At 36.5% G+C, this 288358-nt stretch overlaps 3 protein-coding genes, 1 pseudogene and 12 gene segments (V, D, J or C); 11 read left to right on the forward strand and 5 right to left on the reverse strand.

Annotated features, from left to right (window-relative positions):
- The first annotated feature begins 15343 nt into the window (after positions 1–15343).
- On the forward strand, positions 15344–226322 carry LOC119794809 (semaphorin-6D-like). 2 transcript variants are annotated; one of them, XM_038302512.1, is made up of 23 exons: positions 15344–15589; positions 53262–53382; positions 113447–113530; positions 138312–138519; positions 140750–140864; positions 144867–144924; positions 148826–148882; positions 149002–149103; positions 153404–153494; positions 154537–154659; positions 155792–155880; positions 156117–156206; positions 157168–157295; positions 159734–159865; positions 159990–160145; positions 162884–163057; positions 163153–163293; positions 166556–166633; positions 183765–183823; positions 185424–185477; positions 220594–220844; positions 221591–221722; positions 223523–226322. In XM_038302512.1, exons 4-23 carry the CDS (start codon positions 138381–138383, stop codon positions 224834–224836), a joined length of 3483 nt encoding a protein of 1160 aa, XP_038158440.1. In that variant the 5' UTR covers positions 15344–15589; positions 53262–53382; positions 113447–113530; positions 138312–138380; the 3' UTR covers positions 224837–226322. The 2 variants fall into 2 exon arrangements, with proteins under 2 accessions (XP_038158440.1, XP_038158441.1); XM_038302513.1 differs by having other exon boundaries at positions 223535–226322.
- A 13805-nt stretch (positions 226323–240127) lies between these two features.
- Positions 240128–244198, reverse strand: LOC119794810 (zinc finger protein with KRAB and SCAN domains 1-like). Its single transcript, XM_038302514.1, has 2 exons — positions 243871–244198; positions 240128–242105 (listed from the first exon to the last, which is right to left on the reverse strand). The coding sequence occupies exons 1-2, from the start codon at positions 244067–244069 to the stop codon at positions 241432–241434; spliced, it is 873 nt and encodes a 290-aa protein (XP_038158442.1). The 5' UTR covers positions 244070–244198; the 3' UTR covers positions 240128–241431.
- Positions 244199–246986: 2788 nt separating this feature from the next.
- Positions 246987–250252, reverse strand: LOC119794794 (zinc finger protein 418-like). Of its 2 annotated transcripts, XM_038302507.1 has the most exons (3): positions 249772–250252; positions 247779–247942; positions 246987–247745 (listed from the first exon to the last, which is right to left on the reverse strand). In XM_038302507.1, the coding sequence occupies exons 1-3, from the start codon at positions 250019–250021 to the stop codon at positions 247074–247076; spliced, it is 1086 nt and encodes a 361-aa protein (XP_038158435.1). In that variant the 5' UTR covers positions 250022–250252; the 3' UTR covers positions 246987–247073. The 2 variants fall into 2 exon arrangements, with proteins under 2 accessions (XP_038158435.1, XP_038158434.1); XM_038302506.1 differs by having other exon boundaries at positions 246987–247942.
- Positions 250253–253475: 3223 nt separating this feature from the next.
- Positions 253476–253988, forward strand: LOC119794795. The segment is given in 2 exon segments: positions 253476–253548; positions 253645–253988. Coding segments are annotated over 2 exon segments (417 nt in total).
- Positions 253989–255750: 1762 nt separating this feature from the next.
- On the forward strand, positions 255751–256272 carry LOC119794796. The segment is given in 2 exon segments: positions 255751–255799; positions 255912–256272. Coding segments are annotated over 2 exon segments (384 nt in total).
- A 1226-nt stretch (positions 256273–257498) lies between these two features.
- Positions 257499–258192, forward strand: LOC119794798 (annotated as a pseudogene).
- A 2145-nt stretch (positions 258193–260337) lies between these two features.
- On the reverse strand, positions 260338–275670 carry LOC119794800. The segment is given in 2 exon segments: positions 260338–260804; positions 275554–275670. A coding segment is annotated over 1 exon segment (255 nt).
- Positions 265024–265493, forward strand: LOC119794803. The segment is given in 2 exon segments: positions 265024–265072; positions 265159–265493. Coding segments are annotated over 2 exon segments (384 nt in total).
- LOC119794797 lies at positions 266664–267576 on the forward strand. The segment is given in 2 exon segments: positions 266664–266823; positions 266991–267576. Coding segments are annotated over 2 exon segments (357 nt in total).
- LOC119794804 lies at positions 270430–270898 on the forward strand. The segment is given in 2 exon segments: positions 270430–270478; positions 270573–270898. Coding segments are annotated over 2 exon segments (375 nt in total).
- On the forward strand, positions 272495–273413 carry LOC119794799. The segment is given in 2 exon segments: positions 272495–272654; positions 272836–273413. Coding segments are annotated over 2 exon segments (360 nt in total).
- Positions 273823–276420, reverse strand: LOC119794805. The segment is given in 5 exon segments: positions 273823–274255; positions 275181–275232; positions 275554–275661; positions 276126–276182; positions 276343–276420. Coding segments are annotated over 5 exon segments (624 nt in total).
- Positions 276421–278076: 1656 nt separating this feature from the next.
- On the forward strand, positions 278077–278608 carry LOC119794790. The segment is given in 2 exon segments: positions 278077–278149; positions 278256–278608. Coding segments are annotated over 2 exon segments (426 nt in total).
- Positions 278609–283426: 4818 nt separating this feature from the next.
- On the forward strand, positions 283427–283915 carry LOC119794791. The segment is given in 2 exon segments: positions 283427–283475; positions 283572–283915. Coding segments are annotated over 2 exon segments (393 nt in total).
- Positions 283916–284874: 959 nt separating this feature from the next.
- On the forward strand, positions 284875–285507 carry LOC119794789. The segment is given in 2 exon segments: positions 284875–285014; positions 285197–285507. Coding segments are annotated over 2 exon segments (363 nt in total).
- Positions 285508–287017: 1510 nt separating this feature from the next.
- Positions 287018–288358, reverse strand: part of LOC119794807 — a 2391-nt gene continuing 1050 nt past the window's right edge. The window contains 1 exon segment of the C gene segment in view: positions 287018–287343. Within this exon segment, the coding sequence occupies positions 287018–287343 (326 nt within the window).

Genomic DNA, 288358 nt, shown 5'->3' on the forward strand with positions numbered 1-288358 from the left:
ATAGGACTTCAGATAAGGAATACATTTTATTTTGACACAAAGATTAAATTATGTGTGGAATTAGGATAGAAAACACTCGCTGTTGTTGTTTTTTGTGCATTCTGCTGTGTCAGCATCAGCGTTGTGATATTATAATGATACTCAGACTGTGGGGGAAGCAAAGAAGATAAAGGAGAGGAAGAAAAGACGAGGATGTTTGTGGGGTGATGGTAGAATAAAGATGGAAAAGTTAAAGTTGGAAAGAATGAGGATTAAGGGAATGAAGGTGCAGCGACAGGAGGTCTGATGAGATCCGTTTCCTGAATATTCAATGAGCTAGACGGCTGCCTTCCAGGAGGATGTGGAGTAATCAACGCTCTGTTAGCGACAATGAACAAAGACAATCTAAATGATAAATGGGATCGCTGTAGCTGAAATTTGAAACTTTGTCCAGCTCATTATTCAAATGTTATTGTGTTAGCTTGATGGTGTTTAAGGGATCCGATGTGCAATGTTATAACTTGTTATTTGTCAGTTACAAAAAGTAATGAAGAATCATATGAAACGTGACTGAACACTGCAGTAAATCTTCAATGGATGAATATATAGATCTTGGTTACAGGTATTTTATAATTTTCAAAACTACCAGGTTTTTCTGTCATAAACAGCAGGTAATATTGTTGCTTACTGCCTGTGTTAGGCACCAAGCAGGACAGAAAAATACATGTAGGTAAATCATTATGATTATTATTAGATCTAAAGCCTTGAAATAAAATCTACTCATTCAGAGGTAACTTTTCATATACACTCACCGGCCACTTTATTAGGTACCTCATGCTATTAACGGGTTGGTCCCCCTTTTGCCTTCAGAACTGCCTCAATTCTTCGTGGCATAGATTCAACAAGGTGCTGGAAGCATTCCTCAGGGAGTTTGGTCCATATTGACATGATGGCATCACACAGTTGCCGCAGATTTGTCGGCTGCACACCCATGACGCGAATCTCCCGTTCCACCACATCCCAAAGATGCTCTATTGGATTGAGATCTGGTGACTGTGGAGGCCATTTGAGTACAGTGAACTCATTGTCATGTTCAAGAAACCAGTCTGAGATGATTCCAGCTTTATGACATGGCACATTATCCTGCTGAAAGTAGCCATCAGAAGTTGGGTACATTATGGTCATAAAGGGATGGACATGGTCAGCAACAATACTCAGGTGGGCTGTGGCATTGCAACGATGCTCAATTGGTACCAAGGGGCCGAAAGAGTGCCAAGAAAATATTCCCCACACCATGACACCACCACCACCAGCCTGAACCATTGATACAAGGCAGGATGGATCCAGGCTTTCATGTTGTAGACGCCAAATTCTGACCCTACCATCCGAATGTCGCAGCAGAAATCGAGACTCATCAGACCAGGCAACGTTTTTCCAATCTTCTATTGTCCAATTTCGATGAGCTTGTGCAAATTGTAGCCTTAGTTTCCTATTCTTAGCTGAAAGGAGTGGCACCCGGTGTGGTCTTCTGCTGCTGTAGCCCATCTGCCTCAAAGTACGACGTATTGTGCGTTCAGAGATGCTCTTCTGCCCACCTTGGTTGTAACGGGTGGTTATTTGAGTCACTGTTGCCCTTCTATCAGCTCGAACCAGTCTGGCCATTCTCCTCTGACCTCTGGCATCAACAAAGCATTTCCGCCCACAGAACTGCCGCTCACTGGATGTTTTTTCTTTTTCGGACCATTCTCTGTAAACCCTAGAGATGGTTGTGCGTGAAAATCCCAGTAGATCGGCAGTTTCTGAAATACTCAGACCAGCCCTTCTGGCAACAACAATCATGCCAAGTTCAAAGTCACTCAAATCACCTTTCTTCCCCATACTGATGCTCGGTTTGAACTGCAGGAGATTGTCTTGACCATGTCTACATGCCTAAATGCACTGAGTTGCCGCCATGTGATTGGCTGCTTAGAAATTAAGTGTTAACGAGCAGTTGGACAGGTGTACCTAATAAAGTGGCTGGTGAGTGTAGTTAATGGTTTGAGTAGCTTTCTTAAAAATGTCATCTTGATGTTTGTGTGGTCATTTTCTCCCCCCTCCACTGCCTCAGCTGTTCTATTTTTTTTAAACATCTCTAGCACAATGGATCTACATATACCTGTCAGTCCATCTGCCTTTGTTTTGATGCATTTTATTAACATGTTTTTGCAATAAACACACCAAGAAGTGGATAGCTTTGAAGATTCCACTTCATGAAACAGGATTTTATTATCTTTCACTGAAAAAAATAACTGTCAGTCCCTGCATCAATTGGAGGAGTTTATTTACTGGCTTCGTGTTCAAGAGTCATGGAAGGAAAATGCTTGGTGTTGCTCTGGTCTGTCGTGAAAAAAGGCTTGAGTTTAAAAGCTTTACATTCAGTGGTCCTTCAAAAATTTACCAAGGATGTCTCACTGCAAAGAGACCTCAGGGCAGAACAGGCTGAGGGAGGACAATATTTACCTTCAGTTGGAGAGGGTTTCTGAGTAGAGAAGTCTGGGACTCTCTTATTCACACAATTTAGGAGGATGCTACTTATTGGTGCTGAAATAACTAATGGAAGCATAAAAGTTATTCATTTGTATTCAAGTCCTCCAGGTTAAAGCTCTGCAGAACTCCATTTGGTAGGTGTTTTTGTTTTTATTAGCTTTTCAAATCTAAAAGCGTTTCTTCTTTGTAAAACAGCTGAGGGTTAGATGCAGAATCTTTGTTAGCATCAATTTTCTTTTATTTTGCCACCGATTTTCTGTTGGCTTTAGATCCTGATTTTGCCTCACCCCTATCTCTGCACATTAAGGGTTTTATGGCTGTTGTCCTGCGGGACGAGCTACCTCCATCTAGGTTTCAAGTATTCTGTAGCCTTCTTTTAAGAACTGCCCTGCAAGCACCTTTATTCATCATCCCATTTTGTCCATCCAGAAAATATTACAACAGATTGGTGGTGTAATTAGCATCTGGGGGATGTTCATTCTTGGTTATCTGCCACACAAAGGTTAGAGATCAATTTAAAAAAATATATATATATAAATACAATAAAAAATTAAAACTAATAAAAAAAATAAGTTTAGTACTTGTTAAAAATTGAGTTTTCTTCTGGCTGCATTTGACCAAAGCATACGTTTGCTGTGTGTTCTACAAGGCTTTGGACAAACTGCAAACAGAAGCAGCTTTGGCTTTGGTTTTCTTTTTTCTTATTCTTTTTTTTTTTTTTGCTAGTACTCCATTAAAACCAGATTAGATGTCTCATCTAGATGTCTCAACAGGACTATGGTTGCTTCTTGATTATTATTATTTATTTTATTATTTTTTGCATAAATTTGGTTAATCTGTTGTGGTTCCATACTGAGCAGTCTTCTGTGATGCAGAAAGCTTGCAATATATTTTTCATACCCCAAACCCGCTTACTTTTCCATCCTTGACCCATTAACTGTGTTCCATGATCTCCATGAGGCTTTTTGTTTTCCATTGTTCTCTGTCAAACATTCCAGGACATTACAGAACAGTTTTATTTGTACTGAGATTAAGTTACTCCTGGTTGAACTTCATTTAAAAGTTACAGGACTTCTGAATGCTGCTCAGTTTACTACATTCTATTCAAAAGTACTGTTTTTAGAGATGTTAAAATTAATATTCCTACCAAAAGACAAATATGCACTACTCTGTGTTGCTTACAAACTGCTTTTTTCATGTAACTACCATAAATATGTTTAGTGTAGTTACATGATAAAACTGGAAGAATTTGAGGTATTGCTGTTCCACTTACCTCCAAATGTTTACCTGGAAACCTACCATCATCTGTAGAATGGTCTGCTGGTCCTCTTTGCACCATAGCCATCCCTGGAACTGCATCTGATACCCTCTGGTCAGACAGTTAACCGGTTCTCACCTGCCAGTCCGCCCTCCTCTGATCCCAAATCTCCATCAGCCCTGCCTGCACATATGCGCCCTCCTTTAATTAGTCCATTACTCATCTTGAATTCTCCTCATGTTCCTCTGTCTCACCCTGGGATCCACAATACTCCTCCAACGCACACCTCCCTGCTTCTGTACGCAATCATACAATTCACCCACCCACTCTGACCATTAAAGACAGTTCTAATTTTGAAGAACTAACCTTGAGTCCTACTTTTTGTAGCTAAATTATTTCATTCTTGAATTCTCCATGCATTTAGATAAAAATAAGTCGTATATTTCCATATAAAGTTAACTTTACAAACATTTTTTTTTAAACCTAACAGAATAATGTGATTGTTTAATGTTTTAATGAGGAAGCGAAATGAAAGATTGTCAGATTTTTACAAACAGGTCAAAAACGTATCAAAAAGCCAGGATTAAAAAATGTATAACACTTCAACGTTTCATTATTTATTTACCTAGCTAAGACCCAATCCACTCTTCTTAAGGAACAGTATTAAAGTTTCTGGGCTGATGTTATTGTAGAGGCAAATACTGCTTTTTTCTTATTATCCCCATTTAATGCCTATTATAGGCAACAATATGTGTTCTTGGAGTGCAGCGAATTATCCAAACTGCTGAAAACTGAACCCTAAAAGACTCTTTTGTGTGATTATGTCCACCCTGTGAGCTGAAATGGCTCATAGATGAATGGACTAGATTCAATTTATGTAAAAGGAATAAAAAAGCATGTCTAATAATGATAAATGTGTTAAAGAATTGGGTATTACAGGAGAACATTTATATATCACTATGCACAGACCAACATGGTATTCAACATGAATATCCGTCGTGATAATAATAATGTTGTAAGATGCATTTGAAAATAATATATGAAATGGAAAAGGTCTGGAAAAAAGTTTGCGAAGTTTGGTTAAACAACTTAGTCAACAAGGAAGAATTTTCGTTATTAGAAAACTAGGCAAAGGAGTGATGGATAACCAGGGACAAAGCAGATAAGAATGAATAGAGTGATAATTATGGGAGATAACAAAAGCATAAACTAAATTCTAAATTAAAAGATGAAACAGAAAAAGAAAGCATTAAAATCCAACACAGTTTACAAAAATGTAAACTAGCCAAAGAGGAAAAGCAAAGGTGTACTGAGAATAATCAGCATGCTGATTAAACAGCAAACTTCCTGTTTGCCCTTTTGGAGGTCCTGCAGTAATCAGACATTCCTGCTGTTTTATTAATGCAGCGTTGGCTGTGACTACTGGCAAAATAATATCTTAGAAAATATTTGATTCATAGACCAACCAAACAAGTTATAGGTTTAAAAAATTGAAGTTCAGGTCCATGGGGGAAACCCAGAGTCTGCCTTGGGTTTATTACCAATTGGTTTGTGCCATTAAACCTTCAGGTGGAGGCGCCAGGATGCATCCTGAGCACATAGCTGATCACAGCAACAGGACATAATTGTTCAGCTAAAGTAACAGAAGGTCTAGCCTTCATTTTTTCACCAGTATGTGTCTGTCCTTTTTTTTGTTATCCTATTTTATTAGCAGTGGCATTCATCTATCTGCTACGAGACATTTGTTTCTAACTATGCATTGATTTATGCCTGTCGAGGGAATTTCATGGCTACTTTGACATTTTATTACTTATACTTCTACTTATCATAATTGGGGTTATCATATAAATATGTGCCAACAGGAGGTTGCTTGGAGCTATTTCTTTTAATTAAAGGCATACTATGCAACATTTTTCAGTTAATTAATGGGTTCCATAACGTTTTGGATGATTAAATGAGTCATTTCAGGTCGAACAAAGGTTTTCTCGGCCGCCCCGGTGGTCTGTAGGGGAAATACCGTACTTGCAATTGCAGGAGCCCTTGGCCCGCACCCACAGGCTCAGAAGTCTCGTGCATCGCAAGAGTAGGTCTTGCTTTACAGCGAGAACTGCTACACACCCCCAGTAAAAGGCATGCTCGTTGCTAGCGCAGTGGCGATAATTGTGCAGTTATCATAAGCGAACCAGCGAGAAAACAGCGAAAGCCCATGTCGGAGCAGGCAAGAAAGAGGAAAAGGGCTCTCTACCGCAGTAGACATGGTGATTCGTTGCGTTCGCCTGCCTGCTAAGCTCAAAGCAACCACGCCTGGCTTGACGGAGAAACCGGGAAACCGCTGAGCATACTTACAACAGTGCACTTTTACTTTCGCCCTCTGGGGGGGAGCCTCGCTGGAAAATCAACACCGGTTGCATAGTATACCTTTAAGGGTTATAATACATACATTAAAAGAGTCAGCTGTTCCAAACTTGAATTCAGCCTTACAGTTAAAAGAAAACCAAATTCAGAGGTTTTCAAAACCAGTGATTACAGTATAACATTATAATTAGGTTTTTACTAGTTATTAGTAATGCATGGAAAAAATAATCTAACTACAATTAAAAACCTTGCTCATTGTCATTAGGTACAGCTGTAGATCATCAGCGTATAATACCTATGATTGTTTTAATAACCCATCTTTATGCAAAAGATGATTTTGTTATTCAATTTCTTCCTCCTCCTCCATGCATTATAAGCTGCCTGTCTTCTGTGTTTCAATGATTTTATCCAAGACACAATAAGCATATATATAATATAGAAGATTACTTTATTAAGCCCTTGTGGGAATTACATATATATATATATATATATATATATATATATATATATATATAAAAACTGTTTTCTCACCCCTCGTGGGGTTGTATGTGTCATCCTCAAGCTCGGGTCCCCTACCAGAGGCCTGGGAGTTTGAGGGTTCTGCGCAGTATCTTAGCTGTTCCTAGGACTGCGCTCTTCTGGACAGAGACCTCTGATGTTTTACCTGGAATCTGCTGTAGCCACTCTCCCAGTTTGGGGGTCACAGCCACCAGTGCTCCAATTACCACTGGCACCACTGCTGCTCTTACTTTCCACATCTTTTCTAGCTCCTCTTTCAGCCCTTGGTATTTCTCAAACTTCTCGTGTTCTTTCTTCTTGATGTTGCTGTCACTTGGGATTGCCACATCTATTACTACTGCCTTCTTCTGCTGTTTGTCGATCAACATGATGTCTGCTTGGTTAGCCATCACCTGTTTGTCAGTCTGGATCTTGAAATCCCATAGGATCTTAGCTCGGTCATTCTCAACTACCTTAGGGGGTGTCTTCCATTTTGACCTTGGGACTTCCAGCCCATACTCATGGCAGATGTTCCTGTACACTATGACAGCTACCTGGTTGTGGCGTTCCATGTATGCACTTCCTGCCTGCATTTTACACCCTGCTGTTATGTGCTGTATTGTTTCAGAGGCATCTTTGCACAGTCTGCACCGGGGGTCCTGCCTGGTGTGGTAGACCCCGGCCTCTATTGATCTTGTACTGAGTGCCTGTTCTTGTGCTGCCATGATTAGTGCCTCTGTGCTGTCCTTCAGTCCAGCCTTTTCCAGCCACTGGTAGGATTTTTTGATATCTGCCACTTCTTCTATTTGTCTGTGGTACACACCGTGCTGCGGCTTGTCCCTCCATGATGGTTCTCCCTCTTCCTTGTCCTCACTTTTAGTTTTCTCCTGCCTGAGGTATTCGCCAAGCCATTTGTCTTTGGGGGCCATCTTCCTGATGTACTCCTGGATCTTAGTTGTATCATCCTGGACAGTGGTCTTGACACTCACTAACCCTCGGCTTCCCTCGCTACGCTTGGTGTACAGTCTCAGGGTGCTGGATTTGGGGTGGAACCCTCCATGCATTGTGAGGAGCTTTCTTGTCTTGATGTCAGTGGCCTCTATCTCCTCTTTTGGCCAGTTTATTATTCCAGTGGGGTATCTGATGACTGGTAGGGCATATGTGTTGATGGCTTGGATCTTGTTTTTCCCATTCAGCTGACTTTTCAGGACCTGTCTTACTCTTTGTAGGTATTTAGCTGTGGCAGTCTTTCTTGCTATCTCCTTGTGGTTTCCGTTAGCCTGTGGCACCCCAAGGTATTTGTCCTTAACATCTGTAATGTGGCCTTCTGGTAGTTCAACCCCCTCTGTTCTGATCATCTTCCCTCTCTTTGAGACCATGTGACTGCACTTGTCCATTCCGAATGACATCCCAATGTCGTTGCTGTAGATCCTAGTAGTGTGGATCAGTGAGTCGATGTCTTGCTCACTCCTGGCATACAGCTTGATGTCATCCATGTAGAGGAGGGGACTGATGATTGTTCCGCTTCGGAATTGGTATCCGTAGCCAGTCTTTGTGATGATCTGGCTGAGGGGGTTCAGGCCTATGCAGAATAGCAGCGGGGATAGTGCATCGCCCTGGTATATGCCGCACTTGATGGTGACTTGTGCTATTGGCTTTGCATTGGCTTCCAGACTTGTTTTCCACAGCTTCATTGAGTTCTTGATGAAGGCTATTAGAGTCCTGTTGATCTTGTACATTTCCAAGCATTCCAGTATCCATGTATGTGGCATAGAGTCATAGGCTTTCTTATAATCAATCCAGGCAGTGCACAGATTTGTCTGCCTAGTGAAAAGTTGAGATACAGTGGGGTGCTTTTGTTTTTTTTGATGATTGGGTTTTTTAGGGAATGTGTTCAGGTGCTTGCAAACGCCAAGACACAAAAGTTTTGCTTGGCATGTTACAAGCAATATAGGATATTTATTTTCTATTCTATTCTATTCTATTCTATTCCATTACCCTGCAAAAGCAGTACATATCAAATAAGGTAGATACAATTACAACTATTGTTTATTCTGGGATAAGATTAGGATACATCGATATTTTCAAATATTACAAAGATCACTGTAAACACATTACTAGACACCACTATCAGTTTATATGTCGCTTGCTCTGAAATGAAAACCTGTCTTTTTACAAAGTTCTCCAGATGTTTCATTTTTATTTCAGGTTCACCAACCATCAAGTTATATACTCAGCAGCTGTTCTCTTACCCTGTGTGGTTTTAAGGTCTACATTAATATTGATGAAGTGCCATATGAGCCAGATTTCCTGCTTTTTTACAGATGGAGCCACGTTTCTGCCTCTTAGCCATATCCAGCCCGCTCTGATCTCCCCTTACATTCAACACAAGAAACACGACGAATAAACAGAAACTCTGTTTCGGCTCAGAGGTTGATGCATTTCTTCCATCTTTAACTCTGTGTGACTCCGGTGGGAACGCTCTTGCGATCTGATGAAGGCTTCCCTTTATGAAACTCATTCAAAGTGTGTGTTTTATGACATTTGCTGATGTGATTTAGTGTCTGAGTTTGAGCCCAGAGGGGTTGAACGTGTCTGATTTATTGATTCTATTCCGACGAGAGCGACAACTAAAAGCTGCAGAAGTGGCTGGGAGAAATGGAAACGCTCATGCATTTATTTATGTCATGCATTTAATTCTTTTGGGTCTGGGTGAGAAATCTCGGCTCCAGCTGGAGTTTAATATTCGGACTATATATGGGTGCTCCAATCTTAGGTTCTGATCCGACTTCAGACAACAATGATACTGCTGCTCCTCTCGAAAAACAATAACATGAACTTCAGACTGTAACTTTAAATACTTCAATACCCACTAGATTTAAGAGGAGTGACAGAAAGCATTTAAAAATATTTTTTTCATTAATAGGCTAAATTTAGGTTAAAGTAATCTATTTTATGTTGTTTATCAATATGAAGCCTAGGCTGAAGTTCAACTGAAGAAACTGAATTACCTGCCCTAATCATCAGAGACTCGTTTGTCTCTGACGCAAACCAATCAGCTTTGAACATCCAGAATTCATTTTGAAAGGTTTTAAAATTCCCTACTCAGTCTGCTGCCCATCCAAGTGCAAGCAGTGGTTGCGCTATGTCTGATTACTCAGATGACCCTGATTCTACTCACCTCCATCCCCTTCTCAACCCTCCTAGCTATGCTACATCTGCCTACCTCAATCTCATCCCAGTGTAGTTCCTCCTGGACTCTTACTGTATTATCCGTCACTTCTCAGTCGGTCTGGCAGAAGTCCACAATGTTGAGCCTGGTTCTGCCAGAGGTTTCTTCCCATGGGAGAGGTTTTCCTCTCCACTGTTACATCATGCTTGCTCATCATTGACAGGTTCATGCAAACCTGTGTATATCCAAGTTGGACATCTACCTTCCGGAAGCACCAGTGTCAGCTCACACAGTCTACTGGATCTCACCAAATCAGCTCGACCAAATCATCTCACCAACCAGCAGTCTATGGACTGAACCAACTCTATCTATCGCCACTCCACCACCCGTTTCAGGTCTGGGGGGAAAGATCCCTGTTTTTATACACCTGTTTATGCATATTAAAGGGAAACACAGTTTTTTTTTTTTTTTTGCATTGGCCATTTGATTTTACGTAATTACATCATGTTCTACTCATCCATATTAGTTTTGTGTCATTTGCAGCTGTTCTGAAGATATTCGGTTTTGTAATCCAAGTAACGTCCTTCTTTTGGCAATGAGTTGAAGGCACAAACTAAACTGTTCATAATTTATTCTTTATGGTACGCCAGCATTCATAAAATGTAGGCGAATCACTGTCCCCCAGACATCCACGGTTATATTTTATTGATTTATAGTTATAGTTAAAGCAATATTGTCTTTTCTTTCCTTCTGAGTTTTTCAGATTAAACTGATAAACAATGCAGGATATTTTCACTATTTACACAAAACATATCTCAATTTTTTCCTTATTTTTAGATTTCGCATCTTGTTAAAAAACATATAAGGGAGGTTTGGAATTCAATTTAAAAATGTTTGAAGCCATCAGAAGACTCATAGTTATTGGGTGCATCTGTAATGTGACTGTAGAGATGAATGATCTTGTGTTTAGCTCTGCAACTTTATGACGAAGGAGAGCTTCTGACTTACCTGGACCTCTTGTTTTTTCTCTAGATTTTAGGGAACATGTGGGTGTTGTGTTTTGGAGGTTGAATGGGGTGAACATTGGGGGATTAAAGTTTAATCAGGCACATAGGAACATTAACACAAAACACAACTGGAAACTTATTTCCCCAGATATTTGCATCTTTCATATCCTTTAATTTGTTGTTTTCATAAACAGAAAGATGAGAGGGTGGAGGAGGAGGATCTGAAGAAGAACTGCCAGATAAGTGGACAGCGATGCAGCAGAGGGGATTTGCTTTCTAATCTAGGTGCTGTATTTGCAGTACATCCTTCAGTTTTCCTTTCTTTACTTGACTCTAATTATCCTGCTGAGAAATAAATTCAGTTTGTGAGCCGGAAATTTAATTGAAGTTTCCTCCAGGAAATCATTTTACAACAGTGGGGAGCACTCTGAAGTCGACAGGCCTCTTCTTATTACTGATATCAGTTTCAGTAGTTACAATACCAGAAAGTGCTGTATAAATGAGATGTCAAGCTTTAACACAGCTCAGGTCTTTCATGTAAAGGGTGAATAAGAAGTATTGCATACATCAACATACTTTTTTAGTAAATATATCTCTGACTGAGCTATGGAAATGAAATCACACAAGATTTTCAGCAACAACCCAATAAATCAACATGTGCAAAGAACCTAAAACAAGATACATTTTCCATCAATTTTACTTTGATTAGGGCCCTTGTTTTTTTTTTGTTTTTTTTTTTAAGGCATCCACACACGATCATATCCTCGCCTTCCAACTGCATAGTTGGGGTGGTGTTGTTGACATTTTTCAATGCTCATCCAAACATGATCTCTGGAATGACATTTAACTTTGAACTTATTTAAACACAGTAGATTCTCCTAGTGTCTAAATTGAAATATTGAATAGGCTACAACAGTAGCAATATAAAATATTTAGAGAGATATTTGTTTTTGCCAGTTATTGAATCTGTAACTGGTAATACTTTAATAAGGAGAAAACTTTCTCTATACAGGTGGACTATATGGGATCAGTTAATGGTTAGATGATATGGGGAAGCTGCGGCTTACTGCACTCTTGCACTTTGGTCATGTGTCCAATACACTCTTGTACAATAAATTAGAAAATGCTTTGACATGAGGCTTATTTGAGCAAAAGGAAAGTACCTTTTGAAAATGATCACTTTTGAAGAGGATATTAAATATACTTCCCACAACAATCAAATGTCGATATTAAAACTGTTTCCCTATTAGTCTGATGTAGTATTACAATCTTAAATGTGTTTTATAATCTGCATGCCTAGAATAATCATAATAGACTGAAATATTGGCCTTAAAACATGGTTCAGTGAAATTTATAGATTTTTTAATCTATTGAACAATAAATAAAAGGGTAGTGATATAAAGGAACCAAACCACATGTGCAAAGAAAAAGGGACCTATAAACAGGCTTTGGATAGCTCTGAAAAGAGCTCTTGGTTTCAAAGTAGCTCTAAAGAGGTGCTGCATTGGGTCTTCTGGACTCACCAAAGGCCATATCCTACACCAAATAAGCTAAAGTCAGTCGGTTTTGGGCCGGGACTAATGTCAGGACGGGTTTTAAGGTAATAAAAATACAGGAAGAAGCAAATAAACAATCAAGATTCAGCATAGATATTGCTTACCTCGTTAAATAAAATATAATCATTAAATTAAATGATCAATATAGGAAATTATGAAATTACTTAACAAGTCCTTAGACAATTTTATACAATGCATAAACATCTAATCCTGACATAAGCAATTAAAGCACACACGCATAATACTTCTACTATATATATACTGTATATGTATATATATATATATATATATATATATATATATATATATATATATATATATATATATATATATATATATATATCAGTACAAGAACAGGCACTCAGTACAAAATCAATAGAGGCCAGGGTCTACCACACCAGGCAGGACCCCCGATGCAGACTGTGCAAAGATGCCTCTGAAACAATACAGCACATAACAGCAGGGTGCAAAATGCAGGCAGGAAGTGCATACATGGAACGCCACAACCAGGTAGCTGTCATAGTGTACAGGAACATCTGCCATGAGTATGGGCTGGAAGTCCCAAGGTCAAAATGGAAGACACCTCCTAAGGTAGTTGAGAATGACCGAGCTAAGATCCTATGGGACTTCAAGATCCAGACTGACAAACAGGTGATGGCTAACCAAGCAGACATCGTGTTGATCGACAACCAGCAGAAGAAGGCAGTAGTGATAGATGTGGCAATCCCAAGTGACAGCAACATCAAGAAGAAAGAACACAAGAAGCTTGAGAAATACCAAGGACTGAAGGAGGAGCTAGAAAAGATTTGGAAAGTAAGAGCAGCAGGGGTGCCAGTGGTAATTGGAGCACTGGGGGCTGTGACCCCCAAACTGGGAGAGTGGCTACAGCAGATTCCAGGTAAAACATCAGAGGACTCTGTCCAGAAGAGCGCAGTCCTAGGAACAGCTAAGATACTGCGCAGAACCCTCAAACTCCCAGGCCTCTGGTAGGGGACCCGAGCTTGAGGATGACACATACCACCCCACGAGGGGTGAGAAAACTGTTTTATATATATATATATATATATATATATATATATATATATATATATATATATATATATATATATATATATATATATATATATATATATATATATATATATATATATATATACATTTTTTTTTATTACTAGTATTATTATTATTTTGGGAATATAAATCCATTGAAGTGTTGGTCAATTGACCACCACATAAAGAACGGAATGTCTTCTTCACGACATACGGGGAAAAGCTGCGAGAACTTCATTGACATGGCTGCAAAACTTTACGGACTGTTTCTTAACAGACCAAGCCTGCAGAATGTTGTGCCATTAGAAAGGTTTTACTAGCAAAACTAGCAAACACTAAGGCCACTGTTATGTAGCTTGAAAAAAAAAAACAACCTAAAAAAATAACAACAACTTTTAAACACACTGGAGGACAGTGTTTCTTTTTCTGGTTTAATCACATCTTATTTTGACATTTTATCCACTTTTATTAAGAGAACACAAGATATTATGGTATATGAGGCAGATGTAATTAGAAGAAATCCATGCGTTTTAAATGCATCTTCTCTGTTACTGTTATTGACCTGCTCTAGAGGAGATCTGCATGGAGGAATGGGCCAAAATACCAGCAACAGTGTGTGAAAACCTTGTGAAGACTTACAGAAAACGTTTGATCTCTGTCATTGCCAACAAAGGGTATATAACAAAGTATTGAGATGAACTTTTGTTATTGACCAAATACTTATTTTCCACCATATTTTGCAAATAAATTCTTAAAAAATCAGACAATGTGATTTTCTGCACTTTTTTTTTTCTCATTTTGTCTCTCATAGTTGAGGTATATCTATGATGAAAATTACCGGCCTCTCTCATCTTTTTAAGTGGGAGAACTTGCACTATTGGTGGCTGACTAAATACTTTTTTGCCCCACTGTATGTCAAATACAAATACATGGATAACAGTGCCATTGGCTGCCTGATTGAAATTTGTATTTTTCTATAAATATCACAATGCTAAGAGCTTTGAGTTTAGTTTGTCATCTTGTTTCTTACAGTAGTTTGTGATATCCTTGTATTTCTATCTATCCCCGGGTTTCTTTATCATAAATCCCATATTGCTTTCTCACATCTACTGTGTTTGATTTGATTCTATGCCAGGTCATGCTCTATACTAGAAGTTTTAGTTAATGACACTCACCTGCTCTTCCATTCAGTAATCCCTTCATGAGGCTTGAGAATTCTGCTTGATGTCTACTTATAACTGGATTCTGAGACTGCTCTGTTTCCCATGTAATCAGATGTTTTAAAAATATTTGGCTTAGTGGCAAGCCTGTTCAGATTGTCTATGATAGGCAAATAAACAACAAAACTATATATATAAGGTTGTAAGGCCATGTTTATGCCATGGATTAGTTGGATTATATGTCACTGGAATTTAATTTAAAGTCAATTAAATGAATTGTTCTGTTTTGATTTGATAATATTTAGAAAAAAAAGCTGTTCAAAATGTTTAAAACATAAAAAAAAAGAAAACATGATTTACAGTTATGTTTTATAATACATTATCAATATATTTTGGGTATATTATTCAGATTATCAATATGTGAACCTTACCTCATACTGACATAAAAATACTAATTAGTATTAGTAAAAGATACTAATACTTTTACTTTATCTCTTTCTTATACATTACATTGTTTTTCAGATGCACATCTATACACATAAATAAAAAACCAGCAACCTCTAGATTTAGACATGAAATTTAATAGATAAACAGGTGATAATAAAATAAAATCATAATAGTGTTTAAAAAAGGTTTCATTCATTTCTATTTAATTAATCCAGTTTGTACAGCCCATTGAGGGAGAGGCACGCTGAATTCCGTGTCCCGCTCTCTGATTGGCTCCAGTCAATCTATTATGTTAATGAGGAGGGCGCGGCTGGGGGGCCCCAGAGACGCTCGGCTGCTGAGAAACGGTTTATTGTGTCGTTTGACCCGAAGCTGGCGCACCTCATCCCTCGCCCTCTCTCTGTGTGAGCTGGCTCTCTTGGTGGATTTATTTGCATTAATCTCTTGCTACTTGCTGCGGAAGGATTCTCTTACCGGCTCGGTTGATCTTGGGAATAAGTGGGAAGAATGTGGATTAATATGAACCGAGATGCGGGTTCGGGCTGAGCGGACTTAGTCTTTGGAGATGTGCAGACAGAAAGGTGTGTTTCCTCTTGTTTCTACTGCGCTTCCTTGCAGGAAAGACGGTCTGTCTTCCAGTATGTGTGTGTGTGCGTGCGCGTGCCGGGAGAATGTAGCTTTATACAGTGTGTGCTCGTGCGTTTTATATAGATTAAATAGTTGCTTTTTGGCACAATAGCGCATAAGCGCGTGCACGTTTTGCATCTCTGATTGACGGCTGTCAGTCAGTCGGACATCAGCGTCCAAAGCTGCACTAATGGAACTGGCTCAAAGACACGTGCATGTGTTTAATGTTTTTGTTCTATCCGCGCACATTCAGTCATGGTTTAACTTTAGTGTCTGATGCTGACATGTTGAAGGTTTTAAGGCTGGTCCTGGGTGCGCGTTCCTGGAGGGGTACGCCTTCACCCCTTTCTTCTTCTCAATAAAAATGTTCCATCTGAACACTTTTTTTTGTGACTTTGTCTTAACCTTTGTTTTAAGGTGATTTTTTTAAGTGCTCGGTCACAAAGATATGAATATGATTGTGTGTGTATTTTGGTTTGGTTCTCTGATAGACTCCCCCTCTCTGCTCAGCAGAGGTGGCATTTGGGTCTAAAATTCTGTTCTGGTTCCAGGAACCTGGCTGCGCACACCTGCGCGCGGCGTTTATGCTCATAAATGATTTATTCACCTGGGACCTTAGTCACCTGGAAGGACCAATCACTGAAGCGATCAATATTTCTCACAGCCCGCATAGGGGAACAGTCTAAAATCGGTTAGAAATTCGGGCGTACTGTCGGAATATGATGGGTAATACCTTATTTGACTTTTCAGAGAAAACGCTCAGGGTGAATGAGACTTTTAAAAGTTGTATGGTTTAATACATTTTATCTTATAGAGACAATTATAAATCATTTTTGCATTTGATCTGCTATCTTTAAGCGGATTGCTTCTCTGTGACTATCCCTGAGGGTTTCACTGCTGCCACTCTGTCTTCACTCTCTCCCTCACACACTCAGAGGTGGCAGGTTGATAGCCAAAGGGTGGATCATTTTGGTAATGAGGTGGATGACTTCTGCACATCCTGGTTCAGTAGTTGGTGGAATAAAAAGGGGGAAAATCTGTTCAGCAAAGACCTCTGAGCTTTCCATTAAGGAGCTTATTTAGTGTTAGTCATAAAAAATAAATCAATACATTTAAAACGAGCTGAATTAAAGTTAGAACAAAAACCCTTATATTTGTGAGAAAGTTATAATCATGTCCTCAATAATAAGATATCATTACAACATTTCTGAAGCTTTTTGATACACCAGATGATGCCAGGTGATACCGGGCATCTGTCCTATAAGGGCTCCATCGTTTGAATAAGATTTTTCTAGTTAGTTTGTGTTGTAAGTGTTTGTTTATCATATAATTTATAAATAAAAATCAAAAAAATGTAAAACGAAAACAGAATATACATATATATGGAGATTGAGGACAACAGGTCTATCTCTAATAGATACTAAATATGTCAGGGTTAAGCTAGAAGGCACAGCTTGGCAATTTAGGGGTAAAATTTTAGAGTAAACATCTTTAATTGTCACTAATTGGCATCCTTCAGCCTCTCATTAGCCATGCTGCGTGCAGATTGATGAGTATTAACAGGTAATTTCTGTTAGCATTGGAGGTAAAGGAGAAGCAGCTTTGAAGGTCATCCTCTTCCTCCCTGTTTTTTTGTTTAATCCACTTTCGTTCAGAAATAAAAAGTAAAGCCCATCAGTCACTCCAGGAAGGACTCTGTTCCACCAATTAGCTGTCCCTTATGAGCAGGATATTGAATTGATCATGTCAGGCATTGATGCTTTTTGGCAAAAAGACTCACTGTAGAGCTACGGAGGACTAAGTCAGCATGCAGAGTTACTGCTGCGTGTCGGGCACAGACTGTAATCTGTCACTGAATGCAAACAAGTTAATATATGTGGGAGGAGATGGGGTCTAATAGAGGTTAAATACACATTTACTGCTATTTTACAAGGAAAATGACTGCTGGCGGTATCTGATTTAAAAGCCGGACATAAATGTTTATGAGCTGATCATATCTGAGTGTGCAGAGTAATGTGAGGTTGAAAGAAGACAGTAAAATGATAGTTGGAAAGCAGTCTGCTAAATTAGTTCCTGCTGTAGGTTGTTTATTTTTGTTAAATTTTACAAACTTCGATTCATCATATTTGGAACTTTATTTTTAACATATGATCTATGTCAATGTTTACTTCACTTATATGTTGCCTTTACACAAATGGTCAAAGTATGTCTAAGTTATTATCCTGTCACGTAGATGCACATCACTACTCTGATATTAGGTCTACTGAAATATGTCTTTAAATAGTATGTTTTTAAGCACCTGGACTCTTTTTAAGTAAAAATAAGTGATTATTTTAAACGATTACTTTGTGATTCTTCTGGGAGAATCCAGGGGCTATAACAAAACTGTAGTTATGGCCCATAACTACTAATACATCCCAGGAGATGAGCCTTTAAGCTAGATAACACAAATGGATGGCATTAAATTATGTCCTGCAGCCAGCCTGTTGTGGACCCCAGTATCTGATAGGCTCAATTTCAGAGATAATTCGGCTTATTTATTATCTGACCACTGACTTATGCACCTCACAGCAGGAAGAGGTTTTAGCTGCTAGCCAGAGAAATTTCATTCATCTTGTTTGTTTCTGTCCATGAGTTGTGATGTTATTTAGGAACCCTCTATATTAAATGATGTGGCTGTTTGATACATCCAGAGAAACAAAACTATCCAAAAAAACAACAGAGGTTTTGGAGAATAATGCATGCAACTGATTTTGACTGACTTTTCCTCTGAAAATGTATTATTAAAAAGATGCAAGGGCGTTCAAATAATTTTGGTTGCATTCCTAATATGAGCAATGTTGACTACTGTTAGCAGAGTAGAAGCTGTTTTATGTTGAAGATTGTATCCTCTGTAAAACAGAGTGACTGAACAAATACAAAGTGAACATTTTAATCTGACTTTGACATTGTAATTTTATGATTCTCTGGCTAGCTGAGGCAGCATTGATGGAAAAACACTTTGGGTGTGTTCGATTTCAGAGGCTGCATCCTACAAGGACCCGGATTATCTGGACTGGGTCCTTAGATAGTAGGGGTGGACGGTTCACAGAATCCACAGTTCGGTTCGGTTCACGGTTTCGTGGTCACGGTTTTCGGTTTGGTTCGGTATATGTTGATTGTTAGCCTGACATATTGCTGTTAACATAAACAAAACGTGTTGCACAAAGCTTGCACACTGTTGCACTTTTAGCCACAACTTTCTTTCCGCCGTCATCGTAGGTCACTCTAAATGCAAAGTGGTCCCATACAGCAGACCTATAAAGTGCTGCTGGCGCGTCTTCCAACTCCTGTTCTTTCCCACTCGCCATACCCACACAATTCTCCACAACAACTGATTTTTTTCTGCTACACCCGGCTACGCTGCTTTGCTTCTTCTTCTTCTTGTTTACTACTGGTGGTTGGCTTTGGTCGCAGTACCGCCACCTTCTGCTCTGGAGTGTACACGCTTCGCCTATGAGAAAAAGGAGCAGCGCATGAACCGAACGAAACACACGCAAATCGAACTGAGACAGTTGAACCAAACGGTTAGGACGGTTTTCATAAACCGTTCCATCCCTATTAGAGAGCCGTGAAAATAAGGAGGCCAGAAGAGTTTAGGCTATTGATTCGAGCATTATAGTTGACACACAAAGCAGGTAAAGAATTGATACCGGACTTTTCCCAACTCTTCTGGTGCTAATGACATATTCTAGGAGCTTAAGCAGCAGTACCGTCATCACGAATATCACATTTATAGTTTACACAGGGGCACAGGGACAGATAATTTCTTTCAATGAACCAAACATTATCTGGCACATGTCTTACTCAATAACCACTTACAAATTCCATTTTCATAAATTTCAGATGGAGCTATTCACAAACTTGTATTGTATTAAATGGCACTAACAATATTATATTAAACTGCACCTACAATATTCACCATAGTTCGGCGCGGAGTACCTTTATCCTCTGAGCACGGAGCAGCCAGCTTTCTTCGACCTGCAATGAATTATGGGATACTGAAAGCAACGTAGGATACACCGGACCCATCCTTCAAAATGGGCAAAAACGTAGGCTGTATTTGTCGGCCGCATATCGAGGAGTCTTCATTCCCTTCATTCGCTGTGCTATGACGTAATCAGCCGATTAATCTGGCCTTCGGAGGAAGCACCCACTTAATTCGAACTCAACGTTTCTGTCTGAATTGCTTTGAGATCATCCATCGTTTCCTTAATTCTGAGCTTTTCAAAGAAGCTGTTACTGTCCTCGTATCCAGCAGGTATCAAGAGACTAAAAGATTATAAGTATTAAGCAGTGATTTTGTGTGCTTTAATATATTCAGCTTTCTTTTTATCTTCACTAGAGCTTATATTTGGAAAAATGACAGGCCTATTACTACTACTATTAGTTGTTGTTAGCCAACTAAACAGGTATGATATGATCGGATCATATCTGGTTCTCGGATTTAGGATTTCATCCTAATCTGCTGCCCCAAAGTGATCTGCAGATTCTGTTCAATTTTGCCACACTATGGTGCTGCTAGTGACCGTCGGGAGGTGGGCTTAACCTGGATGTTACTGGTGTAGCACCCCCTAGTTGCTAAAACGTACCCAGTGGTGCATTAATATTTGTTTTTGTTCTTTCAGCAGCAATTTCTGAACTGGGAAGTGGTGATGTCTATCCTCCTGGAAGGCGTTATGTATGGTTTATTTCCACTATTGGAAAAAACACTCTGATATTTTGAGTAAAAAAAAAGTGTTTGTTATAGTTCCATTATATTATTTGGGATGGTTTAATATTGTTTGATATCCCATTTTGAAGAGCAGTTTCCATCAATTTGGCAGACAGAGTTTATACTAATAATTGAGATGCAAACGTTTACTGTTTGTTCTCTCTGTATTGTTTCAAATATCCTTATTTTTTTCTGAGCTGTCCTCACTTTGAGGTCAAAGAACAGACGTTTCTTTGTTAAACACACAATCTAAACCTGGATTGACACCAAAAAACACTTTTCCAATCCCCTTCTGTTATCCCCCTCCCCCGTTTCTATCTCCTTCCAGTCTAGCCGGTGTGCTTTATTGTTCAGTGTGAAGGTTCTAGCGTCTAAAATGTCTCTTTGTTGTGTTTGAACCCCATTCTGAACAATCACCTGCCTCATCACAATCTATCAGCAGGGCAGCCCGATCAGCCGGCTGCGTGGCTCACCGCTGCCCATTCATTGTGTGGGTTAACCTTGGGGTGCGTTTGGACACAATAACCTGTGAGTCCCCGGTGGGCGGGCGACGAGGAGGAGGAAGCGCAGAAAATAATGTTATTCCAGTGCAGGAAGATTAGCCACGTCGCTTTGAAAGCCTCCAAACTGCCGCATGTCATCAGCTATTATGTTTTCTGAGCAAATCTGTGCCGCGGGACTCGTCTTTTGTTCTAATCCTGTGTGTGTGTGTGTGTGTGTGTGTGTGTGTGTGTGTGTGTACCTGTCTAGTCCTCAGAGTGAGGACCATTTTTCCAATTTCACCATCAAATTGAGGACCACTGGTTGCAAAGTTAGGACATTTTGCTGGTCCTTACATGCTATTTTGGTAATGGTTATGTTTAGGGCTAAGGTGTCAATTGGTTAGGGTTAGGGTGAGGTATGCATTGGTAATGGTTAGGTTAAGGTTAGTTTTAGGGTTAGGGGATAGAAAGGGTTGAAAATAACTGAAAATCAGTGGAAGTCAAAGGGAGTCAACACAAGGTCCTCACTACGATGGCAGAACGCGTATTTGTGTGGGTGTGAGGACCATTTTTTTCAAATTAACCTTCACATTTGTGACCAGTTGTTGTAAAGTGAGAACATTTTGCTGGTCTTCACAAGGTATTTTGCCAGTGGTTCAGTTTAGGGCAAAAGTGTCAGTTGGGTTAGGGTGATGCATCCATTGGCAATGGTTAGATTTAGGGTTAGTTTTAGGGTTGGGACATAGAAATGTCCTCTTATAGCAGAACAACCGTGTATGTATTTGTGTGTGTTTTGATTTAGCAATGGCTGACTCCAGGCCTCATAATCAGACACAAATAATAACCTATTGTCAAGGGTGCATCTCTTTCCAAATGTTAATTTCGTTTTATTGTCTGTGGAGGAAACATTGCCTGTTGTGAAAGAAACTGTATTTTGAACAGAAATCTGATGTGGACAGATTTGTAGACATATCAGTCTTGCATCAGATTTAAATAGTTTTGGAATTCGGTTAATGCCGGCTTGGATTGTGTACAATTCAGACGTTTCAGATGAAAACAGCTGGGGTAGTGAAGTTCTTCCTGAGAATTGAAAATGACTGGTGCCTATTGTACCGTTACATTATTGATCATTTAAAGGTAAACAGTAATGATCGTAGGCACTGTCATTTATTATGCATACTTTGATTACTATGCAACATTTTATATGTTGTCAAGGTTGTTAAAGGGTGTTTCAGAAAACTGAGTTGGTAACTAAGCTAGCAAACTTAGTGTGTTTGGGATCAGTAGAGTCAAATAGAGATGGAAAGTGTGTTATTTTACTATTATGAATTTCCTGCAATAAAATGGTATGTACATTTTATTTATTTTTTCAACTTGAGCAAAAACAGAAATTGGGCTGCTCAGTGGAGCAGTGGGTCGCTCTGCCATCTTGCAGAAAGAATGTTCTGGGTTTGATTTCTGGCCCGCTGTCTTTCTGCATGGAGTTTGCATGTTCTCCCTGAGCATCCGTGGGTTCTCTCCGGGTACTCCAGCTTCCTCCCACAGTGCAAAAACTGTTAGGTTGTTTGTTTGTCCTGTTTGTCTCTGTGTTGCCCTGCAATGGACTGGCGACCTGTCCAGGGAGTACCCTGCCTCTCGCCCGTAAACAGCTGGAGATAGGCACCAGCACCTCTCGGGACCCCACTTGGGATAAGTGTGATAGAAAGTGGATGGATTGATGGAAAAACACAAGTTTAGAATATATAAATATTTAATCAATATATAAGTATTTTGTCTTTTTTGCTTGGAGAGAATACCTTTGCCCTATTACATAAAAGGGATCCTCACGTAATTTAGCTTGTCTAATACGTGGAAGAAGTTGTCCTAAGGAAAGCACAAAACCTTATTTCTTGCCGTATCAAAATTACCCTTTCTTCCCTGACACGTATGTGGATGAACCTCACTGGTTTTCTAGAAGGTTAATTTACTTGACTGCCTTAATTACGCCTCATCTCTTCCTCAGAGTTCCTTGAATAATGCCCCAACCTTTCCCCAGACACTCATATAGGCCTGTGTTCTGTTGACAGTAGGTTCTGAGATTATTTTTATACTATATATATTTATATATATATATATATATATATACATATATATATATATATATATATATATATATATATATATATATATATATATATATATATATATATATAAAATCTCTGAACCTGCATTAGTAACGTGTCATGCATTAGTGAAGTTGAGCAAGCGAGTTGCGACTTTGGTTAGACCTGGTAGGTTTTATGCAACCCACCCCTGCTTTTTTGTTTCCTGCTGTGTTCAGTCTTCAAGGACAAAATACTTGGGGTGGATTGGATTTTTGATTCACAAAGTATGTTTGTGCAAACATGAAATCAGTGGTGCCTGTTTGAGGAAAGTGCTTTTTGTTTTTTACATTTTCATGCAACTAGTTAGAGATGCTCCAGATTTTTGCCTATGTCATCGGTTTATTAGCTGCTGTATATCAGATATTTACGTTATGTTTCCATGGAAAGTGCGCAGAACTAGTTTGAAAGGAATAGGAGCCTTATTATTAATACTCTCCACTGGCATGATATGATTGTTGCAGGAAGCTTTGAAGTGTTTCATTTTACTATGTGATCAAAGACCATTGAAGAGGCATTTGCCACACAAGCTTAGTGAGCTATGTACCTGGCCTAAACTGAGTGTGCCTTTTATTTTGCAAAATGCTGTTGCAATAATGCACCTTTTACCATGTACAAATGTACTGGAAAACCACTTTTAAAATTTGTGGCTTGATTGACTAGGAATTGTCTTTTTTGTTACCCGCTAAGTGAAAGTGTCTTTGATTTAAACTTTCTGCATACTAGAAGTTCATTTTCTTCAGAGAGTCTAAGAAGCTTGTGAATATATTTATTAGGGCTGAAACAATTAATTGGATTAAACTATACTGAAATAATCGGTAACTAATTTAGTAATCGATAATCATTAACTGGAGTGTAGAGCGTCTGAAATGTGTCTTTAGATGACAGAGCAACCCACCTTAACCAGCAAATACTGTATATCAAAATTGTAAAAAAATATGTAAACATTTGCATTTTAGAGAAAGAAAATATATTTGTCTGTTAGTACGCTCTATGCAGAACTCCTTAAATGGAAAAGTTTTAGTTCTACCTGGTTTATTCCATAAAAGTTGTCTTTAAGGAACCTTTTGCTAGCTGATTATTAATCAAAAAAATAATCAACAGATTTAAAGCTTGACAAAATAATTGTTAGTCGCAGCCCTAATATTTGAATATGATCAGAAATTGCGTTTAAAATAACTGGTCTGATTTGTAGACAGATTTCCAACCTTTTCTTTCCCCGCCTTTATGTTGTTTGTAGTTTACACCATTACAAAGATAACAACAAGGTGGCAGTCTGCCTGCAGGACATGGATAGAAACTGACACAGTGGATTGCTCCATAAAACTACACAGCCTGGCTGGTGACGGGATCCGGATGAGTAACAGGTGCATTAAAGACGGCCTCAAAGGTGGATTGTTGATCCATAAAGCTGCAGGAGGCAGACAGGCATCTTGGCCTCGGATTGTTCAGAGAATGAGGCGTGAAGGCCAAATCGCTGCTGTAATCGGCCTGAAAATACAACTCCAGTCCTAAGGCACGTGCTTTACTGTCAGGCCTCTCGTTTGTAATATAGGACTGTAATCATATGTGACGCTACCTCTGACAGATAAAGTGCTTCTATTACAATGGCCTCTGCTGCTGCCACTGTCTTTGTCTTTTAGATGGCAAACTGCTTTGGTCTCTCTGAATTTGTGTTTGGATATTTTTTTACTTCAAGGAAATAACTTCCTTTATTTTGTACCCAAGGAACAATGCACCATAAAGGTGAGAAAAGAGAGAAGACAGCACTCGGAATTCACTTCATTCTATGTGTTAATAGAATACATACAAAGTTTAGCCATACATAAGCAGTCTCTATGTAAGAGGACACAACCCTTTTTTGTCTTGTGGTTAAAAGCTAATTTCATCAAATACTAAGGATGAAAAAAAAAAAAAAACCCACAAGAAATTCTGTTTATTTATTTTTTTTATAATCATCTACTTACTCTATTACATTAAAAATGGCATGCATTACTTTCAAATGCTTTTTTATCATCTATTAGAGGTGACCTTAATTTAAATAGGCAATAACATTCAATCTGTGAAACATGATTTTTTTTGACAGCATGCTTCACAAAAAACAATGAAGTTCTTTGCACGCCTCTTCAGATGCTGTCCGTGAAGACATCATTTCTGAAGACATAATTTTCGTGTAGTTACAAATTTTTTGCAACTACACGAATGGATCCGTGCGGAAAAATATGGCAAGCGTACAATAGCTCCTACTGACGAGGATTCGCAAACGTTAATGTCTAGAGCTCCTGTGATTTATTTCTTAAATACCATCACTATCAGCACATGGAAAAACTCCTTGAAAGAAACAGCAGTTACTCTTGAGCGCCATGAAGAGGCTTTGAGAAGGTTGCCCCATACACTGTACTACTCCACAAGACACGTCCCTTTTTATTGGAAAAACAACTGCACAAATGCTGTTGAGAGCTCATTAAATGTGTTGACTCCCAGACTCAAGGTGTGCAAACAATAATTCAGGTTATAACATTAACTTAGATGTGGCCTATACCAAATATAATCACAGCAACAAATATAATTGTAACTTTATATCGTGCAATGATTGACATTAACTGGCAGCTTCTAATATCCAACATAACAGCAAATGCATGCTGGGAAAACTAACTCCAGTGTTGCAATTGATAATTTGCTGTCAAATCCAAGATGGCAGAGCCACAAGAAAGAGCTTCCTGCCTGTTAGTTCAAAGGCCATCACCAACACTGACATTTGAAAAAGTACCTCATGCTTGCTTTCAAAGTCATTGTGTTGAAATTTCAACCAGCACTTATCAAAATTTTTTCACTTGATCAATTGCAGAAACAGCTCATTGGAACATTTGCTAGTAAATGTAAAGCTACACTGCTGGAATTCATCAAATGCAGTAGGAGCTTCTGATTGAAGTAAGTCTTCTATGTTAATTCAACAGTTGGCAAATGTGAAAGACTGTCTGAGACTAGGAACCCAAGTAAGCAGAGTCTGACATCTTTCCTATTTCCCAGGTGGATAGAACAGAGCTTTGGTAAGCAAACCCTGATAATCTACTAGTTTGGAATCACTCTGATCACATAGATTTTTTTCTTGACCAAGAATAATTTCACAAAGTGGCATTTGTGAACATCAAACAGGAGACTGAATGTATTATTGTGTTATTTCCCAGCCTAATGCGCAAAAGTCTTCAAAATGTTTCAAGCTTCATCAATGAACCAAAGGTTATTTTTATCCTAAGGTCTGTTTATAAAGGGATTGTTTTTAAGGTTGAACTTTTTATGTAGAAACATGTAATGGCAACTTCATGGGTGACAATGCTTGACTTTTTGTTCATTTAATTTACTTTATTTTAAGAATAAATTTTCTTTGGATTTCTGTGATGAATAAAAAGAAAGCTGTGGTAAAACGTAATTATTTCAGTCCATCATTAATTAGTAACTGGATTTTTATATCTCCTCTTATTTCTTAAAATGTTCAACACATCGGGTAAGATATAATGTCTTTCAGTGAAGCAGTAGGTCTTTAGGGGCCAGTCTGTGACTAGCAGCAGATGGAAAATGGAAAGCTTTGACTGTGTATCACATAAGTCTGTAATTAGTACTTTAATTTGTTCTCTCAAAATATTTAACACTTTTATTATTAATGTAACAGTGGCTTGATTCTTTCCATAAATTCTTGCTTAAACAGTTAGTTGTTTGGGTTTCTTCATGTTTTCTTTGTCATTCTACTGCTTACACCCAGAAAAATCAGAGCTTATAAGTCCTGAAGCGGTTAAGAAGGGTTTCATTAAGAAAACCTCATGAATTTGTGTATATCACAGAAAGATGGTTTTAGTATTTTTTATTATTATTTAGGGCCTCCTCAGACCTCATGTGACCTTTTTTCTCACACACAGTTTGTTAATCAGCTGACAGCTCATTAGTGTGTGGTGAAACTCTGGAGATTTGTGACCTTCTCTCCAATTAAATTTTCCAATTTAATTTTGTCGGGTCTCTACCTTGATCTCAGTCTCCCCCAAACTGTTTTTCTTTCAGGCTAAAAGTATATATGGTTTAGTTTTCTTATTTTGTTTGTATGAAAAATGATAGCTTAACATTTGACCCTTTTTCTGATCTTTGCTCCTCTCTGATTAGACTTACTGCTGCCAGAGCACTTAAAGTGGTCACATACTAGTCAGCTGGATTTATTTCTATCCCCTTTGGCACAGAATCACAGAGTAAGTTTCTGTTATGTGTTTTTTACCTCCATGGTGATAAAGGTTATGTTTTCAGGGGAGCTTGTGTGCTTGTTTGTCTGTCTCTGCACAGGATAACTTAAAAAGTTGTGTATTGTGTTATGTATATGGATTTTAATGACATTTTTACCAAAGGTGATCCTCAGTCTAAGGACATTTTGGTGAAGATCCACATCATAATCCAGATTTTTTTAAAGGATTCTTTAACTTTATTTTGCAGAACAAGCACTTACCCACTAAACTAGAGAGTGGCAGCAGTGACTACTGACATCTTCAGCATCAGAAACAAAAAAAATTCCAGAAGTATTGAAGACAAAAACACATGAAATGTGAACCATGCCTCAAAGTCTTGATCTGCTGATCAAAAAAAACCCTTATCCTATTGGCCGAAAAGTCCGTTTAAACCTGGGTACATTCAGCTTTCAGTGGCAGCTGGAAGAGCTCACTGACACGTGTCGACCTCGGTTAAAAAAAACCTTCAAGCGGCTCTGCTCCTATTGGCATACATTGGGAACATCAGACCCAGGTCTACCGGCTAATCTAATTGATACCAACATACGGATGTATCGCTTTTGGATAAACATGGAGCAGGACTGATCAGAGAGATTTGGAATGGCAAATGAACTAAACAACAAAGCACACTTACTCTCCATTGTTTACTTTCCTGATTTCTGTCACACTGGTGACATCATCAACGATGATGGTGTCACCATGCAAAGAAGCCATATTGCTTGCCAGCAGGGGGGGGCAGACCCAGTTTTTTTGGTCATCATTGGGAAGGGAGCCAAATGCCGATTGTTAGCAAGTTTACCCATGTTTGAAAAACTTCAGTTAACCCGCTAATTTCAGTAGGTGAGAGAAAAGCAAGCAGAATGCAAAGTGAATGAAAAAGATGAGAGCAGAACCTTTGGTAATGATCCTGATAATATGTGGTCCTTAGCTATAGATGTAAGTCACAATATAGGGCAAAATTTTCTGCTTGCCGTAGCTCTCTGCTCTTTGAGTGATTTTCTAGTTTAAATGTTAAATTTCTAGTGTGAGCATACTGATGGCTTTTGCACCTTTTGTCTTTAGCACATTTCCAGTGAATATGTTCGCAGCTCAGAGTATATATATATATATATATATATATTAAGGCTGGGCGATAATTCAATAACGATATATATCGATCGATAGACGTGTGGCGCAATAGAAAAAAAGAGAGTCGATAAAAGTTTGATAAAGAAAAGCAGTTTTCCTTCCTTCTCATTGTAGTCTATCATGTAGGTTTATGCTAGTCACTACTTCCTCCCAACCAATCACAATCGCAGACCCAGGCACGCTGTCACCAAGCACCGCCCTCTCAAACCACAACACAGAGCACATGAAGATGTCGCAGCAAGAAGAGGCGGAAGAAATTGTTCCAAAGAAGGGTTTTTGTAGTTCGCCAGTTTGGCAGTATTTCGGTCATGGCAAGTCAGACAAAAAACAAACCACAGTCATCTGTAAAATGTGTAGGGAACCAGTGAAAACGAAGTAACACAAGTAACACAACCAACTTTTTTTTATCATCTCAGCCACTCACACCCGCAGGAGTATGAGCAGTGTAGGCCCCGGCGCGGCTCTCCTCCGAGGAATCTTCGGGAATTTCGGGAAAATATATATATATTTTCTGTTCTGGGCAGTTTCCCACGTAGTTCTAACAATTGAGAGAAAAATGCTGAGGGGCCAGAAACTTCAAAGTAATAACTCAGGTTAAAGCAGGAAACTAAGCTGAACGAGGTTCCATTTATTTATTTGTTATATTTATTTTGGTCACTTTTCTGGTCACTTTAGTTTATTCTTTGTCAGTATTTAATAACATAACTCAGGTCTTTTAAGTTATTTTACTTTAAAACAATTCTGTTATGGTTAACAAAGTTGGTTAAATAAAGATTTAATTCGAAGTCTGCTTTTGTGTTCTTTATTAAAATTAAATCATTTAGCAATATCATAAAATGTCCAGGCAGAGCTGCACATAAAATATGTTTTCAAATCTTTTCAATAATTATCGATATCGATCAATATGCATTTTTTTTATCGATAAGCTTTTTTTCTATATTGCCCAGCCCTAATATATATATATATATTTTTCAAACCTAGTAGAAATAGATAAGTGGTTACCAGCCATGGTCCTTGGGATCAAATGTCCTTGTTTTAGTTGTATAGCTCCTCTAGAATACCTGATCCATGTAGTTCAGTTGTTAGCTGTTAATGACTGATTGCTTTGAGCCAGTTGGATGGGGTCAGTGAAACATCTAAAATATGTAGAACTTGATTAACGGTGAGAGTTGGGGACCACTGGGTTAAAATATTTCTTACTGGTATGGGTGGATAGATTGAGAGTGATGGACCTCTTGATAGAGAGAGAGATTGGTCTGCTTGTTAAACAGTGTTTATAGTTAGGGTTCTCAATGACACTTTGGTTAAAATAACAAAAGATACAACAAACTGATGCACACAGAAAAATTTGAGCCTTTTCTTCTACATAGCCTGCAAGTATCAGTATCAGACAGGTTTTTTTATGTACTCTGTATTGTGGTCTGCGTTGCAGTGACAGATGCTAAGACTATTGGAGTATTTCTATAGTGGATTAAAGATAATTAGCTCTAATCCCTTTTATTACAGTTATACCCCTCTCTCCTAATCAGGGCAATTTGATTGCATTTGCAGATTTTCTGTGATGCAGTGACAAATGACTGTTGCTCAATATGTTTCGGATGAACAATAGTTTTAAGTAACATTTACTTGTCATGACAATTAAATCTTCCCCTTATTAAGAATTTACAATTTGAAATTGGTAAAAATCTGCAGTGCTCTGCAAAAATCCGAAATTCGAAATGGAGCTTAAAACCTGATTGGCACATAGTGAACTAAAAAATGTATTTTTTTTAGAAGCACAGGAAACCAGTTTCCTGAATGGAAAATAACCGATTAGCCACAGTAATGGGTCCAATGAGGCTGGACTAAAATGCCAGCCTTTTTAGTAACTTTCAGACTTGACATTTTAATGTCACAACAGAATTGTGTATTATTGTGTCATACAAGATTCTCTGTTATACTTACATTTTTTTTTTTTATAATAGCTTCGCATATTAAATGTTTCCTTAATGTCTGGGAAGTAGACATGAAAATACTTTCTCTCTTTCACTCTCTCTCGCTCTCATTCTCTCTCTCATTAGCAGAGTGAAGTTGCTCTGATGGTGTCAGAAGCCACTCTAAGTTGCATCACACTCGACACACACGTCAGAGCATCCCGACATATATACACTTTTTTCCCCCGCAAGGAATGGCTGCTGTACCTAGTAATTCAAAATAAGGGGATCAGTGGCTGTGTGTGCTTGGAGGTATCGACTTCCTTCTTATTTCTTCGAAAGCACTGCAGTGTCATACATCACATGTATGGTTGGGTGGATCAGTGTTTGCCTGATTCTCTCTTCCTCCTTTCTGTGATCATCTTCTGGCTTTGGCCTCTTTTGTTTTAACACTTTCTTGATAAAATGCTTCATATTGGTGATGCAACATAATGAAAACTGGTTGCAAACAAAGCCCACAGGAGGTTTTACTCATGTTGGTTAGAATTTTGAACATGAGGTTTAAGGCTTATTCTCAGAAAAAAAGAGAAGAGGACTAATACAAAATACTAAAGGGAGCTGCTAGAAAATCTTCTTGAGGCCAAACTCCACAGGATGATTCTTACATGGGTAGATCTGACTTCATTAGCTGCTCTGTAATTTAAATGCTTCAATTAATTTATAGTACAGATTCTTTAAATTGATATTGCGGCTTGTGCAGCTGTGTATTATTCAGATACAGTATGCTTTTTAAGGTGCAAGGCTATGAATAATGACATCAGAATTAAACCTATCAATTTAAGAGGAAGCCTTGGAAAATTTTAGATCTTTGAAATAAAGATGAAATAGTCTGAACTTTTTTTTACCGATTTTCCTGTTTTAAAATTTTAATGAGCTTCTCCATTAATTTCACACTGGGTTATTTTCTGGTATTACATGTATGAACCAGATGTGAAAGTAGTCACTATTTACTTCAAGTTAAAGATGGATGTTGTTCAGTTGGTTCATTGTAGAAACCAAATGAACCAACAGAAAAACGGATTCCAAATGTCATAATATGAGCACAACTTGATACAGTTTCTTACTCTCCCCTCTAGCAGGAGGCTGTGGTCCATCAGCAGCAGATCAGCCATTAGAAAATGACTTTTTCCTATCTGCCACTAGCCTTATAAACAAGGCACTGATCCACAATGGACACTTTTCACATTGGTACAAAAAAAAACCCACCACATGTCCATGTAATGTGTTTATTCTACTGTTGTTCAATAACTACTATTTTGCATTTTATATGCAGCTTTTATTTTTTGGGATGCAAGTTGTTGATTTTTGAATGAATCTGAATTTGATTGATCTTATCGATGGACTAAAGTGGGATAATTTTCTTTAAAAAAAAAAGAAGAATTTTCTCTTAAATAAGATGATCTTTCCATAACATGAAGGGCTAATTTTTTTTTTTCAATATGCAGAGCTAAAAAGAAAACAGTACATTATACGTATTTAAAAAATTATTGTACCAGCTGTATTAAATGACAGAATAAACAAAAAAATGTTCTTGCACATAATTAAGCTTATTTATAAAATATAAGAAAACAGGAACCTATTAAGTTAATGAATGAAAAAGTAGGAATAAAACAACTGTTTAATGTAATGATACTTTACATGTATGATGGATAAAAGTTCAAATAGGCGGTATCTGGTTTTCTTTATTTTTGAGGAGGAAAAAATGTTACACTTAATTATCAGTAAAACTATTCAATTATTTTCCTCCTAATGAATGGTATACTTCAAATTCCTGCAGTAACATGAGTGAAGTGGCTGTTAACCCTGCTTAAACTTAGATGTTCTGTATTTTTTTTTTATTATTATTATTTTTTACTTCCCTTAGTCTTAGTTTTGAATTATGCTTTAACCTTCATGAAAACTTTTTAAGATCCTGTAACTGGAGAAAATAGAGATTTAGGCAGACATGCATCTACTGGACATGCTGATATAGCCTTCACTCAACAGAGGGCTTTTTTTCCCTGAAAAAAGATTTTAAGTTTCCTTGCAAAGTGGAGACAAAGCACATTGTGTCTTTAGATTTGTTTTTATGCTCCAAAATATGCTAAATGTATTATACATGCAGACTTTAGCCCTGTCCCAAACTAACTGTTGCATCACATGTATCTATGTAATGTTTTTCTATGATAGACACTGTGACCAACACATTTTAATGCTGGTACTGCTTTTGTTTTTAAATTTTTTCATGTAGCTAGATAACAATAGTGTTACTTAATGACATACGTTTTCATCTCATGGTGGCTCTGTTGCATCTTTGTAGGTAGATCAGAGGCATAGCAGATATTTTCACCTCCTCTTATTTCAACCATTTCAAGCAAAGGTTCCCAAACTTTTTAGGTTCTGACCCATAAAGGATATCTGACCTAATGCCCTGGATAAGTATTCAAAAGTTTCTATAAAATTGCTAATCATGGGTATATGATATAGTTTGAACAATCAGCAAATGTGATAAGTCTAAATGTTGATGTTTTTTATATCTTTAAGCACTATAAAATACTTCTACTGCTTCACTGTTTATAATTTTTATTGTTTAGTTTCATATATGTAGTCTGTGAATCAAGAGACTATAGGATAAACAGGCAATTGAAAATAAACTTACTTTTTACTGATGTGATCAGCTGTATTGATAAAAAAAATTTAACTGTCAAATATGTAAAACTGTTCCTCCCTGACTGATTTCTAGTTGTGCACATGTTTGGGATTAAATACTTGTGAAGCTTGAAGAAAAAAATAACTTTTTATCCTGTATAATAAAAAAATAACTGCTTTATAAATGCTGCATTAGGTAATGTTTACAGGAGCTTCACACTTGAATGGAAGCACAGTTTCACATAGTGCTCAGCAACCACATAACTATGTTTATACTTGTCACACAAACTGGTGGCCAATCATCTATTTCAAAAGTATACAGCATTTAAGAAAAGTGACATTGTTGCTGTTATAATCTTCATACAGTTTGATCTTTCTAATTAGATTAGTTATTTCCAAGGTACTTCACCAAATATTCCTGTGCACTGCTGGTCAGCTGGCTGAGCTAACTTCTATTATCACTCTAAGAGACATCAAATTGGCAATTGGAATACATTTCGGATTAATGAGAAAAAAATGGAAATTAAAATCAATTATTTTAATGATGTAATAATGTTAGTATTATAAAACTCTTCTTGGCTAAATTAAGATTCACATGTCTTTTTTAGGTGGTCCACTGCAGGCTTTACTCGCATTACTATAGGAAAAGCAGCAAGACAATCTTTTATAACAATTAATAAAATTTTATAGGTGTTTTTTGTAATTTAGCTCGAGTCAAAGTGTACAAATCAAAATAAAATTTAGTATAGTGTTTTGATAATATAACGGTTAGTAGATTTTTTTAATTGAAAGGTATTTTTTTTAAAGATCTGTGAAAGTACAGTGAAACCATAAATTTGACTGACGATGACATCGCAAACTATCAACTGCTTATTTGCCATATAATGTGTTTTTATTATAAATCTTCTTACTTTGTAATACATGAAAGACCTTATTGAATTTCGTTTTGCATTTCTAAACCTTTAGCTTTGAGCAGGACTATACTGTCAGTTTGAAATAAAACCTGTCTTTTCAAAAAACCTGTCTTTTCAAAAAACAATGAGATACATGGCACACTTTATTGCACAGCCTTCTGCTCTCTCCAAACTACTCAAAATTGATGATTTCAAGATTTGTTTCCCTATGCTTTTTCCTTTTTCTTTAGAGTCTGATAAAATGTTTAAAATGAAAAACAGTATTTTCTTTCCTTGCAAAAAGGCAGTGATAATTTAAAATTTGAATAGGGGGAAAAAAGCTGCCACTGTCTGGAAAAATGACATTAAATAGATAAAAAATATTTTTTATTTTATAAAACCGTCTCTTTATACATCTATGGCCTTTGGGCTTCATTCTGGTGCAGTATGGGTATAAGGAATAGAGCAAATATGTGGATAGGACATTTGCAAATTTTTTCTAATACAGACAGTGGTAAATTTACACAGACCCTCAATGCAACAGCTAATTTGATTTATTGAATTATTTTTCTTTTTTCTTTCCAAAAATATTAACAATACCAATGACATCTGCATGTTAAGAATCTTAATTTGATTTTATAAAATAATCTGGGAACTATTTCCTTCCCCTCATGCCAATGAAACTTCAATACATCCTAATGGGAATCACTCAGGTTTGAAACTTAGTTAATTTATCTAATCAGAAAATAGAACAGAGTAATATAGTAGTATTTGGAGAGATATTGGTCTTTTTTCCCCCCTTGATTAACCTGTTTGTGCGTAAACTGTCAAGTGTCAACACACCCCCTATCTCTCAGAATTGGTATTGACTACTTTCAACACGCAGGGGTTTTAACACACATACTCTAAAAGTTGCACACGTACAGGTGACCTCTGAAGCCTGTGTTCTATCTTTATTGATCAGCAAAACAACACATTGCTCTCCTGGCAGGTGTTTTGTGTGTGTGTGTGTGTGTGTGGGGGGGTGTCTGTTGCAGTGTACTGACAGCTGGCTCGCAGCGGATGGAAACTTCCTGCTGCCTGTAGAGAGACAATCGATATAAAAGAAGATGTTTCCTGACACTTGGTGTGTTTGCTGCTGAGCAAAATGCACTATGAGTCTACTTCAATTATTTAAGTATGTACAGATTGGTGGAGAAGCTATTAGAGGCAAACATGAAGTCAGATTCTGGACAAAATAATGGAAACGCTATTCCAAGGATTCACATCCCCACCCCCTTTGGTTTTTGTGAAATTTAATGTTATACTTTTTTACTGAAAACAATGACACTAGAAACATTTTGGTCCAATCAAAGTCTAACATATCCATAAGAGAATTTGGTGAATTTGTTATAGATCACAAAAAATTGACACTAATTACCACAAATATATGGTTTCCATTGGAAAGCATGTAGTTATCAGAAATTACAAGACTGGTCTAATTTCTACAAAGTTTTTATTAATCTACAATGGTAGTAATTCTTTGATATACCATCCTCTTTTATTATTAAATGAAAAATAAACGCAAACCTATTTTTAGATTTAAATCGGTACTGAAACTTTCAAAGATGCCCTTTGCATTAAAAAAATTAAAATACAACTGAGTCAACTGGAAATTAATTTTAAATCAGTCACATTTAGAAGTGGACTAGTGATGGAAATGGCAATTTATTTGGGTAAAAAAGGACAACTACTGGGTTATTAAAATGATTCATTCAGTTAATGCTAATACATTTTTTTGGGATTACAGTTAAATTAGCAAATGCATTGCATCAGTCACATTTAGTGTGCCATTTACAGAACTTTAACTGTGCTTGTGTTTCCTTTACATTTAAAATGGACCATAAGCATGGCTTCATTGATATCAAGTGTGCTACATCATGGGAACAGCATTATATGTTATTTTACGGTTAAAAAACGTAATAAGAATTAGATGCACTTTTTCAGGCTCTTACCTTTTTTTTAGGTTCCGGTGACCAGAAGTTGGTATTCCTACCGCTAATTATTTAAAGCAATTTTATATAGCAAATGAATACTTTAATGTGAGATTGTGTGGCTATATGACTGAAAATTGTGCGGCAATTTTTTTGGAGTTATCTTGGTTTGAAAAGTCATATTTTCTCATTTCATTAATCAACTGTCACAAAAGGAATAAGAAAATAAGGATATCTAAAGCTTGAACTTATTTACCAATAAAGATCCAGCAGTACTAAGACAAGCAGTATGTTAAACATGGTTAACAAGTATTTGGTATACCTTCTTTTTCTTATACAACCATAAAACTGATAGATATTTGGAAAAACACTTAGGATAAATGGCTACATGTAAAATGGAAGAACAAAGAACAACAAAAGCAAAAAATAGACGAAAAACCGCTGCAAGTGATTAGGGAGTCTTTTTAATAGTTTTTGATGTATTGTTTAAGCTGATTCGTAATCTACTAAATTGGCATGGATCTGTGGGTGTTTTTTAAAATGAGTTACTCGTCTTTCACTTCATCTGGGACCAGGTTGTGGGGGCAGCTATCTCAGCAGAGACTCCCAGACTTCCTTGTCTGCAGACACCACCTCCAGCTCTGCTGAGGGGAAGCCTGAGATGCTTCCAGTACGGTGGCTGAGAAGTGCAAAACACATTTACAATTCAAAAACACATTAACAAATAAAAAACAAAATAAAATTTGAAGAAACAAAATTATATTTTATGAAACAAATGTATTTTTTTTTTAAAAAGTTTAAATTTTTAAAAACAAATTAACATTTTAGCAAAAAAATTTACATCTAAAAAAAAATTGACCGTTCGGAAACACTTGTACAAGTGCAAAGACAAAACTGCAAGCGGCAAAACACAGTTACATAGCCAAAAACAAATTAACAAAAGACGGCTACACGGAAAGGGAATGTCCCTGTGGCCGGATGTGACGTCACGATTACCCTGACTTGTAGTACAAACAGCTCAATCTGTAGTCCTCCTGCTTCACGTGAAAAGTCAGCGGCGATTTTATTATTGTGGAGTAAATTTCAGCTAATTGAGCTCGGCCCTGGTGCTTGGTCCTGCCACCTGGTCCGTGTCCCGTAAAAGTTCCAGAGAGCAGGGCAAAACATTGTTCGGTTAGCGTAAACTTAAGAAAAACAGCTTCAGTGCAATTCTTTCCATCTAAAATCGACGCTGACTTTTCACGTGAAGCAGTTTTGTCTTTGCACTTGTACAAGTGTTTCCGAACGGTCAATTTTTTTTTAGATGTAAATTTGTTTCCCTATAATGTATTTTTTTTTTCTCTCTAAAATGAAACTTTCTCTCACGGTGAGAGAAAGTTCACATTTTAAATAAGTTAGATTTTAGGTGAGAGTTTCACCTAAAATCTAACTTATTTAAAATGTGAATTTGTTTCCTAAAATGTAAATTTGTTTGCTAAAATGTAAATTTGTTTTTAAAAATGTAAACTTTAAAAAAAAAAAAATACATTTGTTTCATAAAATATAATTTTGTTTCTTCAAATGTTATTTTGTTTTTTATTTGTTAATGTGTTTTTGAATTGTAAATGTGTTTTGCACTTCTCAGCCACCGTATTCCAGGCCAGCCGAGAGACATTGTCCAACACAGGATTTAATTTAGCAAAAAGTCTTCTTTAAGGTACCTGTTGCTATCCGATTATTGATTGAAAAATAATCAACAGCTTAATCAATTTGCAAAATATCCGTTAGCTGCAACCCCAGTTTAAATATATTAAGAGGATAAGTGAATGTGATGCAGTTATTGAATAATGCAATGACAATAAAAAATGTAAAAACTTTTTAAAAATGTTGACCAAAAAACAAACAAAAAACAAAACAAATAATACAAGGTGATTGGGTAGATGATGTGTTTTTAGAAACAAAAAATTATATTTAGACAGTTGGAATAATACAGTACCTGCAGGTTATGACAAAAAAAAGGTTTATTTCTAGTTAGTTTTAACAGCAAAAAGGGAACAGACTTGCCATTGGAAAGAAGCTTTGTTTCATACTGTAGAACTTTGGTGTTATCAATAAAACCTTTGTGATTAAAAGTCCTTAACTTTTGCAAATGTGTTTTTGATGCCCAGCTTTCTTTGAAAAGGGATTTTTCTAAAAACAATCAAGGGAAACCTGAAACTAAAAGAAGCAAGAATAAGAACACAATAATGGTGTGATGGTGTCAAAGCCTTCCTTATACTACCGACTTGCTAAAACATTTTTATATAGTTTTTCCAAATTTCTCAGTTGAGGTCACATCAAGGTCAAATTCTACATGATTTTACTCAGTTATGAATTTATGGTGACTCATTTCCTAGAACAATTTTCCTATAAAGGTTTCCATCTAGAAAATAAAATGTAATATACCCTCCAACATCAGTGCTTAGGAAGAATTAAGTGTTGATCTCTCTGTGATCTCATTTTAACTCTGACCTTAACATGTTGCATTTTGCCAGTTAACATGTGTCATTTGGTACTTTTAACAAACATTAAATGTTTAGATGTGCAAGATAAGCAGAAGGGAGACATCACACGTGTCAACAGTTGCACCTTTTGGCGTCCACTCCATTCAGTGGGGGCTTATTGATGGAGAAATATTTTTTCCGATGTGCTTCTGTCTCTGCCTAAATGTGATGCCCTTTAGACCCTGTTCACACCTGGTGATGGTGTTTGTATTGGGTGATTTTATTGTGTTAAGACAGAAGTGTGAACAGCATCAAGACTTATTTATGGCTTTCTTAAGGCCACTTTCTGAAGTGGCAGCACTTGTGTCAGCTTGACAGTCTGAATGCACTGTGTCCTGCAACGCGCCTCAAGCAGAAGAATTATAACCTGGATTACTCACAGTTAAAAAAATAGAAAAGTCCGTGAAGGTTGCTGAAATTAGTACTACAGTCAGGCATTCTGCAACCATTTATAGCTTTCTGAATAATATAAATTGTTCTGTACTGGAGAGCAATTTTTGGTCACTTTTGTCTCAACTTTGTGATTTATTTTATCATTTTAAACTTCCGGATAGTGATGTTTATGAAATAATTCAAGCCAATCGTAAAATTTCCATGCATACAGAAGGTCACGTCAGTTTACTTCTAGAGATGTGTGTAAACTGATAAAGGTGACCAAGTGAGCCATCATGTCTTCTACTGCAGATCTGTGCAATGGCTTTTATCTGATTGTACGGTTGTTACGCTGGTATAAAGTTAATACGTAGCATTTTTTTTTGTAATAATAATACAAAAATAGCAAGCTAAATGAATTTTGCTTGCTATAATGAAGAAAATGAAGAATAATGGTATAGTTCAGCTCATTAAATGGATCTGTGTTGCTACAGGAACGGCAGCAGTCTTCATGATGATCTGTTAATTGTGTAGCTTATAGCTAAATCTGCAGAGGTTCCTTGTTTATCTTTGCATTTATAGTGGTGAACTGGGATCTAATTACTTAAGGCAGGTTTTAATGCCAAGTGAAGGACTGTTGTTGAGTTTGCCTACTTGCATCTCAATTTCTCATGGTACATAATAACACTAGGCATTAACACCTTAGTTCTGTCTTGTCCTAAAATGACTGAACACATTTTGCTGCTTTTGATGCTTTCCTGCTTCATTATGTCTGTTTTTTATTGTTTGGTAATTTAACTTTTCTGAACTTAATAACATTGTCAGGAAATAATTGGATCATTCATCAGGGATGATGGAGCTGGAAAACATTTAGGACTGTAAGTCTCAACCAGGTTATGAAATCAGTCCATCAGACCATCTGCTTATACATTAATGGATGGATGGATGTAGATCAATCAACCTCACAAAGGCTCCTAATGACTGCATGTTTTATATAAAAAATACTCTCCTAACCTTTTGTTTACTGCACAATTGATGCCAATTTGCAACTTTTTAAATTAATGTAATCAACATCTTTTGATATTTGTTGAGATTTTTAGAAGAAGGAACAGATCCTGATTTCTTTTTTTTTCATAGTGATCTTTTTTTACATCGAATAAAGACAAATCACTTTCCTAGTTGTTTGTTATTGTTGATCCACAGTGAATCAATGAGGAAAAGCTGCTTTTAAAAATTATTTGCACCTTGTTTCTGCAGCACCAGGAGTTGACTTTTCTAAAAAACAAAAAAATCGATTAACATCTTAACGCATAAAGGATTTTAGAGTTCTAACAAATAACATTTGGAAGCATATTTTTTGATTCCAGTGATTATCAGGCAGCCTATTATGTGAAGGAGCAGAGTTTAACTCCCAGTCTGACAGCGATATAATGGATGAAGCTTTTGGCTTATGAAGGTCTCATCAGCGCTACCTTGGTTTCCTTGGAGCACTGGGGGAGGCAGAGCGATGGATGCAGCTGAAGCCTTGACGATTTAGGAGAGCTGTTCACTCCGCAGGGTGTCGTTTAATTTTCCAACTCATTCATCTTCCCTCCTGCTTTGCCCCGGAATACATTTTCTCATTTTTCTTGTACAACGGTATGTTAAACACTACAAAACACTGGTGCTATCTATTTTCTCTGAACTTAAGAACAGTCCCTGATTCTGAACGATTAAAAAAAAAACTGCAGTTTGTGAGAAGACGGTACAAATTTAAGAAAACAACACCACTGTTAGCCTGACTTTGTTATTGAAATACGGCTGAATGCAAACTAAATAGGCTCTGATACAAAAGAGTGCATGAGCAGACCGCATCATCTCCTATTGACAGTCAGTTGGCTCATTTTACGGGTTTTCCGTCGTGTCCCGCTTTGTAATTCACAGATTTCTTCACCTGTTTGCAACATGAACTTCTTCTCAGCCTATTGACAGTAAATGGCATCAAATGAGCGTGGAGTGACCTGGGATGATGCAGAGACAGAGGCTCTTATTGAAATGTTGGTGGACGTTATCCAAGCACATAAGTTCGTGAATTTTATGGAAGCTGCCATTCTTGTTTGCATAATTCCCACTTTGAGAGCTGTAGTATCGTAGACCGCCGATAGGGAGTGTGAAACCGTAGAAGCGTGAGTTGTAAATGGTTGAAGAATCATTTATGAGGCGTAGCGTAAATGGGGCAGTAGACGCTCTCTCTAAATCTTCCTCTTATTTAAGTCTTTCTTTATTTGCTCTTCAGCTCTGAGAATGACCTAAATCTGCATTTACAAGTTAAGAATTCACTGGGTTGCTGGGCATTGGCTCCTTTGCATTTTTATTCTTCCTGAGGTAACTTTAGTTCAAACCTACATATGGCAATCAGTCTACAGTATGAGAAGATGTTTCACTGTAATGATCATTTTGTTATCTTCCTAGCATCAGTTGAAATAATAGTTTATTACAACGTTTTTAAACTTTTGCATTTCATTTTCTGTAGAAATATTGCAAATTTTGTGTATTTTTTTCAAGATTTTTTTAAATAAAACTAGGGTTGGGAATTGAAAAATTTTAACGATTCCGATTCCCTTTTCGATTCTATGAAACGATTCGATTCTTTATCGATTCTTTTTTCGATTCCAATTTGGGGGAAAAAGGAGAACAAACAGTTTGATTATCAGAATCAACTTTGTTTACTTAACTATTGCACAATCTTACAAACTCAACAAGATCAAGATGTCCACAGGAAATGTGAAACTGGAGTAACATCTGTGTTTAAATGAAAAATTAATACAAGAACAAACTTAATAACCAACAATGTCTATTAAAAAATGATGGGATAATAACCTATTTTAAATAACAAAAAATACTAATTATAAAACAGTAGTAGGGAAAATTAACAGTTATTTTGCAGAAAGATGAGCATATCTGCTTTTTCTGGAAGGATACGGGATCTTTCAGCGCTTAAGGTGTTTCCAGCCGTGGAGAACACCCTCTCAGATGGGGTGGAGGAAGCCTGCACACAGAGGTAGTTTTCAGCCAGTCCAGATAGCAAGGGCAGCGTATCTTGCTTGTTCCACCACCACAGTGTGGCGCTATCCCTGCAGGGGATGGAGGGCAAGCTTTTATAGAGCTGGATTTCCTGATCTACCCTCTGGGCTAAGGAAAGACGGGGCTTTGATTCACAAAGTGACCGCAGCTCGTTGTCTTCCTCCTCGAATAGTTCTTCCAACTTGCGTAAGTTGCGTAACTTACGTAAAAAACGTGACGTAAGTCGTGCTCCCCAGAGCCTGCGCTCTAGGCTCTGGTGCTGCGGGAATCGGAAAAAGAATCGTTCAGCGAGCTGCCAAACGATGCCATGGAATCGGAAAATACGGAACCGGTTCTTAACAGGAACCGGTTTTCGATTCCCATCTCTAAATAAAACGAGATCATTGTGAAACACAGAGTAGATTAACAGTAACATAATCACCTAGAATTAATGACTGCATACTATATTACTGATTTTTAGATTACCCTATGAGATTCATTGAATAAACATTTGCAGAGATTTATTGAAACATTCATATAAACACTCTTGATCTGAAATGAACAAGTGAAATGTTTCCCTTTTATGTGTGTAAATGACAGACTGGAGCTACAGGAAAATTTTTTTGTTTGTTTTTTGGGGTTTTGTCTCTCTGGTCATGCCGTCTGTCTTTCTTTGTTTTCATGTTCTGCCTGTCTGCGCTCACACACAGACATCTATCCTCACTTTCTTCTTTTCCTTTCTTGCTGTCCCGTTTGTGGTCTTGTTCCGCTTCCCTGCTCAGAGATCCCCCTCTCTCCCCCGTCCTTCATCCCCGACCAGCCCCTGCCGTGAGTCACCCAGGTCTTCAGTGAAATTGTTCCTCTCAGATGAAGGTGGATGGAATATCTTTGGTGGGAGCCGCTTCGACACATGTCCTGCAGCTTTATGTTATTTTATTTATCTGACCTTTAGGTGAGGAGCTTGGGATCCATCAGGTCGCATGCTGTGGCGGCAAAGAATGAAACAATCATGGCGTTCAGCCTCCAGAGCAAATGAGAAAATACTTCTGACAGTTGGTGCTGAATCCTAAATGGAAATATATATATTTTTTTTTCTGGGGCATGGAAACATTTAATTAACTGGCGTTTGATTTATACAGCTGCAGTTTTCTCATTTCCACATTATTTTATTTTTTTACAAGGTCGCAGTGAAGTTGGGAATCCATAAACTTCTTTTCTCAAATTTCCTTGAGGAGTCAGCTTTTTGCTGAAAAGCAAGAAGCTTTTCCTTTTGTTGAGCTTTTTATTATTATTTTTTTGCTCTGTCAGCAGCTGCTTCTTCCTCCAGATTAAAAGACCCAATCAAAGCAACCATGTTAATTTGTCAGTTTCTCCCTTCTGTACATGCCAAAACAGTGTGTGAACACACCCTGTCCAGAAGAAGAAGAAGAAAAAACTTTGCATTTATGTCTGAGCAGCTGCAAAGATGTTCTTAGGTTACTCAAAGCTGGGGGAAAAGAATAAGAGATAGAGATGTGGTGCTGTTAAAGGAAACGTTTTAGTGTAAAAAAGAAAAAAAGGATAGAGAAATATGAGTTATTTACTGTGTATGTGAGATGATGTGTTCTCTAGAGGGGCTGCAGCCTGTGTTCATATCTGTTTCCTTGGCTCAATTTTAAGTGTTTAGGGATGCCAGAGGCTGAAAAACCTCATTCAAAGCTTAAAACCATTTGGCTGACCTTTTTTCATGTGTGTTTGGCTGACCTCCAAGGTTCTAGGATCTAAACAAAGCCAAACATGCGGAGGATTGCTTTAGCACATTTCACACTCACGGTGTGCGTTTCATCGAGCGCCCTTGCTTCTTGCCCTTTTACTTGTCCGCTCATGCTGTTCTTTTTATCCTGCAGCTCTGTTTTCTCTTTTTAATCATACAAACTCGAGATTTGAATGTCTGCTTTTGTCAAAAATGACAGGATCCGTGTTTTCCTGCACTGACGCAGGTGGAGTTGAAAAAAGAAAATCATTCTGATCATCTTCCTGTCTCTTGTCTCTTTTGAATTGAGGACACTTTTCATGTCAGCAACTCTAAGCTTGTGAGAGCTTATCTGAAGATGTGCCTTTATCCGTGTTTTTTCTTTTATTCCATTTATTTATTTCACTTTTTTTAAGCAAGTATTGGCCTGTTCCTCTCCCTTTAGGGGGCTGTTGCAAGAGATTTTTCCCACATCAATTTTTGAACACCGAGCCCGACCTCAGCTTAATCCAAATCGACCCTGACACAATCACATGTGAGCATGTCCAAACGTAAGTTTCTGTGAAAAAATAAGAAAAAAAAATCTTCTTAGGTCTCGAGCTAAAGTATGTTTGTGTGCTAATGTTAACACACACACATTATGGGAACAATGGTGGGATTAACCTATTTATTACAATCTTTTGTGCGTGCAAATAAGATGATTTACCGGGTTCTACTGCAGGAAACAACCAGCATTTGTTTAAAATCAATTGAGTATTAATCTCCAGAAACCCTAGACTCAGTGTGATGGGAACGCAGAGTTTTAGTTGCTCACAGGTGTTGAATTTTTTTTTTTTTCTGAAAATGTCTGTAAAATCCCTTCAGGGTATAAAATAGTGTATGAATACATAACTTTTTAAAATCATATTCAATCTTATATGCCTGGTAAAAAAATATAGAAAAAAAGGACTGTGCGCATCTGAAAGCTGTCATTAGTATAGAGAGAAAAAAGTATAAATCATCTAGAACAATGGAAAATATTGGACTTGTTTTTTATATATTTTTCCATTTCGAATTTGTCTCACTCAAACATTTTAAGAGACATTATCTCCACCAAAGCAATAATAACTATCTTTTATTTCTGCCTGTGGAAACTGTATCATTGATTATATGCCAAAGGTTAGTGGTCATATTTAAAGCTCAACCTTGAAGACCACACCAGGAGCTTGTGTGCAGAATATTAACCCAGTGAGGGTGTAAGGCCAGTGTAGTAAATCTGCATGAGGTGACAGAATTGACAGTTTTCCTGTAGACACAGGCAGCAGATTTATCCTTATTAACCCGCGCAGGCTGCAGAGTGTGTGAGCGTGAAGCGGGACCGGGTGTAACCGCGCTTGGATCCCTACAGCTTTTCATGCTTGGGATTAGATTCAGTCCGCTTGTGGAGTTTGGAATGAATTTTGCTTTACTGGCAGCAGAAAGCCACCATGCTGTTCGAGCTACAACAGTGTTTCATGGTATGTATTGACGGCATACTGAGGGATTAGGGGTATCTTTAAACCAACAGGCAACTATCCAGATTCTATTCAACATACTAGAATATTCAGTATATGTGCTTATGACCTATATATGTGATTTAATAGTTGAAGAGTAGATGTCGGTAAACACATCGAAATGTTTAACACTAAAACTTGTCCAAAATTTGCTTTCTTCACGTTTTAGATTCTGAGAAACAAAATTGACATGTTAAAAAATCTCTTGGTGTGCATCTACAACAATAATCCTCATACTAAAAGATCATGTTAGAATACATGTCAGATTAAACAATGCTACTTATATTTCAGCGACAGTATCGAGGTGTTACTTTATTGTATGTCTCGTACCATGTCCGTTGGTTGTGCTGTTCTTTTTACATCTCTTTGCAGGTGATGAAGCAGACTGAAAATGTTTTATCGTTATCTTCATTTTATCTCCTCTTTCTTTCATCCTTTCTCCTTTTTTTCTGTTTTTTCCTTTCCTGTTCTACTTGCATTGCAGTGTCCATATAATATGTAAAACTCCCTGCATAATTATAATAAAGCAATTTATATGCATAAATCAAGCCGTACTGCTCCACTTGTGAAATTAAATCTTTTGAGCTCTTTTTGGCATCAAGACAATAATTCTTACTGTCACATCGCCAGACAGGACACTGTCTAATAATACGAGTAAAAAAGGAAAAAAAAAAAAAAGATCATGTTTTCTTCAGTGCATTCTGTTGCGTAATTAAGAGAAATATATGACTGATTTTATTTACCCCATTCTCTTTTTCCACAGGCATTTACGTTTACTTCCCTCATAGGCTATTTTTGTCACTTACGTCCTGTTGAATAAGGGCCATGTTTATATACACTGATAGCATGTTTGATTAGAACTGATGGTGCTAAAATTAATAGATTCTCATTCATTTCTTATGAAAAAAGCTGGCTTTCAAATTCCTCATCCTGCTAGGACATTGAACAGCAAGGATAATGTAACAAGGCCGAATTTTATAACAGGCTAAATATTTTTGATCTTTGTTGAGTCTATGCAGGCAGACTGGAATACCACATCGTCCTGAAAAGCTTCAAAGTTTATCAGTACTTAAATAGCAGGAAGGTCGGCTGTGTGCTGATACACAGACACAGCAATTTGGTGTATGTGAAGGCCAGTGTCTGAGCGATTCCTGTCATAACACTGCGGTGGTGGTTATGGAGGATGGAGAATTGGACTGCACCTTCACAGCTGGATCCAGCCGGTCATGCAGCTCCCATCCTATAGCCACATAGTCCCCCCTGTCACTCTCATGTCCTTTTGAAATCAAAGATTTGAAATAAAAAAAACGGTTAAAGACAGTGAGAAGGGGGCAAATATATCAAAAGTGCCAAGGTCCAATCAAACAACAACAGCCATTAAGACTGATTGAGCTCATCATGGATCAGCTTTAGAGTAGATGCATGGATCAAATTCATATTTCCTTATTCAGCAGTGAACACTCCACTATGGCACCTGCATGAAGTTAGCTTCACTATTTTCAATAAGTTCTACGTTGAGACAACGTGACACTTTCACAACTTGCAAACTCCAATTCTCCCTCCTGCACACCACCTCATGCTCTCTGCAAGATGCTCTCAGGAGTTTAAGCAGAAACCAACCAAAATGGCAACCTTCATAATTCTGGCTGAGACATGTCTATAAGAGATTATTTCTTCTTCATGAACCACATTTCTACTACTGTGCAAACCAGATGTGCTGAAGACTCTATAGGTTTTAACAAGGAGGAGTAAAGTATAGTGAAAGTGGGGAAAAGGAACCCATCAAATCAAATGACCAGTGCACTAGCTAAAATGTATTTGTTTATTATAAGACTTCAAAATAAGCATTAGAGCATATCACTATATATATGCTTTGCTTTTGCGTTTGCTAAGTATTTGCATTGGTTGGCAGTCACCACTCCCTGCTCACTTTGTTTTTTTCATTAAATGTGCTGATCACATGATCATATCCTCTTCTCTGTTAGGATGCTACACTTTCATTCTTGTTTCTGCTGTCCTTCCAGTAAAAAAAAAAAAAAACTTGATATTTTAAGGTAAAGTAAATCTCTTATGAATTTCCAAATTTCTGACATTATTTTTTGTTTTTCTAGTTCTGCCTGATTATTATTCAGATTTATTATTTTCTGTCTATGAATAGATTTTTTGGATTGTTTACTAAACAAAAGGCTAAACAATTCTTCGCTGAATAGGTAACATTTGTTTTAATGAACATTTGTAAATCTTTTATTTTAGTAATTCATTAGATCTTTAATTAAATCATAAAGCACAGGTGATAGAGCTTGCTGCCCATTAGTCTCACTAATTTTTTTAATACTGTCAAATATTTTTCCTATTTATTTAATTTGTCGGAGCTTGTTTTCACTGAAATCATTTAACACCTGAAATGATCATGTTATAATTGCAGTTATTGCATTCTGATTTCCCTCACCAACCACTCAAATTTAGTTTTAGATAATGTTTGTTTGGAGCTTAATTTAAACCTGCAGTGTTTATTTCCCATTAAGTTAGATTATCTCTTTTTTTTTTTCCAAAAGTATCATTCAGAATGAGCTCAATGTTAATGCAGCATTCTGCACTTTGAGCCAGCATTCAAATCACAATCAAATCTAATTCAACCACCATGTTTGCATAGTTGGAAAATTTGAATGCGAGCCTCCAGGGGGTTTGTCTCACCCCGTCTGTTTTCTCTCTGCTAGTCCTTTCTCTCACTGTCTCACAAAGAAGTTCCTCCCCTGCTGCTCTGCTTCCGTGCTTGCAGTCTGAAGTTGTGTCTTGTCTCAGATGCTGTTAACACCTTCTTTTTTTTCCTCCGACCTTCTGGCCATTGTCAACCACTTGTGAACTCTTTTCCTTCCACAGTGCTTCTTTGCTCTTTGTCGTCTGACAAGTATAAACTCAAAAGTCCAGATCTAAAGTGACGGGTTCCAGGCTTTACAGCCAGCCGGCTAAGTTGAAAAGTACGGTGGACAGAGACCAAGCCACTTATCTGTAGTTCACTCTGTGAATATCCTTGATTTACTAATTTAAAGATTATAAACTCTTCCCTTCTGCTTTGTTTGTTAATTTCTTCATGAGCCAATTGCTGTCAGCATTTTTAAGATAGGGTTTAGTTGGCTGTGGATTTGGTCAGTTTTCTGTATTTAGTGTAAAGCACATATGTCAAAGTCAAGGCCCGCGGGCCGGATCTGGATGCGGAATTGCTTTTCCGTGGCCCCCTGGATAATATTTAATTGCCATTAGAACCGACCCACAGGCCACGGCCGCTTCTGCGTGCTGCTGTAACTTGTGGGCTACCGTTGCGTTGTTGGGAATGTAGTGTTGGTGCGGATGTGTTGCACGCTCTACCTCTACATTCCCCGTCTGTTCACCACCCAGATTTTGTGCCTGGTATCCCGATCCCACCTGCTCCACTCTCGGCAGCACGTCCATCTCTATCACCTGCAGGATCAGCTCCCCTCTCTTTCCATCCAGGCTCCTTTTATTCTGGCTTCAATCAGCCTGCTTAGACAACCGGCTTCAGCCCAGTGCGCTTGAATTGTTAAAGGGGGGAAATCAAAAACCAAAACAATCCAAATATACTTTATAATACCAGAACTTTAATTCATTTTTTTTCTTAATAAGTTTATTATTATAAAAAAAAATATTTATTTATTTTTTTAAACAATGTGTTAGGTCTGAGTTCAATAGGCTATGTTCATTTCAATATTTTTTAATAAATATTTAACGGCTTGAGGCAAATTTGTTTTTTGGCCATCTGTGTTTTTGACTTTTGTGACTTTGACATCCCTGCTGTAAAGGGATAATGGTTGTCATTGTTGTTGTTTTGGTAGTAAGATTAAAGACTCACTTTAATCCATCTACTCCATAAATGCATCAATCGCATTTATTATTTTAACCTCAGGTCTTGAAAATGATGGTAGTGTTAATGTGCTTAAAGTAGATAAATATTATTGTGCTAGCATTATCTCCAGACAAACCAAAGAAAGGTCTTTGGGTATTTTATAATAAAAATGTTCACTGTTAATGGTACTTTGAGCAAATCCTGTATAACAGGTGTAACTAAAGCAGCTCTTTTGCAATTACTGTAGTAGTTTTTGGCTCAGGAGAAAGACAATGGAGCAAAAAGGGAATCCACCTTTTTGCCATGCACAGATTTTTATTTTCTAATACTTGATATTCCCACAAGATGACCAGATGATCTGATTTGTGCAGCATTTTAAATTTTTTTAGGCATCCAGCTGGAGACCCAGCAGGAAACAGTGTTATTTCGTTCGGTTTTTCTGGGTATGTGTGAGGGTTTTTTGGAGGGGGAGGCGTAATGGAGACAAATTGATTTGGTCTCATCTCGGCTATTTTGTGAATTTCATTATGAAGAAACAAACTGTTGCCGTGGGCCGTTAATGAACCGACCTGCTCACTCTGTGAGCTCACGTGTCAGAGATGCACAGCAGGGGCTGCTGGGTAATGGCGTGTGGAGGTTCAACGTGTCAGCTGTGATTCAAATGAAAAGTTTGCAACAGTTCTGCAGCACACAAGTAGTTTAGGGAGTAATGGTGCATGAAAGAAAATCCTGTTGTATCCTACTGCTGTGTAGGTCTTGTTTTATTTACTCGCACTTAATATGAACATAAAAAATAAGCAACAAAGCAACTTAATTATTAAGTTTATGTGAGAACAGCAAATATTCTGAAAGTCATGCTCTTTAGATCTGACCTTATAAAGATCGGAGAGAAGCTGACCGGATTATTCCACCATTACCCTGCTTATGCGATTTATTTTTTTGTCAATCTTGCATGTTTTAGCAGAAGCTAAATTGATGCTTAAAAAAATTGTAGTGTTTGTGAGGCCACACAATGGCAGCCCACTGTTCCCCAAGGGGTTGCAGAGGTAAATTTATCTAATTTGAGATCAATAAAGTTCAGTTATTGTTATTATTTGATAGCCTCTTTGTATATGAAATAAAACCAAACATTTTTATTTATTCAGGGTTGCTTTTGTCTCATATTAGAATACTTTCTTAACTATGATAAAACAAGAAGGTAAAAGGGAATGGCAAACATGCTTTTTCCTCTTTTTTTCTCTTGAATTTGGTGAAGGTGGGGCTTCGGTTTCTCCATTTTTCTGTTGCCTCTAACTCTGCAATCTGATTTGATGCTCAGAGCAGAAATGAGCTAATAAATTCTTTGTTGCCGTACAAGGCAGCTAATTAAGACTGAGAATCAAAGTGAGCCTTTCACTTTATGGCAACAAACATAGTGAAATATTATGCAATTTCTGTGAAATTTTTGAGATAAGTACTAAATGTAAAATGGTTAGAAAAAGAGGCAACTTTTTAATTCGCTATCATTGTTTAAACTCTGTAACCTGACTATCAGTTCTTACTAATGGAGACTTCCTGATTGTTTACAGAATCAGTGGATATTCATCAGTCAAATGAGGTAGAAAAGATTCTCCTTTTATAACATTTTAATGGTGTTGTCCTACTTTATTTGCTTTATTGCTCTGAAAGATCAATTAACAGAAGTAGACTGAAAACTCTCAACTTTAGTCACTCAGCTTGAGGCCTGATTCCTGAGCAACAGCGGTATTTGACTTCTCACTGAGGTGGTTTAATTTTTTTCCTTCAGTTCAAAGCGCTCCTTTGGTGCATAAAGTATGTATCTGGAATACATAAAGACCATGAACTAGTCATCTGTCTATTTCACAGTCCGCACTGAGGAAAAGTGATTTCTAGCACTGAGCAAAGAAAGAGTGCTACTATCAAAGTACAGCTGGAGTCCCTTTTGACTTAAGGTTTGAAAGCCTGCAATTTATGTGTTGCTACTGCATAAATTCACTTCATTTCATTCTGTTTTTTTTGTTTACTTTTTTTTTTTTTTTATTCTATCAATAAGAATGAAGGCATAAGAATAGAAACCCAACTTTTGGATTAAATATGTATTTTGTACTTTTAATATGCATCTTTAATTGCTGGTGTTGCCCTTAACTGGAAAAATATCTTATTTGAATGAGTCAATAAAAAAGGTATGGTGCATGTGAAAAAGAAAACACAGTTGCATTCACTACAGAATGAAAAGCCTGTGATTCAAATTTCAATCTTGGTTAGAAACCCCCATGGGTGCGTATCTACATTGCTTTTCAATGGCAATGTACAGTAGAGAAGTCAATTAAAGATTGCTAAAATTTATAGCTGTCCATTATATATATATATATATATATATATATATTTTTTTTTTTTATCAATTATGATAAAAGTAAATTGTTTTAAAAGTATTTTCAGTTGTTTTTTCCATAACTATTTCTTGCGCTGTTTTTTTTTTATCCCAAAAAAAAGCCTTGAAGCATTCATCATTTAAAGTATCACCCCCAGCCTCGTAAAAATTAATAACATGTCAATTTATGTATTTAAAAAATCTTGATTGTGAATGTTTATTGAGACAAAAATTGAATAAAAACATATAGAGCACAATTTAAAATGTGTTTTATCACACATTTAAACTTAAATTAGAGGATTTTGTACTACCAGATGGATCATCACAATAAGAGGTCCTCCTAATTGTCAATCATTCTGGTGCTATGTTTACGTAAAGCCATCCTATGCGTTCATCCCCATTTTCACTTACCGGTGGTGAGTCTGGCATAGTGGAAATATCGCAAATCTTCGTTTTGAAAATAAGCTTGTATGAGCGACGCAAACAGCAACTTTTAAACAGAGCGTGCACGATGTGATCATGCATGCTCTTGCACACGTTTAATAGGCGTTCCCTCCTGGGAGCGGGTACAGGGTTGTACATGTGCATTTTATTTAAAAGTGAAGAGGGCGGGTCTTTTAAAAAATTCACAAAATCCTATTATAAGTTCAACTGTAACAATAATCAGCAATTGCTTTTTTTTAACACCATGGATCAGTTGAGGATTATTCACCTTTTCTATGGAATTAAATTAAGAGAATTAAATAAATCTGCAAGTTAACAAGCAGTAACAGATGGTGAGCTAACAATTAAAATGTGCAAATACAGTTTCAGTAACCTGATGTTACTTAATCTGATGAGTGTTTATACAGACTCCATCTACACCAAATGCCAGTTGGGTATAGCAGTGGAGTATGACCCATTTTATTTTAATTTATTCAGATAATTAAAGTTTTATTTTACATGATCAGCTGACTATTATCAGCTGACCATCAAAGTGTAAGGATAAAAACACAACTATGTGGTGATGTAACAACAAAATGAAACGCATCCTGATGCAGTACCACAGTGTTTATTTAACCTTTCCTTATTATACAACAACACATGGAAGCTGCAAAAGTGAAGCACGTATTTCAGTTAGATGAATGTCTCAGAAACATCAAAAGAAACTGAGTTTAATGGATTCCAAGATTAATTGAAAATCCAAAAAGTTGGTGTTTGAATATTTAAACTCCTTTTGCAAAAAGTCCATAAATCATTTTGTAGATGTGCTTGTATTTTGTTCAAACACGCTGCCTCAATGGACCTGCTAATGTGTTTTCAGACAGTTCTTAGATCTATATTAAACAAGCATCTCTAAAATTCAGATCTACAAACTTGCACACAAAATAATTTAATCTGCAAACTGAAGTCCTTGCAGCTATAGCTGGCTGGGCCTCTTCAGGAGGCTGACAAACAATCCTGAAAATAAGCAAACTATTTAGTGAGACAGTCTGTTTTAAGTGCATCTCCATTAGTGAACCATCAGGTGACATGAATAAATTTCAACATTTTTTTTTCTTATTTTAACAGTCAAGGTACATCAGCGTTTAAATGTGGGCTGGTTATTGTTTCCCCACAATTTGGTTTAAGTATATTTAGCCTTTAACAGGCATCGGATAGGTTTTCTTGGCTTATCCACCCAGTGTTTAGTACTTCCATGATAATGCAATCTGGCATTGACACATTTTTAGGTAGGTGTGAAATGATAGTGATGCTTGATATTTGGCCCAATGATAAGTACGGATCAGTCCAGCACCCTCATCGTCACTGTCTGTTCAGATCTAAACCTGATATTCCACTGAGCTGTACTCTGATATGTGCGTGTCCCAGTTCTCAGGAAAAGCTGCACCAGTCATACTGTGCATCAGGGTAAAAGTGAAGAAAAAAAACAAACACCGATTTCACTCTCTGAACCCTGTCTTCTTTTCCTCTGCAGATTTATAAACAAACGGGGAGAATCGGGAGTGAAACAGCCTTCCCTCCTTATCTTTTGAAATGGTCTCATTCTCTCTGGTTCTGTTCCAAAGCTGCATGTGCTTCACAGTCACATATCCAAGGTAAGAAGTTTTTCCTGCTGAAGATGAGTTTCTGTTTATGAGCATTTGTTGCTTGAAATCTCTGAATGTTCTTCCTGATTTTAAGTCTCTACTTCTTTACCACACTTTATAAAGCACTTTGATTTTAAGATATTCTTAAGTCTTAGCAGCAAATAAAGCATTTCCTACCAACACTAAACATTTAACCCTTGAATAAAGTTTCTTTACACACGCTATAAAAAATATGTTTTAATTGAGTCCTTTTTAAAAACCTTTATTTGTACATTTGCCAAATAGGTTTTAAATATGAATCATAAACGACTTTACACTGAGGGCTGCTGTGGAAAACTAAAGAAATAATTAGGTAGAAAAAACTACAGAAAAAGGTTTTTATATTTCTTTAGTGTATTTGCTTTAATAGTCTGGCAAATGTTTGCTTTCCTTTCATTGTTTTCTTGCATACTTGCTGAGCCTTTTAACACCTTTTATTTTAGACTCAACAGCACACAAGGTTAAGAATATCAGTTTGTATGATGCTTTTTGAGTGTACATGTTTGAATTTAGTTCAAATCAAGGTCATCTTTCTGATTTCAGTCCAAGAAGTGTTGTTTGCTTTTAGAGAGACACGTGTTGCATCTTTATGAAATGTCCACATGACTGTTTGCAATGAATACTGCTTTGTGTGACTGTGAATATAATCTGCAGGATCTGTGTGTGAAAGTGTGTGAGTGTTGGTGGAGTTGGAGTAAGTCCCAGTTTACCTTGAAGTTCTGCAAAGATCTCATGGGAAAAGTAAAGGTTAAAGACCTGCTTGAACTTGTAAAAGCTCACACACAGACAGACACACACTCTCTCTCTGGATAAGCAATAGACTTAATGCAGAGGTGCTTAAAAATAGTTTCCTCAAACCTAGATTAGAGTTGGTACATTTTCTGCATTTTCTAACCACAGTGAAAGGAGCATCTTTTCGGGGCTAGGTGACTTTAATTAATATCAAGGGAGCCTGAGGAAGTCAGATTTAGTTTTGATGCAAGTTAAAAGGCTGGGGAAAAAAAGTTAGACTGTGTGTATGTGGGGCATACTTGTGCAAAGTAAGGATATATTATTTAACTGTTAGAGGTAGTGGGAAAAAAGAGTCATTAACACTGTTTTGTGCACATAATATTTAAGGAACAGTAAAGTGTCGCCTGAGACTGTAAAATCACAATGGTTTCGTTTACTGCTGTAAATGACTTCCTTACTTCTGTATCGATAATTAATCCAGAAACTGATTATTATCCATTGTTATCCAGATGATGTGTTGAACAAGTATGGCTGTTTTTTTTTATTATTATTAAATAAATTAACAAGTTTGGAAAGATAATTAGTATAACAGGTTTTCATGCGATAAATAATCAGGTGCCTCAGCAACGGGTATTTCTTCTTAAGGAATATTTATTGGGATGAAAGCTGTAGGAGCTTTTATACGATCTATGAAAGTCGAACATCAACTCCTGTCTAGTTTCTTTCTTCTTTATTTTTTATTTTTCACTTTTTGACCAGTGGTACCAAGGATAGAGGGAATATTTTAAAAGTTAAAAACACATTTGGAAAAATATGTTTTTTTTATTTTTACTCATATGATATATAAACACTAGGGCTTCAACTAAGAATTATTTTGCAAATTGATTAATCTGTCGATTATTTTTTCAGTTAAACGATTAATAATTGAATTGCCAAAGATTCTTTAAGAAAAAGACTTTTTACGAAATTAAACCAGGTGAAACTAAAACCTTTCCACTTCAGGAGTTCTGGAAAGAGCATATTGATGGACGAAATTTATTTATTTTTTATCTCAATTGCAAAAGGTTTATATATTTTTATACAATCTTGGTAAAATTTCTGCTCTAAGTGGGTTGCTCTGTCAGCTTTAGGCGTGTTTTAGAGTCTCTATACACCAACTAACAATTCATTTATTAAATTAGTTGATGATTATTTCAATAATCGATTAATTACGATTCATTCGATTAATTCTTTTAGCTCTAATAAACACAATAAACAAATTATCCGTCCTAAACCTTGTTATCTTTACGGTCTGGTCAGTGGGAAAATCTTTGTGACATGAATTTCATTATCTGTACCTGCTTAATATAAATCTTTCAATATTCTCTCTCAGTATGACCGGTATAGAAAATCGGCACATGCACGGACATCTGGGCAGTACTTTAAGGGTTTCACCTGACAAACGGCTGCATTAAGTTAAACTCAGAGAAGTATAAGAAAAAAAACAGCCAGAAAGCTCAAAATAAATAAATACAGTTTTATATCATCTGTTGTTTTCCCCATTTACATAAATATATTTCTCAAGAACCATAAAATGCAGTTATTGCTTTGATATCCCGTTTATGAATAACTTTTCTTTCCAGTTATTTTCTTGTTGTACTGATTAGGCGGCAACAGACGTTCAATGTTGTCGACCCCTATGAGGCTGCAATTTAAACTGTGCGTCTGGAGTAGAGTGCTGCAATTCAGCAGACTTATAAATGGAACCGGTTTTAATGGCCCCTCTAGGGGGTCCAATGAGATGATGGGGCGGGGGGTTGTAATATCATTCCAAATATGTTTACTCATTGTTTTTTTATTTTGCAAACATAACTAATGACTGCTTTTCCAATGCTGCTTCCCATGCTTGATTCCGTATTATTTATTCATATGTTATTCTTAAAATGCTGTCTGAATTTTACTTCAGAAGCAAAAACGCAAAAAATGTTCTGTCTCTTTAAATGTCATGACACCAATTGTATTTAAATATAAGTGTTGCTTATGTTTCCACATTGCCAGATTTTTTACCCTCTTCATGCATCTTGCAAGTTAAGTTTCCTGTTGATTTAGCCTCATTAATGAACACCTACCTTATGAGTCGCCCTTAATTCTCAAGACCAGCAACATTCACTTTTATTGGTTTCCAAATGAATATGACAAACGTATTCTATATTATACATTTTTACAGTTTTTAATAGTTAAACTACAGGTGGTATGCTCTGCATAGCACTCCACTTATTATCCTGTAAGCAATGCAATAAAAGACAAATGTTAATGTCTTAATGATCTCAAAAACATTTCATTTAAGGGGGAAATGTCTTATTTATGTGCAGTGAGCAGAAATGATGAAACTGTGTTCGCTCTCCTAACATCTAGCTTGACAAGAGCAGTCAAAACAGTGACTTTCCTTCTATTTTTGCTTCAGTTTGTCAAACTCCAGCTGGGAATATCTTTGATATATGCCTCCAAATCAGACGCTGTCGACTTAATACGTTTGTTGTTTTCCCTTTTATTTTTCATTTTTTTCTCGAATGACAGCAGAAAAGGCTTAGCTTAGAACTGCTTTGACACCATGCAACTTTTTCTTTCATCACTTGATCTTGTTTGCAGATAACGCATTTTACTTATAGTCAGAACAAAGATCTTCATTTCTTTGTGCACTTTGTTGTTGAACACATTGATCAACTATAGACTGAATTCCTAAGAATTTAAGTCAGTATTCTGAAATAGTTAATACACTAAGTCGGTTTAAATAACACAATTTTGGTCTATCTGAGTTGATCATATTATATTACAGGGGAAAAAAGCAGTAACAAAACACAAAATTGGCATTAAATAAAAGCTTAAACAAAATAGCAAATGTGCATTTTATTAATTAATTTTTTAATTACCCTATTTTAATATTAAATACCAAGAAAAGGAAAAAAAATGACAATGGAATACTGAATAAATCAACTGTTATTCAGATTTGAAGCCATAAGTTGGAAAGCTACATTGCTTCTGTTTTGGAGCTAAATTATGACTAAATTTTAGGAATTTAAGCAGAAATCTTAAATAGTATATAGGTTTGAGGTTCTCTTATCTTGCTAGAGATCTTTGTGAGGGTTGCAAAGATTTAGTTGAACTCATAAAACTAAAGGTCTTTTTAAATATTGTACTTTGCCTTTGTTTTTGATTTCGCAATGTATTAAATACTTAAAAAGTTACTCTGCGATAATTTCTCTTTAACTTTTTAATGTTTGATTGGAATATGTGCTAAAGCAGTTGGACAAAAAAATAATCTAATGCTATTCTTTACCAAAATAGATTGATTACTAGAACGATGACACATCCAGGAATTCAGCAATGTGTCCATCCATCCATCCATCCATCCATCCATCCATCCATCCATCCATCCATCCATCCATCCATCCATCCATCCATCCATCCATCCATCCATCCATCCATCCATCCATCCATCCATCCATCCATTTTCCGTCACATTTTATCCCTGCTGGGGTCACGAGAGGTGATGGTGCCTGCCTCCAGCTCTCTATGGCTGAGAATTAATGTGTCCTTAAACACATTTTTTCACTAATCTCTTATTGCTACCTTAATATTTGAGACAGCAGCTGTTATGCATGTGGATTAAGCATCATTGGGTTACTAAGACATTTTATTGTTTAAATTGTAGAAACAAAATAAAGATGTCAAACTGTTGATATTCAGATTATTACCAAAAGAGAATTTAATTTTAACTTCTCTGGCACGTGAAAGGTATATTGGTTTTGGAAATGAAAGCTTTTCAAATGTTCTGGCTGACCTTATAATATTACAGACACAACTTCTTCCTGCCAAATTTTGGTTTCATTGACAGTCAAGTTTCACTTGCTCTGTGCTGCCAAATAAAAACACCCAACCTACCAAATACCAAATGCTGCTTCAGTTTCCTCCTCCTCCTGTCCTGCTTTGACAAGATAGAGAATCAGATGCCAACAAGCACCTTTTTCTAGGAGCCCAAGTGTCAACAAACACCCATAAAATTACTAATAAAATCAGTTTCACACTAACTCCTACGGGCCTATTTGAGAGGCTTTTCATTTGATCAAAGTTGGCATACAAAGTTTGGATGGTTTTAGAATATAAAATTAAAGTGTTTAAAAGAAAGCTTGCATAGTTCCAGTTAAAAATCATCAGAAATTATTTTGATATATTGGCTTTTTATTGTCAAAAGACAGGCACCCAGAAACCAAACCCTTCTTTGCTGATTAGTGTGTACATATATGGGTTTGCTCTGGATCTCAATCAACAGTTTTGCCACATCATTCAAGAGTTGATATATGTCAGTATAATATAGTAAAGAGTGTAAAGAGATATTGTATGAGATTTCCTTATTGAAACTTCTGATTTTTGTTCATAACTCTGTTTCAAAAAGCTTTCTAGTTGCTGTCTGCATGTGACTGGCAGAGATGGGAAGTAACGAAGTACAAATACTTCGTTACTGTACTCAAGTAGATTTTTCTGATATTTTTACTTTACTACTTATTTTTATTGCGACTTTTTACTTCTATTCCTTACATTTTTACACAAATATCTGTACTTTCTACTCCTTACATTTTAAAAAATTGGCTCGTTACTTTAGTTTGGAATCATTTCAATGGAGTTACCGTTTTTATTTTTCACGTCATCAATACCAAATTCAATCTAATTGGATGGGAATCTACGTTGCATTTGACGCACCACTACAAGATGAATCGACAGATTCGGCGGTATTCATTCGCGGCAAATCATTGCAGCTTGGTGGCGGTGGCGTTAGCATAGTAGTATGGACGACGAGATGATTGAAAATGAACACAACATCCATTTAAAATGTAGGCAACGGCATGAAAAAAGTGGTTTCTACTTTTACTTTTATACTTTAAGTATATTTACAAGCCTGTACTTTGTTACTTTTACCTGAGTAAAGAAGTTTAATCAGTACTTCCACTTTTACCAGAGTATTTTTTAACACAAGTATCTGTACTTTTACTCAAGTACGGAAAGTGAGTACTTTTGCCATCTCTGGTGACTGGTGTTAACTAAGCGTAAGCTACGAGATCTGGTTCTGAAGGTAATGGCTTTACTATTGATGACCTACTGTATGTCTTTAAAAATAGGGCTGCATCTATCAATCCTTAGTGATCAATTAATCTAAATGCACTGAAAATAGGGCTTTGTGATATGACTTCAAAATGTATCCCGCTAGAAGCCTTTTATATTAATTTATATAGATGAATAATTCATTCTTTACCCTGGGTGGTAAAGGCCTAAGTCAAGATGTAACCCTGACAATTTTAAACATACTATTTAAAAAGAAGTATGGTCTACCTAACCTGACAACAGCCAGATGCATGTCTCACTCCGCCTAGCGAGACATGCATCTGGCTGTTGTCAGGTTATGGTCTACCCCCCTCCAGCTTAACTTAGGTATCAGAGTTTGAGAGGCTAAATCCTTTCTTACTACTTAGAAAGCCTAGAATGTGGTGCATTCTGGACTGGCGTTCAGTAAAATTATATAGTAGAACATTTATCTGGATGCATTTTCTATTGATATTAATATATATAAGATATTGTTTTATTGGTAAGCCATTAATGTGAAAGACTAAAACTTTAAAAAAAAAAAAAAAAAAAAAAAGCTTAATTGCTCAGAAATGGCATATTAGAAGTTCTTAAGATGTTCTGGATGAAACATTTACAAACAATTGTTTTTCATTGGGGTGTTATTATAGGTGATAACGTTTTTTAAGAGTCTGTATATTAATTAGTTATTATTTTATTTACTTAATTGGTTAAGTTAGTTTTTGATTATCACGATTAATGCAACCTAATGTTTCAGCCATATTTGAGACTTACTATGAAACTTGAAAGGAAACTATTCTTAAGCTGCATTCAGTGTTTACTTGTAAATGGATTACTTAACACTGCCTGACAAATAAAAAATGTTGAAGCAGCTCAACCATTATAAAAATAATTTGTGATGAAGGAATTCTACAAGGAAATATATAACATATTCAGAGATGGATACACAAGATAACATCAATAGTAAACATTAAAACATATGTTGAGTAACCATTGTTTCCATGTCTGAAAAAAGCAACCCTCAATTTTTAATAATCCTAATTATCTCAGTCAAGGAGGTTATGTTGTTTTTGTCTCCCTGTCTGTCTTTGTACAGGATAAATTGAAAAGTATGAATGTATTTTAATGAAATGTTTACCAAATGTGCACCTCGGTCCAAGGAACAAAACATTAAATGATGGTGATGATTAGGATCATAATTTGGATGAAGAAAGGTTTTAAAGGATTCTTTAATATTATTTGGCAGAACAAGCAGTTCCCCCCTAAACCAGAGAGCGGCAGCAGCGTTAATTGACAGCTTTAGCATCCGACTCAAAAAAGTCCAGAAGTATTATATTGAAGATAAAAACACAGGAACGGTGAGCCATGCCTCGCTCAAAGACTCGATCTGCAGATCAAACAAGAAAGCAGAGTGGATGAAGGTAAGAGCAGAACAGACACCAGAGCCTGCAGACAGAGCTGTGCCTTATTTATAAACTTATTTTAAGGAAAATGTTACCAAAGGTGCACCTCATATAAAAGAAAAATAATAAAATTTGGTAATGATCCATATGCGTGTTTTAGCTATAGCTGTAAGGCACAATACGGGGTAAAATTTGCTGCTTTGCAGAGCTGCATGGTTTTGTTTTACGTTAAACAACGAATTAATAACTAGCACATACCTCAAGAAAGGTCATTGCCAAGGGGTCGCCATTGTGCCCATATAAAATTTATATGATAAACAAAATAACTAACACTTAAAAAAAAAAAAAAGAAATCCACGTGTTGGTACCTTAGAATAAATCCTTAAAATAAACAGAATATACAGATGAAATTCTCTCCAAATATTTAAAACATAGAGGACCCCCCTCTGACTTGTCCCAACTGTTCATCCTCCTGATCAAGGATTAAGTGCAGGAGGTAATTATCTGACCTCAGTCCTGTTAAAGACCGGACTTTACCCTTTGCACATTGAATCCAACCCCCACCCACGCAGACACCAAGGAAACATGTTAAGCAGCGACAATCTTTAAGTCAGAATGGTCAAGCATTCTCTGCTTTTAAAATGGGATAGGCCCAAACCTCATGGTGAGATTGAGCGTGCAACACTGTGGAAATTGTGCCTGTAAATGGAAATGCTGGTGAAACAAAAACATGTCTCAGCACTTCCACATTAAACCAAGAGCTGATACAGATGACTGGACTCAGTATCCCCAACCTCATGTTGTTTCTTTGCTGTCAAGCAACTGAAAAGCCATCCTATTAGTCCGACTCAAGGGAGCACCCATGTGTAATCACACTATTACAAACACTGCAGCAACATCCAGAATAAGGAAATTGCTCTTCCTATGGTCGCATTACATGTAAGAAAAAATGTTACATCTGAACTGAACAAGTTGTTAACATGTAAGACTAGAGCTGTGTTCATAACATTGGATTTGAATGCTGATATTAATGTATAGGGCCAGCAGAAAAGGTGGAGAACCGTGATTGAATCAATATCCAAGACTTCAAAGTCATAGGACAAACTGTTACTTCACACATGGCTCCTTCTTTGCAACTTAAAATGGCTGAGTTAATCTTATTGCCCGAGTGTGTGTATGTGTGTGTGTGTATCTTAGTGTTTATTGGAGTGAGACCTTGACTGGGTAGTGGTTTCCATGTGAGACCTTATGTCTGTCTTTAGATTAAGCACAATAAGATCCAACTGCCTCCTCCCTTCTGTCTTCAATCTCTTATGTTGAAAAACGCTCCAAACCAGAACCCTTCAAACGCCCACCTATATGGGACTCAGAAATTTCCCTTACATTGCTCTAATGGTGGCATTGCTTTGACAAGATGACAGTTAAAATCATTATAATTTTGAATGAATGCCCAGCTTAAATAAATAGGAGCTTCTTAAAAGTAAAACTTTTTATTGTCTCTTTCATGAAAACATTTGAATGACAAAGAACTTTGTGTTGGGTGAAAATGGTAGGCAAATGGCTTGTAAATTGAAGAAATTTCTTAGAGGTGTTCAAAATCACTGGAGATGACAGAATCAAACAACTAAAGTAGTGTGTTAAAAAGAAGAATGCTATTGAAACATGACATTTGAGAGCTTATTACTTGTTACACTTTGCTACTTTAAAATAATACATGCTTAGGAAGCAATGTCCGTTTGGTTTAAAGAATAGTTCATTCTTAGAAACTGAGATTTACATTAAGTCAACCAAAGTTCAGTACCTGTCAAGCATACACCAGGCCTACTGGGATTAAACTATTTACATTCTTTTTTTTTTTTTTTTTTAACTCTCATTACACTAAACATACATCAATAAAAAATAGCGACTGCAAAGAAAAATAAGAGGGAATTTGTGAATTCTGCACAGATATGCTATTTATGGCTTGAATTGGTAAAACATGCACAAAGCAAATGAAAAAGATTTGATCTCATGTACTGTTAGTTGGCAAGAACAGAAGATAAATTAGAATTAACTGGTGTTCCAGCTTGAAACTGGAGTAGCTTTAACTCTGGTTGAAGTCATTTTTAGCTTCCCATTCTACCTACCATAACAAATCCGTATATTTTGCACTGATACAATTAAGCAACTGCAGAACATCACCAAATTAAACAAGCAACATATTCTCTCCTACAAAACTCTAAAGTCTGCCTTTTTCACCCATGTGAATGATCTCCCTTTATATACTGTACTTTATGGAAATGTGTGAATAGAATTGAAAAGTATTGTATTGCAATGTTTTTACGCACTGATAATGATAGGATAGAGCTTTCCTGTCAATCCAAACCCTATATTTATTATCTATCTTATTCACAATCTTTAAGTCAAACACACTGAAATAGTGTTCCAATTTTATAGGCCCAAAGAAAATGTTTTATTGTTCTGGGTTTATTTTTTTATTTTTATTTTTTTGTCTCCAAGTCGCTTTCATCCTGCCAATATTTTTTTCTCAAGCTACCCTTTCCTTACTTTCAAAATTATATCTGTCTTAGTCTTTGACCTTATTTCCTTAGCAGCTCAAAACAAGACAATATATCACGTCTGCTGTCTTTATCTGTGAGAAAATGGGGGGAAAAAGGGAAAACATGTTGAATGTTTAGGATATTTCTTGTTGACCCAGATTGGACACATTTTTTTCCTTTTATTTGGACAGTGTCCCAAATTTGAAAGAGCAAATGTTTTTCTGTTTGACCCAGAAAACTAGCACTAAGGAGAAACTGACTGTGGGAATGAGACATGCGACACATGGGAGGAAGAAGAAAAATCTCACTATTTGAAGGTGAAAATCTACAAGGAGGGTCCAGTGAGTTTCTGTGTTCTCATTATGTCAAACAAGGACAAAAAGGGCTCAGCTGAGACACTTATAACTCTCTCTGTGACAGGATTTTAACATGATTAATACTTTTTAAAACCTGCTTCTGGTTGGTTTACTGTAATCATCTTAATTGTGCATCATTCAACATCATTTAATAACCACATTTTATACCCATATTTCACCCATATAATGACATATAGAGATAGAAACAGAAAACCTTTTACAAAACCAAGGCATGTGTAAATACAGTATCGACAAGGATAACCAAACTAGAATCCATGACGCTTAACAAGATCAAAAAGCTTAAAATTAAAGGAGATGCTTTGAGAAGCTTTTTTTGAAAGGTTGTAACCCTTGTCAGATTTAACTTGAAAGGGGATATTGTATCAGTGCTTGGGTGCTAAGCATGAAAATGCCCTGCCCCATAAAAATCTTATACTGTACAGCAAAAGCAGCTGCTTTTACAATCCCAACTTTCTGGTACACTTAGCCAGGTTATTAGATTCTTAGGATATTCTGGTGTCAGGCTGTCCTGCCATGAGCCAGACTGATACATATAATTCATTCTGAATTCTACTAGTATCCATCTGAAAATCCTGTAGAAAGTGTTCACAAATACATTCTTCAAGCTGATTGGCTAACTGCCTCCCATGTCGAGTTTTTAGCCAATCACAGCAGCAGTAGCAGCTAAGACGTATCATATTCTTTGTTAACTTCTTTCAGAGTTAACTAAATCTAGCTCTTACCAAATTCGATTGATAGGATCATCTTTTCGATTGATAGGATCATCTTTTCTATCCACAAAGGCAAAAATCGCTTCCTTTTGCTCATTTTGCAAAACATAATGGAGTGTATTCTATCTACAACCGGTACAGCCATGTTTGCTTTGCATCATTCTTCCGCCTATGGATGACGCTTTGACGTCAAACACGTCACTGCATTTCATGGGTCCAAAACATTTCTGTATCAATGCTAATGCATCTGTTGACTTCTGGCAAGATTTATTTTCGGAATTTGGGAATTCACAAATCTCGCAACAGTTCCTCTTGATTGGAAGGTCAGTGCAAATTCAGGGAGGTTGTAAAAGAATTTGAAGCCACTGCAAGGATGCCAAAACCAGAATGACTTGGGCTACTTAGGTCAAGTAAGAAGGCTGAAGTGAAAGAATTTGGTGAACTTGCAAGAAATGTAAAGATTGATCCACTGCCAGAGTAAAGTGAATCATTGATCCCTTTATCAAAGTCCTGCCTTGGTGCTTAACCTTTAAACTGATAGTATAACCTTTAAACTGGTAGTATGTCTTGACAACAGAGCTAATTCAAGGATGTCAAGTTTAAAAACTATTTAATGTTTTTTTTATTATTATTTAGTGGTAGCAAATTGACTGAAAAGAGGGTCTAAAAAAGAGTGATTGGCAACTCTAAACCAGAGTGGAACTGTGATTGCAAAATCAGGTTCCTAAAAAAGCAGTTGTCTTGTATCATAATCTGTTGTTAAAAGCAAGTTAGTAAAAAAAAAAAAAAAATGTAAAAGGGGCATTTTGGTTTTGTCCTGCTTGGTCCTGCTTGGATGGAAGGTTCTCATCTACTTCCACCAGTTATCAGATTTTCCCTCACTGACCATGCAGTATCAACATTTTCACATCCAAATAAGCTGAAAATGCATTTGGTTTAAAGCAAAAAAATAAGCTAAGCAACATGAAACAGGATTACATTTTAAGCCTTTCTGAAGAATAAAGAAAAGCACATCTTGTGTTTATCTCACCTTAGGCTGGGGTTTGAGATTTCAAAGGGGTCTTGGCTGTCATGAAACTGGCAAAGTTCTCGGCCTGCCAAATAATTTTAAGTGGCTGATTGTGGGTATGTTTAAAATCTTCCTTTCTCCCGGCAACAATGTGTTCTGAGATTCAGAGGAGCCATTTCAGATCAGATTCAGATATCAGTCAGGCACTGATTCCTCAAAGAAGGGAGTGAATATTTAAATTATATGGAAATTAACCCAGAGATCTGCTGTGAGCTCAGTCTGCTGCAGTTTAATCTCACAGTTGGCCTGTCGCCTCAGTCTAAATGCAAAAAAAGAGCCGACGTATAAAGAAATGTTAGGATTTTTTGAGTCATTGATGAGTCGGTCGACAGTCAGGGTAGGGTGGGGGTGTGTTGCGGTATTCATGGAGCCACGAGGAGCTCTAATCTACCAGAAGGAATCTGATTATCATTTCCAAAAACATATCATCGAGAGGCTTACAGACCGCCTGCAGAGTGGAGATCAGCAGCGAGGCTTGCTCTTCAACTTGGAATGATATATGAAGTAATTAAGATCCAAAGAATCAGAAATAACTCAGCATAGCAGACGAAGAACACATGTTGGGAATGAAACCAATCATATATGGAACTTTGAATGCAACATTTTATTGTAGCTTGATGAATATCTATCGTAAAATATAGTATGGTTGATACAAAGTTAGTAAAAACAAAAGTATGCTAGCCAGTTTGCAAATTTGTTATTTTCAGTTGAAGGTTTAAACTGATGCATAAATATCAGAGCAACTAGGTTTGACACTGGGGACTGACTTGGGCTCACTTTCACATGGAAACTAAATCACTGAGTGAATCCCCTGCTCAGCTGTTTGTGCATTTTCTTTTCCCTGAAAAAAAAAAAAACTAAAAAGGTTGTAACCCCCCACCCTGTCACTTCTTTCCCCTCGGCTGTGGTTCAAGCCATGCTCTAATTCAATCAGTGTGTTTTGTAGCCTCAGAGTGAGAGATTGCATGTTCATTAAAAAATCCTGATTAGTCCAGAAGACTGATTACTTTATGTAGCCATTAGTGTGTGCGTGTTACTGCCCATTAGACTTCTACTTGAAGCCTCCCTCCTGCCCTCTCATTTGTCTAATGGATGAAGTCTTAAGCCCCCTTAAAACACAACGTGCACGCTCGCTGAACGTGCACAATGATCCATTAATTAGCTTAAGTGGCCCCTCAGGCGTCCTCTTCTCCCCCCATCATCCCCTCTGTTTCCCTTCTATCCTCCTTCTCTGTCTTTGTTTTCCAGTCATCTTCCTGGAAAACAACAGCTCCGTCCATCAACCCCCCTTTCTGTCAGTGTGTTTTCTCCCTTGGCCATAAAGTCTCATTAAAAGTCAAGTGATTTATTTCTTTATGCAGAGCTCATACCCACTCTGTCAAAAAGTTTATGCTTCAGCGCCAGTTCGTTTCTCAGTCTGGGTTCCCTGAAAGGTGTCTAGGCAGTATTTCCTGTCTAATTCCTAATATTTATCCCTTAAAGGCTCAATAGCAAGTGAGCAGGGCTTTAGCTTGGTATTAGGAATCTCTACCTTTTCTTCTACGTGTATTTGGGAGCTGGTTGATGATTGGCAGCAGCTTCATTTGAAGCAAAATTCAATAGCAGAAGCCGTAAGGGATTTTTCCTCAGGGGCGACATTTTCTTTTATCCGCTCTTCTAAAGAATGATTATTAGTCAGCTGGAATGTGGTACACAGAGGGGTGCTCAATATGAGGGAGAATAACAGTTGGGAGGTGGCAACGAGGGAGGTGGATCTGCATCAAAATCATTATATATATATATATTTTTTTTTAAGGAGGGAAGGTTTTTTTAAGGTTAATGTTTTAGATATAGTCAGTTTGTGTTTTTTGGGGATGTATTTGAAGTCCTACAACAAATAAGTATGGGAAGTTCCATGAATATACAGCAAGAATTATTCATAGGTGGAAAATAAGCAAGACAGGAGAAAACGGCTCATCAAATTGTTCCAGAAGACAGACAATCAAATGGGCAGAGAACCCCAGAGCTCTATCTACAACTATGGATGGCTTAGTTACCATGGTAGATGATAAATGTCATGGTGGCATGAGGAAAAGTTGCCATGAAAAAGAAATCCTTTCCTCCTGTCAAAAAAGAGGGAAAAGATATTGGGAAATGAATATGGCAAATCTGAATATGGTCTTTTAATTTGCATATGAATATCTACAAACGCAGGTCCTTGTTATTGTACAGTTAAAACCAAGGTGCAAATGATTAGCCTTTTTATTTCACTTTCTCATGTTTGGCGAAACGCAGTATATCAGAATGGACCTCTTGTGATTTCAGTTTTTATTGCAGCCACAGGATACAGGAAACGTGGTTATTGAGTTATAAAAATTAAACACTTTCTTATACAATTATATTCTGTAGTCAAAGGATTAAATTTATGGCAATTATCAAATCTTTTCTGAAATGTTAGAAAAAGAAAAAAAATCAGGATATTGCAATGGTCCAGTAAAGTCAGTACAGTAGTCTATTTGCAGAGCTCATTGTCTCCTGAGGTGTAGCTTCTCAACGATCGGGATTGGTTTTGAATGCAACTTTTAAGAATAGGCATTAAGAATGAAAAAAAGATTTTAAGGCTTGATAAGTCTGAGTGGGCTTCCTCTTTAGTGGCTAGTCTGTGGGATTTGAACCAAGGAATTTGCAACCTTCCCAGGACATAAGTATACTCCTAGAATTGTTCCACCTTTATTGGTATTGATTTGAATGGTATTACTCATTTTCTTTATTTATTTGTGTTTTAAGTTAAAATTTTGTGTTTAACTTTGTAATAAAAAAAACAAAATATATAATTTTTACTTATCTCAGTGCCATTATTCAGCTTTTGGTAGTATCAAAGCACATTATACTGTAAATAAAGACAATAATTATACAATAACACATTGTATTACTTACCCTGTCGATTTATTATGGTTATGTTGCTGAAGGGTTCTCAGTCTGGAAGCTAAAACCTTAACAGAGTGGCTTAACAGAGTCTTTAGAAAAATAAAAGAATACATCACCATTCAGAGCAGGTTAGTTTGTACATTAAATCATCTCTCCCAGAAATATAATCTATGTTGAAGTAGATTTTTTTTTATCCAAGCTTCTTTGTACGAGTGCAAAAGTGTTCCTGTATGAGCCTGTAATGGAAATGGACCTACAACCATTAACATGATTATTCTAGTGGCTTGCAATTTGAAAAAGTTGAGAAGTGCTGCACTTTTCTCTGACTCAGGATAAAAATCTGCAAGGTGGAAGCAACAAGAACACACGACATGTTAATATTAAATGTTTTATGGTTATTCTTGTAATGTTTCCCAGGCTTTTAGCTTAACCTTTTCATACAACATGTCTCTGTGAATTTAATCCTTACTGTGTATTATTGGACTTTTCCAATTTCAGTGTTCAATCATTAAATGTGTTTGGGGGCAGAGCTGCAATAAATGGCTCTGTTGGGTTTTAGAAAACATTATTTCAAGGTGTCTGTATCGTGCAAATACAGGATATAGATATTCTCTCTGTACTGTCTTGTTATTTAAATTTGAGAATTAGTGAAAAGGCTCTTTATTAAAGAATGATTGAAGGTCATTTGAACTAACACTTTTGCAGCTGTTTATCCCAGACCTTCAGCAGACAAGTTGCCGAGTAGAGCTGGGCTGTTTTTAAGCAACAGCAACATCATTCATACTCATTCTTTTTGGTTTTATCCCTTTTCGTATATTCACACACATTACACAAAATCTACAAATGGGAATATCCTGACTGCCATTCATGCTTATATCTAAATATTTTTCACCCTTCATGCATGCAATGAGGATTTATACAGTGGAAAAAGTTTTGGCACAAAAACAACCTGATTTGTAAGGTATTGAAAATATATATATGATGATGCAACTATTTTTTAATAGTAAAATTCCTAGCATATCTTTGCGAAGGCAGTGTATTGTTACTTCCATTTTCAAAATGATTAATTATAGCATTGACTGTATTTAAAAATAGGTAAATAAATAAATGTGCATGTATCTACAAGAATTGAGTATATTAGCTCTGAATGGCCAGTACTGGTCACGTCCTTCAGCTTTAAAGGTTAAAGTCTCTGAGGGTTTTCTATTGACCTGCTTGAATTGAACTCTTTAAAGAACTGTCAGTAAAACAGCAGCATTGAACACGTATAGATTGGCTAAACATAAAATTGGTATTTCCAGCCTGGCGGTCATGGATAATTCTGACATTTTCAAAATAATCTTTACCGTATGAGCACCATAGCTCCCACAAAGCAGGTATACAGCTCACCAATGTTAAGGCAAAATCATATCTGCAACTCAACATTCACCATAACAGTGCTTTATTTCTAGCTCTGTGGCAGATATTGCACTGATGAAGACTTCTTCAGCTGTCATTCTGGATGACTGAAAATGACAGTGAAACTGAAGTTGTGACCTTCTTTCTGATTTATTAGGTAACCCCCCCTCCCCCCTCTTGATAGGACTCCTGGAGAATTAGATATTGAATTACCTAACAATAAGTTGTGTGTCAAACATAATAAAATGACAAAATGAGTTGCTGAGTCATGGATAAAAAAAAAAAAAAAAAAAACATGTTCCTACAAAGCATTGTTTCCTACCCATCCCATTTACCATGCACTATTCAACAGGAAATGAAAGAGGCTTTATTCAAACGGGTACTGTATAGGGACACTAAAAAATCTGTTATGTTTAGACCTGCAATGCTTTCAAACAATCAGCATTATGATGCACTTAAACATCTGCATTGATATAAATCGGACATCTAAAATGAAGCTAAAAGAAGAGATATTTCCTATAGAGAGAATGGTGATTCATGTGCACAAGTAAGGAAATTAAATTTAGGTAATAACTGCAGGGAGGAAAAAAATGTAATCCTTCCCAACTTTTCACTCTCAAATTCAGAGGAAAGGAAAGACAAATATTGAGTCCTGCTTATTTTTCTGTAAAATCTAATTTTTGAAGTTGGGTCGACCTGTCAGAGTTCCACTACACTGAAGGCGAGATCAGTGTTTGTGTAGAGTATCAGGGTTTAATGTGTGCGTGTGAAAGTTCAGTGGTCATCATAAAGGAATGCTGGGAAACTGCAGGACAAAGTTTATCAAGCCTGTGAAGGAAAACGAGTGACAGCATTCCTTTTTGTCGGCTTATCTCTCTGCATTCTACAAGAACACACACACACATACAGCAACAAACACACAAAAACATCTGTGTTTTAAAAAAAAAGTGAGGACCGTGCTTGCATTGGTCATCATTCATTTTCTACTTTCTACTGCCTAACCATGACATTTACCCAAAACCTAACCATTACTGGTAAATACCCCATGTTAACATATACATTTGTCCTAAATCTAAGCCAACAAAGTGAGGACCATTACCGGTAAAAGGTCCTCACTTTTCATCAGAGTCCTCACTTTACTAGTAAAATACATCAAAAATGGACTTATTTTGTCGCAAGAACAAGTATTCACACACTTACACACACACTATGAACTTTTATTTTTGGCATTGCTTGTTATGGATTCTGTTCAGAGTCTTGAGCTCCAACACATACCCAGAGCCTGTGATTCATAGTTCGTTGATAAATTGCAGTTCAAATAATTTTCTTTCCCTCCTTTATTTTTTAACCTAAAGTCTGGGATTTTTCTATTCTCACTTGCAGAAGAACATCAGTTTAAACCTAATTTCTCACTAAAGGTATAAAATGAAATCTAGACAATAAAATAGATTTCTTTACCTAAGGATATCTAACATTTTTTTCTTTATATTCATTTTTGGTCTATTTTTTTTATTTTTTTGTATTCTTTCTACTTTTCAAATAAATTTACATTTCTGTTTTTTCTTTCCTATGTTTTATTGTATTTCTGTTAAGGTCTTTCTGTTTTGTGTTCTGTATCCAGTTGTTTTTGTGCTCTCCACTATTTTCATCCTTTTCTACTAAAGTGTCTTTATGGATTGTTGCTCACCTCAATTTTCTCGATGAAACTTTCTTTTTTCATTCTTTCTGCTTTTATTATAACTTTTCTACTTCTTTTGGTATTTTTAACTCCATATTTCTCTTCATTTTATTTCCCCTGTCTTACAGCAATATTTTTATCTCTCTGGTTTTTAAAGTGTTTTTTCCCTCAGTCATAAACATAACTTGTCTCTTTTTTCTTCTTCTTCAGTTTTACATCCTACTCTTTATGGACCTGTCTTCATCCCTCCACAGTTTTCATTTTTTACTTGTATCTCTTCTCGTCTGAACCCCCCATCATTCTCTCCACCCCCTCCCATTTCCCCTACTCTTATTGCCTCCGGTTGCTAAGTGATCGTTTCTGCTTGCTGTTGCCAGGTGTTTTCTAGGTGGCTTTGATCACATGAAATGTTTTTTTTCTGGCTGTTTGTGCTGAGTCATTAAGCTGTATCAGTGTCTGGGCTCTGATTGCAGTGTTGGTTGCAGAAGCATTTTCTGCTGTGATTTAACATCATCCCTGCATTTAAAAACAAAATATGAACAATGTAATATTTTTCATATAGGCTTCTGCAATTTGAAGCAATTTCAGTTTTTTTACATCTATATTTTCCAGTGTAGATTCACGATTAGTCTAATTTTGTGTCACATAATCTGAATTGAAATATTTAATCTTTTTTGCATCAACTATTACTGTTTTTTAATATGTAGAAAGGTTATTTTATTGGATATTAAAGTTTATTTTAGTAGAGTAATTAACATGGATATCTTAAGATCCAGATCTTAAGATCCAGATGTTGGATTTCAGAATTCCCAAAATTCACGTATTTTTTATTTTTTTTTCATCCTAAGTTATTGGTAGTAGACATATTTGCAGGTTTACCTTTCTTTCATGCATTCATTGTTTTCCCGCTTAGGGATTGTTTTTGGGTGGAGGCACTAGAGTCCCTCCAAGGAGTTCTGGGTCTGGGTTAGTGTTTTCCTCCAGTGAGACATGCCTGGAAAATCTCCTGACTGAGTGGAATCCTAATCAGTTGTTCCAATCACCTCACCTTGCTCCTTCTGATGTAAAGCAGCTGTCACTCCCTTTGAGCTTCTCCCAGATAATGTTGCTCATCAGCCTATCTATGACGCTTAGCACAGCAATAAAGAATTATTTTCTTCTGATGATCTGGATCTCATAACCACAAGGGTAATAGGAAGAAACTGTGCTAAATTGAAAACTTGACTTTTTTGCTCAGCTCTTTCCTAACCCCATCATACTAACATGATCTGCATTGAGACTGATGTGGCCCCAATCCTTCTATCCAATTCCAAGTTTCATTTTGCCATTGCCTTTGCACAATATATCCTAAAGGAAGCAGTCCTTTCTTTGCTATTTGCGATTTCCAACTTTGATCTTCTAATTTTGCTTTAGAAATGGGATCCAGAGATTTATTTTCTCAAAAGCAACAACAATGCAAGTAATGATGACCTGCAGTAGCTCAAACTGTGATCTTTTTGTTTGCTATCAGCAGTGCTGGCAGAGGTTAGCTACTGCCGATTATTGCAAACCATCATCTTGTGTATATTCCGGTGTATTTTATACCTAATAAACTAAGAAAATGCTTTGAAATATTCCTCTATGGATATACTAATCCTGCTTTAGAAACATATTTACTTCTATATACAGTTGGTGTTAAAGTTAAGAAAAATAAAACAAACACTGCATATCCTTTCATTTTAATGACATGGTAAATATAATCCTTGCTCATTTCTAACTGATCAGTCTAAAATATAAACTAAGTTAAAATAAAAATAAAAAACGAAAGCCCTAACCTGCCATTGTTTGGGTTGTATCTGTTTTTTGTTTGAAACAAGACGGCAAAGGCTTACTTTCATCAAGCCTGAACTGAACAAGCGCCTTATGAAGATAATTCCCAAGATGTGCCTATGCATGGGCTGCATCCTTCCTGTTCTCCTCAGGTAAACTGATGTTTTTCATTCTTATCTCTTTAATCCATATTTGTTCAGCTCATTCTAATGGAAGCTGCCGGCACTCAAAAAATAGGATCTAAGTCCAGTAGGAAGAAAAGAAATCCAAATTTACAGTTGAACACCGCCTGACAAAGTTAAGAATTGATCTGATGACTCTTTCACCATTCTACAGTGAAATCAAGAATAGTCTGGAACAGGGGTATCTCTGGGGTTTTGTGTAAGTGGAAACATACAGGAGCTCCAGGACTGAACAACCTGCCACTCGGAAGATTTCTGCCCTCAAATAGTTGTTAAATTAAACAGTTTCTTGTTTCCTCCCCACTGCTTCCTCTCTCTATACTGTTCTTGTTTTGTGACTTCTTTTCCCTTCCCGTTTGGCATTTTCTTTTCTGTCTGTGGGTCATCTTGGGATCATTTTTTTCCTTCCAGAGAGGTCAAACAACAGGTCAGATTTCCTGCTGGATAGGAAACATGCAACGGAAGGGCTTTTTATGCTGTCTTATCTTGACCCCTTTTAGATGTACTATTTTGTGTAACAAACAATTTAGACAATTGTAGCAAATTTTTTTTGTTGTTGTTTTTCTGCAACTTTCTCACAGTTTTTTCTGTATCTGTAAGTTTTCTTCTGTCTTCTTGTTTTTGTCCCTGTCACACCCAATTGTGCCCACTGTGGGACGATGAAGGTATTTCTGCCTAGCAGTGAGCAGTCTCCCGTGTTTAGCCTGCGGCAGGTGTAGCTGTGAACAGGCAAGGCTGGCAGGGCAAACACTGTGACACATTATGGTATTCTATTATTCATACGACTTAGCGCCAGGTCCATAATCAATAATTTATTCACACCTTCCTGTAAAGTAAGCATGTTCCTTTAATCTTAAATTATTTGTAGTTTTAAGCTTCAAATGTTTGTTCTCCGAGTTTACCAAACTTTTTGTTACACATGGTTAAAATTCTATCTGTCTATCTTATAGACATTGTAAACCGTTGTATTGTAGCACTATAGTCAGACTTTGCCTCAAAACAAATGGACCTCCTGCTGTTAAACCTATGCTATCATGCAGTTTTCTCTATTCACAGTTAGCTCACAATAAATTGTGAAATGAGTCTACCAGCCCACCTATACAGATGGCTTAAGACAGACTTTAGAAGTCGAGCATATGTTTTATTCTCTTTAATTTGACTGTTTTTATGATTTAGCCATCCTGGAGAATATCACCTCTGATGAAAAATCCTTCTGACATTTACAGCAAACTATAACGGTGCAGAGGAAGAACAGAGTGACAGTGTGAAGAGGCCACTGTAGCTGCCCTGCTGCCACTTAAACACAATAACACTTCAGGGCTTACTGCCATAGCGTGACAGGAAAAACCGCACCATGTCAATGATTTATCCCTTCCAAATGGAGGTAAAGGCATTTAAACTTTTCTTTGTTTTTTATCTTACTTATGTAGCTGCAAACTTTGCAGCCCAAGGTAGTAAAACAAAAAATTATCACAAAAAGAAAAAAATTGTAAAGAAAATGCTGTTTTGGGGTCAAATTTAGGACAAAGGTGTAAATGGAGTTTAGGTTAGTATTAGGGTTAAGTATGAACCCTTAATGGTTAGGGTTAGGCTAAGCGTCACAGTTAGGCTCTCTGGTCAGTGGCAAGTTACCACAAAGATAGTAAAACACGCTTATTTTTGTGTGTGCATTTGTATGTACTGTATGTGTATATATGGAGATATATGTACTATATAAAAACATCTATGTGTGTATATTTTTCATTTAGATGGTTCCCAAATTGAGATTATTATTATTATTACTGTTCCACAAAAAGTAAACATACACTAGGCTGCTTTTGGAGTTTTTGTTTTTTTTTACTTTGAACTATAGTAGAATCAGACTGAAGTTGACTGACTATAAATGCATTTAACTCGTCTCAGAATTATATTTATATATGATGTTGGAGAAACATGCCCTTTCATTACATTTCAATGTCAAACACCCTAAAGTAAGTTTATTTGTTGATGCATTTTAGAAAAGTACGACAAATCACACATGACAGACTCTTACAGAAAAATGTAGATCGACAGCTTATGAACTCTTTGTAAATCATTATATTTGTACTCTGACCTGAAAACACCTCTGGATACAGAACCCCCCCGCACACACAATAGTTTCTTTTCAAAAGAAAATTAGATAAATACATTAAGACTCATGTGAAAGAAGTTACAGGTTTTACCACAGAAAGCATGGAAAATATAAGCATTGGAAATCTGGATTTAAATCTAAGTCCAAATGATTTCATTTTGTTGTTCGTTTTGCAGTGAGGAACAATTTCTAGCACAGCTGGCCCACAGAACGTTCTAGGGTTGAGCACCTTTGTGTTCACTCACTGTCCATAAACAGGGATGGTAGGTTAGCCTGCCAAAAAGAAAAAAAAAAGGCAACAGCTTCTCTGGGAAAATGGAAGGATGATTTTATCAGGGCTGGAGCTTGTTGACGGTTGGGTGGACTTAGTCAAACAATGCATCATTTGTTCTCTAAATGTCAAACTCCTGTTGACGCGGTTTGATATTTACACAGAATTAGAGTTATTTACCAGCATGTTGTTGTAAAACCTACTGAACTGATAGGAGAGACAGACTCTATTGATCACTTTAACAGGTATTTTACGTCCCTCATATTGGTTTGCAACTTCAACAAAAAAGGCTCAGCTCATGTTGTAGTGTTGGGGCAGTTTATATGGAAAAGCTGGTTTAATTAAAATTTCCTGAATTGTTTATTGTTGCGTTAAATATATGTCATCATGATTCATCAGACATTTATTTTATTATTGACACAATGCTAATGCTTAAAGGGCTGTGTAACATGGAAATTGTTTTTTTTGTAATTCTGGGATTTGGGTTTAGGTGAATATTAAACACATAATGTGCTAACCGGAAAGAAATTCTTAGAATCTTCTTTAAACAGATTAGAAATGGAGGAATGAAGTTGGAAAATGCGGTTTGCCATGTGCCATATTCAAAAGCTGTTGGGGGCTTTTTATGTGAACTTTTATGTGAACAGGAAAAATTATGATGTGGCACCTGCTAAAGATCTGTGAAATCTCTTGAAATTAATTTATTCAAAGTACGTAGTACCACCAAAAATCCACTCTCTATGTTGAGTGAACTTACTGGTTTTTCTTATGGTGACAAACATAATACTGTTAGAAAAATTGTCTTACCCAATGAATTTCTTTTGAATATAACATTTTATCAATCATATTCTACTGATAAGTTGAACACTTTCCAATGACTTCATAATTAGTTATTTCTCCAGTTCGTAAATATAGCTTAAAGATTTTTAAAGATTTCGTGTTAAAGAAATATAGCAAATGGAAGCATTCTGAGATCACCAAGTCCACTCAACAACCATATTTTTTATATGACATGACAGTTTTGTTTTTGCTTTTTTTTTATAATAAATTCTACGTTTTGTTTTGTTTTGTTTTGTTTTTCTTTCCTAGCACCCAAAATGTAACCTTGTGGAGTTGAAATGTTGAACCTTGTGCTTTGGAAAGATGAATCAAAATTAAGCCTTTCTGCAAAAAGACTTACTGAGTTTGACTTGAAAAAGAGATCTAATATATTACAGCAACTCAATCCCACCTATGGGTTTTATGGAGGAGCTGTTTGACTGTAACCCTGTTCCTATCCTAAAGCTGTACAGAGCTTTCCTAAACGCTGTGTAAACCCTGTTAAATCGCATGGATTCATGAGAAAAAATCCTACAAGATCTTCAATAACCATATGATGACTTTCAGTAGTGTTGCGTCGATGCAATTTTTGCCATCTGTTTGAAATTGATGTGTGTCTATATATGAAGAACTGCATGCTACATGGATGTAAAATAATTGCCATCATGGCTTTGTCAAGCTGCTGCCTACCTTTGTGAAGCAGGAAAAAGACGAATACAAAGTGAATCCAGTAGAACTTTTTATTGCCTACCTGGAATGGGTGACAATAGTTGAATAAACTTTTGGCTCTCAAAATGGTATCAGTGCCCTATTTGGTGGTACTCGCCGATACTGATACCACCATTTTAGTGCTGGATTGGAGCCCCCCCAATATTGGTATTGGTATCGGTGCCATACTACTTTTGAGTATAGGTAAACTCAAAATAGGTCAGCATTAAACAGTAGAAATCCAAGATCTATGGAGGTTCTGACGCAAAGTAAATTCTTCTTAGTCATGTCAATTTTAAACCTTGAATCCTGTTGTAAGGCTTTGGCATGATGCTCTCCTATTCATAAATGCCTCACAATTGTAATGGTATTGATTGTAATCAGCAAGGCTTTAGTTATTTCTTATCATTATATCATCAGTTTCACCACTAAGAAATATGCTGCACAATTCTTCTTTTTTCTAAGCTTCTTGGCTTATCCTTTCCTTTTAGCCTATTATACCAGAAAAGTCTAGTTTCCAGTGTCAGTTATCTTGCTCTGTCTCTGTGGTGTCTATTTTATGACTTATTAAAAGGATACTCAATACTCAGGTTAGATATAATTGTATGTGTCTGCTTCTAAACAACAAATTATAAATATTTTTTTAAAATATAAAACTAAATAATAATATTTTTTATTTGCAATCACTTTAAACCCTATTATTGAATAACTTTAAAAAACAAGCTTATTGCCTGTCATTTTTTTCTGTTCTGTTTTCTCTTTGTGAAATGCAAAGCATGGATCCCAATACAAAATGGTACAAATCCTCAGATCTTTTCCTTTGAGCTGATATTCACAGGGGACAAAGAGGAGCTCCTTATATTTAGTTTAGTGAGCATCTCCTTAGGCTCTGTCTGCCATTCAGAGTTTTATTTAATAAATCAGATAAAAAAGGATCTCTTCAAAGAATTTTCATAAGAAAATGACTGCAGGACTTCTCTGCTCTTAAATAATAGCTTGTTGTAGAGGAGTGAAGTCAGCCAGCAGCAACCAGAAGCTGATGGGATTTAGATTGCACCTGTTTAAACCTGGCATTACACAGATGAACAGCGTATGTGCTTGTATTAACTTTGTGCCCTTCACTTACCCAGCACTCAGCCTGGGCAACCGTTAGGAATTGCATGGAGATCTGATTGGCCGTTATCTTATTGGGCAGCTTTAGGGGGCAGATTAATTTGGCTAGACATGCACAAACACACACTTGCAGTGGGAACACATTCCCAAACCCTAAACCTGTTCTTTCTTAAAGGAAAAATGGGTTTAACTATTTAAAATCGTAGCTTTACTTTGGAAATGTTTTTGCCATCAGTCATCTGTATTCTAGAGAAACAGCTTTTTGCCTTTTAAAGGCAGCATAATAAAAATGTTTTCTTTAGAAGGTGCAGTATTGTAATTCATTCATCTCTACCAGTGTGATACCAACACTTCCTCTCCTTCTTCACTCTGCCTTCATTTCACACTTGTTATTGTTTATAGTCTGTTTTATTTTTACTTGGAGCCATCTAATCAACCATCCCCCTCCCTGCCCCTCTCTGACTGTTGCTGGCTCTGTCAGTGTTAATTGTCTGTCTGATGTGTCTGTTTATCTGAAGTGAGGCAGCAGAAATTAGATGGGCTGATGTTTATAGTCTTAGCTGCAGTGTATAGCTGTTTCATAATATCATAAGGGTAGGTGTTTGTGCGAGAACTCGTAATTTCCCTCTGCTGTGGGGAGAATTATGAGCTCTCCCTAATGCCTAAGAATTAGGCCTTCGTATAATGCCTTCTTAGGCGTAAAAAAAAAAAAAAGTAGGTAAAGTCGCCATAAGGCTGATAATTAAATGCTAAAGACTCGGTTTGTGCTGAAGTTCAATAGCATTTTCATAATCGCCCTTCAATCTTTGCAATGTAAATTCCCTCAGCTCTGATAGGTATAAATGCCTACACAAGGTTTTAAATCAGATCTGACATCAGCTGATGATGGGAAGATGCTGCATTCACTGCAGCTCTCCTGAATCAACATTAGCATTAATGATGCCTAATTATTGTCAACAAGCTGCAGCTCTAATGTGAGACTGAGCTAAGCACCTGAAATGGTGAGATCTCATTGATATTGAAATTAAACCTGGAACACTCAGACCCTTTCAGCTGATTGTTTATAACCTACTCAATGCAACTAAGAGCTGTGAGCTTAGTCTGGTCCAAATATTGATTTGTCTTTTGGTTGCAGAACATTTATTTATTTATTTTTTTATAAAACTTTCCTTCTGTAAAGTATAATCAGTCTATTTTGATACTCGTTAGAAGAAAATTGGCTCTTCACACAGGTGGAAACTGTTAGGAATGGACCACTATCTGTCCCAGTGGATGCTGAACTACCTCACTGAGTTTGTGAGGACATGGGACTGCGTCAGCCTCGGGCGTTTTCAGATGACTCTGTAATCAGCCTCATCCTGGGTAAGGGCCACTCTGACTCTAAGGACAGAGTGGCTAATGGCTTATACTGTATCCATGAGAGATTTCAGGCATACAGAGCAAAGACTCCTGACATCGAATGTACAGATAGGTTACTGTATTGTATGAGCAATGTTGCTTTCTGTTGGCCAAGCAGTTCTGAAATGGCAAATCTCTTGACTGTTTTGTATAAATCTGTATTAAAGGATGTGTTTATATGCCCAAAGCTTGAACAACGTTATGTGCCACCAGGTTAAATTGAAGTGGGACAAAGGACCAATGCTTCATAGCATGTGGTTATCCTCTAGTTCATCGACGATCTTCTGTCACCAGGCGACAGCGGTGTTGGGTGCAGGAGTTATGCCTGCATTTGGAGGGTTGTTGGTTTGACCCCCGTCTCAAGACTTTCAGTGTTGTTGTGTCCTTGTCAGAGGTACCGGTAGCGCCAGTGTATAGCAGCGCTGCATCTGTCAGTGAGCCCCATGGCAGCTGTGGCTAAAATATAGCTTGCCAACATCAGTGTGTGAGTGTGTGCATAAATGGGTGAATGACTGAAAGTAGTGTTAAGTCATTTTGGTCAAGTCTTCCGACTTGAAAAAGCACTATATAAGTACAGGCCATTTACCAAAACTTTACTATCAAGTTGGATTCAACTTACAGCATCACTTTAAAAAATAAAAACAATAATGTTTTTGCTAATACATCAAACACAAAAACAGAAATAAATGTTATAATCTCATAAATCTATCTTTACACCAAAGAAACTAATTCGAATTGACTTAAGTAAGTGTACATATATATTTTCTCTCTAACTTTCTTTCTCTAGGGCTCCTTTGTCCAGGGCTCACCTTCTATTATGTAATGTTCATCATCTGGTCACTCCAGCTCTATTAAATGTGGTCATCTATCAGGGGGAAATGAACAGTGACTATCACCATAATGGTCCTTAGGATAATCCTTGACTGCAATTAACTGCTGAGTTCCTGGAGAGTCAGTGTCCACCTTGCTTCTTAATGCATATCAATACTTTGGTATAATTGGGTCAGGCGGCACATATCCGTACAGATGCAAATATTTCTTTTTCTTCAGTCATACAGAAGGCAAACTGATATTCATAGGTCTAGGGAACCTGCTGCATAATAATAACCTGCCACCAGGTCTGTATGGTGATCACCTTACATTCAATATTCAGTGTTTGAAGCCACATTTTCTACATTTTAACTCTGAAGTGCTGAATAGATTAATTTCTTTAAAAAAATTGAAGGTAAACATCTTTTCAAAGGGAAATGGAGATAAAATCCCACAAAGCTGATTGAGACAGGGAGCAGAAGAGGCTAAAATTCATTCTGTTGAAGTTATATTGCTGGCAGTGATGGAGCAGAAAATGGCTGCAAAAGCTGACTGAGTTTGACTGCCAGGGCCCTATTCATCCTCACTGAAGCAATGCCACCCGTCGTCTGGAAGTGACATGAAGATAATTTAGATGAAAAGTGTTTTTGAAGTATAAAAATAAGTCAGACAGACACCAACCAGGCAAATAAACCCTGGAAAAGGGAGTAAAAACGCAGGCTGTGCAAGTTAATCTTCCAAGCTTTTATACCAATTTTACCTTAATCAGGGATATCCAGGAGTTCTAATCTATACAAATATTCATCTATATCAACTGGAGTTAGAATGGTACCCAAGTACAAGTACAGCAAAACAACTCTGTAATAGATAGTCACAATCATGTGTTTGAATAGGAATTGTTTGTTGTTAACCATACTGGCCGGGACAAAAATATACAAGAACTGCTATAGCCTCTAAGGTTTAAGATGAATTGAGGCTTCTGGCCTATGTGTCAAGGACAGAGATAGTCATCGTTAATAAAATGGATGGTATGGCTTCATTATCAATTTGACCACAGATCTGCTTTTGACGGATGGGAAAGGGACGGCTGGAAGGCCGTGCAGGTGAAATAATTTAATTCTGACAGGTCATATCTGGGATATAGTTTTAACAATCTTCTTAAACCTTTGTACACAGTATATAGTATAACAAAAGTAATTAAAAAAATGGTAAAACAGAGCCAAGTACTGAAATATAGTCAAGGGGGGAGGACAAGGATTAAGGAAGGGTGATGAATAAAATAATAATAGCATTATATAATTCTGAAATAGTGTCATTTTCAGGTTAACCCTTTTCAGGTAGTCAGTCTACAGTTGACAGCTTAACGAGTGAAGTTGGCCAACTGTAGCTTCAAAAGCCTTAACTTATTAGAAGCATAGTAGCCTTCTTCCAGCCTGCTGACAGCAGCTCTCAGCATGAGGTTGGGCAGCAGGAGTCCTGCATTACTCCAAGCTGCATACAGCTGAACTACTCGGATCAGTCCATATCTTTTTGGCCATCTTGATATTATAGCTTTTTGCACTTTTGAGGAAAATTCAGTTAAACAAAAATATCTCTTATAGTCTTTAGATGTGAGTCGCAAGGTCTAGAGTTTTTAGAAATAATGTTGCAACACAGTTTTTGTTTGAGAAACTGGATTTGAACGTTGCTTTAAACCAGAAACTGAATGCAGCCAATTCCATCTACATACTGTGAAGCTGGTGGTAAAGGGCCGATGTTCTAGGCTCTGTTAGGAGTCATATCCCCAGTTTGGTATCACCTGAACCTTTTTTTTTTACGAGAATTTTTCGGTCTGAGAAGATGCCAATTACAATGAACTCTCCAGTAAGTTTGAAGCAGTATGAATGACAAATATTTGACTAAGTTTTCCATTTGGCTAGAAAGATTCCATACCTTTACCTGACAGAAATCTTAAGTGGCAACTTGTGGGAGATGCACCCACCTATATATGATAATATGAAACGCCATAAAATGCCGATTGGGAAGTTGGGGCCTAGTGGTTAGGGCATTGCTCTTGGAATCCAGAAGTTCTCAGTTCAAGCCCCAATTCCACAGCCTGCACTCCGGGTCCCTGTGCAAAAGACCCTTAAAGGAATAGTACACCCAAAACATGATTAGCCTTCATTTTCTACTCACCCCCATGCTGAACAACACTCTGGAGTACTTTTTTGATATCTCAAATGCATCTGGAGATCTGGGAGGCTTCTTGCTGTCTGCTGACATTCAAATAATGGAGGTCTATGGTGACCGAGACAGAAAGGTCCATAAAAGTCCACAAAAAACGTGTCAATATTCCTCCATACTGCTCGTCCAATGTATTCCAAGTGTCCTGAGTGGGTAGCATCCAGAATTTACTCGAAACGAAGTCATTTAGAATGTTTTTAGAGCATAAACAGTAGTGTATAGGATTTCCTGAAAGCGCGCACACGCGCGCTCACGATGCTACGGAAGCCGGCAGATCAAACCAGATGAAAGTGCGCATTCAGCGTCTGCTCTTCCAATAATGCAAGCGTAGAAGAAGAAATGTGCTGTTTACCTGTGCAAAGAAAGAAACAACGAAAGAAAAATATCTGAGGACGTCAGTGTTGAGGAAGAGCATGAGTTCTTTGCCGAGCTGAATGCGCTGGTTTGGTCTGCCGGCTTCCGTAGCGTCGTGAGCGCGCGTGTGCGCGCTTTCAGGAAATCCTATACACTACTGTTTATGCTCTAAAAACATTCTAAATGACTTCGTTTCGAGTAAATTCTGGATGCTACCCACTCAGGACACTTGGGATACATTGGACGAGCAGTATGGAGGAATATTGACACGTTTTTTGTGGACTTTTATGGACCTTTCTGTCTCGGGCACCGTAGACCTCCATTATTTGAATGTCAGCAGACAGCAAGAAGCCTCCCAGATCTCCAGATGCATTTGAGATATCAAAAAAGTACTCCAGAGTTTTGTTCAGCATGGGGGTGAGTAGAAAATGAAGGCTAATCATGTTTTGGGTGTACTATTCCTTTAAGATTTGCAATTTTTCCACTATGCCAGACTCACCACTGGTAGTACGGCCTTACGTAAACATATCACCAGAATGATTGACAATTAGGAGGACAACCTAGTTTGATGATCCACCTGGAAAGAGAACATCCTCCTTTAATACCTTTAAGTTGAAACTGAGAGAGAGAGAAAATGTATAAAATATATACAAATATATACAATGTATACAATGTATTGTCATTGTATAATCTCTCTCCCTTTGTGTTTCAGAATAATGGGCAGTTACCCTTAAAAATTTTACTGTTACTCTGAAAATGAGGCTGATAAAATAATTTTTTATAAGCGTAATGGCACTTTGATATCTGGGCTTCTACCTTAGCAGATTGCAGCACAGGCACTAATGTCCTGCGCCTTCAACGAGTCCTCCCCCAAATGGGACATGCCTGGAACACCTCCCAGGAGGCTTCCAGAACAGATGCCCAAGCCACATCAGCTGGTTCATTTTAACGTGAAAGAGCAGTGACTCTACTCCGAGCTACTCCCGGGTAACTGAGCTTTTCACCCCATCTCGAAGGGTGCACCCTGCTTCCCTGGGAAGGAAACTCATTTTGGCCTCTTGTATTCGCGGTCTTGTCCTTTCAGCCATTGCCAAGATCTCATGACCATAGGTGAGGGTGGGAAGGTATGTGCTCAATGGGATTCAGGTCTGGGGAACAGGCGGGCCAGTCCATAGCTTCAATGCCGTCATCTTGCAGGAACTTCTGACACACTCCTACCATCGTCCTGTATTAGGAGGAACTCAGGGGTCTGAGGATCTCATCAGCTCAATCTCATAGAAGTTTGATTGAATTGAAGTTATATTGTATTGTTTACATGTCCTCTTTATTTTTTTAGCAGTGTAATATTGCATTTAACAGTTTAGCATTTGCTGTAAACATGAGTTAGATTTTATTCTTAATACTGACAACAGAACTATGACAGTAGCATTGTCTTTCAAACTTAATACTTGCTATTCAACATGCAGCGTTTAGTGCAATTAAAACATACATAACTGAGGCCACTTTTCTTTCTTAAGCCATTTTCTAAAACAGGCAATCCATGTTGCAATCCATTTTCTCATAGTTTTTTGTTTTTTTAGACGAGGACTTTTACAATGTTGGCTCCAAAGCTAATAATTTCGGCTGCTCTAGATGCTAGCATCCCTGTTCTGAATGGCTAAATGTTATTTTTTTTCTTTAATACCGCAGTGGTTTAACGCTTGTGATGCTGTTTGTGCATCAGATCTAGATGTGCAAGCAATAGCAAATACAAAGCTTTCAGCTCGGAACGAGTATGTTAGAAAAAAAGATGCAAATAATTGCATCCAGTTTTTTTGGTGTGAAAATCATAATGCCTAAAATAGTGATATTCAACTGCATTTTAATGAAACCCCATAAACGTGATCTTCTGACTAGCCAGAAGTGTGTTTGTTTTAACAAAGTTGAATCACTGATTGATAGTTTATAAGGATTTTTTTTATTTTGTGTCTCACCTCTAATTTTTTAAGGTGTTTTGATAGAATAACATAGAGATTGATAGCTGACTATCAAAGTATTTTAGACTATTGGGCTGCATGTTATTCAAGAATATTCTTACATCAGGTCTGTAAGAAAAGATGATTTTCTTTTTCTTAATATACAACAAACATCCTCATCATTTCAGAACCTGCCAACACAGAAATGCACTATACAACATTTATACCATAAACAGGTAAAGACAGCACAAATCCAAAATAGATTTACTTTAATTCTATAAAATATTTAATTGGTTATGCATCTGTACTTCTTTCTAATTGAACTTAACACTTTAATAATAAACATATGCTCCAGCCCCTGATTCTGTTTTATAAACTGATTATCTTCTTAGGTTAGCAAAACAATTTATTGCACAAAATCTAAACACTGAATGGTTGATTGAGGATATTGCTTTGTTTAGCATTTACTTTTCGAATAACAACATCAGCTCAAAGCTTATGTAGAAAATCTGTTTAGAAGAAATGTAGGATCTCTTCAGTCTCAGAGCTGTGGGGCTGCCAGCTCCGCTTTAACTTTACTTCACCGTTTACAGCTAATCTGCCAGATGGTCTCCTGTATTGGAGCCGAGATGGAGAAAGTCCCAGGTAAACGTGTCTGAACCCGACCTAAATCGGTGAGCAAACAGACAGCACACACAGGTGGTTAGATTTAACACTTCCTTTCCTCAGATGCCTCTGGGACAAAAAGAGGCAAAACTCAGTTTTTGTTTTTCTTCAGTCTTTGAAAAAACATCATCATGACCACACTGTCTTGTCTCTAATAATTTATTTGCTGCTTGATTTAACACTTCCTAATTACTTATGTGGCCATGTGTTAGTGAGCAGCCGTTGTAAGGACTGAGTTGTGAAAAGACACTGGCAAGCCGAGAAAATTTCCAAAGATTTCAGAGGTTATTTTCATAATACAATCCATCTTTTCATCCGCCAAGCTGTGTGTATTTTGGTAAAGCCAGAGGATTTTTTCTTTTGTTGTCCAGATCATCAACATCCTGTACTCATACCTGTAGGATTGATTTTGCTGTGAAAATTCAACATTAAAGAGCTATTCTACATGTAACATCAGAACAGAAAACTATGGCTTCAACGTAGAAAGTAGGGGAAAAAAAGTCACAGTTTTCGCCTAAATTATGAGGTATTGCCTTCTTCAAACTCTTTTTACTTTTAATTTGGCCTTACTATGTTTCTATAGAATCTTTTTATATGAAAATGATGTACAGTGGATGATGCTGCTTTTATCGACTGTTCTCATAGTAAGTCATATTGCATATTTCTAAAGATTTTAAATGAATACAAAAATGAAATAACTGAAATAGAGTATATTCTTGCTGTGATGAGGAACCAGTCCACGGTCAGTCTAGTGAAAATTTTGTATTGATGATGGTTGATGAAACCCAAGTTGAAAGCTTTCAGGTATTAAGGGTGAAATTTGCAAAACATGTGACATAGGGCACTATAATAGGGTCCATTGACCTGGTTTTACATTTTTCTAGGGCCTCACCCTTTTTCAGCTTTTTGAGGCAGATGTGGATAAAGAGTAAACTCATCGACTTAACTATTAAACCTAACTACACACCTGTTTTACCTTCAGAGAATGATAAAGAACCTTTTAAATAAATAAAAAGTTGATTTTTTTTTATTTAAAATAAAGCATGTACCTACAAAACTGTATGAACCACTATTTATCCATAAAATGTTTTAATTAATAAAAAAGAGAAACAAATAAAATATGTATTCTGGCATTTTTTTTTTAAGGAAACAACATATTGTACACAAAACAAATGAGATTAACATTTCTGAAGAAATTGTCACTCAGAACAAACCAAGTTATTAAAGATTCTAAGTTCAACATTGAGAGTCAGATCTGAATAAACAACTTCACAACCTGAAATACTTCTTCCAATCTAAAATAAAATGACTCTAACAAAGAATGCATTTAACATTAAACTGTGCTTGTCATTCATTCTGGGGTGAAGTTAAACAGATATGACCTGTACAAAATGTAAGAATATCTTGTTTTATCACCAGCTAGTTACATATTCTAGGCAAGCTATCGTCCTTGTGAGAGTATTCATCAGAAATGATGTAGTTGAGGTTAGCACAAAATCTGTGATCATATCAGAGTAATATAGTATGACGGCTAATTAGGGTAATGCTGAAACTTTTTTTCTTTTTTAAGTAAGAGAATAAAGTCATATTGTAAAAACAGAGTTTTAATTCTAACAACGTAAGGTCATATTAACAAGAGAAGATAACGTGATATCAAAGTAAGGTTGTGATATTACTAGAAAAAAAGTTTTTTTTTTTTGTGAGAATAAAGCTTCAGTAGAGTTATTCAGATGAGCTTTGATTAGCTCAACCAAAATGCAGCATCGGCTTGAGTCCAGCATTTTAACACAAAGGAAGAACTGCTCTTGTAAGAGTTAATATAAAATTGGCTACTTCTTCACTCATCTAACATCATGGCATTATTGTTATGTTATAAATTTATTCTTATAATGTTATGACTTAAGTCTCATTGACCCTATTTTATTATTTCATCTTTATAATGTTATTCAGAATTTAGTTCCATAATTAAAAAAAAGACCAAATATATTATTACAGCACTAGTACTTTTTTTTATAGTGTTTCCCCAGCTCAATAATTTTGATGGCAATATTTAATTTCTATTTCAATGCTTTAGTGCTGATTAAAAAGTTGGTTGCAATCAAACAACCTTAATGCATGGATTTTTGATTTTCTGCAGATTTTGTAAAAAAAAATAAAAAATCTAAATTTGTCCAAGCTAAAAGCGACGAAGCCCCATAACATTCCTCTTTTTTTGCTTTTCCCTATGTATGTTTTGTAGGTTTTTATGATTTACTTGCTTCAAGATTGAGCATTTTGGTCAATAATCTATCTGAGAACAAAAGCAGTAATGTAAATATCAATAATATAAAACAGAAACAAGCCTATCATTGTCATTTAAATTTTGGTTAGCTCTATGCAATAGATGGAATGTATTTATTTATTTTTTATTTATGCATTAGTAATGATCATTTGGATGTTTAAAATATCAAATAACTCTTTAGTCGGTGGAGCTGCAGTAAAATTGCATTCTTCTTTTTTATTAATAGACCCACCAATTGGTCTTTACTCAAAATGTAAAAAAGGCCTCCAGCTTGCATCTGCTTTTAGAAAATCCTTCTAAAGTAAAGGTAAAATATAATATGGTTTAAATGTACTTTACTAAATATCTACTATGATAGAAAAATCAAAAGTGTTCAACAGGAATCAAATCTTCCCATATCAAACACAAGTCATTTTTCCCCTAGCATCTTAATAAAGCCTTAAATTTCATAATGGTTCAAATTTAGATCTTTATAAGCGAAATTTGATGCATTTATTATCCAATATAACATTCACTGAAAAGACACCAATTTGAAACTATCTTTTTTTTTTCTTTTTTAATATGAACCTCTGTTCGTTATTTTTTAACAGCCAGCACTAATGTATGTTCAAATATTTTGGTATTTGTGCTGTCGTTAAACACATTCCTGTACAGGTAACTCTACAACCTTTCTTCTGTAAATGATCAGAAATAATCAGTTGTACGGAAGTGGAGGAGGATTCATACAGCAGAATCTGACCACGTTTAAAAATGCTTTGATCAACCCTGATCTAAAAAATCCTGAAGCTCACTTTGAGACATGTGTAGAGCTGATCTCTTTAGGGACTCCCAGCAGCATTCTAATCCCAGAAAGGCAAGGCCAAGAGCTGATTAGCCAACAGTTGAGAGCTACTGTGGGTGTGTGTGTGTATATATGTCTGTATGTGTGTGTGTGTGTGTGCGTGTGTATGTGTGTTTGGGGGGGGTGTAGCTTGCCATGTTTTCAGATCTTTGCAAATCTGATTTCCTTCAGGTTTAGACTGAGTGTCGCCGTCTCATCCCTGTCTCATCTCTTTTCATCCGTTATCCTTTGTCCCTTCTTTCCATCCTCCCTTTATTTCTCCCGCTTTTTCCTCTCTCATCGGTCAGGGTTGCCAAGGCAGCTGCGCTATCACAGCATGCTCACCAGGGGCAACTAGACTGAATGGAAAAGGTTAGGTGCATGTCATCACTATTAAATCAGAAAGTAGTGACACGGAGCTGAAGAAGGCTTTTGCAATGATGGATGGGTGATGGTAGAGTCTAAGCGTAAGAATGGAAATGGCAGGCTTCAACTTGGAGAGTGGGAATGCTGAAAGAGTGCCTATCTGCATGAATAGCCTAAAGATACCATATTTCAACTTTTCAGCACAGCTTCAGTTGAGAGTTTCATACAAAGCCCATAGAACTTCTTTGTAAGAGCTTCTTTAAACCCTGGTCTTAGTTTGACGGTTGAAATACCAAGCTTGCTGTCCGTAGTCTTAATTCTTTTTCAGCTTGATTAAAATGTTTAGTTAACCTAAGCCTGATTTGGCCATTTGCCTTCCTCTCTGTGAGCTCAGGAAGACTTCACTGAATAACTACTCACTCAGCTTCTTCAGCAGAATCTTGGGTCTGTTCAAATTCCTGTGTCAGCGCCATTGTATCCTGTTATTACACAGAGACAATCGATAAGCCACCCATTTTTTCTAAACAGGACCTAAAACTAGCACCTGCTGTATGCTGACGCTAGCAGGGCAACTGCACGATTTCATCTTGGGACATACATCAACCACCGTTAGCTGTCAAAGAAACACCTGCAAATGTACAAACTGTTTATCCCCGCAAAAAGACAGTTACTGCTAACTATGTGAATAATATTCAGATTACAAGATATGTAAAAATTTTATCATCTAGTTGCAAAGGATGTCTCTGCATCCTAATGCACCAGAAATGTAGCCTTGGTTCATATTTTGACTGCATGTCATAAGTTATGCAACCATGTTTCCATGATAGAAGAAACGGCAATAATGAATGCTTTAATGTCCTTTCATGAGTAACACTGATCTCAGGGTTGGTCATTTACTGGTGCTACAGTAAGTGAGAACATTCTGTATATTTTGCATACAAAGACGGAAATAAAATTAGTGCAGAGAGCTTTTGGCAAACTGTCGGTTGTTCTTGATTTATGCCTTCCTGCCTGTCCATGAGTGGCTTTTATTATATTTAAACTCCATGATGGTGTGTGTGTGTGTGTGTGGGTGGTGCTGTCTACACATGGCTGAGTATTTATGAGCTAGCTGTGTGTGTTGGATGTTATTGGAAGGGCAAATTAATGGAGCTCAGATCAGATGTGTTCTCAGCTCTTTGGTAGGCTGGTCGGGATTGCAGTTAATTCCCCTGGGAGTGAGAGCAAAAGGGATGTGTGTGTGTTTGTGGGTGGATGTGTGTGGGTGGGTCGGTGTGGGAGGTGTACACTCAATTTGTCGAGATAAACAATGCATCTCCAGAGTCTCTCCACCTATAAAAGCAGGTACAGACAGAGTTCGGCTTGTTTGTTCATGATGCTAAAGTTAGTAACAAGATCCCTGCACCTTTTTACTGAATCTGATTAGGTACTACAGAAGCGCCTTAAAATTACAACACTTAGTCACAGCAGAAGGAGCAAAGCAGTTCAGTGTCAAGCTTGCCTTTAGGCCTCTTAAAATTATTCAGCTCGTGCAATTTTCTACTGGCTGATACTATCTTCTGTAGGGGTGGTCCTTTGTATATTTGTATAAATCTCTAATCCTCCATAAATAAGGCACCTCTACCTGCTAAGTAAGAAACATGTATTTTTCCTTGCCTTTTCTTTGTCAACCTAATTCCATATTTTTATCATTTTATATTGTGCACAGTAGCTTTCTTCCATAGGAGCTCTTTTTTCTCAGCTTTTCATTAATTCAAAAAACTGCACCGCTCACCTCTTCTTCTCTTGATCAATGGGATCCAGAAACCGACATATCAAGCCTTTCTATATCAGTTTTTCAATTGGTGCTCTCAGTTCTGGAGAGAAAGAAGTTGTTTTTCTATTTTTCAGAGTTTTTATCACCCTTTAGGAGTCTCAGCATGTTTTAGTCTGTCAAATGTTCCATCCCTAAAATCTCTCCTGAAAAATTGATATTGGCGTTACAACCACTGAGGTCCATCATTCAAAATAACTACATGGCTACATTCTTTTATAGAATGTAAGAATTACTGAACTTAATTAATCTTGAATTTTGGGAGTGGGAAGACAGCATGTCAGCAATTACTTTTTTTACATCAAAATTATCAGGAGATATTTTATTATGGAAAATGAAACTCACAAAACACTTACTGAATTATTAGACAGTAATACTTTACACATTATTCTCTTTAGAATAACGCAGACTAAAAACAACCTTGAGCTTACTTTTTATTCCATTTATATAGAGCTTTGTTTCTCCTCATGCACATGCTGTTTAAAAGTTGCATCGCTCGTACAAGCTTACCTTCTGAAAGAAGATTTGCAAATTTCCACTATGTCAGACTCTCCACCCGTAAGTGAAAATGGGGATGAGCACATAGGACACCCTTACATAAGCATATTACCAGAATGATTGACAATTAGGAGGACCATTTATTCTGATGATCCACCTGGAAAAAGAACATCCTCCACTATACCTTTAAGAACACATTGAATATGATTTTGCATCCACTCCAACAGAAAATCTTGTGTTAAAAGGTTGTAGCATTTAGCGTTCATTGACATTGAATGGTGATGTACGCACCTGCCATGATTTTCTGCTAGGTGTCTTGTGCAGGTAGGACTGAAATAAACCCCAGATCTATTTCAGTCAGACTGTGCAGCAATACAGCAGAATTGTCATGGACCTGACATAAGTAAAACACATTGGCTTTGGGATACAACACAAAATAAAGACTCTAAATCCTAAGAGAAAGCAGCCAGGTTTGTAGTTGCATAGCACATCTATAGCAAGTGGGCCAGACTGGGGCTTAAACAATCAATAAACATTTAAGAAAACAGAATACTTTACCCATGATAGGAGTTCAGGAGGAAAGAAAATTGTATAATAGTGATCCTCTTTGAGCCTTACAAAAACACAAGTTGCTGAAGGTGACGGTAAGCACAGCTTATAACTCTCTTGTCTTTATGAAAAAAATTGAAAAAAAAAATTATTATTTGTTTTATTGTATAAATTATTATTATTTTTTTTTGTACTTTTTTTAATCTGACCCAGTCAGATCTGGAGAGTTGTTGCAATCTGTCTGGAATAAAAACAGGAGAGAAAAAAAATCTGGACAGATTGGGATCTGCTCAAGTGTAACAGAAAAAAAAAAACAGGTTAGAGACTTAAAAAGCTGGGTGGGACCGCGCCTTTAGACCCAGTACACACAAAGACAAAAATATTATTATTGTACGCAAGTGCAGACAGCATCACTCAATATGCTGTTGTACATATGCCGGGCCCTTTGGTGGCGCTGTGACCCTACTATAGAATCAAATGCAAAAACAACTGACAAAAACTCTAGGGCTGTGTCCGAACATCGCCCTAACCCCTAAAACCCTCAATCACTATTATGTAAAAAGCAAGGACTATTTAGTGGACTTTATAGTGAACTAACTATTCAGACAGCTGACCACTACTTTTCGCTAACTGTTTGCTTGCTCTCGCATTCTGGGATATATTTGCTTGCTAGTGACCATGGATTATCATGTACTTTTCAAGGTACCTTGTGGAGAATTATGAGTCCACTACTTTTTCATCCACTAGATATTTGGACACTCATGTAAAATGGTGTAACCACTATATAATGCGCTATATAGGGATTAGGGGGGACGTTCTGATATAGCCTACGACTGTGCAGACAGCTCATAAGAGGTAAATGACACTGAATAGATGCATGGAGATTAAAGATGTAGGTTATTGTAAGAGGAGAAAAATGTCTTGCATGTACACACTGACACATTAAACTGCCTCATTCTTCCAATCTGAGACCTTGTTTCAAAAATTGTTCTTGCTCTCACAAAACACCAGATGTTTTTGAAAGAAGAGCCTAAACTAAACGGCTCCTTTGCGGTTACACCTGATCTTCTCTCCATGTGGATGTGGATTTAACCTTCAAGTTTTTTCTTGGACTTGTGCTCTAGAGACTAAAGACTCAATTTACTCTGGGACTTTTTTCACACGTAGAGGCTTTATTAGATATAATCACACTGAAAGTCATTCTTTCAGTTAAGATCATTTGACTAAATGAGAATTTGTCATTCTCCTTTGACATACCAAAAGGATTGTCATGGTAACATTGTACTCAGTACATGTGGTTTTCTTGATGGTTTCGCCCAGTAAAAGGAATATTCCTGATGTCATCATGTTTTTTTCTCAAATTAAACTCTGTATTAAAAAAACTTCAGGACAAATTAAATTTAGGGACTGTTTCTTAATATTATGAGAGAAGAACACCATTGTTTGCTAATGCGTAGTGCGTGAGGTTTAGGTAAATCCACTTTTAGGTGCTCGTAGCTCTGCTTCAACAGCATGATTTGCTCACCAACGCATCTTGAGGGCCGACTGAAATTCAAACATGTTTGATTTTCCCCTGACCTTACGATTCCTGATCGGGAGGTGGTCATGAGAGGCTAATCGGCCCTCGTTACCCCCTGTATACTACATGACGCAGGACGCACGATGAGGCTGAAACTTGGCCCGATCCAAAAATTTCTTGTATGACTAGAGAATTGGCCTGAAAAGGGAAAAAAATCGTACAGTGTATGCCCGGCTTTACATACAAGAAATATATATTTGTATTTATGGTAGGGTAAATACACCTATTTTTAAAAATATTCACAGCAGCTCTTTACATTTTAAACATACAAGCCTGAAAAAGGTAAAGTTGTGTAATATTAATGTCTTGGAGGCTGAATGATGCAAAATCTACTATGATGTTGTAGCATTTGAAGCAAACATTTGATATGAAAATGAATTTTTAGTCAGTAGAGATCTAAGGAGAAATAACTTTTAATGTTTTCTTAGTCCAAAGTGACACTATTTCGTCATTAATGTCTACCACTATGAATTTCAGAATTTTTTCACTCATGTTTTTTATTTGTGTCCTTTGTGATGAGGCTGGTGGCGCAAAGAGGACCTCTGCAGGACTAAGGACAGTTAGTTTGTTGTCTGAGCCCCACTAGAAGGCTATTAGAGCTGATTGTAGGGATGAGTTTATAAATACAAGATTATCTTCTACACACTGTGTAATAGCGTGTTTGATGATGGGTGTGTGGGAGTAGGGGTAGGGGATATTAATAAAATCCCACAATTGGTATTATGTAAACTATCAATCATCAGCCAGGTTTCATGTTTTTTTTGTATTCAAATCTGTCTCATTGCTCAACTTTTATGTTTTACTTAATGCTATTCTGCGTTGTGTGTGCTGTATGTTGTTTGGGGATTTATGACTACACTTTTTAAGATAGCAATCCCATATATGCATGTGGAACACAAGCAACAAAAGAAGTCCACTTTAAAACTTTGGATGCGATTGTCTTTTCTAAATCAATTTTAAATGCCTTAAAATATTTAACCTTAATAGGGTTAAAGGAAATGTGATGGGAAATTTCTTCTGGCCAAAAGTTAGCTATCATTGATGAATATTTAGCCAGTGCAGCCATTCTAAAACTAGGCAAACATCTAAATATGATGGATGTAGCCAACAGGGAGAAAGTACCTTTATAATCTTCTGAAGAGATTTTACACTTTAGAGATAAAGAAAGCTGATTTGAGTGGTCCCAAAATGTGGGTCAAAATGCATTTCCGTATGTTCACAAATCCATTTCACATAATAGAGACAGAGACAGATATGTATTTTGCTCTGTTTATATATATATATATATATATATATATATATATATATTTTTTTTTTTTTTTTTTTTTTTTTTTTTTACAGGAAACCCTTACAGTCTAAAGAAGAACTTCGATTATTATTTTTGCTGTTGACTACTTTCAGCTGGTGTTTGAGTTTGACTGTGCTTTTATGTTTTGTTAGAGAGGAAATGGTCAGTTTTTTTTCCCATTTAATATAGCAGTATTAATAATTGCACAAAATAAAGTAGAAATGAAGGATTATGTTGAACTTTTTTGACTGTCCACAATTTTCACAAATTTCCACTATTTTTGTTGGATGACTGGGGTAAATGGTGAGTCTTGTTGCCTTGTTACGTGATTATTTGAAAGCACTTCTTAATTTATCAAATCATACCCATCCAAAAAAGAAAATCAATGTCTTTGTTTTGATGAATAGAGTGAATTGGATGTCAGAGCAACACTAAATGAGCCCTTTGACAACAATGAATCAGGATAGAGAAAAAAAAAACAAAAAAACTGATTTCCTTTGACAGTACGGTGAGTCACACGGTATGCTGCCAACACCTCTAATACACACACAAACAATGACATTCAATGGTGTCATCAGCAAATGCACTTGTTAGGCTGGGACATGCAACTGGGCAGAGTTTGTATGTAAATATGTTAGTGTGTAAGTTAAGGAAACAGTGTTTCATTGTGTTAAACAAAAGCCTTATTTTTCATTTTACTGCCCTCCAACAGCTTATTGCGTCAGCTTTGTTACTTTTAATTATAATTGAATTGAATTGTAGCGTGATATATATATATATATATATATATATATATATATATATATATATATATATATATATATATATATATATATATATATATATTATTATTATATATTTTTTTTTCTTTTTTTTTTTTTTTTTTTTCTTAGTTTTCTTTTGAGGCTTAAAGCAGAATCACATTGTAGGTATACTCTGCTATTAAAGAACATAGTTGGTAATCTCACTTATCTTTTAGAGGAAGTCTGTAAAGAATGAAGTGTATCTTGAAATGTTAATCCAGATTCTAGTCCTATGCTGTATTACAGATATTTCATGAAAGCTCTAGATCAAGTCTGACATGGTAACATAACTAGGGTTTATTTTTATTTTCTTACATTTGAAATAAAATATCCAACACACTTGTGCTTTAATGCATAAAACATTTGCCTGTTTCAGAATATTTATTCATGTTTACTGTCATCACAATTTGAAATGAATCCCTTAAAGTCTTTGTTTTTAAATGAAAATATGTCTTTATACCTTAGTTAATGCAAAGTTTTTTATAAGGAGTGGAGATCATTTTGCCCCTTCCTTCTTTTGCACCAAAGACTTTTGGTACAATCATTACTTAATTTGTATTAATAGTCTTTTTCCCCACTTTGACAAATATTGGAAGTCATTTTCTATATTCTGATATACATTGACTATAAGAAAATTTGCTTTTAAAGTCATTAAGGTTTAATCTCAGGAAGAAAATCGCTTTTGTATTTATTTTTTTTCTTTTCTAACATTCCTGTAAACAATCAGGACTATGGTTCTGTTATTCGTCGGCTTCTTTGTATCATAACCTTCAGTTTTATTTTTTACCTGATGCAAAATTAATTTTGGAGTAGTTAATCTTAACATTTTTTGATTAGTTATAACTGGACATCCAGATGCATTTGTTTCCTTACATAAGCTAATTTGCCATTTTTGTATGGGATGAGCGGTTGAATATGTGAATTAAAAATACAACAAAAAACAAATCAAAGCATAAGACAGAATACTCATTGGACTGGTATTGGCCTATTTTAAGCTGGGTGGTATCTGACTGACTTGTTTCTATGTTGTACAGTAACGATTTCCTGAGCTTAAACTTTTCTCCGTTTTCTGTTAGAGGCATTTTTTTATTTGACAGGCAAGAGAATCAACAGCTTCCTCTTAAGATTTAAGCTCTTGAGTCTAATTTTTTTTCTTCTTGCCAGTAGACGATGCAGAGCTGTGAAAGATCTGACAGAAGGCTTTTAGGTTTTCTTTAGCTCTGCTTCAGAGTATTTCAGATCAAGTCCATCTGTCAGTGGGTGAAAAATGGCCAAATTATGGCTATGGAAATCTCCCAGCCCTACTGTCAGGCTATCATTTATGTTGACAGAATACAAGCTCACTTCAGATGCACCAACTAAAGTGTTCTTCACACCGAGGTGTTTTAGTATGAGAAAGCCTACAGGTTTTAACTCCAACTGATTTTATTCTTCTGTTCCTGCTGTCTGGTTTGGAAATGCTTTACACTGGAGAGTGTAAAAACTTTTAGATACATTAAGTTTACAGGCTTTACAAGAAATTGTCATGTTTTGATGCTAAAACTGTCTGGATCATTCACTTTGGGGTATTGGGCTTCTTTTCTTTTTAGAATCATTAGTTGTTTATCATGGATATTTTATTTCCTGACTAATTATGTTGTCTTTTTATCCCATTTACAGTTAAGTTACATAGGATTAAAATGTCCAATATGTTAACATGATCTCGATTTGCATAAATTATGAAAAATAAGCTGCCTCTCCCTTTAGATTCTAAACACTTAAATGTATAATTTGCTTATTTGCTGAGGTCTCTAGTGTTGTCAGTATAGATGCAGCATTTTAGCTTTTATCGTGTGTGTGTGTGTGTGTGTGTGTGTGTGTGTGTGTACATTGCGACTTGCTTTAAACACATGACAACCTTTAAGTTGACAGTTGTATGTATGAGTCTTGCATATACAAGCAGAACTGTATTAAAAATGCATAAGATTATTATGCCAAGAGGTCTTAATTCCCGGAAAAGCACTCTACGTTTGGTTGGAAATATTGCCAATTTCTTATAAAATCACAATCGTTTCATGTACAACGGCAGAAACACAACACTGTAGATGTAGCAGATAATCAGGCAAGTATGAATCTAGAGTAATCTTCTCTTCTTTAGACAGTTGCAGCTGCTGCCCAGAGATCAAACTAGCTTTGCGATATGCTCATCCCCATGCTTATTATCATAGAGCAAAGCTGCAACACACATACACAGCATTCGAGATTCAAATGGTAGATAGATAATAACCAAACAATAAACTTCCTTTTCACTCATATGCCTACTTGACAGATGGCACCACAGCATAATATCCCATTTCACCATCCAATCAGATTGCTAGTTTTGTTATTCTTTTACATTAATTGGCCTGTCACCTTGTTTCCAACTCCATTGTTAATTATTTGGCAAATAAAAGTTATAAACCAGGTGTGGTATTTATTACACCGGATGATGATGTTAAGCAAAAGTATTGCTGCTTTTGTCCCAGACTTATAAAACAAAGGAATTATAAAATTATAACAAAGAATTATAACATTTATCGACTTTGAACTAGTCATTCCCTCTGTGGTGAAATATCACATCCATACTTTCACCGTCTGTTTTTCAGAACCAACACTATATTCAAATCAGCTGTTTTGGCTCATTCATTCAGCAGCAGGTGATGGAGGGATAAAGCTGTGCTACTTTATGCTTTGCACTCCATAAGAAAGTGATTGCTGTCTTTACTCTGGCATATATTCAGAGGCGTAGCCAGAATATTTTTACACTGAGGGGTGGGCGAAAGTGGATAAGCACCACCTCTTGGGAAATCTACCATTTTCCAACAGGAAAATTTATGAGAAAAACATCCATATTTTGTAAAGAAAGACAAACTGTATTTTCCCACAGTCTTTGCTAACAAATAGACAAATATATTCCAACATCCGTGCTTTCTAGATAAAAGGTATAGTGGATAAAATTCTTTCAGGTTTGAGTTTTGGTCGAACATCTTTTCCATTGTCATTACTTAACTACTTTAATCAGTAATCAATCTGCATAAAATTGATATTCATGCGTACTAATATCTACATAAATGTATTATTTAATACGTTTTTATTAACCTATTTATGATTTCACTGAAGATTCCTAGATGACTTGCAGACATAATTTTCTCTTTACCCCATAAAACACAAAATCTATTTCTGCTTGAATTCTGTACTTATCATCTTTAATGTTTATATATTGATGTGCATAATTAACAACAGTGGTTTATGTTGTTCAGTAATTGTTAATATATTAAAAATTAAAATGTTTTGGCCAATGATTGGCTAAGGGTATTGGCACCCCTGGACCCCCATCTAGCTCCGCTCCTGCATATATTTAAAAGAATATAGAATGGGCTAACCATTCAGGTCTTCGCTAATGCTAATTTCTAGTTTATTTTGTGGTCTTACCTACCAATTAAAATGTTTTGTTTACTTTTCTGTAGTGTACAATACACTTATCTGTTTGATTTTGATCATGCAGAATTAGTAATTTCACTTGTAAAATCTAATTTCTTCTGATATTATCTAAAAGTGAACTTGAAATAACTTGAGTTCAGGTTACTACCTGAGTGACTACAACAGACAACGCTGTGCTGACAGTTGTGCGGAAGTGCCGTCGTCTCCTTAGTGACGAATCAGCTGTTCACCCCTCGATAAGCGAGATGGTAGATTGAGCGACAGATGGAGACAACACTTGGTATCAACAGCACTATTCAGCTGGAATCAGATCAAATCAGGAGGTTTAAGAGAGATTTAAACCCTGCCACAGATTGAGCTGTTCACTTAGTCACTGTTATTATTTACCATAAAAAGTGACACAGACATTTTGGTTAGGGGGGGGGTGCAATTATTGCATCAAAGAATGAGGAAAACATTAAAAGACAGTCTGTTGTGTATTTGCCTTATCCCTGAATGAGTCTCTCTCTATTTTTTTAATCAGATATGACACTTCTAAGGTTTTTTTGGTTTTTGCAGCTAATTGTATGTCACTTGTTGGAGGAGAGACTAAGAAAAGACAAAACTGAGGATACAGTACAGAAGGTAAAACTCTAGAGTTCTACCTTCTATATGTTTGAAACAACATTTTTTTGTTCACTTTCATGGTTTTATTTTTTTATTCTGGTTTAGTTGCAAATTGAATAGATTATTAAGTCTATGAAATCTTTGGGTCATCAGGTGCCTTTTGGAGTCTTTCTGTTGCCCTTTTTAGGAACTGTACCCCAAAAAGCCAATTTGTTTGATTGCCAATTGTTACCCTTAAAAAAAAAATCCTTTTCCATGAATCGCTTCATTCCGACCTTGTTATGAAATGTTCTCAGATTACGTTAGTTACGGTAATTTTATTCAATATATTTTGCAAACTATCTTAAAGCAACATTATGTATGTTTTACTGAACCTGTATGACTAAAAGCTCATTTGATGAGCAGACTTACACCTCAATAGTCAGCTCTGATGCATCTATATGCTTGCAGCCTATTTTCCTGTATTTAGGGTTGGAAGTTCCCACGCTGTTCTGTGGATGTGATGTCACAGCATCCATAGTGAATGGGTCCAACCTAGCAAACAATTTAAGTACTACATTCAAAATGGTTTTTGTGCATACTTAGAAGCTACAAGCATCTGGCTAAACTCAGACACCTATGAAAACTCCAGGAAAAAAGTAAGAAAATAAATACATAAATAAGTGAATTTGAAGTGCTTTTTTATTAAAATCTAAAATGTGCATGGATGCTAAAGACAAAAACAGACATGCCTTGTTTCAGTTTTCAATTACTCGGGCCAGCTTTATGATGCCAATTAAATTCTTCAGATCGTTGTGCAGATCTTAGTAAAATATATTAAAATGACATGGGATAGCAGTAGAACATTTAACACCAAGTTTTTAATCTTATAACCCTTAAGGTACATTTATTCGATGTTGGGAATGTTGGCAACATATCTTGACCTATTAAACTGAGACTGTTGGAGCTTTGCTTGTATGATTTTTGATGATGTCTTTTTCTTAGACTTTTTAATTCCTTTTCTTGATTTTCCAATATAATCAAAAGGCTTTGTGTCTGTATTACTTATCCTGCCTATATTTTCGAATGACAATGTATGTAACCATCAGGAAGAGTTCATCTCTTTCTTGCCTTCCTGACCCTTGATGACTATAAAGACCGCAATAATCCCAAGCTTTCACGGCAATCATACGCCTCCATGCCCTTGCCCCTTCTCATAATGGTAATAATCTGTTCTATTGTCAATAAGATAGATTATTTAACCTCTAAATCATAACCCTAGACTAAAGAGGGTCAGACCGGTATTATAGTTAGTCCACCGTTCTCTGAATGATCTCTGAGCCATTATATTGATGTATACCTTTAAGATTCTGGTCCCAAGAGGGACTATAAAGTCAACGAATGTTGGACTGATGGTGTTGGAATATTTGCACTCCCCTTTAAGTGTGACTAGTGGAAATTTATAAAGGTTTTAAATGTATTTATTTTAATTTTAGATTATGATAGTCTGTAGGGCATCCTGTTAGCTAGGTTACTATTAAACTAGTTGCTAGTTTGAAGCCTACTGTATATGGCAAGATGATATTGGAGTCAGGTCATCTGATTTTTGGGGGAGGGCAATTAGACTTGCTTGCACAAGAAGAAAGACATCAGCATAAATTGATATAAAAAAAACTTTTTCTGTTTTTTTTTTACCTGTTTCTAAACTATATTTAGTGATGAAGAGATTTTTTTTTCATGCTAATTCATCCAAGCTAATTGTGATCTTTTAATGTTTTTAGTAACTGATTGCTATTTATTATTGACTTAGCTCTTAGATCTAATAATAGTGTTTCTTTGAAGACTTTATAAAGATTTACTGTGAAACTTGCATGACTCATGCCTGGTCGTTATCAAGTGTCGTAATATTCTTAGAAACACTTTTTACCTCTCAGAGAGTTCCTGATTTACAGTATTCCAATTTTTTATTAAAGTGCTTGTTTCTAAATAAAAATTACTAAATGAAAAACAGTTTTGTATATTGTTTGGCACAAAATCGCACCGGAACTAAGACAGCCTTTTGAAAATAAACAAGGCTATTTTTGTCACAATGACCTCCAGAGTAACAGGATTTCAGCAAATGTTCTATTCTTTCCTATTCATGATTTTCTTTGAGTGATGGATCAAACAGAGCAGTGTATCCAAAGTGTTAAGGCTCAGACTGCTTGACTGAATTGACAGTTGCTGGATACTCTGGTAGTTCTATCTTGAGAAACTTTGGATCTGCTCTGTCTGTTTTGGGTCGCTGTCCATCTGTTATGTGACATACCGTCCAATCAGCTGTGCTGATTTAATCTTTTAAGTCTTGTGTTCTTTGAATCCTTAAGGCTTATTGTTTCATCATGCAGTGACCCTCCTGTTTCTTTGCTTAGAGAAATATTCTGGTTGTTTGAAATTGATTCCAGTATCGTTAACCTTGTGGAAGATTTCAATTAAACTGCTTGATATTTTCAAGAGTCTTCTGGAAAAAACTGTAGAGGAGATGGGTCAAATTCAGTGAAATCAGCTTAGCATCTTAAATAAATGATGGACCTACGATTGCCAACCACCCAGATGTAATTAAACATCAAAATGCAACCCCTATATAGCTGACAAATGCTATAGTTATTCAGAAATTCCCACCTTGTTCTGAAGTGATGACTTGTTGCAAGTAAACCCACAAAAAAACAAGTGTTATGTAAATGATAGGGATGGTTTGCAACTAACAGCTGTCTAATCTGTTCATTTCTCTTTATGCTTAAACAACATGAGAAAAACCTTTGAAATATTAGCCACACCCTCCCACAGCGTGCCAAAATCATATCAGCAATTTACAAAAGAGAAGGAGTTAGGGTTTTCCTTACCCCAGAAAGCATTTGGGTGCAGGATGTAGAAAGAGTGCAATCTGTCATTCACTTTCATGCTTTTGTTTATGTTTTTTTTTTAAAGTAAGCTTTAAATAAGATGTCAATAATTAGTTTACATTCAAATTAAATATCAGAATTTGGTCAGGGCAATAAGCTCTGGTGCTGCAGTTATACTCTCGAGAGTTAAAAAGCTTTCCATCTATTTAGCCATATAATTAAAAACAAGCTTCAGGATGCCAAACGATTGTTTAAAGTTGAGCTGAACTAAGTGATGCAAAATTAAGAAAATACACTAAAAGTGATTGAGGAAGGAAGAGAAGGTGCTCACTAAGGACCACGGGGAAAATTTTCTAAGAAAAAAGTGGAGGAAGTAAATCGGACAGATTTCTCATATATGATTTCAGGATGTTAATGTTAAATATTAGTCTAATTCGTATTTTCCTGACATATTAGATGTGCTCACACAAAGACAACAAAGGGTTTTACCAACTTTTTTTTTTTTTAGAAGTAATGCTTACTGTTCGCCTGTTAAGACTGACAGACTTACACTAAAAAAACATGGCCTGGAGCCTGATTTGAAAGGCATAACAGGGTCAGTTAAAATGGGTTAGAACTGTTTGGATAACTATGAATGTAAGGCAAAGCTTTTTCTTAAATGTAATTTTTTTATTCATTTAAGAAAAGCCCTTAAAGCAGCCAGTTGTTGCAGTTTTAGATACAGTACATGTTTAGCTCATTGAGAACATTTTAAAGGTCATCATGAAAACATTTCTCCATCTCAGCTGCCATTTTGGCTGTTACAGTTACTGGAAAGCTCTGCTGCTTTATTAGCAATTCTGATGCTAAAAGTGATTAATCATAACCTCCTGCCTGTCATGCCGTGATCGGTCTGGTTTCGACCCGATAGTCTAAAGGCTGGGTATGATTGAAGCACACAGGATCCCCATGGAAATGAGACGCTAACAGTGTTTCCAGCTTTTGACTTTTTTGAAGTTCAGATTCTTGTTAAGGTACTTAGATGTACTTTATTGAAAACTGTGGCCTGATGCAAATATATTGTGAGATGTAATCATAGAGGTTTACTGTTGCCACCTTCCAACTAATGCCATTGCTGACATTGCTGCTTGAACACACAACACCTGTATACACCAAGAGCATGGATGAAAAAAGAACAACACTATAACCACTATTATTACTTTTAATAACAGTGTTTAACATGCTAAGGACTCAACTCTACAAGGACAGTTGCAAAGGAGCCCACTTACCTACAGTACTACCTCTTTCATAGAGATGCTTCTGTTAAGGACAGTTTAACACCAGCATTGCAGTGTTGAACTGTTGAATCACAGCAAGAAGGATCTAAGATTGCCTTTAATGTTAACTACATTATAAAGTTTATAAAGAATGCATCACCAGACAGAAACAGATCCCTTAAGGTATTTATTTTTGTACAGATTTCATGTGGGGTTATTTAAGAGTTTCTATTTAAAGATTTGCAAAGTTATGTGCAGATATGTAAACAAAAGCATGAATAAGCTTTGGGTGGCTGAAAGCTTTTTTAATAGTCTAGTTTTTAGGTTGGAAGATGTTTTTAATTTTGTTTGTGGAGGGGAATACTTTTATTGAGGTGAATAGAGGCAAAAACGGAACTCTGCTTCAGTTTGATAGAATTCCTACACAGATTAATAAGAGCTTACTTTAACACAGGCTGTGAGCCTCATGTCAACTGATAATCTGAATTATAGGAACAAGATGGTCTGACCAGCGGGATGAGATTAACTCAATGCATAGATGACGTAGGGTTATATCTCCACCAAGGGGGTTAGAAAGGCTAAGGCTCTGATTCCACCCCCCCACCACCGTTTTATAATAAATGATTGTATTACTTTTTAATGCCGTCCACTCTATAACCAATGTATACACTAAATGGTTTGCTGCTGAGTGATTTTACGGGACTTACGGGACTTGAAGAGGGGAGGCTATCTTGTTCAAGCAAATCTCACTCTTCAGTATTAACAGAGGGAAGCTGCTTTTAGATCTGTTCTCCAATAGTAGCGTATTTTATTTTGTTTTTGTTTTTTTTTAACCCAACATTTCTTTTTGCCACACTGCCCTTGACTTTTGAAACAGGTTAGAATAAATCGATATGGCCTTTTGAAATTGACAGGTGAGATAACGGATGGGTTATAGCCTGAATACCTGCATACTAATGTAAAGATTTGGGCAAACCCATCTAAAAAAAAACAGACGTTATAACCATGAAGGATCTGATTCAAAATGTTGCAGCTTTGTTACATTGGCTAAATGTTACGGCCACCTGTCTGCCTTCTGCAAAATATATTTTCAGCAATTCTGCATTTCAACTAAATATATTTGTACTTATAAATAACAATTCCCATCATACTTGAAGATAGATTTTTTTTTCAGGAAAATGAAAAACACCACATAGTAGACAAAAAGATGACTGAAACAGAGTTTTGTGTTCAATAACAGATGGATTTGATAAGATGGAGAATGATGGAGAAAGGATGATCCATGAGTTTGCTGTAATGAGGAGAGAAAGAAACTGATTTAATGAATTCATTGCACTGAAGAAAATCTGTCGAGAGTTCAGTAGATGATCTGACAAAAAAAAGATTTTTCTGAAATCATAGCATACGAATGAATAAGAAGTTGATTTGCAGGGAATGTAAGATGAAAAATTGTTCATCTCTGGGGTCTCATTTTGGCTTCATAAATAAATAAGTGAGGCCTAATATTTATTTAGTTAACATTGGAAACACAGACTCGGCCTGAAAGATTCTGAGATAACAAACCTGTTTCTGAATAGTTTCCTCTTTGATCAAAGCTACTACATTGACTGTATTTCGTGTTTAAAATACTAGTTTCAGAATTGGATTTGTTTTCTGTTTTTTTTTTCTGCCTTTATCCCCTACAAGTTTTAAACAATATATAATTAAACTTACTTAGTTTACTTTTGTAAAAAAGGATAAGTACATACATACATGCAAAACAAGGAATATTGAAAGGGTACCATTACTTTCTTCTCACATGGTAAAATATTTGTAAGTTGATGAAATTAGGAAGTTATGCCAAATCTTTATGAATTAAAACTAGAGTTTAGTTTGCACAAAGTTTAAATAAATTAACAGAATTTAAGAAAGTAGAAATTCAAAGAAAATTGTGTAAGAAATAAAAAAAAACTAATAGTAAAATAAGACATTAGAATTTGTTTCACATAATGAACAATAAATACTAAGGATAGAACTTAACGATTTCAGAGGCTTTTTGTTTGATTAGGAAAGAGCCTCAAGTTGACTTTTCATTATAGAGGAAGATGACGTGAAGAAGACTAGAAAGTGAAGAAAATCAAAAGGAGAGATAGTTTGACGAGAAAGGTTGGCAGTTTAGTTAAAGAAATGATGAAAGACTTTAAACAGATGCCAACAGAAACTGAGTAGAGGCAGGAATAATTTAATACTTCATGACCCAACAAGGATCTATCTCATTAGATTTCCATTTTCATATCACCATGGCTACTTGGGACAAGAGTTAGTAGTGATTAGGGCAGATAATAGAAAACCAGCTAAAAGCTCTGGGATCAGCTGTACCTGTAATCTCTTAACTTCAAAACATATTAATATTAAACCCCAACATGAAAGACATGCTGGATATATATATATATATATATATATATATATATATATATATATATATATATATATATATATATATATATATGAGAAAGAGAGAGAGGCAAATGCTTTATGACAAAACATTTCTAAGATTATTCCAGACAACATTGAAACACAGTCCAAACGCAGAAGAATAAAAAAAGAAGACTAAATAATTATAGAAAAACAAAGGTATGTGAGCCAAAAACAAATTTAACCATGTAACAGGAGATTAGGGTGATGACTGAAGGTTTAGTGTGTTCAAACCAGTGATCCATTGACCTGGACCTCTTATCTCCTTCATCCGTCTTGCGATCAGTCACAGAGGGAACTTTGTCAGATGACATTGCCATGATGATGGACTCACTTTCTCGCCATTCCTTAGATACTACCCTCTTCTGCACAGGACATGCTGTAGTGACCAGCTTGAAAAGGCCCTTTCAGTCCTCCTGTCATTTTTCTGATTGCTGTCCTAACACACACCAACAACTTTCAAACCGTAGCTTTTAGAATCCATATCTGGGGAAAAAAAGGCCAATTTTAAATCCATGTACCAAACTTCCCTTCAAACATGAGATAAGATCCTTTACTGTATAGGGATAATGTTCAATCTCCAGACATTCCCAATTCACCACCCGATGGTCAGTTGACCATCTCTTCACCTGTCTGAAAAGCAACACTTCATTTGCTTCTTCATTGCAAAATTGTTGAAATTCGTTTGGCATTTTTACCCCAATCAAGTACATGAAACACATTGTTCCTAAGTGATGGCACAGCCTGGCACAGAAATGAAAAAAAAAATAATAATAATAATAATTAAAAAAAACTAACAAAAAAACATGAATGATTGCAAGTCTTCCCAATAGCAGCCATTTGGGAAACTTGGTCATCGCCCAGATGGCCAAAAGAGTCCAAGAGGACCACAGGATACCAAGATAGCATCCCTCCCAGGAAACTATTCAGACACTCCCAGAAGGGTGAAAAGTCTGAGCTGTTGCTCTGTGCATAAAAAGAAAGCAGTCAGAATCTTGTGTTCAACAAAAAAAAAAAAAAAATGTTTCAATAGATCATCTTGAATCTGTTTATTAATTGAGTTAATGCATGATCATTAAAAAATAATTTGCTGTAGTTTCTTTAAGGTAGCCATGGCAGGAATGTTAAGAGTAAGACTTTTTACTCCAAAGTCCTTTTCTCCTATGGGAGATGCATCTTATGATCATAGTTTTCCTGTTTTTTTTTTTTTTTCTTTTGTTTTTTGTTCTTTTTTCCATTTGTGGGTTTGGATAGTCTATGCTTAATAACACGATTTTCACAATCCAAATATAGACCATAGTCACGATAGTCTTTTATTGTCCCATCTGCTGACTAATCAGTGCAGAGCTCTCACTGTATCACAACATTATAGAGTGAAGAGACAGTTAAAAACAAACCAAGTAACTGAAAGTGTATTTAATTGTTAGGCATGTTCATTAGTTCTACATATTCTCGCCTCTTAAGAAAATCTAAATGTGCATAATATACATTTAATCCTTACATGAACATTTTTAATGTTTCTAGCTTCCAAAGAAAGCCTCCTTCCAAATGAGTCCATCAGCAACATTGATTTTTAGTTGTAAACATTGACATTGTATTATCTTTTCAAACATTCCCGTTTCATACAGATTATAATGTTTTGTTCAAGCAGCATGAAGATGAATAGAGTCTGAGGACAGCTTTAAGAGTCATTACAGGGCCAATAAACTGCAGCTGCACTTCTGTTTAGTTCGAACACCATCATGGACCCTTTGACTTATTTTTATCGAACTGCAGAGACACTCTCTCTGGTAAATCTTATTTGCTTCTTGCTGTGTTATTCTGAATGATATGGTGGCACAGACGCACTGGTCCTGCCAATAAAGCTTTTAGGCTGTTGGGATTTGCTGTGATTACATAAAGTCATAAAAGTAAAAAATATGAGAATGTGAGACAGACAAGAAGAACAAAAAGGAAAACGTCTGTGGAATTCAAAGGAACATAAAGAGGTGGAGGGTTAAACTGCAGAGAAATAGGATAGATAAAGGAGGTACACAAATGTCTAGAGATGAAAGTGCATCTACAACAGCAGACGGGTATAGGTACGGAGGCACAGAGGATTAACCCATGGAAAGATCACATATGGGATTAGTGCAGGACAAACAGATGAAAATCTGACTCGGCCCATTTGCCTGGTGTGTTTTTCTGTGTGTGCGTGAGGCGAGCAATGAAGATCAGATTTGTCTTTGAGAGGTTTAATATGTTTACTCACTAAGGCTCAAGCTGAAAAAACATGACAGAAATCCTGAAAGACATGAAGCATCTTAATGGTATCTATGGAAACCAAAGGCCATGGTCAATCAGAGGAACTTCTTTAAGAATTCCACTCCTTCATGGCTGGCACCACTTATTGAAGTGTTGGCCTTCTATATAGTTTATCTTCCTAAAGTCTCCTATAGTATAAAACATAGGTCTTTGTTACAGGACTTCATTTTTGTCTCTGATTTTAGCCAAAGTTCCAGATTATGAAATTAATCACATTGTATTAATGGTTTATGATGACATTAACCATACATCTAATTGCAGAATAAAAAGATGAGAAGATAAATTGTATAATTGCTGTAACCTTGTAAAGAGAGTAAAACTATGACATTCTAACTTTCTACACATGTTCACAATATACCCTTTTATGCATCTAATTGTATGTTAGCTGCATCATATTTTGAGAAGAAGTGGCTAATAAACACTAACCAATTGTAATAATTGTGTACTTTGGTCTGCTAGAGAAACATTAGGGCTTTTTCCATTGCAAAATTTCTTTAAGATTAAAAAAATTGTGTCGGACGACGTTGTAGTGTTTAGGGCTCATTGAACGTTAATGGGGATGATCACACCAAATGGGGGCTTGTGTAGCTCCGTTTGAAATAGACTCCAGGTCTATTTTAGGCGAATTATACAGCAGTTCAGCGGCAATTGGTCTGACAGGAAGAAAGAGGCAGAAACACAATGAAACACATCTGCTTTGGGGGAAAATACAAAATAAAATCTGCATGGGGAAAATCAGTTCTGGATTCGCACATCGTGTATATAGCAAGTGGGACAGACTTGTGCAAAAATAATCAATGAAACATAAAAAAAAGAATACTTTACCAATGCTAGGAGTCTACTGTAGGTGGACAGAAAACGGATAAAGTTGTGATCCTCTTTGAGCCTAGCAAAAAACATAATAATAACAGGCAGCAGTTAAGCAAATCGCATCAGTCTTGCCTTTTTATGAAAAAAAGAGAAACAAAACTTCTACAAACTTCCCAGATCTCTCTGAGAATCACCTCTCACTGCCTCAGTCAGCATATAAACCATCCCACTGTGTTTATTGCTGTTTTTCTTTTCTTTAGACTTAGTTCTGAAATAGTTTTTATGTACTGTAGACCTATTCTCTATCTGTTCCCGTCTGAGATTCTGTACAGACTTGTTAAGTGGGTCTTTGCCTTATATCGGCTCCAGGTTTTTTTTAATTATTAGTTTCAGTTTATCATTGAATTTTCAATAATTTTTTAGTCTCTCCCGGTCAAATGTGGGATAGGGTTAGGGTTAGGGATTTAAAATTTTTTACTAAGGAGCTTTAGGCAATTCTTTAAAGCAGGAGGTGAATAGGTAAGGTTCCTATATTACTGCATTCACTACGTAGTTCTGTTTTTTTTTTTTTGAAAATCTAAGCCAGAAACCACACACTTTTATTTAGTGTCCCATCTATCTTCTTAGCCTCACTTGTGGTTAGAATTCGATCTTGGCTCCAACAAAAATATATACATTGCAAGAAACTAAATTGAGCCTCTTAAGCTTTAAAAGAAGTGTGAGAAATGTCTTTATTTACAAGTGAATTTATCTGATCAGAATCCCTGCTGTTACCTTTGCTTAAAGATTTTCAAAAGACGTCCTTCTTAAAGGAGACAACAGAAATATCTAGAATTTGCTGGAGACACTGTAAGACCCTTCTAAAATTGCACTACTATTGGATCCTCTGAAGTAGCATCGAATCCCAACTTTTAACTCACTAAACCCCGTTTAAAACTCACTTAACCCACTAACAGTGTTCCTTCAACTCTACAAACATATTGCACTAATCTTCGATTCCAGTTGGATGATTAAAATAGTTTTGTGTCTCTAAGCTTTGTTTCCCAATATTAAATAAACTGTAGATAAAAGGATCTAAGAGACCAAATTGGCTAGATGTTGATTTGAAAATATTGTTTTTTTTTTAAAACATTTGAAACATCCTCCTTTGTTTACCATCCTTAATTCCCTCCAAGTGGTGACATTGGAGCTGTGCAATATTCCTCACTTTATTCAGTTTGTTTTCTAAGCTCCGCTTATTTAAGAGGACTGCTGTGCAGAGATATTTTGAGGATATTTCTGTTGGTGTTTCCTTTGTGATAGAAGAAACAGTGCGCATTTGTTAGGAAATGTTGCTATCGAACAGCCGAGGGGAACAGCAGGTGGATTTATTAGAAGTTAAACTTTTGACTTCCTGCCAGCGTATATCTGTCATCACAAACAGTTTTGGCAGGTTTGCAGGGTTGGAACCACCAGAGTTTGCTTGGAACCGATCACCTCTTTTGTTTCCAAGAACAAAATGTTAACCATACCCACTGCATGATCAGTATTGTTTCCCCTTGTAAACCAAATTAGAGGGATGGTAGGATTTATCAGTGGGAAACATTTGATTTGTGGACTATTAGCTGCTTTTTATGTATTTACATGAACACGGTGTTACCATTATATTTGAGATGTTAGGGATTTAACACTTAGATTTGGATTTTTTTATTGTACAGATAAAAGGGAGACAAAAATAAACTAGAAAGCATCGCAAAATATCTAACAAAATGAATAATGAAAATTTACTTTTTGAGTACGGCAAAACCCGAATAGCAAAACTAATAAGTGAAGGAGGACCAAAACACGAAATTCCTCAGGTAAATAATTTAAACCTAACAAGAAAAACTTCAAGAGTAAATTATGAGCTCTTAAAGTGAACTAAATTAAACGATGTTAAAGACAACAGTCGAATAATGAGATGATAGATAAAGAGAAAACTAACACACCAATGAAAATGCAAAACCGCAAAGAAAGCCAAATCATTATTATTATTATATAGAGTTATTTTTAGTTTGTTTTCCCGGTGTCTGTGAATCTCACATTGTGACTGACATTGTTTAAGGTGACGAGGTTTAGTGCAGAGCAAGATAAATAGTTCCTGTGAAAATATATGTAGGCGGACAATGTTTTGGTTCATATCATCTTTTATGTCCCCTTTGTAGCTGCATGAAAAACCTTAAAGTTTTTAACTGCACAGTGTAGTGTAGTGTAGTGGTCCTCCCTGTTCTGTTTTGCTTTCCTTTTTTCAAGTCGTGCTACAGAACGCTGAATGTGCTCAGGTATAAAACAAAGCCATATGCTTTCAGTACAGGGTTATAACTATCTTGTCTGTCTTCTTTAGAATTGTGTTTAAAGTATGGAACAGCTGACACAAAGCAGATAATGGTTGGAGGGAATTGTTCCCACATCTCATTCAAATTGAAATAAGTGGCTGAAAACGTTATCTTTAAGATCAAAACGTTTGTATACCTTAAGGCGATTCAAGGTGGGGAACATCCTAATCTTTAATTTCATCGCCCCATGTTTGAATCTGATTTACGTGTGCCAGTCTCGCCTTGGCTCTTCTTCTTGCTTCTTCATGAATGAAAGCCAGCTCCCAGATTGGCCTCCTGCCAAACGTCCTGTGATTAAATTTCCTTCGATCTGGAGTTCTGGCATCAGATGAGATTCCAATCCTTCAGAGACTTGATTTCAAATCCTCCGAGCAGAGAAATCTGATTAGTTCCAGAACATGAGGAGTCTTGCCTGGTGGCAACATGGGACAAATCCTTTCCATGTGCAACTTAACGCCTCTTTTAATCTGGTTGGTGCATATATATGCTTTTAAATTAGTGTCCCCTCACAGAATAAAAGACAAATTTAAAAACACAAAAAAACTTTGAATAACTTAAGAATTGATTAAATTCATTTATGATTTTAAATATCTGATACATATGAAGATAAAAGCCTCTTTTTCATGAAGAGACACACAGTTGCAGGTTCAGCAAAGCTTCTTAGTTGCACCTGCAAAGCTTGACTTTGAGTCATCCCTCAGATATTAGACACATGATCCATCTCTGAAGGCTGTCACAAACGTCTAAGAAGAATAGTGATATGATACAAAGGGAACTGCAGGACTCTGGGGTTTGCAATAGAGAGCAGGAGACAGCAGGTTTCTCCAGAGGCCATCTGATGCAAGAATATCTTGCTCAGCAGAATCTGATTTCAATAATAACATGTTGAGGATGATGCGCAACAACGTCCTTGTATTTAAAGCTCTGAATAGATTTTTAAAGCCTGCATCAGGATCGAAGCATAGATCTCAACCTTTTAGGGGATTTACTCAGAAAATCCCCAAAGCCTTAAGTGAAACGTAATGGGGAAGTGGTTGTATGTGTTGTTGTGAGTATAAGAAAAAAAAAATAAAATTTGATCTGATATCAGATACTGTTATTGCCCAACAGTCGTTGAAGGTTTAAATGGACCTTTTCCATTAAGTTACTGTTTTTTTTTAAGTGAAAATAATTGTTTACATGTGGAAAATGGTTAATTAAGCTATCGGTACTATCAGAAATCTAAGTCCCTACAAGGCTGGATGGTGCAATGCTCAAATGAATGGGATAGGAAATTTTTAGAGCTCTGCATTGGATTTTGCAAGCTTTTATTAGCCATAAAGGTGTGGTTAAGTGTTGAGCTCCTTTGGTTTTTTAAGATTTTGTCCAAGAAAAAGACATCTTCACTCAGTAGAAATTATAGCAGAATAAACTACATCATTCCTGTAAAAATATCCTGAGGTGAACAAGGTCAAGATTGTTTGTGGTATTTTGTTGTATTTTTTAAAAGAATAAACACAATCTGTTCCTGTTCTGCTGTCTCAGGTAAAAAAAAAAAAAAACCATATATTCACAAGTCTGACCTTCCATGTTTTCTGTTTTGGCAGAACATCTGAGGGGGTCCACCCCCGCCTTTTGACTTGCTGTTGACGTCACTTTCAGGCCACTTGTGCTACACAGACTTTTACAGTGTAAGTACCCCTAACCTTTTTCTAATGCTTAGTTTCCTGCAATTTTATAATTTATCTAAGCTGCTGCACTGGTTTAACTATTAACCCAAAACCATGAAAAAGTTACATCAATATAATTCTTATAATTCTTAAGTATTACATTCATTGATTTGTGGTTAAAAATGGCTGTTTGTATATTTAGATTCATTTGCCTCAATGGTTTTCCATGAACTAAGAAGTTACATTTATTCATATTGTTGAAATATTAACTTTCCTCTTGTTAGAATTTGATCGCAGTCAGACACCAAAAATTGTCAAAGTGTCATCATCAAACAAAAAATATCTGTTGCATCTTCATTATGACCACAGAGCTTTATTTAGCAGTTTTACTCAATTCAAACATTACATTTAAAATCAAGAAGAAACAAATGCAGGTACTGCTAGTAAAAAAACAAAAAAATCAAGAAAAGTGTAAAATAAAAAATAGCTGCAAATATGAAAAGTCTTCCTTACATAATTTCCCCTATTGCACAAAACCAGGGGGGAACCCTCATGGTTTTTGAGCTATAGAGGGATTTTTATTTTTTATTTTTTGCAAATCCAAGTTTTTAGATTGCAGTAGCAAGGCCATGTTCCTCAGGTGCAGAAGATGGTAACAGAATTGCTTAATAAGTACAGTCGTGTCCTTGGCTATGTCTGGTCTGGAGCATGAGAACAAAAGGAGAGGCTGTAGTGTACAACTCCAAAAACAGGAAATCAATAATATCTGGTTTTATTTTGGCAGGTTGCTACATGAACAAACCACAGGCAATCTCTGCTGTGTCCTGTTATCCATTTTTCTTCTCTCAGCCGATTGTGCTTCTAAGTAAAAAGCTTAATATCGATTCATAAGACACTAAAACAGTTGCATTATGAGTCTGAGTCATTTTTTTTGCTACCAATGTAAATAATGTGGTATCATTACATGTAACAATGCCATATGTTCCACCGCATGCTAATAAGCATGTCCCTTTGCATGTGCTGCAAAATAATCAATATGAAAGAAATCAGCGGTTAATGAAGAACCAAATCTCCCAGCTGGAGAGAAAGCATCATGCTATGAAATGAACATCGACTGATTTATTTTTCAGCAATGTCTCGTTACAATCAGAGGCACAAAAAGAACAAAAATACATCTGAGTGAAAATCTACTCAAAGTGTGGCTGAGTGTATGTGGGGGGGGGGGGTCAATGCTTGATTTGATAAGTTCCACATTTGCTGCTTCGTCAGTTTATTTTGTCACTCCATGTCATCTAGCAAAGTGCTGCTTTTATTACAGATTGTAGTCCACCTCATTTACCAGAACCCCTTCAGGCAGCAGCTGTTCAAAGACTGTTAAGCAGCATCTTGGTTTGTTGTGGTTCTAAACTCAGAGGATGTTTAGTTTATCCGTCTTGGTTGTGTCCGTACAGCTTATTTTTGATTAGCTTTGAATAAACTGACAGAAAAGTTGTGTAGGTGTCATGTTAATCAGCTCAAACACGTTCATCCTATCATTTACATAGATAAGAAGCACAACATAAGTAGACATTCGTATTTAAGCAATATTTTAATTAAGCTTTGATAGTAGAATAGATAGGGAGCAAATCTGTTGTTTTGACAACTATTGGGAATGCACAGAACTCAGTAATGGAGACTTGGTGATACTGGGTGGGACAGGTTTATGTTATTAAATGAGGAGGTGGTGCTGGGTCGAGGAGTTGCAAGATTTTCTGGTTAGGTTCATTATTCGATGGTTTGCGTGGAGTTTGCATGGCATACTCCATTATTGTTTTTAAAGTTAGCTATATGATGGCAGATGGAAAAGTCTGGTCATATTCAGAAGACAAGCTTCTGAAAGTAATTTAAATATGAAATTATTACATACTTTTTAATAAATGATAAGTGTTTTTAATTGAGTAATTTCATTTGAACGTGCTTTACCAGAGACATCCATGTTTGTCAAAGAGCACTACTGCGTCCTTCCACTTTGTGACGTCACAGTGAGGTGTCGGCTGTTGAGCAATCCCAATGCTTTATCTGGTGTTTGTCACAACACGCTATTATCCATGATGGCGACGACCAGGGGACTATGTGAAGCAGACAGTAATGGATTAATCACGTGTTTTTTCTCTGTTCAGAAGTTCGATTGCAAATCCTTCCTCTTCAAGTTGGTAATCCAATGATTAACCCATGGTGGCATGAATTGGAAAGGCAGAATAACTTTTTTCACTGCGTAAAAATTCAAAAAAATATCCACTGGACTTGGTTTCCAAGATTTGAAGACGTTTCGCCACCTCTCCAGGAAGCTTTCTCAATTCAAATGTCTGGATCCGCAGTGAGTTTGAGTCTTATGTAGACAAAGCCTTGTATCGCTTGGAAACATGCAAATGGTAACCGATGAATGGGTCGTTAGTTCCATCGTTAGCCTGTAATATCTGAAACCTGTCTATAATTCTGAAGGTCGGTCGTTAAAGGGGGGGGTTTGCCATTAAGGGGGGGATTGTCTCCTGTAATACCTGAAACCTGTCTATGATTGTTAAGAGTCGGTCGTTAAGGAGGTATTGTTCACCGGCTGGAGCGGGTAGGTCCCTCGGTCCTCTGTGATGGGGTGGGTGGTTTGGTGATATCTGGAAGGGATCATGTCTATGATAGAATTGTATCTTTTTGGAAGCTGGAATCTGAGTCCACCACCTCTGTTTAAAGTTGGTTTTCTCTCTTAACATAGAAAATATAACATAGAAAAACCAACCAACGGATCCAGACATTTGAATTGAGAAAGCTTCCTGGAGAGGTGGCGAAACGTCTATGATAGAATTGTATGTTTTTGGAAGCTGGAATCTGAGTCCACCACCTCTGTTTAAAGTTGGTTTTCTCTCTTAACATAGAAAATATAACATAGAAAAACCAACCAACGGATCCAGACATTTGAATTGAGAAAGCTTCCTGGAGAGGTGGCGAAACGTCTATGATAGAATTGTATGTTTTTGGAAGCTGGAATCTGAGTCCACCACCTCTGTTTAAAGTTGGTTTTCTCTCTTAACATAGAAAATATAACATAGAAAAACCAACCAACGGATCCAGACATTTGAATTGAGAAAGCTTCCTGGAGAGGTGGCGAAACGTCAAATCTTGGAAACCAAGTCCAGTGGATATTTTTTTGAATTTTTACGGAATGACTATGACCTGGATGACTGAGAACCTTCATCAACAACTTTTTTGACTTTTACCCGATGTATTACAACATCCATTTGCCGTGCATCTGGGCATTGTCAGTTTAACTATAGCTCTGGTGAATTTAATGGTCCTCTCGAAATCTTAAATAATGTTGGTGATTGCAGAAGTGTCTAGGAGTGCCCATAGATTTTGCTTGTAACGTGGGGAAAATGGCGCCATGCTTACCGCACTGTGGCGTCACTGCCGGCAAATGTCAGGATGGAGGTGTTACTACTTTGGTCAAAAATGGGCGTTCCCGGACTCAGTGATTGCGACGATTGTTATTGTTTTTATTTTTTACTGATTAACACTAACTTCATTAAATCACAGCTAACGCATTAGTTTTAGGTATAAATAATGACCCATTGGTTATTCCGTGCTGTCTGGACTTTTCCTTTAAGTCCTAAAATATTAAAAACTTAGTATGTTCACGTCTTTGTTGGATTTTTTTGTTATGTTTGGAATTTGTATTATAATTATTTCTACCCTTTAAACAGGGGTATCTTTGGGTCTCCAGTTATCAGTCCCCTTGAAACACGGCGACCCCTCAACAGTTTCCATTCAGTCGAAAGAAAAATAGCACACATTTTATTATTGTGCATGAATTACGTTTTACAATGAAGAAATCTGAGTTGCTTGGTGAAACTTGTAAAAGCTGTGATTCATTGTTGGCCTTTGAAGTTTGAATAGGAATGCAGTACATTTGATCCGTTTTAAACTGCAACAATAACGGCTAATAAACTAGATTTTCACAGATTAACCATTAACAATGTATAAATTGAATAATCAGATTTTCTGCACAAATCTGAACAGAAATTTGGCCTCCATCTTTTTTCTTTCATGGAATAAATTGTCCAGCTGGTTTAAACAGAGCTTGCCTCAGATACATCTGGTTTTTAATACTTTCTACAGGGTTTTGTGTCATTTGAAATAAAAAAAAAATGCATTGTAGTAATAACATTGCACTTGGGGTTTGTACTATAAAGACGTACAGCAAGCGGAGGGAAAGAATTCAAATGAGTGGAAGGAGAAGAATACGTGCATCTTGTGCTTTCAGTCATCTCTTTTTTTCCAATTTTTAACGACTTTTTGTCACTTTTCTAAAGTGCCTCATCCTGTCTATGCTTCCTTTTCTTTCCAGCTGTCGGTGCCCTTCATCACTCATTCATTATCCTTTACTATATTATTTCTTTTTGTGGATTTTCTTGCATCCTTTTGCTCATTTTTTACCCTAACCACAAAAAAAAACTCTTTATGTTTCCCTTTTCCATGTCTTATGAATCTTTGTTCATTCATCCTTAGTTTGGATTTGTTGTTATTTTCATGTAAATTGACCTTTTTTTCCTTTTACCTCATTTATTCACATTCTCCATTTGACCGTCTGTTCTGTTATTCTGCTTTCCTGATTTCACCCTATTCACCCAGTTACATTCAGAGAAGAAAGACATTCGGCAACCTCCAACACCCCACATAAGAACAGCCACATTCACACACGCTTTTTGAAATGGTTCAGCTTGACAGCGCTTTGTTCAAACGTCCCAATGTCACAAGCAGTGCAGTCATTGCTTATGTGGTGGCACAATGGTGTGGCAATGAAATTGTTCATAAGAAACACGAAAAAAAAGAAGAGAGAAATGAAAAATGGAACAAGAAGAGGTTGTTTAGGGCAGGCGGTATGGCGCAGCACTCAATCACTGCTTCTTGTTCAGGCAGCCCCTTAAGAGCCTTAAATGGCTCATTTCTAAACGTATTATAGAATATGTAACCCTTTCCTTGCCTGGTAAATGTTTAGATGTCAGAAATAGGGTTGGTAGATGCCAAAAATTCAATGTCTATACTGGTACTAAGAATAATACCAAACATTTTTTGTGATAGCACAGGGTTCTTTCTAGTTGGCAAAACAGTAAAAAAAAAATGGCAAGAGTAGAACATCCTTATGGAAGTAATTAAAGGATGTTTGATTCAGTCGTGCAGTAATTCCATTTTTTCCCCCTTTATTATCTTTATCTTGTCGCAGAATTGGCTTAGTTTTCCTGTCAATTTTATTTTGAATATCTTCTGCGTCAAAGAAGGTTTCAGTATTTGTGTGTGTGTCAGCTTCAGTCTGGCTTCTGTGTCATTATTTTCCACATTGCACTTCAATACCTTTACAAGCACATGCAGTAATGGATGAGAATTCTCTGCCCAGTTTTGTTTCTTCTGTATTTATTAGTCAACGAGAGCCATTAACTGATTAACATTTTCCTGCATTAATTTGTCCCACAGTAGAATGGAGCTGACAGGGTGCTCACATCGACAGAACTCTCTAGCACATCATTATAGGGGCCCCACTAACTTTATCTCATGAATGCTGTAGCATTAGCCTGTAGCATTAGACTTAGGCTTAGACAGACTTAATTGTCATTTTGCACACACAGAATGTATACAAAAATAAATTTTGTTCAGTACAGTTCTCAAGACGTTTTCATTTTTTTTAAGTCCAGCAGTGATAAAATGTAAACATACAACTGTATATTAGTTAGAGTTCCAACATTCAGGTTTTGTTTTTTGTTTTGTTTTATATAACCCCATTTTATACAACATTCAACAGTCTAATAGTAGTGGAAAAGAAACTGTTCTGGAATCTGCTGGACCTGCATCGGATGTTTCGAAGTCTCTTTCCAGAGGGTAGCAGGGAGAACAGTCCATGGAGGGGGTGTGATGGGTCATTTAGCATCAGTTAGCATATATGGGCTGGGCGTCATTCAGTATTTTAGGAGCTTTTTTAATGTCTGTCAGCCTTATATGGAAAGTTCCCTCAATCAATGCTTCTGTCAAGAATTGGTCGGTTTATATTGATTTCTATGCAAAAGGTATATCTTCAAATTGTGCAATGAAATAACAATTATTTGTTATTTCATTTCAATTATTTGTGTCCTACTAAACTTCCTAAGATATATTCAAAGGAAATATCTATCTATTAAAAAAATACCTTTGAAATGTTTGTGATTAATCTCCTACACATAACTTAATTTATTTGGTCAGAACCCATAGTATTAAAAATGTTTACATGCAAAAATATGTCTAGTGTGAAGTAGTATGAAATCAGCTTAACCAGAATATTGTTGGCAGAATACATAATAGGAACATAGATGATGCATGTAAACTGTATACATTGATGAATTGGTTTTAAGATGAGAAATTAGGAATAACATGTGTCAGGTGTTTTTTGGGCCCCACCCTTGGTGGTTATTATATATGGAAACCACTTCTCCTTTGGCCTCTCAGCTGTCTTACCACCCCCTTTTCTTTCCTCGATTACATAGCTTGGCATTGTTCAACAAAAGGCATTGCCTGGAATGAAGTTGATTTCCTCATCTGTGGGCGGCCTGTAAATTCCTCTAGAAATTGGCACACCGTGATGTTCTCGGAACAAAGATATTGTTTGAAAATGTGTGCACTCAGTTTGCAAATCTGTCGGCACAGATTGCAAAACATAAGATACTAAAATCCCATCTGCAACACTCTTCAATTAATTACTTGGTACATAGAGCTGTGTTTTCAGTTTTGGTGGATTTGAACTTACGTTTGGCTGTTTAGGTTTTTTTCAAGACCGAAGGGATGCCAAAACTTTGAATGCTTAAAGATTATGTGAAAACGAAATAGATGCAATTACTAAGAAAAGAAAGAAATGTTTTTGTGACACACAAGAACCATTGCTCTAAAATCAGTTTGAGTGTTTTTGTTTGTTCCAGGCTTGCCTCATTTCCATTAAAATGTCAGACTTAAGATCGAAATACCTTCTTTCTTTCTGTTTATACATTTCCTTAAAGAGTTTTAGTGTGGTGAAACACAGAAAGCAGATCTGTACAAAGGCCAGGAATTGGTTGGCAGGGGTCTTCTCAGCCTGCAGTGAACCACAGGAAGGATAAAAGCTGATTTCAAGCTGCGTGAAATCAGGATTTCAGAGAGCTAAATGTGTTGCTGCACCTTCCCAATCCGAGGCCTGCTGATTGATTACAGCCTGGATTAGTTTTGTGCCCAATCCATAGTATACTCATTAATACAGTAAACTTTCAAAGGAAACAGTGAGAAGCCTGAGGAGAGAAAGTAAAAAAAGAAAAGAAAACAAAAGCCTGTAACTATTCTCCTTTTCTTCTTGCTGTTAGTTCCTCAGTACGATTATAGTTTCAGTTTCATTTAGGTGGTCTTTCAGTTACTCTGGCACCCATGAAGACTTTTTGTTAGAATTTGTCCTTCAGTCTGACACCCAAAAACACAACCACGCACACAGGAGCAAAACTGGTGTATTGCCTGTCAGGATGAAAACTGATTCCACTTTCTCAGTCTGGCACTCAGGGCACCTACTCAAGGCCAGCAGACACACAAACAGGCCTGTGGGACATCAACCCAGCACACACTTAAAGTCCCACACACAACTGGACTCAGGGAACCACAAGGAGAAGTGATGCATATCACCAATGAAGTATTCTGAGCACATTTTAAAAAGTGAGAACGTTTTACGATGCAATGACAACAAAAAGCCTACATTGATGCATGTTCGCTTGAACTGAAGGTGTGTAGAGATGAAGCTCTCGTTTCCCAATTCATGCCTCCGATTTTTACCCATTTGCAGCAATTTCACTCACACCTGCTTTTAATTTGTGCCGATTTAGTTAATATAGAAATACACCAAACGTAATATGTAGATTGTTTCTGATCCCCAGTTCTGTAAAGCTTCAAGCTGCCATCAAAATTTAACCAGTTCCAGTGGTGGTAAAAAAAAAAAACGATTCGCAAAATTGACAAAAGGATTTCAACTATTTTTAGTCTTTAATCAATATGTACTATATAAGATTTATCTGGAAAAGCAGGGTTTTACCATTTCAAAACAAAGACTAATCCACTATAGGCTTGATTTATTATTTTTTTCATTGTGTTTAACATTAACTATTAGTATTTAGTGTTGTTGGTTGATGCTGGAAAGTTGGTTATAATAGCCTTTTTCTCCCCCTGGATTTATTGACCAGGAAAAAAAAAAAAGGTGTCTTGTGTAACTTCTGTTTGCATTATTCAGACAGGCCACCGATTGTTTATTTTAAAACTGCTCTTTACCTTTAGACCAGGACTAGAGGTAACAAGAGCCGTTGGTTTTACTTCTCTGCTTAAAAGGCTAAAAACAGAAAATGTTTTTAGTCAGACTACAAGTGCAAGGAGCTTATACCTTGAGTTTAATTATACCAAATGTTGAAATAATGAGTGAAGACCAGAGGTTTTCAACCTAAGCTTTACTACATATGTGCTAAAACATAAACTTTTACACGGGGAAAAAAAAAGGTTTGGATTAAAAACTGATAACTTTGGATAAATTTTCAAATTCTCTAATGGAGCCTTCCTCTGTTTTTATGTTTGTTAGCACTCATAAACAACATTTGATATTAACACCCTAACCTCTGTGGCAAACATGCCATTGGCAGTGTTGCCAACTCAGCGACTTTGTCGCTATATTCAGCGACTTTTCAGACCCCTGCAGCGACTCTTTTTCAAAACAGCAACTAGCGACAAATCTAGCGACTTTCCTGGTGTCTGCCGTGGGGCGCCTCCCGCCTCCCAACCCCGTTCTCCCGCTTCTGTAGGAGTCCCTCTCAGCGCTGCAGTCAGAGCCACAGCATTTTTACCCTCAGCTTCCAGACCGCACATGAACCGCGCGCATGTGCAAGGATTGACGGCGCAGGTTGATCACACTGAAGTCAGCTCCCTCAGTTGCTGAACCTGCCATAGAGAGCCTTGACCAATATGACGATGACTCACTCAAGCACAGCCTGCGTGTGTGGAGGGAAATCTTATTAGTTTGAAAAAAAATTAACAATAAATACCATTATTTGCTCACATTGTCATTGATTCTTTGTAGCCTTTTTTCGTTCCATTTAGATTGTTAAATGTTGTTGTTCAAAATGTTACTGTTTTACCATGATTTTTAAGCTCCTTAGTGGACCACAAGGGGAAAAGAAAAATAAAAAAAAAAAAGTTGAAAAAATATATATATTATGCAAATTAGGCAATGACGTCATTCAGCGACTTCTAGCGACTTACAGCACAGCCTATAGCTACTTTCCTCACAGAGGAGTTGGCAACATTGGCCATTGGTCTATTTTTAGTGTCACTTCATCTGCTCGAGTTTGGATGAAAATAATAGACCCCTGTTCTACACAGTGGCGTCGACAACAGCAGCAGTCAAAAAGGAAGCCCAAAAGCAGAGAAAAGGCATGGTTTCTCCCTCTGAAGAGCTGCGAAAATCCATGATATTAAACAAAATTAAGAGCTCAGTACCACTTAGCTTAGGTTTGCTTAAAAAGCTAGTTTAACTAGAATTTATTCACTTAATTTAAACTTCAAACTGAAGAGTGAGATTTCGATTTGATTATTTGAATAGCATAGATTTTACATAGATTGTAAGACATTTTCCCCCCACAAAATTTTTCTTGAAAATTATAGATTTTTATTTATAATAAATCCCAACAACAACTAAAAATATCTAAACTTTCTGCCAAGAAATATGAATATAATTTTAGCCTCTACAAGCGGATATCAGGTAGAGAAGGTAGAGTGTCTCGGAAATTTTAGGCTTTTACTATTCCTATTTTCCCATGGCCTGTCAGCAAAGCTCTGCCGCTCTCTGACTGCTGATGCTGACAAAAAGCACTGCAGGATATTTGTGGACACAATGCTCCTTCTTCCAGGAGGGTGGAGAATGCTAAAAGATTTTCCCTCTTACCTCTAAAGCCCAGCAAAATGCAATTACACGGATAAACTTGTATGGAAACACATTCATTAAAACCTATAGTTTTAAAACAAAAACAAACATAAAAACAATGGAAGAAGGGGGCTGATGATGATTACAGTCACATAACCAGGATTTTTGCAGCTGACAAGGATTTTAAATTATATGCTTTGAAAACGGGTGAAATCCACTTTACAGTGTGTTCATAAATTTGTATAACTTAGACAAAACGTGTTCAGGCATGGTTTTTTTTTCACTTAAAGGTTTAGTGGAGGAGGTTTTTTTTTGGATCATCAAAATAAGTGGTCCTGCTATTTGTCAACCATGGTGATGTGTTTTCGTAATGCCGTCCGACGTGCTCGTCCCTTCTTCTTTTGGAAAGTAAGCTTGTATGAGCGATGCAAACAGCATCTTTTAAACAGAGCGTGCACGAGGAAAAATGGGCTTTTGTACACTCTTGCACGCGTTTAGTGCAAGAGTGTACAAAAGCCCATTTGCATTTGCAATTTTTTTTTAAGTGGAGAGGGCGGGTCTTTTTAAAACTTTGTGAAAATCCTCCAATACTTTTAAGGTCCGGCATAAAATCACTTATTATAAATTAGGGCCCTTCAGTCCTTGTGGTCAGGACCGAATGCCCTGCATATTTTCAGTGTTTCACCAGCTCCAAACTTGTATAAATTGGTAATTAATAGACCTCTACAACCAATCAACCTCCTTAAAAGGAATTACAATCACTTAAAGCAGTAGCACAATAAAACAAACTGAACAGCTGCTTGTAAAAACCAGGATTTAAGAATTGCATAAATGGAGTCTTTTATATGGTAAATAACCATCAAAACAGGGACATAACATGTGTTGTCCAGACATAAATGTCTTACCATGAAAATTAAAAATAAATCAAAAAGATCGGAAGATGTGGAAAGTTACCCAGAGATCACAAATTTATTAGAGCAAATTAGAACATCTGCCAAATAGTGGTATAACACATTTTTGTTTCACGCTGAAACACATTTTTTTTCCCAGTGAGCCAATTAAATCCACAACATGTCACCCATCTTCCTCTGTGGATGCTGGAAATGACCAAATCAGTAGATCTGCCCTCATGTCGGAGACCCTAATCTCATTATCACTTATCAGCCTTCACTATAATCACCACTGCAGCGGCCGCTGCGACCTGTCTGACATTGGTCTCATTGAACCCTCAGATTTGCTGTAACAGAGACTCTGGGCTGCAGAGGTAAACCGCTGTTCATATGGCACACAAACACCCAGCTGCCACAGAATGATTTTTGTCAGTTTTCTGCAGTCTTAAAGGGTAAAAGGCTGACTGTAAGTGTTAATCATAGTGTAAAGCTGAAGAGAGGCTGATTATTAAACAGAACATGTTTCTAATTACTGCCCCATCTCTGATGCTGCTATTGTATTACATTAAATATAACTATACTTCAATTCAAAAGTATTATCATACTTCCATTCCATTAAACAGTGGTTTTATGCTATAAAAGCCTATAGTTTTAAAGATGCCGCACACTACATTTATTTGGTTTTGCATGGTTTATATAATAATAATTCTGTGACCGTGCCCAGCTTTAATCAAAAAAACATTAATTGTTTGGATGGTGCATTATCCTTTTTATAGAAAGCAGCCATACATTTGATTTTAGAGAAGTTTTTAGAATACAGGTTTGCCCTTTTTCTCTAGCTGATTTTTCTTTAGAACATTTTGGTTGCTAGCCAGTTTGTTCTCTGTTTTGATATGACTTGTTTATAATTTAGCCTGTGAACTGTACCGCACAATAAATGCCCTTTACATAAGTTGGAATTTAAAACTTTGAAAAAGACTGGTTAATTGGAACAAGACATGTAACTTGGATAAAAGAGCAAGGAATCAACTGTGCTCTAAATTTTTAAGGATCGTTATTGAGTAAAATTAGACATTAATGCTTATTGTCAAGTGGTATGCTTAAAGTTAATCAGAAATAGTAGCTGCTTGCACTGATTGGTAAATACAATAGAATAGAATAGAAATTCCCTTTATTGTCCCAAAATGGGGAAATTCTGTTGTCTACAGCAGCAATAAGATTGTATAAAAAATTGTCACACATATGTGGACCATAGAAAAGTGTATAGGAATAACAGAATAGTAAAGAGTTAAAAAAAATAAACAGCAGCAATAAGATTGTATAAAAAATTGTCACACATATGTGGACCATAGAAAAGTGTATAGGAATAACAGAATAGTAAAGAGTTAAAAAAAATAAACAATAAATAAAAACAATAATAAATATTTACCAAATAATTACCAAGACTGATCAAGCTTTTATTGAATTAGTTTGCATCTTTCTTAAATAGCATATTCTAATTATTTGATCTTAAAACTTCTTTAAACAAACTGTGAAAAAGACTAAATGTCTGACTGGGGATGCAGCGCTTTGTCCGGGATACCTGTACTTTAAGCAGGTAAAACATTGGATTTGTTCACTTGGAAAAATTTATTTTTGAAAGGAGCTTCCCTGCAGTTGGAGGCCTATTTTCCTGGTATGCAGACCACAGCAGAACAAGGAAAGCTATGTTCCTGCTGCTCTAACGAGGCTTCAGAAGTCATCCTAATACTAACATTTTTTTGTCTTTATCATAATCATGGTGCTTTTTCTGTTTTATATCTGTAGCTTGGTGAACAGTCACTCGTCAGAACAATTTTACTAACAATATATAATTTAAAGAACCTGAAACTGAGAGGGGACACAACCTAAAATGTATCCTTACATAAAAAACTGTATATTGTAAAACTTGGCCACCAAAATTGATACTGTATGTGGGTAATGAATGACAAAACCACAGACAATACGCAAACTGGTATTCAGAGTTTGATTTAGTCAGGACACTTTTTAATTAAGGTTGTATTGGGCCCCTAATCAGATATTTGGAATGGAATTGGGATACGCCTCGTAAATGGTCGTATTGAAGGATAAAAATGAATCCAATAAATAAATGACCTTTTTATCACTTAAAATTGATAAATAATTTAAATACAAGAATCTGTGTAGTTAAGATAAAAAAAGTAGTTTTGAATTTATTTAAATATAATATATAAAAAATATACTTTCAGTCTCCCAATCAGACGTTTACTACTGATGGAGCAAGTTCTTTTCTTTTAATAATTTTTGCTGCTTTATGTAAGCTTTAAAAAATGCTATACAATAACATGGAAAAGTTTGTTTTTTTTTTTAATCACATCCATTCCTTTTTCTTCAGCTCTTTTATCTGTGACAGGTTTTACTCCTTAGGTGGCTACAACAGCCTCATTGAGGTTTCATTTGTTCTTTAACTGAAATTTTTCATGCAAAGAGGATGGAAAAGCATTGGTCATGACAGCTGAATATAAATTGACCCAATATTTTTTAGTATGGCAGTAAAAACCAAGTTTAGATAATGGTCAAATTATTCTTCTTTTTTCCTGTATAAATTCTTTTCAACCACTGACAGCAGGCTGCCGTGGTTTTCGCCTAATGGCTGCTCGTGGTTAGTTTGTGTAAGATTGAATTTCATTATACTGATTTGGCTTCATCTTCAGAGATGAAGAGCAGAGACTCATGTACAGCTAGGGGCAAGGAAGGTTTACCATTAAGCCTTTCATGCGACATTTAAAAACTGCATCTTTGAAGAGTGTTTTGTCCAGCCCTTGAATGAAGTTTGATGTTTTGCAAAGTATCTGACACAACTGTTTTACCAGTATGTATGAAAACCAGTCAGCATTATATGCAAAAAACTAATGTTCTAAAGATTTCATAAAAAGTTAAGTAATGTGCAAGAACCCATGGATAAACATCTGAATGTCTGCAGTGTGTGCTTCAGATCATTACTTTACTGTTCTTATTTAGTTTTTATTGAAAAATATCTATGAAATAGCCTTTTATTTGACCTTTTATGACTAAAATATATTTTGATGAGCAGACTTACACCACAGAAGTTAAGCCCAGATGCATCTATAGCCCGTAGGCTATATTTTCCTGTATTTACTTTGTGTCAGAAGTTCCAGCACTGTTCTGCACCTCTGTTAAATGGGTCAGACTTAGCAAACAATCGAGGTTTTATATTCAAGATGGATTTTGTGGATACTCAGAAGCAACTGGCATTCAGCTCAACTCTGACAGCAATGGCAACTCTGGGTAAGATGGAAAAAAATAGAAAAAAATTTAAGCCTGTGCAGAATAGTGCTGGAGTTCTCTGTTTTGGCCACAGTATTGTTAGAATACTCTGTAAGGCCTCTTTAAGACTAGTGTGTAAAAATAAGAAACCCACTTTAGGTTAACATGTCCATCTCGCTTTAGCTCTAAAGATTTTCTGAATTCATAGTTGAATGAATAAATTTAATAACAATTTGAATCACCATCAGCATGATAATATAATATCACCACTACTTGAGCTATGTGAATTTTTTGCAAACTGATAGAGCAAGTCTTCTCTGAGGTTTTTAATTTAGAATAACAATTAGATCCTGATACACAAACAAAATATATGTTAAACTGTTGTTTTTCAGTCACCTCGCTTTGCTTGGCAGTGTATCCGTTTCAGCACCCTGGATAGCTCCATTTTCAGCACACTTTCTTGAGCAGTACTTTCTATAGGAGTAACTTCACCCAAACTAATACACTGATCCCAATGGGAAACCGAGCTTATCAAGGTTTCTTTAAGCTTGTTTGACATATCATTCATTTTTAAATATGCTTTTCATAATTACTTTTCTTCTCTTTGTGTTTATATTGTTTACTTGGATTTATCACTTTACTTGGATTTTCACCTTATTTGAATTTAGTTTTTACATATGCATAGATATATGTACAGATATATATATACAGAAGAGCTAAATGTGTATATATTTTATCTGTTTTTAATTCTTATTTTTTATCTTTATTATATTGTATAGTTGGATGTGTGTATATATTGTATAAAACTGTAACTGGAGCGAGTAACAAAAGTAATTTCCCTCTGGGATTATTAAAGTATTTCTGATTCTGATAATGATATTGTTGCTTTGTGCGCAGCATACATAAAGCTCCAGGAAAAAGTTATTCTTCTTGCTGTAATAATAGACCGGTGCTTGCTAGGTTTGTTGTGGATCTGGAAGGGGTTCTCCCCTGCTTGGTGCTGAGCGCTCTTGCCGAAGGAGGTTGCTATTAGCCCTGGGCCACCAGGGAACTGGGTCAGACTTGGCCTGTACAGCTGGAATTGTTGATTTTGGTGGGCTCAGTGCCCTACATCTCAGCCTCTGATTCTTTGGCCAGGGGCTGATGCACCTGTGCTTCACTGGCGACCTGACTCTCTGCAGGGCGTAAGGCTGGCCTGTGGTGGTGCCAAGTGTCTGCCTGCGGCTTCAGAGGACTCCGGGAGCCAGGTCAACCTTTGTTGCTGTTGGGTGCAGCAAAAGTGTACAGGCTTTATACCTTTCTGGTCACTCCTAGACACCTTGCACCTGCAGTTGACAAACTCACTTAAACACATGTACAAGTAGTATTAAACACACACACACAATCATGTAGACACCTGCACAAAAGCATCTAAATAACCCAGGTGGTTGAAGATCAATCCATACAAAAAACCCAATTAGATTTTGATGGAAACAGGTATTTTGTGGCTGACAGTGATTTTTCTCGATATCCTTGACCATATGAAGAATAAAAATATTAATTTTAAGACGTGCTTTTAGTGTCATTGCACATTTGTAGGCTGGTTCTTTTTAACTGGTAATTTGAAAAACACAAACGACAACAAAAAGAAAACAGCAAAAGGCTGACTCCAGCACTAGACTTCGGTTAAGCACTGATACTGCTTTGGGGGAAACTATAAACTCAGTGCTGCAATGCTTGATGCAAACACAGACTTAATGGTGGAATACATTAAACTGCTGGTCTCAGTCACGTATTACTGCTCTGATGGGCCACAGTTTAAACAGAATTGTAACCCTCAGGGGACGTTTTGTGTGTGGTGGGGCTGTTCTTACCCTGCCTGGATCTGTTTCTTCTTTAATTAAAAATGCTTTGGCATTATAAATTGAATTTGAATGCATTTGATTATAACACGCATCAAACTAAATTGCACAGTCACATATAATACATTGGAATGGATCTGTGCGAGGCTAAATGTCACATTAAAAGTACCTTTTGAAAAAAACATCCTCTAAACAAGCAGTAAGTGCATTTCTCAATAAATGCACTTACTTATTGGTCTAATGTAGTCTTTTGTTATTACCTGCTGTGTTGATGTATAAATTATAAATCATAATTATTGGAAATACCTAAAATGATTGAAAACATCTGTCTATGTGCATTCTTTTCTATATGATCTCTGACTCTTCAGCTGCTGAATTGAAATTGTAATTACAAATGGCCTTACCTATGTGATTATCCCGTATTTCTATATAATGAGATGATACATTAGACCATTAGACCTGTTAAGTATCTATCTGTGAAATGGTACTTTTTAAAGGAGCAGGATAAAATTTAAAATTCTACCTGCAAAAATTATGCAAATAATAATGCTACGTTCAGGTTAATTGTGGAGAAGACTTTGTTTATGTACATAATGCTATTGGTTATTTTTAACATTTGTAAACTGTCCGTACAAGGTTGGAAGGGCTTCTTTCTTAAAATTTAGAGCACTTTATGTCCTTGTTTTCCCTGAGAAATGTTCTGCTCTCGTTTCTCTTTGGTGCTACCCGCTCAATGCCAGCTGTAATGACATTTTCCCAGAGAATGTGCACTATTCCTTTCTCACTTTAAATGTTGATTATTAATAAGCCATTAAAAGTAATATACAGCTAAGTTTAGACAGCTTCTGGATGTGCCATGAGTCTCAGCTCGACAGCTGTTAGATGTGTCTAGTCATAGATTTGTTAACTTAATAAATCATTCCAGAGGTCAAACGTACCTGTTTTGTGTTCCTGACTGTGGTAAACAAGTTGGCAATAGTGTGGAAAGCCGTAACTTTAAATAATAATATGCTATCACTATTAATGTGTGGGTCAAGTGGATTGTCTCTGTCCAAATGATGACCTGTCTGCTGTTTACAAGCCTGCCTGCATTGAAAATATACACTTGCCCAGTGTGTGAAATACTGTTGCTGCAACTGGTCTGAATATAATAGTTTGGGCTGTCAAATCAATCTTTAATACAGCAAAATAAGTATGGAATTTTCTTCTTACGGAGACATCTGAGTGATGGACCAAGCTGATTGAGCATAAGGACACAGTAGTAGTAACCAAACAATGTGTTAAGTATAGAATAAGAGCGCCCAAAAGAAAACGTGAAGCCTATCTTAACTTCGAAGGTAGATTTAATGTGGCATTAAATGCTGACTCATAACGACAAATTGAAACACAGGGAAGGCGGAGGGGGAACATCTCAGCAACTTGCTTAAAAAATTTAAACCCCCCAAAAATTTAATACAGAGTTTTATAATGCACTTAAATGACTAATACGTTGATATAATGACTGATATGTGACCAAATAAGTTAATCAGAAAGCAAAGTAACTTATGCAAATACTAAAATAAGTCACTCCATGGTCCTCCTCATTCTGGAGCTCTGCATGGTATGACACAATCTTTGCTCTCTGAATCAGAGCGTGCCACCCAGAGTCCATTTTATCTTCATCTATGGTTTCAGTGTTCTGGCCAAGGAACATCTATACATATCTCTGACAAAACAACAATAACAAATAATAATAATAATAATAATAAATGCAGTTAATTCCTGGGCATGAACTACAACAAAGTTTGCTAAATGTTCAGGCTGCAGTTAGAACTGATGGATTCCATTACTGCCAAGCAAATAAAAAATTCACAAATCAAAAATATATGTATATTAGAACAAACTCCAAGTGAAAAGGTATTGGTTTGTCCTTTTACTGACTGCATGGCTTATGGTGGAGGTCTTGAACAGGGGGTCCTCGACCGCTAGGAGGTACTGCATGGGGCCACGAAAGTTTTGGTAGATTAGACGCTTTTTTTTTATATTCCACCCTTCAATTTTTTCCACTTATTGAAATGTCTTTAAATACACATTAACATGAATTCAACACAGTGTAGTAAACAGATAAATGGAGGCAGAAGATGTCTTTCAGTAATCAAAGCACACATTCAGCGACACACAGGAGCTCTTTCAAGCTGGGCACCGTTTCATTCACAACACCTGTCCCATCAACCAGGTATCAGAATCAGAAATACTTTAATAATCCCAGTACTCCATATGTAATAGTGACTATAGGACCAGTTTGATATAACACAATTTCATACAATATATATAATTAGGGGGTCCCCGCTCCATGTCGCCATCAGTCTGGGGGTCTTTGACCTGGAAAAGACCCCTGGCTTAAGGTGTGCCCATCGCAATTTGAATGCTTAAGAAATCCATTAAAAAAAGTCTTGTCATGCTCAAAGATTTACTTTACTGATTTATACTAAAGTATCAAGGGAAATTTGTGGCTTCTTTTATTATTTGAGGTATTTCACCAACATTCTCAAGAACACTTAAAAGTCACCAGAGCCTACTTGCATATGAAATGATAAAACAGTATTGAGTTCTTGCAGATGCTGCAGGCAGAAATGTGGCCAGTAAAGGGTTTTAAATTAAACTTGTTCTACTAAATGTCTTTACTCCCTTAGGAAGCAGTGTTCCATTGATTAATCCTCTAGTAAATGTGTAATCGATCAAAATCTCTGCAATGGGCGGACTACAGCAGCCAAACCAGATCAGATTTATGTTCAAATCTTGATATTGGCCTTTTCTATAAATCACTGCAGAGACCACTGCTCTTGTTTGAACCCAATGAAGCACATTAGTTCTGCTGTTGAAATGACAGATTGTCGCTGCCAGATAGACGCTCATGTTCAGACTACAGAAAACATGCAGGGAGGAGGAGAACAGGGTATTTCAATTAACCAAATGGGTTGTGGTGGATTGACGGGGATCAACAAGATATCCTGAGCCTCACTGTTACATTTATGTTCTTTTCAGATGTAGAAAATCAAGGTTGTTCAAAGGCTTACGGACACACAAAAAGGCAGAGAACCAAGATTTTAGATATTTTTTTACAACCTTGTGATACACTTAAAATTAGGGAAAACAGGACATGGAATAATAAAAATACCTGAGTTTTTTTTTTTTTTTTGTATTATTTCAAGAGAGAAAATGCTGGTTCTCTTTTTTTTAATAGGCTGTTATTTCTGTGTACTACAGTGTGTCATAAAATGTTTAACGCATAAGCACCAAAGAAAAGAAAGAAATTAAACGTAATCTTAAGTACTATCAGACCCATCTTAGAATGTGGCATTTTATTATCCTGCAGCCAGAAGAAAGTTAATTAGTTCTTTAAGGAGCTTTCTTCTGTTATTTGTTTTAAGATAAGCAGCCTGGGGCTGATACTTAATGTGAAGACTAAAGCTCTGGAAAAAAAATACTGGAAGAAATTGATAAGGTAAATGCTCCCTAATTTACACTTTATTTATATTCATTCTATGCAATTATATGTTTGTTGTAGCTTTGAGTGGTTTTTACCTTTTACCACTGACTCATACATTCGGCTAAACTTTGGGTTCAACTTGTTTTTGTTTTTTACCTGGATTTCTTTTAGTTGTCATACTTCAATAACGTTTAGCTATCTACACATCTGCTGAATGGGAATCTTTAGGCATAACTTTTAACAGAAACCTACTGAAAGCCTCAAATAAACATTTTTTTTTTGGTTCTTCAAAGCTATTTTCTTCCATTGATTGTTGGAAGATGATTATTGCTAAATACCGTACCGCATTTCAAATCACCCAAACTCTGCCCTAAATATGCAGTGACTTTCCTTTGATATGTTACTAATATTATCAAGGTTACATACACTGAGTATATGTCTTCATATGTGTCGCCTCTTTTAAAATTGACAAAAATATGTCAAGGCTGATACTTAGCTATTTTTATTTCCGTCCGTCCATTCATCTCCTCCAGCGTAGTTCTTGTCAGAGTCTCGGTGAGGCCAGTCTCCGGCAGTCTTTGGGAAAGAGGCAGGGTACACCCTGAACAGGTCACCAGTCTGTTGCAGGGCAAACAAACAAAGACACACAACCATGCATACACACACTCACACGTAAGGACATTTTTAGAGAAGCAATTTAACCCAACAGTCATGTTTTTGGATTGTGGGAGGAAGCTGGAGTACCCGGAGAGAACCCATGCATTCACAGGGAGAACATGAGAAAGACCCTGGCCCTGAAACGGAACCCAGAACCATCCTGCTGTAAAGCAACAGTGCTACCTTCTTCTCCACCATGGAGCCTTGCTATTTTTATTAAACATACAAAAAGAAATGCTACTAAAGTGCTTAAATAAAGCAAAATAAACTTGAGGTGTAGACTGGCAACACCTTCAAGGACCATTGTTAGGATGATCTATTTTAGCTTAAAGCTAATCTTTGAATGTAAATCCAAAAGAGACAAATTGGTCTGCAGTTTTTTTTTTATTTTTTGATTGATTTTAGGGAGTAATTTGGACATGCAACTGAATTTGCATTGCAAAAATCCAAGCTGTAAAAGTGTGTTGTACTGAAACGACCGTGAGCTTTCATAAGTATCACTTCAAGGTTGAAAATGTAAAGACCTGCTAGATATAAAAATTAAAAACCTTGATCATGTATCATTTTTAATGATGGTTAGGAGTAAATCCCGTATGTATTTCTAATGTCAGCTGTAAATTAAGGAGGTTTTCTTTTAAGTACAAGTTTTTCCTATATTAACTCGAGTGATTATGCACTATAGTGTGCAGTTTTTGTATTTATTCACTTGTGGCTTTTTCTTCCAGCTTAGACAAATTGAACACTTTTATAGCTGCACTATAATGTCTGTTCAGCAACTGGAGAGACCAGCTAGTTTCCTCTGGATGTCTTTATTGAATTGAGACATGATACACTGGTACCTGGAACAATCTAGAAATGCTACAGCTATGCTTTTGCTTTTCACCAGCTTCCATAACTTCTTCAATTTTGTCCAAAACTGTTGCGAGTTCAATAAATCATAAGTATTTTTGTCTTTCAATCGGTTGACATATGAACAGGACCGAACTGAGTGAAAAGAAAGGTATTTCTATATATTTAGCAATGGTAGACATAACATTACAGTATGATTAAAACTCTAAAAGGTTCATATATCACTTCAGGCTGCCCACACAATGTAATGCCTTAGCTGACAAGAAATCTTTCCAGGTGTCAATCTAATCCAGTCGTACACATCCAGGTGTAAATTACTTTTGAGAAATGGGACGAAGCTTTAGACAGAATGTCATGGGCAGAGACTAAATAAAACCAGCTTTTCTCCAAGGTGTGCTCTGAGCTCTACAAGCATGACTGACTGAGTGACTAGTCGTTCGTTAGTGAACACACTTTTTCTCGGGCTTGTCTCGTTGAATGAGAATTGATATCATGGCTGATTTAGCTCAGAGCGGCAAATTAATGATTTAAGGAACAGCACATACACATACAGGGAGCTACACAATGATTAAGGGAGCTATTTCTTATTGAAAACTGTTACTCATCGCATATTGAGCTATACTATCCTACCTATTGTACTTTCCTCCGTACTTTTAGAAAAAATATGCTTGAAATCTTACAGGTTTTTCTCAGTTTCTTTAATTTACACTTGGCTCCTTTTATCCACATTTATTTGATTTTATTTTGAACATACTTTATCCGAGTTAGCATAAAGAACCAGTAACATCCTTTAAAGGATTTGTACTCATAAGCAGTTTTTGACAAGTCACTGAAAACTGTAAAGCTTGTCTTTGCTAATAAAGTTAATACCAACATTGTTTACTAATTATTGGTAACTTAAGTTGTAAGGAGTTACTCATGCTTGGTAGAATGCCACTTTTCCATCATACCTCTCTCTTCAATGTTTTTATAGTATCATCTAAAAATAGAATTTGAGTTGCATAACATTAAGGGGCAAAATAGGACTGGAAAAACTGCAGCATTGCTACATTGTGATTAAACCCGGAGCAATTTTTCACATGTTTAATGTAAAGATGATGTAACAGTAGCACAAGCTGCAGCATCAGATATGTTCTTTATTACATTCAAAATAAATCTTCAATGTATTTATTTAATGATGAGCATTGATGCCTAAATTGATCCTGTGAAAATGGAATGATTGGTTTGGGGAACGGATCTGGATGTCTCAAGTTGATACAGATCTTCATTGTTAAAGTTAGGCCCTAATTATGCAATAATGTTAGCAAGTTAACTAATTACTATGTTGGATTGCTTTTGACTTATGAGCAATTTAATACTTCATGGACCAGATGGAATTAGCTCACAGGCCATATCACAGATTTGCAGTTCTTAAATGTGTCGTCTTAGCTGATTTTTTTCTTAAGCAGATTGAACATATGCTTTTTCCTCCTTTATTTCTTTATGACTCAATTTTGCTTTATCTTATTTACATTATTTTGTGGCTGATGAGCGTCTGTTTAACCATTGAAGGTGTTAAAGTCTATGCCGTGTTGAGTTGTATAATTTATGTACAAAAATTCACAGTGCTGTATTTTGCAAATGTCCTTAGTTTTCTCTTCTTTTTCTTTTGACTCATAGTTTTATTTGGAGAAGCAGATGGTGATTATAGGGCAAACAGCAGGAAAATATTGAATTGCTTACCCATAAAATGGGAAATCTAATGTCCTTTTGGGCCTAATGCCTCTTTTTAACTGATGCATTCTCCTAAATGTCTTCTTTTATGAGATTCTGGGTCATTCACAAAACAGCCATCATTAAGAAATTGCCTTGTTTTAAAGAATCTTTTCATTTTAAAAGTACAAGCTGTATCAGAAGTACAGCAACCATTGAGTGTTTGAGAAACCGGTTGGGTTACTTTACATGCTACTATTTTGTTGCCAAATTAAAATAAATAATTCATGTAAGATATTTTTTTAATTAATAATTATGTAGTAATATTACTTGGGGGTTATATTCCTGGATCATAGTTTTTGAGGTGTCAAACAATTAAACCCTGCATAGCATTTTATCTTGTATTTTATTGATTTCTAATAATTTTACAACACAATCGGGCTGTTTTGTGTTTATTGATGGTCTCATTAGAAGGAAGAAAATCCTCTTGTGGTAACTGGATGATCTTTCTCTAAAGGATTCAGTCTGAAGCTGTGATTACTTAAATTGTCTCCTGTACAAAGCCGATAAATACAGCTGGAGGAGAAAAAGGAAAGCAGACTGTATGTCAAAAGGCAGAGGGAAAGACGGTTATTACTACCAACAGTTTGTTCAAACGTTACGAAGCCATGAAGCTCCAGTACAAGATTTTCATCAATCATCCCATCACAGAAGTTCTTTTATCAAAGCTACACGGCTTGAAAGAAGATATCAGCTGTGTGCTGGGGGATTTCTCAAAGCAATATCATCTTAACTGAGTAACAGAGCGAATTTCTCCCATTTTAACGATATCCTTGGTCATTTTCGTGGTTTTTGGAGAGGAATTGCTCCATCACCCCCCATTACTGTGTTTTCTGATGCTTTTACCCCCCCCCCCCCCCCCCCCCCCCCCCCCCCTACCCGTTCAACTTGTACTGAATATATCATGTGGATGATGTCAATGATAGCTCAGACGGTCGGTAGTTTGAAATGAAAAGAGAGAAAATTTCAGATTGAAATGGAAAAGGAGGCATGTAGGAGGGTGAAAAGACAAGTCATTAGACCGGCTCCTCATTTTTCTTTTTGTTGCATTTCCTTAGAGGGTGATAAGGAGTAAAAAGTTTTTTTTGCCATGTCTGCGTTCACCTTTCTTTCTTTTCATTTGTCATTTCATACGACAGAACAAATCAAGAGATTGAGGAGATGACACAAAGAAGTTGATGGAAGAGGGGAGGAGAAGATAGCGTGTCACCTTCATGCTCTCCTTTGTCAATTTGGTTGATGATAGAAAAGGAAAGGAGGTGAAAAGAAGACTGAAAGAAACAGGGATTGTTCCAACCTTAATATTATGCAGATAGATTAACATAAATAACTAGAAGGGGACACAGAGGAAGAAAAGTGTAGCAGTATTTCTTAATATATTAATATTCCAGGTTAGAAAAGGATTAATGAATAAAATGGTAAAATGATTATAAAAAGTCTTAAACCAAGAGTACCTTGGCAATTCCACTCATTTCTTTCTGAGGTGTTAGTTATGTGATGTGATAATCTGACCTTGCCTCTGGGTTTAAAGGAGTGTTAATTACTTGCAGACAGAAAGCAGAACAAATTAAAGTAGCTTTTTAAAATACAACTTCAGTTCAGAGGGCTTCCACAGAAATGGAAATAATTGAGGTCTTAACATTCCATTTTAAAGCACTTCCCCTTAAATGAGCAAAATAAAAAAGGAAGCACAAGGCAACTGAAGTTATCTAAATAAACTCCAACACTTCTGCCGGAATGTGAGATAAATACCTGAAAGCTTTGACTCTGGAAAAAAAAATACAAATGTTTAAATGATTGATCTGGTTCTCTAATCTTCTCTGAAGCAGCCATTTAAAACCGTAAAGCCTTGTTTTTCTCATGATAGGTGGTTTTCTTTGTGTGGTAGCACTTGGATGTCATTACTGTTCTAATGTGTGTAAATTACTGCGCGATTTGCACTGAGGTCCTGTAATTTAATGTGGGGCAAAATGCTAATTTTTCTTATTTCTAGCTAGAGATGAAACACATCTTAAGGAGAAAAAACACAAAATAAGCCCTCCAGGTTTATTTTGAGAGCCTAACCATTGTTTCGTTTTCTTTCTACTTACAGCGGATGTTCGCGATGACCCACTGACACCACCCTCTTCCACCCTCCTTCATTTAAAGGTCTCCTGTAAAAATGGCCCTGACCGGCTGGCTGTGGCTATGGCGGATGCCGTTGTTGCTGACATTGCTTCATTCGTGCTTTCTGTCTGCGTCTGCCTCGACCACATCCTTCCCCAAAGACCTGGAACCGCTCCATGTTGTCAGCTCGGAACGTGAGTGAATCCCTTTGAGTCCACACTGGTCTTGTTAACAGTTTGGCATATTCTGCTAAATGTGTCTGTATCAGTTTATTATTTCATCTGATTGAAATTGTCACAGTTTCTAAAAACCATTAATTTAAAATAGAATAAAAAATGGGAATCACTGGTTACAGTAAGAAATTTAATTTACTGTGTAAAAGGCGTTTTGTTTGTTCACAATCTAATATTAAATCAGACTATACCTTTACTGTTTTAGGTCAGCTAGAGTTAACAACATTATTTTTCAACTCCCAGAAAAATTGGGAAGATAATTTTTTTTATTACCTCTCTTGAATTTAAAAGTTACTGAATCTCAGATTAGAATGCCCTTATATAATTTGGAAAATATCAGATGATGCACTTCCCTGGTGTGTAATAACTTAACCCTCACTCACACTGACTATAATCCATGTTTTCTCCATTATTAAGTCATTCATCAAAATATTGCTGTTGAGCAATTCATACTGGATACAGGTTGGTTCAGTTAACGGAGTCAGACACCCTCTGTTTCATTTTGAAATGTACCAGATTCACTTTACTTTTCCCATCATTCACTTCCTGCCAGTTCATCTTTTTTTTTTTACATTTTCACACATTTTTATCCATCATCTGTCAAAAGTAGACTCGATCCACATTTCTTTTGGACAAGGAAGAGGGGACTCTCCATTATGTCACAGCTCAACAGAAAAAGTCTGAATGCCTACCTTATGTGACATCATTAAATATATACAGAAATTAGCCACAGTATTAGAAAGAAATTCACCTAACTCCACACGTCCAGTTCATGGGTGGATTCAGGGAATTCAGTGTCGGAAATGGCAATAATTTAATTACTCAAATATATTAGAGTAGAAACTCCATAAAAAAATGTGCAGTCATCACATTTTTGTTTAAAATGAAAAGAATCTGTTTTATAAAGAAGGATAGTGAAAGTTTTATTTTTTTATTACACAGTCAGTTCCAAATAGTTTGTGTGAAGAGGTGTGTTTGAGCAAAACAGCTTAAAAGCCAAAGTTACACCACCTGTCTGAAGGAATTTATTTAAAATTTGAGCTATCTGTTGTTTACTGAAATAATACCTAAAACATTTGACATCGACTCAATTCAATTTCAGTTCAGTTTATTTATATACTGTAGCGCCAGTTCATAACACATGACAACTCAAGGAATTTTACAGAGACAATTCAACAAGATCATACAGTCAGATTGATTCAAAGTTTTCTATCTTAGGAAAACCAGCTGATTGCATCGACTCATTGACCTGAATGCAATCACTTAAACCAAGCATGCTTTAGCGACAGTGGAGAGGAAAAACTCCCTTTAAAATGAAAGAAAACTACAGCAGACCCAGGCACAGTGTGAGCGGCATTCTGCCGAGGCCAACTGGGGTTCAAGGAGAAAGAAGCAGAGATACAAAAGGCAACTGTGAACCAGCTCCACAGGCCCCGTCCAGGATCCACACAGCCAGGCATATGAGCTACAAGCCAGCTTCCATGTCAGAGGACGAAGAGAGCACATCCAGTTAGTCAAAGAAGCAGTGCTACACTGAAAAACAGGCCAAGCTACAGCACTATAACCAGAGGTCTTGATGGAAGCAGCACAGCTGATATTTTTCTCCAGGATGGTGTCATAGCCAAACACAAACAGACCAGATGAAGCTACTATGAGAAAAATCAGAGCATCACATTAGAGTTTCACGACAAATTGTGCAGAGTGGAAGGCGTGGATACAATAACGCAGAATGATTAAAAGAAAGGGGTTCCTATGTCCTCCAACAGTCTAAGCCTATAGCAGCATAACTATAGAAATAGCGCCGGATAACCTGAGCCACTCTTACTATACATAAGCTTTATCAAAAAGGTAAAAACTTTAAGCCTACCCTTAAAAGTACACGGGGTGTCTTCAGTCACGTACTTTCAAATGATTGATGTTGAATTTAACAAAAATAAAAGGATAGCCTCATCGATAATCCCTGCTGATTTTAAATGTTAGATTGTAAACCATTAAAATTTTAAGTGAATGTGAGAAAAAAAACAACACTTTTGTCTTTTCGGTCTAGTTTAATGTAAAGATCTAGTTTGATTTTGATCTGGTTTTAAACCGATGTATAATTTCTAGAACTGCCTTTTTTTTTTTTTTTGAAAAGAAATAAGCTCACTTTTCAGAATCATTTGACATTTCTCATTATCCGTGGTTTTTGCAGAGTCGTACCAGTATCCCGGTTTTCAGGGTCTACTACAGGACAACGACACATTGCGCTTGGGCCTGGACTTTCAGAGGATGTTGCGCATTAATCATATTCTTTATATCGCAGCAAGGTAAGTGGGTTTAAAAGAAGGTCCATAGAATACAAATATATTTAAGTGCTTGTATCCCTAAAGGTGTGCATTTTAAAGGTGTGGTTTAGATAGTTCACAACAATTACAGGCTTAATTATCAAATCATGTTTTTTATTTGGGTAATTTGATCGGATGCTTATTCTGCTGTTAGTCACATACTCTAATTCAGGGATTGATTAATTTAAAGATAGCAGTGCTTTGTGTTTATATTTTATTTGTATTAAATATTTCAATATGTCATGACTAAAATATAAAAATTATACAGGTGCTGGTCATAAAATTAGAATATCATGAAAAAGTAGATTGATTTCAGTAATTCCATTTAAAAAGTTAAACTTGTATATTATATTCATACATTACATACAAACTCATATATTTCAGATGTTTATTTTGTTTAATTTTGATGATTACAAATGACAACAAATGAAAATCTCAAATTCATCATATCAGAAAATTAGAATATTGTGAAAAGGTTCAAAATTGATGGCCCCTGGTGCCACACTCTAATCAGCTAATTAACTCAAACCACCTGCAAAAGCCTTTAAATGGTCTTTCAGTCTAGTTCTATAGGCTACACAATCATGGGGAAGACTGCTGACTTGACAGTTGTCCAAAAGACGACCATCGACACCTTGCACAAGGAGGGCAAGACACAAAAGGTCATCGCTAAAGAGGCTGGCTGTTCACAGAGCTCAGTGTCCAAGCACATTAATAGAGAGGCGAAGGGAAGGAAAAGATGTGGTCGAAAAAAGTGTACAAGCAAGAGAGATAACCGCACCCTGGAGAGGATTGTGAAACAAAACCCATTCAAAAATGTGGGGGAGATTCACAAAGAGTGGACTGCAGCTGGAGTGAGTGCTTCAAGAACCACCACACACAGACGTATGAAAGACATGGGTTTCTGCTGTCGCATTCCTTGTGTCAAGCCACTCTTGAACCACAGACAGCGTCAGAAGCGTCTAAAGAGAAACAGGACTGGACTGCTGGTGAGTGGTCCAAAGTCATGTTCTCTGATGAAAGTAAATTTTGCATTTCCTTTGGAAATCAAGGTCCCAGAGTCTGGAGGAAAAGAAGAGAGGCACTTCATCCACGTTGCTTGAAGTCCAGTGTAAAGTTTCCACAGTCAGTGATGGTTTGGGGTGCCATGTCATCTGCTGGTGTTGGTCCATTGTGTTTTCTGAGGTCCAGGGTCAACGCAGCCACATACCAGGAAGTTTTAGAGCACTTCATGCTTCCTGCAGCTGACCAACTTTTTGGAGATGCAGATTTCATTTTCCAACAGGACTTGGCACCTGCACACAGTGCCAAAGCTACCAGTACCTGGTTGAAGGACCATGGTATCCCTGTTCTTAATTGGCCAGCAAACTCTCCTGACCTTAACCCCATAGAAAATCTATGGGGTATATTGAAGAAGAAGATGCAATACACCAGACCCAACAATTCAGAAGAGCTAAAAGCCACTATTAGAGCAACCTGGGCTATCATAACACCTGAGCAGTGCCACAGACTGATCGACTCCATGCCACGCCGCATTGCTGCAGTAATACAGGCCAAAGGAGGCCCAACTAAATACTGAGTGCTGTACATGCTCATACTTTTCATGTTCATACTTTTCAGTTGGCCAACATTTCTATAAATCCTTTGTTTTTATTGGTCTTCAGTAATATTCTAATTTTCTGATATGATGAATTTGAGATTTTCATTTGTTGTCATTTGTAATCATCAAAATTAAACAAAATAAACATCTGAAATATATGAGTTTGTATGTAATGTATGAATATAATATACAAGTTTCACTTTTTAAATGGAATTACTGAAATCAATCTACTTTTTCATGATATTCTAATTTTATGACCAGCACCTGTATTTATCTATTAATTTTGATCTTGACTACTTATTTGCTTTAGTAAAATTGACCATTTTAATTGGAAATTTGGTCTGGGAAGTTTAGCCTGGTTTGACTAAACTTCCCCTAAATATAATTTCGGCATTTAAATATCGGATCAGATTTTATACACTTTGTGCAACTCCAGTTAATACTAAGTGAACACTTGACTTGTGATGAGTGCAGTCGGTGTTTAATATGTGTGATTGGAAGTACACTCAGTCTTTAACTGTTTTGCTTATCTGAAAGTATGAATGTTAAATTCAATTTGAAAATGTAACCACAAACCTCATCTAAACTCCACTCTAGATGCATACATGTAGTTAATGAAATTAAAGGTGAGATAGTTTTGTAAAGGTTTGGACAAATTTGTAACATAATTCTAATCTTTATACTCTGCACTGCAAAAAAGGAAAATCTATACAAGTGTAATAAACTTGAATTCAGCATTTTTGTCTCATTACACTTGTTTTTCAATGTATTTTCTTAGTAAGACTGAATATTGTTAAGATTATTTGACTTGTTTTAGGAAAATTCACCTTTTTCATCCTAACTAGATAATAAAACTAATTCTGAGCAGCTTTTTTCTTAAAATAGGACACATTGTGGACTGTGTCGCGTTAACATTTAGACTGTGAGTACATTTTTACTTGTTTCAAGACAACAAGACAATTCATATTAACCTGTTTTAAGAACTGACCCCATCTCATTAAGATATTGCAGCTAATCAACTGTGATTGCATTCAAATTGATAGGGCCATTGAGATTGCCATTCATAATTTAGCTTTGAGATTCTGAACCTCACTAATGGATCATTTACTGTTTGCAGAACAAAGTAAACTACAATACATCATAACTACTGTACATCATACATATGCTTATTATAATAGAAGCTCTACCTTAAAAGGGAACACCTTTTTTAAATTTGGCCCCTAATTTTACGTTATTACATCATGCTCTATAAGTTTTGTGTCATTTGGAGCCGTTCTGAAGATATTCTGTCAGGTTATATCCAAGTAAAGTCTTCCTATGGGCAACGACTTGAAGCACAAATTAAACTGTTTATAATTTATTCTTTATGGTACACCAGCAATCATAACGTAGGCGTATCACTGTCCCCCAGACATCCGCGGTTATATTTTTTATATTTTTATCTTTTAAAGACGAAGCGGCGCGTGTATGACGTCATCCGCGTGCGCCGGCTACAGTAGCGTTCTTTCATCCTGTCCGCTGAACTGCTGCTAGTTTTCCACACATGCCTGGAAGATGTCTAGTGCTGTTACCACAGATATTCTCGCTCTCCAAATGGAATTGAACGATTCAGATTAGCTAGAATGAATAGAAGGGGTAGAGCGTAGCGATACTGCTACATCACCATCACTTTATTGTTACCCTGTGCAGCCCTCAGCTTTTTGAGTTTTTTTTGGAGGGGGGGTGTATTTCGTTTAATTCTGTGACATTTCTGCTAAAATGCTAATAAAAGAAACGTGTTAAAGTTTTTGTCAAGTGTATTTTTAGATTCACTACACCAAAATAATGAAATTAATTCTAGGTAAGAAAAACAGACTAGTTTAATACATTGCTTAAAATAAGACAAAAAATCTTATCAAGTAAAAGAAAAAGTAGATTTTTATACTTGATTTAAGTTTTTTTGGATGCTTACTACTCGGATATTATGTTCTTCTTTTAAGAAATCTTACCAAGTCTCATTTGCTTGCTGCACTGGCAGATTATTTTGCTCAGAATAAGCAATTATTTACTTAAGACGGTATATTTTTTTCTTATTTTTTAGAAGGCATTTTTTGTTGTGTGGTTTTGACTGACATTTATAACCAGGCAGTTTGTCAAAAAGGTTTACACTTGGCAAAGCGAGGTAAACACAAAATCAACACCGATGCATGATTGAGCTAAACATACAGTTGCAATTATTATTAACAGCTGAACAAAGAGAATGACAAACAAAATTGAATTTGACACAAAGACAACCTTCCAGATATGGATGCATTTAGATGATGTGCCTGAACAGCACTTTCATCAGAATTCAATAAATCTTCTGAAATGTGGTTGTGTGCCTGACTCTGCTTTGAACTCCTCAGGGATCATGTCTTTGCTGTGAACCTAACGACAGCATCAGAGGAGTTTGTTCCACAGCTGGTGAGTAAATTCATACGATGAATAGTTTATTTTTGGATCTGATGCTTCCAGAGACCGCAAACATGCCTGCGCCAAGTATCAGAATTACTTTGGTGCATCAGAATTACCTCTGTCTCCCCTGGAAATGCTGCTTGTCTCTTTTGCTCTAAAGTAGTTAAGCAGCTGATTACAGAACCCTTTGTTTAAAAAAACACCTTAATTTGGTTTAAAAATAGAATTAAAATTAATCTTTTTTTTTCTTTTCCCTCTTCTTGAATCAGTTCATAATCCCTCTCTGTGATTGTACCAGATGGATGTTATCAAATAAGATTATCTTATTGAGGAGAAAAAATTTAGGTTTAGCAACAAACTAAAATAATTGGTGCCAATGTGTGCATTTTTGAAAATATACTTTTTATTGGTCATTTTCATACTATAAATGTTCTTTATCTGAATTTGGAGTTAAGGCTTTCTCACACACTGACAAAGATTTGGGAAAAAATATCTTATGAAAAAACAAATTAAATTTTTCAAGACAGCTTAAAGGAGAATTATTTAAAGCAACATATGTCTACCACTATTAGTACTTATTGGTATAACTACCAATAGGTTCTAATATTTTATTTTCAAATATCTTCAAGCTTCTACCTTTTTAAATGTTTTTCACACAGCATTTAGACAAAGATTACAGGTGGCTACTTCAAGAGCCGGACATCAATTGACATCGTTTGAGCAGTAATAAAGATGATTTGCTCAATTAATTAATATTTTTGTCCTTAAAATAAAATATGCACTTCAAAAAGGATAATTATATATTTTTTCTTATTTTAATCATGAACCATCTAATGGAAGCCAGTGGAAAATTGCCTTATTTACCTGCTCATATTAAGGGAAATTAAGCTTATTTTGAGAATAATTGGCTTAATTTTATTTCAGTTTTCCCCACGTAAGTTAATAAAATGATACGATTGACCAAAAAGAGGTATATGTAACAAGTCCTTAATAAATGAGGTAATATAGCAATTTGAAAGCAAATAAAAAAAGTTTTTTTTTTTTTTTTTTAAGTAGCGCTGATCAGGTACCATATAAAAATAAAACATATTTTCACTCCACGAATTCAGGGATTTCAGATAAATTCCTACAATAAAAAATTTTTCAACCAGAATGAGTGATGATTTAAAAATTTCAAAGAATAATTCCCAGAAGGCTCCCTGTAGGTCGGCCCTCCTGTTTAGACTAAATGAAAACACAGCAGAGGGGGATTTGACCTCCTCTTACTTCATGCTGGGACGGAGCTGCAAGTCCAGCGGCGGCAACCAGCCTGTTGCCTTTTTGTCAAAACAGCAGTAGTGCATCAAAGAGCAAATCTTAAAACAAAAATATCAATCTCACAAAAAATGGTTTTGATCCAACACTGATTCAATAATATCTACATTTTGGACTGATCACCTACAGCTAGTGAATAGATAGTAATTTGCTAAATTAAATTTGTTGCCTTGATTTGTATCGTGAATTTAACCAAGGCTGCATCCCATTTTTAGCTCGTTTTTTAAAAATATTTTCATTCAGTTTACATGAAGCAGCTTTTAATCTTAAAATAAACTTATAGGTTCAAGAAAATAAAGTTTGACAGGAATGCATACTCAGCAGACTTGTCTTTGCTTCACAACATATTTAGTAAGCTTCATACTGTGCACCTTCATTCTGATTTCAGTCTTACATAAGAATATCTTCCTCAGAGCAAAACGATCAATATTGGGACCGACAGCTGACAATGCAGCAAAGAACCTTTTTCCTTATTGCACAATAGATCTACTAAATATCAGGGCGGCAAAACAGAACTATAGCGCCTTGTAATATCTGAGGCAGCACAAAGGACACACTTCCTTTGATCTCCAAACCTTCTCCTCATCAAAGGGAAAAGGTTAGGGGGTGCCTTCTGACAGTAATAGACCTAGCAGTGTATTGTGGGACGGTGGGCTTACAACGGGTCTTTGATGTGAGATGTTACACTCGTTATCAACGATTCAATCCCAACGGTGCATCTGAGGACAGCATGGCATCCTGCTCTGTATCTCTGCATGAATTTACTTTTGAATTCAGAGAAGCATTTTCTTTTCTTTGGCTGGGAATTCATCATCCTTTGTTATAAATCTAAACCAAATGTGTTTGTTCTGCTTCTCGCTGGGTGTAATAATAATAAAAAAAAGTTTAAAAACCCACAGAATTCCTATTGATTAAAAAAAAGGCAGCAACACCTTAGAAATTTCTTGCTTTCTGATTCTATTAAATAATTTTTTTATAACCAGTGTTCGTCAAGTGACATCCAGAATGTAATATATTTCATATTACAAGTTACCTTTATCAGAAAGTAATATGTTTCTTTACAATATTGACATATGTGTAAAGTAATAAGTTACTAATGACTTTTTAGTTACTTTCACCAAAATAATCATTTAAGACGAGCCATAACAAAATGAAGGTGCTGAATAAATTGTCATGAATATCTGAATGACAAATATATAATGATAAAGAAAAAGTATTTCCTGATCCAATATCATTATTGGATATCGGAGAGATTACTGGGCTGATAGAGACACTCCACTTCTATTTACAATTTAGGTAACCAATGGGTTAATAATAAATGTTTTAGTTGTTTTCTTACCTCATCTTTTATTACCTGTTTGACTAATGTCATTGACCAAGGCTTTCCTAATACTTTAATCTACAAAATGAGTAATAAAAGTAATTATGATTTGGCCTGATATTTTATGGGGTTAATATTAGTATCAGTCAATATTCAAAGCTGTATTATGGGTATCATATCGAAAATGAAAAGGTGGTTTCATGAAACCCCTATAATATATAATATTAAAACAAAAACTTTAGACAACATGATAAAAGCTCCCATTCTATGCCACCTTTAGCAGCTGTGAGTAAAGTTTGGTCACAAACGTGCGTCAGTGGCGTCGCATAAAGGAGTTTGCCTTGCAACCAGAGTGTTGTCAGTAGTGTCGTTGTGTCCTTGTTTAAGACACTTCAAGCGCCTTTCCTACTGATGGTGGTTGGAGGGACCAGTGTACGGTAGCCATGCTTCTGTCAGTGAGTCCCAGGACAGCTGTGGCTACAATGTATCCTGCCACCATCAGTGTGTGATTGTGTGCGTGAATGGGTGAATGACTGAATGCAGTGTAAAATGCTTTGGTCAAGTCCTCTGACACGAAAAAGCCCTATATAAATACAGGCCAGGCCACTTACCATTTATTTACAAAAAGTTTGACAAAAAGGATTAAATCTCTATGAAAAAAAGATGAGAGTAGCTTATGATATTTTAAAATTAACAATAAATGCGAGGACACTTGGGAAATGTTGAACTGACTTTTATACCCATCTTGCCGTCTTCTTTTGTTGTGAAGCTATCTTTTCCTGATATAATAAACAAGTCTTCTTGAAGGAGAAAAAAATCTTCTCTTTACCAGCAGCTTGGATTGTAAAGCATTTCCTGCCTCAGGAACTTTTATAATATTACCAGCATTTGGTTTGTAAGGCTTTATTTTACTCTGTTACTGTCTGAATGTTATGCATATTTACGCTAATCCGTGACATGTTACTCCCACCACTGGTTACCATGACTTGAAACTCTATGTTACTAAATAAGTTGAAAATTTTTCTCTATCCTAGTCACTCTACACTGTAGGAAAAAGGTCTGCAGAGCTGCAAACTTTGAAAACAATTACATCATCATTTATCTGAGCTGTGGCCTTAACAGCAGTGTCCCTTATTAACCTGAAGTGTTGTTACAAACAGCTCTCCAGTCACACATGAATCATCTTCCTTCTATCCTTTTTTTATTAAGTGTGGTTGACTTACTTCAGTAAAAGTATACAAAGGTTATTAAGTTTACACTCGCCTTGTGTTTCAGAAGCTGACATGGAAATCCAAAGATGTCAGCAAGTGTACAGTCAGGGGAAAGAACAGCGTGAGTTCAGACTTCATGCTTGTCTTTTGTGTACCTCTTCTAGATGTCATTGTTAATTTAGCAAATGACAGTTTAATGTCATTGTCATAATATATTTATTTTTTGTGTGTGTGTTTTAGGATGAGTGCTACAACTACGTCAAAGTTCTGGTGCCTCGAAATGATGAGACTTTGTTTGCTTGTGGTACCAACGCCTTTAACCCGACCTGCAGGAACTACAAGGTAAAGTCACAGACATACATTATTACCCTTATGAGTGAGTTTATCACCTTTTTTTCTCTCTGGTTAGACAAGCATTTGAAGAACCTCAAATGTGTTTTTGCACACATTTTTACTCATTCTGTGACTGCTCTTTCCCAGCTCAATAAATATTGATAGTTTCTTGGCTGAAATGGTGGGAAATAACTCCTGGGTTTTGGAGGGTTTTAAAAGATATTGAGTTGTTAGAAAAGGCTAACAGAAGTCTTAATAACTATTTAATTTTATTTATTTTCTGATGTTTATTTGGTTCTGGGGTTAAAGAGATTAATTTATAAATCTCAAATAGTTGACGCTGAGCAGTGGGATACTAAGCAGGGATTTACAGCTGCATTGGCCTTAAAAAGCTAATGTTTAGTCAGAGTTGCATCTAAGTTTCACAAAAACATTCTGTTCACTTTAAGATATCCTACATTTTAGCGTTTTGGACTTCTATTTAAAGTGAAAGAAATACATCTTCTAAAGCTGCAGGATAAACAAACAGCCCCTAAGAGGTTTAAACTGCAGTGATTATTGTAGAGAGGAGGCGGGGTTTGACCTGCCACCCATTTATGGCTTAGACTCGCCCAACAGACGTATAATCCCCAATTTTAGGGGTAAAGGCGGTTGTAAAACACTAATACTGTTATGTGGATCTTGGCATTTATTGCAGATGCATTAATAAAAAAAAAAAAAAAAAAACGGGAAATCAGACTGCACACTGCAGCCTAAAAGCATATTGCTGCTCTCAAATCAGGACTCTGTGAACATTAACATTGTCAAAGTTTCACAGTTATTTTGCTGTAAATTCAGGTTCAGTTTTGGGCATAATTTAGAAATTATTATGTTTAAGAAACCGGCTGCATAACATTAAATGAACTTTCCATTGTACACGAATCAACTGTGTGAAATCAACTGTTTTTTTTGCTTATGTTGTTAAAAAATACTTCACAGGTTAAACTTTGTATATAAAAATATTATTTTTCTTCTTCTTTCTATATTTTTCTTCTGACAGTAATAGACAAAGCTACAAAAATATGGCTGTGATTTTAGGATGTAGTCCATTGTGAAAATCTGTTCTTTTTGTATATAGGGATAAGATTTTTTTGCTAGATGTTCTGAATGAACGCTTGTGCTGTGCAGGACTGCTTCTAAAAAAAAAAATTATAAAGATCCAGATAGGCTTTGTGAAACTTGCACAGACATGAAAAGATTTTTCTGTTTGTTAAGGTTTGCAAAGTTTAATGCAAATATGATATTAAAGCCATTTAAGTAAAACCAATCAGTGTCCTTTCGAATAAAACGTTTGAGCGTTTCCAGTCGGTGCAGTAAACCAATGAAAAATGCTCATCACTGCTATTGTACGTTACTGACTGTATCCAGACTGGTTGGAGCTTACAGTTGAACAGTTTCTTGTTGCAGTGACAGATGTTTGTCAGCCAAACTTTCTAAAGCTCAGTTTTGAAAACTCTACCCAACATGGAATAAAGTAATAAAAAAAAATACTATAATTTTCTCTCAACCTTACATATTAGTAGCTTTATAATAAAAACGTGCCTTATATGATACACCTTATGCTTAGGATGTTATCATTCTGAGACGGTAGCTAAAGTGCCTGGCTAGTAAAAGTTGGATTACCTCTTAACTGCACTGAAATGACTTGATAAACATTCTATAACATGCTTCAGTATTGTTCTGAAAAATGAATGTATGGCAAAGCATAGAGGATAGCTTATTCCACTGCTTAATAAACTCCAAACCTTATTTTCACCATATGAAAATTTACTGAATGGTATCTTAGCTATAATTTGAGTTATTGTTCTTTTCAAATACATTGCTTAGAAAAAAACATAAGTTTGATATAAAAGCATATAATATGCAACCTCTAAAGAGTTTTGCAGGCCCTGCAGGTAAAATATGTTTTTTTTTTGTTATTTAAAATTTAAAACAACATTCAATGACTGTTGGGTTAACACTGACTCACAACTTTTATACTAACACCACAAATTTAGAGTTAATTGTTCTTAATAAGTCTTAAGTTCAGGTTTTCATTCTAGCATGTGACTTTTTTTAATCATATCCATTACCCCACTCAGAGGCTAAATTTACAAACCCTGTTTGCCTCTTGTGTTTTAGATAATAAGCAGGAAATCTGTCTCAGAGACATGATAACTTTGATTCTGGCTGTGTTTTCCACCAGTCATAATTGGCTGTCTCGTCAACACCAAACAAACTGTCATAAATCCCATCATCTGAGGTGCCTCTCAGGAGAAACTGTTTCTTATTTTTACCCCTCCACTGTAGTGTTGGAGGTTTGATTGACAGCTTATGACCCTGTTTAGCTGAAACTTCTTGTTCTTTGAAATCTTGGGCTGCAGAGGGAGAAAAAAAAGAACGCTCACCTGAAGACATGAGGCTTTTATTTCAGTCTTAACATTGTTTGATATAAAGAAGAGATTTGGAACCTACAGAAACAGAAATGCAGTTTTTCACTAGATGATTTAAAAGTATAATACATAGCTTGTATATTTAGAAAATAAATTATTATAGGTTTCCAGAACAATTATTTTATTTTATTGGAAACCTTACATAGAAAGTGAAAACAGTAACAGTCTAAACAAATAATCAATTACAATATTTTTAAATCTATTCCATACAAGTACAAATTTTGTTAGGTATTCTTCTTATTTATGGCCATTAACTCATTTTTGAGTTATTTATGCTGCAAGAAAGTCATTATAAATAGGTCATGCAATACTACCTAAAATACTTTGTAGGGATTTAAGTTAAATATCCAGATAGATGAAGTATGGGATCATATGAGGAAAGATTCCCAAACAGTAATTTGTGGTACGGTATGGAAAGAATTTGACTGAAACTAAATTTAAGTTTTTTAAACCCCTCTTGTTAACGATCATTTGATCAGATGTTGTAGGAGAAAATGTTGGAATTTGTGGAATATATATATATATATATATATATATATATATATATATATATATATATATATATATATATATATATATATATATATATATATATATATATATATATATATATAAATAGGAATTGTGAAGGTGTGCACAAAGGGAACAAAGCTTTGCTCTGATTTAATAGGGGAAGTACAGGAACCCAAGGCCTCATTCGGAATTAAAAACAGAAAAGTAGGTTGGTAGGAAAGACAGAGTTCAGCATTTGCAGCTTGAAACACATTCAGCTCCCCGAGGGAGAAAATAGCAGACAGGTGTATTTATGAGGCTTCTCAGGAGGCTAAACTCTCTGTTAGACATTCAAGCATCATCCTCAGAAAGAAGAGCACAGCTGCCACAAGGATGCTAAGACGATATCTGAGCGTTAACCGGTCAACTTTAATATTACCAGCATGATAATTAAGTGAAATATATGAAACAGTTGTTGTCAGTAGCACTATCTTGAATACATTAACCTGTCCTCTGTTAGCAAACAGATGTTTACGTTCCTGATGGAGTTTCTGTTGGAAGCGTTTGCCAAATAAATAAATGGCATTCATTACAAAAGAATCTGTCTTGTTATGCATTATAAACATTGACCTTTTATTTTTCGCTTATCTGTGCTGTTAACATCAGTGCATTAGAAAGGGATCAAGCACAAGGTGAATAGTTTGCACACTAATGTTAATGCAAAGTGATTTGCTAAAAAAATGACTGTCACCAACTGAGTAGTGTCTGGTTGGGTGGAGTTTGGTTGAGGACACAAATGCAGCGATGAGTTTTGCTGATTTAAAAAATGCACAAATGGTAACAGAAGCATGAATCCAAAAACAATAAAAAGGAAACCAAAAAAACAAAGAGCCACTAGGGAGAAACCCATGAGGAGTAGGTAATGAATAGAAACCAGCACTGATTAACTGAAGAGGAGGAATATATATGGGTAACAGAACCAAGAGTTGAGAAATAAGTTAATTGGGAGCAGGTGTGGGCAAAAGCAGCTAGAGGAGCCAAGGGGAAAGGAAATCAAAACAAAGAGCAACCAGGGAAAAATTTGCTTAACTGTAACTAGAAAACAACCAAACCAAGAAAATACAAAACAACGTAAACAAAAATGTAAATAAAAACTCAAAACGAAACTTAAACAGAATCAAAAAGTCCACAAAGTGGACAGATTAGTATTGTTTTTTTTATCCTGTTTGATGACATCCTGTTAACATTTCTACTAATTATTCACAAAAGCTGATATTTTTATGCATTTAAAATGTTGTTTACTCTGTTTTCAAGCCATAAAAAGAATTTGCCTTGTCTTATTTCAGATGACCTCCTTGGAACAGGTTGGAGAAGAAGTGGTCGGTCAGGCTCGCTGTCCGTTTGAATCCATCCAGTCTAATGTTGGACTGTTTGCTGGTAAGTTCTCAGTGAGACAGCAGGTCTCCGCATGAACATTAAAAAGAGCAACATTTTCTTTTATATTGAATTATTTTACACTGATATTTTCCGTAATGCATGTTTTGAAAGTACATTTAGAAATGTAGCAGTGAAATACTCTGTATTTTAATGGGCTAATATGTGGTAGACCAGCACAAAATAGAGATACCGTTTTCTAAAGTAGAATATGTATTTTAAAATTAAGATAAATGTGTAGATTTGTAACAGAGAGCTTTAATACCCCTAAAAAATATTTATTTTCTTTATTTCATTGTCAAATATTAGTCAGAAATCTGGCCTATTAAAAATGATGGAAATAATTGAAAATTAATTACAAAATCAGAAAATTTGCAGATGTGCGAAAATGTTTTTTTGGTTACTAAACATTCTTAATGTTAAATGTGGGAGAAAAAGGTTAAAGCGGTCAGTACTGTTGGGAGATCTATTGAGATAAGCTGATAAAAGAGCTGAGGCAGAAATTCGCCTTCAAGCTGAACAAGCCTGATGCAGCCAGGGCTGCAGTAGAATGGTTTAGATTAAAGCATCTTGTCTTGTTTATTTCTATGCTCAATTCTAGTTTCAAACCTAAATCTGACTCAGATTCTTATAGAAATTGATATTTTGAGATGTTTCTCAGTGCTACCGAGCTGGAGAAATGCTTTAAAGAATGGGCAAAAAATGTTTTGGTCTGAAGAAATACAGACATGCACTTCAGAGAAGGGCTTTTGAATACAAATGCACAACACTGCTTTTTTTTTTTTTTTTTTTTTTACAAATATACAACTTACTGGTCTATCGCATAACATCCTATTAAAATGCATCAGAGCTTTCTGTTTTACTTTAGAAAAATAAAGAAAAAGGGGGTCAAGGTAAATTAATATCTTTCAAGACTGATTTGTTTGTTCAGGGATGCTTTTATCTTTTTCAGAGCACATCAATTATATGTAATATTTGGAGTTTAAAGTTTTTTTTGTGATAAAATAATTGCCTAAAAGTTTTGTTTTGTCTTTGTTTTTTACAGGGGGAGACTTCTATTCAGCCACCATGACAGACTTTCTTGCGAGCGACGCCGTCATCTACAGAAGCCTTGGCGAGGGCCGACCAGTCCTCAGGACGGTCAAATATGACTCCAAATGGCTCCGAGGTATTTATACGACTTTAAACACTTGATGGCTAGAGTTGTCTTCTCTATCTGTTATTTGTTATTTCTGATTTTTAACAGCTTAATCACATCTAGATCTCAACACAGCTTTAGTCACAACTGGAACCCTCACTGAATTAATGCTACGTTTAAAACTCAAACCCCTAATTCGAATACGTTTGCATCAGTTTAAAAACCTTTAAACATAATATGCTGCCTTTAAAAGAATAAATTGCAATGGTTACCCATTGTGTGAAATATTCTTTCTAGTCAATGACTCCCTGAGGTTCTTTCACACAGACTTCTACGGATGCTTTGTACGTTTCCCTCACGGTGCGCTCGCAGATCTTCACAGCAGGCACCTATGATGTAAACCTGCTGAAACTAAAGCTGAGGTTCTGTGATTTAATGTAGAAAATGTTATTTTATAACTACCTCAAAGAAAGAAAATGAGGGAAAATGGCTTAACAGTCAAAGCAGATAAAAGATTTTATTCCTGTATTTAATCTTTTTTTTTTTGCTTTTGTTTGTTTATTTCGATAGGCATTAATAAATAAAATGCAATAATATTATTATTATTGCATGTGTTTGTCAGAGATTTAGAGTGTTTATTTTTAAATGCTTTTTAAATCACAATTTTATACAAAAACATTGGTTTTCTGATATAAGTGAAAACATATTTCCCTTAAAAATCTTATTGTTTTAAAAAATATCTATACTTATAGCCATATTGATATTATCCCCTTATTACGCCACTTATTTCTGTAAGAGATTGAAACAAAAATCAGTAAATCTTAAATGATCTTTGGATGAAAATCTACTTTTCACCCTTTAAGCACAGCTTTGCTCTGAGGATTGTTTGGATACACAATCGGTTCTTAGTTGGATTGTGAAAGCTAAGTTTTAGTTGCAGGTCAACCATGGCAATTGCTCTCCTTAAATTATTAGATCTTTTTCTGTTCAGTTTTTTGAAAAGCTTGCTACAAAGGGTCCATATCTGAAAAGTTGTAGAATTGAGGAAGTCTTTTCCATTAGGAGTGATTTCAATAACAAACAGGAGGTTAAATGTTAGAGGGAAAAAAGCACCTTAAAAAGAAATAATATAGATGATTGTTATTCATTCTTTTCTCTGCAGAGCCTCATTTCCAGCACGCCATTGACTATGGTAACTATGTCTACTTTTTCCTGAGTGAGATCGCAGTGGAATACACAGCCCTGGGCAAGGTATGTATGTGTGGGAAAATTCTCCACCAGCAAAGAAGTTGGTTAAAACTTTTAAAAAGCAATAAAACGGGGAAAAAGCCCTAAAGGATGTGTTTATATCTTTCTATAAATGTTTGTTTTATTATTGCTGTGTCTTTAATATTATGTTTTAAAGGCGTTAAATCAAACCAATAAGCGAAGCAAGTACACGTCTCACTCTTTCCGTACCAAAATCTTATTTCTGTTATTTTCCCTAGGTTGTGTTTTCTCGAGTTGCACGAGTCTGTAAGAACGATAACGGAGGTTCCCCCAGAGTTCTGGAAAGATACTGGACTTCATTCCTGAAGGTGATTTTCCTGAGCAAAACGTATGAATGAGATAAATGATAGAATCATTTAAAATGAATAAATCATTTGCAATTTTTCTTTAAAAGCTTTGGATGAAACTCTACTTTCCTATCTTTGTACCACTGTCTCATTTATCCTTATTTAACATAATGTAATATTATTTGTACATTTCCAACATATTACAGTTCAAATTCTGTTAGACTACAATAAAACCAGCAATGAATTCTGCAGCAGAAGCACAGGATGTTATTTTATTTTTCTAGACTAATGTTACTGAACATATTTCAGTGAAATCATTGTTAGTCCCTCTGTGGCGCAATGATCTAAGTGTTTGATTTGAATATGTGGGAACTGGGTCTATATCTTGGTTGCATCCGGGAGGACATTTTTTTTTTTGCCAAATTCTGATGCTATGATGATCCCTAAAAAAGAAAGCTGCCAAAATGAATCATCATTTCGTAAACTTTTATGTCTGTCTATAAAGTAGGGTATTTTATAATGGATTTACTGATTGATTTTGTTTTTTTATTGTAGTTTATTATTACTAGTATTATTTTCATTTTTTTTTTATTATTTCATATTTTGTAGAAAGCTCTTCATTTTATAATAACTTTACCCAACAGGCCATGAAGCTCCAGCTACTGTCGTTAAAAACATCCTGCTTTCAATTTTCTTTCAAGTGTCAAAGTTCTTCTTTGAAACCGTATTTTCTCATAAAAAATAAATAAATAAAAATACATGCTAACCTATCAAAATAATTTTAGGAATTAGACAGATTTTATATGATGCTGTTATATTCTTTACATTATATTTGAAATGTATGTGTTGTTGATGTTGATTTAACTGCACTGGTAGCTGCTATAGTCACTTATTTTTTGGACAGCATCCAATCCTGTTTTATTTATTTATATTATATATTTTTTTAACAGCCAAATCACTAAACTCACTTTGTGTTTTTCAGGCTCGTTTAAACTGTTCAGTTCCTGGAGACTCCTTCTTCTACTTTGACGTTCTTCAGTCTCTGACAAATGTGCTGCAGATCAACCAGAGGCCGGCGGTTGTTGGCGTGTTTACCACCCAGTCCAACAGGTAATCTCACAAAGGACTATTTTAGTTGATTTAAATTGTGATTAGGTCACTTTGATTAGAAATCCAAAGTGCGGAGTTTCTTTTTTTTCCTTTGTTTTTTAGTGTTGTAGTTTGTTTTTTTTGTGGGTTAAAAAAACCCAAACATTATATTAGTGATTTGTGAGTGAAATCATTTGTAAAATGTGCTTTAGGACATACTTCTTCAAGCAAAGTGAATACACAAGTAACACCTTTGAATATGTTTTGGATAGTGGGCATAGAATTATGATGTTATTATAGCTGACAATTATTATAGCTGAGAAATTTATAGCAAATTATAAGGGCAACTATTTTAGGGGAGTGATGCATGTTAGCTTTTAGATTTATATTTTAAATTGCATCCATTATCAAAATAAAGGACAATAAGCTTTGCTTATGATTATGTTAAAAAGTCAATATACTTAAACATTTAGAGGTCATTTGGAAAAGCAGAACCATTTTTAAATATTTACATTTTGTTAGAATTGAGATGTATGGTTATTGTTGGAAAGCAAAGAAGCTTCTTTCAGTAGACATTTATGGAAATGAGAACATCATTTAAAAAACCAGAAACGCTGTGCCCAGGTTCTTACTCTTGAGAGTTAAAGATTTCATGAAGAAATTGGGTCCCTTTTAAGATTTAGGTCAGGGATAATGACATGTCAAAAAGAGTCTTTTCAGGTACAGTGTAACCGCTATCTTCACAGAATGTATATAGGTTTTTCTTGGAATCTCTCTCCACTTGCTATTTTCCATTAATTAATCCCTTTACCTATTTTTTTTTCCTTTGTGCTATTTCTTTTCCTTCCTTTTTCAGTGTGCCTATAAAAATCCATGAGACTGACCTCATTAGTTGCTACTTATTTTATAAAATCCAGTATTTTATGATGGGTAAAGGGGTCCGTCTGTCAGTGCAGTGTCTGTTTTTGTTGCCTTTGTGATAAAAATTTTGACATTTCTGTAAGGACTTAGTTGAAAATATAACTGTCTTAAAAATAATAATAATAATAAAAAAAACACATGTAGAAAAAATATTAATAGTAAAAATAAAATGTCTGATAAGCCAGATATTAAACCTTTTTGCCATAATGACAAGAAGTATGTGTAGTTAAATTAAGATGAAGCTTAAAGAAGCTTAGACCTCGTTATCATGGCTCCCTGGAAAGCCGAGATCCTGGGTCATCCCCTGGGCATTTTTCCAGTGTTAACGATGTGCTTCCCACCGCCTGCCTTACCGTGCTCGGCATGGGGCCGCCGGTGTCCAGGATACTATGAATGGGTCAGGTTCTGGCGCTCCGTCCCCCGCTGGCTCCCTGCCCCCGTCCACCAGGCTTCCCGGACCGGCCCCGGAGCTCACGGCTTAGTTCAATGCCCGGTGTGTTTTGAGAGGGGCGACAGTGGCATTGGATGTGGGAGTTTGCCCTGAAATCGAAGGAGTGACGGTTCAAGCCCCGACTCCGACTTTCTGTGTCGTTGTGTCCTTGGGCAAGACACTTCACCTGCATTGTCAGGGGGCCCTGTGGTGCCAGTGTACGGCAGCCCCGCTTCTGTCAGTGAGCCCCAGGGCAGCTGTGGCTACAATGTAGCTTGCCACCATCAGTGTGTGAGTGTGTGCGTGAATGGGTGAATGAATGTAGTGGTCAAGTCTCCTGACTTGAAGAGAGGCGCTATATACTGTAAGTACATGCCATTTACCATATGACTACTTGCTGCACTGTAGTCGACCAAAAAAATCCCAGATGATTTTGAAACTGCCCCCCGACCTTTTTTAGATATGAAAAGCAGGATATGTCCGGGAGAAAGAGGATGTCTGGTCACCCTACCATATAAACAATTTGATTTTTCAGTGAGTGAGTGTTTGTTGCTATGATGCATCTGCTCAGCAGCTTCGCTTGTTGTAAACCAATCAATCAGTACACAGCTCATCTAAATATTTATGATCATACCATAAAAGAAAGAAAACCTCTTGTTTCATTCTAGGGCTTATAAATAGGCTTGCATTAGGGCTCATAGAACAGCAAATATTCCATTTTCAGCCCAGCCAATGATACACACCCCATTCAGAGACCTTAAGGACCAGCACCAAATACCCTATATAACCATTCTATGACCCCTTTAAGGGCCTCAAATCTTACATCGGAGAGTGTAACAATTTTAGATTGCAAAATACATACATACTTTGCCCTGAGACTTCATGGTCAGGGAACTCACTGTAATGATTGTCTGTATTGGATCAAAAAGGCTGTCATCTTATGATTTGTCTAGCTGTTTTTTTTTTTTGGTTCCTTCCAACACTCAATGATCTATTATTTAATTGTGTTTTTATTTTGCATAATTCTTTTTTTTTCTTTTGTAAGCTTACTAAGGATTAGAATAAAATGACATGAGGTCAACAATCATTATTCGCTGTGTCTCCTCAGTATCCCAGGCTCAGCGGTTTGTGCCTTCTATATGGACGACATTGAGAAAGTCTTTAACGGGAAGTTCAAAGAGCAGAGAACCAGTGACTCATCCTGGACTCCAGTCCCAGATGAGCAGGTTCCCAGACCAAGGTGAGAAGTTGCTATTCAAATAAGAGTTCCAACAAACAGGATTTATGTAGCAAAAATGTAGTATAACAAACATATTGCATATAAGACTGTTGATTGTAATAGTTTTCTTTTTTTTTTCCTCCAGACCTGGTACCTGTGCAGGCGATGGCCCAGCCTCAGATTACAAATCTTCAGTTCAGTTTCCAGATGAAATGTTAACCTTCATTAAATCATATCCTCTGATGGATGAGGCTGTACCTTCAGTCAATGATCGGCCCTGCTTCACCCGAACATCCAGCAGGTAACAGGCAATAGAGCTTTACTCTACATACTGGAGTCCTATTATGCATGTCGGAACGATTCAGGTCTTGAGACCCAACTGATTTGGCAGAAAGGGTGAATGATTAGGCTTTACAGTATCAGCAGTCTCTCAAAGTGCTGCGAGTGCGATGATGGAAAATGTGGAACCATTATTTTCTACTCTAGAACTTCTGTGACATTTGATTCAATTTGCATTTTGTGTTTGGGCAAGATTGTATTCCCTTTAGACCTTTAGAAAGCCCTCATGCCGCAGTGCATGGTCTAAATCATCAACAATAGCCAGGTTAAGCATGTGGGCGGCAAGAGTTGAGTTTGTCATTTTCTGTCAGAAAGAGAATTTAGAAACCTTTGCACCTGCTGAAGATGGTGGAAGGAAAGGAATCTGCTTCATGAGATAAGCAGCTATTGACTGGCTTACACCCACAGTTGACACCAGCCCACCCCCAACTATTTTCCTGTTTTTGGCAGGAATTGGAATCTACCCATAAATATGCTCTTGAAATTATCATCAGATGTAACCTTCCTGCAGTGTGAATCTAGTTAAGCCAGCTTGCAGCTAAAAGCAGAATATGTTAGCAGTTTATCACTGAGAGAACATCTAAACGAAATCCTCCTGGAAGCCCTGCAAAAAAATAAAACGGCTTCTGGAAGGTCAGAATGAAAGAGGAAGGTTTGAAGTGTACCCCGAAGAAGCAGGTTAAAGAATTACAGCCACAGTGAGGGACAGTGTTTCCACAATCCCGGCCTAAAGCCTGGAGGATAATCATCGGTATCAGCCGTGATTAGTTGCTGCCTCTCTGTAAGTTCTTGCTCCAGCTGCCTCCGACTCAGCAGCTCAGAGATTCTGTGACCTTTTTCATCTACGGCTGCAGATTTCAAATGAGTTTCTGATGGATTCTAATTACCACTCTGAAATGAGAATGAGATTCTTAATTCCATGTATGAATTAGCCTCTCTGCTTGAGAGGTCCGAGCTGACCCAGATAACGATGATGCAGATATCCGAAGGGTAGCGCAGATCTGCTGGCTCCTTTATGTAACATCAGTCAGTTTGACGGGGTGAGCCCATCGGGCCACAAGGGTGAGAAGGGAGCCTTGATTTGTTTTCTTTTCATGGCCGTTTTATGGAGAACAAAGATAAGTGAGGATATAAGTAAAGCAGGAAGAGTCTGACACATTATTGTGTTACTTGGCAACAAGTTCAAGATTTTTCTTCTTTTTTTTTTTTTGTACTGCATTTCTAAATCCTAAAAGATTTTAATCTTGCTAACTTGTCTTGTCAGACCAATCTTTTTGCTATAATATAAAACAATATGTAACTAAAGTGATTGGATCCATCTGTCAGTATGCAGAGGCAACTTTATCTTTCAAAGTTAATATCAAGTAGAAGTTTAAATGCACATTTGGCTTTTTAATGATTTTGAAACGTTTATAAGAGTGATCTTGTTGCTGAATTTAATTGTGATTAAATTAAGGCAATTCTTTTTAAATTTCCCTATTATTAGCTGGTTAACTGTAATTTAAAAGACAACATAGTGGGTGCATTTAGACATTTAATTTCAAAGAGCTCTATGCACAACTTCACCACTTTCCGAGCTTAAGGCAGCTCTTTTATTTCCTGTCTTTTTCTACTGGATGAACTTATTAATCCAGGTGTGCCTGATCTCAGTAAACATGACCAGACGTGGATTAATCAGTTCATCCAGTAATGAAGGACAAGAAAGAAAAGAGTTGCCTCAAGTTCAGGAAGTAGTGGAGATGTGCTAGATCCCATTAGCATCATTAGCTGTTTTTTTTTGTTTTTTTTAGCAGCATTTCGAATAGCATTAGCATCTTTGTTTTTTTTTTTGGAGCCATTGTTTCCCTTCTACACAAAGAATATCAACAAAATAGAAATTATTACTCACTGATCTGTGGGCTGTAGTTTGAAGAATCATATTTTAAGGAAAATCAACAGAATAATCACCTCCTAAGATAAATGAAGCAAAGTAAATAGAAGGCTAATTTAAAGAGCAAATTGCCAGTTAAATTTTGGACAAAATGCAAACAGAGTCCTGTCTAATAAGGGAACTATGTGTAATGGTTAGCGCTCTGAACTCTGAATTCAGTGATCTGTGTTCAAATCTCAGTAGGACCTTCTTCTGAAGGGAGTGGTGGCCTAGTTGAAAAGTTTATTTAAGATTTAAAAGCAAATCAACTGATAAAAGTTTTTTTTCCTAAAAACTGAGACTCATTTTAACCCTTAATCCCTGATTGTTCCCCAGGTGCTGTACAAGGTCAGTCCACTGCTCCACAAAGGGAATGGGTTAAATGCAGAGTGTTACTTTCTCAATTGTGAGATCAAGAAACTTAAATTTATCTTTATCTTTTATTTTTTTTGTTTTACCTAGGGGCCAAATATTCAGCGATGCTTCAGCTCTGTGTAGAGAGTAGGTAGTTATTGATTTTTGATGCAGAAGTAAATTTGTCTCACAAAAACAACCCAAAAGCCTAAATTTCTTTATATATAAATACATTTTTAATTCAAAAACCTGTTCCTCACATATTTTCTAAACAATGACAACAACGGTGAGGCTTTAACCTGCAATCTGCTTTTTATACTTTGTCATACAAGTCATACCTTTTGCTGTAAGTTATTAATTTTAAATGCATTTAAAACTTTATGCAAAGTAATATCATAGGTAGGATTTTAAAAGCTTTTTTTTCTTCTTTCTTTCAGGTCAAAGTTGACCCAGATTGTGGTTGATGTTTCAGCTGGTCCCCTTAAGGACAGAACGGTGATGTTCCTGGGCTCAGACGATGGCCATGTCCTGAAAGTTCTGGCTAGCACACATCCCAATGACAGCTTTGGGTCCAAACTGCTAGAGGACATCGACGTGTATAACCCCTCCAAGTATTGCTCTTCAGATTTCTAATGTGGCTCTTGCAGATGTTTAAACCTGTATCCAAGTTTTAGAGTAATGCTCTATTTTCTGTTTGTCTGCTCAGGTGCAATGTTCAGGGCCAGGAGGACAGAAGAGTTCTGGGACTGGAGTTGGATAAAGACCATCACGCATTGTTTGTTGCCTTTACCAGCTGTGTTATCAGAATACCACTCAGCCGCTGCACCCAACATGGAGCCTGCAAAAAGTAAGGAACAGAAGTAAAACTGGCTTAAACTAAAAATAAGTTAAAGTATTGAATTGAAGCCACTTTCAGGGGTATGAGTTTGTAAAAAATCTTGGAAGTTTGTTCCCTATGAATGGGGGAATCTTTTTAAATATTAAAATAGCAAGCCTAATTTGGTAACATAATGAATATTGTAGAAACACGTGTGTATTCGGGGTAATAATGGGGGGATCTGAATCGTAAAATATGAACATAAAGGATCTGTATTTATAGACTTCATTAGGCTGAAAAGAACAGATCTCACTGCCCAAATTAGAGCACATTCATCACTTGAGAGGGATGTACGTGCACACACACTCATACACACTTACATTGGTTTTAATCAGCCTCATTTTAATCACTGAGCGGGATGAATGAAAGCCAGCCTGTCTGGTGTGGCAACAGCTGCAGGAGCAAAGAGAGGCTTCCACCAGCTGGAATTCCAGCACGCAAAGATACACATAGTTTGCTCCCAGTCAAAAACACCAGATCGTTTCACTGGGGTTTTTACACCCAAAAATCAAACTTAGGAGCGGGAATGACATAAAATAATGAGTGTGAATGGGGCCTGCATTAGATTTATTTATTAAATAGTTGATGAGCAACATTTCGGGTGGATTTAGCTTTTACGAACCATAAATTAGACGTTTTCTCATGATTTGTGCATGAAAATCTTTTTGACAAATTATTTTTGCTCGCATCGTTAGAATTTGGCCTTTTCATAGCTGATAGAAAGTTGTCAGAATACTAGTACATTGTAATTAGAACTGAACTGGACTATATAGAAATGGGCTATTCAGAGTCCCAATGTGGACCAATCTGCACTGCCAAAAAGACCAGCACTGGGTGAAATGGCATCACAACTGGATCATAGGCCAATAGAAGATGGGGGTCTGTTTAGTTGGATTTGATGGGAAGCCAGCTGCCTGTACTACAGGAATGAGGCAACAATGAGGAGGAAATGTTATGCTTTGGGCAATGATCTGCTCAAAAAAGTGTTAATGACTGTGCCTTCAAAAATGGTTTAGGCATGTTGTGAAGGGAATAATGAGTTTCCTCTCAGTCCCTCAGATCTGAGACTGTATAGTGTCCTGGATAACCAAATCAAAACAATAAAGCTACCCCTTAAGAACTGGATGATCAGCTGTTAACACGTAAGTGCCACAGACTTGTTAGTTATTTAATAAAAAAAACAAAAAAAACACTTGTAGTCACATCAGAGCTCAGTAGAGAGGAAAACAGCCTCTGAAAACTGTGGAGAAAAACCAAGCTGAGTATTTCACTGGTTGGTCTTAAAAAAATAAAAAATAAGATAAACAAACCTCAAGAATTCTTTTCATCCTTTCCAATTTTTTTTTCGCTTTCAGAAATCTCACATTCTTGCTGAGAAATATTGCCTTGACTTCACTCCCTGGCTGCTGGGACTTGCTTTCTGTATTCAGAATGACCTGCGGTGTGATTGTGTGACAGCACTGGTAAATACTTGCACTGCTGTTTTGGCTGGCCTCCTTGTCGGCGTTGTGTTTTGCTTGTGAATTGTGCCACTGCGTGTCCGTGCGTAAGTGATAGGCAGAAGGCAAATAGAACTGTAGGTAATGGATGAAGGCGTTTGAGAGTAGATGTGTGAACAGGCACGTGTGCTGTGCTGTCTGGGATATCGGCCACTGTTTGTGTTACCGTGGGCTTTCTTGAATTTGAAGAGGCTTCCTGATGGCGGCTGCTGTCACCTGCGCCTGTGTGTGTTTCAGAAGCACATGATGAGACGGCGTGATGGCTCACTGTCCCTAAACAAAAAAGGGATGTTAAGAAGCTGTATTATGTGTGTGCTTGATCTTCAATGCGAGTATTTCTTTGAACATCTCCTTATCTATCTTGTGTGGCAGGCTTCAAAAGGCCATTTGAGGGCTTTTATTCAGCCCCGGGCCGCTGTGACAGCATATCCCATAATGCTTTGTGAGGAGAGTTCCTCTCGCAAAGCATTCCGCGATATAGACCTTTCTTTTCTACTTATACACTTCGCAGACACTTTTTCTCTTACGACCCTCGGCAATGTTTTATACCCAAAGAGGTGAGAAAGGTGAGCTTCGATGACTCCCTGAAACCATAGCTCACCACAGATATGCGGCTGAAAGTGAGAATGTGCAGAAAAAGAGAGCTAACTGGTATGATAATTAGGAGGACCACTTATTTAGATGATCCAACAAGAAATAAAAGATTGTCCTCTATACCTTTAAGAGTATTCTGAAGTGGCCTTTTATGATCCCTAATCTAAATCCTATTGAGCATCTTTGAAAGGAGCTGAAACATGGTGTCTGAAAAGACCTGAGTCAACTGGAGCAGTTTGCTCATGAGGAGTGGACCAAAGTACATGCAGAAGTCTCACTGACAGTTAAAGGAATTGTTTGATGTCAGGGATTGCCTTAAAGGTCTCTGTAGCAAAATCTTATGTGTACCATCATTTTTGTCCAGGACTGTTGGATGGTTGAAAACCAATGTCTGACTTTCATTTCTTCATTTTCATAGAGTTGTATTTTTTCTTTTGTCAGATTAAAGTTGTTTCTGTAATCATTGTGGGTTTTTCTATAATAAGACAAGTTGTACCAACAAGATTGTCCACGTTTGTAGCAACACTTTACTTAACTGAAGTATTCCTACTTTTTGAATGACAAATGTTTTTGTTAAAGCTGGCTATAATGAATTTTGCTCCTTAACTTATCCACTTATTTTAGTCTTTATTAACTGAAAATATGGACAAATGGTTGAAAATGCACTGTTTTCTTATTGTTCTGCAAGCTCTTTAATAAAAAAAAAAAAATAAACTGTTACTGTTTACAAAGGGAATTTCTTATGAATTTAAATGAGAGGGGAAAAAATCTGTAGATTTTATTTGGCTATTTAGATTCCCATTTAACTAGTTATCTTTTCTGCTATTGATTCATTGCCTGAACTTGAAATCGCTGATGGATAGGAATGATTAAACTTTTTCTAGATGCTTTTGAGTTTTAATGTTAATATTTTTGATCAGCCAAATAAGCTGAGGATGAAAAATAACTGACAAAGTAAGTAAGGTTCATGATCTGATGAGATATTTAGACCATTTCTATGGGAAAATGGGAGTTGCTGAATCTTTAATGATCTGCTTTATTTTCAGTCAGTCTATGCATTTTATGCCATTAAAGTAGAACCCCCTGGACCTCCAAATAACCATAAATTACCCTCTCTCTTCTGTCTCCTCTTCCTCCAGAGCATGCCTGGCCTCCCGTGACCCTTACTGCATCTGGCCTCGCACGGGGACTTGTGCCAACATGGCACCAGGCTTCAAGTATGTTCTCATTCCTTATCCTCTTTCTCTTGTTGTCAGTCTGCCTTTCTGTCTCCCCTTACTTCCTGAAGTCATCAGTCTGATGGCCAATAAGGCTGCAGCAGCTCTGCTCATCCATCAGCCGCAGCAGCTAAAGGGTCATACATCTGAAAGTTGTAAATCTGTGATGCCAGAGTAGAAGGATGGAGTTTGAAGTACGACGGGGACAAATGGGAATGATGTTAGCGTAAATCTGTTGAGTCACAAACAAGCTCCAAATGCAGCTTTCTGATTAGCATTTTCCCCTAACAATATTTCTATAATAAGTTCTAATTTCTAAATAATTTTACTTTTATTTTTACTTTGCCTATAACTATTCATTCTGCAGTGTAAAAATCTTTACCTTTATTCCTTTACCAAGCCTCAGAGAAAATTTTTTATTTATTACTTTCATATCTCTGTGTTGCTCTGTATTGCCACCAACTTGTTGACAGAGTTGAACAGATTTTTTTCAGAGTTGGAGCTGTGATCATCTGAGGACACATTTTTTCCCAGTCGACATCACGCCAGGTGCTGAAAATTAGTTTTCTCAGCTTCTCGTCCATGGCAGATGGCTGGCATTCCAGCCGTTTATGCACGGCTGGTTTTTGATCACTGATCTGTGCTGCTGATGTTCAGATAAGGCTAATGTTATTCCGTACAAAAGGTATATTCATTTCAGGGCAGGTGAAAAGTTCAGGTGCTGCTGAACTTAGATGCTAGTTAAACTTTCTGGACTATGATAGGAACAGGGATCAAAACAGACCTAAAGACTAAAGTATTTGTTTCCCATATCTATGTTTTTATATAGAGCATTTGAAACTTAGCCTTACTGTACTTCAGTTTGTCATATTTAAATAATTTTTGCAGTATTTTTTTAAATCACATAATAACTTGAAATTCTATAGGTTTTTCCTGATTTTTCTCTCACCTCCTCACTGTGTTTGTGGCTGTTTATGTTTCCTTACGAGGACTCCACAGGTGCTTGGTCGTTTCCTGAGGTACAGAACAAGCCCTTATTCTGAAAACATTGAAAGACAGTGAAAATATTATATGGTCGATTTTGCGGTGGAGTGGTGGAAAGGCAAAATAACCAATTGCCACATATCGATGTTAGGAGGCACAGTATAGTGAGCCTGTGTTACCCGACACTCAGGAAGTATTGATTGAGTGGTCGCACAAAAGCTCAATTTCACAAGTTAGTAGCTGCCTGCAGAGTTTGCCTGTGCATTTTTGCACGTTTATTGTAAACACCATACTGCGGCTGAAAATAATGATGAACTCAATGTGGATTTTTGGGTCTGAAGAAGCATCATAAGGATGTTTCTCAGCTGGTTTTAATTCATTATACAAAGTAACATGCATTGCTTTTTCATTAGGTGCTGATAAAAAATTCTATTTTTGACTTAAGATATACATCATGTGAGTAATTTGTTACTTGATTAGACTCATAGGAAGTTAATTAGTTCACATATAGTGACACCATTGTCTTATGGTTTTCAAACTGTTACTTTTCTTAAAAAAAAAAGAATATTAAGTTTATCTTTCAGTCTGATGCACCAGACAAGTCTTTAGAAAGTCACCTAGAGAAGCTGATTAATTTTAGATCAAAACCAGTCATTTCTTCTGTACTTGTAAGACTTAGACAGATTTACTTGTTGTTTTTTTTCTTCTATAAATAAAATAACCCATTTTACGCAACATTCAGCAGTCTAATGGCAGTGAGGAAGAAACTGTTATGGAATCTTCTGGACCTGCATCGGCAGCTTCAAAGCCTCTTCCCATAAGGCAGCAGGGAGAACAGTCCTTGGTGGGGGTGTGAGGGGTCATTGATGATGTTACAGGCTCGGGACATGCAGCGCTGGGATGAAATGTCTTTAATGGAGGGAAGAGGAGCCCCGATGATCTCTGCTGTTCGTACTGCTCTTCTCACCTTCATCCAGTCTGAGGTGCTGCAGCCTCCACACCACACAGTGAGACAGCTGGTCAGAACGCTCCCTATGGTGCTTCTGTAGAAGGTGGTAAGGATGGGTGGGAGCAGGCAGGCTCTCATCCTCCGCAAGAAGTACATGCGCTTTTGGTGCTGCTGATCACCTCTACAGCTGAGCTGTTGATAACCAGAGGTCAGTGATGGTCTGGGGAGGCATATCCATGAAGGGACGCACAGACCTATACAGGCTAGACAACAACACCCTGACTTCCATTAGGTATCAGGATGAAATCCTTGCACCCATTGTCAGACCCTATGCTAGTGCAATTATCTATTTAGAATAATTACATGAGACAAGTATGTTATAGTATATCTATGTGTCTGTCAGGCATGCTTCAGAAGTTGGCGCACACGACTCATGCACAGAGGCCTTATTCCTTGATATGGCCGATTAGGGTTTGAATGAGACCTGTGGTCCTTCGCCGCATGTCTCTCCCCCTCTCTCGTACTCCCTTTCGTGTCAGCCCACTGTACATAATACGAGCTACTAGTGACGTTAAAAAAATATTAATTTAGTTATTCTTACGATCAGCTGGTTCATGCAATTATAATTACAATTATTAAATTTATAAGGAGGTATATTATGATTTAGCCTACTGTGTGAACCCTGTGGATAGATACCATCTCCTCGTTTATTTATATTTGCTCTTTTTGTACGAATTATTTCTTTTTCTATTTATTTCATTGTATTCTTGGAGTTTACAAATCCTTTATTCTGTTTTATTGATCTACATGTTTTTGTTACGCTAGGAAATAGTTGCAGCAAAGCTGCAGCTAATAGCTAATTGCAGCTAATTGGTCCACTCCTCATGAGCAGATCTGTATTAATAAACTAAATTAATGAAAGTGAACTGATATAGTATACCTGCAAAAAGAGCTGCATCATATATTGAATCCCAATTATAAAGGATTGCATAGATAAAATATTTGGAAATCTACTGTATAGAAGTACTGTATAGAGGAAATTCAGTGAAACTCTGCTTAGATAACATGTAAAATGATCTGTTAACATTGTCTTATACCCAAAACCTCTAAAGATCAGATAGTTCATGGAGATTGACGGGGAAATTGTGATAAATAAAGATGAGTACAGAAGAAAATTCAGATTGGTCATTGTAAAAACAGGTTTAGCTGTTTGCAGCAATAATACTGCATGTAGTTTTTCTTAAAATGGTAAAGCTCTACTTTGAGCAAAGGTTCAGCAACATTTGCCGTCCGTTAGCTGAGTCGCATTCTAATAAGTGTCATTAACACTGATTCATATGATGTGTTGTAATCAGAGCTTCTCTGTTCTGTGATGTGACAGCTTGCAAGGCTTCATATGAAAGCAGATTTCCCTCTAATCCTATATAAACAATCCTATTTTCAGTATGGCTAAAAACCTAATCCCTTATTTATCTCAAGCCTTTTTTTTAAGAAGATTTAAAGATGTATAAATATTCCTCTGTAAAACATATCTTTAATTTTTTTCTTCTTTAAGCATATATTCTCACCATCCTTTTGTCTAGACAGTGTTTACACTTGCAACTGATGCCCCTATCTCTGAGGCCCAAGCTGTCAAGGACCCGAGATAAATTGACAGGGTCAGCTTGTCTTCTTGTATGAATAACCACACAGTAGAGCTTTTTTTTTTTCTTATTATGTCAAAACATAACAGCAGCATCTTTTAGTTATTTCTGTTGACGTGCTTCTAGCTGCTCATAGTATAACGGCCGTGTCTGAAATATTTATGTCATATTTTCATTCAATTTAAGGGCAAGGCTGTCCGTTGGAACAACGCGAGGAAATTGTGTTTTATCGAGCCATTTTGAGTCACTTGCATCTTATCAGATCTATCTCCAGTCTCCGTCCTGAGATTTTCTGCTCTTGCTTTGTATGTACATAAAGCTTGTCTGATCTCAACAATATTTCCATCAAAACTGAACATAATCAATGTCAAACACAAATATTCCAGCAGGCATGCATAATCCCAGTATTGATCCAGCTTCTAGGCTGACGGCTCTTTGTGTTTGCCTGCATCTACTTGATTTGTCTCCTTACACGGATCGATGGGAGGAGATGGGGGGTCGCCTGTCTTTTGAATGATCGACTTTTTATGGGCACTTTGTCAGAGGTGATGTTTCCACTAAAGTCAATGAGTAGGTTGAAATCACCTTTTATTTATTAGCTTTTAATTGTTCTTATCTTAGGATGATTATTCTATGATGGGCTTTAAATGTTTATTTTATCTTTATAATATTTGCTTTCGATTTGGTAAGGACTGCAGTTGCAGATGCCATGTTGTGATTAGATATTATTGGCATTTGAAATGAGATTATGTTATTATGAAACAATACAAGTTTTTAGACGGGCTGATACGGAAAGGTTTGAATGTCTTTGGGGAGATGTTATAATAACTTGATGCTTCAGGGTTTATCTATGGTCAGGGGGGAGAAGTAAAGGTCAATCTATAGATCCATACCCGTAGTTGGTGAACATGCTTGCACATTTATTAGCCGTGTTCATAGTATTCAGTCCTCAGACACACAAATTAAATAATCATTGCTCTGTGCCTCTAAAAAAAATCCAAAGCCAATCAAATAATTAAAAAGAAAACATTTAGTTAGAGATTAAAAAAAGACTGAATGAGCATTAATTATTGAGTTGTGGCTAAAGAGGGGCTTAATCAGACTCATTGTCTGCAAAATCAGATTAGAATGGGAGAAAAGGTGAAATAAGGATTAAAGAGAAAAAAATTTGAACATGTATGATCAGAAAATACAAGTAAACCTTGGTGAAATATGTAAGGATGCTATGGCCTTCCATTTACCTTTTCATAACCATTATTCTTACATTGCAATAATTCTCATTAAAAAGAGCATCACACATTTATTGCTAATCACTTGGACAGGCGGAAAAAAATAACTTGAATATAGAAAAGTGGGAAAAAAGGAACTGAATACATTTGAATACAAGTTGTCTTCTGTTGCTCATAGTCTTGTAATCCTTAGCATGTTATATATATAACTTTCTTACTCTGTTCTTATAACAGTTTTCTTGTTTATGAAGGATTGGTTTAAAGGAGTAAAATTATTTGAATGTATTAGTTAAATGGAAAAGAGAAACAAAGAGAGAAAATGATGTCTACAGTGTTTCTAAAAGCCTCATCAGTGCCTCCCTTTGGGGCTGATAAACCTCCGCTGCAATGATGTTGCTGATAGAAAAGCTGGCAGACAGTTTTGTTTTGGTCTGCTTCATTTACTGTTGAAATTAGACATTTCATATCATCCAGAAAAAGAAGGCGGGATGTAGTCAAAATTCTTTTTTCTGCTAATTTCAAAGAATTGCCCATCTGCCCACTGACACAGGAAACAATGTCTTCTGTTGCAGCACAAAAGACGTCCAGCTCATAGTTTTTAATACAGGCGGAAGTGCGGGTGTAGCAGGAAGATTAAAATGGACAAGATGAGCAGGTTGAGTGGGGGGGGGCAAGGAAGGAAACTGAGGGGGAAGCGAAGCTGTGATGCAAGATGTGGCGGGAACAAGAAACGGGCAAAATATAGGAGATGGGGAAATTACAAAACAAGAGCAATATCTGTGTCAGCCACTTGAGGGATGGAGACATTAAAGGAAGAAAGACAGACAAATAATGAAAGCTACTTTATTTTCATTCTGAGCTTTTGTGCAATATAATAAAAGAAAGTGTTTCGTTTTTAATTAGCTGAACATCTCCCTGTTTTTTAGGCAATGGCATCCTTAATTTTTTTTATACAGAATTTCTTTGAATAAAAAAAACTACTTCTATGACCAGACAGAGTCACCATCTTATTTTACAAAAACAAAGATTTTACACTGATTAAATAAATAAATTAATTTGTCTCTTTTCGGTTGACTACCAACCACTTAACCATGATGCAATAAATAGCTTCTTACCAATAGAACAACATTTTCTGAATGTCATTTGTGGGTTAGGCACATTTAATTAAATCTCCAAGCAGAAACAAGAATAGATACTACTTAAATCAAAACTGGGAAGATATTAGCATATCATCATGATTCACGAATGTGGCTGTTTAAATCGGCTGTATCCTACATTGATTGGATCATTGCTGTATGTGGGGTAAATGCAGATGAGGGTTTTATTGAAAAAGACCATAAAATCTAAACCTAATCTCCTCATCTGTTTCTACACTAGGTTGACAACATGGAGGCAAAATCTAAAACTGCATTAGAGGCAAACTTAAACGTTCCAACTATGGTTTGCATGAGACAAGGTCTTAGCAGAAACCAAAGGTAACCCTCAATAGACAGCTTGGAGTTTAACTTGTATTCTGGTCTTTTATGATCCCATCTACATTTGAAGTAATGCATTTAAAACTGATTCAGCCAATCAGGGAGGGATCAGCGTTTACCTAAACGTCATACATAATATACATATTTTATTGTTTCTTTTAGTTCCTAATTTTCTTTATATTGTTATTTTAGAGAATCAAATAAAATAGAAAATCCCTTTATTGACCCACAATGGGGAGATTCTGGTGTTTACATTAGCAAAACATTTATAGAAAACAAAATAGTCGCACAAATATGGACCTTAAAAAAATTTATTAAAAATAACATAATAGTGAAAAGTTAAAAGGTAAACATTAACATACTGTACTGTAAAGTGTTTTAACAATATAAAACTGTGCACTTGCACAATAAAATTACCAATATACAGCTATAGACATTTTTACAATAATGGATATTTGAAAATCGCAGCAACATCATAGATGTGCAAAATGATAGCAGCTTGTTATTTAACTGACTAAGGTAGAAACTGTGCAAAATCAGCATGAATGTAACAACTTATTGAGGTTGTTGGGAGTAGGGGTGGTTATAGAGTCTTACAGCTGCTGGGAGGAAGGATCTGTGATAACGCTCCCTGGTGGGTTAAGGGTGCAGCAGTCTGTCACTGAAGAAGCTCTCCAGGTCTGCAACAGCTGCATTCCTGGGGTGGGAGACATTATCCAACTGAGATGTTGATAAAGTTAGCATCCTTTTGTTTCCCTCCTTCTGCACTGAGTCCAGAGGGCATCCAATCACAGAGTTGGCCAATTTATCCAGACACTTTCTCTCAGCTATAGATAAGCCAATGCTCCAACAGACAGCTCCATAGAAGATGGCTGATGCCACAATAGAGTCATAGAAGGCCTTTAGAAGCTCCCCCTGCATTTCAAGACCTCGGTCTCCTCAGCAGGAAGAGTCTGCTCTGACCTTTCTTATACAGAACCTCAGTGTTGTGAGTCCAGTCCAGTTTGTTATTCAGATGAACACATAGGTACTTATAAGAGTACGCTATCTCACTGTCCGTTCCCTGGATATTCTCGGGTGTCAGTGGGATGGATCTGCTTCTACGAAAGTCCACCACTAGCTCCTTGATTTTCCCTGCGTTATTCAGAAGGTGGTTCTGCTGACACCAGTCCACAAGGTTCTGGGTTGACTGTTTTAGGTACTCTGTGTGATTAATTGATGAAACACTCTATAGATGATTAAAAAGAAGGGCAACAAAATAAAATAAAAATGTCAATCTTAGCCCACTGGTGAGTTGTGCTGTTTTCAGAAGATGCTGTGGGTACTACAAGAGGCCTGTGAGGGCCCCTTGGTGCTCGTGGGCACCAGGGGCAAAAAAGTTGTATGCTTTAACAAATGCCTTGTCAACGCCAGAAATCCTAGAAGAATGGCCAGACTTGTCCAAGCTGATAGAAAGACAACAGTTACTCAAATAGCCACTAGGTAGGCAGCTCTGAATGCACAACATGTTGAACCTTGAGGCTGATATGCTACGGCAGCAGAAGACCACACCAGGTGCCACTCCTGTCAGCTAAGAACAGGAAATTGAGGCAAAGATTTGCACAGGGCCATCAAAACTGGATGATAGGAGATGGGAAAGTCTCAATTTCTGCTGCAACATTCTTAAGACATGATCAGGATTTGACGTCAACAACAGGAAAGCATAGCTCCATCCTGCCTTGTACCAACCCTTAAAGCTGGTGGTCGTAGTGCAATGATGTGGGGACAATTTTCTTTGCACACTTTGAGCACATTACCATCAATTGAGAATCGTCTTCAGGCCACAACCTACTTAAGTATTGTTGCTGACTGTGTCCATCCCGTTGTATCCCGTGTATCCATTTACATATGGCTATCTCCAGCAGGATAACGTGCCTTGTCATAAAGCATTAATCATCTCAGAATGGTTTCTTGAACATGAAATGCAGTATGCTGTACACAAATGGCCTCCATAGTCACCAGATTTAATCTAGCAGAGCACCTTTAGGATGTGGTGGAATGAGGGACTGGCATCATGGATGTACAGCTGGCAAATCTGAGTATCTATGTGAAGCTATCTTGTCAATATGGACCAAACTCTGATTCAACAGTACCTTGTTGAATCAGTGCCACGAAGGATTAAAGCAGTTCTGAAGACAAATGGGTGTCCAACCTGATACTAGGAAGTTGTGCCCTTATAAAGTGGCCAGTGAGTGTATGTACATGGTAATTGCTCCAAGCTTGCATCATCCCCATGTTTCCAAATCTACACCAAGGCAGACAAAGACAATGTATCGTATATAAGATTAAATTAGTTAATTGATGCATCTCCAACAAATCTAAGGCTACATCACTTAGCTAGAGATCATATTGGACCTACAGAATACAGAATGAGATGCAAAGTATGTACATGCACTTTTCTTTAGACATCCCCCAAAAGGCTTGGGGTTATTTTCAAAGTATAATGTGAAATCCAGAATTGCAATACTTCTCTAATTTATCCTAAAGGTGTTTTATAAGGTTGAGGTCAGAACACTCTGCAGGTCAGTAATGTTTCTCATGCAGCTGGAGGAAATTATTGGATTTGATTGTGTCACCCGCAGGGCTGAAATATTATTCCAAAACTCTAAATTGCAATTCTATGTATTTGATTATTTATTATTAATATTGCATTACTGATTTTATTTAGTTATTATTTTGAAGTAATCACAAACATGTAGTTGTTTCTCCCAAGGATTCATTGTTTTCATGACCTTGAAAGCTTGCTTCCTCAGTCATTTGTGGCAGGACTTGACTGTTACTGTTGTGGAAAGGGGCTTTCTTCTAATTACATGCATTGACATGCAAGTGCTGCAACTCTCTTTTCCCTTTCTTTGTTGTGGTAAACACACTTTAAGTGTAGTAGCGCCACCTAAAGGGATGGAATGAGAAAGTCTGTCTTGCTCCTTCAAATTTAATGCCTCTGCAATTTAAAAATTGCCATCAAAACACAAACCAGGTAAGAAGTGATTGAAGGGGACAGTCAATAAAACAGCATGTGTCACAATATCTAACATTATGAAACATTAAAAATGAACATAACTCTGTCTGTATGATTACATTTTTCCTGAATCTGTGCTGTATAAATATACTGAGTTGAATTGAACTGAATTTTATTCCCCTCCAAAACATCTTTTTGAAAATGTTAGAGGCGTAAACACCACAAAAGATATTTGATCTTTAAAGGATATGCTGAATTCTTGTATTTACTCTGTTGTATAAAGATAAGTGTACTTTTTAGATTATTACATGAATTTTGACTATGTGGTAGTGTTTACTCTGTTGGTTATGAAAAAAATAGAATAATAAAAAAAAAACAATTTTGTGATATAGAAACAGTGAAATCGGAAAGAATCATTGACACTAAGACAGGAATCAAATCGCAGGGGTATACGTAAAAAGACAAAATAACATATTTTTTCACATGATGCATAAAAAGAAAGAACACAACTGAAAGAGTTGTGGTGAAGCAGCAGTACTCGGAAACACAAATGACTTCCCAAGTGAGGATGAATGTACTCCTAATAAACCACCTGACACATGCTTCTGAAGTCTCAGACTTGTTTAATTTACCAGGGAAGGTATTGACCTCATAATCCATTACAGCTTGTCTGTAAAACCAAAGAATCTGAGGGTTACAGGCTCTATTTTTCATTGTCTTCTAAAGAGAAGAGCAGAAGTGTCTCCAAGTTCAGTGATTATACTGTATTAGCATCACATCACAGCAATAGAAGTCACAGCAGCCTACTTGTCCTGCATTCAGTCTGCCTCACTTAACATCAAACTATCAAACTTCATAAACTCCAGATACTCCACTCTAAGCATAGACACCCCTGCCCTGAATCTCCAGCATCTCTATCTGGGCAAAGAGAAGCCAGGCAATTGTTTTTATTTTTATTATTAAAATTCAGTTTTACCCGTTTAAGGGGCCTGTCTAACATAACGTCTAAGTCCACTACCTGGTTAATTTCTGTAGTAAAAAATGTTAGATATTACTGATATTTTTTAACTCTATCTGAGGCAGCCTTTCTGCTGTTACTATTAAAAAGATATAGGCAGGTATCTTGGTCTGAGAGTTTTTAATAAACTCAGATCAAATGCAAAATATTCATTAAATGTATGCATCTTGACCACTGCTAAGCTGTACCTTCTACTTCAAAAAATAGTGTTCTTATAATCTTATAATATGCTTGGCCAGCACCAACAGCAATTAATAGTCGATGCTGGGGGAAAAAAACAGTCATATTTTTTATGTTTCTTTTTACCATTAAGAAATCTTATACGTGATCTTGATTTTGATCAGGTTTTAATGTTAAAACCCCAACAATAAGGTAAAGACGCCATTGCTTTGCAGGGATTTTGACAAATATAAACTCACATTTGGCTAAATCTAATGATGACTTGAGGTCTTATCTAATCAAAACAAGGTTAGAAACTTGCCGCAGCCTGACCTCAGTGAGGCTGATTGAAGGATAAATATAGAACAGCCTCCACGGGCAGAGTTAGGGCTCGGCGTTTGCTTCACTGTCTGTGAGGTGAAGCGAGTTTAGCTTTGCAAAATTCTGCTGATAAGTTAAAGATTTCCTCCAGGGATACGGAAGACATGGAGGGATGGATGATGAAGTAAGAATAAAAAGAGCTGAGGAGGAAGAGTGTAACAGCTTACATAACCTCAGCTTGAGACAGAAAATGCAAAAAAAAAAAAAATTCAGCCTTAGAAAGGAGGTGGTCGATGGAATGAAAGATAATAATTATTAATTATATTAATCAATTAATTGATAATAATAATTATCACTTTGTAATGGAGGTCTTTATGTAAAGTGTACGTAAAAGAATTGGATGTATGCAGTGAGTGTATGTGTGAGGCCATGTATTTGAGTTCGATTGTTTTGAGATTAATCAACCTTGATTGAAACAACAACTTCCAAATTGATTTAAAAAGTGTTTTCAAGCAACCACAGCTAACGCAAAGTGGTGCAGAAAACTGCAAAACATTAACACTAATTAAAGGAATTTAACAAATATATAAATGTGAACTAACCATAAAAAATAACACAATAAAACCAAATAAAAGAAACCACATTAAAATAAGTCAAGTAGATGTTGAGAGCCAAAGTATAAAACTTGTTTTTAAGTCCAGTTTTAGAACTAGAGAAATGGTGCATCAACATTCTAATAAACTCCTTTTCACATTTAAACCCCTTGTGCTTTCATTCCAACATTAATAAAATCTTGGTGAGTTAATCATGAAGGGGTAATATATTATTTTGTATTTTATGAAACCAAACTGCGCACAAAGGTGGAGAAAAAATTTCACAAACATCCAGTGACCTTATGAAGCTCCATTTACGGTATTTCCCTCTCACCTTTACACAACCCAAACCACCTACCCCGCCTGTTTAATATCCTCTCCTAATCTCATATTGAGAAGCTTTCCCCATTTTAATATTCTACCTTTAAAATGATACTTCTGATTGTGTGAAGGGGTGTTATCTTGAGGATTTGACCTGTCGATGTCTTTAGAATAGTTATTAAAGCCTCTTAGATACCTTCCGTTGAAACACAGATTAGTTTTTCAGCTAATATCTAGTTGGGGTTGGATAAGGCAAGAGAGGGCTTATGCTTTATTGAAACATTCAAAGTTTAAAATAGAAATAGAAAAGGATAAAAATTTAACTTTATTGATCTGACAATGGAGAAATTAACTCTCTGCATTTAACCCAACCCCTTGGGGAGCAGTGGGCTGCCACTGTGCGGCGCCCGGGGAGCAGTGTGGGGTTAAGGGTCTTTGCTCAGGAAACCAGAGTGCAGGCTGTGGGGATCAAAGCGGGTACCTGCAACCTTCATAGACCACCAGCGCACTGCTGTTACCACTAGGCCAACACCCCCCAAAACATGCCCTGCAGCTCCTATTTAGTATATTCTTTACCCAATAGTAATGTTTGCCTTAGATGCTCAATTGCATAGAGGTTGTGCCCACAGGTTTTTACATTGGCTTCTTCATTTTAATCGTGTTTTGTACATTAATGACATCTAACAAAAATATAGATGGAAAACTAACAAAAGTCAAATTTTTGGCACTCTTGGTTATATTATTTTACGTTTTTTGTCAATATTTATTTTCAAATTTTTCAGGTAATATTATTCTGAACCTCATTGAAGGCTTAGGCTGTTCTGTGTCAAATGAAGTTTGTCATATCAGTGAACCTGGAGCTGTTTAACAACCCCGAGTCTCAAAAACTTTCATTCTTTTGAAGTACACACAACCTGTGAATGTTCATTTAGCAGAAAACTCCCGCAGCCATGCATACATCGCAATTACATTTCACAGTCTTTCAAATGCGTTAACGCCTCCACTGCCGAGCCTTAGCACCGGGAACGTGAAATCACAATGCAGCGACGCCGGCGTCTGAGAACTTGGCTGTGTTTTTCAACTGAGTCTATTTTCATCCCCTCCCCCGAGTCGCTCCCTGCTAGATGAGCGAGGCGTTCAGGTGCCTGAGAGCGGTTGAGATATATAGTGGCTCACCGTTACATCGACATCCTCCTGTTCCCTCTTTTTCTCCTCACTTGCAGCTCAGCCCACGCTGGTGGAAACGAAGCTCGAAGCGAAGGGCGGCAATGGAAGGAAACAGAGAACAAGCAATGAGGGAGATAAATATTGAGTGGCTGAGGGGGTGGACGAGTTAGCAAATATGAGGTACAGAGATATAAAGTGGAGTGCATTGGAAGAGGAAATCAGAATGATGCTTTTACATTTCATCAAACATGCTTTAAATGTTCTGCTACTTCTCTTCAGTTAAACCATTTGCTTATCGCTTGTGTAATATATATTTATATCATCATGTAAATACAGTATAGAGAGACAAATTTAAAATGACACTGTAAACTGAAATGTCAGTATACTCAAAACAACGTTTCTGGTTAACATGCTGAGCTTTTTCCAAGCGAACCATAAGGTGTGCAGGAAGATATCTAAGAAATTCTGAGGTTATCATACACAAATATCTTTCAAATTTCAAAAGTGAAGTTCACTGTCGGTGTATATTATTTGATTTTGTTTATGTAAGATTAAAACTGAGGCTGCATCTTATCAAAATAAAATGCAAACTCTCTGGATGACTAGACTGCATGCTTGGCTGCCTCAGAGTCTTACAGGTCTTCTGACAAAGGACTGAATCTAACCCTCATTTTCAGGACAAACTGTGTGTATTTCTAAGACCCGAACTCTTATTTTATATTTGAGGTCAGTCACTCTTTTGCAATTAAAACTCTTTCTAAAATCATAAAGCGATTAAAAAATAAGCACAAAGAGTTTTGAGACAAAAGGGAAGCAGTTAGGGAATGCAGCTGATCCAATAAGCAATATGGATAACTGAGATAGAAAAAGTCCAAAGACTTTCATAATTAAAAGTTCTCTTGTGCCTTTGGAGCTAAAAGTATTGTGAATTCTATTTTTTTTATTAGAATTGTTTTACTTTAATGTTATTTATGTTGAGTTTGTTAAATCTGAATACAATGATCCTCAGCACAATAAAAATATAATTCTAACTCAATTCAATTATTGAAAAATGTAAATGGTCTGAGAAATGACTCGTTTTTTTGTTTTTTTTATCTTTGCCTTTTTTATGACCTTATTGCATGCATTAACCTTAAAGTGGTGCATTGTGTGCTGAAACCATGCTCAAAACGTCCAGGGTATAAGTTGCTTGCTTTAAGTGCTATTGCATCCATTTACATAGATTTCCAGTGTGCAGAAATACCCAGACATCTCTAAAAAAAAACACAAATGGATATTTGTCACTGTCAAAAGAAGTGCCAAAACTGTGGTTTGGGGAATAGCTTTGTCTTTGATAGCTTGTGTCATTATAAAATGGCATTTTAACCCAAAGTGCAGCATTTTAACAGAATTGATTCCAATTAAAATACTTGAATATCGCTCCATGAATAAATCAGCCAGTGCAAATGTAAGAAGAAATACACTGAATGTCAGTAATTCTAAAGTGATGATCCATAATACATTTATTGTTTTTTTACAGCCTGCATCACAATTGCATCAGTGTGCTTTTCATATTAAATTTTTCTAAAACCAAAATTAAATTTGAATGCTTTAAGTTTTCATTGGTGCATGCAGAAATCACCACTATACCGAATGCCATCCAGACAATTCACAGCCATGCACTCAGTTCTCTTTAACAGAACAGTTGGTGAGCGGATGGGCATTTGTGCTCACCCTGGTTCAAGCAGTGCGGTCTGCTGAGCCACAGACTTTTGATTGCAGCATCACACCATGAAATCTGCTGAGGTGTAAAATGAAAACGAGGTGAGAGAAATTAAATACGGCTCACAGATATTAGTGAAGATGGATGAAGAGGACATTTTCTGTACGGGTTGAGGAGGAAAATGGAGAATAATCAAACGGGTTAAATTATGAAAAGTAATGATGCACAGTAGGATATACTGAATAGAGTTTCAAACTGTTGTTTTTCTCTTTGATTTTGATGAAAAATTGTGTTTTCCGATATGACATATTTTTCATTAAAGAACAAGGTTCCAAATGGACTGGTTATTGACTCTGTCACAGATCGCAGCAGTTTGACAAACAAATTAACTTTTTCTTCCTAACTGCTTTTTAAAAACCAATCCATCACCTTCACATACAAAATAGCCTCTGTACTATTGATTTTTTCTAAAAGTCTCTCCTAGACGATAAGGTGAAACAAAAGAATTTAGCTTCAACTAATTATTTAAAAGTCTGGAAAACTAGGTTGATAAAAATGTAAAAAACTTTTTCCAAAGTGAAATTCTTTTGTTTTGACAGTCCAGAACGGAATTTCATTAATAATAAAAAAAGCATTGTTGAAACTTATTTTCAACTGTTTAAAGTTTGTTTGAATCTTGGGGTCATCACTGAGGCTGAATTTGGTGAATGGCCAGAACATGTTCTTTTAAATGTCCTTCACTTGTATACAATATTCTGTACATTAGAATAGTTGATCACAAAATTACGGAAGAGGATTAGGGCCAGTGAAAAAAAAAAAAGTTAACTGATTTTTACATTTTATTTCAGTTTAGTATGGGAAAAAAGTTAGAATTCTGAGAAAAACTCAGAATTCTAAAATTAAAGTCAGAATTCTGAGAAAAAAGTCAGAATTCTAAGATTAAAGTCAGAATTCTGAGAAAAAAGTCAGAATTCTGACTTTTTCCCCATGTTAAACTGAAATAGAATTTAAAAATCAGTTAACTTTTATTTTTTTTTCAGTTGCCCTAATCCTCTTCCGTACAAAATCATGTTAAATCTTTTTAAATTGTTTCTCAGACTCATAAGATAATGCAGTATTGCCAATCAGTTCAACCAATATACCTATAAACACCTTCACCCGCTCTTAGGGCCTCATTATGGTGTTCAATCTCATTTTCATCATCAGCACCACAACAAACTACATATCTAGGATTTAAACAAATTTTGGAAAGTACAAAGTAATAATGTTTGATCCAGGTGCCTTTACTGTTATAGATCTATCTCTTAATAAGTGTTTTAGTGCACCAACTTATTCTAAAGGATTTTCTGAATTTTCTTACATTTCTTTTTATATTTTCTATGTTTTGTTCAGTTTAAGCAAAAAAAAAAGTTTACTTTCCTGTTTACATGACTAGATTAGATTAGAAGAAGAATTCTGAATGTAGGAAAACAGAAGTTTGTGGAAATTGCAACCAGTATTCTTGTCACTGCAATATTTAGCAACAAAATCAACATTGCATAATAGGCAATCCTGTGTGCAGAATTGTTTGCAAGAATCTTAAGGATTTTATATTAGGCCATCTTCAATTTTAAAATCAAGTAAATAATGAAAGTCCTCATATTATTATTATTTTTTTTTTGTCAGATGAAAAACTAAAGTGTAAGATTGTCATAACGCCAATTTAACTTAAAGTTTGGCAAAACATCAAGACAGAATAAGACTGCAGCATAAAAACATGAGGAATGGTTACACTTGCAAACGAAGGAAGCAACTCCTATCTCCTATCAATACAGTTTCCATCCATATAATTTTACATTAAGGTGAAGGATAAATAAAAGGGAATCTAGTTTTACCTATGTCTGCCTTTCACATACTTAACTTCATATTTTAGATTTTAGCAGTTAAATAAATTTTTCCCGTCCTAACTGAACAAGCAATAAAAATAAAACTGCAACTCTTGGACACCTTTGTTTTACGGATGTAATTTTGTGCTCTGAGGCTGTGAAATCCTGATTTGTACTGCCTTTAAAAATTGATTTGAAGGTCATATGAAACTGCTGGCGGTGAGAAAGGCATACTGGGTAAACAACGGGGACTCAGACCCATAGACAGAGACACTCAGACGGCGGTAAATGGCTTTGCTTACTGCCGCTGCACTCAGATATAGGCTGCTTCACTTTACTGCCACTGACAGTATGTGTGAGTGTTTTTCATGCTTACCTCTAGTCACATCCTGTCTCCTGTCTGGGCGAGTTTCACCTTTTTCACTTTAATTGGAGGACAAATGAGGAGGTGAAGAAGTTTGCTGCGTTATTTCCCTCAACCTATGAAAGTATTTGGCCTTCAAACTGAATACCTGGACATTAAATATTGTAGATAAGCTAATTAACGTATTGCCTCTTCTTTAAACTTGTTCAGTCTGATAAAATTCATAATAACTTTTAACTGACAGTAACCAGGAAAATATAAAGGCCATGTTTGATGTATATAGGTCAACATTTTCCCTTATAGTTTGTTATAAATGTTCTTTTTTGTTGTTTTTTCTCTACAGGGCGGGGTTCGAACAGGATATAGAGGGTGACCACTCTTTTTACCCAGACAACTGTCACAGTAAGATCTTCTTTTAAAGTCACTAAACTATTTAAAGGTTCTGACATAAACTGTAGAGGTGTTAGAATATAGACGAGGATGTCTGTCAGTAGATAATACAGTTCAAGTTATCCCAGTTTGAGACATAATTAGAAAAACATAGCAATATAAAAATTGGAATTCTGGTTTCCCAGTAGTCTTAGCTTTTTAATGTGAAGATTCGCTGTCATCCAGGTCATAGTCATTCCTGAAAAGTTAAGAAATAAACCACTGGACTTTGTTGTCTTATATTTATAAGAGAAATACAAAGGCATTAGTGGAGTCCAGAAATATAATTTTCAACCCTGCAAAATACACACTTTGATACCACACCACTCTAAGCGGCTAGTGTTCAAAACTTATGCCTTTGTAAAATCATGGGCAATCTCATTAGCATGTGCAAACTTGATATACAAAGTAGGTGGAATTTGTATTATGCATGTGTGTGTGTAAAATTGGCGGAACCACAAGCACAAACATTTGGTTATTCCCAACAAAAATTTGGAATAACTTTAATCTTTAGGAGATTAGAAATAAAATTATTGGCATGGTAAAGGTGACTCTAAGACCATCTCCAAGCAGTTTTATATTCATGTGACTAGAGATGCACATATTATTGAGTTCAGTATGAGTCCAGTTCTCCTAAGAAGGTTCTACAGATTTCTTAAACAACATTAATGAGCACATTTCATAAAGTGAAAACTTAAATTCATTTTATAATAAGATTAAAGCAGGATTAGTTAATATCAGAAACTTTAGGCCCCTTGCAGGATACAATTTGATATAACATCTGAAATTGAAAATTTTTCTTATAACATAGATCAAATTTAGCAATTTTGCAAATTTTGTGTTGCAAAATTAGCCTGACGTAGTCCGACTCAATTCTAGTCAGAATATGAGTCTGATTCTGCTCCATAGAGCTGTGATTATCGGGCGTGTTTCGAACGAACCAGGAAAAAAAATGCCTCTGCACTCAATTGGATAGACCTACAACCAATAAGAGCAACGGAGTGCGTGACGTATGTTAAGCGAGGCATAGTTGTTGTCCACAAAAATCTAAGCGTGCAGTTGCACGCCTAGAATAAGAAGATGAGACTTGATCGCGTTTCTCTGTTCCTCTTTTAAAATTAATTTGCTGTCGATATCTTCTAGAACAGACCTAATAGTAGAATCTACTCACCTAAACTCTCCAGCGGCAGCCATTATTGTTGTCACCCAAGCGCGCTTTGGTCACGTGGTTGATTACGTTACTGTTGGTCATCTGTCCATCATCGTATAAAGCCCGCCCTGACAATTTGATTGGATCGCCTGACAGTGGGCGATAATACTCGCGCTACTATGGAGCAGAGCCAGACCGAACTTCCCGACCTCAAACTTTGTGGGCGGGACTAAGATCGGAATGGCACCCAGGCTATTGCAAAATGTCCATATGAGGGATTATTGTATGAATATTAATGCTTTGAATCATCTTTTGTGATTTTTTTTTAATATAATTTCTTAGACAAGTCACAGTATTTTTTTAAAATATGTGTTTTATTTGACCCAAGTTCTTGAAATTGTTTTTTCTGTGATTTTTGTACAGCTGATCTTTTGGCAACAACACGGAACCAGGAGTCGGCTGCTGACTCTGCCTATGGTAAAGTTAAGCATTTTCTTTATTACTTTATTATATTTTCTAAAATGTCTTGGTTCCTATTAGTCATCCATGTTAAGAATCTCATGCCAAGAGATTATCTGTGTATAAAAATGTATGAGTGTTGAAATAGGTTCTAATGCTCTAATACTCCAGATGTTTACCTCATAGATACTAAGCATATTCAGAGGAACTAAGGCTCTCAAGAAATCACAGCATCTGAACACAACTTTGTTTGTTTGTGGTGTAACATTAAGTTCATAAAACTGGACTTTCAGCTTCAATCTTGTGTAAGTTTGTCTTGACTCTGTTGAGGCGGTTTTTAACTTATTTAATAAAAAAGTAAATGTCCTAAAGAGATGAAAACACATTTGTGGAATATGTGCTGATACAGCAAACATAACTGATCAGCTGTTTCCCCTGCTGGCATCCTTGAACCAAGCACTTGAATGGCACTCCTGTACAACATGCACAGTTGCAACACGTCCATTAAAACCTCAGCCAATTACTGATCTGATCTCTGCAGTAGCCTCCACTACAGTCAAGCATAACTGAAACATACAGTAGGATGATCTTCACCTTGCCCCCCCCCCCCCCCCTTTCATGAAAGGACGTCAAATTCGCATCATTATTATTATTAAAAAGATTAATCCAGATTTTAAAAGTTTGATCAAAACTTGCATGGCGTGTGGATAGAATTGCAGCTAATGGTAGAGTTTGACTGTAAAGTATATAATCTGATTCAGATTACGTGTGGAACATTTCAAAATACACCATTTAGGGTTTGTTTTACAGCCTATATTCAGGATGCAAATATGTGAATAAGCTTTAGGAAGAAATTATAATAAAGTGCACTTAAAGCCTGCAGGAAGAGGCCAGGAAACTCCTGTCTGAGTTTGATTTCTTTACTAACAAGTTTAGACTCAAATGGAGAAAAACCTTTTTTTGTTGCTAGGTTGACTCTAGTTAATGTACAGTAACTCATTGCTCAGTTTGACATCATTACTTTCCACCACTTACGTCCAGTAGATCAAAGCCTGGCCGCTCTCAGCTACCTTCTCTGTATTCATTGCTGCAGCTCAGGCGCTACCTGACTGTCAAGAGTCCTTCTCGTAAACCAGGAGAATCACTGTCATTCACCAAGCAGCAGCCGAACCCACACAGTGAATCCTATTATTGCTCTATACGGTGCATTCCTGTGATTAAAGCCAGAGAGAGGACAGCTAGAAAGAAATGTCTGCTTTGTGGTCTGCTTGACTCGAGCCGAGTTCGTTTTTAGGAACACTTGAACCCAAGAGGCTGCGTGGTGTCAGCGATTACAACTGCACTGATGAAGAGAAAGAAGGTGAGGGAGAGCAAGGTCGTCAGACTGTGAGCTCAGTGAATCAGGGAGATGAAAGCGATCGATGATTAGTCTTTCGTTTTCACCAGTTCTGAAAACATTTTGAATTACAGACCTTATTCAGGTCTGAATGATGTTCTTTATCAGTCTCTTCAAATTCAATCACTGCCTCGATTTGACATTGTCATGTCCATGTAACAAGGTTTTTTTTTTTCTTTTTTCCATAAGTGAACAAATGTGAGTCAGGCAAAGGCTGCATCTCCTGGGCTAAATTCACTGTAGGCTATGAAATCCAAGGTTAGACTTATAGCTGTCATAACATAAAGAATACCTCATTTTGTATTCTACCACTTAACCTAACTGCACCATACTGGCTTTGAAATAAGACTGTGTTAGTTAAATAGAATAAAGTCATAAATACAAATACTTTCATTAAAAATATATTCCTATTGAGCACTGAGTGCTTCTTAGCAGAGTTGGAAAAAAACTCAGTTGACCTATTCCTTTGTTGGTTGTAACATGGGATTACATGACTTTATTCTATATATTCTATTGTCAACAAGGGAATTTAGGTTGGCCTTAATGATTCTTATATACATTGTAAGATTAAATAGGACTACCACCTTTGAACAAGCTTTTCTTTGTACTTATTATATATGCAGTAAATATTAACAAGGTTGCAAACATGGCTGCTGGCATTTGTTTCTTGAAGTTTAAAATTCTCCAATGAATATAACATATTACCAAAGCAGCTAATCTATCATAGCACTAAATAGCACAGAAAGAATGATTCAATTCAGTTTATTTATAGTATGTAAAGCCGATTTACTGCACGTCAGCAGACATATTTGAATAAGCTTATACAGTCAGAGTGATTCAAAGTTTTCTGTGTAAGGAAAGCCAGCTGATTGCATCCAGGCGTTAAGTTTGGAGGATTCTTTCCTCCTGGATGAGCTTGTTACAAATATTCACTTGCATTTTATCATTGACTTTACAGCATCCCACACCTACCCACATGCATGCAGAAACAGTGGAGAGGAAAAATTTCCATTTTACAGGAAGAAACCTTCCAACAGTTTCATGGACAAAGCAAATGTATGATTCATTTGATATTACAATGATGTCTCTTGCAGCATTTGTTCTATATTTAATAGAGCTAAAAGATTCTTCAGGGAACATGCTTATATTTTGTTTTGTGTTGCTTTTTCGATAACTAATTTTAGTACAGTAATTATTTTTGAATAATCCTATTAGCTATAACGGATTTTAGGAGAGAAAATGGGAACTCTCTAGTGGTGAAACATAGTAATCACAAGGATGCCATGAGTCTTCTAGTGAACACGTGTTTTTCTGCATTTTACCTGATTTCTAAATGAATTTCCAACTGTGGTATGACAAACCTTCATTATATTTACACAGGAAGATGTATAGAAAACCTTATATGTGTTATTTTGTTCAGGAAGGAATTAATATGTTCATATATGACTGTATTTACTGAAACCCCCATTGAACCAATTAGTGATTTTCACTCCTCTCAGTATTTTACACACTTTGTCTTTTTGTGTATTTATTTATTTATTTATTTATTTTTGTAACTACTTTTACCAGTGTGTAAATTGATTTCTTTTTGTTTTAGCTTAATTAGAGTCTTCAATTAAACCTTTCATGCTTAAGGCAACTCCTCTTAACTTTAATCCCTAGTATGGCATTCTTTAAAAAAAAGACATATTTCACCCTATAAGGTTCCCAGGAGTTTGGCATTCTGGATTCAACCTTTAGTTTCATTTTATTATTTCTGTTTTATTTCTTGAAACACATCACTATTTTCGAAGGAAGAGAAACTCCTCATCCACAACCTGACTTATGAATCAATAGCTTCATGCCTTAGTTTTCTTTGCATAATTAAGACTTAGCAGAAACATCTCCAACTTCCAGTGAAAAGATTAACCCAGTGTTGATTACAATCATACAGCAGATATGATTGTTACAAATAAAACCATTGTTTCATAATATAATGTGTATTTTTTGGGATTAATTGCTTGACTTGTGGTTATTGTATTGAAATAAACTGACTAAGTTCTAGATTTTGTAAGGCTTGTAGGAAAATTCACAGAAATTATGCACTATAGCATAAAAGAACTAAAAGTACCTCTATTGCATGGCATTACCCATATACTTTATTTTGCTCACTTTATGGTATTTGAGATGTTAAAATCTATGCTGAACTGTCTTTTTATTAGTGGCTTTTCAAGTTAAAACTTACCAGTTACTTTCTGCACCAAGGCTTTAACTCTGCAGTGACTTGTTTGGCAACAAAATAGGTTGTAGACTTGTTGTTAGTGAAACTACCACTCAGCCTTCTCAGGTCTTCTGGCTCAACTCTGCAAACCCAGAACCGAACAAGGGAAAGCAGCTTTTAGTTCTTAAGAATTATCTCCCGGAAGACTATAAAAGCGCTGAAAACCCTAAATTACTTTAAACAAAGCTTAAATATGTATTTTTAACTCTACTATCTAAACAAAAGTTAGAGGTTTTATTTATCTTTTATTTCCGGGTGGATCATCTAAATAAAGGTAAATCATTCTGGTGTTATTTTTATGTAAGGCCGTCCTACAGTACATGCTCATCCCGGTAGCCATCTTTTCCTGCGTACGCACACTTTCGGCATCATATATGTGTGGTGAGCTACAGTGTCAGACAGTCAGCGAAGCTCACCTTTCTCATCGTGGTTCTTTGAAAATGGCCGAGGGTCATTAGAGAAAAAGACTCTACGAAGTGTATGAGAAGAAAAGAAAGGCCTCAGATGAGGCAGATATATCCTGGAATGCTTTGTGTGGAGAGCTCTCCTCACAAAGCATTCAGGGATTTGCTGTCACAGCAGCCTGCTGTCGCCATAGGCTGTCGTTAAGAGACAGTGGCGACTTATAACAAAGATGGTGCAGGCACCGCACATTGGAAGAGGAGTTACATGACCAAGAGAGCAAAAAGCAGTGATCATCTCTCCGAACGGTCAGTTAACTGAGTTTTCTATAAAGTCCACTACATAGCCCCCGCAGTATATGGACACAGTAGGCTTATATGAGCTATGAGAACAGCACATTTTAAACAGGGAGTGCACAAGGAGAAATGGGCTTGTGCATGCTCTTGCATGCGCATTTTTTTTTTCAAGTGGAGAGGGCGAGTCTTTTAAAAAGACTCCATAATACCTTTATGTTTTCAGTTTTCAGGTTTTTTTTTTATATAATCATTATATCTTTTTTAATATATCGTCTTATTTTGATATTAATTTTATTAAATATTTGTGTTTCCTTTATTTTACTAAGCTTTTCTTTTTCTTATTTACAGCATTTGTAACTGTTGTGCTACTAAAAGCTGCTACATAAATACACTTGCCTTGCCTTTGCTTAGTGTCTGGCAGCCAGGTGTGAAGGGCTCCCAACACGATAAATGAATGAATGATGTTTTAGCCTTTGTGCACCCTTATTCATCTGCAACATGCTAGATTGGTTATCATTTCCGTAATGACATCATTTGCTGGGGAACTATTCCCTTAATGAGGTTTTTTCAGTAGATTGCTTATTTAATGCACTGACAAGAAGACCCCCATGGGTTTTGCTCAGTCCTTGAATGGACACAAATTGGCCTTGTGCTTTTATAGAGCAGTTTTTTTCCCTTTTATTTGATGAGAGCTGACATTGTGTGTAATGAGTGGTACAAATGCAAATTATAATGGTTCTGGGATGACATAAATGCAGTCAGTGACCTTTAAATTACTTGTTGTGCAGACGATCCAGTAAATTAAGTTTGTTCTGCTGGTAAGCATAAGGAGTGCCTGGCTTTATAATTCCCAATTAAATTCATTGCAGTCGACTTCTAAGAAAACTGTGGATGTTAGGCTGAGTGTGGCAGTGATCTGAGGTTACTGTGGTTTAGATCTGTGTCCAGAACTTTTTTATACAATCAAAACTACCAGGTGAAACAAAAGGCTAAAAAACATCCACGCTTCTCGAAAACTATCCTCAGTTTCCTTCTCATTTGCATTTAAACTGAGTTTCAAAACAGTTACAAGGATTTAACATGGATAGTTGAGGATGAGTTCTGCCTCAGAGTCATGTTCAAAAGGCTTGAGGTAACAGATGTTCGCTCTCTGCAATTAATTCCTTTGGTAAAAATATAAGAATAAATATGAATTAAAAAGGTGAAAAAGTATTTGGTATGTTTTAATCCGAGCCGACTGCCTGTTTGTTCAAATGTAACCATATTTATTGGGTATTACTAAAAAAATTCACACTGACATTAAAGCTATGTGACGAATTTAAGCTTAATTCAGTGACTGTGAACTAGAATTTGGTTTTTTATTTAAGTTACAATATTATTTGTATATTTAACTCTCTTTAATAGCTCTGCTGTTTAGCTATTATTGTCCCTTTCTGATTATCCTCATTGTTTCTGAGTAGTTATCAATACATCCTCCTGGAAAACTATTTATCTTTCAAACATTATGAAATCTATAAAATGATTAGTATTGCAGCATATGGAGTGAAAATAAATATACACTGCTTAATCAAGTAATGCTACTGCAAGCATAACCAAAGGACTTGGTAATTTATTTATTTATGCATTGTGTGGATGAAAGTTTCTTTCTGGTATTTTTTACTTTTTAACTTAGCTTGTCTGTTGTTTTCCTTTCACTGACTTTTTTCTCTTTATTTTTATAGTGGTCGTTCATCTTATTTGGAACATAACATGAAAACCACCCAATGAAAACATCTATAATAAACAACTAGCCTCGGATATGTGGGCTGTCACAGGGATCTAGAGGAAAATATTAAAGAATTAAATTTATGTATACAGCAGCAGAAATTATAACATCATTTCTTATTTCTGTTTGTAAACAAATTTGCATTAGAACTGCAGCAGAAACAAGAACTTCCCTTTAGCTTTTGCAAAGTATCAATCATTTTTCGTATCCTTGTAGCAACCATTTATGGCAGTAAAAGCATTGAGTTTTAGAATATCCCTTTAAAGCCTAAACCATGAAATAACTGTCAAGCCTTCTAATTTTTCAAAATTAGAAATGCCATTGAAATTTCTGAAAAATGAAATACAGGTGCTGGTCATAAAATTAGAATATCATGAAAAAGTAGATTGATTTCAGTAATTCCATTTAAAAAGTGAAACTTGTATATTATATTCATACATTACATACAAACTCATATATTTCAGATGTTTATTTTGTTTAATTTTGATGATTACAAATGACAACAAATGAAAATCTCAAATTCATCATATCAGAAAATTAGAATATTGTGAAAAGGTTCAAAATTGATGGCCCCTGGTGCCACACTCTAATCAGCTAATTCACTCAAACCACCTGCAAAAGCCTTTAAATGGTCTTTCAGTCTAGTTCTATAGGCTACACAATCATGGGGAAGACTGCTGACTTGACAGTTGTCCAAAAGACGACCATCGACACCTTGCACAAGGAGGCCAAGACACAAAAGGTCATCGCTAAAGAGGCTGGCTGTTCACAGAGCTCAGTGTCCAAGCACGTTAATAGAGAGGCGAAGGGAAGGAAAAGATGTGGTCGAAAAAAGTGTACAAGCAAGAGAGATAACCGCACCCTGGAGAGGATTGTGAAACAAAACCCATTCAAAAATGTGGGGGAGATTCACAAAGAGTGGACTGCAGCTGGAGTGAGTGCTTCAAGAACCACCACACACAGACGTATGAAAGACATGGGTTTCTGCTGTCGCATTCCTTGTGTCAAGCCACTCTTGAACCACAGACAGCGTCAGAAGCGTCTTGCCTGGGCTAAAGAGAAACAGGACTGGACTGCTGGTGAGTGGTCCAAAGTCATGTTCTCTGATGAAAGTAAATTTTGCATTTCCTTTGGAAATCAAGGTCCCAGAGTCTGGAGGAAAAGAAGAGAGGCACTTCATCCACGTTGCTTGAAGTCCAGTGTAAAGTTTCCACAGTCAGTGATGGTTTGGGGTGCCATGTCATCTGCTGGTGTTGGTCCATTGTGTTTTCTGAGGTCCAGGGTCAACGCAGCCACATACCAGGAAGTTTTAGAGCACTTCATGCTTCCTGCAGCTGACCAACTTTTTGGAGATGCAGATTTCATTTTCCAACAGGACTTGGCACCTGCACACAGTGCCAAAGCTACCAGTACCTGGTTGAAGGACCATGGTATCCCTGTTCTTAATTGGCCAGCAAACTCTCCTGACCTTAACCCCATAGAAAATCTATGGGGTATTGTGAAGAAGAAGATGCAATACACCAGACCCAACAATTCAGAAGAGCTAAAAGCCACTATTAGAGCAACCTGGGCTATCATAACACCTGAGCAGTGCCACAGACTGATCGACTCCATGCCACGCCGCATTGCTGCAGTAATACAGGCCAAAGGAGGCCCAACTAAATACTGAGTGCTGTACATGCTCATACTTTTCATGTTCATACTTTTCAGTTGGCCAACATTTCTATAAATCCTTTGTTTTTATTGGTCTTCAGTAATATTCTAATTTTCTGATATGATGAATTTGAGATTTTCATTTGTTGTCATTTGTAATCATCAAAATTAAACAAAATAAACATCTGAAATATATGAGTTTGTATGTAATGTATGAATATAATATACAAGTTTCACTTTTTAAATGGAATTACTGAAATCAATCTACTTTTTCATGATATTCTAATTTTATGACCAGCACCTGTAAAAAACATGCATTTTCTTAAGTTTAAGTTAAATTAGATCATTAATTTTCATCAATTTTGATACATTAGGAATTTCTGTATAACATTTTCTGTTCACTACATGTGTCTGAATCTGTAAGTTGGGGTTTCAAGAACAAAAACATCACAGTGATGTTTTTGTATTTAAACCCTGACTTATACATTATACTGATGATGCAGAGGTCTCAAAAACGTATGTATAAAATATGATACACTTGGCTTTAAATTGATATATTTTGCTGTCACCTTTAAAAAGTGTTTAAAAGTCAACATGGATTTTTTTTTTCTCTTATTACAGTGTTGTTATGGATTATGCCCAAGGTCTTTATTGTTTATATCAGTAGTGATACATTTACTGAGCAGAACAAGATGTTCGCAGAAACCAATCTGTTGGTGCGTTTTTAAGGTGACATTGACACATTGCCATAGATGTTCTTTAAAACTTTCCAAACAGAAGCTGTTTAACTTTAAGCTAACTCCTCCAATGCATGAAGGGTAAAATCAGTGTGTTGTTGCTCCCAGTCTTCATTTATTCTAACAGCGTCTGGCTGCTTTTCAACCTCACTCTGCTGCTGCTGTTGATCTCAGAGCTGCTCTTTCCAGTGGTTTAGGGTGGGGGGGGGCATCTGTTGCCTCGAAGGAGTTGATGGTGTGACTCATTTTCAGCACAACAGCTTCTTATGTTTGTAATTACATGAATATGAGAAGCTGACATTCAATGCAGCTGAAATGCTGTTTAATTGAAGCATTAATTTACTAATCGCAATACAAAAACGGTAGCCTTGACATTTACTAAAAACATTAATTGAGTCTAGAACTCGTGTAAGAGAGGATGTCTGGAACAGTTACTGTGGGACATGGTTTAGTTCTATTAAGCTGTGTCTATTATGGCCATTAATGTGTCTGCAGGGTTGTAAAACGTACTAAAAGGTGGAGAATTAAATCTTAAAAAATTGAGGCTATTAAAAAAGTATTAAAATGTAATAAAGTTGATCTGATAATTATTTTTCCTAATCAAAATACCCTACATAATAGTTTTTATGTGCAAGAACAACCTGAGATGGCAGTGAAATAAAGATATCAGTTAGCGTGTGTAAGTAAGTAGTCAAACTACACATGCCTCAATGCAACAAATTAAAATCTTTTTTTTTTTTTATAAGTGGATTTGTTCTTGAATTGAGGAGGTAAGTGAGACACTTTGCCAATGGAACAGGACAATTCACATTTAAAATAAGAAAAAAACAATTCCATTGTCTTATCTCAAGTGCATATTATCTAATTATATCATTTTAAAAGTAGAAATACTAATTCCATTGGCAAAACCTATTCAAATTTAAGGTAAATACACTTCATTGGAGTCTTGGAAATAGAGGCATTTCTCACAAAATAAGTAGAAATAGGTACCCTTGTCCAAAAAGGTGGAAACGTGCATAAACAGCCTTTGTTGCTAGAGTATGTTGGCAACTTACAGTTGCATTAATGCCAAAATGTCATCAGTATATGAAAGTTTTCAGAGATCCGGTTAGATCGCATCAGATTTAAAGACTGGTGTAAATTTTATTCACTGTTTCAATTGTAAGCATTACTACAATTACGCACAACAAAAGTTTAACCTCAAAAAAGTACGAATTTTAAACAACTTTATAATTAGTCCCTACAAAGGTGAAATGTTGCCATTACAGTTGCAGCAATTCAAAATAATAATAATTTTGTGACAGTATTAAGAATGTATTTGAAGGTTAAATTCAACCTAAGAATTCATACCCAAGGTTAGGCTTGATATGTTTTATACCAGAATTTACATGAAACTTTATCATTAATTAAGAAGAATTTCTAATTAAGTATTAGCACCACATTCAGTGGTTAATAAGTGGTCTATGGTTTAGTTATTTTCCTCTATAAATGATTGTAGTTTTCAGTCTTGGCCTTTTCTTTTAGGGTTTAAAAAGGAATCTTTTGAGTGATTTAACTAATCTAACTTAATGAGATCCTAATATGCACACTTTTAAGAAAGGGTGATCTTACTGCTATTTGCAAATAGCTTTTTTGGTTGGTTTGAAATGCTTGAAATATTATATTTATCCTTTTAACAAAGTATTCATATCTCAGCTATGTCGGATGGAAAGAAAACAAGTCTATAATCCTTAAAAATAATAGCAACAACTGGGATTTATCAGTTTTCAGTTTAGAATGAAATGAACTATATAGTGGAATTGGTTGTTTTTTTTTTTTTAATCCCAGCTTATAAAAAGTAGAATCATGCTATTTGAAATTTAATATTTGCTTTGAATCTATTATATGTTGCATTTTTCTGGCATTGGACTAAAGTGCAGACAAGAAAGTACTTCGATCTAAGGAGAATCTAGGAGAATGTGTAAAACGGGGCATGGTCATTAAAAAATTATAACAGGAACAGCGCTTTCTCCAGAAATATAATCAGTTTCATAATTATTAATGGGAGTAGTAATACTGAAAGCCAATGATGCTATTGGACATTAGTACTGCTTATTTTTCTTTCTATATTGTGCTAAAGCTTGCAATGTGATTTTTTTGCTCATATTTTTCAGCCAAACATATTTGCCAACACCCTTACATTATTTCAAGTTATTGGTCATTGACTTTATTTTATTTTAATTGATTACAAACATACAGTAAAATATTTGCTTTTATTAGATTTTTCGTTGCATCTTTTTGGTTGCATCTCTTTGTTCAACTAGTTAATGACCTAATTCTACTACTCTATGTTGGAAACAAATAGTTAAACCATCTTTTATTAGGAGACAAAATTTTGAAATCCTTATTGACACTTATCCTGTGTATGAGTTGCATATCTGCATTTCAGTAGCAGTTAAAAATGTAATAGAAATATCTTTAAAATTATTAACCTAAGCCAACATGGCATGTGCTGAAATTGCTGAAATTTGGGGCTTGTTGATGTTTAACACTGTAAATTGTTGAGTTTTTTGGGCAACCAACTCTGTGACCATCTTCATCTGGCTTTGCATCAAATGTTTCTGCAGAGATAATAGATTTAAACAATAAAAAGCGTTATTAATCAAAAGGCAAATAAGTATGCTTTATTATAAATTATGAAATTGAGTTACTCTATTCCTGCGACTGTAAGATTAAATCCATCTTTGAATAGTAGTTTTACATGGTACTATTTTACCTACCTAAATAAAAAATATATCTTGATTAATCTTTGGGTTTTACCACAACATTAATTATTGGAAAGATTTAGGCCCAAAGAGACAAAAGAAGAAGAAACAACCCTCATGATTTACTTTCATCTAATATTAGTTCAAAAGGACAACTTTGACTCATGTTCGTTTAGGGGAGATATTGCCTTTTTTTTCTAGATTATCAGTGATGTTCTACAACACACATGTGTTTTGTTTAATAAGCCAAATGTATCAACTGGTGAGGAAATTTAAACATTTAATGCAAATTAACTTGTCTTTACAGCTTTAGATGAGACCTTTTATATTTTAATCATCTTAAAGGAAAAAATGCGGTTGACTAGCACTCTATTGATGTTGACTCTTAAAGTGCTTTTATTATAAATTAAAAAGCATTACATTTGCAAAATACTGTTGAAATAAAAATGCCATGCTGCAGAAATGACCAGCTGTTGGAAAATATAGTTAAGATCTCCATAAAAAAAAAAAAAACTTAGATTATGATATAGCGATTTGGATGCTCTCTCTTATGGCATGGACAGGGAACCATGGCATGTAAACTGACTAGTTCTACAGCTGCTGACAACAGACAGCGGTGAAGACTCTGATGTTTCCACAGTTATATTCCAGTCACTATCAGAGGGGAATGAAGCAGAGTCAGAAGAACGTGAGCTGTCATCAGAAAGCAGAGCTCACCTTTAGGGCTCAGCTCTAAATGTGTTGGAGCCACTAGCAGAGTCGACAGCAACACACAGCAGTAAAAAAAATACAAAGGGGAAGCAGCAACAGATAATTATAGGACTTGAAGATACTTACTGATTTGCAGCAAGACATAAACACAAAATTTGCCGTCATGTTTTAGAATCCTTTTGTGCATTTAGTGATTAGATTCAATGATAAAATGTATAGATGGCTGACTTTTCAAAGAAACCATAAAGTATGTTAAAGTAAAAGTTAAAATATTAATCTTTAAAAGACATCTTGATCCTATAATATATACTGTATATATATATATATATATATATATATAGATATCTATATATATGTAGATATCTATATATATATCTATATATACGCTACCGTTCAAAAGTTTGGGGTCACATTGAAATGTCCTTATTTTTGAAGGAAAAGCACTGTACTTTTTAATTAAGATAACTTTAAACTAGTCTAGACTAGAAATACACTCTATACATTATTAATGTGGTAAATGACTATTCTAGCTGCAAATGTCTGGTTTTTGGTGCAATATCTACATAGGTGTATAGAGGCCCATTTCCAGCAACTATCACTCCAGTGTTCTAATGGTACAATGTGTTTGCTTATTGGCTCAGAAGGCTAATTAATGATTAGTAAACCCTTGTGCAATCATTTCACACATCTGAACACAGTTTAGCTCGTTACAGAAGCTAAAAAATTGACCTTCCTTTGATCAGATTGAGTTTCTGAAGCATCACATTTGTGGGGACAATCAAACGCTAAAATGGCCAAAAAAAGAGAACTTTCATCTGAAACTGGACAGTCTATTGTTGTTCTTAGAAATGAAGGCTATTCCATGCAAGAAATTGCTAAGAAACTGAAGATTTCCTACAACTGTGTGTACTACTCCCTTTAGAGCACAGCACAAACAGGCTAATGCAGGTACTATTTCATGAAGATGCCAGTTGGGGACCTGTGAGGCATCTGTTTCTCAAACTAGAGACTCTAATGTACTGATCTTCTTGCTCAGTTGTGCAACGCGGCCTCCCACTTCTTTTTCTACTCTGGTTAGAGTATATATATATATATATATATATATATATATATATATACACTATATTGCCAAAAGTATTTGCTCACCTGCCTTGACTCACATATGAGCTTAAGTGACATCCCGTTCCTAATCCATAGGGTTCAATATGACGTCGGTCCACCCTTTGCAGCTAGAACAGCTTCAACTCTTCTGGGAAGGCTGTCCACAAGGTTTAGGAGTGTGTTTATGGGAATTTTTGACCATTCTTCCAGAAGCGCATTTGTGAGGTCGCACACTGATGTTGGACGAGAAGGCCTGGCTCTCAGTCTCCGCTCTAATTCATCCCAAAGGTGTTCTATTGGGTTGAGGTCAGGACTCTGTGCAGGCCAGTCAAGTTCATCCACACCAGACTCTGTCATCCATGTCTTTATGGACCTTGCTTTGTGCACTGGTGCACAGTCATGTTGGAAGAGGAAGGGGCCAGCTCCAAACTGTTCCCACAAAGTTGGGAGCATGGAATTGTCCAAAATGTCTTGGTATGCTGAAGCATTCAGAGTTCCTTTCACTGGAACTAAGGGGCCAAGCCCAGCTCCTGAAAAACAACCTCACACCATAATCCCCCCTCCACCAAACTTTACACTTGGCACAATGCAGTCAGACAAGTACCGTTCTCCTGGCAACCGCCAAACCCAGACCCGTCCATCAGATTGCCAGATGGAGAAGCGCGATTCGTCACTCCAGAGAACGCGTCTCCACTGCTCTAGAGTCCAGTGGCGGCGTGCTTTACACCACCGCATCCGACGCTTTGCATTGCACTTGGTGATGTATGGCTTGGATGCAGCTGCTCGACCATGGAAACCCATTCCATGAAGCTCTCTGCGCACTGTTCTTGAGCTAATCTGAAGGCCACATGAAGTTTGGAGGTCTGTAGTGATTGACTCTGCAGAAAGTTGGCGACCTCTTCGCACTATGCGCGTCAGCATCCGCTGACCCCGCTCCGTCAGTTTACGTGGCCTACCTCTTCGTGGCTGAGTTGCTGTCGTTCCCAAACACTTCCATTTTCTTATAATACAGCTGACAGTTGACTGTGTAATATTTAGGAGCGAGGAAATTTCACGACTGGATTTGTTGCACAGGTGGCATCCTATCACAGTTCCACGCTGGAATTCACTGAGCTCCTGAGAGCGACCCATTCTTTCACAAATGTTTGTAAAAACAGTCTGCATGCCTAGGTGCTTGAATTTATACACCTGTGGCCATGGAAGTGATTGGAACACCTGATTCCAATAATTTGGATGGGTGAGCAAATACTTTTGGCAATATAGTGTATATATATATATATATGTGTGTGTGTGTGTGTGTGTGTGTGTGTGTGTGTGTGTGTGTGTGTGTGTGTGTGTGTGTGTGTGTACGTATATGTATGTTATTTGTCATTTGGAATAAATCTTTTATTTTGGTCAAAGCTCTACTTTTGCTACAAGAATGTATTCTTACCTGCAGATCCTTAATCCTTCTGGTGAGTGCCTTTTCTTTGACATGCATTTCACATTACATGCACTAAAATGCATGTAATGTGTCTCTTTGTCTCTACAATATCAGGCTCTCTGAATTCAGACGTTTCCTGTTTGAGGCAGTTTGCTGAAAAATCCTCAGATCACAAGAGGCTGTGCTGGTCAGACCAGCCCAGCTGTCCCTTGTCAGCTTTCCTAAAATGAATGATCCAAGAGTTCCCTTCTGTCACTGAGAAATATGCCCATTTTGTTCCACTGCTGTCTTTGTGTCTTTAATTATAAGGGAGTTTAAAATTCTGCCCAAGTTTTCAATATTTTCCTCAGTTGATGGAAAAAGTGTCACAGGCACTTTAATTTCTTTTCTTGTCTAAATATTAACATAGATGTACCTATCATTCTCTCTCAGCCTCTGTCTCCCTCCATCATGTCTCATCAGGAATCCCACTTGGCTGTTACATACAGCTGTTAGCTGGGATCATTACCTCGCTCAGAAGTATAATTGACAGAAATGGTCTCTGCAGCTGAACTGCCAACTTGTCAAGGGTTTGGTATCTCCTAGACACCTTTATGTTCTCCGGAGCTCAAAATGTAAAAAAACTGCTTTAAACTCAGTACCCAGCATCTATTTAAAGTTAAACAGATGGATGCAGGGGGAAAAAACAACAGTCTATGTTCTGTCTGTGTGTCTGACACCTTCATAGCCAGTGTTGATAACTGAGCAGAAAACATCAAATGTGTGTGTGTTGTGGGTGGGGGTGTAATGGAAGCATGAGCTGCATCCACAAGAGCATATCTAAGTGAAAGAAAGCTGCAGCTCGGTGAGGGAGGTCGGGACGTCTCCATTAGATCCTTCTTTCTGTCACAGGAAAGGCATAGCTAAACACTCACCTCTATTTCTTCAAACGGAGGTTAGGGTTCTTTTCACCTCGCTCAGCTTATAAGAGCTGCCTCGGAAATGCCACATATCCATTTTAAAAAAGTGCCGATAAACATTACAGTGCCAAAGCCTGTGGATTATGTTTTAGTCACGGAACTGAAAGTGTATTGTTGTTTTCTTTGATGCAACATTCCTTCATTGATGCAATCATTTTTTTTATGCAGCAGTTTGTGTATTGAAACCTTTTACAGAGATACATGCTAGATTGAAAAAGAAACATGTAGCACAAACGCACTGTCATTTCAATTCTAATAATCTTTGTGTCAAGTTGTGGATGTTGATAAAATTTGTTGTCTGCTTTTATAACAGATTCTTAGTGAGGAATGAGCAGTTTTTTGCAGAACCTTAGGAGCATTCTGAGGCTAAGGGTCCTACTCAGGGATCCAGTGGCAAGTCTGTTTGAAGCTGCTACTCTTGCAGCCTCTATTTGATGAAAATGAGCCACTCTCTACACATTAGGCCACTGCTCCTCAGTTACAGTATATAGGAATCTATTTTACTTTGACTTCTAAATCATTTTCTTCCCAAAATAAGCAATCCATAATGAAATGCAATGTACACAGAGCCCAATTCAATATAAAACTATTGAGTCACTTCAATCATAAAAACCCATTTTGTAAAACATAATATCTAAGAAAGATGATTGCATTGAGGTAACAACTACAGTATGCAGTAATCTTTCATTCTGCTCCATGCAAACAACCAAAGTCGTAATTTTATTTTTTCACTAAAGCACTGCATTTATAAACAGGAAACTCCCTCCTGCTCTAAAAAGACTTTAAACAGATGCATTTTTAGAAAAGTGCTTTCTGGATATTACTCAATTACAGCTTATATACAATATATATTTATTAGAATACACAAAAAAAAAAATCCTAATTACACTCTAAATACCATGCTAAACTTTCCCTAGAAATTATTATTAATTTTAAGAAAGAACATTTCTAATAGATGTTTCTGAAGACACTTTAAACTACATTAGTTCTGTCAACTCTAAAAAGGTAAAGAAAAACTACCTAATAAAGCTATTAATATCTGTATCCTATTATTTAATACCAATTTCCATTAAACTCTTAAATCATGCAGAACGAATTATATTTCTTAGAGGAGTATTTTTTTAACATTTAATTCCCCCAAAGAGATAGTTTATTTTATCCTCTAATGTTTATAGGAAACATAAAGACTGTTTTGTTTAGATGTAGTCTGAGAAGAAATTATGATCAATAGGTAATTCTTCTGTTTAAATTTGATCTCTAAGGAATGGAATGAAATGTTCGTTTACTGTCTGGAAATCTGTACTAAACTAAATGTTGTTTTGTATACACTCTTTGTATTCAAAATGCCAATAAAAGTTGTCTTGAGTCCTTTTAAAAAAAGATAAATATGCTGCATTAATATCATGGTTTTCCAGTCACACCGTCCAATAAATGTTCTTACCACCGGAGCTAAATTCACCCAAATGTGCACACACCATTCTCAGAGCAGTTGGCAATAAATTCCTAGCCTAGGGCCACACCAAAATGAGGAACAGGTTATCGAATTACATTTTTCCCATGAGCATCACACTTTTAAATAAATTCTGATTAAAAAGACCAAAAGTCAAACATTTTCAAGTTAGGAGAGAAAAGTTCACCTTTCTAGTTTCGGGTTTCTGGTCAGTTTAATTTCAAAGCACTTTTCCAACCTTTTCACCTACACTGTAGCTTCCTATAGTTTTGTAGTTTTGAAAATGCGTCTATACCATCAACACTAAGTCAAATAATTTGTAAGTGCAAACCTACTTGGCAATACACTTGATTCTGCTTTGTGGTAAAACCCCAAAATGTTCTTTCTGTTCACTATACATTCAATATCAGAAAATGTCCTAATCATTGTGTGGATAACAAAGACACAGAGTTCAGTTATTCTGCATGTGTTTCTCTGATTTACTTCCATTTACCATAAGGTGAAAGGAAAGATGTCTGCATTATGTAGAAGTCTAGAATATGTGCGATAATATGCTTTCCAATGGATGGGTGAGCAATTATTCCTTCTATAAATGCACGTATATGAGCAGGCAAAAGAGCCATCAGAGCAGGTTGAAGTGTTTTTTAATGAGCTGGAGCTCTTACAAATGGACTGAGTACGTTATGTGGCTCATGTAGAACAGGCGGGGATGAGAGGTGTTAAGAAGCAGCCAAAAGCCGCTATATTGACGCTAATTGTCTTCATTTTCTCTTTGCTCTGAGCAAAGTTAGGAGAAGGGTATATAAGCAGCTTCGCTGAATGATGTTCAGGCTGTTGTTTGTTGCTAATGAACCTACAGCTGGCTTTAACTGATGGAGGTGATGGTTCTTAATGTCTAATTCGTAGATATTACACACATGTTAAGGCAGTCAAACCTTAATCGTAATGTTTAGAAATCTCTTAGAAATTGCTCTACCCAGGTGCATATTTTGGCTTATTAATTTATGCCTTTTACCACTCACCTAGAACAACACTCTTTCTCCAGATCAAAGCTTGCAGCTTTCACATTAATAGTTAGGGTTGAGGTTTATCACACTGCTAAGCAGAATCATCACTGGATCATCACCAAGAAGCTTTTGTTTTTTTGGGAAGCAAATCGTCTTCAAACTTGGAAACAAAGTCCAGTGGATTGTTTTTTTTTTTTCTTCTTTTTTTTCTTTTGTTGGACCCCACCATTCATATTAATTTCACTGAAGCTTCAACAAATAATTGGATTAATCTTTATTGATAGATTATAGAAGTCATTGTCAACTTTTTAATGATCGATTTATAGTTTACTGGAGTATAGAGACTTTAAAACACACCTTAAGCTGACAGAGCGACCCACTTATAAAATATATATATATATATTTTATAAGTGGGTCGCTCTGTCAGCTTAAGGTGTGTTTTAAAGTGCATTTAAGATTAAAAAACTATTTTCGTCAACATGCTTGTCATAATCTTAAACTCCTTAAGTGGAAAAGTTTTAGTTTGACCTGGTTTAATTCTGTAAAAACATTATCGAGGACCCTTTTGCTATCCGAATATTTATTGAAAAAATAATCTAAAGATTAATCGATTAGAAAAATAATCACTAGTTGCTGCCCTATACTTCACCAGAGAAAACAAGACAGCAAATGAGGAACAGAGGACCCAACCTAGAGTCAAAAAGGATATTTATATAATGTGCGCTGATAAAAAGTTTTCCCTGATAACTCCCATTAAGAGCCTTTGTTTGCTGAGTGTGAACCTATCTCTATATTTTTTTAGATTATATTAATTGTATTTTTTGCAGTACACAACAAGTGACAGTAGTACATTCAACATAAGATTTAATTGAACTTTATTGAACTCTCATTGGAGAAATGTATCCCTGCATTTTACCCATCCCCTTGGGGAGCAGTGGGCTGCCATTGTGTGGCGCCTGGGAGCAGTGTGGGGTCACATTTTTACTCAGGAACCCAGAGTGGAGGCTGTGGGGATCAAACTGGGTACTTGAGATCTTCTCAGTGCACAAGCATACTGCTCTAACTGCTAGGCCACCACTCCCCCACAACTTAATCTCAATTTAATAACTTAATCTCCGAAATAAGCAAACATAAGTATGAAAAGAAAAACAAAACAAAAAATAGAGTAGATGAACAAAACACACATGAAAAACTCAACAAGCTGTATAATTTTTCACATTTTCTTCATAGTCTTTCAGAAATTTGGCCAATGATGACTATGACTCTTCGAAATGTACTCCCTTTCCTCTGAAAGTATAAGTAAGTCGCTCCTTCATACATTTTGAGAGTGAATCCATCTTTCTCCAGTACAATGATATTAATCTCCTGGGTTAAAATGGTTCCAAAGTCAATTAGTCTTAACTGACTGGAGCTAAGACCAAAGTTTTTTGAATAAATATCTAAAACACACATTCTTGCTCAGCAGTTACCTTCAGTCCAACAGTGTTTGACGAAGTTTGCATAACTGAGTTCCAGTACTGCTGTAGTTTTGGACACTCTCATACACATTGAAAAAAAGTACCTTTTACAACCATACACTTCCTACAGCTATCTGCAATGTCAGGCGACCGGCGATTCAGTTTGACTGATGTTATGTAAATTCTCATTAACTACTTATATATTATAATAAGTCTCATCCTCGTATCAATTGGCTGCTTTTGTGCAAACATTGCTTTTGAAGAAAATATATGCTGTTTATTTTACCAGTAATAGTCATCCAGCTTCTTTCCAGCTAAAAAAAATAATATTATGCTATAATACTTTTGACTGCCCTTTTATTTAATGTGTGGAAACCTGATGTGACTTATACAAAAGAGATGTATTTGCATGTCTGAAGTAGAGCTGCACAGAATTCAAAATGAAATAAAAAAATGTATGTTTCTATTGCTTTTGAATAATAAACTGTTCATCAGTCAAGATATGCAAAGTAGGACTGTTAAAAAAAATGCCATTTATTTTATGGAAGTAAAATGGCTAATTTATGGAAAACATTTTAATTTTAAAGTTCATATTATATTCATACATTTTCTGTGTTAACATTTTAAATTGATGAAGCACAAAGAGAAAATGCTGTTCATGTTACAAGTCTTTGTCTCTAAACAGAAATATGTTGGCTGGTTTGACTTTTTTTAAATTATCTTCACTTATGTCTAAATGTTTGCTTTTAAACCTGACCCAAGTACTCTGTACCAAAAGACTTTGACATTTTAATTACAAACAATGAGAAACAGCAGCCAAAAAAGCAGTGATGTAGTTTGTATTCATGACCAAAGATGTTGGTATGATTGCCTATTATTCTTAGAATCTCAGGAGAATTGAGAGCCTGAAAGGTTTGATTGATGGTTGGCAGAATGGGATTATACAACATGCCATTTCTTAGCAGCAGAATATCCTGGCCTGGTCCTCTAATCTCATGTTACTCTTTTTTTATGGACATGCTTTAAACCTTCTTCTGAGATTAGATTTCATGTCAACATGATTCATCATATCACCAATGAACTGTCAGTTGCACATTCAGGCTGGCAACCTCTCAATCTCGTCCCAAAGGTGCAACATGTTAGTCAGATCTGCTTAGTGGAAATGCCTCTGATGTTCACTGAAATCTGTCATTTTTATTTTTGGCATTTAAGCAAATTGGTATCGAACAATACAGCATTGCAAAGGAAGCAATAGAGTCGGTCAGATTCAGGTTCAATACACTGTATCCTTCAATGTGTTTAATACCATGTATTATTGTCTAATTGCAATGCCTTTCGATGGGAACTTAAAATAATTGGCTTCAACCCTCCAGCTTTGAGTTTCTATGATTCTGATACCATAATATCCAAAGAGTGATGCAAGTAAACTGGTTAAAGGACAAAGAATCAATAATGGCTGTAAAAATAAAAATGCTTATATTGGTAATGCATCGGTGTCAGCACAGAATATCCCCCATTAAAAGGCTGAGTGAACAGTCCATTAAAGGCACTTAGTGAGCAGTCAGAGACACATCCTGGTTTCAATCATGATTATAATTATCACCACATTGGTGCTTAATGTATCATTTCATTATACACATTAGATAACAGAGTATTTCAAATCCTCCCCAGCTTCAAACAATTAAATCAGCCACTACCCAGTATTTAAACCATACATACTGTGAATGTTCTTTTAATCTCTGTTTCTTCAGTATGTGGGTTACTCTGAAACTGTACCTAAAGCCTTTATTACGTATTGGAAGCCAAATATGTATCCAAACTTTTTAACCATGCTACATTAGCACATAAATCAATCTGTTAGAAAACGTGAGGTTATTTTGGACACAGTAATTAGATTTTTATTATTTATGAAAACAAATTTTTCTAATGACCTGTTGTGTACTGTGGAACATGAAATAATGGCAATACACAGAATACTTTTTTTTTGTTTTTTAAGGGGTGCATTGGCATTTTTTGTACCCCTATACAAAAAAATACCAAAAACCATTTGATCATGAGGAAATAAGGTTATATACACTAGGGGTCCATCCTGATAGTTACTGTTTTTAGCCTAAATAGAATTCCAGCAGGATGAGCAGTTAATGTGGCGCCAGCTGCTGACAGTACCATAGAACTACCAGAAAGCCAGATGATTTAAGTTCAGGCCGCTACTTAGAGCATGACTCTGCTGCAATGCCTTTCAGTAAAGTGGTGGCTTGATATGATGAAAGACCAACTGATAATAATAAATACACAAATCTTCCACAACTTTGAGTTCTACTTAAACCTCCCCAGAGATCTAATTTCTACCAAACACAGGAACACAGCTTCAAGGTAAGAGCTAATTAATGTTAATGTTAATATTAATATGTTTCTTCTTAGAATGCCCTTGGGTTTTAGACCACAGACACTAAGAATAGCATTTCTATCACTAGTAACTGTTTTAATAAGCATGTTTACTTATGCTTCCATTAACTCCACACCGATATGTTATTGTGACATCCTTGTAAAATAGATTCCAAATCCTAAAAGGATTTCTTTCCTGATGAAATAAAATAATACTCTATTTCGAGCACTTTTCTTCTTTTCCATCTTGGAATCAATTTTTTTTGTGTGGATCTTGGAGCTTAATAATTTTCTCACTTCGCTGGGCGGCATACCTGGCATACCTTAGCATGGTACTTCTTTGTTTACCCCCTGCCCAAATGTGCAGTATTATATCTCAGTTGTTGCTGTAAATATACAGGAAGTGCTGTATTTACTGACAAATTCAGCAAAAAAAAGCATAAAATACACAAATAGTTAGCCACTGACATAAAAATGTCAATGTAGACATGCATATGCACCTTTTAAGGTTTGGCTTTTCTCAATGAAATTTCTGCATTATTTGGTACATTCTATTCTCTTCGGCCTTTATTTTAGAAAACAAGCACTTAAGTCCAATATGTTTAAACCGGGGCCGCCCAAACTTTTTGCATTAAAATATAGAAAGGTGAAGGAAATTTACTGTAAAATCCCTCTTTGTATTCAGGCACTGCATTGTTTTGTATCAACTGGCAGCCAACATTAAATATACAGATCATCTTCTATAACAAGCACCTATTGTATTTCCAACCGTGTCAGCATCATAGATATTATAGTAAGTAGCAATTTGCTTAGTTCAATGTGTTCAAAACAGTTTATGCATTATGCAGGTATATGTTTTACAAATATCTTATAGTGCAGTTTGCGGAATGGAATGAAAAATTGATTAACATAAGGAGTGAGAAAAGCTGGGCACACAGTCATTAAAATTACACATTAGGGAGGTTTCGCTATATCGTGCCAACTCTGTCCAATCAACTTGCATATCAAAAACTCACCATTACCTTTGCCAAATGTAATATTAACTGACAGGTTTAATAAATGGCATTTAGCTTCCATTTTGTACATGTTCCACATTCAACTGACTCTAGAGTCCACTTAACTTGATCAAAGTGAAGTTAGGCATATTTTGCCAAAATATTGCTGTTTACATACACTGCATAAATATACACTTTACATTTTTAATCACCTCCCAGTGACATGTAAACAGTCTAAACTAAACAGACTAAAGCCCCATTTATCATTTATAATTCTTGGGTAATGGCTAAATTTTTTTAAATTTATAAATGTAAAAATAATTGGATTTTCTTTTTTTTTTTTTTTTGTAACTTTGTTAAGAGTGTACTGGCTGTATTTGTTTTAGTTATCCTTTAACAGGCCTCTTAAAATGTTTTCGTGGCCCATTCCTCATGACAGAACCAGTCATGCCCTTTTTTTTATTATTTGAAAGAGTTTTTGGGCACAAAAGTTTGAACTTTTTATGTTTTTCGATTTTGCTGTAATTTCCCCAAATTATGTTCTTTTTCAGCTTTTTTTTTTTTTTTTTTTTTTTGTCTGACTGCTGCTCCAGGCACCTTTTCACCATCCTCCACCTACTGACCTTTGAAATAAGTAATTGTTATTTGTTATAGAATGACCAAACACTAGCTGATCAAAACGAAGAACATTTATTCAGTAATACATTTCAATATAATTTTTAAACTTTTTATCCTGCTCTGAGCTAATATGAGTACTGAACATTTTTACTGTGCCTAGTGACTGTGTATCAGATTAAACCAGTACTTTCTGCTGGCTGATTTGTTTTTGTTCCGTAGTTGATTTGACCATTTTGTACCAAAACGCATTTATGTTCTTGGACAAAAATATATATATTTTTTAAACAGCATGTCTTCATCTGATTGCAGCTGTATGTCTGCATTTCGTTTCATGCAAATTAGTTTCCTATCTTAGCTTAATTTGAAATAATTCATAATAAACAAAAATAAATACATTTATATATATATATAGTTTTTTTATTATTATTATTTTAGTTTATTATGAATTATTTCAAATGAAGCTAAGAAAGGATAATAATAATATTAAATACTAATATTTATGGACATAACTTTGTAAAAGTAGATGCACGGATTAACACTGACTGATGGTGGTGGGACAGGAATGTAACTTTAGGATGTAGAGAGGGAGAGATCTTGGAAGAAGATGTCAACAAAAAAAAATGGCTCCAGCAAACTAAAGCTAAATAACTGGAATACAACGAAAATATAAGTTAATTTTAAAGTCCTACAAAACAACTCCAGTATGAAAATTATTTGCCTTATAAACATGTAGAAACGTACTTTATTACCGATGCATAATTTGCAATGAGCATTATTACCCAAAGTGTATCTTACTGACTCATTTAGTCGTTTTGAAGCTTTTCTTGTTTTACCTGTAATTTAGGATATGAAGGATATCATTGAAGCTTTTGCACTTTTTGTAAAAAAACAGTACATGCATCTGTTGCCCATTTTAAATATTTTCTCCTCATTTTATTGGACATATAACCATGATGAATGGTGCTTGAAATATTCATTTACTTTAAAAGTGTCTTCCTTTCTGCTTCAGAACCCCAGGTCTGTTGAACAGAAACAGTGAAATCTTTTATTTCACGGCTTCCTGAAGATTACACTTGCTTTGTTTACCTCCCACCCTCCTGAACACCCTGAAGGAGCCATAAATATGACACTTCATTCATTTAAATAATGAACACTGGAGACTAAATGAAAATATAAAGTGTGCTTGAGAGCTGAGGAGCAGCAATTTCGATACCTCTGCAAGGTAAAAAGCTTGATTCTGGATCCACACACCCACACGACACCTGACATGCACCTGCTGTGCTTCAGGTGTGAATTATGCGACCTTTAAAAGGGACAGAATTTTGTTTCCGTATGCATGTCTTTGTCTGACCGCTAGTTTCAGAGGAGAACAACAAAGTCAGGTTTGACAAGCTCTCTCCTGTTTCTTTGTAACACACATTCCCCTTTTTTCAATCTCTTTTGTTTTGATTTCTAACTATGTTTTCCTCAATCACCTCCATCCCCACGTCGGTTCTGTTTTCATGTCGGCATCCTTGTTGCTCGCTGCCTCTCTGTACGGATTCTGTCACTGGTGTCTGGCTTCATGTGAATACCAATGGGAAGCGAGTGGGCAGGAGATCATGCAAATAAGACAAACTCATTTGAAGCTTGATTTCAGTTTTCACTGGTTCTGTGTTGTCCATATAGTCATAGTTTTCTCTAAATTTCTTTTTTATTTTACACGGCAGAACCAATTCTATAACCAATAAAATCTCATCTCTTTCTGTTTCAAAAGTTTCTTTGTTTACCATGCTCTAGGAACCTGCGTCAAAAGCAAAAAACAGACACTTTGTAGCTCCTTGTCAGACTTTATCCATCTATACAGGTGCTGGTCATAAAATTAGAATATCATGAAAAAGTAGATTGATTTCAGCAATTCCATTTAAAAAGTGAAACTTGTATATTATATTCATACATTACATACAAACTCATATATTTCAGATGTTTATTTTGTTTAATTTTGATGATTACAAATGACAACAAATGAAAATCTCAAATTCATCATATCAGAAAATTAGAATATTGTGAAAAGGTTCAAAATTGATGGCCCCTGGTGCCACACTCTAATCAGCTAATTAACTCAAACCACCTGCAAAAGCCTTTAAATGGTCTTTCAGTCTAGTTCTATAGGCTACACAATCATGGGGAAGACTGCTGACTTGACAGTTGTCCAAAAGACGACCATCGACACCTTGCACAAGGAGGGCAAGACACAAAAGGTCATCGCTAAAGAGGCTGGCTGTTCACAGAGCTCAGTGTCCAAGCACATTAATAGAGAGGCGAAGGGAAGGAAAAGATGTGGTCGAAAAAAGTGTACAAGCAAGAGAGATAACCGCACCCTGGAGAGGATTGTGAAACAAAACCCCTTCAAAAATGTGGGGGAGATTCACAAAGAGTGGACTGCAGCTGGAGTGAGTGCTTCAAGAACCACCACACACAGACGTATGAAAGACATGGGTTTCTGCTGTCGCATTCCTTGTGTCAAGCCACTCTTGAACCACAGACAGCGTCAGAAGCGTCTTGCCTGGGCTAAAGAGAAACAGGACTGGACTGCTGGTGAGTGGTCCAAAGTCATGTTCTCTGATGAAAGTAAATTTTGCATTTCCTTTGGAAATCAAGGTCCCAGAGTCTGGAGGAAAAGAAGAGAGGCACTTCATCCACGTTGCTTGAAGTCCAGTGTAAAGTTTCCACAGTCAGTGATGGTTTGGGGTGCCATGTCATCTGCTGGTGTTGGTCCATTGTGTTTTCTGAGGTCCAGGGTCAACGCAGCCACATACCAGGAAGTTTTAGAGCACTTCATGCTTCCTGCAGCTGACCAACTTTTTGGAGATGCAGATTTCATTTTCCAACAGGACTTGGCACCTGCACACAGTGCCAAAGCTACCAGTACCTGGTTGAAGGACCATGGTATCCCTGTTCTTAATTGGCCAGCAAACTCTCCTGACCTTAACCCCATAGAAAATCTATGGGGTATTGTGAAGAAGAAGATGCAATACACCAGACCCAACAATTCAGAAGAGCTAAAAGCCACTATTAGAGCAACCTGGGCTATCATAACACCTGAGCAGTGCCACAGACTGATCGACTCCATGCCACGCCGCATTGCTGCAGTAATACAGGCCAAAGGAGGCCCAACTAAATACTGAGTGCTGTACATGCTCATACTTTTCATGTTCATACTTTTCAGTTGGCCAACATTTCTATAAATCCTTTGTTTTTATTGGTCTTCAGTAATATTCTAATTTTCTGATATGATGAATTTGAGATTTTCATTTGTTGTCATTTGTAATCATCAAAATTAAACAAAATAAACATCTGAAATATATGAGTTTGTATGTAATGTATGAATATAATATACAAGTTTCACTTTTTAAATGGAATTACTGAAATCAATCTACTTTTTCATGATATTCTAATTTTATGACCAGCACCTGTATACAGTTCCTCGCTAAAAGATTTATGCATGTAAAACATGGCTTATTGTGAAAATATTTTGGAATTATAAATGATGGATTAACACAAAGTAGGAAAAAAGGTTTTAAGTTGAGTAGAAGGGATGTTTTTATTCAATCTGAGAGGAGACTTTATAGAATAATTTTTTGTTGCATTTAAAGGAAATCTGTTGGGCTGGTTCTAGATTTGCCCTCTTCAAGGTTAGAATTCAGCCCATTCATCCATGTAAATATTCAAAGCTTAGTTAGATGGGATAAGAAAGAGTCTGTAATGATCAGTTTTCTAGCATTATAATGAGAGGTGGATCAATACCTCGGATGACTGATATTTTTGGCCAATTTTAGCATTGTGTTTTTGTTTTTCTATTAGTATCGGCTGATAGGTCTTCCGTTCCCTAGTTCATTAGCGCATTCAGCAGGAATGCCTCGAGAGGCCATTTGTCTCGCACACGTTTAAATAATAATAATACATTTTATTTCAAAAGCACCTTTCTGGACACTCAAGATCACCCTACAAAAGATAAAAACACAAAGGCAGAAGCTAAGTCAAAACACAAAATAAAAACCACTTAAAAAATGCAAAGGCTGGGACAATGGAGAAATTGAGAAGTGAGTCCGTGTTTTTACGCAGGGGTGGTAGAAAGTTCCAGAGATGGGGGGGCACAGTGGCTGAATGCTCTGCTCCCCATGGTGGTGAGACGGGCAGAAGGGACAGACAGGTGTACTGCAGATGGGGATCTGAGAGCACAGGAGGGGGTGGGAATATGCAGGAGGCATGACAGATATGGGTAAGGAGGTGATGGGCCTTGAATGTCAACATGAGAATTTTATATTGAATGCGGAACTGCATAAGGAGCCAGTGGAGCTGTCGGAGGACAGGGGTGATGTGGTGGATAGAGGAAGTTATTGTTATAATGCAGGCAGCTGAGTTCTGGAGCAGTTGTATTTTATGGAGTGATTTTTGACGAAGGCCAAAGAGGAGAGAGTTACAACAGTTCAGTTGGAACGTGACGAGGATGTGGACAAGTATGGCAGCAGTTTGTGGAGTGAGGGAAGGATGGAGGCGGTTGATGCTTCTTAAGTGGAAGTAAGTGAAACAGGTAATGTTATTGATATGGGTTTGAAAGGATAAGGTGCTATCAACAATGACACCCAGACTCTTAATCTGGGGGCAATGGTAAGGTGGAGGAGCTGTCAATAACAAGTGGGAAGCTGTCGGTTTTGGAAAGAGTTGATTTAGTAAACCTCAGGTTTACTACTGTTTAATTGAAGGAAGTTGTTGGTGAACCAGGCTTTTATTTCAGAGATGCAACCTCTGAGGGAAGTGGGTGGAAGAGAGGACTATGGTTTTGTGGTGAGGTAGAGCTGGGTGTCATTGTCATAACAGTGGAAGTGGATGTTACATTTGCGGAAAATACTGCCAAAGGGAAGGAGGTAGATGATGAAGAGGAGGAGCCCAAGGACAGAGCCCTGGGGCACACCTGAGGTGACGGGGAGGGGGTGGGGGGATAGGATTTAATAGGCATTCCCTCTTGGGAGCGAGTACAGGGTTGTGCATTAGGGTTATTATTTTTTTACAACCTCATATCCCTGTATCGTATTTTGATTAACTTTTATTAAAGATTACATAAAATATTTATTTTAAGGTGATTTGATAAAAAAAAAACTCACATACAAAGTGATATAAACATTTTTAATTATCAGCTTTTTTTTGGGTCAAGTCACTGGAAGCATGGTCAAAATTGAACACAAGCTTAAGAGTCACATGTATAACATTAAATAGCGTTAAAAAACACAAAAGGAAGTCAATTGGCAATGCTAATGTTAGACAGGATGAATCTCAGTGGAAGGTTGTCCTTGTTTCAGCAAGGCTCGTGCAAATCTTGCATAATTTTGATCTCACTCGCAGCACTAGTTGCTCCGGGCAATGTTGATTGGAGATTCATCTGTTTTCCAGTGGGTTGTCAAGCATTTCAGACCTTTTGAGTATTCTTTCAGAACTGCATATAGTTCATCAAAATCTTTAGCACGGAACAATTGGATGCTGAACCAATGGTTCTAATATCATACTCATTACCATTTTAAACTATCATATCACAGCTGCCCACAAGAACAAATTAAAAGTGTTTCAGGTATTGTAAGTGCATTTGGTACTGCTTGTGAATACTTTCCTAGGCTTAACGGATTTAGTCAGTTTTTTCAAAGTGGTGTGTGCGTGACCCTTTTCAATATTTCAAAGAAATAAACATAGTTTTAGTCATTAATAGGCAAAATTTTATTCATTTGTCCTACAGGAAATAATTTCTGAGAAAAAAAGTCAAAGACTCATCACCCTGTGGAGAGGGTGGGTCTTTATAAAAGTTAGTGAAAATCCTTCACTATACCTTTAAAAAGGTTTATTTTAAGTTTATATTTGTTATCATCATGTCTGTTTTATGATGTACATGGAGCCACATATAGCAATACCGGCCTGAGGAATGGGCAGCGCATATCAGGGACTGGTTAGACTATTTGAACACATGGAGCTGCTGTAATCTAAACTAGTCTGTTGTAGCTTTGCATCCTTTATACCCGTTGTCTAATACCCTAATTGCCATAATTGAACCATTTTTATTTGTATTGCACAAATTCATGACTTGTCAACTCAAGACACTTTACAAAGTCAGTTAGGTCCATTTATACAGACTAATTGGTTAAAATGTTTCCATCCAAGGAAACCCAGTAGATTGCATCAAGTCATTGGCTTGCAAAATTCACTCCTTCTGGGTGAACTATTGTGTTATTGACTATTAATGCTTCATACCAAACATGCAGGTAGTGATAAATACTTTCATTTGACCATGCAAGGAACAAAGCCATTCTTTCATAAAGTCCATATTTCTGGAAGTGTGTAATGCTCAATATGATTCTTGGTTTAAAAAATAATCTCACTGTAGCAAAAAAATAAAAATAAAAACTTGAAATTTTGTGTCATGAAGATTTTCCCCATACTTTTACTCTGTCATGTTCTTCTCACAGATATTTTGTTAATGTCCTTGTCTTATGTAAAACACTTTGCTTACCTTCTGGTAGAAATCTACTTTAAAGCTTATTGAACCCATTTTTACTGAAGCTTTTATCTCTTTTTTTAATAATTCTCCTCATGGCCTTGTATTGAATCTAGTTATATGGTTCATTTGTATGATTGATTTAATTAGACCTCCCCAGACAGACTATTGATTTCAGCTGAATCTAAAAGAAAGAGCAGACGAGAGTGTGGTAATAAGCAGTCGGCTACAGAGATGGGGAGGTAGCAGAGTGAATGTGAGGAAGAAAGATAAAAGATGAAGAGGATGTAGGTTGAGAAAGTACTGAAGGGAAAGACTTACAGAATACTGTAAATCCTAGACTGACATAGAAAAGTGACGGAAAAAGAGAAAAAGTCAGAATATCACTCGGAAGTTTTCACCCCAGATGCCAGAAACTTTAGCATTTTAGACTGACTGCAAAGAAGGAGAAACTTTCAAACTGACAGAGGGAACAGAAAAAAAGAGAGGGTAAAGAATGAATCATTTCCATGTTGGGCTCTAATTAGCATAATATTTCTCTGTGTGTTTCCATCATCCTATTTTTAACTGTCAGATTGAAGGACAGAGATGACAGAGTGCAAATAACGAACATGAAATTGTCTCTTTTAAACACAGGGAATGTGTGATCGTGCGTGTGCAGTCGGTGTTTGTGTGTTAATTCCTGCCCCGATGTGTAATGACTGCTTGCTCTATTTCAAGAGTACTTTTGCATAAAAGACTCATGTTTTCCATGGCTTCTTGTATCAAAGCAAAGCCTCAGAAGCTTAGAGGCCACTCCGGCTTTGAGGTTTCAGATGGTTGCCACTTTGAGTCCCGCACCATCGGGGAGCAGGGAATAAAATCCCCTAATGGCAAAAAGTGAAGGGCATGGAATTAGCTTTTTTGTTTCTGGAGTATTTTTGGTCTCTTTGATCAGGGTTTCAGGGACATGAACTCAGTTTGGGCTATTTATCTCTAACGGGGATTTAGCTGGAACTTTAACTCCACTAAATATGTTTCTTTTCACTGTAAAAAATCAACCTCTTAGAAAAATGGCCACACTAATTTTTACCAGCTGTCCAATGCCTGCTACTGCCAGGTTTCCCCTTTTCACTAAGAGGTTTAAAAGAAACTAAAAACAGTTTAGCTAATAGATTGTAACATCCAAAACACAAGGAAATTGCCATATATGGTAGGAATGGCAGGGGAAAAATGCAAAATTTTTGCAACGGCTTGGCTAAATACTTCAAATCATTAAGGAAACTAATGATGTGGTCATCATAATAAGGGCTATCTGAATAGTGCTTGCAGTTAGGAAGGAGCTAGTACTAGAATGCAGGATGCTTTCTAGTGCCAATACAGTTGGCAGTGGGACCTCCTGACGTCCCCAGCTAATCCTATATGGTGACAGACCATCTTGGCCAAGGGTCAGCAACTCAAACTGTTCAAAGAGCCTGATTGGACCCAGAAAAAAAAAATAATCTGTCTGCAGCGGCGTACGGCAACACAGGCTCTAAGTGTATTGCCACTATGAAAAAGGACTACGTGGGCTTAAATATATAACAAGCATTCATGATTAAGTCTTTATCCTGGAACAAATGTCCCATCTACTCTGCTGTACGATATTTGGTCCTTTAAGTATAAATTCCATAGTAGCACGAGGTGAGGGACGAGTAATGAGGAGTAATGAACACTCTCACCACAAGGAGTTCACTGCTTGCCGCTTCACCGCGCAGTTTATATGTATTAGGTTTTGTTGCATTGATGAAATTATAGAAACACAATAAGGAAATCAGATTTCTGCTGTAATTTTTTTTTTTTTTAGGATTTGGGGAAAAAATGGAAGAAAGTTCACTTACCTGCATAAGAGCACTACCTGTTTAATATGTGAACGGTTTTCCATGCTTGTAATAAAACTAGATGGCAGTAGTGGAGTTTGGACATGCAATCCACCTCTTAAACCTGTCTTTGCTCTCCTCTAATTTCTGAAGAAGTTTGCACTTTGCACTAACTATCCAGATTATTAGTTCAGTAAGCCATTCAAAATTGATTTGTTTCAACTATATGACCCTGGTGCTTTTCAATATAAAATTTAGGTTCAATTAAAGTTGGATTTGCTGCTTTCAATTTGTTTTTTTATATTAAGTACCTCATTATTTATAAGTTATTGTTTTTTACTTTATAGAAAGAATGAATTTGATTTTCAGACATCTAAATAAACGGATCACAAAAATATACACATGGCAACATCTGATGCCAATTGCTTTCTTAGTGTCAGGAAGATAAATCAGCCTATCAATTTCTGGCCTGGATGGCTGTCGGCTGTGAGATTGCTGCTGGGAATGTGAAGCAGGATAATGTAAGTTTGTAATCAGTCACGCTTTCAAAAACAAAGGTTATGACAAGCAAAGATGAGTAGAAAGGCATGGCTATCATCAGTTAGAGTGGCTAATCATGTAAAGGAAAAGCAACATGATTCAGAAGTGAGCAAGTTCTCAAGCAAATGATTAAACGTGGCAGATGCAAAATAGCGGGACCCAGAGGTTTGGATGAAGCTGGTTTATTCAGCAATAAACAACCATTAGATATGTTTTAAAGTTAGCTTTCTATGGCATGGTGATTAATATTAAAATTGAAAGCTTCATCTACTCAAAAGAGATCATAAATAAATAAAATAGGATTTAAGGCATGGCTTGGTTTAGATGTAAAATTAAAAATAGATTAATGGTTGTTACAGCTGTGTTCAATACGCCCTTGTATTATTGGATCCAGTTAGAAGCTGTAGAACGTTACAGGTATAAAAAAAAAATACTAAGATAAATGCATTACATATTTAAAGCAATGTATACTTTTACTGCATAATATAAGAAAAACAATTTTTTTTTTTAGAAATGGCATTGATAAATATTTCTCTTTACTCTGCCAAACATTAGTGTATTAAATCCATTTTTCCTGGTTCTGAAGTTTATGTCTTCCCCATCTGGTAGCTTGAAAAACGAGACAACAGTGCCGACCCATAGGTACTGTAATTATCCGCTGTGATTGATCACTCTATTTGTTAGAGTGTAGCTCCTAGTGCTCCACAAACTTTTTTGGACACGTTACAGGTGTCTTGGCCAAAGGCTGGGCAGTGCCGTGCTTCTACTCTTGTCAGTCATATACTATCATTTACTGTTTTTTTCTCTCTTTTTTTAAAATTCCCAACAATATGTAATCCAAGTATTGATTGCTGCAGAACTGATGTCCTGTCACCTATCCTGAGCTGTGTGGTTTGTTCTACTGTGCATCACTGCTGGACAGACTGATGAGTCATTGTATCAGAGATTCTTTGATGGCGTATCTGAACCTGATGAGGTGAACGCTGCCAAACAATAAACTTTCTCTTTCATCTCTACTCATCTACACCAACCCCCCTCCTTCTGTTCTCGTCCCTTCATCCTTTTGTCAGCCCGGCTGCCTGCCTCTCTCCAATCATCTCATCACTTATCTTCCTTTCTTCTCCTCCTCTCCCTCCTTCAGATCCCACCTTTGTGTCCTCTAGTCTTTTCTCTCTTCTGCCATCCAGATTTCTCACCTGTGAAGCACCTCTTTCTCATTAAGTCTAATCCCCGTCTCTGTATTTCGCTCTTTTCTTTCTTCCACCCATTCACCTTGGTTTACCTCTCCTCCATCTGTTTTTTCTTCTCCTCCTCTTAAACTCTCCTGTCAACTTAACATCAGCATAATATTTGCTCATCCATCCAAATAAGCCTTTGCCCGCTGGCTGGGAATCAAGTTTTGCATTTAATTTAACTCTAACACACAAACACACACCAACACGAGCACCCACAAAGGACTATTAAACAAAGTGCGTGTGATCAGTCACAGTATCACGGCCAGCAATTCAATCGGAACAGGTTGACTTTTTAGTCAACAGAACAAGTGATCAGTGGAGGATGAACAAAAACATCTTTGGGCATTCTTGAGTTTGATGCCAACAGATCATTTAGTTGTTATGGGACTGTTGTGTGGGGTCAACAGTCCATGTAAACACATCAGTAATTTTTTTTAAGACTACAAATGGCTGCTTCCAGCAGCACGATGCATCATGTTTAAAAAGCTAAATAATCTAGAAATTGCTTCATTAACAAAGCACTGATTTTTTTGGCCTCCCAAAAACTGAACCTCTGGTTTTCTCAGCCAAACTAGCCATATACCACAATATTCCAAGACTGGATCCCTGTCTCTGACTCTATCAAAGGAAGTAAGAAACTTGCTGATGTTACCTACATTTCTCTACAATTTGTCACTTCACACTACTAAACATAAGAAAGATCCGGCCATACCTAAACCAACATGCTACCCAGTTCCCGGTCTAGTCTATTGTTTTGTCCAGCCTTGACTATTGTAACGCAATACTGACTGATCTCCCAGCCTGTACGATAAAACCAGTACAAATGATCCAGACAACGGTGGCGTGTCTGGTCATCAATCAGCCTATAAAGTCTCCCATCACTCCTCCAGCCTCACTGGATGCCTGCATCAAATTCAAGTACCTGATGGACAAAGGGTACACAGGGTATAGCTCATGTCTACTTGAACCCTCTAGAAAAGGCTTATGTCACAACTCGGTCACTCCGGTCAGCAATGGATTGTCATCTAGCAGTGTTTACACCACGCTTAAGACAATCCAGACTGTTTCCATTTGTTGTTCCAAGATGGTGGAAGGACCTACCAAGCGCTATGAGAACAGCAGTGTACCTGTCTATCTTCAGGAAACTCCTAAAGACCCACCTCTTCGAAGAGCATCTCCTATCCTAAATCTTACCCATAGCTCTGCACCCTTCTAAAACTCTTTCTGTACTTCCCTCTATATTTGCTGTCACCACTGATTCTGACTAGGGATTTTCCTCTATAGATCTTATTGTCATTTTGATTATAACCATAACGTTGTGTCTACTTTGTAAGTCATTTTTAATAAAAGCGTCTGCTAAATGTGTAAAAATAATGCAACCGGTCCTTAAACTACAGTAGGTAGGAATGTGTCTTTAAAGCAAAATGCAATATATTGAGTGGGTGAATGAGTGAACATTGTCATTATTTACAATTCACATGATCATAGGGAGGCTAAAAACTGCAGTTCTATGAAGTTCCTAAACATTTATATGTTTAAAATGATATTTTCCAAATGCTCAATTTGAGAGAAATATTGCATTAGAGAATCATTTCAAAGGCTAATGTCCCATTTCATTCCTCTGTCTCTAATCATCTTTAAGGTGTTCGTCGTCCACCTGAGCTGGATCAGCGTGCTAACGCCAACGTCCACTACACCCTGCTGATTGCCTGCGTTTTCGTCGCATTCTTTCTGGGAGCCATCCTGTCGGGTTTCTTGGTGTCATGTTACTGCAGCCGCAGCGCAACACACCGAGCTCAAAGGCTTGGGAAGGACCCCGAAGCTTCGCTGCCGCACGCTCTGTCCCTGCGTTCGCTCGCCAAGCTGAACGGGCTGCTGGATGGGCAACCCAAGGTTGGTGCTAAGCAACTTTGTGGCAAAAGATATTAACATAACTCATAGTGAATTCTCACTATTTGAAAATATAATGTTTTGGGTGGATAATGAAAACCTCGAAGGATTAAGCATTTTACTAAATTGGGTATAAAAAAAATAAATAAATCTTTACAGAAATGTAAGTTTGAATTTTGAGGAAGAGTAAGGTGATCATGTTCATCTTAATATTGTCATATGTACCAGTTTGATCTTATTGCATATAAATACAGCAATATTCCTTAAAAGGAACCTGTAGGGAGTTATTTTGGTCCAGAAATGCACAAACAGTAAATCTAAATTGAGTTGAAGATGCTTTGAAAATGACATTAAATGAAAACATAAAGTTAACGGACGTAAATCCGCTCATCGCTGCTGCTACATCACATTTCAATCAGATTTTTTAGCTACCAGGCTACAGTTGAGAGGCGGCAACATAACTGCCTGAATTTTAAGAAGAAACATTAATATTCATATCCTCCCTTTTCCTCCTCCTCCTTACCCTGAGGAAACACATAATAGGAATCACCTTGGTGTTATATTCAGTCATTACAGCTGACTGTTTCATTATTATTCCATCATATTTCTAAATGTCCTTCAGTTAGAAGCAGAGTCTCTAAGCTGCTGCTAAACTCTGACCTTTTTTGTTCAAATATACATTTAAACAAGTCCCTCATTAGAGTGTGTGGAACCATTAAAAAGTTCACCCTTATTTTGTCTTGCCCCAGGATGACAAGCTGGACGTGTCGACACCAAAAATGTACAGCTCCTTTATCCCTAATGGGCGGGCCGAGCCCCACCTTCACACCCCTGGGCATCAGGGCCTGCAGCTGGGAGACCCTGACCTCAACCTGTCACAGGTACAAATCTTAGGACCTGGCATTAGTTTAATGTTTATACTTGCAAAAGTTACGAACTAGAGAAGTTAAAAAGGATTCTCATCACACTACAAATGAAAGCAGATATTACATTTAGAAGTCTTATTCTCCTTTATAAGTTTTAAATTAATTGAATAGTCAGAGAGTCAACCCTTATTCCAAAGATTTTAATTAATACCACATTTTGGCTTCTTTTTTTAACAGTTAACTAATATTTTATTGTTATTAATCTGGATTATATGCACTGAGGAGTTTCCCTACCAGTGCAAGTCAAACCTTTATTAACTAAATACCATACTTAACAGCTAATACTTATATACAAGTGTTAGACTTTCCTCACAACCACAATGACACACATGAGGTTATTGGGGAAACTTTACCTCCTGTTGGCAAAAATGATTGACAAAACGTATCAGAACTGCTTGAATTAAATTTTACCTTATATGTGCAGAAAGAGCAAAGGTTGCACTGATCCTGCAAATGAATAAATTATGCAGTTTATGAATATTTTTAGTGACATAAGGTGTGTTGAAAATGTGCTGCTCCTATTTAAATTGAAATGATTTGATTTGTACCTGCATTTGTTTCTTAGTATTTGTTTGGTTGCATAATTATTGTTTTTCTTTTTCTACTTTGGTTCTAAGTCATGATCTTAAGTCTTGTAGCTTTTTTTTTTAACTTTTAAATTAAAAAAATAAAATGTTTTGTTTGTTATTTTAACAAATTGTTGCTTAATTAAGGTGCAGATGTGCATGGCCAGTTTAACTTAATAACTCCTGTTAATGTGTTGATCCTAGATTTTTTAAAGATAATTTAACTGAAGGCAAATTCCCTTTTTTTAATCAATCTTAGATTACCTCCAATTTCCAAAAAAGTTTTATGAAGAAGTGTAGAAAACTCTCCTCAGTAAAAATAAACCTTTAGCCAGGTCCTGAATTAAAAATAAAAATCTAATTTAAAGAGGTTTGTCTTTCATAAAGGCTCTTTAGAACTGATTGCATTCAATTGACTGCAGAATTTCAGCACCTCCCTTTAAGCACAGAATAATTTTGTACGTGACATTTCATTTCCCTCCCTGTTTGAAATACATATAAGGCCTTTTTTCTCGAATATTTTTAAGTCTTGATAAATTCAACCTGCAAAATTTATTGCAGATAAATCCTCATCTTAATATCAGAGTGTGCAATACTCACAAATGTTATGAACTAGTGTTTATTTAAGCTAGTTGGATGGAGTCTCATATTAACATATGCTCACACAGGGGAAAACATATTTTAAAGGTTAGACTGCACTGGAATCACAGATGACGTATCAAGCAGAATTTACCAATAATCTACCACTAACCAGACTTTCTTTGATCCTACAGTGCTACGCTAAATGAACCACTTAAATATCGTATTGTCTAAGGCGAGGGTGTCAAAGTGGTTCCAGAAAGGGCCATGTGGCTGCAGGTTTTCTTTCCAACCAAGCAGTAGCACACCAGACTCCAGTCATCTCATCAAGTCCAATCTGAACATGATGACTTGATGATATGAATGGAGTCTGATGTGATATTTTCTGGTTGGAAAGAAAACCTGCAGCAACACGGCTCTTTCTGGGACCACTTTGACACCTTTGGTCTAAGGGTTCATTAATTGGGAAAGTTGATTATTATTCAAACCTAAACAATAAATATTTATAATATTGAAAATACATTTAGAATTTATTAAATGTTAAGTTTCTTACAATTAAAACTCGTATTTCTTTAGTTTAGAAAAATTTGTGGGTCTAACCTCCATTTAGTCTCTTTCTCAGGGTGACGGAGAACTGTCTGGCCTGCCAACACCTGACTCCACACCAGAGATGCCATTCAGGAACCTAAAAGGGCTGCGGCATCAGCAGTACGAGAAGAACCAAAACTGCAACAATGGCAAAGATAGCATCCCAAAGTCGGGTCCTAGCAGCTCCAAATCCAGTCAGGGCTTCATGGCTGTCGTTGGGAATTCTTTGAGTCAGCAAATGTTTCCCTTTCCTCATCACAATGGTGGCAGTTTGAGCAATGGGGCAGCCCATGGAGCAGGTGCCTCGTCGACTTCACTGCACCTCCTGGAGGAGAGGAAGATCCCAAATGATGAGCGAGGTGCTGCCACAGGAGGAGGGGGAGGAGTTCCACATCACCACCACTCCCAGCAGTCCCTACCTCAGACAGTGGTGGATGTCTCTGCGCTGGATGAGCTGCTCAAACACATCCATGAGGTCAGCGCGTCGGGAACAGGTGGAATCAAGGTCCTCACATCCACCTCCTCCTCCTCACTGTTCCCTGGACCATCCTCTTCTGGAGCAGGACATCACAGTAGTCATCACCACCACCATCATCATCACAATCAACACAACCAGACACGAACACACCACTACAACCACAGCCATCACCACAGCAACCATCACAATAATAACAGCAGCAACCATCATCACCAGCAGCAAATCCCGGAGACAGAACCCACTTCCTATTGCAGCACCTCCACACTGCCAAGGGATGGTGTACCCAAACGCTTGGATTCAGCCCCTCAGAACTCTACGTCCTCCTCCGCCACGTCTTCTTCTTCATCCTCCTCTTCAAACAACCCCACATCCTCCACCTCCATCCCTTCTTCATTCTCTTCTTCGTCCTCCACTCCCCTCCAACAGCAGGTGATTCCGGAGCGGCCCGGAGGGAGCGCCGTCCCCGTGTCACGTCACCAGTCCCAGCGTCACTCCCTCATTAAAATGGGTGCAGCAGGTGGCGCTGTGCCCCGCCATCACAGCTTCAACCAACGGGGGACGCACGCGCACTTTCTGGCCAGGATGAACACCAACAACAACAGCAGCAGCAACAACCGCCCCCCAGGTTCATCTGCAGCAGTCAACACAAACACCAGCAACAACGGCGAGAGCCAACGGGCAGCAGTTGCCAGCGCCTGCTTGACGCGGCAGCACAGTTACAGCGAAGGGCCGCATGTTCAGAGGGCCGCGATCGTGCGGAGAACGGTGTCCCTCAAGCCACAGATTCCACCAAAACCGCTTTTTCTCCCAAATACAGCAACGTCTGCAGTAACAGAGGCACAGAAATACAACTACTGAGACTGCAAATGAACAAGGTATCAGAGGAACGTGGCTGCAATACTCCCCACAAGGGAACCCAATGAAACACTCACAGGGGCCCTGCTATGCTAAAGGACAAAATGAACCTCGATGGGCCAAAAGAGACTCCAGTTCTCGTGATTCCTTATCACAACTTTTCAGTTGTACTTATCGTCATGCTGCTGATGGAAGGCCATCTATTGCCTCTCTGATACGGACCTGTTTCCTTGCAGGGCAAGATTCCTTGTGGAGAATTTCTCTTCACAGCAAATGTGGATCAAAACCAGTTCAGACAGGAAACGTCTGAGAAACATTCCAGAAGAAGGGCGAAAGGTGTTAATGATTCAAAGGAGTCCCCAAGGCTCAAGGTGGCCTGGAAAAATTCCTGATTAATGCAGTTTTCTTATGAGAGCTTTGATCTAATGTCCCCAGTCACTGCACCTTGGAACGAGGCCTGGATTTCAATTGCAAATATTTAAAAGGCAGGGAATTGGACAAATGCAGACCAGAGATGGACTGAATTTGGGGCCGTTGCAACATTTTTCAGTCAAGTTATGGCCAAGTTTTCCACTGAAGCAGGTTGGGAAAAGTCAGAAAAAATATATTCTGCTTAGCAGATCTGTTCTCTGACTCTTCAGAAGTCAGTTTGTTTAAATCCAAGACTTAAAAACATTTTTTTTCCAGACAAAAACAAAAGGAAAATAGAAAAGTTACTGTTCAAGCTACAAATCACATTTAAGTGTTATAATCCAGCAGTCAGAGTTCCAGATTATTTACCCCTATATTGGCACAGAAATCAACTAAACATAATTAAATATCTGAAAAAAACAATTAGGCTAGTAGATGATTAAGGAAACATTTCTGATAAACCTTTTCTGCAGATTTGTATTTAATGCTTCAGTAAATAAAACAGTCATAGTGAATATTTAATATTTCAAATCATTATATTTCTGCCTAATGCATCTTTTCTACCATTTAAGAACATTACATTTGCAGAATTTGCAGGATGTATTTTTATTCTAAAGATTCTTTAAGATGCCACAGTTTAAAGTCCTGGCTGCTCATTCAGACTTTGATTTGGAAATGAAGCAAAAACAGTTTATCAGAAATGTTTTCTCATCGACAGCTTCACACGACATCATCCAAATAACAGCTCACTTTCCAAAGTTTTTAAGATTGTTTACCAGCATATTCGAATTTGTGAATGGGAATATAATTAGTTGTATACACATTTGTTTATCTAAAGGAAAGTATACTCCAAACTAAAACACTAATATAAACATTTGACTGTGATGCTGGAGATGTTGTTTTGTTTTTTTGGTCATTTCTAATTCTTTATTTTGGGGAAATAAAAGTCTGCACCAAATGATGTTGCCTTCCTGGAGCTCAAAATGACCTGCATGACAACTTGTATACATTTAACTCAAACCTATTTGTTCACATATAAGATCAGTGTTTTCTCAAATAAATTCTGATATCAGAGGCCTTTGTAATGTCTGTTTTTATTTGTATTTTTCTCAGTAAACATGGCAATACTTCATCCATTCATTGGTTTCTGCTTTTATGAATTCAGGTGATATTGGTAACTGCCTTGCAATGTGCACTTATTAGTGGACATTGCAGGGCGTTCCCAGACAAAAGGGGATATTAACTCTCTCTGGCAAGGAAAAGGGTCTTGTTATATGATTGTAGATGATGGCATCAGTCATGTGTGCCCTGGCCTGATCTCTTGAGTGGTAAGAAGTGAGTTCAGCTGAAATACAAAGCTCTTGATTTAATGATTGATTTACATTCTGTCCCCAACATTTGATTAGAAGATATAGAGCAAGGACCACAAAACAGACGAAGGAGATCAGTTTCCTGTCCATGGTGCTTTGACACATCAGTGAACTATCTAGTATTTTAATAGCACGTTATTTTGGGTGTTGTGGTTTTAAATTATCATTTTACATTACATATCCCACAGGAAAGAGATCCTCATGCAGACCTCTCTGTGAAAGCAACCATGCCCATGTTAGTACTCCATGGCTGCAGTCAAATTGGTAATTCTTTAGCAGGCATCCATTAAGTGAGATGGCACACTAAGAAGTGATTCAACCATTTGAGTCAGCTGTCTTAAAGCATTTAAAACCTTCAGGGCACTGGTCCAGGGCTCACTCCGTCCTCACAGGAGTGCATTTGATCCTTGAGCATTTTTCCCTACAGTGAATCAAATGTTGCTTTGTACAGGACATTTTTTTTTTTTAGCTTAATTTGTTCTGACCTGTAAGCGGCTGGTCTTTTTTCTCAATGTGAATGCTCGCACTAAAAGGCGGTGATGACAAGAAATCCGGAGTAAACTTTCTTATAGGAAAACTTAAATCTTTTGAATCAAATATATATTTACTGTATGCATGCATTTAAAGTGATATGTAAGAACCATATTAAACAATATAGCAGTAAAGACAAGTGCATCATTAATTTGAGCTGTAAGAGTTAAACTTGAACAGCAAGTAGAAACAAAGTGCAGAAAAGCTGCAGTGTTTTGCATTTTCGGCAGTTTCACCCTCTAAAGCAATGTAATATTTTGTTCTAGAACAGAATGGCCTCAAATGTGTAAAAATTAAAATGTACTTTTAGGTTTGATGGTGCAACAAGACGATGCACAGCATTGTTTATCTAGTTGAAAATGTCTGATGTTTTATTTTAGCCCCCATTTAATCACCATGACAGACTCTTCAGTCTGCTTCTCACTTTAGATTGTGGGAGCATTTCTTCACAGATGGTCCCAAAAATACCCAACTGTGAAAGGAATCTGGCATTTCCCATTTACTTTGGCTCACTGTTTTTATCTGCAGTTGAAAGCACTTCATATCCAGTGGTTATTTTGTTTATGGTTTTGGACTAGACTCATGACAAGAAGACAAAAAAATAGGATACCAAGCTCTGATCTAACAACTAAAACTACATCTGCTCTATCTGTTTTGAGTTTATGTTTGGAAAATTCTATGAAAAAAAATTCTTTTTAAAGGAAACATCCTGTACTTATCTGACTCCTTACATTATTGTGTTAATCCAAAAATAAAATGTCAACACCTGGAAGCACCAAAGAAATGTTGGTCAGTTATAGCAACTATTGTAATTTGTTACATCTGCTTTAACAATCGTTCATCAAAGTATCAGAGGAAATAATTTGTAATTAAAGAGCGTGCATTCTTATACAAGTAAGACCTAGGAAAAAATACTAACATTGACATCAATTATTCTAAATAAAACCAGATATTTAAATGTTTTTTTTAATAGAAGGATGGATAAACTGTTCTCCTCTATGACAGAGTACACCCAAACTGAAGTAACACATTAATTTCTATTTGTCTAAAACCAGAATAGAGAGAAATGTTTTTCTTAGTTTAGTTTTTTTTTTTGTTCCTGTGAGAATATTCTTTTACTCACCATCACTAGTATTATTAGTAAATTGCACGACCTGGGTCACATGTTATAGGTATCATTTCATAAACCTAACAACAATTTGCTGACATTTTGGCCCATTCCTCTAGGTAGAATAGCAGTGTTTAAGCAACCTTACAGTCACACATCATTTTTTTTTAGGTTTATTACTGGATTAAGATCAGGGTTATATGAAAACTGCTCCATTTTTATTTATTTATTTATTTATTTTTTGCCTTAAACCTAAACTCTTTAACTTGATAGCAGGTTTAGACTAGTTTCATTTTTACTCAGGCTTTGTCTTTCTGGTTAATGTACTGAGATTTTCTTTTATATTTTCAAACAGTTTTGTCTTTATGAGGATATTTTGTTAAGTGCACCAGTCCCTCCTACAGCTTAACACTCACACAACATCATGCTGCCACTGCCATACTGCAAATCTGGGGTAGGATGGTTTTGTTGGGTTGGCAAACCTCCCCTTTTTCCTGCAAATGTAACAATGATCATTATGACCAAAGACAATCAGACCACATTAAAACCTCTGGCTCAAAGGGTATTTGAAAAGTTATCTCTCTTTTTTTAAATGATACTTTTGGAGTAATGGCTTCTATACCTCTGAGTGGCTCTAGAGGGGAAGAGGCTTACTATGTACTCTACCATGTTGGTAAAGGACTTGTTTTTCTGCATTGTGATTAAATTCTACTGGTACTTGATATGTACAATTTGCACCATAACCTTGTTATGAGATTTTATCTACTCTGCCACAGTATGATAGCTAGACAGCCATTGTTTAAATAAATGGATGTTACACTTTTAAGCTGCTGAAAATTGGATTTAGCACAAGGAAAACATTTTAAAACACTAATTGTGCAATTCAGTGACATGAACATACTATTAATTTAAGTATATATATACATATATACCAGACATGGGCAATGTGGAGTCAACAAGTCATCTCCATGTCATGTATTTGTTCTACCCAGCCACTGAAGCAGGTGAGTCCAATCTTCACCGTGAATTAACCTGTGCAGATTGGACTCACCTGGTTAATTGGCTGGGTAGATTAAATACATGACATGGAGATGACTTGTTGACTCCACATTGCCCATCTCTGATATATACATATACAGGTGCTGGTCATAAAATTAGAATATCATGAAAAAGTAGATTGATTTCAGTAATTCCATTTAAAAAGTGAAACTTGTATATTATATTCATACATTACATACAAACTCATATATTTCAGATGTTTATTTTGTTTAATTTTGATGATTACAAATGACAACAAATGAAAATCTCAAATTCATCATATCAGAAAATTAGAATATTGTGAAAAGGTTCAAAATTGATGGCCCCTGGTGCCACACTCTAATCAGCTAATTAACTCAAACCACCTGCAAAAGCCTTTAAATGGTCTTTCAGTCTAGTTCTATAGGCTACACAATCATGGGGAAGACTGCTGACTTGACAGTTGTCCAAAAGACGACCATCGACACCTTGCACAAGGAGGGCAAGACACAAAAGGTCATCGCTAAAGAGGCTGGCTGTTCACAGAGCTCAGTGTCCAAGCACATTAATAGAGAGGCGAAGGGAAGGAAAAGATGTGGTCGAAAAAAGTGTACAAGCAAGAGAGATAACCGCACCCTGGAGAGGATTGTGAAACAAAACCCCTTCAAAAATGTGGGGGAGATTCACAAAGAGTGGACTGCAGCTGGAGTGAGTGCTTCAAGAACCACCACACGCAGACGTATGAAAGACATGGGTTTCTGCTGTCGCATTCCTTGTGTCAAGCCACTCTTGAACCACAGACAGCGTCAGAAGCGCCTTGCCTGGGCTAAAGAGAAACAGGACTGGACTGCTGGTGAGTGGTCCAAAGTCATGTTCTCTGATGAAAGTAAATTTTGCATTTCCTTTGGAAATCAAGGTCCCAGAGTCTGGAGGAAAAGAAGAGAGGCACTTCATCCACGTTGCTTGAAGTCCAGTGTAAAGTTTCCACAGTCAGTGATGGTTTGGGGTGCCATGTCATCTGCTGGTGTTGGTCCATTGTGTTTTCTGAGGTCCAGGGTCAACGCAGCCACATACCAGGAAGTTTTAGAGCACTTCATGCTTCCTGCAGCTGACCAACTTTTTGGAGATGCAGATTTCATTTTCCAACAGGACTTGGCACCTGCACACAGTGCCAAAGCTACCAGTACCTGGTTGAAGGACCATGGTATCCCTGTTCTTAATTGGCCAGCAAACTCTCCTGACCTTAACCCCATAGAAAATCTATGGGGTATTGTGAAGAAGAAGATGCAATACACCAGACCCAACAATTCAGAAGAGCTAAAAGCCACTATTAGAGCAACCTGGGCTATCATAACACCTGAGCAGTGCCACAGACTGATCGACTCCATGCCACGCCGCATTGCTGCAGTAATACAGGCCAAAGGAGGCCCAACTAAATACTGAGTGCTGTACATGCTCATACTTTTCATGTTCATACTTTTCAGTTGGCCAACATTTCTATAAATCCTTTGTTTTTATTGGTCTTCAGTAATATTCTAATTTTCTGATATGATGAATTTGAGATTTTCATTTGTTGTCATTTGTAATCATTAAAATTAAACAAAATAAACATCTGAAATATATGAGTTTGTATGTAATGTATGAATATAATATACAAGTTTCACTTTTTAAATGGAATTACTGAAATCAATCTACTTTTTCATGATATTCTAATTTTATGACCAGCACCTGTATATAGTGTGTGTACAGCGTGTGTACATCTGATGTACACACTGATGTACTACACCTTTGTGTACATCAGTGTGTGTACTTCTGTATGTTCCATAAATAGGAACACTAAAATGAGCTGGTAAGTTATAAGACAGTAAAGCAGAAAATAAGTCTGTGCTTTCAAACATGAACATAATAAACAGCGGTTAAGCATCAATGACTGGACGGGAATTTCATTTTGTCCTTAATACTAAACCAAGCAAGCCTTCTGACACAGGTTTTAGTTTTATCTGAACCACTCAGCTGGTTCGACAGCCTCCTCCACAGCAGCTTAAGTAATAGCAGAGCAGCGATGATGCAGTACTGTTAATGAGGTATCCCTGTCTGCTACAGTTTGGCTGACCAGGCTCTGCACCAAATGATGCAACATAATCCACCAGCAGCACACTGTCTTATGTACAGTGAATATCTTACAAGCTGCAATTAACAAATTGTTTCCAAACCAAAATGAGTGACTTTTTGTTTTTCTGGTTCCACAAGAGAGACTAAAGCACCAGTTGTTACCTAAAGGGGAGATTTATGTCTCAGTGTTCAAGGGGGGTTACATCAGCCTCCTTTATCTATGACCCTGCTTTGACTGAAACTGTCTGATGCAGTTACAAGATATCAGCGTTGTTCTGTTCCCTGGGAGGAGGAGCAGGCAAGAGCCAAGGACTAAATTTACAAGTCATGATCACATATAAACAACAGATTCTGATCTCCAACTGCTAAAGCTTGATAGATGTATATTTTTTGGCTGCTGGACAAGAAAAAGCATAGCACAGAGGGTAGATCATCCGTGGGCTGGTTGTGTGCTCACACAAGTTTATGAGAGTCATCTTTTTTTTTTTTAGCTCATTAAAGAAATGTGTAAACATTTTATTACAAGTTATATAGACAGCAAATGCCTTTCTAACCTTAGTAATGCTTAGATAAAACAGTATTTACTCATATATTCTTTGAAGCATCTGTACTGGTCATTTTGGTGGATCATAGGACCCACTGACTTACGTAACTTTAGTCACTCAGTTGGTAAAAAAGGCTCTGCTGGAGAAATAAGTGAACATACAAAACATATGTTGGGCATAAATAAGAATAAGCCCATAATACAGTAAAGCGTTAAATAAAATCAATCAAAATAATTTTTTTTAAATCCGAGACACAGCTTTTATTCTTTAAAAACATAGTGGTTTTAAAGTGGAATTAAAGACTTCAGCGATTTTTTTTCGGTCCCAACTGTAGTCAGTGTTCTAGTTTTTAAAGACTTATCTGACAGGAAAAGCCTAATCTAATATCAGCATGTCTTACTCACCTTTTTCTATAACTATATTATTTAGCATGTAGCAGTTTTCAGTCTGGTTCTATCTACTTTTGTATGGATGGAATCTCTAGAGAAATTCCTATAGGATCATAAGATTAAACCCTTGTTCTGCATGAATTTAACAATAAATCCCTGCCTCCTCTCTGTGTTTCTAAAACCCCTGTCAGCGCAATGGCAAGGACATGTCGACTGACACATATGGTGAAGCAACGATTACAGCGTCTTCCCACCCAATTGTCCCTGTAGTGGATAATAACACTACTACATTGTTAGGGAAAGCCCAGATGTTAGATAAACTAGATATTTGGCTCTATCTAGAATAATGGCAAATTGTAGCAGCATGGCTCATTGGGGTTTGGACAGAGATAAAGGAAACATACGGTATGTCTGTGGAGTTGGATTTAGTCTGATACTGTTTTAGTCGGATACTATTTCTAATAATTTCTTGAATGGGGATTTGAATCCAAAGTAAATGGTTGCAACAGTTCTTCCAAAATATAAGAGGTTAACTGCAAAAAAGGAAAACTACCTTTATAAACAGTAGTGATGGTTTACAAACCTCAGTTTGGCAGTTTTTCAAGAAATTCAAAGCTAGAGAACAGGCTATATTTTTCTAATTAAGGGTGAATTTTAGTTAAATGGTTACAAATTAGGAAATGCACCTGCGTTGTTCTTTAAATTGTCCCAAAGAGGCCCCTCTGCAGTACTTGGGCTTTAGCTTCATTTGGGCAACAAATGCAGCATGAAGGAAATGGGAAGTGCACAGAAATGTCAATGAAGATATTTCACCTATTTAAATCTCAGGGTGATTTGAAATAAAAAAGGGGGAAATGTGAAATTCCAGCTTACATGCACAGAAGGTAGAAATTTGCTCTAAACACATTTAGAGCAAAGACAAAGCTTAGACATAAGACACACAACTCAAGACGCACTCACAGCATCACCAAGTGGATCACAGGAGAATAGCATTTTAATAATATCAACCTATTCTATTTATTCATTCTTTTTTCTACTTTATCTTCTCAGAGGAAACTGATCTCTATTGGGAGTGGGTCAGGCACTGGATGGACAAGTCACTAGTCTATTATAAGGCTTGTTTTGACAGCTAACAATGTAAGTTTGTATGACATCACACTTAAGTTTGACCAGTCTACCTAACATGCATCCATTAGACTCTAAGAGGAAGATGAAGATGAAACGCAACGCACTCTGGGATGGATAACCCATGCATGGGCAGAAGACTTACAAAAAGGCTCAGTCAGGATTTAAAACCCATTATCTACTCGTTTCAGGTCATTAGTGCCAACAACTGCGCCATTTATTTATTCATTCATTAATTGAGTGATTTATAAAGCACTTAAAACATCTAAACAAGGAGACCAAAGTGCAAAACAATAAAAACACTCAAAGAGATGGCAAAAGCAAAACATTTAAAAAGAAAGAAAGATATGTGCTGTGGAAAATTTAAAAGCTACCTCGAGAAAATGTATCTTTACATTATATAATCTCTGATTCAGAGATTATACAAAGATTCAACGATGGCACTTACACTATGGCCGGTATCATAGTGTAAGTGCTCCCACCACCAGTGGCTGAGATAAAAGAGAGATTAGGGGGCGACCCCCACCATCCTCTGAAATCTGATTACCCCCCACCCATTTTGGTGCTATGTAGAGAGGTGGAAAGAGAGCAAATATAAACATTTCAGGAAAAACTACTGTAACTTCAAAAATCTTTTTTCTTTAAATGCAAGTTAAGCTGTAAGTGTAAATAGTTACTCCAATAAAAATAAAAAGTATCTCATTTAAGTAAAAGTTATTTAGTTACTTTTAAGTGAGAAGAAACTATGTCTTGTGTTTCTTAATTGGTCTTAAATATTTTACAGTTAAAGAAGCACTTTTAATAAAAGAAATTCAGCACACCAAAAACACACTGTCCAGCAGTTTCTTTATATAGCATTAGTTCAAATTATTTCAACGTATCTCACGCAATATACATTTCTGGAGGTCCTAAATTCTAATTTAGACATTTTGAATGGAAAATCTTCCTGGATGGAAAGTGAAATGTCTTCAAACTTGGAAAAAAAGTCCAGTGGATTGTTTTTTAATTTTTTTGGAATGACTATAAACTGGGTGACTAAGAATCTTCTCCAGTATTTTTGGGACGTGTTATGTATATTTTCAAGCGGGTGTTCTATAAACTCCCAATCTTATTTTGTCAGTTTCCTCAGGGTCTGTTAAGCCAAACTATCGGCGTCACTCCCTTCAACTAAGTAACGTCTCTATAGCTTTCCTCCTTCTTAAAACCTGGTGGTTCTGAGCCTCATTGAATCTTTGTTCCAATATATCCGCTATACGTCATATCTAAAGGTTTTAGGTTTAAAAAAAAACTTCAAAATAAGTGCATTAACCTCTGTTTTAAGCTTCAGCAAGTTTGAATTATAATTAGTACCAGATATTGTTGAAATGTTATTCAGCATATTATGTGGCCATAACCTCAGAAATAAGACTTTAACATGTATACTACCACTGTCAAAGAAAACTTAACTCTGAAACCATTTTCTCTCACCTCTGCTTGTTTGTGTGGGTTTGATAATAAGTTTTTAAATGCAGATAATGCATCTTAAAGAACAATTTAACTAAGTTTCCTACGAGATCCAATTGATATGCCTCTATATTGGGATTTGATTAACAACCCAACCGATAGATCACTGCTCTGTCACCTAGATTTTGTTTTCATTCAGCAACAGATGTATTTCCAATTTGTGAAAAATACTTCAAACCAACTCAAGTAAATGTTGAGCTTTTTCAAACGACTTATGAATGGAGTAAAAAAAAAGATTGGGTTGGCAATTTAGAGGAGGAAACCTGCTTTTTTCTGACTAAAATAAATAGCAGCTTCTGCACTTGCAATTAAAACCTTTAATTTAAAGTACAAGAAAACAAGTACATTTAAAAACTGGATGCAAAGGTTATGAATCTTTACGGAAATAAAGATAAAAAAAAAATGTGTTTCTACCTATTGAAATTCCTGTTAATCCCCATTGTCATAGAAGTGCAGTAGATGAGAGGATCTAGGATGCCTTTAGTAAACACTATGGATGAGCATCTTAGAAGATTCAGTGTTTAAGTATTTTTATCTAATCAGACAGAGTCTATCGCTGAGAATACAGCTCTGGTTGAAGAAGCTTTACTGCTGCGAGTTCTTCAGCTCCAGCTGTCTGACCCTAAATATCGCTCTAATGATCCAAGAGCCATGATAGATGCTAACAATAAGCTTTGGTTGAAATAAGCTCTGTTGAGAAGAATGATTATCTTTAGAACTAAAGCTAGTATTAGCTTTTGTGAATTCCTTCTTAAGGTTTTTATCTTGATTGATTTCCATGCATGAATGTGAATCCTGTTTTCTGTGCTGCCGGCTCATTGAAGTGAGATGTTAGACGAGCAGCCTGGAAATCTACAACAAATCCACTATTATACAGAGAGGAGGAGTCTTGACTTGTGCTGATCTGAATAACTTATTACTAATCAAATGCTGTATTCAGTGCACCTAACCTCACTCCTTTATGATTTGATCAAAGACTTCATTTAAATTATGTTATATTTGAAATTATATTGGAGCAAGCTGGTTCAAGTGGATCCATCTTTCTGCTTACCACTTTAGGCAGAACAGGTGACTTTAAGTTCAAAATAAGATATACAGTTGATACTTCAAAATTAAATGTACAGTACTCTTTTTCTGTCCATCCTGCTCCTCTTTATCACCTGCTTCCATGCATATTTCTTATTGAATTCTTATTTAATCTTTGGATACACACCATTATAAAGACACAAAATATGCTATAATATTGTTCAATGTCTCAATAATATCACAAGTGATAAACTAATTATTTAGAAGTATTAATGTCTCTCCACTTGAGATGAATAACAACAACAAATAAAAAAAAAAAAAAACATTGACCCAAGTTCATGATTACTCCATCAAGGTAAAGGAAAATATAAAATGCATAATTTCCAAATAAACAAATTTTAATTGTAAAAGTGGCTTTTAGCCTGTTTGCCTTTTTGGTTTTATTTTTTCAATTACTTTATTACCTCACAACATATTTGCCTTACTTAAAATGTATGTGTCTTTTACCAGACTGATCTATACCTTTATCAATATATTTCCCTAAATACATTAATGATATAGAGAGCCTGAAGGCATACTATTTAAGTTATTTGCAAACATTTAGTGCAGTCCAAACATTTATTTATATTATAGTACAGCTGAGAGCAATATAATAGAGGGTGTAGATTGATGATTCGCTAACTTTTAAGTCCAGGGACCTTAAAGCATTTCACACTTCAGTCATTGACACTTTGACAGTCATGCAATTGGCACCACTGGGCCATCTGACTACCGTCAGCAGGCAACAAGACCACTGACATGGAGTAAACAGGGGGTTTTGAGGGTCATTCTAAATTTTACAAGCTTCTTTAAATGTCACCTATTTTTGGTAAACTTTGTAATAATATAGGCTGCATCATAACATCTGTTTTGGTTCTAGAAAATGTTATGATTCCAGATGGCCACATTACTTCTGAAGTAACTTTTCAAAATGTTTTTTTTTTTTTTTTTTTTTTTTTTAAGTAAGGAGACTTGAACAAAACTACATTCAGTCATTCACCCATTCAGATACTGATGATTGCAAGCTACATGGTAGCCATAGCTGCCGTGGGGCTCAATGACAGAAGTGAGACTACCGTACGCGTCTCTGGGCACTTTGACCACCATCAGTAGACAATGTGGGTGGAGTTTCTTGCCCAAGGACAAGAGCGAAAGCCAGCGCTGGGGCTTGAACCAGCAACCCTCTGATTGAAGGAAAACTCCTGCATCCAACCCCACTGTCATCCTAGGTGACTGCACCTTTGTGGAATTGTATACATCTCCAGGAAAACCATCCATCATCTATACTCATTAAATTTATTGGGTTTTTGGGGAGGTGCCTTTCCAGCTGTTATTGGGCGAGAAGCAGGGCCCACTCTGGACAGGTCAGTACATCACGGGAAAACCTCTTTAACTCGTCGACTATGCATTGCATTAGTCTTTAAGTGACTTTATCTGCTCTTTAAATGATTTCAGGCTAGCTTCCAAATGACCCAACAGGGTTTTGAGTATTTTCAACAGTTCCTGGTGGGCTTCCAAATGACATCGAGTGATTTTATAGTGAGCCAACAAGACGGGGAATCAATAAAAGGAAACAATACGAGGTTTCTAAAAGGGAGCCTAATACATTAAGTGTTGCTTAGCTACAATAGTTTCAAAGAGGTTCATCAGGGTTTACCAGACTTCAAGAAAAGGTTTTGATCCTTATAGACAAACTTTCTGGTTTGGGATTTTATATCTATGTGATTGAGTCCAATAGCAATATTTTGTTCATACTTAAAACATTAACAAAACAAGGGGTCTTTTCATTTAAAGCAATCCAACACAACCTCCCCCCAATGTCATCAAATATCCTGTAAACATTTTTTGGGGCTTTGTAGTGAATCATATATTCTTTACAGCAGAGTGTATAAATAAGAAGCATTATGATGTGCAGTATTTTGTTATCATTAATTTCAAACATCAAGACATTTACCACATGCCTAAAGCTTTGTAATCCACGTGGCTACAGTATGTGATATGCTATATGTATATATATACATTTAGCTGGCAACATCCCTACAAACGTCCTATTGTAGCAATCATCTCCCTGCATCTCATCGGTTGGATGGAAATGTACTTCCTCCAGGGTGGCCCGCTAAGATACCTGTAACTAAGTTTCCATGAGGCAGACACCTCTTAAACTTCCCTATTTGACATTGCTTATAGTTAGAATGGCTCAGTTTTATGGTGAGCCATTGCTATAGTTATGCTGCTATAGGCTTAGGCTGCTGGAGGGCTGCTGTGCTCTCTTTCATCCCTTTGAAATTAAAACTGGCTCAGGATTTGCCTGCTTATCTGTTTTTTCCTTACTAACAGATCCACCTATGGAGGTAATTTACCATTAATTTTTTACACTGAAAGTATTTATAGATCAGGGCTTCTATGTTTTATTTTGTATGTTTGCTCCTGTCTTCTTGAACACCAGTTAGCCTGGGTAAAAGGCCACTCACCCTGAGCCTGGTTCAGCTGGAGGGGAGGTTTTCCTCTTCACTGTCACTACATGTATACATGGTTTGAGGGATTCCTATATAGTCAATAATCCTGACAAGTCAACACATGCTCATCTCGGAGTGTGACCTGCAAGTTAATGACAAGATACAATCCGCGGGTTTTCCCTGATAAAACCATTTTGCAAACATGACTGTATGATATGACTGAATTGTCTCTGTAAAGTCTGTTGGGATAAAATGTGTTGTGAATTGGCACTGTAAAGGATAGCTAAGTGCTAACATCATAAACCTTTTTGTCCCAGATTCTTTTCTGAGAAGGGATCACCTGAAACAAATACTTTAGATAACACTTTGCAATGTAGCCTATACATATTGAATGACTATAAGATATTAAGGGAAGTTTAACAGAAATGATCTCACTCAGACCAGAGAAATGGATCAGTTTACAATGGTAGCGCTTAACATCGGGCTCACCTCGTCAGGAGGGTTGCCCAGAATAGCAGTTCAAGAAGCATTTCATACATCTCACACCCTGCAAAATCACCACATCATGACATCTACATGTTTGCAAATGAGGAGACATCACTGGCTCCAGCCATATTGAGATAATAGTCTTCTTAGGTTAAGGCCAATCCAAAAGCATACTGACAGAAAACTGTCTTAACTTCATTAATTACAAGGGGAAACATTCGCCTTAATACTTAACAGATAGATATTAGTATTTAACAAGCACAAACATGATTAATAGAATGAATCCTAACAGTGCTATATAAAGAAACTGTCGTGAAATTGGAGTTATTTATTCAATAAATGTGGAATGTCATTGTGCTATCCTCTGTCTCCTAAATACTTTCAACCAAGAATACAGGATGGAAGCTGGAAAACCTGGATTGAATCCACAAATGCATGAGGGAGAACATGCACACTCCATGCAAAAAGAGCCAGAGCCTACCTGCTGCAAGGCCACAGTGGCACAAGCTTCCCCATTGTGCAGCTCCATCTGAACGGCATTACAAACATATTGCAGCAGCCTGTATTATTTCCATTTTGTCCTTGCATTCCTTCTCAGGTTGTTGCCTATATTTAAGTCTATATGAAGCCTGAATGGCTTATAAGGACGGTGGCAAACAGATGGGTGGATTTTGAGATTCTTGCAGAAATTAGCACGTTTTAAAAAAACATTTAAAAGGTGCGAAAATATCAAAGAAGACTGAAAAACGTCAAGTTTCTACACAAACATTTTCTGAAAGGTAGAATAGAAAAATATTTCTAAAGAATTCAGAGTTAAAGGAAGTAAATTAACTTTTCCATCCTTTCATTCTGAATTATTACTACATCACTGAAAAAGAAAACATTCTCAGAGAAAATTGAAACATTGAAAATTTCAAGCTTGAACATGTAATTATTTGGCCACATTAATTGAAGTATTATGCTGCCATCTGCTGGACAAGAAATATTCCAAAGTTAAAGATTTGTAGAGGAGGCAGAAAGCACTACTAAGATCCAAGCATCTGAGGAAAAATTGGCCAGAAGGGGCAAAAAAACAACAAAATTTAGACATATTTCATCAGTAGCAACACTACAAATGGCCAATTCTCATGTTAATAAAAAATAGACCACGCAAATGATTTTAAAACTTTTTCCAGCTTTAATGCGACGCATACAGAATTCTGTTGAAAAGAATAAAACCTGAAATCTTTAAATTCAATCTGGTTCAGCTGTCAAGTTCAATAGGCTTTACTAACTTTCCGTCACCTGTGATCTTTGGCCAAAGCAACAGGTTAAAAATCCACAGGATTTAATTGTTCAAAGGCATCAGTGAAAAAAAAAAAAAAACAAAAAAAAACGCTTAAACAACATGACACAGCAAGGTTGATTATCACTCACTTGAGAAAATATGGAACAACTGAGAGGGTAGCTGCAGGAATGTCTGCCAATTTGTACCATTTTCCACCAATCATCTGGTTCTCTGTACGTTTCAGATAACCTAGTTAGTGCAACTTTTTTGCTCATCATAAAGTTTAGCAGTTGCACCTTTTTTATTAGAGGAATTTTACAGGGAAAATGTCATTTCAAAAGGTAAGCAAAACATTTTTAAATGATTCATTATGGCTACATTAAATCGCAGCAGTGGAAACTTTTAGGATCTACTTATACATAAAAATGAAAAAAAAAAATGTTTCAAAGAAATTAATGAAAATCAGCTTAAAGATCATGAATCGTTTTTCTTCCACTTGAGTCGGTCTGTCCTCTGATGTAAAACATAGATGGAACTTGTCAAAGATTTTTAAGGCACTGTAGCTGACGAAAGTTTTAAAGACTTGGAAAAGGACAAATATATAATTCCCCAACCATGAATGCCTGAAGTGATTATCATTGATTTATATTTAAATCCATGAACATTAAAAAAGATAAACATCACACTTAATGGGAAATCAGCTTTGGGTTAGTGTGACTGCATGACTTTACAAAGTAAGCAACATTTCTGTAGAATGGGCAGATTTTATGTTTCCTGTTTTTATACAACTTAAATTGAAGAATAAAACCTAAAATCTTTCTGATAAAGAAAATATGAGTCGTTCTAAAATTTGTTTCTGGGCAAATCCAAAATACTACACAATAAAAAGCAACCTGAAAACAACCAATAAAGCTCTTTAAAGTGGGGCTGTTGAACAGAATTGAGGTAGAAATTTAACAAAAAAAAAAGGAAAACTTTTCTTTCTGAGGGGGTGTCAGCAGGTGGGACACGTACAAAAATCAGAAGTTGGCTTAAAAACTATGACTGGAGTAAACATGTAAAAACCCTAAAAATCAATGGCAGCTAAACGTTGATTCATCCATTCTGCTGTGTGAGAAAATAAAAAGGACAATTAGAGAAGAATTCGAATCATTTTGTGCTTCCATTCGTCCGTTCTTTCTCTATGTCTCTGTTTCTGTGAGTCCAGCTGCCCTCAACTGGAGCTCTGCTGGGTTTTCTCTCTGGTGTGTCTGCGCATGTGTCGCTTGTAGTTCGAGTTGTCACTGAAACTGCGGCCGCACACGTGGCAGCTGTACGGCTTCTCGCCCGTGTGGACCCGCAGGTGTTTCTGATACCCGTCAGACCGGGTCAGTCTCTTCCCGCAAATATCGCACGTAAAAGATTTGTCCACTTTGCCGTCGATTTTTCTGTGAATCCGCATGTGTCTGGTCCACTGATCGCGTTCATAAAATCCCCGGCCGCATATGGTGCAGATATAAGAGTCCAGCGCTTTAGTAAGTCCAGCATCCATGCAGTCATGCAGGCTGTTTCCTGCATCTGCCTCAAAACCAGGCTGATCCTCAGTGAGATCAGAGCAGGTCTGCTGGATTGAGGTACCAGGTTGCGGGTCCATCTCCAAGTCCCCGAGGTCGTGGCTTTGATATTTTGAGACTGGTGATCCGGTGGAGCCGTTGTCTAGCTGCGTTTCTGCTGCTCTGTTCTGGAACAAAACAAAGCTGACGTTGTTCTGCTCCGACCTCCGACCGGGCAGCTCATCTGGATGATCGATCCACACATCTTGCTCCTGTTCCTCCTCTTTGACGCGAGTAGAAGGTTCCTCTTCATTTAGATCCAGGCTGGAGCTCCAGTCCCGCTGATCTGAGACAGCTGCAGAAAACACAACCCAAATAGTCATTTTTTCTGCCATGAATAATTTTGGTTTAAACATTTTTTCCACAAATTAGCAACACACTGAAAATATATATGACAAAATATTACAAGATTTTATTTCTGTACATTTTGACAATGATGGGTTACAGCAAATGGAAACATGAAGTCTAGCATTTTTCAGAAATTTTGATTATCAAAAGGATAAAAAAATGTTTTAATCCATGCTCGTAAATTTAGAAAGAAACAATCCTGACTTGATATCTGCTCCAAATATGACTCCTTCCTCCTATGCAGAGAATCAGCTACAATAAGTCATTGGGGAACAAGGTGCCTAAACACTGCTGAGTTTGAGGTCGTATAAATGGGAAGTTAAGTAGAAGGAAAAACGTCCCTCTGCTTTCAATGTGACTAAACCCTTAAGAGGTTTATAAAGCAGAGAAGTTGAAGTGTTTAGGAAAGGTGTGAATTGCAGCTGGAGTCAGCACTTCAAGAGCCACAACACACATGGTTCTGGATCACGTTATTCCCAATTCATGGCTTCATTCTATTGGTGTTATGCTCTTGTTCCTTTCCACTTCCTTTTTGCATCTCTAAACCACTTATGGTTTTATTTCCAGGGCTTGTGAAGATGAAAGGTCATAAAAAGATCAAATTTTATTAAAAGAAAAAAAATGACTCTCTACTCCTTATTATTACCCTCTCTCGGCCAGCAGAGTCTTTAAAAATGTTAGATTCTGACCCCGATCCTAAACTAAAAACTCTGAATCAGTTTATCTATTCCAAAAATAGAGACAATCAGAAGGGTTTTGTAGAAGAAAAGGACTGGACTGTATTAGGGCTGAAACTATTAATTGGATTGATCGATTATTGAAATTATCATCAACTAATTTAGTAATAGATTAATCGTTAACTGTAGTATAGAAAATGTAAAATACGCCTTTAGCTGACAGAGCGAAACATCTTGAGCAATAACTATACAAAAAATCGGAAAAGAAATATGACTATTTTGCATTTTAGATAAAACAAGTGGAACTAAAACCTTCTGGATAGAGCATATTGACATAAGAGAAATATTTTTTAAGTTAATAAAAAGCCTCCTTTATGGAACCTTTTGCTATCCGATTATTAATCGAATAAAATCTAAATAATAATCACTAGTTGCAGCCTTAGACTTTATTAGTGGGAAGTTGAGTACCTTTGCTGCCAATGTGTTCAAAACCCTGGGCTGATAAAGCAGGGAGGTTCACTGATTTTGTATCAGCAAAGATGCAATTTGGACTTAATTGCTTCTTCATTTTTAAAACAATTAAATCTAAATATTAAAGCTGAATAAACAATTTAAGAAAAATAAATAAGAGCAGACTTTCAGGAAAGTTGAAAACCATTGATTTCATTACATTCTTTTCTTGTCTTTAAGAGGATTGAAGGCCTCCAAAAGTGGAAGATTAGCCTGAAAAGTTCTGGTTAAAGGAGTCAGAAATTTCTGCTTTTGATGCACAAACAGCTGTTGATCATTAAACTGAAATAGTGAAATGGAAGATTTTTTTTTCTTAAGAGAACTGACCAAACAAGCCTTAGAAAAATACAAAAATAAACTATTCTATGTTATGTTTGACGCAAAATAAGTTGTAATAGCTGTACATATGAATTTAAAGTTGTCACTTCATCAGGAACCTAAATGCTAAAGATTCAATGGGAACATTTTACCTCCTTTTAAAGCCAAAGCTGGGGCTCCATGTATGAACAGAGGCTGTCTGCCTACCTGAGCTGTCGGCCTGCAGGGAGATGCGCGGCTTCCTGCAGAGCTCCAGCAGCCGGCGCTGCCGGTCGATCTCCAGCCTGGACCGGGAGATTTCCTCCTCATATTCCGCTATGGTTCTCCCAAAAACCCCGAAAATCTCCTCTGCAGCCGCAGTGAGCCGCTGGTTGATCAGAAGCCTCAACATCTCGATTTTAGACATGTCTGCTGTAACTTAAGACTCTCCAAAACAAAGGAGATATGGTCGAAATACGGATAAAAACTGTGGCGATCCGGTGACTTGTGTTATGAGCTATAGTTCCAGGTTAACTTCTCTGAGAGGTTCGAAGAAATCTCTAGAAAGTCCTCCAGCGCCCCCAGCTGGTTAGGAAGCCTCAATACATGCTGTGTTCACCAGATTTTATTCATAAATGTCTAGAAAGTCCTCCAGCGCCCCCAGCTGGTTAGGAAGCCTCAATACACGCCCTACTCACTACATTCATCAATTTATAAATATCTGGTCTGATTAATTTAGATTTCACGGGTTAAAACATGGAAACATGATTTGTTTTTAGTCTTAAACTTGCCCACATTTTTTATTGTGAAGTTTAATTATTACAATAAAAAATTACAATAGTTATCACTGTTTTTAAAAATCTGTTTTAAAAGTTTTTTTTTTTTTTGCTATTGTTTGGCATTTTTACATTTTAAATTATCATTAGAACTTGCCAGATAATCGAAAAACATCCCTATAATCACTTTTCAACATATTCTATTCAAATGTTCTAAGTAATTAAGTAAAACATAAAAATTATTAACTTAACTAGCATTTATGATTTGTTTCCCTTTGTTTATGCTTTAAACTAAAAGGTTTTTCTACAGCTTTGTTCCATTTCTTCAGCCTTAATCTGGCTAATTCCCTAGTTTCAGTTTTAAATATCTTTGATATCTAAAAGCAATTTGTTGTATCTTTTTAATAATCAGTAATATAACAGAGAAAGTTTGATCAAACTATGTATTTGTTTTCATTTTGTCAATAAATACACAATGAACCAGAAATCAAATCAAAGTTTGGTGATCAATTTATTTTGTATGTATATATATATATATATATATATATATATATATATATATATATATATATATATATATATATATATATAAATTATATTATATTGGTAACTTAAAGAACATACATTTAAATCTCTGCTTTTTCCAAAACAACTCAAGAATTCGTTTTAAAAATGTGTTTTATTTTGATCTTTTTGCAAACAGGGATTTCTTTTTCCTTTTTATTATTTTTTGAACATATTTTTATTTTCCCTAAAATAGCTTCTCAGCAGATTTTATGACATGGTAAAACAAACTGTATTTATTATTTTTGAGAAAATAAAAGTTACCTGCGTTTTTCTTAATCTCAACAACCGCAAATATAAAGGAATGCAGCTATTAGAAAAAGAATAAGTTGTGATCAAAAATGACATCAAAAGCATTAATATATTGCATTTGCTCAGACAAATTAAGCTTGATTAATGCACAAGAATCTGAAAAAAGGAAATCCTTTATGTATTTAATAATACATCAGTTTTCTTTCCAATAAATAAATATTGTAATCTTCAGTACCAGAAAAGTCTCAGTAAATATATCCAAAGCAGACTAAGTTGATTTTAACCACAAGTATAATAAATTTGTAGTAAAAAAACATGAAAAACCAGCATCTAAAAGAGGCAACTTTGAATTTTAGAAAATGTGATTTTAGAAAACATATTTTGTAGGTAGAATGTAAATATTGTAATAAACAGAAAATTTTTAACATTTACTGCACACATCTTGTACAACACAACTAGAAAAAAAAAGTATTTCAGGAAGAAAATAAATTAGCAATAACCAAGTTTACTTAAAGTAAGTTAACGCTTTAGAGAAACACCATAACCTACAGAGGGATGAGGAAAAGTTTTTCATTTATTAAGGCAGTGGGAGGGAATACAGAATTTAAAGCCAGTTTAAAAAAGGATTTTTCTTAATAAATTGACTTAAGCCACAAATGTACTATAGTTAGGAGGTAAGGCTCGGTAACTGGTCTCAAAACATATTGAGGTTTTTCAAAAAGTTATGGGTTTATAGCCGTTCAATATTCACGTCAAAGCAAGGCTTTAGTTTAAAATCCTTTAAAGAGATGCAAAGAGACGGATGTTTATGCTTGAATAACGCACAGATGGAGCAGCAAAGAACTCCTTTTCTCTGACATTGAAGACGCTACCAGTCAGCTGGTTGAAAAAAATAAGGCTCTGAATCCAATTCTTTGTTTACAAGGAAGAGAAATCGGTCTGGTTGGAAATATTTCCAGACAAAATAATAAGGAAATTAAAGGAACGACGGCCATAAGTTCTACATGTCAAACACTGGGCTGCAGCCAACAGCATGCTGGCTACCTGAGCAGGTAACACAGCTAATTAACCAGCTGATAGCAGTTGGCTTATTTTATGTTATTGATTTGGTCTCAATTAAATTAATACAAATTTTTAAACAACAGAGTTATACCATAAAAATTGCATTTTGTTTTAATAAAATTTCTGACCCATGCACAACTGTTACTAAACTGTTGGTTGCTTTATTAAAAATGACATGCACCTAACATTTGTTAGAACAAAGTGTCCAGGACACCAAGTAACAAATTCTACTTTGGAAAATTTCATCCATCCATTTTTGGTCATGCTTATCCCTGCTGGGGTCGCGAGGGGTTCTGGTGCTTATCTCCAGCTTTTTACGGGTGAGAGGCGGGGTACAGCCTGGACAGGTCGCCAGTCCACCGCAGGGCAACACAGAGACAAACAGGACAAACAACCATTCACGCACACACTCACACCTAAGGAGAATTCAGAGATGCCAATTAACCAAACAGTCATGTTTTTAGACTGTTGTAGGAAGCCGGAGTACCGGTAGAGAACCCACGCATGCTCAGGGAGAACATGCAAACTCCATGCAGAAAGACGGGGAATCAAACACGAAACCTTCTCTTTTGCAAGGCAGCTGTGCTACCCACTGCATCACTGTGCAGGCCTTATTTGGGAAAGTAGGTCATCCTAACTGTTAAAAAAAAAAAAATCAGAAAAATAAAACTCTTGCTCTCATAATGTGCAGGTTCTCTGGAATTATAGACAAGAACAATATTTCATTTTTTCATGTTTTTAGAGTTATTAAAAACAGGATAAGGAGTGTGACAGCCGTCAGCTGGCAGTGATGGCCGAACAGATCAGTCCTTTCTTCTGACACGGATGTTTGTAGAAGCTGGAGAGCTGACTGAAGCTGCGAGCGCACATGGAGCACCTGTACGGCCTCTCGCCCGTGTGCGTCCGTAGATGAACCGTCAGGTTGCCCTTCTCTGTGAAGCTGTGGCCGCAGTACATGCAGGCGAACGGCTTCTCGCCCGTGTGGCTGCGGACGTGGCGCACCAGCGACGCCCGCCTCCCGAAGCTCTTCCCGCAGATGCTGCAGCTGTGCGGCCTCTCGCCAGAGTGGATCCTCATGTGGATGCGGAGGTTCCCCCGCAGCGTGAAGCTCTGCCCGCAGACGCCGCAGCGGAAAGACTTTTCTCTGTGACGTTTGAGGTGAAGCTTTAGGCTTTCATTTTGTTCCATCTGTTTCCCGCAGACCCCGCAGCTTTCCTGATGCACTGAGGCGTGAGTGACCAGATAACCCATCTTCTGGAAGGAAATACCACAGACCTGGCAGCTAATCTGTGACAACTCAGCGAAACCCTGTGGCTCTGACGTGATGCTCTGATCTTTGTTCTCTACGGTTTCCTCAGACCTCCAGAGGCTGGCTTCATCTTTCCAGCCTCCTTCGCTGTTTTCAGTGTCAGAATCCTCAGAGATTACTCTCTCATCACTCGCTGCTTCAGGATCTGGATTTTGTGTCGAATTAAAGTGACTCAGCGCTGTCGACTCTCCAAGGTCCTCATCAACACCTTCTGACTTAATTGGAGCAGCAGAGGTGTTGACATCTTTGCTGACAACAACGTCGGTCTGAAACAGAGGAACATCAAGGCTCGGGTTTTCAGGACACTTTTTAATCCAGGAGGATTCCTGCTGAGGCTCTGAAAAAAGAAAGAAAATAAGACTCTTTTTATTGTCTTTCTGTTTTAAGTGATTCCTTATATGCTCCCATCAGTGCAATGCCTCATAAAAATATTCTAAAATATTACATTTGTGGCTATTACTCCTTAGCTTTCTCATATTTTGACACACAACAACCACAAGTAGTATTTTTTTTTATTTAGACCAACAAGTGTTGCACAAATGCGAAATAGATTAAAATGCTAATTGTTTTAAAGTGTTTTTTAAATATAAAAAGATAAAACAAGGCAGACATTTGCATACTACTTTAGTTTTTAACCCCTATAAAATCCAGCATGACCAACTGCCTGGAGAAGTCATCTGGTTTACAGTATGTAAAAGTTATCAAAGAAGACACCAGTTATGTGATAAATCTGAAGGAGCAGCAGAGCTTCACAGTTAAAAAAAAAAATTCAAAGAGATACTTAGACTTAAATGCAACTTTTCTTGGCCAAGATAAAAACTATTGTGGGTTGAAAAACAATTTTTAAAGTCAGAGTATGTCATCTCTGTGCTGAAACATGGTGGTGGCATAATAATGCTGCAGAGAGGCTTTATTTGACAAGGTCAGAAAAAATGGTCAGAGCAAAATACAAGATACCCAGAACTACAGTAGACACGTTCATGTGTTGGTTTAAGAAGTTTTTCAATTTCATTTCTGGACTGACCTTTTTTTCCCCCCAAATTTCCATTGAAAAAATATGTTGTTCACTTTTAACAATAACTGCACAAAATTGACTCTATATGGGAAGGAAAGTTAAACCTCCATGCAGACTTGGATGCCGCCCCCATCTTCAGATTTAGATCAAAGCTTTCTAGTAAATAAGTGATGACTTTACTTTTAACTAATATCGATGGGGAGACAGAAGGGCAGGATGCAGGAGTTCAAGCTGGAACTGGAGATCAAACCCCAGTTTTGCCCGCCTTAGGTGATGTGTTAAAGACACATCTGATGGCATTCTTTAGTCAGCGTGCCCCAGTGCACCTATTACTACAATCTAGTTGTCCATCATTTCTGACTATGACTGAATCGTTTAAATAAATTTGCCTTGGGTAAGCTCTTTCGGGTACCTGACTTGAAAAGGCACGGCATAAGGTAAGTACATTTAGCAGTTAACATTGAATTTAATTGGACTTTATTGGAGAAATTTTCAGGGAGCCAGAGTGGCAGTCTGTGGGAGTGGGGCTTGACCTCAGAACTCCCCTTCACATGTTGGCCTGTATGAAGATCACTTAGATTAGCTGGAGCAGGAGATTTTATCATGGCTGACAGGAAAGTTGCAACTTTTCCGTTTAATATAAAACAGCCTCATAATAGTATTTTTGACATCTGCTCTTTAGTTTTTGCATCAATATAATACAATTCGAGTTCTAGTAAAAGCAGGAGGTTTAAGTGTGCATGTGTCTGTGTTTTTTAAATGTGTGTTTTTGGACTAATAAAAAAATCTACACTAACATTGATGATGATGCACTTTTTGCATGTGATTCCATTCCTCAGGGTCATATGCAAAAAGTGTTCCTTCTCCCCAGAGACCCTGCATACAGGTTATTGATGATCAAATTCGTGTTTCTTGTGTAATTAAGCAAACAATAAAAGCGAATTAATTGTTTTGCTCTATAAAAGCATTTAGTATAACACAATAACTACAATTATTCTGAAATGACAGCATTATTTGAGAATATTTGTGGAAAATATCCTCAAAATAAAATCAAACTTAAGTTATTTAAAGCATATACTTTAGGTCATGATGTTTTTAGTAAGCTTATATTTAAAAAGCAGAGACTAAAGGCTAAGTTAACCCAAACCAACCGGTAGAACGGCTCCACTCGCCCTCCCCGGTCCTCAGATTATCCAGCTCCCGCTGCTGGCGGTCTATCTGCTCCCGATATCGGGCTACTGTCGTCCCGAACACCCCCAGAATATCCTCCACTGCTGCCGTCAGACGCTCGCTGAGGAAATTCCTAAATGTTTCCACCTCTGATAGGGGGCTGTTCACAGGCTCCACGGCAGCGGAATGTGGCTGAGAGTACAGCGGGAACATTAGTGGCTCAGCGGACATGGCTATTTTATATCCTCCTTCTCTGCTCTTGTTTTTCCAAGGCAGTGGAATATCAGCATACACGAAGATTTGTGTAGATCAAACGGAAATAAAAATAAGACGAGGAGAAGAAACAAAATAGATGTTCTAAAATGTTTCTGACGATATTTGTTGGCGGAGTTCAAGCTGTAATATAAAAAGTAAACAAAGCAGGACCCTGGTCCGTAGGAGAATTATGTCCGGAGGAATCTGTGGCTGATCCTGAGTAAAGGTTCCGCAGACCTCCTGCCAAGTTGAACTACAGCGCCCCTTGCTCCTTGGGGAGCAAACCGGTATGGCAGGCCGTTTTGACATTTATTAGAAGCGCTGTCCTCTCGAGTGTTCCATTTGTTGATCTCTAAAATAAGATTCTTCCTTTTCAAAACTACATTCCTACAAGTCAGAAATGTTCATATAGATATCCTAAAAAAAAACATTTGCTAGCAAATATTACATTTCAGGCTGCCAAAAATATAATTGTACTACTAAGAACAAACTTTCAAATACCAAGAAATCTTTACAAATTTTAAGTTGCCCTTTTGACATTTAATTTTTACTTCCAGATATCTAACATATACATTCTTCCTATCTAAAAGGAATTCTGACTAGGATGAATTCTAATTTTAGATATCCGTAATAGAGTTACTACTGCTAGTCATAATTACTAATTCGGATATCAAAAATTAATATAACATTACAGATATCTAGAAATACGATTCTTGACATCTAAAATATATTTCTGCTAGTACAAATATAATTACAGATATAAAGTGCTTATTTTTGTAAATAGTTAAATTGAATTTCAAGATATCTCAATTTTAATTATGCCTATCTAAAATGTAGTTTTAGATACTTTCAAAAGAGTAACGAGGCTCTGCTTTAACATAAAATAGGCAGGCTGACTAGTCACATTTCTATCATAGATTGCACTAAAGCATTCTACGTAGTCACAATTACAATACTCCTAGTCAGAATTGTATTTTAGATATCACTAATTACATTTCTACCAGTAGAAATTAAATTTTAAGTACTCTGGAATCAAATTTTTACTAGTAAGACGTACATTTTAGATATCTACAAATTTTTACTTATTTTAAGTGGCCGTTTTATTTGTTTGTATTTCAGATATCTTTAAATATATTCCTTCTATAAAAAAATTAACATTTCAGATATCTGAATTTAATTCTTACTAGGACAAATGACATCACTATACCCCATTCATGTTTTTTGGGCCGTTACTTTCAGATAGCCAAAATGAAATTATTTATATCTGAAATAAACATTCTGGTTGTCTAAAACTGCATTTCAGATCTCTGTAATCCAATTGTTGCTAGTCAAAATTTTTAATTTGAGATATCAAGAATCAGGACCACAGATATTAGGTATGTTATACAATCTAGTGGTCCAATTCACATTATAATACCAGATGTAAATGTAATATTGTTGCACAGTTTAAGTCTTACACATGAAAAACAGGAATCTGACCTATGGTCTGTTAAACATGTCTGTTAAAGAAGAAACATAATATGTCTACTGTCACATTTGGTAAAAACAGTAGAGGTTGGATATGCAGTCTTCTGATATTGCATTTTCTTTTTTTCTTTTTTTATCATTTTTTTTTTCCAGGGATTTGGTTTAGCTGAAACAAGACTGATGATAAACCCTCATTGATGAGGAACATCCAAGAGAGCCTCAAACAACATAGTTTGAACTGAAAACACTTGGACTGGTTGGTACCTTATCCCATTGCTGAGTAGAGGCAAAGTAAACGCATAAAAAGAATTTAAAAAAAGTTTTATCACATTTCATAGCACTGTCATTAAATGCCCACTGTAAACACACACAGCTTTCCTTCAGGGTTAGGAACCACAAGGGGGCACCACAAGAGAAAAAAGAAGTAGGGACCCTCTCTACAGGGTTAGCGCTAGAGAAAAATCCTCCAGAGCAAGCTCATCCACACTCTTTACTGATTTAAGAGATAAATAATTCCTTTTCTTTCTGAATGCTTCTGATGAATAACACAATAAAAAGTTTCTTCCTCAAATGAATATTGAAGAACAGTTAAAATTAGATCCACATAAGTCACATGATTAGAAACAATAATGAAAACAATTCAAAAGCAGTTGGCTATATATATATAGACAGCTGAAATGTTTTCTTATCTTAATATTTTGAAATATTAACAATAAAATTTTTAATACACACAGATACTTTACTGTTAAACTCTAATGTTCAGCTTGTTAAAATATATCAATGTCATAAATGCATTTGTTTGTAACAGCCTGCAATTTCTGATAAAAGTCTTACTGCTCGCATGGAAGGGTGCTGGTTTAAAACTGCAGTTTCACTTCTCTCTTAGAAAGATTTGGTCCTGGAAACAGACACGCATCATTAATAAACCATGCCAACAGATAAGTTTCAGGGCTAAAGATGAAAGTTTCACATTTGGTGGCCCCACAGAGCCCAGATGCCAGCTTCCTTCTTTTTTTCTATTAAAACATTTTGGGTAGTATAATTAACAAGATAATTGACCAAAGAAACACAGTTTAAATAACAATCGGGTATTTTGTCTTGTTTGTTTCTTTGTTTTTTTTTGTTTTAATGCACTAAAAGCATGATAAAATGTAAAAATAGATTTTTGCTCAGACTCATGAAATAAATCATAGTATATGATACAGCTTAAATTCTTCAAATAATTTTCTGAATCCTTAATCAAGAAAAAATAAATTTTGTTTATTGCTTAGTTTGGTTGAATAAAACTTTATTCCAACATTTTTACCAGTCTGACACTAAACCTTATTAAAAAATGTCTTGTTACAGTAACTTGTGAGCTGAACACAAACTGAGACATAGAGTAGAAACAAAGGACTTTAAAGAGAACACAAACCTGCATCATGATGGGATTTTTTATATTTATGTAATCATATTTTATGTAAGAATCATCAACATTTTAAGTTGACTGTGATTAGAACATTTATTTAATCTTTGTACACACATTTATTAGAAGACACACATAAAAAATTGAAATAGTGATAGTGAGGCCAGATTTATTCATACTTATGCCATATTTAGGTTAAAAGTAATATTTAAATTTCACTAACATCTGTTATTACTGGAGGTACTATTAACATTCTGAAAATGCCAAGGTTCTAATTTGACTGTTGTTGTAAAGGAAACCTTTCCACTGGGTCACTCTGAGAAGCTTGGGACATACAGTATCATGAAATATAATTACAACCCTGGAGTAGAGTTTGCTAGATTGCTAAAAAAAAAAACCAAAAAAACCCCAAGCATCATCAGAGTGATCCAAAACCCTGTCAGAGTGAATCAGATCATTTCCATAGAGCCACTTTGCATCAGCAGCTCCATGCTCCAGCGCTCTGGGAGAGTTTATAGTCCTGAGAGTTGAACACTAGATGACTGACAGCGGTCCTTTATGACAACAGAAGACACAGAAAATATGACTTTGATCAGAATCCTCATCTGGACTCTCCTCTGCTTAACTCAGGGTGAGGATATTTTTTTTCTGTCATTTGAAAATGATTCGGAGAGTGGCTGAGTTTCACCTCCTCATCTCATGTCCAATGTTTTTTGTTTCTCCTCAGGGTCTGATGGACAAAATGTGGTTGTGACTCAGTCAGCAGCCAAATCAGTGCAGCTTGGTCAGACTGTCACTATTGAATGTAAGGCCAGTCAGGCACTTTCAATATCTGATTGCTGGAACGACAATCTTCCCTGCCTGTCCTGGTATCAACAAAAACCCAGAGAAGCTCCTAAAGCTCTAATTTATGGAACATCTGCCAAATATTCAGGAATCTCCTCCAGATTCACTGGAAGTGGAGCAGGAAATTTTAAAGACTTCACTCTGACCATCAGTGGAGTCCAGGCTGAAGATGCAGGAGTTTATTACTGTCAGAGTTATCACAGTGGTCCTGTGTTCACACAGTAAAAACTCATCGTACAAAAACCTCCCTCAGTCTGACTGAACAGAAACTGAATTTTGTTCTGCAGCTGGGATCTACTGCAGAGACTGATACAGTTCACTGAACACATTAAACACACAGTATTATATTTAATTAAGCACTAAAGTTGATCATCTAAATATTTTAATTGAGATTACATATTGCAATCATTAATTAATCAAACTACTAAAAATGTTTATGAAACTAAATGTTTAAACATGGCAGGAGAATTAGTTATTTTTAATGTGATGATGATGTGGCAGGAATGGCCTATTTAATATGATGGAGCCTCATGAGATGATGAACAATGATAAGAGAAAATTGATTCATTTTTAAAGACTAAAGAAGTCTGACTAAAATCTGAATGCAGAAACTCAACAAAACATATTTAACATGTTTTTATAAAGACAGAAATAAACATGGAGCAATCTTAGACTGTTATTGTCATTTTGTATACACAGAGTGTGTACAAAACAAAATTTCGTTTTGTACATGTTTCATGACATTTTCATTTCATAAAGTGCAGCAGTGATCAAATATAAACATTATGGGGAAAAAACATGGTGCAAAAAAATCATAATGACATGGAAGTTCAGAGCATTAAATACATATGGTGCTGTACTCCTCCACTTGTGAAAGCAAAACCTGTTGGGCTCTGTTTGATATGAAGACAGTTATTCTTATTGCCACATCGTCAGACAGCACACTGTAAAAAATAAAAAATAAATAAAAAAATCCTACAGTATTTATTTCTGAGTTGCATGTAGATTATACATACAGAAATAAAACTAAATTCAAACCACTGGTTGGTAAATACAAGCTTGCTTACTGACATAAAATGCAGAATGGAGTGAATTTCAGCTAATTTAGTAACTGAATTATAAAAAAGGTAGACAATTTGAATAGTTACCAAAATGACAAAGCAAACATAATTCCTTTAAAATACAGAACAATCATAAGAGAAAGAATGAGAGCAGTGACAGATTCAATCCATTATAATTGTCTGAGTGAATCAGGTCAGGACTGGGAGCACGGGTCTCTCCTCAGTGTCTGGGTGACTGCAGACTGGGAGCCCTGGGTGGCCTCACAGGTCACAGAGCCCACCTTCCTCCACTGGTCTGCAGGGAGCCTCAGGGTGCTGCTCCAGCTGTAGAGGCCGTCCTTCTGCTGCAAAAAAAGTATGAAAAATGCATGTACTTAAAATTGTTAATAATAAAATAAAAAAATTACATACAATGCCTAAAAAATTATTTCAATCATTGTTACAACTTAAGATCTGAGAAAATATATAGACTGGACTTTAAATACTATACAAACTTTTGTTACATTTTACTGTTCTGATAAAATTGCACTTCTAAATATATGCAAAGTTTATATTTTATAAAGATGTTATGAATAAAGGTTTATCATTTTCTAATCTTTAAAAAAGGTTTGTCTGATTTCAACTTTTCAGAATAACATTTTGGCTAATCTGTGCTGGAGAGAGGCTTTTAAAGGCAAACAATATTTAACTAAAATATCTCAGGTTTGCAAAAGACATTAAATGTTTTCAACAAATTCCTACCTACTTATAAGACAAACAAATGTCATCACAGATCCTATTTCCAATTACAGCAGGTCAGATCATTTCCATAGAGCCACTTTACATCAGCAGCTCCATGCTCCAGTTATCTGGGAGAGTTTATAGTCCTTAAAGTTGAACACTGGAGGACTGACAGCTGTCCTTCATGACAACGCAAGACAGAAAATATGACTTTGATCAGCTTCATCATCTGGACTCTCATCTGCTTTACTCAGGGTGAGGAAAATAATCTTCTGTTTTGTGGAGGAAAATATTTTTCCTTTCTAATGGAAATCGTTTGGTGTTTAGTCTGATCATCTAATCTCCAGTGTTTCTTTTTTCTCCTCAGGGTCTGATGGACAAAATGTTGTTGTGACTCAGCCAGCAGCCAAATCAGTGCAGCTTGGTCAGACTGTCACTATTGACTGTAAGGTTAACAGACAAGTAGTTCACTACTCAGGCTCACAGTACTACCTTGCCTGGTACCACCAAAAAACAAGAGAAGCTACTAAAGCTCTGATCTACAGAACATCTGATAGATTTTCAGGAATCTCCTCCAGATTCACTGGAAGTGGAGCAGGAAATGGAATAGACTTCACTCTGACCATCAGTGGAGTCCAGGCTGAAGATGCAGGAGTTTATTACTGTCAGAGTCTTCACAGTGGTCCTGTGTTCACACAGTGAAAACTCATCGTACAAAAACCTCCCTCAGTCTGGCTGAACAGAAACTGAACTTTGTTCCGCAGCTGGGATCTACTGCAGAGACTGATACAGTTCACTGAACACATTGAACACACAACATTATGTTCCATTAAGCCTTATTAAGACAAAATGTGATTTTTCAAAATCCAAAGTTAATAATATAATATAATATTGAATCTGAAAATATATAGATACATTCCAGCCATTCCACTGATAACAACTGCATGAGCTAAAACAAAAGAATCAGGATTAACAGTAAACATATTTGCACTCATCAATTTGTTCTAATTTTAATAAATAAGTTTATGAAACTAAACATTTAAATTTTGTAGACCAACATCTTGTCCTGTCCTGCAGCTCAGTTCTTTAATGTAGCGACAGTTTGGCAAGAATGGCCTACTTCATTTGATGCAGCCTTATGTGATCATGAACAATGATAAGAGAAAAATGTATTCCTTTTTCAAGATTAAAGAAGTCTGATTAAACTATGAATACAGACACTCAACAAAACATATTTAACATGTTTTTATAAAGATAAATATAAACATGAAGCAATCGGGAAGGAAAGCAAAGCTACTTTGGTCACTTTTAACGATTTAACAGAATTTATTCCAATCAGTATCTGTATTAAAACAGGAATATAAATTAACTTTCACATCTAGTTCAAAAGTTTGTTTATATGTATTTAATATTAAGTTCATTAATTCACTAATATGGCAAATTTAATCAGCATAAAATTCAGCAAACAAAATACCAATAAAACTTTGGATTCACTTAATCTGATTTTGGTTTGTTTAATATCTTTTAAACTAACTTTCTTTAGATACCTTAATCACAGAGAAGTAAAACAATAAAAAAGGATTAGATGTTGATTCAAAGGTCTTTTTGCTCTAAAGTTAAAATGAACAAAGAAAGGACAGAATAATTATCATAGAGACTTGGAGATTTGCTTAGTCTGGATGAGATAAAGGTGTGAATTATTTTCACTCAATTAAAATAAACCTTTGACTGGAACATTTATTTAAGCTACTTCCCAAAGGTTTGTTGTCTGTTGTTTTTCCCACTCTCCCTTCGCTTATTTATTACGGATTTAACTTCATTTAGTTGCTTCATTAATGTCTAACAGATAAAAGATCAACAGGAACCTTTTCAAACTTCCTCCATTCAGCTTTCTAATGATGTTGATGTGTTTCAGGAGGAAACATGCTGCCAGTTCAGCTCCATGTGACTGACTCTGTGTGTTTGCATATGTGTCCTCCCTCTCTGCTCCCAGCTGTTAAGAGGTCAGTGTTGATCAGAGGCTGTCCAGGCCTTTCAGAGCCACTGAACCACCAGCAGCACAATGATGATGTTACTGACTCTACTGCTGACCATCCTGGAGCTCCTGGTTCAGGGTGAGACTCTCTGCTCAGAACTTGGTTTGAGGAAGAAATCAGATTCATGAAAATGATGATTCTGTCATTATGGAGAATTATTGAAACAAGTCATAAAGCTTTTGTTAATATTTTCAGTTTATCAGTCATTCATATTTTAACATTATTTCTTTCAATTGCAATTTTTCATGTTTTCCAGGTTCATCAGGAGACATCATCCTGACTCAGACTCCTGGATCTAAGTCTGTTGTTCAGGGTCAGACTGTCTCCATCAAATGTAAAACCAGTTCTGGTGTTTTCTAGCTACCTCCACTGGTACCTTCAGAAACCCGCAGAAGCTCCTAAACTCCTGATTCGATTTGCTACAACTCGTCAGTCTGGAGTTCCAGATCGTTTCAGTGGAAGTGGTTCTGGTTCTGACTTCACTCTGACCATCAGTGGAGTTCAGGCTGAAGATGCAGGAGTTTATTACTGTCAGCAGGGTCACAGCTCGTTCACACAGTGATAGAACGTCGTACAAAAACCTCCCTCAGCTGCAGAGGAACTGATCTGACTAAGCAGCTGAACTGAAACACTACAAGTTTCCCCAGATGTGAAACTATCTTTTCTACATTTTTACCCATTTTCTTTTATTACTTAGTACTAATGAAATCACTTGTATTTTAAACATCAAACCTATGCTTTAAAAGCTGCTCAGAGACCAGAGATGATCAGCAGCTCTTCAGGCCCTTTTTGATAATTATATCTGAATTGCATGAACATTGAACATAAAGAAAGACATCTAAATTTAATCATTCAGTCAGGAAAAAAGCTTGATTAATGATTTAGCTTAATATTAAAATAGATTGACAGCAAAAATTCTTATTTTTTATTTATTTTTTTATTTTGAATGGTGGCAATAATGAAAAACCAAACAGGATTTCTTGAGAATAGAAAAAACAAAAGAGAAAGAATGAGAGCAGTGACAGATTCAATCCATTATAATTGTCTGAGTAAATCAGGTCAGGACTGGAAACACTGGTCTCTCCTCAGTGTCTCTGTGACTGCAGACTGGGACCCCTGGGTGGCCTCACAGGTCACAGAGCCCACCTTCCTCCACTGGTCTGCAGGGAGCCTCAGGGTGCTGCTCCAGCTGTAGAGGCCGTCCTTCTGCTGCAAAAAAAATAAAATAAAATAAAAAATAGCAGGAAAAAAGCATGTACTCACAATTGTTAAAAATAAAAGAAATAAATGACATATAATGCCTAAAAATATTTTTAGTCATTGTTACAAGTTAACATCTGACAAAATATAATAAAGACTGGACTTTAAACACTAAACAAACTTTTGTTACATTTTCCAGCAACAGAGGAGGTAATTATCTGCCTTTATCCATCAAACAAAACTTAATTTTTGCCATCCATGCATAAGAAATATAAAAAGGTTAGGAATATGTTTAAAAGTTCCCTTTTTTTTCATATTTTAATCTGTTTTTCTCATCAGTGTGCAAGAAAGGTGGTAATTCCCATATTATTTCTAGAGCTCATGATACATTTTTGAGACCTTCACATAACATCCTAAACAGAATTTTTATATTATCCTACAACACTGTTTCCTCAAAGTGGAATTTTGGACACAATATATTGTTAAAGTGGGACATTTACAATTGGAAGAGTGACACTCTATTTTTTGCAGCAAAAACACAGAAAGAAATTATCAAAATAAGTATTTATGCCTCCATTAAAATCTTAAGGAAGAACATTGTGCAAACAAAAATAAATAAATAAAAGCTGTTATTTAAATTCTGGAGGTAGCACACACATACGAATGCCTTTGGCAGAATTCAAATGAGCAAATTTAACCGAGATTACTTTCAAAATTACAGTGGGATTCGTCTAGATTTAAAAAATTTATCTATGTCCGCCATTAATTTTAATCCAGCAACATAAGGCACTTGCCTTAAACACAACTCACCTGCTGGCTTTCTTTTCCTACAGTTATAGTACTATTGAGGCTGGGTCACCAGATAACAGCCCCAGCCTTTGTGGATCATCGAATGCAAGAGGTTGCTTTCCTGCAATCCCCATTGGAGCCAACTCTCTTGATTGAAGAATAAAGCTCTGTAGATCTGATCAGACTCAGCAGTTGAACTAAAACACTAAAAGCTTACATTCAAAACTGATATAAAAATATGCTTTATATATATGATTTCAAACTATTTACCCATTTCCTTTTATAACTGTTTTATCTGTTTAGATGTTCTGATTTAATCAGACCTTGATAGAGTGATGTGCCTTGAGAATTGAAAAAGCTGAAAAAGTTTGTTAGTATAAAACTTTTTTTTTCTGGTCAGCCAGTATTAACAGTGAATCTATAAAATAGTTAAACTCAGCTTGACTTCAAAATTTCAAACCTTTTCTTTAAAAAGCTGTTTAGAGGTCAGTTTTGATCAGCAGTTGTTCAAATCTTTCAGAGCCACTGATTCAATGCGATTATGAAAGAAATATAAATATGAACATTAAGTCATTAAATGTGCATCTGATTTGTTTTATATAAAAACGTTTGATTTATTTCTGAATTGCAGGCACATTAAACATAATGTAAGAAAACTAAATTTAAGCACACGGTCAGATAAAAGCTTGATTAATGACACAAAAAGAGAAATATGTGAGTTTCAGCTCGTTTCTTAGCATAAGAAATAAAATTGATCAACATCAGGAGTTCATTAGTTTGTGATTTTATTTTGAATAGTGAACACAGTGACAAGGAAAACATGATTCATTGAAAGTAGAAAATAATCAGAAGAGAAAGAATGAGAGCAGTGACAGATTCAATCCATTATCATTGTCTGAGTGAATCAGGTCAGGACTGGGAACACTGGTCTCTCCTCAGTGTCTCTGTGACTGCAGACTGGGAGCCCTGGGTGGCCTCACAGGTCACAGAGCCCACCTTCCTCCACTGGTCTGCAGGGAGCCTCAGGGTGCTGCTCCAGCTGTAGAGGCCGTCCTTCTGCAGAACCCCGGGGCTCCTGCTCTGCTCCCAGCTGCTGCTGCTGCTGCCGTCCACCTTCCAGGACAGACTCCAGCCGGAGGGGAAGCCCTTGTTGGCCAAACACATGAGGGTGGCCTTCCCCTGCTGCAGCTCCTCACTGGAGGGGGGCAGCACTGTCAGGGTGGGACGGGTGTCACCTAGGAGACACCAATCAGGTTAGAGAACAGGAACCACACAGCTGTTAGTCAAATAGCAGAGAGCAGTGAAAAAAACCCTATAAGAATTTTCAGTTAAACTTTATTTTCCACTCCATCAGTCACTCCCTCACAGATTGTTTCACTTCCATTAAAGGAACCTTTCATGCATATCAGCACACAGAGCCCCGATATGACCTTAAAAAGTATCAGAGAAATTTAAACTAAACAATAAACTGAAATATATATCTGACTGACCATAAAAAGGATAACTAAACATAACAGTATATTTCATTTATTCTCTATTTTACACTCTCGCAATAGTTCAATAACATTAACTATACCTCATTTTAACCCTTAAACTAATAATCTCTCATCGAAGAATTAAACTTTTGTTAACAAATCAAAACTTTTGAGTTATTTCAGAACTTTATTGATTAGCTAAGGCAACTTTAAGGAAACTTTCAAAGTTTAAAAAATACAAACTAGAGATAATAATGAAATGGGCAAAAGATCTAAACAATTGTATAATTAATTAAATTAGTAAGAAAAAAATGTAAGGTATGTAAGTATTTGTAGTATTCAGAAACAAACACCATATAGGATGTCGTCGTTTTCATTGCAATGTAAAAGTTTTTGCTTTCTCTCTTTCTCTACATATAATTCGGGCAGATAACACTAAAGTAGTCCTAATATATTTTTCAACCAGCTGCAATAAAATTTACATTTTTACTTCTACTTCTGCAATTTTAGAAAATAAACGTGTTTTTATTGTTAATAAAAAAATAAAAGAAATGTCCAAATCTCTAAGTTTAGAGAATAAAACTATTTTACATGATCAACTTAAGGTTGTTAAAAAATGTCAATATTCTACATTTAACACTAAGTCTTTTTCATCTGATTTATTTTTAAATATTTAGAAACTTACTTCCAACATCCAGTCTGGTTCCTCCACCAAAAGTCCTGAGTTAAGATTATTTTAGCCATACCTTTTGGAATCTTATTTTTTCTAGTTACAGCGATTATATTATGGTCACTAAAATCTACAGGTGCAAAGATGGCCCTTAGAGCACTGTATTGGTGTAGATGTGTCAATGCATGTTGCAGAGATAATTCCATCATTTCTAATATTTTTTTTTACTAGCTTTTTTAAATTGTCTTTACACTGTCTCGAGTAGAGCAACAAAATGAACTATCTGCATTTAACCCATCGCCTTGGGGAGCAGCTGGCTGCCATTGTGTGGCCCCCGGGGAGCAGTGTGGAGTTAAGGATCATTTGCTCAGGTACCAAGAGTAGCAGTTCGTGTGTGTGGGGCTTGAACTCAGAACCTCAGGAAGCCAAGCTCTATTCCCTAACCACTAATCCACCACTCTTGTGGGGACTTCATCAACTTAGGACAGACTACATGCACTCAGTATAGAGAGTAACCTTTCCCTGTTGGGAGAAGACTGCACCAACCACTCAACATTTGCATCACCCAGCAGATAATTCTTGCTGTTTTTATCTGATATCTGATCAAGCAGTTCAAAGAATCCAGTCACAGCATCTACATTAGGGGGCCTATAGAAGCAACAAACTAAGAGTGGTTTTAAAATAAGGCACATGTATTTTTACACAACATGCTTTGATTTCCTCCCTCATTGAATCTAAATGTATTCTGGCAGGTAAATTATTTTGTACATAAAGAGCCACTCCACCCCCAAATTTATTTTGTTCTTTCCTAAAAACAGAAAATTCATCAATGGTTATGGTTACAAATGGGGCCCAGATGTCAAGAGATGTAGTCTGGCTCATTGAGATTCTACCTGTAACTTCTTTTTTTTTATGATCTTGCTAAACTTTCCTACTTCTTCTCCTCCCCATCCTCTTCCATCCCATGCTCCCTAGTTTTTGTTTGTTTTTTAGTTGTGAATATATAAAAAAAACAACATTTTCTTTAGTTTTTAATCACAGACTCTCCTGCTACGTTTTCTTTTGCATGAGACAAATGTTTGTCTTTCTTGAGTCAGGCAGTATGAGTTTACTTAGATTTCAATGATTAAGTTTATTAATTAATAATTGCTGATAGGCTGTCTGTAATTTTCTTTGCTAATTCCACCTGGAGAGACTCATACAGGTGTCTGGGATCTGTGTTTAGAAAAGTTGCCATTAGAAATATATTATTGAAGTTATTTAGATTCATCAAAACCTTTCTGTCTGAGGAAAAGCAGTTGATTGCAAGGAGTCATTGACTTGCTGCAATCTGTCTCATCAAGCATTAATGTAACAACAGTGGAGAGGAAAACTCCCTTTTAACAGGAAGAAACCTCCAGCGGAGCCAGGCTCAGAAGGAGCGGCCATCTACCACCTGAGGGTTCAAGAAGACAGAAGCAGATAATGACATAAATGAAATAAATTGATACTGTGAATCAACATTTGCTTGGATGATTAACCTAGAAAAAGGAGTAGAATGGTCTTCCCCCTAGGACCAGGACACCAGTGAATGTGTGGGACTCAGAATGAGGACGGAGATGGGGTGGGGGTGGGGGGAAAATGGGCTTGCATGCGGGACAGAGAGAAGCTAAGCCAGGAGCTAAATCAGAATCAGAATTACTTTATCAATCCCTTGCGGCTAATTATTTTCTTGCAGTGCAACCATTTACAGAAGAGAGGAAAAATACAATTGTAAGTACAATAGAACTAAATAAAATATAGCATAATAAGACAGATTAAGATAAGTAAAATTACAATCCACACAGTAAAAGTACACCCTTCCCATGTAAGCGTTGTAAAATAACATAATAATAAAATAAGATAAGGATTAGATTATATACAATCAACAGTATTTAAAATTTACAATACTGCTCAGTACCGAAATGACTATTATTGCACATGACCGTGTCATGGTGCATAGTGAAGTAATGAAGTAATATTAGTAAATAGTATGTAATGAAATGACTGTCAGAGAGATTAATTATCCAGTTTGATGGTCACAGGTAGGACTTACTTCCTTTGGCGCTCTGTGATGCAGTGTGATAAAATGAGTCTCTGACTGAAAATGCTTCTGTGGGTGACCAGCACATCATGACAGGGATGTGCAGAATTTTCCAGTATGGACTTATCCTGGCCAACATTCTGCTCTCTGACAGAGTAAAGCTCCTCTCCAACAATGTGAATAACATTGCGGATGAGTTTGTTACATCTGTTGTTCGTCAAATATTCACCTTCAGTCTGCTGCCCCAGCCTGTAACAGCATAAAGGATGACACTGGCCACCACAGACTCGTAAAACATCTGCAGCATTGTCCAGCAGATGTTGAAGGACATCAGCTGCATCAGAAAACAGAGACGGCTCTGGCCCTTCCTGCAGAGGGCAGTTGTGTTTTTAGTCCAGTTTATTGTTCAATTGTACCCTTAAGTATTTATAATCCTAAACAGTGTCTATGTTGACCCCACAGATAGAATCGGGGTAACTTAATCCTTCTCAGATCCAGTCTGAGTGAATCAGGTCAGGACTGGGAACACTGGTCTCTCCTCAGTGACTTCAGACTGGGAGCCCTGGGTGGCCTCACAGGTCACAGAGCCCACCTTCCTCCACTGGTCTGCAGGGAGCCTCAGGGTGCTGCTCCAGCTGTAGAGGCTTTGCCTCTGCTGCAAAAAAAAAAATACATCAATAGTAGGAAAAAAGCATGTTCTCACAATTGTTAAAAAGTAATTAATTAGATATTATCCTAAAAAAATTTTTAATCATAGCTTCAACTTAACATCTGAAAAAATATAATAAAGCCTGGACTTTAAATACTAAACAAACCTTTGTTACATTTTACTCTTCTGATAAAACTGCACTTCTAAATATGTTAAAAGTTTATATTAGATAGAGCTGTTATGAATAAAAAACATATTTTATCATGACATTTATAAAATATGAATATGAAATATGAAATCTGTTTTGCCTGTGGTTTTAGAGAGGCTTTTAAAGGCAAAAAATATTTTAGCAAAATATCTCAAGTTTGCAAAAAACACAAAAAACACTAAATGTTTTCATAGATTTTTAGTAACTGATGAGACAAACAAAATATCATCATGGATCCTTTTTCCAATTACAGCAGGTCAGAACATTTCCATAGAGCCACTTTGCATCAGCAGCTCCATGCTCCAGTGATCTGGGAGAGTTTATAGCCCTTAAAGTTGAACACTGGAGGACTGACAGCTGTCCTTCATGACAACACAAGACACAGAAAACATGACTTTGATCAGCTTCATTATCTGGACTCTCTTCTGCTTTACTCAGGGTGAGGAAAACAATTTTCCTGTATAATGGAAATCATTTGGTGTTTAGTCTGATCATATAATGTCCAGTCTTTCTTTTTCTCCTCAGGGTCTGATGGACAAAATGTTGTTGTGACTCAGCCAGCAGCCAAATCAGTGCAGCTTAGTCAGACTGTCACTGTTGACTGTAAGGTTAACAGAAAAGTAGCTCACCACTCAGGCTCACAGTACTACCTTGCCTGGTACCACAAAAAACCAGGAGAAGCTCCTAAAGCTCTGATCTATCTGACATCTGATAGATTTTCAGGAATCTCCTCCAGATTCACTGGAAGTGGAGCAGGAAATGGAATAGACTTCACTCTGACCATCAGTGGAGTCCAGGCTGAAGATGCAGGAGTTTATTACTGTCAGAGTTATCACAGTGGCGACGTGTTCACACAGTGAAAACTCATCGTACAACAACCTCCCTCAGTCTGACTGAACAGAAACTGAACTTTGTTCCGCAGCTGGGATCTACTGCAGAGACTGATACAGTTCACTGAACACATTAAACACACAGCATTAAGTTTCATTAACCTTTATTAAGACAAAATGTGTTTTTTTCAGATTCAAAGTTGATAAACCCCTAAACTATTGATTCTGAAAATAGATAAATACAATTTCATCTGTCCATTGATAACTGTATAAGCTAAAACAAAGCAATCAGGGTAACCAGTATAACATATTTACACTCAGTTTGTTTTAATTCTAAAAACAAATATTTATGAAACTAAACATTTAAATGTTGTAGACCAACATCTTGTCCTGTCCTGCAGCTCAGTTCTACAAGTTTCTTTAATGTAGCGATGATCAGGCAAGGATGGCCTACTTAATATAATGGAGCCTTATAAGACCATGAACAATGATAAAAGAAAAGGGGATTCATTTTTCAAGATTAAAGAAGTCTGATTAAACTCTGAATGCAAGAACTAAACAAAACATATTTTACATGTTTTTATAAATAAATATAAACATGAAGCAATCAGTAATGAAAGGCTTTGATGTTGATTCAAAGATCTTTTTGCTTAAAAGTTAAATTGAACAAAGAAAGGACAGATAATTAGTTCATAGAGACTTGGAGATTTGCTTAGTCTGTATGAGATAAAGGTGTGAATTATTTTCAATCAGGTATCAGAAGAGACTTGACATTATGGGCTTTCAGCTGGAAAAATGTTGTTTAGAGAGAAGTTGGTGTCTTTGTCAGTTCAATGCTGCTTTTAAAGAATCCCGGCGTACATTTAAAGATGTTTTAATCTTTAGAGTCTTTTTTTTTAAATGTAGATTTAACCCTTTTAGATCTTTGGGGAACGTTTTGTTATAATGACTCACAGCAAAACAAACTTTTGACTGGAACACTTAATTTAAGCTAGTTCCCAAAGGTTTTCTTTTCTGTTGTTTTCCCTACTCTCCCTTCTCTCATTTCTTTTGTATTTAACTTCATTCAGTTGCTGCATTATTGTCTAAAAGCTAAAAGATCAACAGGAACCTTTTCAAACTTCCTCCATTCAGCTTTCTAATGATGTTGATGTGTTTCAGGAGGAAACATGCTGCCAGTTCAGCTCCATGTGACTGACTCTGTGTGTTTGCATATGTGTCCTCCCTCTCTGCTCCCAGCTGTTAAGAGGTCAGTGTTGATCAGAGGCTGTCCAGGCCTTTCAGAGCCACTGAACCACCAGCAGCACAATGATGATGTTACTGACTCTACTGCTGACCATCCTGGGGCTCCTGGTTCAGGGTGAGACTCTCTGCTCAGAATTTGGTTTGAGGATCAAATCAGCTTTATGAAAATGATGATTCTGTCATTATGGAGAATTATTGAAACAAGATCATAAAGCTTTCTTTAATCTTTTCAGTTTATCAGTGATTTTTAATTCAACGTTATTTCTCTCAATTGTTTTCCAGGTTCATCAGGAGACATCATCCTGACTCAGACTCCTGCATCTCAGTCTGTTGTTCAGGGTCAGACTGTCTCCATCAAATGTAAAACCAGTTCTGGTGTTTATAGCAACCTCCACTGGTACCTTCAAAAACCTGCAGAAGCTCCTAAACTCCTGATTTATGGAGCTACAAATCGTCAGTCTGGAGTTCCAGATCGTTTCAGTGGAAGTGGTTCTGGTTCTGACTACACTCTGACCATCAGTGGAGTTCAGGCTGAAGATGCAGGAGTTTATTACTGTCAGCAGGGTTACAGCCCGTTCACACAGTGATAGAACGTCATACAAAAACCTCCCTCAGCTGCAGAGGAACTGATCCGACTCAGCAGCTGAATTGAAACGCTACAATCTTCCCCAGATGAAAACTATCTTTTCTACATTTTTACCCATTTTCTTTTAACACTTAGTACTAATAAAATCACCCTGCTTGGCTTTTAAATGTCTAACATATGCTTTAAAAGCTGCACAGAGACCAGAGATGATCAGCAGCTCTTCAGGCCCTTTTAATTTATTTCTCAATAGCATGAACATTGAACATAAATAAAGTAATACATTTAAACATCCAGTCAGGAAAAAAAACTTGATTAATGATTTAGCTTAATAATAAAGTAGGCTGACTGCAAAAAATGTTCATTTTTTGTTTATTTTTTATTTTGAATAGTGACAATAATGAAAAAGCAAAAATGATTTCTTGAGAATAGAAAAAAACAGAAGAGAAAGAATGGGTGCGGTGACAGATTCAATCCATTATCATTGTCTGAGTGAATCAGATCAGGACTGGGAACACTGGTCTCTCCTCAGTGTCTCAAAGACTGCAGACAACTTAAAATCTGACAAAATACATTAAGACTGGACTTCAAATACTAAACAAACTTTTGTTACATTTTCCCGCTAAAGGGGAGGTAATTCTCTGCATTTATCTGTCAAACAAAACTTAATTTTTGCCATCCATGCATAAGAAATATGAAAACATTAAGAATATGTTTAAAAGTTCCCTTTTCTTTCATATTTTAATCTGTTTTTCCCATAAGTGTGCAAGAGAGGTGGTCATTTTTAATGAAAATCTTGCAGTTAGACACCCAGGTGTGTTGGGTCTTTTGAAAAATTTTAAGTTGGCTAGCTTTTTTTGTAATATTGGCAAAATGCATAACATAAAATATAATCAAAATGCTTAAGTAAAATGGTAACTGTCAGGTTGAGTGGAGGTTTGAAGGACCCAAATGAAGAGATTGAAGCTAAAGTGGTTTCTTGCTAGTTTAATGTCCAAATTGGCAAGAGAAGTAAAAGTCTACAAACAAAATACTTAAATTAAGTAAAGCAGACATGAGGGGGAAAAAATGACGATTAACCAGCAAACAACTAATAAACAGGAGGTGTATATATTGGAGGCAGAAACAAAGACCAGGCTTATCAGCAGATTGGGAGCAGGTGTGGACACAGGAATCTAGGAGGGAGCTAGGGGAAAGGAGATTGACACAAGAGGGCAACAGAGGGCAAACCAGAAATACATAAGAATTCAAGTACATCCAAAACAACACCATAAAATGGGAATTGAATCAATAAAACAAAAAAAAAACACAAAACATGAATAAAAGTGAAACTGAAAAAGAAAACTTAAACTGATGAACAGCATCATCAGAATGATCACGAACCTTTCAGAGTGAATCAGAGTATTTCCATAGAGCCACTTTGCATCAGCAGCTCCATGCTCCAGCGCTCTGGGAGAGTTTACAGGTGCTGGTCATAAAATTAGAATATCATGAAAAAGTAGATTGATTTCAGTAATTCCATTTAAAAAGTGAAACTTGTATATTATATTCATACATTACATACAAACTCATATATTTCAGATGTTTATTTTGTTTAATTTTGATGATTACAAATGACAACAAATGAAAATCTCAAATTCATCATATCAGAAAATTAGAATATTGTGAAAAGGTTCAAAATTGATGGCCCCTGGTGCCACACTCTAATCAGCTAATTAACTCAAACCACCTGCAAAAGCCTTTAAATGGTCTTTCAGTCTAGTTCTATAGGCTACACAATCATGGGGAAGACTGCTGACTTGACAGTTGTCCAAAAGACGACCATCGACACCTTGCACAAGGAGGGCAAGACACAAAAGGTCATCGCTAAAGAGGCTGGCTGTTCACAGAGCTCAGTGTCCAAGCACATTAATAGAGAGGCGAAGGGAAGGAAAAGATGTGGTCGAAAAAAGTGTACAAGCAAGAGAGATAACCGCACCCTGGAGAGGATTGTGAAACAAAACCCATTCAAAAATGTGGGGGAGATTCACAAAGAGTGGACTGCAGCTGGAGTGAGTGCTTCAAGAACCACCACACACAGACGTATGAAAGACATGGGTTTCTGCTGTCGCATTCCTTGTGTCAAGCCACTCTTGAACCACAGACAGCGTCAGAAGCGTCTTGCCTGGGCTAAAGAGAAACAGGACTGGACTGCTGGTGAGTGGTCCAAAGTCATGTTCTCTGATGAAAGTAAATTTTGCATTTCCTTTGGAAATCAAGGTCCCAGAGTCTGGAGGAAAAGAAAAGAGGCACTTCATCCACGTTGCTTGAAGTCCAGTGTAAAGTTTCCACAGTCAGTGATGGTTTGGGGTGCCATGTCATCTGCTGGTGTTGGTCCATTGTGTTTTCTGAGGTCCAGGGTCAACGCAGCCACATACCAGGAAGTTTTAGAGCACTTCATGCTTCCTGCAGCTGACCAACTTTTTGGAGATGCAGATTTCATTTTCCAACAGGACTTGGCACCTGCACACAGTGCCAAAGCTACCAGTACCTGGTTGAAGGACCATGGTATCCCTGTTCTTAATTGGCCAGCAAACTCTCCTGACCTTAACCCCATAGAAAATCTATGGGGTATTGTGAAGAAGAAGATGCAATATACCAGACCCAACAATTCAGAAGAGCTAAAAGCCACTATTAGAGCAACCTGGGCTATCATAACACCTGAGCAGTGCCACAGACTGATCGACTCCATGCCACGCCGCATTGCTGCAGTAATACAGGCCAAAGGAGGCCCAACTAAATACTGAGTGCTGTACATGCTCATACTTTTCATGTTCATACTTTTCAGTTGGCCAACATTTCTATAAATCCTTTGTTTTTATTGGTCTTCAGTAATATTCTAATTTTCTGATATGATGAATTTGAGATTTTCATTTGTTGTCATTTGTAATCATCAAAATTAAACAAAATAAACATCTGAAATATATGAGTTTGTATGTAATGTATGAATATAATATACAAGTTTCACTTTTTAAATGGAATTACTGAAATCAATCTACTTTTTCATGATATTCTAATTTTATGACCAGCACCTGTATAGTCCAGAGAGTTGAACACTGGAGAACTGACAGCTGTCCTGACAACAAAGGCAGAGAAAACATGACTTTGATAAGCATCCTCTTCTGGACTCTCCTTTGCCTCACTCAGGGTGTGTAATAATTTTCTGTTATGTAAAAATAATTTATACTTTAGCTGAGTTTCACCTCACAATGTAATATCCAGTATTTCTTCTCTCCTCTCAGGGTCTGATGGACAAAATGTGGTTGTGACTCAGCCAGCAGCCAAATCAGTACAGCTTGGTCAGACTGTCACTATTGACTGTAAAGCTAACAGAGTAGTAGCTTGTAGCACACCCTGCCTGTCCTGGTATCAACAGAAACCAGGAGAAGCTCCTAAAGCTCTGATCTATTGGACATCTTCCAGATTATCAGGAATCTCCTCCAGATTCACTGGAAGTGGAGCAGGAAATAGAATAGACTTCACTCTGACCATCAGTGGAGTCCAGGCTGAAGATGCAGGAGTTTATTACTGTCAGAGTCTTCACAGTGGCAATGTGTTCACACAGTGAAAACTCATTGTACAAAAACCTCCCTCAGTCTGACTGAACAGAAACTGAACTTTGTTCTGCAGCTGGGATCTACTGCAGAGACTGATACAGTTCACTGAACACATTAAACACACATTATATTCCATTAAGCCTTATTAAGACAAAATGTGTATTTTTCTTAAGATTCAAACAAAGACCTCTAAATTATTGGATCTGAAAATATATAAATATAAAACAATCAGGATAAAAAATATAACATATTTACAGTCCTCAATTTGTTTTATTTCTAATAAAAATCTTTAATATAAAAAAAACCATTAAGCAATCAGTAATAAATAAAAGTCACTTTTAACAATTTAATTTATTCCAATCAGTATCTGTTTAAAAAACTGAACATAAATCAACTTCCACATCTAGTTCAAAATTTGTTTATGTATTTAACATTAAGTTAATTAATTATTGGTAGATGTAATTTGCATATAGTTCAGCAAAAAACATAAAAAAATATTCACTTAATCTGATTTTGTTTTGTTTCATTTATGATAAAACTAACTATCTTTAGATACCTTAAAGCTACAGTGTGTAATAATTACAGGGATATACAGTCAGAAATGTAATATATTATACATAACTATGTCATTTATCATCATCTACGAGCTCAGCCTCTTAACCTTAATATTTGCGTTGCCTTAGAATTCGTTATTTATAATTACATAGGAGCGGGTCTCGCAGCAATGGAGGCAGACATCTTTTCGCTACGGCAGCGCAGAGCCAACAAACTTGCGAGATCGCCCATTACGCTCGAAAGTAGCTACGGCAAGTTGAGAGAGATGAACTGAGACAGTACTGAACACACAGACTAATGAAATACTATCTGTAAAATTATCTTTGTAAACAAACCTCATCACTTGAGAAGGTAGGTGATGTGGACGTCGTGGAAGACATTTTGTCCCGTAACGCTCGCCGTACTGTTGGGGGGGAGAGGCGGTGGGGGGGAGATGTTCATGTTGCTGCAGTCTGCAGTCTGACCGCTAGATGTCGCTGAAAATTACACACTGTAGCTTTAAACACAGCAAAGTAAAAAAAAAAAAGGCTTAGATGTTAATTCAGTGTCTTTTTGCTTAAAAGTTAAATTGAACAAAGAAAGGACAGAATAATTAGTTCATAGAGACTTGGAGATTTGCTTATTCTTGATGAGATAAAGGTGTGAATTATTTTCACTCAGTTATCAAAAGAGACTTGACATTATGAGCTTTCAGCTGGAACAATGTTGTTTAGAGAGAAGTTGGTTTCTTTGTCAGTTTAATGTAGAATCCCAGCTTAAATTCATAGTTTCTTTATTATGTAGATTTAACCCTTTTAGATCTTCATAACATTTAGTTCTAATGAATCACAGCAATTAATTCAACCTAGTTACCAAAGGTTTTTTTTCTGTTGTTCCCCCTACTCTCCCTTCTCTCATTTCTTTTGTATTTAACTTCATTTAGTTTCTACATTAATGTCTAAAAGGTAAAAGATCAACAGGACTATTTTCAATTTTCCTCCATTCAGCTTTCTAATGATGTTGATGTGTTTCAGGAGGAAACATGCTGCCAGTTCAGCTCCATGTGACTGACTCTGTGTGTTTGCATATGTGTCCTCCCTCTCTGCTCCCAGCTGTTAAGAGGTCAGTGTTGATCAGAGGCTGTCCAGGCCTTTCAGAGCCACTGAACCACCAGCAGCACAATGATGATGTTACTGACTCTACTGCTGACCATCCTGGGGCTCCTGGTTCAGGGTGAGAATCTCTGCTCAGAACTTGGTTTGAGGAAGAAATGATCTCCATGAAAATGATGATTCTGTCATTATGGAGAATTATTGAAACAAGATCATAAAGCTTTTGTTAATATTTTCACAGTTTATCGGTCATTCATATTTGAACATTATTTCTTACAGTTGCGATTTTTCATGTTTTCCAGGTTCATCAGGAAACATCATCCTTACTCAGACTCCTGGATCTCAGTCTGTTGTTCAGGGTCAGACTGTCTCCATCAAATGTAAAACCAGTTCTGGTGTTTTAGACTACCTCCACTGGTACCTTCAAAAACCTGCAGAAGCTCCTAAACTCCTGATATATAGAGCTACAAATCGTCAATCTGGAGTTCTAGATCGTTTCAGTGGAAGTGGTTATGGTTCTTACTTCACTCTGACCATCAGTGGAGTTCAGGCTGAAGATGCAGGAGTTTATTACTGTCAGCAGGGTTGGAGCACCCCGTTCACACAGTGATAGAACGTCATACAAAAACCTCCCTCAGCTGCAGAGGAACTGATCCGACTCAGCAGCTGAACTGAAACACTAAAAGCTTCCCCACATGTTACATTCAAAACTGATATACAAACATGCTTTATATATATGATTTCAAGCTATTTATCCATTTCCTTTCATAACTGTTTCATTTGTTTTAGATTTTCTGATTTAAGCAGACTTTGATAGAGTGACATGCCTTGAAAATTGAAAAAGCTGAAAATGTACGTTTGTATAAAAACTTTTTTTTCTGGTCAGCAAGTATTAACAGTGAATCTATAAAATACTTAAACTCTGCTTGACTTCAAAATTTTTCTCTTTAAAAAGCTGTTTAGAGGTCAGTTTTGATCAGCAGTTGTTCAAGCCTTTTAGAGCCGCTGATTCTATGAGATTATGAAAGAAGTATAAATATGAATTAAGTCATTAAATGTGCATCTGATTTGTTTTATATAAAAACGGCAAAATTATTTCTGAATTGCAGGAACATTGAACACAATGTAAGAAAACTAAATTTAAGCACACAGTTAGATAAAAGCTTGATTATTGACACAAAAAAGAGAAATATGTGAGTTTCAGCTCGTTTCTTAGCATGATAAATAAAATTAATCAACAGCAGAAGTTCATTAGTTTGTGATTTTATTTTGAATAGTGAACACAGTGACAAAAAAAAAAAAACATGATTCATTGAAAGTAGAAAATAATCAGAAGAAAAAGAATGAGAGCAGTGACAGATTCAATCCATTATCATTGTCTGAGTGAATCAGATCAGGACTGGGAACACTGGTCTCTCCTCAGTGTCTGGGTGACTGCAGACTGGGAGCCCTGGGTGGCCTCACAGGTCACAGAGCCCACCTTCCTCCACTGGTCTGCAGGGAGACTCAGGGTGCTGCTCCAGCTGTAGAGGCCGTCCTTCTGCAGAACCCCGGGGCTCCTGTTCTGCTCCCAGCTGCCGCTGCTGCTGCTGCCGTCCACCTTCCAGGACAGACTCCAGCCGGAGGGGAAGCCCTTGTTGGCCAGACACATGAGGGTGGCCTTCCCCTGCTGCATCTCCTCTTTGGAGGGGGGCAGTACTGTCAGGGTGGGACGGGTGTCACCTAGGAGACACCAATCAGGTTAGAGAACAGAAACCACACAGCTGTTAGTCAAATAGCAGAGAGCAGTGAAAAAAACCCTGTAAGAATTTTCAGTTAAACTTTATTTTCACTCCATCAGTCACTCCCTCACAGATTGTTTCACTTCCATTAAAGGAACCTTTCATGCATATCAGCACACAGAGCCCCGATATGACCTTAAAAAGTATCAGAGAAATTTAAACTAAACAAAAATCTGAAATATATATCTGACTGACCATAAAAAAGATAACTAAACATAACAGTATATTTCATTTTTTTCTCTATTTTACACTCTCGCAATAGTTTAATAACATTAACTATAACTCATTTAAACTCTTAAACCAATAATATTTCATCAAATAATTAAACTGTTGTTAACAAATCAAACCTTTGGAGTTATTTCAGAACTTTATTAATTAGCGAACTAACTTTAAGGAAACTTTCAAAGTTTAAAAAATACAAACTAGAGATAATAATGCAATGTTCGAAAGATCTAAACCATTTTATAATTAATTAAATTAGTAAGAAAAAAAATTAAAGTATGTAAGTATTTGTAACATTCATAAACAAACATCATTTTAGAATGTCATCATTTTCATTGCAACATAAAGGTTTTTGTTTACTCACTTTCTCTAAATATAATTCTGGCTGATAACACTCCTAATATATTTTTCAACTAGCTGCAATAACGTTTACATTTTTACTTCTATTTATGCAATTTTAGACAATAAATGTGCTTTTAATGTAAATAAAAAAAATTTAAAATAAAAGAGATGTCCAAATCTCTAGGTTTAGAGAATAAAACTATTTTACATGATCAACTTAAAGTTGTTAAAAAATGTCAATATTCTATATTTAACACTTAGTCTTTTTCATCTTATTTATTTTTAAATATTCAGAAACTTACTTCCAACATCCAGTCTGGTTCCTCCACCAAAAGTCCTCCACAGTGATACAAACTAATTGAGTCATCGTACAAAAACCTCTGACTGTAGAAAGACACGGCTCTCTGACTCTGAACACAACAAACTAGTTCTGGTTCAAAATCAAACATTTTCTCATGTATTTTTTTGCCTTAATACCTTAAAAAAAACTCAGAGAGAAAATGTGTGTGTTTTTTACTACTGTTCTCAGTTTCTCCCAAAACCTGAAGCTTTTATGGTTAATGGATATAAAATAACCATCTTATTAAAACAGGGACTTCTGAATCTATTCTTGGTTTATACCTTAAATTTAAAAGAAAGTATCCTGCATGAAAGAAAGTGAAAAATTGTACTTACTTCCAACATCCAGTCTGGTTCCTCCACCAAACGTGTACCACAGTGATACAAACCGATTGAATCGTCGTACAAAAACCTCTGACTGTAGAGAGACACGGCTCTCTGACTCTGAACACAACAAACTCTACTAGAACAGTTCTAGCTATAGTAAAAACAGCTTGTCAACCACATTTATTAATCTATTATATTTTTTTCTTTTAAGGGGATTCGATTTCCAGAAACTCAAAAAAAAAAAAAAATTAACATTTACATTTACATTTTGAATTGTAAAAGATTCATAGATGGGAACCAAAGCGTCTTCAAATTTGGAATACAAAGTCCAGTTGTTTGTTTTTTAACTTCACTGGAATAAAAAAAAGGAAATACATTAAAGAAAAACTTATATCAAAAACAACCTAAAAGCATATATCTAGACAATTGTAAAATAATTGCCACACACACATTGTGTTTTATGACCGTGACCGTGTCATGGTGCATAGTGAAGTAATGAAATTAGTAAATAGTATGTAATGAAATGAAATGACTGTCAGAGAGATTAATTATCCAGTTTGATGGTCACAGGTAGGACTTACTTCCTTTGGCGCTCTGTGGTGCTGTGTGATAAAATGAGTCTCTGACTGAAAGTGCTTCTGTGGGTGACCAGCACATCATGACAGGGATGTGGAGAATTTTCCAGTATGGATTTATCCTGGCCAACATTCTGCTCTCTGACAGAGTACAGCTCCTCTCCAACAATGTGAATGGTATTGCGGATGATTTTGTCACGTCTGTTGTTTGTCAAATCTTCACCTTCAGTCTGCTGCCCCAGCCTGTAACAGCATAAAGGATGACACTGGCCACCACAGACTCGTAAAACATCCGCAGCATTGTCCAGCAGATGTTGGAGGATATCAGCTGCCTCAGAAAATAGAGATGGCTCTGGCACCTCCTGCAGAGGGCAGTTGTGTTTTTGGTGCAGTTTATTGTCCAATTGTACCCTTAAGTATTTATAATCCTATACAGTGTCTATGTTGACCCCACAGATAGAAACGGAGGTTACTGGGGCCTTAATCCTTCTCAGATCCAGTCTGAGTGAATCAGATCAGGACTGGGAACACTGGTCTCTCCTCAGTGTCTGGGTGACTGCAGACTGGGAGCCCTGGGTGGCCTCACAGGTCACAGAGCCCACCTTCCTCCACTGGTCTGCAGGGAGCCTCAGGGTGCTGCTCCAGCTGTAGAGGCTTTGCCTCTGCTGCAAAAAAAAAAAATAAATAAAAAATACATAAATAGTAGGAAAAAAAGCATGTTCTCACAATTGTTAAAGAAGCAATAAATTAGATATGATTATGCCTAAAAAATATTTAAATCATAGCTTCAACTTAACATCTGACAAAATATTATAAAGACTGGACTTTAAATACTAAACAAACTTTTTTTTTTTTTTTTTACATTTTATTCTTCTGATAAAACCACAAAAAAAATATGAAAAGTTTATATTTGATAAAACTGTTATCTATGAAAAAATGTGATAATGACATTTATAAAATATGAATATAAAATATGAAATCTGTTTTGCCTGTTGTTGGAGAGAGGCTTTTAAATGCTAAAATTTTTTTACCAAAATATCTCAAGTTTATCAAAAACAACAAAAGACACTAAATGTTTTCATAGATTCCTACAAACTGATGAGTGTCATGATGGGTTTCAGAAAAGCCCAGTATGCAGAACACCACGGAAACAGATGAAAAGTTTAACAATGTTTATTGAGTACAAACACATGGGATAAACACAGGAACTGGTTCAGGCCTGGGGGCAGGTTCACTGGAGTCTGTGAGGATGACAGTTCAGTTAGCTTGGGAGCAGAAGAGTTTGAGTTTGAGAGTTTCTGATTGATACCTTGAGAAGTCCGGGTTTGGCTTTGAGAGAGGAACTGTTGGGTCCAGAGACTGTTTAGTTCAGCAGAGTCCAATAACCGCTTCAGCGTCTTACATCTAGCTTGAGGGCAGACCTTGGTTTTAGATTTCCAGCTCTTAATCCAGAGCTGCATGGGAATCCAGAGAAGAGTCTTCAGGTTTGGCACTGAGGGCAGGCTCGGCAGGTTAAGCTCATCCAGAGCTTACAAGGGAAACAGGATTCCTGAAAACAGAGACAAGGAGGGATTAGGATCCAATCTGATCAGAGACAACAAAGATTCTCAGGAGATGCTAGGCTCAGGTGCTAACCAAACTGGATAAACACTACGGCGTTGAGGCAAGGTCTGAAGGCAGGTTATATACTGGAGGATCCTCTAATAATGAGATGCGCCTCAGGTGTGTCGAAGGCTCAGCTCAGGAGGATCCACGGCGAACTCTGCTGGAGAAAGGTGGAACTTCTCCAGATCCGAACAATGAGACAAACAAAATATCATAATGGATCCTATTTCCAATTACAGCAGGTCAGATCATTTCCATAGAGCCACTTTGCATCAGCAGCTCCATGCTCCAGTGCTCTGGGAGAGTTTATAGTTCTGAGAGTTGAACACTGGAGGACTGACAGCTGTCCTTCATGACAACACAAGACACAGAAAACATGACTTTGATCAGCTTCATCATCTGGACTCTCATCTGCTTTACTCAGGGTGAGGAAAAACATTCTCTGTTATGTGGAACAAAATTGTGTAACAAAAAAGTGTAGATGAGTTCAACTTCATCATCTAATGTCCAGTATTTCTTCTCTCTTTTCAGGGTCTGATGGACAAAATATTGTTGTGACTCAGCCAGCAGCCAAATCAGTGCAGCTTGGTCAGACTGTCACTATTGACTGTAAGGCCAGTCAGGCACTTTTAATATCTCAGTGCCACCACAACTCACAGGTCTGCCTGTCCTGGTATCAACAGAAACCAGGAGAAGCTCCTAAAGCTCTGATCTATGGAAAATCTTCCAGATTTTCAGGAATCTCCTCCAGATTCACTGGAAGTGGAGCAGGAAATGAAATAGACTTCACTCTGACCATCAGTGGAGTCCAGGCTGAAGATGCAGGAGTTTATTACTGTCAGAGTTTTCACTACATTAACAATCAGTGGTTGTTCACACAGTGAAAACTCATCATACAAAAACCTCCCTCAGTCTTACTGAATAGAAACTGCACTTTGTTCTGCAGCTGGGATCTACTGCAGAGACTGATACAGTTCACTGAACACATTCAACACACAGTATTATATTTCATCAAGCCCTTTGAAAACTCAATCTCTAGAGCAAAAATGCATATTATCTTATGGTTTAGGGAAGTTGATGAACCCTTACATTTTTTTTAAGTAATCCTTTTATTTACATTTTTTGAGAGAAACCTGATCAGCAAAACAGTTAAGCCTGTTAAAGCAATTAAAAAATATATAAAAATATATTTTAAATTGAATATATGATATAATTGACTCAAATTGCAATGAAACCATGAGAGCTAAGGACAAACTATTTTGCTATTTTCCTTAAGCATGAAGAAGGCTGAAAAAACTTTAGAGGTTAGAAAGTTTGCAATATAAGTTCAACGTTTTATTTTTAAAAAGACCTGTATTAGTCACTTTTATCATCTAATGGAATTTTAAACATAACATACATAAACATAAAACATAAAAAAAAAAAAAATTCTTTGAAAAAGCAGAAGAGATTTAATCTTTTCTTGACAAGGTAATGAAATATTTATTTTGCAACATTTTTTACACAAAGTAAAACTATTCATTATTTTTCTATCATTAATTTTAGAATTTGTTCGGTAATCTTTGAAAAACAAACTAAACCTTATTTTTGCCTAATTATCGTCCCCGTGATGGCATATAATGATACGACTTCCCACACTGTCAGATTTGTTCATTCATAGAAATTGATTCTTTAACAAAGCATAATTGCCTTAATTATTGGATTAGTCCGGACTCTCAGCAGACATCTCTAGATCAACATTCACAAATAAATGGTTGAAGTTGTTAACTAATTTGTTCATATTGCAAATTTCTCCATTTATACCAAAGAAATAATTGGAAAACTCAATTTTTGCTGGTCCCTGTTTAATCAAGCCATTCAGTATCTACCATGTTTTCTTCATATTTCTTTTATTATTATACAGGATTTGCTTAAAATATAACTGTTGGACAGTTCTAAGTATATCTGATAGTGTATTTTATGTTTAGGTGTTAATTATTTATTTATATATATATATATATATATATATATATATATATATATATATATATATATATATATATATATTTTTTTTTTTTTTTTTTTTTTTTTTTTTTTACAAGAATTCAGTGTTCCTTTTGTAAGCCAAGGGCTTTTTATATATATTTTTTTTCCTGTACAGTTTATGTTGGATTAATTGTAAAAGTTAATTCTACTTTAATCATATTATTATGCTTACACACTGGGATCATATTATTATGCTCACACATTTTGTTATCCTTATTTCACTTATATCATAAAGAGTGTTGAAGTATTTTACTTGTTTGTTCTGTACTAATGTTTTAAGTCTGTGCAGATGGAGCTGGCTGCTCAAGGTCAGACGGTTCAAGGAGAAAACACGGGGAAATGCACTCACTAACACCGGAGAAAGGAGTGAAAGCTCTGCTTATCTCATGATACTGTATGATGTTATGCAGACTTCTGGTTCCGACTGGGTTTCACCCCTCCCTTTAGCAGTCGGAACCAACATTGTAGTTAGGGCGTTCCTTAATAAAGGCTTGTGAGAGCAGAGCTGTTTCAGAGTGTTTTGGAGAATTGTAACTGAACAGTCTCTGATCACTCTCCTTGCAAGTAAATCATACTAAAATTCTCTGTGTCTTTCTTTGTACAGGTTACTGAATAAAATGTTTGGTGCTTAAACCTAACAGTTTACATTATACAGAGAAACAAAGATGTTAAGAAAATTATCAGATTTGCAATCTACATTTGTTTTTAATAACAAACCACTGGTTGCTGGAACCTCCATATTCATAGTCATAATTTTTCTTCTCTCCTCAGCTAATATATTAGCTCATAACCATCAAGAATAAACTGGATGTTTCTGTTTTTTTCAATCCAGGTTTCTGTATTTGCCCAAATTATTTTTTTATACAAAGTTAATTTTTGATCATTTCCTTCTGAGTTTATTTTATTATTGCACTGATCTTCAGTATTATTATTACAGTAAGTTACAATAGTGGAAAGGAATTATTGTCAGGGTCTATATCAGGTTGATAAAGTATACGGTACTAATTGTTCTTAAATATTTCTCTTTTTATTTCTTTATGTCAGATGATTCTCTGTAATGTATCATTAATCATTGCTGATTGGTGTTGCAAATATACTTAATATGACCTATTGTTCATATTGATCATGGAGGATTATGGAGTCTTCTGTTTAGGCCTCTGTCAGATATGTTTGTCTAGTTCCTCTTTCTTTTCCACTATCAATGGTTTAGCATCATCTGTGTTTCCGTTGAGTTTAATGAAAATCTTGCAGTTAGACACACAGGTGTGTTGTATCTTTTGAAAAATTTTAAGTTTTCTGGCTTTTTTTCAATGTTGGCAATATGCATTTTTTTATATCCTTGCTGCATAACATAAAATATAATCAAAATTCTTAGGTAAAATGGTAATTGTCAGGTTGAGTGGAGATTTGAACGACCCAAATAAGGAGATGGAAGCTAAAGTGGTTTCTTGCTAGTTTAATGTTCAAATTGGCAAGAGAAGTAAAAGTCTACAAACAAAATACTTAAATTAACTAAAAGAGACATAAGGGGGAAAAATGACAAGGAACCAGCAAACAGGTAATGAACAGGAGTTGTATGTACACTCACCGGCCACTTTATTAGGTACACCTGTCCAACTGCTCGTTAACACTTAATTTCTAAGCAGGCAATCACATGGCGGCAACTCAGTGCATTTAGGCATGTAGACATGGTCAAGACAATCTCCTGCAGTTCAAACCGAGCATCAGTATGGGGAAGAAAGGTGATTTGAGTGACTTTGAACGTGGCATGATTGTTGGTGCCAGAAGGGCTGGTCTGAGTATTTCAGAAACTGCTGATCTACTGGGATTTTCACGCACAACCATCTCTAGGGTTTACAGAGAATGGTCCGAAAAAGAAAAAAACATCCAGCGAGCGGCAGTTCTGTGGGCGGAAATGCCTTGTTGATGCAAGAGGTCAGAGGAGAATGGCCAGAATGGTTCGAGCTGATAAAAGGGCAAAAGTGCAGGTTAGAAGGACCCAAATGAAGAGATTGAAGCTAAATTGGTTTCTTGCTAGTTTAAAGGAATAGTACACCCAAAACATGATTAGCCTTCATTTTCTACTCACCACCATGCTGAGCAACACTCTGGAGTACTTTTTTGATATCTCAAATGCATCTGGAGATCTGGGAGGCTTCTTGCTGTCTGCTGACAGAGGTCCATAGCGCCCGAGGCAGAAAGGTCCATAAAAGTCCACAAAAAACGTGTCAATATTCCTCCATTCTGCTCGTCCAATGTATTCCAAGTGTCCTGAGTAAGTAGCGTCCATAATTTACTCGAAACGAAGTCATTTAGAATGTTTTTAGAGCATAAACAGTAGTGTATAGGATTTCTTAAAAACGCGCGCCTGCGAGTTCACGAGCCTACGGAAACCGCGGCAGACCAAACCAGATGAAAGTGCGCATGCAGCGTCTGCTCTGCCGATAATGCAAGCGTAGAAGAAGAAATGTGCTGTTTACCTGTGCAAAGAAAGAAACAACGAAAGAAAAATGTCTGAGGACTTCAGTGTTGAGAAAGAGCATGAGTTCTTTGCCGAGCTGAATGCTCACTTTCATCTGGTTTGGTCTGCCGCGGTTTCCGTAGGCCCTCGAACTCGCAGGCGCGCACTTTTAGGAAATCCTATACACTACTGTTTATGCTCTAAAAACGTTCTAAATGACTTTGTTTCAAGTAAATTATGGACGCTACCCACTCAGGACACTTGGAATACGTTGGACGAGCAGTATGGAGGAATATTGACACGTTTTTTGTGGACTTTTATGGAACTTTCTGCCTCGGGCGCCATAGACCTCCATTATTTGAATGTCAGCAGACAGCAAGAAGCCTCCCAGATCTCCAGATGCATTTGAGATATCAAAAAAGTACTTCAGAGTGTTGTTAAGCATGGATGTGAGTAGAAAATGAAGGCTAATCATGTTTTGGGTGTAATATTCCTTTAATGTCCAACACAGCAAGAGAAGTAAAAGTCTACAAACAAAATGCTTAAATGAAGTAAAACAGACATGAGGGGGAAAGAAATAAAGAGGCAAACAGGATATGAACAGGAGGCGTATATATGTGTGAGGCAGAAACAAAGACCAGGCTAATTAGCAGATTGGGAGCAGGTGTGGACAGAGGAATCTAGAAGGGAGCTAGGGGAAAGGAGACTGACACAAGAGGGCAACAGAGGGCAAACCAGAAATACATAAGAATTCAAATACATCCAAAAAACACCACAAAATGGGAATTCAACCAATACAACTAGAAAACACAGAAAAACACGAATAAAAGTGAAGCTGGAAACTCAAAAAGAAAACTTTAAAAGAACCAAAAAGTGCAGAAACATGACGGTAATCAGATTGTAAGTAATACTTCAAAATTGTTACTTCTTCGCTTATGTCTTGGTTCTCAAATAAAATCTTTAATTATTATGTAAGTTAAAATTTTTCACTTGAGTGTATGACATATTTTCAGAGGTAGGAAAGATTTCTCTTTTTTCTTGATAAACAGCATCATGAGAATAATCCAAAACCCTGTCAGAGTGAATCAGATCATTTCCATTGAGCCACTTTGCATCAGCAGCTCCATGCTCCAGTGCTCTGGGAGAGTTTATAGTCCTGAGAGTTGAACACTGGAGGACTGACAGCTGTCCTTCATGACAACAGAAGACAGAAAACATGACTTTGATCAGCATCATCATCTGGACTCTGCTCTGCTTCACTCAGGGTGAGGAAAATCATTTTCTGTCATTTGAAAATGATTTTGAGAGTAGTTGGGTTTCACCGCCTCATCTAATATCCAGTATTTGCTTTTTTCACTAAGGATCTGATGGACAAAATATTGTTGTGACTCAGCCAGCAGCCAAATCAGCGCAGCTTGGTCAGACTGTCACTATAGACTGTAAGGTCAGTCAGGCACTTTCAACATCTTGGTGCCGCTACAGCTCACAGGTCTGCCTCTCCTGGTATCAACAAAAACCAGGAGAAGCTCCTAAAGCTCTGATCTATGGAACATCATCCAAATTTTCAGGAATCTCCTCCAGATTCACTGGAAGTGGAGCAGGAAATAATAAAGACTTCACTCTGACCATCAGTGGAGTCCAGGCTGAAGATGCAGGAATTTATTACTGTCAGAGTTTTCACAGTGGCTATGTGTTCACACAGTGAAAACTCATCGTACAAAAACCTCCCTCAGTCTGATTGAACAGAAACTGAACTTTGTTCTGCAGCTGGGATCTACTGCAGAGACTGATACAGTTCACTGAACACATTAAACACACAGCATTACATATTTTTAAGCATTAAAGGAATCTGATTAAACTCTGAATGCAACACCTGAACAAAACACATTTTACATGTTTTTATAAAGATAGAAATAAACATGAAGCAATCAGTAATGATAGCAAAGCTATTTCAGTCACTTTTAAAGATTTATCTTAATTTATTCCATTTAGCATCTGTATAAAAAAGAATATAAATCAACTTCCACATCTAGTTCAGAAGTTTATTTATATGTCTTTAATTTTAAGTTAATAAATTCAATAATCTGCCAAAGTTAATCTGCATAAAATTCAACAAATATATATAGTTATAAAACTAACTTTCTTTATATACCCTAAAATACAGATTTGGAGATTTGCTTAGTCTGGATGAGATAAAGGTGTGATCATAAAGGTGTATTTCCACTCAGTTATGAGAAAAGACTTGACATTATGGGCTTTCAGCTGGAACAATGTTGTTTAGAAAGAAGTTGGTTTCTTTGTCAGTTCAATGCTGCTTTTAAAGAATCCCAGCTTACATTTATAGCTTGTTTTCTATGTAGATTTAACCATTTTAGATCTTTGAGAACGTTGTAATATAATGAATCACAGCAACATACTGTAGATTTTGACTGGAACATCTAATCAAGCCAGTTTCTAAATGTTTGTTGTCTGTTGTTTCCCCACTCTCCCTTCTTTCCTTTATTACGCACTTAGTTGCTGCATTAATGTCTATCAGATAAAAGATCAACAAGAACATTTTCAAACTTCCTCCATTCTGCTTTTTAATTATGTTGATGTGTTTCAGGAGGAAACATGCTGCCAGTTCAGCTCCATGTGACTGACTCTGTGTGTTTGCATATGTGTCCTCCCTCTCTGCTCCCAGCTGTTAAGAGCTCAGTGTTGATCAGAGGCTGTCCAGGCCTTTCAGAGCCACTGAACCACCAGCAGCACAATGATGATGTTACTGACTCTACTGCTGACCATCCTGGAGCTCCTGGTTCAGGGTGAGACTCTCTGCTCAGAACTTGGTTTAAGGAAGAAATCAGCTTCATGAAAATAATTATTCTGTCATTATGGAGAATTATTGAAACAAGGTCATGAAGCTTTCTTTAATCTTTTCAGTGTATCAGTGATTTTTAATTAAACATTGTTACTCTCAATCGCTTTTTTTCCCCATGTTTTCCAGGTTCATCAGTAGACATCATCACGACTCAGACTCCTGGATCTCAGTCTGTTGTTCAGGGTCAGACTGTCTCCATCAAATGTAAAACCAGTTATTTTGTTTCTAATGATCTCCACTGGTACCTTCAGAAACCTGCAGAAGCTCCTAAACTCCTGATATATGAAGCTACAACTCGTCAGCCTGGAGTTCCAGATCGTTTCAGTGGAAGTGGTTTTAGTTCTGACTTCACTCTGACCATCAGTGGAGTTCAGGCTGAAGATTCAGGAGTTTATTACTGTCAGAGTTATCTCAATGACTATGTGTTCACACAGTGAAAACTCATTGTACAAAAACGACTGACAACAGAAACTGAACTGGGATCTACTGCAGAGACTGATACAGTTCACTGAACACATTAAACACACAGCATTATATTACATTAAGCCTAATTAAGAAAAAATGTGACTTTTAAGATTCAAAAATAATACACCACTAAAGTATTGAATCTGAAAATATCTAGATACCTTCCAGCTATTCCTTTGATAACAACTGTATGAACTAAAACAAAAGAATAAGGTAAATAACATATTTAGACTCATCAATTTGTTTTAATTCTAATTTAAAATATTTATGAAACTAAACATAAAACTTTTGTAGACCAACATCTTGTCCTGTCCTGCAGCTCAGTTCTAGAAGTTTCTTTAATGTTGTAGCGATAATGTGGCAGAAACGGCTTACCTAATATGGAGCCTTATGAGACCATGAACAATGATAAGGGAAAAGCTTTTTATTTTTTAAGATTAAAAAAAGACTGATTAAACTCTGAATACAGAAACTCAACAAAACATATCTTACATGTTTTTTATAAAGATAAAAATAAAAACGAAGCAATCAGTAATGACAGCAAAGCTACTTTAGTTTCTTTTAACGATTTAACAGAATTTATTCCAATCAGCATCTGTATTAAAACAAGAATATAAATTAACTTCCACGTCTAATTCAAAAGTTTATGAATATGTTTTTAATTTTTAGTTAATGAATTCAATAATTTGACAAATTTAATCTGCATAAAATTCAGCACAAAATATATAAAAACTTTTGGTTCACTGAATCTTAGTTTGGTTTGTTTCATTTGTTATGAAACTAACTTTCTTTAGATACCTTAAACACAGAGAATAGATGCTGATTCAGTCTTTTTGTTTTAGCATTAATATAAACAAAGATATTACTTAATAATTAGTTCATAGGAACTTGGAGTATTGCTTAGTCTGGATGAGATAAAAGTGTGCATTATTTTCACTCAGTTATCAAAAGAGACTTGACAGTGTGGGATTTCAGTTGGAACAATGTTGTTTAAAGATAAGTTGGTTTCTTTGTCAGTTAAATGCTGCTTTTATAGAATCCCAGCTTACATTTAGAGTTTCTTTTTTTAGATCTTTGGGAACGTTTTGTTATAATGAATCACAGCAAAATAAGCTTTTGCCTGAAACGTTTCATTAAAATCTAGTTCCCAAAAGTTTGTTGTCTGTTGTTTCATATAACATGTTTGATTTATTTCTGAATTTTAGGAACATTGAACATAAAGTAAGAAAACTAAATTTAAGAATCCGGTCAGATAAAAGCTTGATTAATGAAACAAAAAAAGAAATATGTGAGTTTCAGCTAATTTCTTTGCATAATAATAAAATTGATCAACACCAGAAGTTCATTAGTTTGTAATTTTATTTTGAATAGTGAACAAAATTAAGAATAAAATATGATTTATTGAAAATAGAGAATAATCAGAAGAGAAAGAATGAGAGCAGAGACAGATTCAATCCATTATCATTGTCTGAGTAAATCAGGTCAGGACTGGGAACACTGGTCTCTCCTCAGTGTCTGGGTGACTGCAGACTGGGAGCCCTGGGTGGCCTCACAGGTCACAGAGCCCACCTTCCTCCATTGGTCTGCAGGGAGCCTCAGGGTGCTGCTCCAGCTGTAGAGGCCGTCCTTTTGCAGAACCCCGGGGCTCCTGCTCTGCTCCCAGCTGCCGCTGCTGCTGCCGTCCACCTTCCAGGACAGACTCCAGCCGGAGGGGAAGCCCTTGTTGGCCAGACACATGAGGGTGGCCTTCCCCTGCTGCAGCTCCTCACTGGAGGGGGGCAGCACTGTCAGGGTGGGACGGGTGTCACCTAGGAGACACCAATTAGGTTAGAGAACAGTAACCAGACAGCCGTTAGTCAAATAGCAGAAAGCAGTGAAAAAACCCTGTGAGAATTTTCAGTTAAACTTTTTTTTCCAGTCCATCAGTCACTCCTTCACAGATTGTTTCACTTCCATTAAAGGAACCTTTCATGCATATCAGCACACAGAGCCCTGATATGACCTTAAAAAGTATCAGAGACATTTAAACTAAACAATAAACTGAAATATATATCTGACTGACCATAAAAAGGATAACTAAACATAACAATATATTTCACTTATTCTCTATTTTACACACTCGCAATAGTTCAATAACATTAACTATGACTCATTTTAACTCTTAAACTAATAATCTCTCATTGAAGAATAAAACTTTTGTTAACAAATTAAACTTTTTAGTTTTTTAGTTCATTTCAGAAAGATGATTGATTAGCTAAAGTAACTTTAAGGAAACTTTCAAAGTTTAAAAAAACACAAACTAGAGATAATAATGCAATGTTCAAAAGATCTAAACCATTTTATAATGAATGAAATTAGTAAGAAAAAAATGTAAGGTATGTGTTGTAAGTATTTGTAGTATTCAGAAACAAACATCATTTTAGGATGCAGTCGTTTTCATTGCAAAGTAAAGGTTTTTGTTTTCTCTCTTTCTCTACATATAATTCTGGCGGATTACACTGAAGTAGACCTAATATACTGTATTTTTCAACCAGGTTAAATAAAATTTCTAATTTTTACTTCTATTTCTGCAATTTAAAAAAAATAAAAGTGTTTTCATTGTTAATAAAAAAAATAATAAAAGCCTTCATGTTTTGATGTCAAAATCTCTAAGTTTAAAGATTTAAACTATTTTACATGATTGATATAAAGTTGTTATACAATTTCAATAATCTACATTTAACACTCAGTCTGTTTCATCTTATTTATTTTTAAATATTCAGAAACTTACTTCCAACATCCAGTCTGGTTCCTCCACCAAAAGTCCACCACAGTGATACAAAC

Source organism: Cyprinodon tularosa, unplaced genomic scaffold, assembly GCF_016077235.1.
Source record: "Cyprinodon tularosa strain WSP-4 unplaced genomic scaffold, ASM1607723v1 ctg492, whole genome shotgun sequence".
Taxonomy (NCBI): Eukaryota; Metazoa; Chordata; class Actinopteri; order Cyprinodontiformes; family Cyprinodontidae; genus Cyprinodon; species Cyprinodon tularosa.

Coding starts and splice junctions, on each gene's coding strand:
- LOC119794809 (XM_038302512.1), top strand. CDS start 138,381: ATGGCCCTGACCGGCTGGCTGTGGCTATGGCGGATGCCGTTGTTGCTG. Junction 154,660..155,791: donor TGACTCCAAATGGCTCCGAG/GTATTTATACGA, acceptor TTTTCTCTGCAG/AGCCTCATTTCCAGCACGCC. Junction 155,881..156,116: donor AATACACAGCCCTGGGCAAG/GTATGTATGTGT, acceptor TATTTTCCCTAG/GTTGTGTTTTCTCGAGTTGC.
- LOC119794810 (XM_038302514.1), bottom strand. CDS start 244,069: ATGTCTAAAATCGAGATGTTGAGGCTTCTGATCAACCAGCGGCTCACT. Junction 242,106..243,870: donor CCTGCAGGCCGACAGCTCAG/GTAGGCAGACAG, acceptor TGTTTTCTGCAG/CTGTCTCAGATCAGCGGGAC.
- LOC119794794 (XM_038302506.1), bottom strand. CDS start 250,021: ATGTCCGCTGAGCCACTAATGTTCCCGCTGTACTCTCAGCCACATTCC. Junction 247,943..249,771: donor CGAGTGGAGCCGTTCTACCG/GTTGGTTTGGGT, acceptor TTCTTTTTTCAG/AGCCTCAGCAGGAATCCTCC.